General features: G+C 42.0%; 12 protein-coding genes and 3 long non-coding RNA genes across 29 annotated transcripts in view; 7 read left to right on the top strand and 8 right to left on the bottom strand.

The window, feature by feature from the left end:
- Positions 1-830: 830 nt before the first annotated feature.
- Positions 831-9,349, top strand: fndc7a (fibronectin type III domain containing 7a). The gene is made up of 14 exons (XM_026150072.1): positions 831-887; positions 1,370-1,388; positions 1,495-1,752; positions 3,079-3,339; positions 3,985-4,242; positions 4,344-4,595; positions 5,283-5,537; positions 5,959-6,216; positions 6,728-6,985; positions 7,297-7,551; positions 7,680-7,943; positions 8,042-8,071; positions 8,414-8,450; positions 8,663-9,349. Exons 1-13 carry the CDS (start codon positions 831-833, stop codon positions 8,443-8,445), a joined length of 2,457 nt encoding a protein of 818 aa, XP_026005857.1. The 3' UTR covers positions 8,446-8,450; positions 8,663-9,349.
- A 12,929-nt stretch (positions 9,350-22,278) lies between these two features.
- On the top strand, positions 22,279-25,775 carry LOC113010799 (fibronectin type III domain-containing protein 7-like). The gene is made up of 7 exons (XM_026150011.1): positions 22,279-22,372; positions 23,708-23,968; positions 24,133-24,393; positions 24,496-24,756; positions 25,040-25,300; positions 25,578-25,678; positions 25,725-25,775. The coding sequence occupies exons 1-7, from the start codon at positions 22,279-22,281 to the stop codon at positions 25,773-25,775; spliced, it is 1,290 nt and encodes a 429-aa protein (XP_026005796.1).
- A 376-nt stretch (positions 25,776-26,151) lies between these two features.
- LOC113010800 (fibronectin type III domain-containing protein 7-like) lies at positions 26,152-32,892 on the top strand. Its single transcript, XM_026150012.1, has 11 exons — positions 26,152-26,158; positions 26,298-26,555; positions 28,532-28,590; positions 29,548-29,788; positions 29,884-30,144; positions 30,242-30,502; positions 30,596-30,838; positions 31,518-31,778; positions 31,868-32,128; positions 32,254-32,517; positions 32,597-32,892. The coding sequence occupies exons 1-11, from the start codon at positions 26,152-26,154 to the stop codon at positions 32,890-32,892; spliced, it is 2,412 nt and encodes an 803-aa protein (XP_026005797.1).
- A 224-nt stretch (positions 32,893-33,116) lies between these two features.
- Positions 33,117-45,099, top strand: LOC113010801 (fibronectin-like). Its single transcript, XM_026150013.1, has 25 exons — positions 33,117-33,357; positions 33,912-34,175; positions 34,274-34,534; positions 34,890-35,150; positions 35,232-35,486; positions 35,577-35,843; positions 36,468-36,728; positions 36,801-37,058; positions 37,140-37,400; positions 37,510-37,773; positions 37,862-38,125; positions 39,116-39,373; positions 39,458-39,718; positions 39,862-40,071; positions 40,207-40,467; positions 40,928-41,188; positions 41,314-41,574; positions 42,026-42,295; positions 42,381-42,650; positions 42,748-43,008; positions 43,116-43,376; positions 43,452-43,742; positions 43,922-44,158; positions 44,242-44,295; positions 44,446-45,099. Exons 1-25 carry the CDS (start codon positions 33,351-33,353, stop codon positions 44,727-44,729), a joined length of 6,063 nt encoding a protein of 2,020 aa, XP_026005798.1. The 5' UTR covers positions 33,117-33,350; the 3' UTR covers positions 44,730-45,099.
- Positions 45,100-45,245: 146 nt separating this feature from the next.
- Positions 45,246-51,955, bottom strand: prpf38b (pre-mRNA processing factor 38B). The gene is made up of 6 exons (XM_026150147.1): positions 51,517-51,955; positions 50,994-51,062; positions 50,614-50,765; positions 49,245-49,305; positions 47,742-47,977; positions 45,246-46,535 (listed from the first exon to the last, which is right to left on the bottom strand). Exons 1-6 carry the CDS (start codon positions 51,724-51,726, stop codon positions 45,878-45,880), a joined length of 1,386 nt encoding a protein of 461 aa, XP_026005932.1. The 5' UTR covers positions 51,727-51,955; the 3' UTR covers positions 45,246-45,877.
- Positions 51,956-52,396: 441 nt separating this feature from the next.
- Positions 52,397-60,461, bottom strand: LOC113010734 (protein FAM102B-like). Its single transcript, XM_026149936.1, has 11 exons — positions 59,989-60,461; positions 58,184-58,304; positions 57,904-57,933; positions 57,346-57,462; positions 56,848-56,894; positions 55,436-55,539; positions 55,057-55,152; positions 54,754-54,961; positions 54,416-54,552; positions 53,853-53,916; positions 52,397-53,585 (listed from the first exon to the last, which is right to left on the bottom strand). Exons 1-11 carry the CDS (start codon positions 60,132-60,134, stop codon positions 53,543-53,545), a joined length of 1,113 nt encoding a protein of 370 aa, XP_026005721.1. The 5' UTR covers positions 60,135-60,461; the 3' UTR covers positions 52,397-53,542.
- Positions 59,703-69,783, top strand: LOC113010733 (calcium-binding mitochondrial carrier protein SCaMC-1-like). 2 transcript variants are annotated; one of them, XM_026149933.1, is made up of 11 exons: positions 59,703-59,762; positions 62,648-63,038; positions 63,253-63,379; positions 63,502-63,589; positions 63,744-63,855; positions 65,852-66,010; positions 66,099-66,251; positions 66,359-66,466; positions 66,576-66,743; positions 66,929-67,079; positions 68,526-69,783. In XM_026149933.1, the coding sequence occupies exons 2-11, from the start codon at positions 62,862-62,864 to the stop codon at positions 68,705-68,707; spliced, it is 1,425 nt and encodes a 474-aa protein (XP_026005718.1). In that variant the 5' UTR covers positions 59,703-59,762; positions 62,648-62,861; the 3' UTR covers positions 68,708-69,783. The 2 variants fall into 2 exon arrangements, with proteins under 2 accessions (XP_026005718.1, XP_026005720.1); XM_026149935.1 differs by having other exon boundaries at positions 62,821-63,038.
- Positions 69,784-70,826: 1,043 nt separating this feature from the next.
- On the top strand, positions 70,827-75,137 carry prkab2 (protein kinase, AMP-activated, beta 2 non-catalytic subunit). The gene is made up of 8 exons (XM_026149482.1): positions 70,827-71,159; positions 72,084-72,270; positions 72,386-72,543; positions 72,671-72,764; positions 73,093-73,207; positions 73,507-73,640; positions 73,771-73,839; positions 74,987-75,137. Exons 2-8 carry the CDS (start codon positions 72,112-72,114, stop codon positions 75,062-75,064), a joined length of 807 nt encoding a protein of 268 aa, XP_026005267.1. The 5' UTR covers positions 70,827-71,159; positions 72,084-72,111; the 3' UTR covers positions 75,065-75,137.
- Positions 75,138-78,217: 3,080 nt separating this feature from the next.
- LOC113010876 (myomegalin) lies at positions 78,218-136,020 on the bottom strand. 9 transcript variants are annotated; one of them, XM_026150130.1, is made up of 49 exons: positions 135,809-136,020; positions 134,508-134,548; positions 134,360-134,427; positions 128,987-129,097; positions 120,531-120,607; positions 112,992-113,115; positions 112,742-112,896; positions 112,504-112,660; positions 110,821-110,874; positions 104,220-104,357; positions 104,001-104,120; positions 103,826-103,918; positions 103,498-103,722; positions 103,263-103,421; positions 103,015-103,122; positions 102,490-102,627; positions 102,000-102,179; positions 101,651-101,845; positions 101,363-101,545; positions 101,157-101,273; positions 100,992-101,072; positions 100,779-100,882; positions 100,517-100,659; positions 98,140-98,255; positions 97,860-98,035; positions 97,411-97,762; positions 96,750-96,954; positions 96,513-96,629; positions 96,164-96,423; positions 95,845-96,059; positions 95,586-95,703; positions 95,343-95,460; positions 95,206-95,260; positions 93,269-93,516; positions 93,084-93,194; positions 92,824-92,985; positions 92,373-92,621; positions 92,135-92,266; positions 91,932-92,048; positions 91,649-91,856; positions 91,441-91,562; positions 84,765-85,001; positions 84,543-84,644; positions 84,121-84,341; positions 83,886-84,029; positions 83,636-83,774; positions 83,035-83,081; positions 82,744-82,798; positions 78,218-80,877 (listed from the first exon to the last, which is right to left on the bottom strand). In XM_026150130.1, exons 1-49 carry the CDS (start codon positions 135,856-135,858, stop codon positions 80,744-80,746), a joined length of 6,981 nt encoding a protein of 2,326 aa, XP_026005915.1. In that variant the 5' UTR covers positions 135,859-136,020; the 3' UTR covers positions 78,218-80,743. The 9 variants fall into 9 exon arrangements, with proteins under 9 accessions (XP_026005915.1, XP_026005908.1, XP_026005907.1 ...); XM_026150123.1 differs by lacking the exons at positions 110,821-110,874; positions 112,504-112,660; positions 112,742-112,896; ... (4 more) ...; positions 134,508-134,548; positions 135,809-136,020 and adding an exon at positions 105,395-107,727 and having other exon boundaries at positions 84,121-84,338; XM_026150122.1 differs by lacking the exons at positions 110,821-110,874; positions 112,504-112,660; positions 112,742-112,896; ... (4 more) ...; positions 134,508-134,548; positions 135,809-136,020 and adding an exon at positions 105,395-107,727.
- A 6,282-nt stretch (positions 136,021-142,302) lies between these two features.
- LOC113011380 (uncharacterized) lies at positions 142,303-143,193 on the bottom strand. The gene is made up of 2 exons (XR_003270534.1): positions 142,586-143,193; positions 142,303-142,338 (listed from the first exon to the last, which is right to left on the bottom strand). It is a non-coding gene; the product is annotated as an uncharacterized LOC113011380 (long non-coding RNA).
- Positions 143,194-144,457: 1,264 nt separating this feature from the next.
- Positions 144,458-148,856, top strand: LOC113011298 (transmembrane 6 superfamily member 2-like). 2 transcript variants are annotated; one of them, XM_026150778.1, is made up of 10 exons: positions 144,458-144,799; positions 145,444-145,547; positions 145,638-145,735; positions 145,834-145,937; positions 146,011-146,093; positions 146,177-146,301; positions 147,268-147,369; positions 147,461-147,553; positions 147,719-147,764; positions 147,874-148,856. In XM_026150778.1, the coding sequence occupies exons 1-10, from the start codon at positions 144,708-144,710 to the stop codon at positions 148,107-148,109; spliced, it is 1,083 nt and encodes a 360-aa protein (XP_026006563.1). In that variant the 5' UTR covers positions 144,458-144,707; the 3' UTR covers positions 148,110-148,856. The 2 variants fall into 2 exon arrangements, with proteins under 2 accessions (XP_026006563.1, XP_026006562.1); XM_026150777.1 differs by having other exon boundaries at positions 144,459-144,799; positions 147,645-147,764.
- A 1,738-nt stretch (positions 148,857-150,594) lies between these two features.
- Positions 150,595-199,724, bottom strand: LOC113010447 (neurocan core protein-like). 2 transcript variants are annotated; one of them, XM_026149495.1, is made up of 20 exons: positions 199,276-199,724; positions 186,390-186,469; positions 179,667-179,870; positions 178,423-178,605; positions 177,613-177,787; positions 177,061-177,188; positions 175,279-175,563; positions 174,635-174,778; positions 174,400-174,489; positions 174,147-174,304; positions 173,908-174,070; positions 167,164-168,531; positions 163,381-163,497; positions 158,901-159,014; positions 156,397-156,448; positions 155,220-155,326; positions 154,768-154,850; positions 154,404-154,548; positions 153,246-153,428; positions 150,595-151,784 (listed from the first exon to the last, which is right to left on the bottom strand). In XM_026149495.1, exons 2-20 carry the CDS (start codon positions 186,460-186,462, stop codon positions 151,666-151,668), a joined length of 3,891 nt encoding a protein of 1,296 aa, XP_026005280.1. In that variant the 5' UTR covers positions 186,463-186,469; positions 199,276-199,724; the 3' UTR covers positions 150,595-151,665. The 2 variants fall into 2 exon arrangements, with proteins under 2 accessions (XP_026005280.1, XP_026005281.1); XM_026149496.1 differs by having other exon boundaries at positions 186,390-186,472.
- A 5,174-nt stretch (positions 199,725-204,898) lies between these two features.
- Positions 204,899-207,291, bottom strand: LOC113011183 (uncharacterized). The gene is made up of 3 exons (XR_003270478.1): positions 206,871-207,291; positions 206,516-206,714; positions 204,899-205,746 (listed from the first exon to the last, which is right to left on the bottom strand). It is a non-coding gene; the product is annotated as an uncharacterized LOC113011183 (long non-coding RNA).
- Positions 207,292-207,930: 639 nt separating this feature from the next.
- LOC113011182 (uncharacterized) lies at positions 207,931-213,074 on the bottom strand. 3 transcript variants are annotated; one of them, XM_026150597.1, is made up of 4 exons: positions 212,730-213,074; positions 212,088-212,573; positions 211,206-212,033; positions 207,931-210,671 (listed from the first exon to the last, which is right to left on the bottom strand). In XM_026150597.1, exons 2-4 carry the CDS (start codon positions 212,349-212,351, stop codon positions 209,205-209,207), a joined length of 2,559 nt encoding a protein of 852 aa, XP_026006382.1. In that variant the 5' UTR covers positions 212,352-212,573; positions 212,730-213,074; the 3' UTR covers positions 207,931-209,204. The 3 variants fall into 3 exon arrangements, with proteins under 3 accessions (XP_026006382.1, XP_026006384.1, XP_026006381.1); XM_026150599.1 differs by having other exon boundaries at positions 207,931-209,671; positions 209,762-210,671; positions 211,206-212,573; XM_026150596.1 differs by having other exon boundaries at positions 211,206-212,573.
- A 38,099-nt stretch (positions 213,075-251,173) lies between these two features.
- The window catches only part of LOC113010404 (uncharacterized), a 10,936-nt gene continuing 9,609 nt past the window's right edge, over positions 251,174-252,500 (bottom strand). For both annotated transcript variants that reach the window (XR_003270342.1, XR_003270341.1), the window contains one exon: positions 251,174-252,500. This exon is cut by the window's right edge and continues 570 nt beyond it. This is a non-coding gene — a long non-coding RNA (uncharacterized LOC113010404).

The following is a 252,500-nucleotide window of genomic DNA, read 5'->3' on the forward strand; positions in this document are numbered from 1 at the left end:
CTCTCCCCATCTTCCTTGTTCCCCGGATCCCAATCATGCAGTTCCGTCCTTGTGTTTCCCCGTCTGTCATATGCATTCACGTATGTTCTCCCCAGCCCCAGACATGTCTCTCAGCAGATATGCTGATCACATTTGGAGTAGAGTTTTTATGTGCTTTTTATTCAGGTCAGAAATGGTCTTTTAAATTGACGGGTTGAGGTAGAGAAAGTGGAGTTTTGTTGCGAGCACTTTTATATTGGGTGGACTGTATATCAAATAAGTTGACCAAAAATGTTACTAAATAAGAAAAGAAAAATGTGGATGCAAATCATATCAGATTATGCATTCAGTTGTACTCGGAATCAATGATAAGACATGTTGTCCTAAATTAAAAGTTTGAGGTCAGTTCCCACAAAAGAGCACGCCACGCCTCAGTGGAATATGATATAGTGTAACCTTCTTTTGTCCTCACAGGGAAAAGTAAGATCTTCAGTAATACAGGAAAGTATTGTGCTTATTTTTTTAATTCACGTCATAAAGACTAGAAAAGATGAACATTCATTTGTTATACAAGTGTTATCATCAACATTGTCATCTAACAAAGGTGAGCTTCCTTGTCTAGGTCTGATAGGTAAGAGACAGACAGACACCCCTGAGGGGAGGAGTTAAAGCCTGTGGGCTCTTTGGTATTTGCTGAAACAATAACACACCTGTCATTTCATGTTGGAGAGAGAGGAAGGTAGAAGAAAGAGAAGAAAGTTAAAAATTTAAGACCAAGTTGCTTCCCTAAAATCAGTTTGAGAAACAGCATCTCACCTCGAGGCAGTGGATAGCAGAAAAAAACTGAGGGCATGGGGACGTTGCAGTTAAAGATGCTGAAGCTTTTGTTTTTATTGACCTTCAGTGGGGTAAGATGTTCTTATTTTCTCATTCAGTGTTAATTTAAACCAAAGTAATTTACAGTGTTTTCCACATCAAAGGTAAAATGTTTTGATATTGTGCATGCTGCATAAATCCAGATAGAGAGCAGGGAGTAGAGGACGTTTGAGACATATGAACACAGGCCCTTTTGAGTATCACGGCTTTCAACAAGTGCGAGCGGCATGCCCAGCCGTACCTCAATAGACAAATTCATTCCGACCTGAAAGAAATACCTGCACTGACCAGTCCTGAAATCTGTGTTGAGTGAAGGTAATGTGCAGCCTGCTGCCTCTCATGCTCTGAGAATGTGATACAGGGCATAATTTGCCTCAGGATATAATGTGGAATAGCAGAAGCTTACTATCTTTGGAAGGATACCCTTGTCTTTAATTGACTGTATTTCCTGACTTTCATTAACAAGATCATTCATTGTTTCATTCATTAAACTGACTTTTTTTCTCACTTTCAGATATGCATGGCTCAAAATGGTAACAGAGCTTCTTTCATATTTGAGATACTTATTGGTTAAGATACTTTAAGATGTAAATTAATCACATTCCCCTTTAATCACACTTTCTGCTTTATCTTCTTCAGACATCAGGTTGTCAGTGTTTACAGTGACATCCAAGAGCATGACAGTGCAGTGGAGCGGCCACACTGGTGCCAGCTCCTACAAGATCACAGCAACCCCCAAGAACTCCCCGGAAAGACCCGTCTTTGCTCAGTTCGGTGGCAACACAGTCATGGGCTCAGTTAACTCCCTGTCACCAAACACGGTGTACACCATGCAGTTAGAAGCTATGGACAATAATCTCAGGGTGCTCAGCAGTGCAAAGACTGAGGAGACGACAGGTTGGTAACATCAGAAAAAACAGAAAGGGGCAAACCTTTATTGATAAATAAACACGAAGCAATAATTTTGAGTAACGTAAAACTTAAAATATAGAAAATCAAAGGTTTATTTATTCATATAGTGAGAAATTAAGAAAAATGTTCTTGTCATCAACTGATTACACACCAACAATAAAGTACATTTCATTTGACTACAATGAAATGTATCAGTCAATGTAACATTTTACAGTGTATCTGTGTAAAAGAAAATACATGGAAAATTTAAATGTAATTTTAATTTTTTTTGCATTATGAATTAACAAAAGTATCTATTTATTTTAGTGCATATATTAATGAGATAGTTTGGGCAAACATTTTACTTGTACTGTGTTGTTGTTAAATAGCTCTATTTAATAGTTATGAAATACCCAAAATACTTTGTCAAACATGGTTTAATTAAAAGTGAAAATGTTCTTGTTACATTTTTTCTGCTGTTTTTCTCTTTTTTTTATATCATCACTCTTTGTTACATGGAACAGCCAGAAAAACATTTCAGACAACTCTTTCAGCCGTTTCAAATTATGCTGCACATTTTCCAAGATTTCCATAGACAACACAATCGTTTTTGTTATCCTCCTGAGACGCCGTGTTCTCATTTGAAGACATTACATTTTGGCTTTTAGTATAGAAACAAGTTTTATATTTATTGGACTCAACTAACCTTGAATATCAAAGAGATATTTGAAACCCACTCCAACCAAGCGCTCAGGCCTCAAGAGGCTTTTCTGAAAATGTGAGGAAATAATAAACTGTAGGCCTATGCAGTCATTTCAGAATTTTCAAATAAAATCTTAGTGTGCAAATTATCAGTAACATGTGAATAAATATGTATAAATGTAAGAATGTAAATGTTTATTTGTTTTACATGTAGTAAACTATAATGTAAAAAGGAGACTTTATTGAGAACTGCACTTAAATTTGGTAGTGGTGGTCAACTGCTGCATCTATAACATTGTAGATGGCATTCTTACAGGAGTTGTTATGGAAAATTGTTTTTGCTTCTGAAAAAGAAAAACATGTCGTCATCAATAAATCTATAGTTTGGATTATTGTCTCAAAATTCTTATTTGGAACTTGAAATTTGAAGTTAGTTTCTCAAATTTGAGTTATTTTTTAAGAAATATATGTTAGTAGGTAGAAATTCTGAGATAATAACCCAAAAGATGTTTTTTGGTTGTTTGTTTGTTTGTTTGTTTTGTATTTCAGTGATACATTGTACTTCTCTTATAAATAGAAAAGCTTTTATTTTGGAATCTATCTGACTGACATCTACCATCTGCTCCTTAGCCCCTGATGTACCCAGCATTGGGCAAGCCTACTCCAAAAACAGCGACAGCATCACTGTTGAGTTCACAGAGGTATCTGGGGCGACCAGCTACATCCTGAGGGCAGAGTCAAAGACAGGTGATTTCTTCAAGGAGAGCACTGTGAGCAGCTCTCCAGGTACCATGGTGGAGCTCCAGCCATACACAGACTACGTCCTCAGCGTCATGTCCGTCAACTTAGGCGGGAGAAGCCAGCCATCCTACCCCACAGAGGCCAGGACAGGTACGTCAATATCTGAAACGAGCTAAATTAGAAGAAATAATCGGGCCATTCCATGTAAAATAAAAGCATAAGTTAAATATAATTTTCAGCAGTGAAATGTTGTACCTTGAGGTCATGTAACTCAGAAATTTTAATAATATGAAAGTAAAAATTTGGATGCCGTCTGTACAAAAGCATCAGCTGATTCTGAGAGGGCCAAGTCGGGTGTGACTGACAGTGCACTATCTTCTAGTTCCACTTTACCGTAAAGATGGTAATCAGCCTATAAAGAGTGAAACACAGGTTTCTGTTCCTCCTTAGAACAATAACTTGTTATCTCACTCCACTGGCAATAGTGGCTTACCATTTCACCGCCCATTGTCATGGGTGCCCAAGTCGTTGCAACTAGCACGAGGGTGGAAACTGTATCCACTCGCTGCTCCATGGTGGTTTCATAAGTGAAAAGAGAAACCATGAGAACTAGGTTGTCTCGCATCCTGAAGGGTAACTGAATGTAACAGGATCACAGGAAAGTCGTTTCTATTTCATATCTTATAAAGAAATGGGAACAAGGAGAGGAGAAGTAAGGTCTCTTTGTTGGTTTGTTTGTTTTTATTCCCCATTAATCCCATTAACTCTTCATTCTCCCCCTGATCACATCTGCAGTTGTAATGGCTCCCAACTTGAACACATCCTCTCCTACCAATGGCACCATCCTTGTGAACTGGGACCCAGTGAAGGACGCCGTCCTCTACACACTGGTCATCATCAGAGAGGGATCCAACACCCGCCTCAAACTCAACACCACTGACACCACGGTGAAGTTTGATAACCTTGAACCAGGAACTACATACTGTATTAAGGGCACGGCATGGGACTCTGAGGGTCGCACTGGTGATGATGTCACTGTCTGTCAAATTACACGTAAGAAACCTTCTCAAAAATTAGGCTGATAAACATTTGAACCCGTACCAGAGGACCAGTCATGACTGCTGTTATTGATTTCATTGTGGTTTCATTTCCAGGTCCTCAGAGCCCAGATGTGACTCACGTTCAGGTGACTCCAGGACGGGCTCTTGGGATTGCTGTATTCTGGTCACAAGTGAGGGGTGCTAATCTCTACTTAGTCTGGACCTCTAATGGCCAAAACTGTTCCACAGAAAACAGTTACTGTTACATTAATCCTGCAGATTGTGGACAAAACCACTCAGTCTATGTCATAGCCTATAACGATGCTGGACCCAGCAGCCCCTCTGAACCGGCTAACTACATAACATGTGGGTATATCATTCGTAATGTATGGTTGTTTGTCTTATACTATTATTCATTTAAAGCACTCTCAAAACTTTTGAAATTAGCTCTCAGTAGCATTGAAGTAAAATACTAGAATTTCAATATTGAGAAATCCTGCTCTTGGTTGTAATTAGCTCAAGTGAAGCCCATTGTTCTCAAATGAACTACACTATCTGTGAATGCAAATTTATACCTTAAAAGAAGATCTATTAATGTCACGAAGAACTAAATTAGCTGTTTTTTTAGATTTGTTGTTGTTGTTGTTCTTTTAAGCACCCTGTGCTCTGCTGTAAAACTAAACATTTTATCATGGGAGTCCATGGGGATTGGCTCAGTTTTTGAACCAGCTTCAAGCTGACTAAAAGGAATTGCAACTGGAACTTTTTTGTGACAAAGGAAAACACAATCATTTCTGTTGCTCCAGATTTAGTGTTCAGGCTGTGATCAGCTGACCTGTGCTAAATCTTTGTGAATTTAGTGAAAAAAAGAATAATCTTGAATTCATTTAGCTGTTAGCCACAAGCCTTTTACAGATGTGACCAGATCATCAAGCTCTCCTAATGAAAACCAATAAGCATATTTGACAAATTATCACATGGAGTCTTTGACATGTGAAGTCCATTACTGTTATTACTCAAGGACCATTGAGGACCATTGTCTCTCTCTGACAGACCCATGTCCGCCAGAGAACATCTGGGTGGAGGAGCCCAGAGCAGGTAACTGCTCCGTGATGTGGGACGGAGTGCCACTGGTGGAGTACTACATGGCGTTCATAAAGCGGGATGATGGAATGGAGACGTTCTGTAACACCAGTTTAACCACCTGCCCATTTTCCTGCATGTGTGGCTACACCTACCTCACTACCGTATTCCCTTACAACCAGGCCGGCTCCAGCCCTTATGGACATGTCCGCAACTACACTACCAGTATGACTTTCACACAAAAGCACCCACATATACAGCAGCACCACTATTAACACAGTCTACTCCAACCCAGCACTATCCATCCAATCACATCCTATAGGATCAGGCCAGTGCTTTTGTTTATGCTTGTTTCTTATGGGATTTTTTCCTCATTTCAAAAGTCCTTTGTCGGAACTAAAGGTAAACATCTCTGAAGTAACTACTATGCTGCTATTGTTTAAGAAAAAAGTCATTTTCATGATTAAGCCTGAGTTGTCATGACAGGAAAAGCCCACTTTTAGACAGACAAAATGTATAACCCAACTTTAAAGCTACAGCAGTTTTATGACCAAACTAAGAGAAACTCACAGTTGGCTGTGTGTGGTTATTTGCCTGTTTTTTTTAATTATTTTTAATTAGTTTCTTCTCTCCGCCTCCTCCTCAGTCCCTTGTTGCCCACTGGATGTTATGATAAAGCTGGTTTCTACGGAGACCCTGGAAGTCATGTGGACACCAGTCAAAGGAGCTGAACTGTATGAGACGACAGCAGCACAGACTAAAGACGTCATCCACTGCAACGACACAGCACCGGTGTGTGCGCTCTCAGATTTGAGTTGCAACACAGCTTATTCTGTGACTGTGACACCTTGCAGCGATTTACGAGGATGCAACCGCACCTGCAAGCCGCAAACGCATGAGACAGGTAATTTAAACACTGAAGAGTGACTGTTTTTATGAAACACACACAAATTGTGTGCAAATTCATCTGAAGCTCAGACTGTGCATCGCTCAGTGAAGCTAAAAAAATCCAAAGCATGTTAAAAGTTACACGTTATCACAGCACAATTTGAAAAAGACTGAACAAGTATGGTTTGTGTAGAAGGGTCACCAGGAGAAAGCCTCTCCTCTTCTCTTCTCTTCTCTTCTCTTCTCTTCTCTTCTCTTCTCTTCTCTTCTCTTCTCTTCTCTTCTCTTCTCTTCTCTTCTCTTGATATGGGGCAAGTTTTCTTCCTATGCTTCTGGTTTTTATTTAGCTAAGCTACTAGAAAATACCAGTTGCTTCACATTTTGTCTACAAATGTGAACAGAATTACAAGTATGAATCAGTACATTTTCCAAACTTTCTATTTCTTCTTTTGCAGTAATGTTTCACTCTGTATTTGTATCTCTGTAATTTTGAAGTGACCAACTCTTTTATGTGTGTCTTGCTGCAGCTCCCTGCACTCCAGAGATCCTGAATATGACTCAGACCAACAGTTCCACATACAGAATCCTCTTCACCACACCCAACACCCCCAACACGAATTATACCATCACTGCCACTGGACGCTATGACAGACAAAGCTGCCAGTCGACGAACAGCTCCTGTGTGCTCACGCAACTGCCCTGCGGCTCTGTCTACGAGGTTACAGCAGTGGCCACAACAGCTGTGGGGAAAAGTCTGCCAGGATTCAGTAAAACTTTGGAAACAGGTATGACAGTCTGATTGGTTACGCTGTTAAACCCCACAACAAAATGTACAATTGGTCCACCAAACAGCAACTTTAATTTGAGCCATATGCTAAAGTTGCATCGAGCTAAAGCTGATCTCTGCTTTTAAGGTTATCAACAGTTAGACATCTGCCAAAAGCTTTTGTCATTCATTAAATGAAATGAATTAGTTCTCAAGTTTATACGCAAAACACCAATGTGGATGCTTCTCATGAGGAAGCATGACATGTACTGAATCTAGGAATCTAAAAATCCTCCCATACTTAAGTCTGTTCTGTATTCTTCCCTTAAGGCCCTTGCTGCCCCATGTCTGTGAACGTGACCCAGGTCACCCAGGCTATGACCAATGTGACCTGGTCACCTAGCACTGGAGCTCGCTCATTCATTACCTCCCTGACATCACCACGAGGGTATGCCAAATGCCACACTCTAGACACCCACTGCCTGATGGGGTGCATCACCTGTGGAACCAACTACAGCGTCAACCTGGAAGCAATCAGCAGCACAGGACAGAAGTCAGAGTGCAAATATCGTGGATTCTCTTCCAGTGAGGATCGATAAATACAAACACATTTGTAATATTTTTACATCTAATGGAGGGAAAAGTAGAAATCTTCACACTGTCAAAAAAGATTTTTTTTACAAAAGCACAACTCTACACTCACTCTTTTACAGGTGCCTGCTGTCCAACGGGGGTCAAGCTCTATCGCAGGACCAACAACACCCTGAGGGTATACTGGCGTTCGCTCGGCCCTCAGATCTATAATCACACAGTGGAGCTGTATGGCACCGGAGCAAACTACACCTGTATGGCAGCTGCAGGCAGCATGTACTGTGACATCCAGGAAGAAACATGTGGGGATGTCTACACAGTGGTGGCGGCACCTGTGGAAAAGTACGGGAGCAAAGTCACCTTCTGCCAGCCCAGGATGTACTCAGGTGGGAACAAAATTCAAGGAGCGCATTTACTCTGATTTTTACATTTGTATAACGAGTCGATTCTAACAGCTGCTTTTACACTTTTCATTTATCCTTAGTTCCCTGCCCTGGAAGTAACACTGGCATGGGTACGTATCATCTTATACCTAAAACAATGATAGTTACACACTGATTATATCTTTTAGTTTGTTTCTACCACTCAAAAAGAATTTCATTGGCTAAAGCCGGAAGTCTCGTAGTTTAGCATAAAGACAGAAAAAAGAGAGAAACATCTACTGACTCCATCCTTAGGTAGAATCCAACTATGTCATTTAAAAGTTTGTTTCTATATTAATATATTTTGTTCATGAGGTGTTACTTCTGAATATCATTGTTTAAAAACACAACCATAAAAAACTATTTACATTTTGCTAGCTGTTTCCTCTTAAGCTTTGAGCTATTGTTAAAATGCCGTCTCTTTCTTTCCTCAGTAATTTCTCGTGTGAGACGAAGTGTGAATTAACTGTGGTGAGTTTGTTGTTTCTCATTCAACGTTGTTCACATCACATCTTGGAAACCTGGAGATGATGACACGCCCATGTTATTGTGTCTGTTACGAGTGGCTGTAAAATAGCCTCAGACTCTGTACGCTATCGCTGTAGTGTGATTTCTAGAGTATAATGTTCCACAAAGGATTCTTGTTTTTACTAAGATGAACTTCTCCTGCCTTTTTCTCCCAGTGTGAACACCCCGACCACCAACACAGCAACAAGGACAGAGGCCGATGTTTACACCAGTGATAACTGTGAAGACTCTGTATACCACGATGACACTGAGTCTGATAATAATTAATATCCAATAAAATGAATATCTGTTAACTAATAAGCTTAAAAATAAATATTAAATCCAAAGATAAACGAACTTGAAAAACAGGGAAAAAAAATTATGTGAGCATTTACTGAGCGCTATTATGATATATTATTTTAAAATTTTGCTGCATTTAAAAGAAAAAGAATAAGTGTTTTACTATTGGCTCCTCGACTCCTCATGTTTCATGCGTCCTGTTTCAGTTAGAAGTTACACTGTGAAAAAAAACAAGAAATGACGACTATAAAATATGGAAAAGAAACAAAGCTTGAAACATTATGCTGAGGCCCGACTTAAAAGTGTCATAGCAGTAATCATTCAAATTTTAAAACAGTATATTAGGACTTCTCCAAGTAGAGGACCTCCATATGGCTTCAGTTTGATGTCTCCCGGTTGTGAAGCTTGAACGTGGGGCAACAGGGATCCGTCTCATGGAGTCTGTGGATGACTCATCTGATCATATTGCCAGAGAAATATTGAATGTCACACCTGCTTTCATTGGATTTGTTTTCTCCCAGATGACAGATGATAAAAAAAATAAAGCAAATTGTTCTGCATCACAACGCTGTGTAAAGTCAGTCTGTCAGTATTTAAATTATTTGTTTGATTTGTCTGATTGTTGGAGTTACCTCACAATATAAGGCACCTCGAGGCAACTGCTGTTGTGATTTGTTACGGATAAAACTGAAATTAAATTGAAATTACACCCAAGATTTTCCTGAAAATGATCACGGTAAGATCCTGAAATTGATCTTCCACTAAGATATTACTTAAAAGTTGTATATCTGTCTGTCTGTGGTCTCATTGTGACTGCATTTTAGCTGACTAAAGATCCTGCTGGGACGATATGAAATAACACAAAGGAAGAATATAAGTTTTCACTGTAACACAAACACTGACAAATTTGGATTAGAACATCTTTTGTTACATCTAATATCCCCTCTTATCCTCCTGATTTTCCACCTTTCTCTACGTCAGCATCTTTTAAATTGAAGCAATGAATGCCAAAACACAGTTAAAGCTTTGTGTTGGAAAGAAAAGAAGTAGAGAAACACAACTAGAGCAACGGAGAACTGACCAACTGGCAATAATCATATAAACAGATGTCCAGTGGTAGTCAACTGGCACATCTGGTGTTCTACAAACTGATTTCATTCTGAAATAACTAATCTCAAAGATGTTAATATTTGTAGTAAAACATTAAATAATTATTTTTACCAGTCAGCAGGGGTGTCTCCATATGGAGGCCCCTGAATATTGGGGTGGCACACAGAAAATATAATTTCCTGTTTTATTATGCTGTTGTTGAATATAGGTTACTTGAGTTGGAGTTTAAATGTGACATGATATTTTACATCTGTATTTGGTGGTTTCCAGTGTTGGGAAGGTTACTTTTAAAATGTATTCCATTACAGAATACAGAATACATGCCCCAAAATGTATTCTGTAACGTATTCCGTTACGTTACTCAATGACAGTAACGTATTCTGAATACTTTGGATTAGTTAATATATTATCATGCTTTTTACAACAACGTGAATGTACTATTGCTGTGTGATTTATTACTATTACTGAAGGTCCGCGACTCCGAACTGTAGTAAAGGGACCTCTGACTAATACGGCAGGGTCCCTGTCGGCTCGTAGCCGAAAAATAGCTTTACTTTGTTGTCTGGGTCAACTTTTCTTGTGAGAGACAGAGAGAGGCGTTGAAAGGCTGCTCCAACGGAACTTATTGTTTTCGGAGGAAAACATGAACACGGTGTACAGTCGAGTCTTAATAGCTTACTTACAACTGGGCTCGTCAGGCACTCTTCTTGGCTGCAGTGGTTATTATTATATTTACATGCTTCCAGCTCCCGTTTTTCCTCGATGACAACTCGTACCTTTCCACTTCCCTTTTTCTCCCTCCTCGCGCTCACATAATATGGAACGCCAGGACTGCCATAATGAATTAATTAAATACACCATTAAATAATTAATTAAATGTGTCAATAATTAATTAAAATTGGAATTAATTAATTAAATAAATAGTTATGACACATGTAATTAATTAATTATTGACACATTTAATTAATTATTTATGTATTTCACATTTTAATTAATTATTGACACATTTAATTAATTAATTATTGACACATTTAATTAATTATTTATGTATTTCACATTTTAATTAATTATTGACACATTTAATTAATTATTGACACATTTAATTAATTATTTAATGATATATTTATTTATTTCATTTTGGCAGTCCTGGCGCCTGGCTCTCGTCATGAAATAATTTTATCTGTCAGCCTCACCCATCAAACTCAGGGGGCGGGGTTAACGCTGCCCATGCAGCTTCTCTAACATTTGATTGGTTGCCGTGCAAAGTAAGTCAAAACAGGTCGATCCTAGATAATCGATTGCTTGTGTAGACTTGGGGCAGCCAGTTATCCCAGAATGCAGATCAAATCACAGGCAGCAATGGTGGTGGTGTAGTTTTAAAATACCCCGTTTTTCTGTCACCAGCTACACTTTTAACAGTGTTTTAGCCGCGAATGTCGCAACGTATGTCTGGTCAGGTTGTCAACATAGAACATGTTTGCAAAAGTGCTCAGATGTTTTCAGAGATTTCACTAGCTCTGCTAACAATTAGCATGCAGAGTGCACCGAGGGGGTACATTAACCGGTTTGTTTACATATTCCACTCTCCGTGTTCCACATGTTGCATTCGCAGATTCTCATTTTCACCGAATGATCGTCTCTTTCCGCCTGGTCTTGTGTCTCTGTGCTTCTGTAACATAAAGAACGAGCTGACATTTTTCTCACGAAACCAGCGATCAGCTCAGCAGACCCTCAGTTTACCTGCATGCATCCTCCTCCTCATCTGTCAGCTGTTTAACACCTGCTGCTAATTCAAGAAACACGCCTAGTTACCTGGTGATAGTCACAGTTTAACTGGGCAGCCGGTGCTCGATATAACGCAATGTCAGCGCATTTTTCTGCACAAGATAAGTAAATATAGTATTTTCCCCGAGCGCAGAGCTGCTGGAGCTTGTTTCCTTACAGAGCACTTTATAGGCGAACAGCTTTATCAGCGGCTGATGTCCAATCACCAGCACACAGCTTTGAAACCTCAGCTGAGTTTTAGCTCTCAGTGGTTAAACGCTGGACTTCATTCACTGTCGGGTCACGTTTACTTCGCTGTTTTATTTACAACTGAGCAAATCGGTTTGGCTGAGGTTAAAGTTACGTTTCATAACTGCATAGTTTCACAGACGTTTAATGGTTCACTGGCACATGTGTTAGACTGAACTATCATCTAAATATCATCTGTTTTTTAATAGTTATTCAACTGTATTCTAAGCACCAGCTGTCTGTTAGAATGTGATTTTTTTCTCTCTCTGTTGGCAGAGGTATAAAAATGCGCAGGAAAATCTGACGTGCATGGCAAACTTCACCGACGATATTTAGGGAGGAATAAACACACATCAAACATAAATGAACCATTTGCCTGTCTCCATAATTGAGAGCATTTTCTCTTCTTATATCAACTCTCTCTCTCTCTCTTTTTTTTTTTTTTTTTTTTTTTGCTTTTTCGGTCATGTTATGTTTACCTGTCAAAGGCTTGTTACAAACTATGAAACACATTGTGCAGACTTCTGGATGTTAGAAGAAAACTAATACTGCTCATGAATGAGACTAAAGGCAGGAAGGTGTCCTTTAAAACTAAACATGTTAATAGGACCTCCCTGTTTATATCATAGTTTATGATATAGCACGTGTATTTCAGTAATAGCTGAGGCCACTATACGTGCTGGCCTCATATCAAATGTGAAGGCAGACTGAGTCTATGTTTGACGTTTTTTATATCTAATCTTCCTTTTCAAACATTTAAACAGCAGCGAGTCTGCAGCTGAGGGAACACAAATTCAAATTGTCGGAACAGGTTTGCTCGTTTCTTGGATTCATTTGGTGATTTATTAAATGTATAACTGTTATTCTAATCTGCTGCTGAGTCTCTTACACTTTTCTTTATGCTGTATATTTTCACGTCTCTGGAATAGTTGGCAGTTAGATAGTCAGCTGGGAAACTTTGTGTTAACTCATGGAGCTGAGGATATCGTGGATATCGTGGACATGCTGACCTCGCTGCGTGGTGTACAGAGCGAGGTCAGCATGATTAATATTCACAATAAAAATATTAGCCGAACATCATGAAGTCTGTATGTGTTTCATAGTGTCGAACAACCTTTGTACAGTTAAAGCCAGCAGTTACTACATGACAGAAACACCAACGTTATCTCTTTTATGTGTTTATACACAGGTCACGCTGATTACTGAACAAAAACCCAAAGATCAGATGTTAAACAGATTTATTTGCTCTCTCGCCTCCTTAAACATGTTTTTAATGTTAGTTATAATTCAGAATTGGCGACTGAAACACGTAGGACACATAAGAACATCAGGAAATAAAACACCGATAAATATAACCTCAGTAAAAGAAGTCAGCGGGGGTTACTACAGCTGTGTACCGGGGCCTGCGCTTTGTCGGTGGGATTGCTTGCGAGGCGAGCGGGTCTATCCCACGCTTTGCCGTGAGACTGGGACGACATCTCCGAAATCATCGAAGCACTTTTGCAAAGAGGCTGTATCTTGACAAACCGACCAGACACATGAAGATTAAACCACTACATTCTCGGCTAAAAAAATATTAAAACGGTATTTGGTAACACACAAACAGGGTTTTTTCAAAGCTCAGTTCTGTTAGCTTCCACATGCTAGAAACAATGGCCACCAGGCCAAAGCAATGGTTTTCACTCGATCAGCGTTAACCCCGCCCCCTGAGTTTGATGGGTGAGGCTGACAGATAAAATTATTTCATGATGAGAGCCAGGCGCCAGGACTGCCAAAATGAAATAAATAAATATATCATTAAATAATTAATTAAATGTGTCAATAATTAATTAAATGTGTCAATAATTAATTAAAATGTGAAATACATAAATAATTAATTAAATATGTCAATAATTAATTAATTAAATGTGTCAATAATTAATTACAACGTGAAATACATAAATAATTAATTAAATGTGTCAATAATTAATTAATTACATATATCATAACTATTTATTTAATTAATTAATTCCAATTTTAATTAATTATTGACACATTTAATTAATTATTTAATGGTGTATTTAATTAATTCATTATGGCAGTCCTGGCGTTCCATACTCACAGACCCATAACGTGTATGGCAGTCCATTCTCCCTGCAACACGGACTACACTGCCCATGATGCTACATTCTTTAGAGCTATGCTTGTAGCATTCTGCCTGTTAGCTTAGCACAACAACAACAACGAAAAGGCGCTCTCTCACCCAGGAAGCACACAGTCGCAGAGAGAGAGAGAGAGAGCGTCGCCCTGTAACCATGGCAACCGTAACGCTGCCGCCTGGAACAACGGAACGTAGCTGTCAAACAAACCCAAACAGTCCTGACCCGCGACAAAATGAAACAGGAAAGTACCGCAGTGTAATCCATTTATTTCAACAAAGTAACTGTATTCTGAATACCACCTTTTTAAACGGTAACTGTAACGGAATACAGCTACTCATATTTTGTATTTTAAATACGTAACGGCGGTACATGTATTCCGTTACTCCCCAACACTGGTGGTTTCTACATGTTGACAATATACAACACATTTGTAAGAGCCATGGTTTCGACTTTTTCTCAGGTTTTGATCAATAAGTCATTTAGTCAAACTTGAAGACTTTGATGGATGTACGCCAAATTTATATGAGTGTCATGGTCGGCTGTGTGGCAGGCAGGATGAGGACCCAATCGCAAAACTCACGGACTCAAGGGATGAACTCAAAAGGCAGCTTTATTGCTGACAAGATGACAGGAAAATACAAAACTTAAACTGGGCACAATAAACTAATACTTGGAGAGAGACACAGGGAAATCCACGCAGCATGAGGGAGACTACGACACAGAACTGAGGGAGACGCAGACATAAATACACAGAGGGTTAACGAGGGAAGTGGGAGCACACGGGGAACACAGCTGACACAGATAATCATAACGAGACAGGGCAGGAGTGAACACAACATGACGCATACTGACGAGAGACTGTCAAAGTAAAACAGGAAGTACAGAGGTTCAGACAGGAGGAGAGAGCACGGGGAGAACACAGACATAACAGGCTGGGGAAAACATGGAATAAAACACGAAAGGGGACAAGGGCTCATGAATACATAGAGGGGCACACAGGGGGTGAGAGTCACAAAGGGAAAGCACACAGGGAACCACATAACAGGGCAACTCAGGAAACAGAACCTAAACAGGGAACTGAATACAAAAATACAAGAGAACTAAGAATACTGGGCCAACACGGCCCAGGACCATGACATCACCCCCCCCCCCCCCCCCTTAAACACAGGAAAACAAAAAACCAAACAGAAAACGACCCAGGGCGGGCGGCGGGGGCCCAGGACGGAGGGCACGGAACAGAAAACAAAGGAGCACAGCAAACACCGGAGCCCAAGAAAAACAACCCAAAACACAGTGCAGTTCAGGGGGCCGACCATGCGGATGGGAACGGTGGAGACGTGGAAACAGTTCAGGGGGCCGGCCGCGCAGAAGGCAGCGGCGGCGGCGAAGGAGACGACGGAGCAGTTCAGGGGGCCGACCATGCGGATGGGAACGGTGGAGACGTGGAAACAGTTCAGGGGGCCGGCCGTGCGGAAGGCAACGGCGACGACGTGGAAACAGTTCAGGGGGCCGGCCGCGCAGAAGGCAGCGGCGGCGGCGAAGGAGACGACGGAGCAGTTCAGGAGGCCGGCCGCGCGGAAGGCAGCGGCGGCTCTCCAGTGTTAGGCATGCTGGCCATGGCCTGGTGGGCACAGGACCAGACGAGGCAGAACCAGACGAGGCAGGACCAGACGAGGCAGGACCAGACGGTGGCGATGCGGGGGCCGGACCAGGCGTCGCTGCAGAGGCTGAGGCTGGACCAGGCGACGGCGAAGCAGGAGCTGAGGCTGAGGCCGGACTGGGCGAAGCACAGGCCGAAGCTGGACCGGGCGACGTTGAAAGCGATGCAGAGGCCGGACCGGGTGTGGGTGATGCGGGGGCCGGACCAGACGGAGATGGAGCTGCAGCAGGCGAAGCGGAGGCTGGGCCAGACGAGGACGAAGTCTCGGACGAGGCTGGGCCAGACGAGGACGAAGTCTCGGACGAGGCTGGGCCAGAAGCAGATGGCGGCTGGACGGGCCCTCCAACGGAGACAGGAGGCTGAACGGGCCCCTCGGACCCTCCAGCGGAGACGAGGAGAGGCTGGAGAGGTTCCCCTGAACCCCCAGCGGAGACGAGCAGCGGCTGGAGAGGTTCCCCTGAACCCCCAGCGGAGACGAGCAGCGGCTGGAGAGGTTCCCTTGAAAACTGCTCCGCTGCTCTGGAACGCCGGCGACGTGAACGCCGTTTTCTCCGGGAAGGGGGAGGAGACGAGCCGGACCGCGAATCCTCCAGCGGACCGGGCTGAACGTCCTCCGACTCTTCACACTGGAGAGGCAGCTCCGGGCGGATGCCTACGGTGGAAACGAGGAAGTCCCGGATGTGGGGGTGCAGCGCGCCGAACAGCCACGGGAGTCCGGACACCATCCGCTGTAGACGGACGGCTACGACCTCCCGGTGTTCGTCTCCTGGCAGCACTTCCCACTCCTGACAGTGATATTCCACCGTGTAGATTAAATCCTCCCGGAGCTCAGCGGAGGGGTTGTGAGTTGCTGGGTCCATGTCGTGGTCGTAGTCTTCTGTCATGGTCGGCTGTGTGGCAGGCAGGATGAGGACCCAATCGCAAAACTCACGGACTCAAGGGATGAACTCAAAAGGCAGCTTTATTGCTGACAAGATGACAGGAAAATACAAAACTTAAACTGGGCACAATAAACTAATACTTGGAGAGAGACACAGGGAAATCCACGCAGCATGAGGGAGACTACGACACAGAACTGAGGGAGACGCAGACATAAATACACAGAGGGTTAACGAGGGAAGTGGGAGCACACGGGGAACACAGCTGACACAGATAATCATAACGAGACAGGGCAGGAGTGAACACAACATGACGCATACTAACGAGAGACTGTCAAAGTAAAACAGGAAGTACAGAGGTTCAGACAGGAGGAGAGAGCACGGGGAGAACACAGACATAACAGGCTGGGGAAAACATGGAATAAAACACGAAAGGGGACAAGGGCTCATGAATACATAGAGGGGCACACAGGGGGTGAGAGTCACAAAGGGAAAGCACACAGGGAACCACATAACAGGGCAACTCAGGAAACAGAACCTAAACAGGGAACTGAATACAAAAATACAAGAGAACTAAGAATACTGGGCCAACACGGCCCAGGACCATGACAATGAGACTATGCACAGTAAAGAAGAAACATGAGGTCAAGGCTCGCTGTGTCTCAGGCAGAATGGGACCCAAATTGCAGGACTCGAAAGACAAGGTCTAAAACTCAACAACAGCTTTATTGCTGTTGAAGTTAATATAACAAAGACCGGGGACAACGTGAGGACTAACTAGGAACATGCAGAACAAACGCACACAGACTGACAGACAATTCAACAAAGGACATAGACGCAGACGATATAAACACGCCAGGCTGAAAGGGAGCAGACAAACGAAGCAAAACTAAACACAACATACAGGACAAACGACTATCAAAATAACAAACACTGAGACCAAACTAAGACGGGGATTTTGTACAAGGACAGGAGATAAACAAACACAACTGACTGGGGAGATAGAAAAGGAACACAAAAGAGGATAACTCAAGGTTACATATACTAATGACAAACACAGACTGCAAACAACGGAAAACTAAGAAGCACAAGGAAACAATATTATACTGAAAGGACTGGATACAGAGCTAGAACATAAACCTCATCTCAAAATCCAAAAGAACAACTCATGAGTTGAAACTTGAAACATCCCAAAACTCAAAATGCTGGGTCGTTCACCCAGGAGCATGACACTTGATGTGTTTGTGCAGCTGTACCCATGCTCACACCAGCCCACGGCAGGTATTAGATATATCTAATACTATCATTTGTTTGGAGGATGTGTTCCCTGACCAATTAAACGCTGCGTAACCCATGAAATGAATAATGGTGCCCATAAAGTAGAGAGGTGGAGTTTCAAGAAGAGTTACTTGGCTGAAATGACACATGTGCTGAAGAATGTCTCAAGTATGTGGCAAACAAAAGCTACCCGACTCTAAATCAGATACTTTTCAGCATGAGGTTTAGGATTCATCCAGCCAGGGATTTTACACACAAAAAAAACACAAGCGCTAAGGAAGGAGACAGAGATGCCAACCTACGCTAAAACGCACAACAGGCTATCACATGCATTTATATAACACAACAGACTAAACTACGCCTCCATATTATGAACAGAAAAGCCCTGTAGGGATGCACTGATGGTAACCAAGTCATGACTTCCTCATGAGGCGCAGTTATCTTTACACTGTTATCTTTGTAAAATATTTTTATTTATAAGTTCAAACTTTATTGGCTGATACAATTCAATTTCTTTAGCTTTGTTTCTATTACAGTAAGCATATGTTTGCAATCACTAGTAGGATACATGTTTGAAAGTGAGGCTTTCACACAAATTTCTAAATGTTGGGATATGCTCAAATGTCTGTACAGCTGATATTACACAATATAATCTTATGGGTCCCTCTGATAATTGTGACAGTAATAATGTCATTAATATTTTGTTTTAATGTTTTAATGTGGGAACATTAAAACTACTTGGATATTTCCTGTAATGTGGAATTTTGCTTTTAAATAGACCAAAAACAGCATAATAATTAGAATGGATGTGGAGGGCCACCAGGATTTCAAATTAAAAATATATATATATTTTTTTTTTTAAAAAGGACAAGAGAAAAGATACGCCTACTGTGAAATTGTTTGTTTTTAACAGGACATATAAAACAGTTTTTGATTCAAACTCATTATGGCCTACTATAAACTGCTGTCACTCAGCCTTTACACTTCCTTGTTGGCAATTCCAGCATATTTTCAATTTGTTTTTTCAACTTTCAACCTTTTTTCAGTAGAAATCTGAGTTTCTGATGGATGGCCAACAATAAACAACTGCCTTCTTTCTCTTTGGCATGAAACTGTTTGTTGTGGATGTGGAGAGAAGAACAGAGATGGAAGTGAAGTGTGACAACAGGCTGTTGAGGAGATGACATTTTTAGATGGTACCATTCATGGTGCCATCATTCATGAATGCCTGTGGCCACAGGTCTCATGATGAAAACCCAAAACATGCCACCAAACTTACACAAAGGTTTCCAAAGAAAAAGCAGGCTTGTACTTTTAGATGACACAGAGACTATTACTTGAATGGAACAGAACACCTTTGCTACAAGAGAGAAGGTGAAACACAACCTCCTCTGGCAAAAAGCATCCGAAGATTGATACAACGTCTCTCCAGACGTTTTGTGGAATATTTGCCTCCTTGTTGAGGAGGACTGAACCCACTAAAACAACAACAAAAAGAAATGAACTGGTTATACAATGTATATACAATCTGTTTATTTGTTTGTCTTTGGTCACATGGAGTTCCTACTGTAGCACCTGCTGTATTTTTTAAAAAGTATTTGCAGTCTAAACATTTAGTGTTTCATTTTACAAATGAGCTAAAATATTACTTTAAATCATCAATTTACATGTGACGTATATTTACACCATTTTGAATCTTTTTACATTTTAATGATGCTACACAGGAATGTACTTCCAATTATCTTTATAATGACCTCCTTATCTGTTTACCACTTTCCTCACCAGCAGTTTGAGATCATTTTGATTTAAAAGTTTCTTTTTCATATAAAAAAGGTTGATTTTCTCTGCCACACGGAGGGAAGTTTCCCTGCTTAACCAGCAGCACTGGCTACTGTACTTTGTATCATGATGACAGGTAGCCTAGGGGCTTCACTTGTCCTCGTTTAGGATCTCCTGATTGGTTCCCATGGGGTTAATCTACAGTGTGCAGCCTGTAAAGATCTCAGAGGATGTTTGGAGGATCTTTGTGCACTTCTCAGATGTAACATACCGTGATCCTGACCTTTACTATGAATAAGATGAGGCTCCTTTATTTTTCTGTTGCCATATTGTCCCTCATGCAGGTAATTATGCAGTTTGAATTTTCTATTGTCAATTAGGTTTTCAGGTAATTACAGAATTTTGAGTTAGCTTCTTAACAGTTTTTTCTTTTTTTTAAGATACCCCATGTTAAGGCTGCAGGTAGGTCTTCTGTCCTTTTTCCTTTGTCAAGTGGTTAACATTGATATTAATATGGATGTTTATATTTGTTGTTTTTCCCACTTCTTTTTTTCGTATAACATATATGGAATTTTTCCTTGAGAATATCCCTTCAACATCACACTGAATATGCCAGCGGAACAGAATGACTTCTTATGGAATGTTTTATTGTCGTTTTGGTGATTTGTGAATGACATTGAAGAAGAGGTTCTTAATGAAAACGACCTGGGGGGGGGGGGGGGGGGGGGGGGGGGATTGTTTTGTTTTGTTTGGGTTTTTTTTTTTTTTCATCATTTGGCAGTGTGATTGTTAATAGTCTATTATTACTTTCTTTATTGGGGGTCACCCCAAAAATGATACTGGAGATGGTCTACAATTTGGAAGGTTGGTTATTCACTATACCTATATGTCAAAGAATCCTTGGGCAAGATGCTGAACCCTGAGTTACCTCCATTAGGAGTTTGACCTTGTGAATGTCATATTAAAAGTGCTTAGACATAGGAAAAACATGAGGCTTGAAGAAAGCTGTCGAAGTGTTCAAACTGAGTAACAAAAAGAACTAATTAAGTATTCTTTTAAGGACTTTCCATCTGTTTTATTCTGCGCCACAAAGAAACTTAATAAATAAATGTTCTTACTTTTCTCAGGATGTAATATCCTGTCAGTTACATCTCCTTCAGCATCATCCCTTAATGTGGTATGGAGCACCTACAGCAATGCTTCAGTTTATGTGTTGGACTTGAGAGCTGTGAACTCCACCACTATTTCCCCGCTGATGGTGATGATACCACCAACCAGCACAGAGATGGTGGTACAGGGGGTAAGATCTGGATATGTCTATGACATCACCCTGAAGGTCCTTGTGTTTTGGGATCTTGTGTGCACGGACACTAAAACAGCCATGACAGGTAGGGACACGTTTTAAACCATCTGAATAAACAAAGCAATTTTATTTGAAGAGTAAAGTAAATAAAGTAATGCTGAACATCTTCTACATCCCCCCAGTGCCGGCTACACCTCAGATCACACTTTCTGAAGCTGTGTCAAGTACTTCCATAAGGTTTGAATGGACCAGTGTGATGGGGGCAGTTAACTATACTATAATTGTGGAAGAGTTCATTAAATCTCCAGCACAGAGCTTCACTAAGACCTTCACAGTTTCAAGGGGACAAATTGATGATTTGAATAACTTTACAACATACAGCTGCAAAGTTTACGCCTCCAACAGTGCTGGAAGAAGTGCCCTAAGTAGCACAAAGATAATAACAACGTGTAAGTGCATACAAACAGCTGGTTTTGATGGTTTTTCAGATGATGCACGTACACATAAAATATACATAATTACTTCTAAATCACTGATTAACGCCTGTATTTTCTGTTGGAAGTGGTGCAGCCACCCACTAATGTGAAAGTAGTAGCAACAGGAAGAAGTACAGCCCGAGTGACATGGAACTCAGTGGATAAAGTCCTGCTGTACCGAGTGGCTGTGAGTGACAATAAAAACCCCAGCAACATGCTATTCATTAGAAACACCACCAGCACAACCTTTGATATAAGTAATCTGGAGCCCTGCTCCACCTACACAGTGGGAGTATCATCATTCAACTTCTTCTTGGTGCCTGGGGAGGCTGCTAATGTTACACACACTACCTCTAGTGAGTATCTGTGCAACATCAATTATTTGTCTATTTCCCTTCTCTTCTCTTGTTTAAAAATATAAAATCAACATCAGATAAAGCGTAGAAAAGTATTTACTACCAGAACCACTGAAGCATAGGCCTGATTCCCTGTTTTTATAGATGAGGACAACTATTACCTGCATCGTGATGATATTTGTGAATGAGCTCCGTCAGAGTGTTTTGTTTGACCTGTTAGGGATAACCGAGAATATGTTTATGTACCTACATTTACCATTTTTGCTGACTTCTGAAACATAATTATGCCATCTGTTTACAATTTGTACATTTTTTTCTTTACTTTATTCAGCTATTAATTCGGTGACGACAGTCTCAGTGGACTACAGCTGCTCCAGTGGCAGTGTGACAGCAACTTGGGATGTGGTCTTTGGGGCCAGCTTGTACAGAGCCACAGCTGTAGATGGAACCGGCGCTTCTAGTAACTGCACATCAGCTTCGACTAGCTGCCAGATCTCCATGTTAAAATGTGGTGAGAAGTATGAGGTCCGTGTTACAGCCCTCTTTGGCGACTGCAGCAGCACCTCCAACAAATCTTCAATGTTTGAGACAGGTGAGGGCAGCGGCTGTGAAAACAAATATGACCTCTCTGAGGCTCATCCCCTGTCGCCTTTATACTGCATGTTTTCAATCATACTTCCACCTCCTCTTTTTTCCTTACATTGCACAGTGCAATCTATTCAGAACAAACTGTACCCTTAGGTCAGACTTTTTAGGTTCTTTCCATGGTGTCCTTTGTTCTTTGTTCCTTGAGCAGCAAGTCACAAGTTCATGTTATCTAATAAGACCTGCCATCTAACACCAGCTAAAAAAGCCTTCAAAAGCTCTTTACAGTCTATTGAAGTTAGGGAGTTATCAAAAGTCATATATAGGATGGGTCTGAAACATGAACAGGTGAAGGAGATACACAATCGTGTACTGTACACCAAGTCTTCAAGCTGTTTTGATGATGTGATTAATTTAATGTAAATGAAAAACAGAATTTGGTAGCCTGCGTGATGTTAAAGATGAAATCGATAATTTTTTCTAGGTTGTTTAAACCAAAAAAGGATATATATGCATAATTAATGTGTAATTACATCTCTCGACAAACTGATACATTCTCATAAACTTTGAATGAATCCATTAAAAATACATAAGAGCAGGCACCAGTTTCTGGAAGTGTCCTAAAAATCACACTTTCCCCATTGATAAACAGTTTGATTACATTCTCACATTGTATTAAAGTTTATGCACTAAGACGTCAACAATGTCTCACTTCGGTATAGCTAGCATTGGTTTTAAAAAAGTTTTCACAGAGTCAAGAGTCATGTTCCACTCTGAGTACACTCACTGCAGACGAACAGTGGCCAGAGTTGAGGTGATCAGAGAAAGTAGGCAACATTTTGGTCGCTTATGAAGAAGTGCACGATGTGGACTTACATTCAATACGCTTTTGTTAGTGGTTGCTCTAGTGCGTAAAGAATGGTGCATAGAAAATAAATAAATTAATGTTAATGGTTCTACAAGCATGAACCTAGCTCTTCAAGGGCCGTCACTACTGGCTTTGTTGGCCACCAACACCCTTGGCCATCAGTGACCTCAGCTATGTATGCATTCCCTTGCAAATACATAGAAGTAACTGTTCATTAGCCATATTTCTTTTAACATGTCTACAAAATTTAAGCTTTTTTCTGTGTCATTTTCGATTACTAAACGATATATGGACGAGTTAGGGTCACGATGAGGGTGTCATTTATGTCATGAAATTACAGTGAAAGGGGGAAAAAATGCATTATGTAAATGTGCAAAATGACTCATTGTGTCATTTCTACAATTTGATGCCAGGATGGAAGTGAGAGGTGCACTTATCGTATCCTCCCATCCTTAATTCGTTCTTTTCCCCCAGTCCCCTGCGCCCCAGCAAATCCTCAGGCTTCATACACTTGCAACAGCAATGTAGTCGTCTTCAGCTGGCAGCCCACCAACAACGCCCTCTATTATGTGGCGACGTCTGTGGATAGCAATGGCATGTCAACGGAGTGTCGAACAACAGACATCATGTGTTACTTCACTGATGCGGAGTGCGCTCAGAACTACACGTACCGTGTGTATGCTGTCACCTTACAGTGTAACACCGACATCACCGAACCTGTGATTGTTCAAACCTGTGAGTATTTCTTACAGTCTTTGTTGTGACTTTTCTAAAATGTGATTACAGAAGCTTTTTGTGGTTGGTTGCGCTAACAACTGGTAAAGTTTAGTTATTTTTTAAACACTTTGAATTAAAGGAAAGGAACAAAATACACATTCTTCTCCATTTTCTTTCTTTAGCTCCTTGTCTTCCAACTAACTTGAGAAGGAAAGCTGAGTGTGACCCTAACAGGCTGGTCATAAACTGGGACTCTGCTGCTGGAGCTCTTTCCTATTTTGTAGAAGCAAAGGGAAACACTAAAGAAAGCTACAACTGCACAACTTCCTCCAGCAGCTGTGAAATTACCAATGTGCCATGTGGTGAACACCTCAGCGTGTGGATTGTTGCCTCCAATAGCAAGTGCTCCTCTCCCCAAGTTTTGGGGGAGGTTGCACAGACTGGTATGTATTGAGTCACTGTTTGAAATTTTCATAGTTCCCGAGATGTCATACTGCTAAACCAGGTGGCAGAGACTCGTAGACACTAACATCCTCTCTTTTCAGTTCCCTGCACCCCAAACAATGTCACAGTATCAGTGGACTGCAGCCAAAACTCTGCAACACTTGATTGGATAGAAAGCAGTGGCGTTATATTGTACGTCATTGTCGCCCAAGATGCACACGGCAATTCATACAGGTACATGTCAATGGACAGCACCCGTATGATTGATGGCCTGAGATGTGGACAGAACTACACTGCCAGTGTTTTTGGCACGGATTTCATTTGCAACAGCACCACCAGTCAGGAGGTTTCTTTTATGACAGGTAGGTCAGAAGATTGATAACACTGTTGTGTTGTGTCACCTATGTATAGACTATACACTATATATATTATACCTAAAAAAAATTAAACCAGCAATTACTTAAAAAAAATTTAAATCACCAAAAATCAGAATTAGTCTTAAAAAGGATGTAATAGTTAGTCTCCAACAATGTTTCTGTGAGATCCACCCTCATTTGTTATGTTCAGTTTCATGTGCAGATTTATGATGAAGACACTTAACACCTGTTAAGTTACTATGAACTGAATCATCTTTCTCCTCTCCAGCACCGTGTCCTCCGACAAACATCGAAGCGTTTAGAGACTGTGATGCCAATCGTGCTGTGATAGTCTGGCAGAACCATCAGTCCACAGGCCTCTACACCGCCACTATAGCAGATCAGAGTGCTGATCAGCTAAACTGCACCAGCAACACAGGGAACAACTGTACAATAACTTCTCTGCCTTGTGGAAAGAAATACAACGTCTCGGTCACTTACAATGATGGAAACTGTCCGTCAGCCTCGAGTGTGGTCAGCATGGACTCAGGTACTACTGCTTTAAATTAAATCTGTTCATCAGAGCACCATATTTGATCCTGCAGAAGAAATGATTACAAAAAAATGGAAATATCCTAAATAAACCAGATGAGTTGAATAAAATGTGTTGAAACTTTAATTTAAAAATAATAAATAATATCTAAAATCTGATATCTGATATCTACTTTTAACCTAAGGAAGTGAGTGGAGCGCCATTTCTGGTATAGAAATGGTATACCATTTCTATTGATTTTAAATGGCAGATGATGTTGTGTGTCTTTTTTCAGTGCCATGTGGTCCTGAAGGAGTCGGAGCCCATGTGAACTGCACAACTGGTGAGCTGACAGTCTTCTGGAACATCTCCACTACTGCTGAGAGCTACACCACTGTGATATCCAGAGGATCGGGCCAGCCTCTGTACTGTAACTCCACAGAGACACAGTGCAGTACAGGAGGACTGGAGTGTGGAAGCTCCTACTCAGTGACGGTCTTTTCTATCACTGGGACGTGCAAGAGCCTGCCGAGCACAGAGGTCACAGTGGACACATGTGAGACCTGCAGATTTTTCATGATCATATATGTAGATAGAGCCACAAGACTTTGTTAGATAAATCCTCCAAATTGTGTTTCTTATTCGTTTCCTTTCAGTGCCGTGTCCTCCCACCAACGTCACAGTGACACGCACATGTGCTCCACACCCTGTTCCTGTGTCTTGGCTCGCCAGTGATGGTGCCAAATACTACACTGCTGTTGCTTTGAGCAGTGAAGGTCACAGGTCCTCGTGCACAACCAATAAAACCTCCTGTAGCCTCACTGGGCTCCACTGTGGGGAGGTTTACACAATAGGTGTTTCAGGAGTTGATGACAAGTGTGAAATTCAACAGAGCAACACTGTCTCTGTGAACACAGGTAACACGACCTTGACCTAAACCACCGACGTCAGTAATGTGGGTCTTATTTGGGGAATCTGGAAGCGTTACTGATATTTTATTTCATTCCAACTCCAGGACCATGTGCTCCCTTTAATGTGTCGAGCCAGCTGATCTGTAGTGCTAGAGCCGCTCACGTGTCCTGGGACCCCAGTCCGAATGCACTGAGCTATGCAGTGGAAGCCATAAGTGATGGGCAGACCCTCACCTGCAACAGCTCCAGCCCCAACTGCGCACTGAGTAACCTGCTCTGTGGCCAAGCATATGAAATTGTTGTGACTGCCACGGATGGCACCTGTGTCAGCAACTACAGTGCCCCCTTCAGGCAAGACCAAGGTACTGACTTTGACTGGCAATTGCTCCGGTGAGGAGAAGCCTCTCAGTCTCAGTATATTGAGATTAATCTTCTTCTACTTGGACCGTTTTTTTTTTTTACAGCAGTGATTCCTATAATATTATATCCTATAATATTGTCACCAGTAATTTCTTAAATATGCCCCCACTGGACTTGAGATTTAATATGTAAATTTATGTTTTTCACTGATCTCTTGCAAAAGAAACTTGACCTAACAAGACCTGCCTTTTTCCAGCCTCATCGCACATTACTGGTTTAAACACTTTAGCAGTGAAGATAGAAAACTCAAACTAAACAAGGCATCATAGTTGTCCTTCTTTTACATTCTTTTCAATCAAACTGATAAGCAATTAGTTTTTTTTAGATTAGATTAGATTAGATTAGATTAGATTAGATTAGATTAGATTAGATTAGATTAGATTAGATTAGATTAGATTAGATAGAACTTTATTAATCCCTCGGGTGGGTTCCTCTGGGAAATTCGATTTCCAAAAAGCACAGCACCGACAGAAGTTTCAGAGTTACAGAATATTATATATATATATACACACACACACACACACACACACACACACACACACACACACACACACACACACACATATATAAATACAGAGACAATATAAATAAAATATACGAAGGGGATAAATAGAATAAATAGGAATAAAAAATAAAAATACAAGTGAATGAATTGCACATTTCGAGTATTGAGGTCTATTGCACTGTTGACTATTTACAAAAGTATTGCACAAAAGGTAATTGCACAGTGAGGTGAAGAGGCACTACAGCTTAGTTGTTCCCCCCTCCTTTGTCCTCCTGTCTCCCCTCCCTCTCCCCTCCAGAGAGGAGTTAAACAGTCTGATGGCGTGTGGGACAAAGGAGTTTTTAAGTCTGTTAGTTCTTGTCTTGGGGAGAAGCAACCTGTCACTGAACAGACTCTTCTGGTTGTTTATGGCCGTGTGCAGAGGATGCCCAGCATTGTCCATAATGTCCATCAGTTTCTTTAGTGTCCTTTTCTCTGCCACTGTCACCAGAGTGTCCAGTTTCATGCCGACCACAGAGCCAGCCTTCCTGATCAGTTTTTCCAGCCTGGATGAGTCCTTCTTTGCTGTGCTGCTCCCCCAGCACACCACAGCATAGAAAAGTACTCCAGCAACCACTGACTGGTAAAACATCCTCAGGAGCTTCCTGCAGATGTTAAAAGACCTCAGCCTCCTGAGGAAGTACAGTTGGCTTTGGGCTTTTTTATACAGGTGCTCTGTGTTGCATGACCAGTCCAGTTTATTGTCCACCCACAGCCCGAGGTACTTGTACTTGTTGACCACCTCTACCTCCTCCCCCTCTATCTGAACCGGCAGTGGACCTTCTCTGGACCTCCCGAAGTCCACAACCAGTTCCTTAGTCTTTGAGGTGTTGAGTTGCAGGTGGTTTGTGTGACTCCATGCGACAAAGTTCCTCACCAGACTTCTGTACTCCTCTTCCTGATCATCCCAGATACACCCCATGATGGCTGTGTCGTCTGCAAACTTCTGAATGTGGCATAATTCAGAGTTGTAGCAGAAGTCAGAGGTGTACAGGGTGAAGAGAAGAGGGGACAGCACAGTTCCCTGTGGTGCTCCTGTGCTGCTGACCACAGTGTCAGACGTGATGTCCTTCAGCCTGACGTACTGTGGTCTGTCAGTGAGGTAGTCGGAGATCCAAGCGACCAGGCAGGGGTCCACCTCCATCCTGTTCAGTTTTTCCTGAAGCATACAGGGCCGGATGGTATTAAAGGCACTGGAAAAGTCAAGAAACAGGATCCTGACCGTGCCTTTTAAACTCTACTCAATCCCAGATCAGTTATTTTTCTTGGTTTTAATACACTATACTGGTCATGGCTTTCTTCATCGAACTCAGTACACAGTTCAGCTGAGAAAAGTCTTTGTGATTAACTCCCACTGTGTTCTGTTTCTCTCAGTGCCATGCGCTCCAGGGAACATCAGTACAGACTTGTCCTGCAGCACCAATGACTTAACGGTCAGCTGGATCTCTTCTTCTGCATACCTCCAATACAGTGTCACTGCTGTGCCATTAACTGGAAATGTAACTTCGGTCATCTGCCACACTGATGGTGCCAGCTGTGTTCTGAGCGGCCTTCAGTGTGGACAGACGTTTAATGTCTCAGTGGAAGCGTCCTCTGGCAGCTGCAAAGGACCGCACAGCCCTCCACAGACTGTTCAGACAGGTAACAATGACGGTTATTGTAAATCTATAATTTCATCTATCTGCTAATGCTTCCTTAATGTTTTTTTAAGTAGATAAAGTCCAAAATCAATTGTTTTAGAATCGGAATATTTAGCAAGAAAGGAAAGAGATCATTCTATACCAACTATGTGACAAAACAATCAACATAACTGTCCTGTAAATGTTAATTAGTACAGCATTTTAAATTTCATGCCCTCACATGCTGATGGAGGTGTGGTCCCACTCCTGAAATTCATATAAATTACCTCCAATAGATGAGGATTTACTTTGGGTCAGCTGGGATAGGCTGTCACATGATTCCCTCAGTGCTGCACTTCTCCTGTCCTAATACTCACACTCATTAATGCTCATATTAAAACAAAATGATAACACATTATTCTTGTCTTGTTTAAAAGTCAGGGAATCATGATTCGCTGCTTTGCTTAATGCTGGAGCTCAATAAAACAAAACCTGAGCAACATACTGGAAGAAAAACAGAAAGGCTTTGATAAAGCAAGCATGCATGATATGTTAGCTTGCACCAGTAATTTGTTACTTTAAACCTTAGACATGCCAACTCTGGAAACTGTATTAAACCTGACAAAAGCGATATGAACTCTGAAATTGTATTCTTAAAAGGCTTACATTTAAAACACAAAATCATTTAAGATAAGTTTTTTATATAGATACTACTTGAGCAGTTGGATTTACAGTGTGTCATATCTATTTCCAGCACCCTGCTCCCCTCAGAGCTTGGCAGCAGAGACAGACTGTGGATCAAACTCGCTGCTGGTCTCCTGGAATTCCTCTTTCGGTGCTTCCAGCTACACAGCTAAAGTTATGGGCCCACATGGCTTCTCTGAGACGTGCTCCTCATCAGATCTTAGTTGCTCTTTTTTCAACCTGCAGTGCGCCACTCAGTACAGCATCACAGTAGCATCCAAGAACAACCGCTGCACCAGTGCTCCCATTCAAACTACTATCACAACAGGTGTCATTTACATATATTTGTGCATTTCATGAGTTTCCAAATCATATTTGGACTTTTGGGACACATCATGTATCATGTAATGTATGTTCCTCCAGGACCATGTGACTCAGTTAACGTGACCAGCTTCCTGCACTGTGGCTCGGACGTGGCCACGGTGTCCTGGATTGCATCTCCCGGAGCTCTGACCCACACTGTGCTCGCTCAGGATGGCACATCTCATGATTATATTTCCTGCAGGACTAACACGACTTCCTGTCAGCTGAAGCAGCTGCAGTGTGGGAAAGTTTACAACCTCACAGTCATGTCTGAGGACGCCACCTGTAACAGCACTGGAGCAAGCCATGTTATAATGACAGGTAGGGAAACCACACACAGCAAAAACAAAGATGTTTTACAATCTTTAGAATCAACGAACACATTTATTAAACGTGTTTCTTTTTGTCTCCTTCGCAGCTCCATGTCCTCCCACTTTCATGAATAACACTCTGATCTGTGGCACCAGTTCCTCTTTTCTGTCATGGACCCCGGTGGCTGATGCTACAGGTTACACAGTTAACTCCACAGCTTCAAACGGCCACAAATTGTCGTGTAGCTCAGCCACAGCTTCATGCACACTGACTGATCTTCAGTGTAGTGAGACCTACACAGCTACAGTGACTGCACACGGTAACGAGTGCGACAGTGCGCCTGGAACCAGCACCAGCATTACCACAGGTGAGCATACTTCAAATGGCACATACATGTGATCTTGCTTCATCCCCCTGCTAAACCAATGTACTGCTCTTTCTCCAGCTCCCTGTTCTCCAGTTATCATTTCTAAGCAGTATACCTGTGGCACCAACACAGCAGTGTTCAGGTGGACTGACCCTGCAGGAAGCCTCAGTTTCCTCGCTCAGGTAGAAGGAAAAGGGCATCAGGACGACTGCCACACGACAAATACCAGCTGCGTGTTTGAAAATCTCCCCTGTGGCTTGGATTTGAATGTAACACTCCAGGCTCAGGGGGCGCAGTGCAACAGCAGCCCAAGTGTCAACGAATCATTAGAAACAGGTAAATAACAGACATTTTTCCTGTCATAGAGTAAGATGAAAAGAAATCACCACTGGACCTCATATCTGCCCCGTATAGTATTGATTTTTTAATTTCAGGTTCAATTATATAGCACCAAATCACAGTAACAGTTGCTTCAAGATTATTGGGACTTGAATACTGAAGGTATTCTTCAGTGTTCAAGAGAAAACTCTATCAAGCAACCCGCTATGAACAAGTACTTTGTAACAGTGGAAAGGAAAAACTCCTTTTTAACAGGAAGAAACTTCCAGCAGAACCAGGCTCAGGAAGAGGCAGACATCTACTGCAACTGGTTGGGGAGTGAGGAAAGAAAAAAGGGGAAAGAACAAGAGCGTACGGAGACAGGACAGATATAGCACTGTCCAGCCTGCTAAATCAGCTTAGCACAATTAATAAAAATAAGGGGAAATAGCCAGACAGCCAACCCTCACTAACTTACCCCCAATCTATTATTAGTTTCTATTTTCTAGTGAATGTGGCTTATATTCCATATGTTTCTACATCTTTCAAATCGTTATAAACATTAAGGGAAAATATGATGTTATCAATTTCCTCATGTGTATTTCCTCTAAATGTCAACCTCATAACATGTCAGTTTAAACTTCGTGTGTTTGTAACCTGATTGGTCGTTGAATGTTTTTCTCTTTTCTCTCCAAAGTCGCGTGCGCCCCACAGAACGTGAGCGCCGCCCTGCTGTGTTTGAATCATTCAGCCCTGGTGACGTGGGTGGGAAGCCCCAGTGCTACAGGATACAATGTGACAGCAACAGCACAGGATGGACACGCACACCACTGCCACACCAATTCTACCAGCTGTCAAGTCCATGACATCCACTGTGGTGAAACCTATAGCATTACCGTTACACCTTACTCTCAGACATGCACAGGAAATCCAAGTGCAGCCTACAGCTTTCCAGCAGGTACTTGAAGTCATATATTGTCCATGAGGAGAGCTCTCCCTACTTTTCAGAAAGACAACAGGAAACCATTTTTCTTATGTTCTCTGCAGGCCGTTGTGCTCCTGGTAACATCGCCGTGTCTCCAGCTTGTGAGGGCAACAGCACAGTCTCCTGGTCTCCTGTAATGGGAGCTGATATGTACATAGCAACAGCAATGGCAGATGATGGACACACTCATACCTGCAGCTCAAACTATTTAGACTCATGCAATTTCACTGACCTCCACTGTGGGGAAATCTACGCTGTCACTGTTGTCAGTGTAGACAGGGGCTGCTGGAGTGAACCAAGCTCAGCAGTGCAGCTCAGGACAGGTGAGAGAAAGCTGGAAGGAGCATCTCTGTGTTTTGGGGTCTGTAGGCTGATTTACTAAAAAGTAACAACAACAATACTGAAACATTAATCCTTTTTGATTTGCTCACCTCCTGTATCTTCCTAGCTTTGTGTCCACCCACTAACTTGACGGGTCATGTCAGCTGTGATGCCAACGCACTGACCCTCACTTGGGATCCGGTGACTGGAGCTATCTATGTCTTACAGTATGAGCAGATAGGCAGTGCACTCCCTCATTCAGCCAACGTCACCTCTAACTCTTCCCACACTCTGGCTAATCTGCTGTGTGGGCAAAGGTACGCTTTCCGCATTGCAGCCCAGGATGGAAACTGCCGCAGCAGTTACAGTCCACCCATAGAAATAAGTACAGGTAATGAGTGTTTCCATAGCAACGGCAGCAAAAGTTGTTGTGGGGCATGCATAACCCATCAGCTCTCCTTTTCTTTCAGCCCCCTGTCAGCCCACAAACTTAACGGTCCAAGTGGACTGTGGGACAAACAATGGGAATTTTTCCTGGGATGAAAGCAGCAGTGCAGGTTTCTACACTGTGCAGGTGACAGGGGAGCACGGCCACGTAGCATCCTGCTCCTCTAATGACACCTCCTGCGCTGTGAAACTTCACTGTGGCCGCTCGTACTCTGCAACACTGGTGGCCTCCACAGAAAGCTGCAACAGCAGCAAACACACTGATATTTCTTTTGACTCGGGTAAGACAAAACATTTATACTACAAGAGCAAGTCTTAGACCTGCTTAGATCTGGAAAAAGCATGTGATCTGGTGCAAAGGGAGGAACTGTGGTCCTCTGTGAGGAAGACAGGAGTGGCATTGGAGTATGTGAGAGTGGCGCAGGAAATGAATGACAGTAAGACACCGGTGGGGTGAGATTACATCAGGGATCAGCTCTGAGCCTGTTGTTTGCAATGATGAAAGTGGAAGTGGTGAAAGTCAGGCAGGGTCTGCATAGACAATGATATTTGAAGCCTAACTGTGATCTGTAGTGAGAGTATGGATCAGGGGGCGGTGCCTGGAGAGAAGAGGTTTCAATGAGATTTTCATTAGAAGTGGGATGTTGGAGGACAGGATTGGAAATATAATAGAAGAGGAGCAGCTCAGCTTCAGTTTTTGAGACATAAAGTTGGAGAGGCAATGTTGACATGGTTGGACATGTGCAGAGGAGCGGTGGTGGATATATTTGACCGAGGATGTTAGGTATGGAGCTGTCAGGCATAAGTATAATTAAGTATAAGTATTTATTTACTCATTTATGCGCTGCTCGGATCAGCTGGTTGTGTTTGTGGCATTTAAAACACTTATTGCCAACATGGATACTATGGAGTGCCCCCTGGTGGACAAAATATCCACTGTAAACGCAACGTGTTTGAAGAATGTTTCTCTGATCTCTTCTTTTACTTTAATTTTCATGTATTGATCATTATAAATTCTGAAAATAGCTCAGATCAGTTGATAAGCATCCCAGTCGGACTTTAAACCTGACAGTGTAATTCTTCTTCTTCTTCTTCTTTTTTTTTTACAGAGGTTTATGAGAACAAATTAAGTTGGTGATACAAAAAATTCCGTTTATAAAACCTTGAAAGGACTTGGGACCGTTTTTGGTCCTGAGAACCACGAAAATATGGATTTTTGAGGTCCTTTCAAGGATTAACATTTAATTTTATTTATTTCCCAGCCTATCAAATCACCTTGGCAGCTTGTCTGTTGTATGTAGAGTATAGTATCATTATGTTTTTGACGCTCCCCTGTAGCTCCCTGCCTACCAAAAGATGTTGTGGCAGAGTTGGACTGTAACACCAACATGATGACTGTGAGCTGGTCTCAGACTCCGGGCTCAGATAACTACACCGCCTGGGCCATCAGCAGCACAGATGATCACAGAGCTTCCTGTAACTCGACATCCGACTCCTGCTCCATCCGTGACCTGCAGTGTGGAAAAGTCTACCAGGTGGTTGTCACCTCCTCTTCTGTTCACTGCAACGTCATTGCTGGCTCTGACTACAAGGTTCAGTCAGGTGAGTGCAGGTCTTTTAAATCCAAGACATTTAGCAAAACATAATTTGTTATATGTTGAGTAAACCTGCTTCTTCTCCCCCCCCCAAACCACTTTTAGCTCCATGTAAACCTGAGAACACGACTACTGACCAAAACTGCAGCTCGAGCGTCATTACAGTAAAGTGGAACCAAGGTGACACAAAACAGAATTACACTGTTAAGGCTACGTCTGCCTCAGGTGTGAACTCCACCTGTGACTCCACCCAGAGCAGCTGTTCCTTCCTGGACCTGAGCTGTGGTCAACTCTACACTTTCACAGTGATGGGACACACAAATGTTTGTATAAGCGAGTGGAGCACTCCTATAGAGAAGCTCACAGGTACACACGCTATGTACATCTTTCAAAAATCAGTTACATTTAGGGAAATATACTTGGTCTCTTCTTAATTGCACTACAATAAGAAGATATTTGTGTTTATTTTATTAATTTGAAGCTAAATGCTAACAGCACATTCATTTAGCTTGTTACTAACATCATAGACTGGCACATAGTGCAGGTGTTACTGCAAGAGACAGTCTATAAACCCATGATGTTACATTAAAGCCCTGCAGATTGTATATGGATTAAATAGCACATAAACCTGTGGTTTAATCTCAAACTATCACTTAAATTTTACCATTCATTTCCTCATTTTCTATATCTGCTTCCAAGTTGTGCTTCTCTCTATTTCTAGGCCCATGCCCTCCTACCAATGTGTCAGCTGAGCTAAATTGTACCACCTTTAAAGCTCTGGTCACTTGGAGTAATACTGCAGCAAACACGGGATACATGGTCCAGGCCACGTCTGCTAACGGACACAGCTCCAACTGCAGTGACTTGGGCACATCGTGTCATCTTAACAGCCTGGTTTGTGGACAGGAATACTCTGTTGTTGTGGAAGCAGTGGACCCCGGATGTACTGGTCCTTCCAGTGTCCCCACCACCATCACAACAGGTGAGTATACAGTAGCTTTTAACACAGGGGGAGTTTTTTACTTTCAAAAATTCTAACTTTTATAATGTTTCCTCCCTCCAGAGCCCTGTGTTCCTATGAATGTCAACTTTCACTATAACGTGAGTGCTGCCAAGGTGCAGTGGAGTGCAGGGAGCGGTGCAAGCTCATACTCTGTCCGAGCTGTGACACAGCAAGGCCTGAGTTTAACCTGTAACACCATAAACACTGACTGTGTTCTGACTGGTTTACAATGCAGTCAGACCTACAGCATCACTGTGACGGCTAAAAACCAGGCCTGTGACAGTCAGATCTCTGACGCCTCCCTCCTTATGACAGGTTAGTAGTCAAATCAGGAAGGAACATGTGTACACGTATGTACATGTGTGCATTTTAATAACTAAATGTGTTTGTTTTCCCTTAATTCAGAACCCTGCCCACCCACAAACATTCAAGCCAATGTGTCTTGTGGGCAACCCACTGCAACGGTGTCCTGGCAGCAGAGTGGCCTTGCTGCAGGTTATGTTGCCTACTTCGACAGCCAGCGTGGACACGACACTTTCTGTGTTGGCACAGACACGGATACAAGTTGTGTCGTCTCAGGGCTGATGTGTGGCACGGTGTACAACGTCTGGGTCAAAGCCCTGGGACATCAGTACAACAGCTCTGACAGCATAGTGGTCCCTCTAACATCAGGTAACGTGGCATCAAACTACTCGTTACTGATCAATTCAATATTAGCTACTCTTTCTGTGTTGCCACAAGTAGTGAAGCATCTTACTAAGTGGTCTCTTAATAGTGAAGTTCCTCATTACCTATGGATTATTTTAATTTCAATATTATTAATATAGCCTCAAATCACAACAGCAGCCTTAAGGTACATGCTTTATACTGTGATGTAAAGACCCCACAATAATACAGAGCAAATAACAACAAGCAAATAAAACCCTATAAGTTAGCACTTTGGTGACAGTGGGAAGGAAAAATCCCTTTTAGTAGGAAGAAACCTCCGGCAGAACCAGGCTCATCATCGGGGGCCATCTGCCACAACTTTGGTAGGTGTGGGGAGGAAGACAGAACAAAGACATGCCGGGAAGAGAGCCAAAAATCAATAATAGCTATATAAACAGATAGATTCTTTATGTCTTTAGTGAATAATTATCTTGTATAAATTATTAGGGAAGCTATTAAGAAACTGCTGATGAAAATCTCATTAACTACCAGCTCGTTCATGACTCATCACTTGTTCTTTAGTAACCAAGTTTTTGTGTCCCTTGTTGTAAAGAGTTACCATACTTGATATTATTCTTGATCCCACAGGACCTTGTGAGCCAAGCAATATTGAAGTGATTTACGACTGTGGGGGCAGCTCTGCCAACATATCGTGGCAGCCCAGCGATGGAGCTGTGCTCTACATTACTGTGCTCACAGCTTCTTCAGGACACACAGCCAGCTGCGCCACCAACCAAACCAGCTGTCAGCCGAGGCCTCTGCGATGCGGAGAGGAATACAGCGTCACTGTGAAGGCTGTTGGAGAGACTTGTAACAGCAGTTCTCAGATGACAGGATACCTCACCACAGGTGCTCGTTTCAGCCAAACCTTTTGTCTCATTTACATCACAGTTCAGACCGTTTAACTTGTTCTCCCTCCAGAGCCCTGCGTTCCTACAAATGTGTCCATCCACTACAACTTGAGTACTGCCCGGGTGATGTGGAACACAGCGAGCGGTGCTGCGTCGTACTCTGTTCAGGCTGTGAGTGACCGAAACTTGACAGTCGCCTGTAACACCAGCAACACACACTGCTCCCTGACTGCTCTGCAGTGCAGCCACACCTACAGCATCACTGTGATGACACAAAGCCTGGCATGCAACAACACTGTGAGCTCTGCACCCTACCGCCTCGTGACAGGTTTGTCAATCCATCAGAAGTGATGCACAGGTTGTGTTTCCAGAGTGAGCGTTTAAATGTGACCCTTTTCTCTTCATTCAGAGCCGTGTCCACCTACTAATGTTCAAGCCAGCATGTCATGCAGACAGCTTACTTCAACTGCATCCTGGCAGCAGAGTGACCTCGCTTTGGGTTATGTTGCCTACTTTGACAACCAAAATGGCCACTACACCTCCTGTATGAGCACAAACACCTCCTGTGTGGTCTCAGGGCTGATGTGTGGTACAGTGTACAGTGTCTGGGTCAAGGCGTTAGGACAGCAGTACAACAGCTCTGACAGCTCAGTGGTCTCGCTTACATCAGGTAAAGAAACACTCAGCATATATATCTGATGTTTTTTTTTTTCATTTGGGAACCTTGATTTATTTATATTTTTATATATATATATTTATATATATTTATATTTCCTCAGCCCCATGCCTGCCCAGAGACATGACAGTGGAAGTCAACTGCACCTCTGACAATGCAGTCCTGGTGTCCTGGAACGGCACTTATGGCACAACTAACATTTCCCTGATGGCTGTCGTTGGTGGAAGTCTTCAAACTCTGTGCACAACTCAGCAGGAAAGCTGTAACATGACAAGTTTAAGCTGTGGGGAAACCTACAGTCTCAGCATCAACGCCAGCAACGACCAGTGCAGCCTCAGCACACAGACACTGTCTAACTTTACCACACGTGAGTGAGCTTTTACAGGTAATGTGCATGCATGGCTGCTGCTGATTTCATTTGCTCACAATAAAACAAACATAAACATCTTCCTCAGGTCCTTGTCCTCCTCAGAGAGTAGCTGTCAATCTGCAGTGCAGCTCCCGTACTGCTGTCCTATCCTGGGAAGAGAGGTCTAATGTTGAACTGTACACAGCGAGCGCCATCAAGGCGTCAGGAGGGGAAGAGAAAACGTGTGACTCAGTGACCTCCAGCTGTCAGTTCTCGGGTCTGGACTGTGGAGAGATGTATAACTTTACTGTTACAGGCCACAACAGAGGCTGCTGTAGCCAACCCAGCAGTGCCGTGTTCATCCACACAGGTACTCCTGAGACCAAACTGTAAAGTACAGAAAATCCCTTGTTTCAGCTACACAACAGTGGAGATTCTCACTGAAACTGTTCCCATTGTAAATATATGATATATTTTATTTTACATTTGAATATATATTTTAAATATAAAACAAGTAATGATCTTATAAAACCGCATGCATAGCAGACTCAATAATCTAGCAATAAGTAGGAAAGAAGAAATGGGATTTCCTCCAAACATGTCAATCTTAAGGCATCAACAGCAGTAAAACAGTCATAGAACATTTTTACATAATAAGACTCTAAAGGGTCGATTTTGATACTTAAAGTTCATTTTAGAGTTGAAGATATTCATTACTCTAATCACGTAAAAATAAGTTCGGGAATAAAAACTGTATTTTTATATCGTACAACCCTCTTTACAAAAAGTTTAGAGGCTTACATGTAAAAACAGGATGCAGGGATACACAGTCCCTTTAAATCAGACGCTGAAGTTTAAAGTAAGAAATATTTATAGATTAATCGGGCATCTTTACTGGCAGAGTTATTATTTTTGCATTCGTTTTTTGTCTAATTATTTTTTATTTTAATTTCATTTTGACCTTCAGATGAGTTTCAGTTATTTTCCAGAGTGGGTTTGCTTGTTTGCGTATTTATATCTGTGTTGATCTTTTTAAACATTTAGATGGAGGACATATGTGAGAGGCAAGATTTGGCACATGTATTACAATAAAAACACAGAATGTTTTAAAGGCAGTTGACTCACAGTCTTGGGAGTCAACCAAAGTGCCAGTAAACATGTCCATCAAAGCCTCATTGGGCAAGTTGCCATAACAGCTTTTACTAAATTAACAAAGCCTAAAGCTAAGAATTTCCTCTATATTTTTAATGTTTTTTCTTTCTAAAGTCTAGCTTTTATTTTGTTTTAATTAACTAAACCTAGTTTTCATCAACTATGATGTAAAAAATGAAGATTTGAACTCTTTTCTCTCTTTTTACAGAGCCATGTCCACCTACAAATGTTTCTGCTGAGGTGCTCTGTGAGTCCGATGAGATGAAGATCTCCTGGCAAGAGGCGAGTGGTGCTGAGAGTTTCTTAGTTACAGTGAGCGGCAGCGACGGATTGGTGAAGATTTACAGCACAAACCAAACGCTTCTAAGAGCCTCTTTGCCTTGTGGACAGGACTTTAATGTCACTGTTCGAGGACAGGGCAGCATGTGTAATGGCATCCCCAGCAGTCCCACCTTCTTCAAAACTGGTGGGACTTTTTCTACATCATATGCAAATTATTTTAACGTTTATGTTTTGACTGTTTTGTTTTGTTTTCCTTTTTGGGACACAGCTCCATGTATACCAAGGGGTTTGGCAACTGACGCAGAGTGTGGGTTTGACGTGGGCTCCGTCAGCTGGCAGCCAACTGATGGAGCTGAAACATACATTGCTGTAGCCACTGGCCTCGACGGCCACACTCACCGCTGCATAAGCAATACCGCCTCCTGCACCTGGAGCGACCTGCACTGTGGGGAGGAGTACAGTGTTGTAGTGAGAGCAAAGAGCAACAACTGCACCAGTCTGCCGAGCAACAGCTCAATCATCCACATGGGTATGATATTGACAAATGAAAACAAAGTGAAATGAAGTCAGAATACATCATCTCATGTCTGTAATTGTTCAGCAGTTTCTACAGTTTTTCTTAGAAATTTGCACAAGTAAAAGAAACATTATCAGATCATTGTTTCTTTCCAGACCCCTGTGCTCCCCAGAATTTGTCTGCCACTGTGAACTGTGATATGAAAGTGGTGTCTCTGAGCTGGGATGCCAGCAGTGGGGCAAAGATGTACACGGTTTACGCTGAGGCGGGAAACAAGTCAGTCAGTCTCAACACTAACATGACCACAGCCAGCTTCACTGGATTTACCTGCGGACAAAAATACAGCATCAAAATCACACCTCACAGTTGGTACTGTCCTGGAAACTCGAGCGCTTCAGTCTCTGTGCAGACCTGTGCGTACTGTTCAGATACACAGTTTTGACCAACCACACATAATGGAGAAGTGAGCTCTAATCTGAGTTTATATGTTTTTATACCAGGGCCATGCAAACCCATCGGAGTCTCCGCCAGCCAGGACTGTCTTACTAGTATTGCTGTGGTAACCTGGCAGCCTAGTAATGGGTCAGATGTCTACACAGCCACCATGCAGACTGACACCGGCGTGTCAAAAATGTGCATGTCAGACACTAATAAGTGCAGCTTCCTTGACCTGATGTGTGGACAGAACTTCTCTGTCTCCGTCACAGCTTCCAACCAGCAGTGTGACGTCACCTCCGGTCCAGCCACAAGTCTGCAATCAGGTGAGGATTGCATGGCTACTAGAGCAGGAAACGCAGGCTTTCATTGCTATATTTAAACTTCATTTCTTAATTCTGTTTTCATATTTGAAAGGATTTTTTTTTCTCTGTTAGAATTTAAAGGTGAGGAAAGTGACATGTTTTTGTGGTCACTGGGCAAACAAACCTTTCTGAGACTCCCACTTTTCCTCTGCTGGTCTCCAAGCATCTAGTCAGTGCTGGGAGGCTGTCCAATCATAGGAAGCCTGAACAAGGAAAAAGTGTGACAATGTCTAGTTATGGTGTGAGGGGATGGACACAAGCTTTATTATTTCTACAGTCTGTGCTTTTAAATATGTAAAGTCAGCATAGTTAAGGTGTTGTGTAGCAGTAGTAATCATTTTGCTGTATACTGAGGTTTTTGCTCATGATGCTCTCCACACTGAGTGACTGATCCTGTTTGTTGTGTCTGCTTTATCTTCAGTACCTTGTGTTCCCACTGACGTCTCAGTGGTGATGGATTGTGCTAACAACACTGCTGTTGTGTCCTGGGCTTCCAGTCAGGGTGCTGTAAAGTACTCAGTCATGGCCCACAGTGGCCATGTTAATAATGACAGCTGTCAGACCGCTGGCCTTAGCTGTAGCCTCAACAACCTCACCTGTGGCAGCCTCTACACCGTTCACGTTGTAGCTATGGGTGACAGCTGCTCTAGCGTCCCCAGCTGGCCTCTGAAATTCAACTCAAGTAAGAGAAACAACACCAGTGACCAGAGCCTAAAGCACTTTTAAAATATGAATTTTGTGCAGGCGATCAAATGTTTGCAATTTAAAGCATTCAGCTGTGTATTCAAACTGTTGTCATGTTTTCAGTCCCCTGCCCGCCTCAGAACGTGAGCACCCAGGTCGACTGTTCGTCAAACAATCTGACAGTTTCTTGGGAAGCCATCGGAGATGCTGACCACTTCTTGGTTTCACTAGCTGCTGAGAATGGCGAAAGCGAGTTATGCAACACCACAAACACTGTATGTTTCAGCAGCAATGCCACATGTGGAAAAACCTTCACAGTCCAGGTGACCTCTGTCAGAGAACACTGCCGCAGCGTGCACAGTCAGACCCAGAGCATCCAGTCAGGTTAGACAACTTCAGTTCAGTTCAATATTTCTAAAGCGCCAAATGACAATAGTCACCTCGAGGCACTTTATATATATAGTGGCCCCCCAGCAGCTTAGGTGTAATAACTAAGGGAGGATTCAGGGCCACCTGATCCAGCCCTAACTATATGCTTTACCAGAAAGGAAAGTTTTAAGCCTAATATTAAACAGACAGGGTGTCTGTCTCCTAAATCCAGGCTCTGCCTCTCATTTTACTTCTAAATACTCTAGGAACCTGCAGTCTGAGAGCGAAGTGCTCTGTGGAACTATAAGGTCTTCAAAATAAGATGGAGCCTAATTATTCAAGATCTTGTATAAGAGGAGAAGGATTTTAAATTCAAGCTTCAAAGAAAAAAAAAAACACTTGACAAACTACGCTGGCTTGCATGGATCCTTCCAACCAATCACCAAATCAACTTTATGTGTTTTAGCTCCCTGCCAGCCCCAGGGGATCATGGGCAGCGTTGACTGTGTGACCAACTCTGCCTGGATATCATGGCTTGATGCTCCCGGGGCAGACAGCTACACTGTGTCCGGTGTAGCTGTAGGTAGAAATGACTACAGAGCCAACTGCACCACCTTTACCAACATGACGTGTGAGATGAAAGACCTGGCCTGTGGTGTGCTTTACAACTTCAGCGTATTGGCCAAAAACAGCGAGTGTGAGAGTCAGCCCAGTGCCCCCATCAGTTTGGAAACAGGTACTTCAGTAAGAGCTGTGTTTTCTCATTTCAGTTAATTACTCGTGCCACAGTCTGAACTTATCAACATCTGCTTCATTCTCAGCCCCCTGCTCCCTCTCTGCTATCACTGCTGTCCCCCAGTGTCACAACTCCTCCATCCTTGTTATGTGGGATCTCATGGAGGGTAGTGAGAGAAACACTGTGTACACTGCTGCAGCAGAAGCCAGTGATTACACGTTGTTGACCTGCAATAACACCGGCACCAGCTGCTCCCTCCTGGAAGCACAGTGTGGCCTTCAGTACACCATCAGCGTAGCTGCTTCATCGGACGCCTGCAGCAGTATGAGAAGTCCTCCCTCCAAAGTTAGCATGGGTACGTCTTCATGTTTATTTTCTGTCAAAAAGTGCATCAAGTTTGGAAGTCATCACCTGGCCTTTGTGTATTTATGTTGACTCGTCTTTTTCCACAGAGCCCTGTCCACCCACAGACGTGAGTGTGAACGCTGCCTGTGAGCATCACATGGCGGTGGTGTCCTGGACTCCGTCTCCAGGTGCTGAAACCTACCACGTTGTCGCTGAGGCTGCAGATGGACACACGCATACCTGCAACACAAGCTCCACAAACTGCAGCTTATCAGAGCTCCACTGTGATGAGCAGTACACTGTGTTTGTGACAGCTGGCCATGAGAACTGCTCCAGCAAAGCCAGTCAGAATGTAACACTGAACACAGGTATTTGTTTTCGGACTTGTATGATATTAGTACCAAAAATGACTGAAGAATATAACTAATATTAGCACTCTAAGACTTACACCATCTTAATTGCTCCTTTTACCCAGGTCCTTGCCAGCCAAGTGGACTCTCAGTTACGTACCAGTGTAGCAATCAGTCCGCGACGCTGACGTGGACTCCCAGTGGACCAGCTAAAGACTACTACGGCTGTGCTCAGGCTGGAAATGAAGACATGCTTTACTGTCACAGCACAAACCCCAGCTGTGTTATCAATGGCCTCGACTGCGGAACTGTTTACAGTTTCTCTGTCCAGGCCTCAGACGGGACATGCAACAGCTCCTTCAGTGATCCTGTGCAGATTGAAGCAGGTAAAAAAGGAGCTTCATATTCGTCAAACCCTGAGTAACTTTTCACATTACTGTTACTGACTCCTCCTCTCTTAGTTCCCTGTCCACCAGCTATTGCTGAGGTGCAGCTTTTCCCAATGCAGGACGAGATCGAGGTGATGCGTTTCAGCTGGAAACAGATTACCTGTGGCGACACCGGTTACATGCTCACTTTGAAAGGAAGTCTGCTGGGAGACAGCCAGGCCCTGTTCGAGCTTTCTTCCTATTGGACAAATGTGACATACTTTGAGTTTCCTCTCGTCTGCAGTTCGAATTACAGCGCCACAATGAAGAGCAGGAATGCTGCAGGCATGAGCGACACATCCATGCCTGTTTATGGAACAACAGGTAGATTACACCCCAGATTTGAGCTGTTGTTCACTGCAGTTACACAGGTGCTTCATGTGTCCTCACAAAATCTGGTGTAACTAGTAATCATATGAGCTATTTGTATTTTTTTTCTTTCTTTCTTTCTTTTTAAATAAAAAAATGAATGAACTTCTTTAAATCCCATTTCTCTCTCTCAGCTCCTTGTCCACCATCGGGTGTGGTGTACACTGGAAACAGCTCCTTTGCCACAGTTTCGTGGAACGCCTCAGTGTTTGCCGTCAACTACACGGTGTATGACAACAGCATAACGCCAAAGGTCCAGCTGTGCAGCACTGCACAGCTGTCCTGCTCTCTGTCCAACATCGCTTCCAGCGATCTCGCGATCACCGCCAGCAATGCCGCTGGAGAAAGTGAAGCAATAAATGTCACAAAAAGTACGGTTCAGTAGCTTTGTGGTGACAATTAAGACAAGTTTAAAAATGAATAATTAAGATCTAAACTGATCTTCTGTCTTTAGTGGTGACGCACGCACGCAGGAGAAGAGATCTCCAAGAACAGATGTCACTGAATGGTGAGTTTACATTCATTGGATTTTATTCTATTTAGTTTTGATTTTAGAGCTTTATAAGAATTAACTTCCACGTCTACCAGCTTCATCACACTCTGAAGTTCTAAGTCCTCCGGGACTCTGTTCAGAACTTTTTTTCCCTCTCTCCATCAGGAAGCATCTCAGCTCCCGTGTTGGATGTCACACACATAACATCAACAGTCATTTCCATCACATGGTCTAAGGTGGAGGGTGCTTCTTATTACAGCCTGCTGGTTATAAAGCAAAGCAGGTCCCACGAGCACCAGCAGCTGACGGTGTACGGGGAGAGCATCATGCTCACTGATATGAGACCAAACGCCACCTACTGCATCTCTGTGCTGGCCATTTACGCAGACGCTAGTGGGCCAGAGTCTGAGCCCGTATGTGTGCGGACAGAGAGCGGGCTTCCACAGTAAACAGAAAAGGCACTTCTGAGGCCTCCACACCTCTCCTTTTAAAAATGGTTCCACTTTTAGATGCCAAATCCTTAACACACAATACACAAGCACATTAGATTGTGGGAATTAATGTGGGTTGCTCTGCTCGTGTACCATGAGATGCATTCAGCATTAGCCTCACCACTGATAATAAAGTAGTTGTCTTTAGAATAAAAGGCTCTGTCCTCCAGTTCATGCTTATATTAAAAACTCTTTATAAAGATGGGTTTATGTCTACTGCTGGTTGAAGTTGCATGTTCCTCCTGCTTTTTTAATTCTCATTTTGTAAATTATCATCATTCCTAAATGTGTATTTAACATGCAAATAATTTTCAGACTACATTCTAATAAAATAATGAAAATATTTTCTTTCAGCTTCTTTATGTGTACGTGTGAGTTGTACAAACGACCCGTTGCTTTTTTCTTCTTTTTTTTTTTTTTTAAAGTGTTTTATTAGAAAACAAAATGCAACAGAGCAATAACCGAAACACAACACAAGCAGGGCTCAAGTGTGTTTTGTAAAAATTACCCTTTGCGGACCGCATTTGAGAGGATTAAAACGCTCTCAGGACGTCTACACGTGATCACGGACAGAACTGTTCTGCTTTAGCTGAGCCACATGGCCTTCATGTTAAGTGTTGAACTTCAACCATTTGTGTACAGAGGCATATCAGACAAATTTTAAGAGTAACCACATGTGGTCTTTTGCACAGGCTGAAAGTAATTACAGTCATTTTTCATGAATCGTGTAATCTACATGGCGATAGTATAGCACTGAAGGCATCCGGCCCAGCAGGAAGTCCAACTCTGCCCGTGTGCAGCGTGTAGACAGCCTTGGAAATTATGTACAAACCCCCATCTTTCTGGGACAACAAAACAAATCAAAACAAAAAATAGAAAATTAAAATGCCTTTTTTTTTTCCACTTTCCAGAATTCAAGTGAAGACTAACGATGGTCTAATGGGGAGTGAAATAGCGGAAAAACATAAAGCAACATCAGCCATAGACGACAAATCCAAATGTCCGATGTGCAACTGTTCCTTCTTTTTAGCACAAGTGACAGAGCAGACAGCCGAATATAGAAAAAGAGGAGGAAAAACACAAGTAATATTGCTGCAAGGCAGCATTTACTCGATGCTCGGACTGCTTCTATGTCTACTATGGTCATTGCTGGACTCTCGCTGATGGTGGCTCCTCTCTTTGCTGCGACTGCGTTTGTGAGAGCGCTGTTCTCCATCTCTCTCCCTGTCCCTCTCCCTGCTGTGGCTGCGCTCCCGTTTCCTGCTCTTCTCCTCTGCCCCACTTTTGTGTCTCCTCTCTCTGCTTCGACTCCGGCTGGACCTTTTGGCCTTCCTCTCGTCCCTGTGCCTTTCCCTATCGTCCTTGTGCCTGCGGTCGTCAGTCTCTCCCCTGCTCTTCTTATCCCTGGACCTCTCCCTCTCAGTGCCTCTGTCTTTATGGTGATCCCTGTCCTTCCTCCTGCTCCTGTCATCCCCGCCGTCCCTTTCCTTCTCCTTGCGCTCGCTCCTACGGTCCCGGCTACCGCTGTGGCTTCTCTTGCGCTCTCGGTTTCTGTCCGCGCTACGGGAGCGTCGCCTTTCCCTGTCCCCTCTGTCCCCCCTCTCCCTGTCTCGGTCCCTGCCTTCCCTCTCCTTCCTCTGCCGGTCACGCTCTCTCTCCAGCTCTCGATCAAAGCTGGGCCCGTGGCGCTCTCTCTCGCGATGGTGGCTCCTGCTCCTGGACCGTTTGGGCGACCTACGGGGGCTCGGTGTCCGCCTGGGTGTCCTGGAAACAGCGACAGAATCATCTTAGAACCATTTACTTCAAAAACAAAACCACACGAGCACAATTCCAAACTCTTACGTTTTAACATTTAACTGACACACAACTTTTTTTTAAAAAGACTGGTATTTTTAGTCATGGCAGAGTTCAGATATTTGAAACTGATATACAGATGAGGATGTTTCATATGCAGAATACGTAGCCTTATTTATAGTGCAGTGTCTGTTTCCATGGGCATGTCAGCATTAGCAAAGGCTGATGTCACCGACAGTAGTGGTAAACAAAGTTATCTGAGATGGTGAGATCATTATGGGGTGTCAGAGGAGACCTCCCCATTTCCCAGTACACATATATTGCTTGGACCCCAGCAAAATACCCTCCACATACCGTATACATATTCTTAAGATTTAAATAATATGACCTATTCTAACTTTATTGTGCATATCGGATTTTTTTTTTTTGGCAACATGGATTCTTTAAAACACACAACACACACTGTTCTGGCAAGTCAGACACACACAAGGACAGACTAATGAAATCTAAATGCCCCACTAAATATCAAAGGAGCTCCTTCAGTCCTGTGGCAGTTCAGTTATGCAATCCTTCTTTCTTCTAAATCCACAATTTTTTTATATCTGATGTGTCCATTCAGACTACAAATATACCATGAACATCTTTAATACCTATCCCTTGGTTTTTTCATAACCCAATAATGTCCCTTTATTGTTGATTATGCACATGCATGACTGGTCTATACAAAGTTAAAGGTAAGAGACTGTTCTACCTGTTTAACAGAGGTTTGCATGTTTTCTGTTACTTTTAGCCATTTAATTAACAAACGTGTCTCGTGTATTTTGAGCTTATATAACATTTCATGATCAAAGTCCTTGTGGAAAGCAAAAACCTCCTTTGTGAACATTACAATTTTTATATGTAGTTAATTTTGACAATTTATACTGTTAAAATGCTTTTATTAGTAATTGGCATTAAAGAGAGAAATAATAAGAAAGACGTTTTCTTTTTCTTTAGTTATAAAAAAAAAAAAAAAAAACAACCTAAGGGGCAGAAAAATAAGTTAACATGAAAACAAGTCAACAGCTCACACACTGCAGGACTTAAATCTGTCCCGTTTATTGCTCCATGAAAGCTATAACCTGCCGAGAAGTCTACAGCTCAGTAGAAACACTTAGTTTGAATCACTGCCGTTACCTGGAGCGCCGGCGTTCTCCTTGCCTTCCCGACTCTGCAAACCCGTCCTCGTCCTCTTGCGTCTCCTTCTGAGGTACCTTCCGTGGCCTTGCCTTTATTTGCTGGTCAATAACTTTTTGCACAGGCACTGGGATACGGGGGAACAGTGTGGAAAACCACTCCAGTTTGGTCAGGAAGGAGCGCAGCATCTCTCCAATGGTCATCACACAACCACCTCCTGCTTTTACGTCGAGCTCCTAAAACCAAATGGTGGGGGGAAATAAAGCAAGAAAAAGAAAAAAAACTCAGTTAGCACACAAATTTAGTACATTGACAAATATATATTTTTTTTCCAATCTTGCCTCACATCGAAAAGCAATTTGTGATGACCAAGCACTGAACCTTCACCTCTGTTCATCTAGCTTAATCTCTCATCAAAGACCAAAAACCAATCAAATGTGCCTGGCCTTACTTATTAATAGTGGACACACAGCTCTGAATATCTTAAAAGTCTGGTCTCACCTAACCTGTCTGTTATTTCCTTGTGTCTGTATTTACAGAGTGAGCTTTAATTATGCAGCAAAAGTCAGTACATTTATACGACGCAATGCCCATCCTTCATATCCTTGACAGCATCTTCAAAAAAGTGCTAATGTTTAACTATAAACTATAACTTTAACTTAAATATGAAGGAAAGAAAGAGTGAAACATTGGGGCACACTGTCATTGTGCTAAAGGGAAAAAAGAGAAAGAAGCTTTAGCTTCCTTCTTCAATCTCCCAAAAGCATAATGAACGCTCAAAGAGAATAAAAATTGCCCACAGTGTAAGCACAGATTGGAGCAGGTAGGTAAGTGCACACCATTTGAATAGTTATCAATTTTATATGGTAGAGAACAGCCACTTTGCACTCACGCAAACCAACAGTGCTGAGATACAATATCCAATTCACCTGCTGCACAATGGGCATCTAAAGAAAAAAACAGGGGAATTAACCAGTTGGGTAGAATTTCAGAATTATTCAATTCAAATATAATGCAAAAGAACATCAGAGGAGGCCTGGTTGCACAGCCTGGGATAAAATTAGATTTCACCTAAATATGAAAATAATTAACGTAAGCAAATATTTTACATGCATTAAATAACACAGTGTTTATTTCTTGCCAGTGTTCCAATTGCGGTTTATCCCAAATGTAGTTTTGTGCAACAAGTCCTTACAAAAGCTTGTCAGAAAACAGAGGGCATGCCTTAAAATTACAGTGACTAAAAGATTTACTCGGCATCACGTGTGGTACTTACCCCGATAAAAATCAGCAGCAGAGCAGTGAGCAAAAGTAACCTAGCTACTCAGGTTTAGAGGACAAAAACTGGGGACAATTAAGCCAAATGAAGGCAAAGGTGAAAAATCAGCTATGAGCATCACAAGGGGGTGGGTGGGGGAGTACAGCTTTTTATGAGTGACGTTCAACTGTGCATTTCAAGGAGAAGGAGAAAGAAACATGAAATTATTACCCGAGGTGACATACCTCCTCATCATCCAGGAAGCCGTCATACCATTCAAACAAATCTGTTGGGGGCTGAGTGTATCTGAGACAGGAAAGGGAGCACAAGCACAGAAGTTTAGCGTTTTGAGCTAATCTTTTACAGGAGCAACATGCTTTACACATTTGAGGTAATTATTTAAACAAAACATTGCCTAGTCATATTGCTTCACTAACTTATTTAAAAATTTTATTAAGATTTTAATTACTAATGCTCATGATGGTCTAAAACAAAAACAAAACAAAAACTTTACATCACTCCATCTCAAACCATCACAGCCATTCTGCTCGATCATCTCCGATTTGCATATAAAGTAACCTTTGTTAGCTTTATTCGTGTAAACAAGCACATCTTTATTTTTATTAATAGTCTATAATCCCACTTCCAACATGTTTTGTGTACTTGTGAACATGTAAACCTCAAAAACTGTTACAGTTAAAAGCATTATATTTTTACAAATAAATTGTAACTACATGGAAACATATCTGAATAATGTCCAGTTTACCTATGAGAAAAATTCAAAATAGATTGTCCATATTTCAGCAAACACTAATAAATAAATTCACACTGCAAAATACAATTTTTGAGTATTATATACTTGTAGTTCACAATAATGCAAAAGAAACTTGCAGAATACTTTATAACATCAAATTCTTAAAATGTACTTTCCTTTTTAGGACTCTTGTTATTACAAGTTGTACCAAAAAATTACTGGAATATTGTTATTCTAATTATAACTTAAATGTGTATAATATAGTTTTCATTTAATTATACATTTCCATATTTTGGATTATACTATTTTTAGGCAAACTGGAGATGGTCAAAGAAAACTTTTCTAAACAATATGATGATTTAAATTGCAATGATGTATCTACGGATCATTAGGGCCATGTTAAGGAAAAAAAGTTTTGATATTAAAGCCGAAATACTATTGTTGAGATTAAAGTCTAATGTTGATGAGTTAGTGAAATGGTTTTAGTTACAAGGAAAAATATTATCTTTTGGCACATAAACAGTGTGTTGATAAGTTTAAGAATGCTGAGGAGAAGGTGCAGGCAACAACACACACAAACTTGGAAAAGTTGGTCAGATTTGTGCAAAGATGCAAGGATATCCATGGTTATGTTATATCACAAGACACAATAAGACAGCTGATCAAGTTGTCTCACTAACTCATCCAAACAAAAGGCATGGGAGCTGGGGCAGTTGTTTGGCTTGAAACCACAACTGTAATGTCTACATTTCGACTTTAATCTCAAAATGAGCTCGATTTTTTATGTCGTCCTAAATCTCAGTCATACTCATCTGTCCTCTGAAATAAGAAAAAAAATTGTAGTGAGTTATAACACATACCTTATATACATGAAACCAAGGGCTCGGATGTACGGAGAGTCTGTGTGTGTAATCAGGCCCATGAGCTGTTTGCGAGTCAGCTTGAGAGTAAACAGTTTGTATAGAAGACAGAAAGCAGTAGAAACAATCCCACCCGTGCCTACTCCGCGTACCTAGCGAAAGAAGACAAGTTTAAATCAAAACTTTAATTTGCAACATTGCCACAAAACTATTAAACTCACCAGTGGAAGTGCAGTGAATTATAGCTTATGTAATGGTGCACAACTGATTTCACCAGTTTACAGATCAGATTAAGTGACTTTATCAAGCAGCCATCCTTCATCCTGGCACAGAAAAAGGGGAAAGGTGGGGAGTACAAAAAGCACGTACTTCTCACTTACCCCTCCGCACATTCCAGTCTGGCCTGCAGTCTTTCTGCTTCCTTTTTCCCAGGGCTCAATGTGAGTCACCTGCAGGCACACAGACAAACACAAACCGCTTGAAAAAAAACAACCCCACACACACCAATCAACTCTATGACTTCAAGGGATTATCAAAACAACGACAGAGATTTACTTTCCTAATATTTCTTTAACATATGCCCAATCAACGGGTCTCAAACTCAAGTGGAGTAGTTCTAACGTTAACGACGGAAGGCAATTAAGGTCACTTTAATTGATATAATAATGTTAATAATCTCTTTAACTAACAGTAATTCAAAGTTATACGCATACTGTGCTGTACAACACGACAACACCAGCTTCCCTCGCCTGCATTGGGAATTATTATATAAACCCTGCCCTCCCCGCTGCGCTTATTACTTTACGACAGTTGTACACTGCTACAACCCTGCTAGCTAAACTGGACGTGGTTACCTAACCTAGCATGCGGGTTAGCATCAGCAGATGTTATTGTTATCGTTACCTTGAAATAGATTTCGTCCACAACTTCATGGTAGGTCTTTAGCTCATAAAGCTGTACTTTGAAATACGGCGAAGACAGCACGTTGGTAAGAATCATTGGGTTAAGGTTCATAGTCTTTTCGTTGCCCCACAGGGGCAGTACGTTTCCATGTTTTCCAGATGTAGGCTTGCTAACGGCCTGCGTTGGTAGCTGGTTTCCGACGGTAGCCATGTTAGCTGAATCCACCACCGCTATGCTTTCTTTAATTTTTGCGTATATCCGGCTACAGATCCATCAACATTAGGTAGTGAACTGTCGACCGTTAATAAATTTGCCTGTTTAATCCTCGGTGAAATGTAGTTAAATTGATGATAATAACTTCCCGCCGTCGGTGTAGCTAAAGTACTGCGAGGTGGAACCGGAAGTGTGACGATTGTGGTGCACTGCTGCTGTCCTGAGACGTTGATACGTCAGCGCGTTTAACTTTTAAAATAAAAGCATGCAAGCTCGCAGGAATGGTTTAAGTTATATTTGACAGGTCAAACAAATGCGGTTTTAAAAGATGTGGTTTTACAATTATATCCAGGTATAACTAATTCAAAACACGTAAGCTTTCTGTTGGTATTCGTGTGAATGTCGTTAGCGAATTCTTATTTTGAAAAGGCTTTCCCCAAACCGGAAGCAGCATCGTCAATTTTTTTTTTTTATATTTTTCTTTTTTAAAATATCTATGGTTTTGGCGTGCACATTTCAAGAATTTAGACACAAAATCCAGTTATTCCAAACATCGAGGTTTCTCTTTCAGTGTTTACTTTCATTTTTAATTATTTTGTTGAAATGTGGCTGTCTTTCACACTCGTCTGCACTAGGATTTAGAAATGAAGCACAAATACTAGATAGAAACTTTCCAGAATTAAAATTTTTATTTAAAAAAAAAAAAAAGTTGACAATAAATGCAGGAAAATGTCAACAAACTGACTGAGTGTATATACAGTTAATCTCTATAAACTGATATGTGCATGTGATGATAACCAGCGGGTTGTCAGAATGACATACTGATACAGATGCTGTAAAAAGATGTATATTTGGCAGCACAATATACATTAAGCATTGTACATCTTTAATTTGGTAAAACAAATTTGTGACTAAAAAAAAATATTACTAGTATTATTATTGTTATTATTATGATTCTGATTAACTTAACATCCACACACAATTAACTGTATTAATGTCAATATTTTCAATGCTGTAACCCTTCATCACAACCAGATGAAGAAAGGTGTTCATTTGTATTGAGCATGAATTATTAAAATAAAATCTTACTATAACCACAATAAATAACCAACCAACCAACCAACTATAACCATTGTCAGTTTTATAATACTTAGATTTTACATAGGTAGAGGTGTGCAATTGTCTGGAATCTACATTTAGATAAAATCCTTTTCACAGATGTCAAAAGTTTACCTTTCTTGCAGAAAACACCTGTTAAAAAAATGAGAGAGAGGAAAAAAACCCTCTTTAATCCACAGTCATATGCCATATTTCTTCCACAACCCTCTTTTGTTTTTGCAGCTTAAATACCAAAACCAAAACAAACTCACTGACAGACATTTTGGCTTGTCACTTCAAGTGAATTAAAAAAAAAAAAAAATCACAGCTGTACCAAAGACATCTAACGGACATGTGGGATTATTTTAAGCATTTTTTTTTAAATGAAAACCCCAGCATGAAAATGCCACTAAGTGGGGTAAGCAGAAGACTTACAGTATGTCTTACTTTTTCCAAAGAGGACAAGAAGATCAGTGCACCAATTATCTCAGTCTGCAAAACGTTTCAATAACGTGGCCTTCAGCTCCACTTCCTGAACACTAGGGGGCTGTCCTGGCTAAGCTGCACATCAGCTGGAGAGTGATTGCATAAGAGAAATTAGATCTCCCTTGGAATGAGATGGTGCAAGTTCTGATGGTAAAGCCACTGTTCAATCCTTTGGCCTCTGCATCAGAATAATACAGCACCCTTTGTGGGGACACGTGCTTTCCAAAGCCTAGCGCTTGATGACCACCTGCTCAAAGGCTCCAATTGCGACCCTGAAAGAGAATGCCGCAGTTTGTTACAGGACAGGAAAACACACACAATATAAGGATCGCCATCTGATCTGGCAGATCTGATTTTTATCATGAAAATGTGCCCCTTAAGTATAGAACATGAAGACCAGTTACACAGAGTATAAAGCAGATACACAGAGTCCTTATCAGAACCCTTATTTAGCCTTCTTCTAATTGCCCATATTTATAGTAAATGTTTGGTGTCTGGTGTCTTGCACCCCCAACCCATGGTTACATAATCAAACCCACCTCATGTGCTGGCTTCCCAAAGCTGTACTTCCTCCAGGACCAACAAACAAGCTGAGCCCCTCCTCTGCAGCAACACAAACACAAACACACATTAGAAATAAGAAAAATGAAAATCAGCTCCTATAGTCAGGGCTTAAAAAAATGCCCCACTTGTTTTAAGGTTAAATCAACCAATAAATGAGTTTTAGGCAAGCAAGATCTTTTCAGGAACAGAGGTAGGTAGTTTATACTTGAGGATGCATTTCCACACAAAAATGTGTGCAACATTTGTCTCAATAAACAGGGAGACTCATCCTTTCTTAATCTCAACACAACAAACAACTCTTCTCTCTCTAAGACTTTGTAACAGGGTAGCTATCCAGATGTGAGTTTAAACCACACCTCATGGAATTACTGTGATAAGTTATGCAATTCTTCATGAAAGATGAATCATCTTTGGCAAGATTGGTTTAAGGACTTGGATTAACCCCTAGAGACATTACACTGTTGCGACACCTCAAAGTAACTTGATCCCATCTGCAACATGGTGGGAAATGTTCCACACCAAGATCAGGAGTACACACCCTCTGCACTGGAGTCCAAGAATCCGTGGCTGAAATCCTGGCTCTGGAGGATTTTCTCAATTATATCATCTGCATCCACTCTGGTCGCATCGACTCTTTTCAGCTGATTCTCCACAGAGTTCTGCTTGACTGGGTGTCTAACAAGGGAAGAGAAACATGGGTCAGTATTGCAAATACAGGGTTCAAACACCAAGAAAAAAAATGTCATTTATAAATTAGGAAATACTATACATTGTCATCAGGTTAAATAGAGCATGGAAATAATGTAATAGTGGTCAAAAGACCACCATCTTATCAATAGCATACTATTCCAAGGTCAGAGTAACTGTCTGTATCACCTTTGAGCCTTTAAATGTATTGCAGGGCTGTCAAACGTATGATGATAAGTTGCTGGGACTGGGGGAGTAGTCTTATTCTCCTTCTCTCCTCTCTCCACCTGCTGATCACTGTGTTCAAGGATGCTGCCGATGCCCGTAGAGGCAGAACCTCCTGACCCGCTCCGCCGATGGCTCAGATCTGTTAAACTGGAGTTGTTTGAGCTGTAACCTACAGCATGTGAGGGGGAAAAACCCATATAGTAAATAAATATGAGAACATTTCCAATGATTAAAGTGAATAAATGTGTGTCACAGTATTTCTACCTGAAATTTTTGACAGCTGACTTGCATAGCTGGGTGTTCGAGAGTGACCAAATGTTACCAGCTCCTCTGGCACTGATACAGACTTTCCTGGAGTCCCTGTTAAAAAAAAAGTGATGTATTCAGTAAATTATAATAAATTGCAGTAAATTAAATAGAAATCAGACATTTTTTATAGCTTTGCTATCATAATTGACAAAACATAACAAAACATAACAAAACATGATAAAACGTAAATGCAGCTACTGCTATCCAGTGTCATGATTAAGGAATATTGATTTCATATTCGACCCCATTACAGTCTCCCAAAAAATATCTGTGTTTCTGTAAGAAACTGACCAGTAATATTAAAGGGTATTTGCCATAAGCTACATATACGTACCAGAGACTGAGTGTGATATGTGCATGTCTCCTCCTTTCCTCCCCTCAAGTAGACCCTCTGCATTTGCCTGTGGGATCCCCAGAGTCATGGCTGTAGATGGGGGACTAAAGGGAACACAGGTTTTGGTTAACTTCATTAAAACTTATGTAAACAAAGCTTCCCTACATCAGACCTTTTGGCTTATTGTGGCATGGAAACCACAGCTGGTTACTGAATTGATAATTCACGACTAGGTGAGCTTGCCGGGTTGCTCACTGATTCAACTGTGACACCTTTTGCTACAGCTGGAACAGCTGTCGCTGGTGTTGTGCTATCATAGACACCTACTATAGCTGGAAATAACACATAAGTGGTTTCTGAATACTTTTGGGTAAGCGTTTCTATGCAAGTGTGTCTGTGGTGGGCAGATATTCTGCCACAACTGTATAAAGTGCATGTTTTACGTATGTAGATGACATTAAAATGAAGGGCAAATTCAAAAACACATGCAGCCAGAAAGCATGTTGGCTTCACAGCTGGTGTGTCCCTACTGGAATCAGCTGGTGCTTTTACTGCCAAGTCAAAATATCAACCATCCATGTAAACACACTTTCTGTGTAGCTTTGACGATAATATTCAAACACATTTACTCATAAACAACTGGCTGTTTGATCACACTGGTTAGTATTAGTTATAAGCAAGTTATGAGCAACCTCTAGTTTGACAAACAACAAAAGGCACAGTAACGTGAGTTCTACAAAGTGTGAAAAAAAGAGCATCCTTTCTCCTCCGCTTTGTAAATCCTACACACACACACACACACACACAATGAGTAACACTCTGTGGGTGGGTGACTAAGCTCTAGACATCTCCAGGGCAACAGCTTGTGTGTTATTACACTAAGCATGAGCTGAAACAGGAAAGAAATATCAAGAAAGGCAGCTTAATGTTTGCACATGGTACAGTCTTTGCCAGGAGTGCGACGTTACATCACATCATTTGCGACAAACCTGTTCTACATAAAGCTTCTGATCACATATCAGCCATTGGTCACTCTTAAGGTTGGGCAGCTCAATGTTTTGGGTGAGGCATCATTAGCTCTCAGATAAGACAACAATAAGGCCTTACCTACAAAGTACTTTGCCATTACTTCTCTGGATCTCATTACTGATAACATGTGTAAGGGTGTCACTTTAGGACAGACAGGAAGTCAAGAAAGCACTTCCTCTGAGGTTAGAAGCAGACGTTTATACCTCAGGAGCAGACTTTCGTTGCAACCACAAATGTAAAGCTTTGCAGTTAGGCATGCAAACCAAATTGAGTATTTATCAAAATTAAATAAATAAATAAATATATATATATATTAAAAAAAAGATAATTTAAGAATTTCTTAGTTGCACGTGTGAGATGTTAGGTTGAAGAAGCACTCTTACGTTTTAAAACAGGGATCTCCAGACATAAGCTGTGTGGTGATGACAACCTGTGACAGAGACAAGAGCAACAGGATTGGCAGCTTTAGAAAGGAATACAAAGGCATACAGCTTTCTGCTTTCTAGTTTGGTTTCACACGGTATCTTTTAAGTGTGGTTAATATAATAAGATTTTCTTATTTTGCCCCTGGAGGAACACATATATTTTAACCTCATTCCCACAGTGCAGGTAGTTTACAAGTCACAAGCTCAGACATGTCTTGTCTCAGCTTTCAGGGCGCTCACTTTTTCCCCAATGTATGTCACACATTCAGCTTCCTCACATATATATGTGTTCTTGTCTATTGAGAAATTCACTTAGTTTTCTTAATGTGAACAGACAAACAAGAGTGAACTACTGAACTGTGACAACACATGACCAGTGTGATAGATACTCTTAAGGTCCCTTTCCATCTTATTTATTGTTGTTTTAAAGCTGTGTGTCTTGCATCATTGTCATACCTTGAGAATTGAGTTATCTTGTCTGGTGTTCTTTGTGTCATATCCCTCCAGGAGACAGCGTCGTACTGTGCTGCCAGACCCAGCAAACTCAGACAGGTTCAAGTCAGCAAAGCCCAGCTGTGCAGAGTGAAAAGTGACAACTCAACAAGTTTGAACTGATTAGAAGTCAGCTGACATACCTTAAATATAGATTTATTTATTTTATTTTTTACAAAGGATCACGAGATTTAAGTCCTACAAACACAGAAATTCAATGCAGGTCTAGTTATGGGAAACAATGTAACCTGCATGAGTTGGGATCTTGGAAACTTGAGAAATAAGATTGCTTAATTCTTTAACTCCTCATTGGAGTTATTGGTTAACATGTCAGTCTTTTTTTTCCCCCCAATCAGTGACCAAAGCCAGAAACTGCAAGCTATTAAAAAAAAAAAAAATTCTCAGGGCATCTGAAGGACGCCTCGTTATCATCGTTATCTTAGAAAGGTTTGATAAGACTTGTTATTAAGCAGATTTCTTTCCACCACAACAATTCTACACACTTTAGAAGAAAAGTGTTACCTTTGCGTATGTTTTTCCACCCTTCAATTCCTGAAATGACAAAAAAGTGATATCACATCATTTGCCTGTTTATTTACTATTCCTTGCCTCTATAAGTTTTTGCAGGACAACTAAAGTCCGTGAACAACAATGAACTGCTGTGTTGAAGTTACAACAGTTCTTCTAACCTTATGTAAATAGACACTCAAGTCTCTGTTCACTGCATGAACTATGGCTATGGAACAACTCACACTGTGCATTCTAAATTGTGTCAGCAAAACAGAAACAAAGGGTTTTGTACCTTGCGCACCGACACACGGCACACACAGGGGTCTAGCACACCCGTCCCAGCGTTGGCACTCATCTTACACATGAAAGAGAATTTCTTCTTCCAGCGCACACAGTTGGCTTGGACAGGCTCCCTGTAAGACAAGTGGATTTAATCACTAGTGGACATACAGATATATCACAGTATCTTAATAGCTTCCAAATGTGTGGAGAAGAAAGGATTAGCACTTATTCAAGCAGTAAACAAGCTCCTTTTATGCTTCCGCAATTCTCAAACTGGTGTGCTGCATATAAAGTTTATAGTTATTGCTAATTTCCAACCCTTGTCCTTCGTTGTCTATCAGATGATGTCTTGAGATAACTCATCCTCAGCAAATATTTAACTGCAATAGTCTGATATTGAGTAACAAACATGCGTATCAATTTAGCACATTCTTTTATGTTAGGAAATGTCACAGTTTTATTTTTGTATGCAGGTTTTCAAGAAGTATAATGAGATGCTTCTAAATAGTTTTTATACTGTCCTTCTAAAAGCAGCTCTCAAAACCACAAAAGTAGCCAGGTAGTTTTTTGGGCAGTAGAATAAAACAGAACACATCTTTATTGTTGTTCCACATGTGCAATGAAACTGAATGCAATCCTATCATTGCAGACTCTCTATCTATCTATCTATCTATCTATCTATCTATCTATCTATCTATCTATCTATCTATCTATCTTCCAAAAAGGAAAGTTATGGTTTGGACAAGTTATTATCGAGCAATTACATCTACAATCACTGAGACACAAAAGCTCCATGCACAGGATCACCAGTCAAAACCTGAAAAATCAGCCAAATAAATAAATGATAGCTAAAACTTTTACAAACTTTGGGAACAAAGTTGTTTTATTGTTGTTGTTTTTTTAAGGTATGTATGGGTGGGTGGACGGACGGACGGACGGACAGACAGACAGACAGAGTGTTTGCAGGTTATTTGCAAAGGAAGCAGGAAATAAAAAGCAGTGGTTGAGGCAGGATAAACTTAAGAATACCGTGTTTACACAATAGTTTAGGGAGAGTTACCATAGCAAAGTAATGAGGGCCAGCGCTTCCGACTCCGTTTTTCCAGAGTGACTCATTAAAGTAACGTACAGTAAAAAACAGCGTCCCAGGAGACTATGACCTAGCATGCGCCTTTGAATTGAAAAAACAACAATCTGTTCTGGGGCTTCTCACTGCCATAAATTAGGGACACGTGATTACTGTAGATTTGTATTTTTTTTTTAATCATTAGAAAAACAATGAATGAAAGTATAACTTTAAATATTTGTTTCAACCAGAGTCAGTGTTATATTAAACAAACAAACACCCCAATGTTAACCATTATTGTTAATATCCCAACCGGTGGTCTCACTGTTCCACTACACAATTAACAGCAGTTGTTGCTTAGCAATTGCTTAGATAAACTTTACAAATATGGGTTAGATTTTTAAAAAAGTATCTGTCTCTTGAAACGACGAACGAGAGTCTCTGTGTTCGTTTTAATGCGTTAAATCACTCTGCTGGTCTTTTCTGTTGCCTCCTTACATACAGGTCTTCAACTGTCGTTGAGGTAAGTTTAAGTTGTTTAAGTTAGCGAACAGCTGGTGTTGAGTTAGCTAAACGTCAGCTACGAATACAGCGGAATGCTGTAGGCACCGAAGAAGCAACCACGACGCAATAAATGCAAACAGATGTCAAAAATAAGCTGAATTTGGGCCTGACTGATGAAAGTCTTCCCAAACAACTAGTGACCTGTTGCTATAAATAGCTAAATTAAATTATAAGAAAAATCTTACCGGGAGGACTCTTCAGCAAAACCTCCATCCAGTAGTCTGACTTTACAAAATAAAACTCCGTTGACAATGGGAACCGACGACAATTCCTCCAAGTCGAAGTCCACCTTAAATTTAAATCTCTTTTTCTTCATAAGAATAAACGACATGATGTGAGACTGTGCAGCGCAAGTATCCGGGTGAAACTGTGGAGGTGGTAGACAGCCGAACACTTTCTCCGAGCTGTCTCTGCTGCTCACTCAGCTGTCGCTGCTCTGCAGACACGACTCAAAGTTCAAATCTCTTCCTTCCCACCCACTGAAACACAATATTAATGACGCCAGGGAAATTCCGCGGTGTGATTGGACAGCTAGGTTAAAGGGGAAAAAAAGAAATGCCGACAGCCCGAATTTAACGTGTGTAGGTGGGTATTGGTACAGTTGTTACAGTGTGGCTGAAACTCACTGGGGCAACACCAGCAACACCTCTTGTGGGGGGTCAGCACTGACCATAAAAGACAAAACAGAAGGTGGCATGTGACAAAAGGAGGAAATGCAAAACAAGATGGTTTAAAGTTGAGTTGTCCGCAGTTAGCACTATTAAAATGTAAACGTTGTTAATAAATGCATGGAACAATGTCATCTCAGACTGTATACGGTTTAACCTGACCTGACCTTTATCTTATCTTATCTTTCTATCAGTAGTGAGCAAAGTGATCATTACAGAAGTAATTGCTAGCTGAGGACAAAAATAATAATAAAAAATGATAACATTTACTTTCACAAAAAAGGTTTGGAAAACCTGAATAAAGTTATGCGAAAAGGTTTTTACAGATGTGGTGCTGTTCATTATGGCTATACATCCCCAATTTGTTCTCATCTGTCCAAAGGATATTAGTCCAGATATCGCGTGGTTTGCTCTGAGGCAGTTTTGCAAACCTAAACTGTGGTGTGATGTTCTTCTTATTTCTTTAAGCATCACATGTTGTGGCTTTGGGCTGAATTTGCTTGGGCATCCACTCCTGGGAAGACTGAACGCTTCAAATCAGCAAACTGCCAAAATCCCTGCTTTTAAAGAGGTGCTCATACTTCCTGATCAATTAATAAACCTGGTTGTTACTTAATCGCTTAATTACCCTGAAATAAGGAAGGATTTGCTTTGTTTTTAGCATGACTACATGCAGTCCGGTGAAATCTTTGTTTTTCACATGACTTTACATTCTATAATAAAATCAGCTAAATAAAGTAGACTACCTTAACAAGATAAAATAGAACAACGTGCAAACAGGATGTGATATGAGAGATGAAAGAATTATCTTAATAAAATTTAAATTGAATGCGTTCAGTTGCTTTACTGAAAAATAAAAATATATAAAAACAACACATGGGAAAAGTACCAGATAGCACATTATGGCTGTGAGCAGCTTTAATCTTCTAGCTTATGGTGGAGATGTTTGAATCTACTAAAAGACTGATGGATAAAAGTTTTTTTTCTTTATCTAAAACATAGCCTCATTTGTCAGTAATGTAGACGTGCGGACACTTTTGGGTGTCATCCATGGGAATGGCAGGAAGTATCCAACTTGTGGTTAGACGTGACTTTTATACCGTTCACAAAATAAACCAGAAGTCGCTCAAATTTAAGCAATCCTGAGCTGATGCATAACCAGTCAACAGGCTGAAACAGCAGTTATCAGCACATATAGTATAGGCTACTCTACACTCGTAAAAATAAAGGTGTCAACTGGAACCAAAAGTGGTTCTTTAGACTGATACCATAGAAGAACCTTTTTAATGCCACAAAGAACCTTTCAAGCAATAGTTCTTTGAAGAACCATTTCTTTCAGTAGTTCACTGAAGAACCTTTAAAGGTGCCCCAAAGAACCATTAAGAAATGGTTTAAATGGTTTCTCAAAGAACCTTTTTTAAAATGGTTCTTTGAAGAACATTTAAAAACTATCATTTTTCTGAGAATGTGCACCTTTCAGAGACATTATAGTTTTGCCTTTTTATTTACTTTTTAAAATGCTTTGGTTTTCAGTCCAATTTACTTTCAGTTATTTTCCAAAGTGGATTTGATTGTTCATATTTAAGCTTAGTTTGCCTGTCTTTTTGTTTGCTATAGTACAGAAACATTTATCAAGGGTACGATTTAAAAGTGTAGAACAAATATTACAACACAAAGGCTGTCGTGTCAGGGACTGCTTGATTGTTCAGTTCGTTTTTGCTTTTTTTTATAAAGTTGGGGGTTTCTTTTGTTTTTGTTTTGTTTTGTTTTTTTGTTTTTTGTTTTTTTTTTTGGGGGGGGGGGGGTAATTCAAGTTGACTGAAATCTGGTTTAGTTACCTATAATAACCTCAGTGTGTTATGCATACAGTTTAGTATTACCCCGTTGCTGTTTCTGTGCAGTGAAACGTCGCCCTCTGCTGGAGAGGAGCGGTGCTGCGCTGTACTCACACGTCCTGTTACATGAAAAGATTAAATGTCCTCTGTTATGCACTCTCACATGTCACATGGGCAAACGATGATTAACTTCGGTTTTAAAATCATAAGCCGGATTATGCATATGGTCCCTCCGTGAGTTTTTTTTTTTTTTTCTCCACCGCTTTCATATGCTGCCATGTTTCCCGCTTTTCCGTAAAAAACTCTGTGTAGTTACGTAGCCTATACTGCTCCGCCCACAGATCACTGCAGTTCCCCCGAAACGCTCCGGAGCGCACCTTTGCATAGGGCAGGCTGCAGAATAACCCGAGTAAAAGCCCGATTTGTCACTGCCTACGACGAGTTCGCATGTGGATTTTGCATTGGATTTATGGGTGATTTTCAGTATGGCTTGCTAATTTGACTCCGACTGCAGGACGGCTCAGGTCTGGACCCAGTTTGCACATTAGCTCTACAATGTATCAGACGTTACGGACGTTACTGTCAAATGCCCGGTGCTGGGATACCGACAGTGAGAGGTCGTACCAGGACCTGTTTGAAAGGCTCGATACCAACAAAGATGGGAAGGTGGATGTTGCTGAATTACGAGAGGGCCTCAAGGCAATGGGCATATTCCGCCAGGGTGCTGCACAGGTAAATATCAGTCTGCTGAGGGAGAGGACTCACACAGAGATATGAGTTTCAAGTCCTGGCCTGCTCGTTTTGCATGCATTTCCGTAGTAATGTGACACTTAACAGCCTGTGTGTGTGTGTGTGTGTGTGTGTGTGTGTGTGTGTTTTAGAGACAGAGAGTGAGACACTGTGAATATAAATGAAGAGACACTTACACTATATCTCTACCTTACAGAAAATAGTGTCATCTGGTGACCAAAATAAAGACGGGTGCCTGGACTTCAACGAGTTTACCAAGTATCTGAAGGAGCACGAGAAGAAGCTGTGGCTGACGTTTAAGAGCCTGGACAAAAATGATGATGGTAGGGAGAGGAGGGAGGTTGCAAGAAATAAATGAACGCTCTGCTTTAGTCACATGGCTTTCCAGTGAATGTTTACACAGTCACATACTGCAGCTTGTTTCACTGGAGTGTTTATGTGTCAGGGCGCATCGATTCCTCAGAGATCCAGCAGTCTCTTGCAGAGCTGGGCATAGGTGTCAGCGGAGAGGATGCCCTAAAAATCTTACAGAGGTTTGACCTCCACTTTTTACGCACTGTGACATGTGTCTGGTTACAATGTGTCTGAAGAATAAAATTTAAGATTATGTGAAGTATATGTGATCGGATAGTGTACTTCCATACAATAATCATACATTTCATAGGATAAAAACTTGTGTTTCCTCAGTATGGATATAGATGGAACCATGATGGTTGACTGGAACGAGTGGAGGGAACACTTCCTGTTATGCCCTGCTCACAACCTGGAAGAGATTATACGCTACTGGAAACACTCCTCAGTATGTATCATATAAAATCACTCACATATACTGTCTGTATCACAGACAAGTGCTTTTAGTGGACGTACACACACAGAGGCAGTTGCTGTGAAGCGAATCACATGCTGTGTAGTCCTCTCGTGCTAGCTTTATAGATTTCCTCTGCAGTTCACACAAGGCAGCAGCTTTGGAAGTGGTGACCTGGGCAAGATAATTAGGTCATAGCAGCACACTCTCCCCCCCCCCCCCCCCCCCCCAGCTCACTCCTCCACCTCTTGCTAGTGCTAAGAAAGACATCTTTGATTGCTCTAGTACTTGTTCAGCGCAAGATTTTAGCCACGAGCCAAACAGTGCCTGTCCTTCACAGAGCTTGTATCTGAATTTTCAGAAGTCTTTTTCAGGCAGAACTGCATTGTCATACAGGAAACGTGCCCTACAGATGACCGCAGCAAGTCCAAGAACCTTTGCCTTTCCCCTTAGCTTTGCATTAGACTGCCAGTAGAGTGTGTTTTTAACTAATGATGTGTTCCATTTATCTCAGAAGTCAGATATCAGAGCTGGGTGTCTCTACCGAACTGAGCGTGCTCCAGTATTAAAGTAGGAAAAGAGGGAAAACAGGATTTGTTGTGCTTCTTAGCAAGGTAGAGCCATGTATCCATCACTGGCAATACTTATAAACCGTGCTGCAGGACATTCATGGATGGAGTCTGGTCAGTGCTCTGTGAGTGGCTCATTTAGGGAGCTATACAACATTGATAGTACAGGTTAGAAGTTGTACAGCTTTACTGTGTTTTCGTATACTGCTGCCATGTTGGATTGTTAATTCAGGTTTGGTGGGGCTGCACTGACATCTTGAGTTGTAAGTCCAACTTGAGGCGGCGTTACAGTTGAAAATTCCCACTTGGCACTCTAAGTTTGACTTTCAGCTTCAAATAGAGCTCACAGTAGTGCTTTAAGCTTTGGGGAAAACGCTGCATATACTAGATAAGGGTTTATTCAGCTCGGTAGTTATTCTAGTGAAAGGACAAGGAGCTCAAATCATTCTTTGGCTCAAAGGGTTTCAGCTTTTCCTCACTGCATATCCTTTTTTACAACCCTTTTAAATGATTTACACATCTAAAATAGTGGTGGTTGTTGTTTTTTTTATAATGTTTTCATCTTTTGGCTGACAGCTCGTGTTGAAGATTTTGTAAATGTTGCCTTCTGGTTACAATATAACTGCTTCTGCATCACTGACCTCAAAAAGGAGAAGTTGTTGTTTTTGACCTTGTACATTTGAAACCACACAAAGAAACCCTTAGGTGGCACAACCCTTCAGTGAAAGAGTCATTATCAAAGGCAAAGAAATTCACCTATAAGGCATTTTATAATGTGTATTACACATAAAGAGAAATACTAATAAGAGTCTGTGTTTGTATCTACAGTATTATCCCGTCTGCTCACAGACATGCAGTCAGAAGAAAAATAAGGGTTTCACAGGACTCTATGCAGTCTTGTGAAAACAATGTCATTGGACAGATGAGACCAAGCTGGAGATGTTTGGCCATAATGCACATCAATATATTTAAAGCTGTGAAAACCAAACTCAGCATATCAGCACAAACGCCTCATAACAGCTGCCAGCACAGAGGAGGAAGTACCATGCAGCCACTGAGTACGAACCCCTCTGTCTAATTAAGTATTCTAGAGTCAAATATGAGGCCATCTGTCTTGCAGAATGAACAGAATGGCTGAAAAAGAAAAGAATCAAGGTTTCAACCTGAAATCCTGGGGTGGGACCTTAAGAGAGCTGTGCCTGCAAACCTCAATGAAGTGAAGCAATGTTTTAAATAAGAATTCATCCACATTGATGCAAAAGACTGATAAAAATGATCATACTTAACGTTATTGTTGCTAAAAATGGTTCTGGACTGCTTAGAGTCCTGTGAGAGCTTTCTTTTTCCCATGACTGTAAATCAGATGTGCCAGGGTTCATGAATTTGGTCTCGCTGAGTAAATCTGCTTATGTAATCACTAGGTTCTGGACATAGGTGACAGTCTTGCAATCCCAGATGAATTCACAGAGGAAGAGAAGAGCACAGGTGGCTGGTGGAAGCAGCTTGTTGCAGGTGCTGTGGCAGGGGCTGTTTCTCGTACCGGTACTGCCCCACTGGACCGAGTGAAAGTCTTCATGCAGGTGACAAATATGACAGAAGTGGAACAAATAGATGGATAAATAGATGTCTGTGACCATGTTTTACTTAAAGCATATATTTGCACTGCAGGTTCATTCTTCAAAGGCCAACCGGATAAGTCTGCTAGGGGGCTTTAAGCAAATGATTGCAGAAGGAGGTGTGACTTCGCTGTGGAGGGGAAATGGAATAAATGTTTTAAAGATTGCACCCGAGACGGCGATTAAGTTCATGGCTTATGAACAAGTAAGGAACCATACCGCTGAAATGTGAATTTTTTTTTTTAAATACTTCTGTTTGCAGCTATTAAATGTAGTAACAAATATTGTGGCTTTTTACGTTTTCTGCTACAGTATAAGAGGTTGTTATCATCAGAAGGAGCGAAGATTGAGACCCACCAGAGGTTTCTGGCTGGCTCTCTGGCTGGGGCCACAGCACAGACAACAATCTACCCAATGGAGGTAACAAGATCTGTGATGCTGCGTCACTGGATGTGGTAACACCTCCTCTCCACGCAAACCAACCGAATCTGACCTCTTTTGTATTTTTTATGCATTGCTTCTCTCTTAGGTATTAAAGACGCGGTTGACGCTTAGGAAAACTGGCCAGTATGCAGGAATGTTTGATTGTGCCAAGAAGATCCTGAGGAAGGAGGGCGTCAAAGCTTTCTACAAGGGCTACGTACCAAACTCACTGGGCATCCTTCCCTACGCTGGGATAGACCTGGCTGTTTATGAGGTATGCTGGCTTTGTGACGCATGGATATTTCACCATGGATTGCACTTCAGTTAATTAGATCATTTATATGCGCACTAAACCAATCCATCGTGCAGAGTTGCATTAAATTAAATGAGAGAAAGTTTTGTGTTATGCTGATTTTGCACATTAGCTGAATTCTCATTTCTCTTATCATAACTCTCTAGACTCTAAAGAACACTTGGTTGGCACATTACGCCACTGAGTCAGCCAACCCTGGAGTGCTGGTGTTGCTGGGCTGTGGAACCATCTCTAGTACCTGTGGCCAGCTGGCAAGCTATCCACTCGCACTTGTGCGCACTCGGATGCAAGCACAAGGTAAACACAGCCTGATATTTGAAAATAGTAATGACATAACTAGGTAGCCCCTTCGTAGCATAATAATAGCACAATATTTTTCAAGGTGGGCGGGTTGCATTTGATGGTGTAAAGGTTCTGTAAAAGTGATCCATATTTTCTGTAAATATATACTTGTGTTACAGCCCACGTAATGTAAAGGGGCTCCATCTGAAAAAGGGCATTCCTCTTTAATGTTGTTCACTTTGAGATGAAAGTTGTTTTTTGAGTGTAACATTTAGACAGGGTCATGGTCTCACAAACTGACAAATCAGTGCTATATGAGTAAAGAAACGAATAGACAAAAATGTTGGCTGCTATTGGCCATTTTATTAGTTACATGTTGCTGTTATCAGGTTGGATTCTTCTTGGTATAGATTCAGCAAGGTGCTGGAAACATTCCCCAGAGACAATCCTTGGTTCATACTGGCATCCACAATGTGACTCTCCTCTTAGATTGAAATCTGGTGATTGTGGAGGCCATCTGAGGAACAGTGAACTCATTGTCATGTTCAAAATCTCAGTTTGAGATGGTTTGAGTTTTGTGATATGAGGTTTTATCCTGTTGGAATTAACCATCAGAAGATGGTACACTGTGGTCATAGAGGGATGGGCGTGATTAGCAACAATACTAAGGTAGGCTGCTGTGCTTGAACAATGCTCAGTTGGTACTAAGTAAGGTGCCAAATTGGTACTTTTGAAACGGTGCCGGTGCTGGAATCGGTGCTTTTTAATCTGTAGCTCTGCTCTAAAAGAACGTACGTACCTGGGCCCGCCTACTATCCTTGGAAAGGTAAAATGATTGGCTGGAATCCAAAGTGTATGACATCTCAGGAAAAAAAAAAGCACCGAAATGTGCGCTGCTTTTCGGTCTGGTTACTACCGTTTATGTCAGAACCGGTGCCATAATGGCACAGGGTATCGGTACCCATCCCTAGTACTAAGGGACCCCACATGTGCTAAAAAAAAAAAAGTATTTCTTCCACCATTACACTGCCAGCAGCCTGAACTGTTTGATACAAGACAGGATGGATCCATGCTTACATGTTATCTAACATCAACAAGGCATTTTCACCAAGAGAACTGGCACTCGTTGGATGTTTTCTCTTTCTAACTATTCTCTATAAACCCTAGAGACGACTGTGTGGGAAAATCCCAGCAGATCAATAGTTTCTGAAATGGTCAGACCAGCCTGTCTGACAAAAACAACCAGCCACAATCAAAGTCACTTAAACGATTCTCAGTTTGAACTTTAGCAGGTCGTCCTGACCATGGCTACATGTCTAAATATGTTGAGTTGCTGTTATGTGACTGGCTAATTACATATTTGCATTAAGTCAGTTGGGCAGATGTACCTAACAAAGTGGCCAGTGAGTTTATTTTTTGCTTTTTAATTGGTTCTCTAACATAGCTAATATTTCTTTGCAGCATCTCTGGAACCATCAAACCAGCCTTCTATGAGTTCTCTGATGAAGAAGATTGTAGCCAAAGATGGTGTTTTTGGACTCTACCGGGGCATCCTGCCGAACTTCATGAAAGTCATTCCTGCAGTCAGCATTAGCTACGTGGTTTATGAGTATATGAAGAGTGGCTTAGGGATCTCCAAATGATACTGCAAAAAAAGGTTTACTTAATATGTCAGACTTGAAAATGCCTGAAATAATTCCAAAAAGACAGACGGCAATCAAGCATACAGTGCATGTTTTAAGAGCCGTCTGCCAGTAGTTAAAGCATTAATAATTTGTGGTATGCATGCTCAAATGTTTTTTTTCTTACTGTAAAACATACCATTCTTCCTCCATTTACTTGCGTTATTTACACACAAAAAGACAGTTCTGGAAAAACACTAAAACGTGTTAAGTATAATGGCTCATTTCATTTATGCCACGGATATTCCTTTAAACTGTGATGAAACAAATACGCGACATAGCGTTGTGCGTTTCCTTTGTTTGAAAAATGACGCTATGTCAGCTGAACCTTTCACATGTCTATGCACTGTATACATGATTTTGTAAACACCTGCCCTAAGTGACAGCGGTTCCAAACAAACTGTTCTCCAATCAGCAGCTGTCCACTAAAAATAGCTGGCTTGGACAAACGAATACTTGTTAACACTGGAACAGTGTGTGAATGAAGACACACATCTTGTGCAATGTGAAAACCACCGATCTCTCTGTTTGATAACGATTTAAATGTGCCTTATGTGTGTGTAAATCTGATGATAACATCAGAAGACGTGTTTTATAACTATACAAATTACTGTATATATGTTTCCAGTTATGCTTATTTATGGGATTTAACGATGAAAAATACTTGCAAGAAGCATATGTTTGTCATGTTTCAATCCTCATTTCAACCTAGTACATACGCACAACACATTCCTGCTACAGTTAACATTCATTCATTTGTTTCATACTCTTTCACACAGCCAAGTGGATGGAGTTTAGATGTAGCATGCATGATAACAATCTTCTGTGTTTAGTTTATGTGACATTTTCTGAGCTTGAAACTAGTCTTGATTTATTAGCTGTTGAAACTTGGTCCTTCCAGGGAGGCTTGAATGCTGATATTGCCTCCTCAGTAATGTAAGGATCACTGATTGGAAACTCGGTCTGATGTGTTGAAATCTTTGCCAAGTGGTCAATAAAGACAAAAACTGTGGATTTGTTTCCACACAGAACATAAACTTTGTGTTGGTGTCAGTAAGGAACTTCCATCCGGTTAGCATCTATGATGAAGGAGATGAAACAGAAATACAAAAACTGAGAATATTTTTGCATCAGCTTTGTATTTTTGATTGAAATTTCTGGGTGCATTTTTTTTCCATAACAAATTAAATCCTCCAAAATTAGGAGGGAAGGGAAAATGTGTACAGTTGAATTTTGGATTCTTGCTAAACAGCTAAACAATTCTTTCTAAACAATTGCAGGTCCAGAAATCTTGTTCCTTGAACAACTTGTTTGAATGTGTCATCCATTTGCCAAAGTTTAGAAGAAGACCCAAATTGTCACTGTCAGATGAGAGGAAAATGGTTAGGATGTTCAGGAACCATCAAGGCTCAATCCTGCCACGAACTTAAAACTCCATTGAACACAGTCAGAACACAGTCATGTCCACACTGAAGTGAGTTTACATCACCAAGGACTGAGAGAAGCCCCTGCTCCATAATCCGTATCTTCAAGCTCAAATGAAACTGCCCACATAGACAAGTTAAATACCCCAGGATTTTTGGAAGCTGGGGCCTCAGGGGGTATAGACATACTATACAAACCGCATTTTTAATTAAACGTTTGATAGTAGGCATCATAAATAATAATAATAAAAGTAATAATAATAATAAAACAATTTTTAAAAATTCCTTTGAAAAGATTGGACTGAAAATAAGTGAAAAAGCAGTCAATGTCAAAAACATAAAACTGACAGATCTTCAGAAATCCTGGAGAACTGCTGCTGAAGAACACTAAAAAAATTACAGTAAAGTCTGGCTCCTTAGAAGGGAAATATAAATAGGTGAGAGGTGATTTGCACAATGCTGTATATTCACTGGGATCACATTACTTGCTTATTACTTACTATGTGTTTTTTTTAACTATGCAGTCAGTCGTAAAATACGATTTATTTTACTTAAGTTCCTTGTGGGTGTCTCTTAACCTTCTTCATTTTGTGGCGTTTTTGTGACAGGTGTTGCCTTCCTGGCGACCTTCAGCCCTGTTTTTCGGTTGTTTGAACAGTTTTTGTCCTAACCGCTCTCCGTAGTCGGGGCAGCACTGGGCTCTCTGCAGTTGTTGTAGAGAGGTGGGCCCGCCCTCCACTAAAACACAAACTAAAGTCAATGTGCAGATAGGTGGAGAGTGTCGGTGATTTTATTTTATTTTTTCCCGTCTGCCACAACTTAATGGTGAAAGTGTTTGTTGCGGCGCAGATAAACAGAGCAAACAGCTTGGTCGTTTGCTTGTAGACAGTGACAGCTAGCAGTTAGCTAACTCCCAACAGGGGCTAAAAATATTCTCCTGCGAAGTGACCTGAGGTGGACACAGCAGAACAGCTGGTGGGGAAACTACGGTAGGTTTCCGTCGGCAAGCTGTACGAGTACTCATGATTATTTACTAATGGCAAAATTGCGTATGTGTTATTTTAAGTTCTGTGGTGAAAACTTGTTGATTTGGCGGTAGCTTAGCTAGTGGGCGTTAACTAATGGAGGTTTTCTTACTACGTTATGTCTGAAAGCATGATTGTATTTACGTTAGGCGGTTTATGATTCAAGTCCAAAAACACGGCCAGAAGACAGTCCCTGTTTCACCTTTCTGTTTTTATCCGTCTACCGACCGGTAAGCCGGTTAGCCCCACTGCAAAGGCGTTTAGCTTTTTTGCCTGAGTCAGGCTGCTGCTCATCGTGTTAAGATGGTGTTTGTCATGCTGAACAAATAGTTTCATGTAACAGGTTCAGTTTGTATTTAAACATGTGTCACAATAGCCTGTGGTCAGCCTCAGCTTCTTTCTGTGATGTATTGTCTTTTGGATAACTGGAGATCGACTATGGTGTCTATTCAAGAGATCTTCATATTCATATTTTGTTTTCAATTTGTTGTCAGCAGCATCAAAAGTTTTGTACTGATGTAGATCTGTTAAATTGGAGATATATAAAAAAACAGATAGTTCCACACTGAAAACCACAAAAAAATTAAAAGTTTATAAGACATTAAAGGCTGGATTTCAAAAATTAAATAAAATATTTTATGGTTCTTCTATTGACTGAAGAACCAGAAAACCTGGGGGGTCTTCCTGCTTCATAGACAAACTGTGTTTCATCCGTATCAGATGTATAAAATTTATAATGGGGGAAAAAAACAGGAGATTACCATGAGCTATTAAGATTTCTAGTGCTGATCTCTGCCTACAGTCTGTTTGTCTCTTCAAGTCTTTTTCTTGTTTCTGAAAGATCTTGCTTTATGCTTAAACACATAATGGATTGTTCTTTATTTCCAGTGGCACTGCAAAAAAAACGTGAAGCACCATGGGCAACACGAGTGACAGAGTGGCCGGAGATCGGCATGGTGCCAAGGCCCATCGCTCAGACAGTGGCAGCAGTTCCAAAGACCAAGAACCCAGCAGCAAGATGGTGGACAGCACAGATGACCCCAACACCTTCAACACACATGGACCCGAATCGAAGGTATGCAGATTATAATATTGAAACACATTTGTCTTCCACACCACTTCCTCAGATTTGAAAGCTTTATTTTCTCAAAACAGCTTATATTTGAGATTTATATGTTTACTACTTTCAGGCATCAGGAGAGAAAGAATTCACCCCAGATTTGGATGATCTGGTTAAAACTGGTCCTCAGGCTCGCCCCACTGTGATCCGCTGGGCCGGAGGTGGGAAGGAGGTCTACATTGCTGGTTCTTTTAATAACTGGAACACAAAGATACCGCTAAATAAAAGGTAAACAGGAAGTGGATAACGGTACGTTATCACATTCATTATCTTTTATAAGTAAACCTGTAGCTTGAGAGTTTGTAGATAAACGTTTCGGATATTGCACTAATACATTCTCTTACTTTCTCCTAAGCCATAATGATTTTGTGGCAATTCTGGACCTGCCCGAAGGAGAGCACCAGTACAAGTTTTTTGTAGATGGACAGTGGGTGCATGATCCATCAGAGGTACAGTAGCTTCATTTTTTTTCCCTCCATTAACTTATTCATGCACACTGCATTTTGGCATGGTGCAGAGACCTCTGACAGTTCAAAAAGGAAGGGACACATTCCTTTGTGGAAATTTAGCATTTAAGTTTCATCCATCTTGTATTGTGTTATCCTCACAAAATGTGGACTTTGAGACCTCAGAGGGACTGAAAAGCTTTGAAAAGCCCTTCTATTCGGTGAAAGCTGCTAAATAGCTCTTTTGCCTTAGGGAAAACTGTGCAGGAAACTGCTAATTTTACACATGCTTCCTCATTTCCTCTGTGATGATTTCTCTCTTTTTCGGCAGCCGGTGGTAACCAGCCAGATGGGAACTATCAACAACTTGATCCATGTGAAAAAGTCTGACTTTGAGGTGTTTGACGCCCTTCAGGTCGACTCTTTGGAGTGCTCCGACACGTCAGGTCAGCCTGCTCCGTTATTGAATTATTTAGTCAACTAAAGGTAATCAGCATGTGTAAATAGTAACTGGAAAGTGCCTTGTCATATTGCAGCATGCCTTTCCTGACCTTGCACTTACAGTCCCAGCAATTTAAGTCTTAATACAGCTCCCAGGAAAGGAGTTGAATAATAAATGCCAAAATAAATACAACAATAAAGAATACAGCTTTTTTATTGTTGTTGTTAGTGTTTAATTGGTCAGTAGCTGTAGAGTAAAGTGTGTATGTGAAATGTCATATAAATGTGATTGCTGTATCTTTAGACCTGTCCAGCTCTCCTCCTGGTCCGTATGGACAGGAGCAGTATGTCTTCAGACCTGAGGAGCACTTCAAAGCCCCGCCCATCCTCCCGCCTCACCTCCTTCAAGTCATTCTCAACAAGGACACCAATATATCTGTGAGTATCTACACCTTTCGCACCTTTCTCTCAGTTTACAAATCAGATAGAATTTTTTAGACCCTGATGTGACTCATCTTTTCGTGTTACTGTTTTCTTTGTGACTTTTCCTCCTACTGTCTGTTGTTAGTGTGACCCTGCCCTGCTGCCTGAACCCAACCATGTCATGCTAAATCACCTATATGCACTTTCAATAAAGGTAGGTTTACTTGCAGCAGAATGACTCATGACTCACATTTTCACGGAAGTTAGTAGTTGCTCCCCTACCCTCTTTTTTTCTTTTTGTTAAATGTTCCAGCACATTTACATGAACATGATTTTTAATCATATCAGTTTTATATCAGTTCTTTCAGTCCTTGTGCAGACAAAGGGAAGATGTTCTGCTTTAAAGGGGGAAGCTGGTAGGGGTGGTCAGTAGGGGTGGGGGAAAAATCGATACTGTGTAGTATCGTGATATTTTGTTTGCTAATAATGTATCGATACAGGGACAGCAGAAATCGATATTTTGTTACAAAAAAAGTTTTTGTGCTCTGACTTCAGAGCATGTTGATCCTTTTTCTGAGCAAGAATCCTGACATTCCTTCACTGTCCAAATGTGTTTAACTTTTTTTATTGCAGCAATAAACATGACAGTTTACTTATTTTAATTTAAGACATGTTTTATTTTAATTAAGTTTAAAACTTTTTTATTTAATGTAAAATTATATTTTGTTTTAATTTACTTTCAAATTCTTCAGTTGCTGAAGGGCCTGCATAGTTTTCATATTGCATAGTTCAGAATAGCTATAATTGTACCAGATGGTTTCAGTTAACTTGGACTAGACTGTAATACAAACCGTTCAGTTTGTCAACAATAAAACTGAACTGAGAGAAAGACTGAGTCCGAGACTTTGATATTAGATAAAATGAATATTGATAAAGTTTACCTTTATGTACAGAATCTGAATATCGCAAAATATTTTTAGAAATTGCAATAATATTGTATCGTGAGTTAAGTATTGTGATAATATCGTATCGTGGGATGTTTGGTGATTCCCACCTCTAGCGGTCAGTGGTGTGAATCGTTTCACACCACTGACCACATTCAGAACTTACTTCTACAGTTCTCTTGCATTATTTTTATTATGTTATTAGCTAATTGATCAGTTAGGTGGTTCAATGTGAGCCAAACCTGTGGTGAGGTTTGTGGTAAATCGCGTATTCAACAGTAATCCAATATGTACGTAGTTGGTACTTTCACAAATTGGAGCATATTGCATTGTTCTGATGCTTTGGATCCAACTTAATGACAGCCTGTTTTTGTTTGTTTGTTTGTTTGTTTGTTTGTTTTTTCCTCTCCTGGTTAGGATGGAGTAATGGTGCTGAGTGCGACTCACAGATACAAGAAGAAATATGTCACTTCTCTGCTTTACAAGCCTATCTAAACCTCAGCTCGGGTTCCCCCCAGTGCTTTTAGCAGCATGTTTATAATCTGCTGTGGGGTTTTTTTTTTTTTGTTTTTTTTTTTTGTTTTTTTGTTGTTGGTTTTTTGTGCGTGTGAGTCTGTGTTTGTGTATATGCGTGTGTGTGTGTGTGCGTGCGCGCTTGTTGTTACATTTAGCTATATCTTGCACTGAAACAAGTTTACAGACGAGCTTAGAGGCCCATGGCTGTGACTTGGGTTTTAAAGAGGCTGCACTTCTGTCTACATAGGGCTCTAAACAATAGTAGCGAAGTGTGTGTGCCAGGTGTTGGAAAAAGCAATGAGAACCATATTGTGGCTTTTTACCGTTGACCTCTACGGACGGATAAGATCACTGTGTGTATTCAAGCGTTTGCTGCTCCTTGTGATTCATAATCATGTTTTCTGGGGTGCGAATCCTTGTTACACATGCCTTTTTTTCAGGTAGAGAACCTGTAAATGATATATTACGTTGGATTTTGGGTTTTAATTCAGTTGAGTTTGAATTTAATCAGTGTTGAGTGATTGTATTCACCTTTCCACTAATTCCATTAAGCTTTTAGCTGAGTAAATGGTGAATAACAGGAAGACTTAAACTGGCACAAAGTCTAGGTCAACAGGCTGATGCGAAGAGCAACAAATTTAGCATTGCTTGAACTTAAAGTGCAATAAAAAGCAGAAATACTACATTTTAGCTCAACCCACAAGTATCATGTTTATTCTTGTTTAGCAAGCAGCAGGAACATCAGGTAGTGCTCAAACGTTTGCAGCAACTTGGAGCTGTCCTTGTTTGTGAAAGAAAAGCAAATTTCTTTTCATTCAATGTGACATGGAATTGATTAGCAGTTAATGGTTAATTAATTTATAGCTGATTGTCTTTTAGTGGTCTGTCCACATGTGTGTACAGAGGCACATTCTTTTGGAAAGAGAGAGGCTTTGGCGACGCCATAGCAACTTCCAGTTGCTAGGGAAATCTGTGTATTTCCTAACCAGCTGAAAGTGGTTGCTGGTTTTCTCAAATGTAGTGCTATGCCAAAAACCATCATGTGATTACTTTGTTCATAGATTATGACAGCTGCCATAGTTTTCAAGAAAGATGCTGATTTAGTGAGTGACTGAGGCTTAGCAGTCAGTTTCACAGCGACTGCCAGCAACCACACACAACAGGTTGTGCAATACTAATTTTTCCCTAACAACCGGTGGTTGTCAGTTGGTCTCCAACTGGTGTCTAGGCCCATGTAACTGAGGCCTAACACGGTCAGTCAGCCTTTTAAAACAATGATAACTTTGTATTAGTGAATATAGTTTGCCGGTCAAACAAGAGTGAAGGTTTCTACAATAAAAGAGCGAACTGTATTTATGAAAACTTTGTTTGTTATTTGAAAGGTTTTAATTATATTAGCTTCAAAATCAAATCTGACTTTCTTCAAAAAAACAAGGACATTTCTGACCCCAGTCTTTGGCTCCTGGTTTGTAGTTTTAAAAAGATGCAGAACCCACAGTTGGGTTTGATGCCGTTGCTTGTCATTCAGTGGAATCTGCCACATACATTTCAGTATATGGTAAAGTTTTGGTCGCGGGAGGAGTACTCACCTGTTTTAACTGGGAGATCCACTTTCCATATGATGATGGTCAAAGGTCATTTAGTTCTGCTGTTGCCTTGATGTAAGTTTTCGAGCACTTTACCGTTCTTTGAGCAGGAGTGTCGATGTAAGCTTTTAACTATGCAGCAGAGAACGCGTGTACTGTAGCTTCTCTGGACTGCAGGATCTGATTTAGTCTAATTAAGATATTTTGCTGTGCTTTGTGTGTATCTGTATGGAGTTGTATTTATCAAACAGGATTACAGGAATGTACTGTATCTGTTACATGTACTGTATAGTTTTATACAGAGGCCTGTATACGCGAACAGTTTCACCTTGCTGCTTGGTATTGATTGCCCTTATAAAGATACATGTGGTGCACATTTAGAAAATGAGTGAACGCGCACACCTCAAACAGTAGCCAGAGACACGTCATCAGATGAATCGACATGAGCAGAACTCAAGTGTTGTACAAAGTTTGCTTACCATGTGTATTCATAAAAGCATTTGAAGCTAATCTCTTTTTTTTTTTTTTTTTTTGGTATGGTGGCTTTAAACGTTGTGTTTTCCACTTTTTCAGTTTGGTGTCTATTTGTCTGCATCTTAAGTACAGTATATACCAACATCTGGTAAACTCCAGACTTGTAAAAGGGGCTTTCATAAATCCTGTTGGGTGTACAAGTGTTTTGTAAAAGGTAAGGCTAGCTAGGAAGTTTTGTCCAAAGAGTTTCATATGACAAGATGACAAGGGATTGTGGCAATGCAGCCAGATTCCCAGACATGGATTAAGTCCTAAATTCAAAGAAGATCCATGTCTGGTAGACTTGGCTGTTTTAAGGTTGAAACTGAAACTTGAATTTTACAGCGGTTTCATGAATGTTTTTAAAAATGCTTTGCAGAAGCAGTGTAAGGATCAACTGTACAAGGTTTTACTTGTTTGCATATAAATCAAAATAAAGAGGGTGCACTGATCCCATTTCCTCTGTCTTCTCTTTAACTTGACTCTTTATTGTATGTGTGGATTCGTGGTTAAACATCTGTCCTTAATACCTGCTTTATTTCAGCCACTTAATTTTAAACCACTGGAGATAAAGTTAGAGAGGGTAAGATACACATGCACAGATGAGGGATGCTGAACAAATGGGATGAAGGGTTGAATTTGGTGCTGCAGGGCAGGAGGAAAGGAGGACAACAGAGAAGATTCATGATGTAGTGAAGGAGGTGTGACAGACGATGCTAGGGATGCGGTGAGATGGAAGCAGGTGATCCGATACCCTAAAGATGACTTGATCTCAAACCTCTCACCTTGTTGCAGTGACGAGTGCACCAGGTGTTGGTTCACTCTGACATCACTCTTATTTGTGGTGTTTATCAAATCAACTTTTCCTACTGGTAATAGAAAAAAACAAATTCAAATCAATTCAGTTCTATTTATATAGTGCCAAATCACAACAACTGTCATTTCAAGGTGCTTTATATTGTAAGGTACCACAGTGGGAGGGGAAAATCCCTGCTACTGGTGATCTGGATGTAAAACAAACAGAAGTAAAAGATTTTAAAGTGTTTTTTAAAATTTTATTGTTTCCCAAAATCTTTCAGTGGTAATACTTTTGCCAACACAACACACGGTTAACTCATCAGAGACAGGATCCTGAAGAGTCCTGCATCGGCCTTCTAGTTCATTATGCACAAACTCAGGAAAAAAAGCTGCACCAATCAGGGCACAATATACATATGCAACTCAGCACCAACAAAGCATTATTGGTTCCCTCCTCAACAAAAAGGCTTTGTTTACGCTCTTACAAGGTGCTCTGTGAATCAAACACGTCATAATCTTTCCAGTCACTGGCTTTTAATTTTATTTACAGTACACAAATCTTCAAAACATTTTACCACTTTTTGTAAAACTTGGCAACTTTTGTCTTTTTTTTCTGAAGACTCGAGCGCAAACAAAACCTAATTTGGCAGAACTCAGGTAGACGCTTGTCGAAGGCCATTTCTACCACCGAGAGCGGACTTAAGAGGCTCTCGAGCTAAAATTTGAAGGCAAGTAAAGCAACATCAATCAGAGCTTCGTTACAGGTGGATGGCATTGTGATCAGTGTCGTAAATATCACGAAGGCATAGTTTACTTAGCAGACAGCCTATATATGACTAAGTGATTCAAAGTGACACAAACCTCTTAGCGTACACTGCATGGAAATCATACATCGCAAACACACTTAGAATTCAATGATGTTTAACATCAAAATAAAACATATCAAGCTATTGCACAGCTACCCAGGTAATCAACTTTGCAAAAAAGCAAATGTTGGATGTTTCCACGCACGCACTCACACAAAACATCATCCAGAAAAGCAGATTTGTTTGGGGGGAGGGGTTACAGCATAAAATGGCAAATGTACAGCAAGAAAACACACCAAACTAAATGTGAAGTAAGTGAATTATGGAACAACGACCCCACCAGCAGCCTGCCAAAGTTTGCATCATCCATATTGCCGTTGCCATGGGAATGCTAGGATGGCCTGAACCAAGAGAAATGGCAAAGACAATAGCATATGGCCACTTGGTTGAGTTTTTTTTTTTTGGTCCAATAAAGGAGCTCATTTCTGTCACACAGTTCTAAATTAAATGAACACAGCTGTCTAACGGTTACCGTCTCTGTGGTTCAACAGGCCCACCCAATAACTTAACACTTGTGTAACCCCACCGACCTGATCCAACTTGGGTTTCGCCATTCGCATGGATAAGGCAAGTCAGAGTGAAGTACAGAGTTCAAAGTTCAAACTTTGGCAAGTTTTGGCGATCCCCTGTTCCATAGCCTAAATTTTCAACATTTACAATCTCTGTCATGCATAAACACTCGAGAAAAATAAGTATAATCGTAACACCGTTTGTCACCTAACATCAGTATGAGCGTGAATGATAATAATTCAGTGTTGGGCAAAGAAGAAATAACCCAGTGCAGCATAATCATTCAAGAAACTATATCGTTATTGCACATGCTCGTATGAGAACTCCTGCAGAGGAGTGAATACGCGTGTTTAGCCTGGTTCCATTTGAGTACTCGAATCTTTTTTTTACAAACTACAGTCCAGCGTGGAAATCAGAATCAGCCAGCTTCACAATTCTGTGACTTGTTTAGCATTTTTCAGTTTGGAGTTGGATGCCAGTAAAGCACCTCTGGGGTCTAAAAGAGGACGTTTGTGACTGAAATGGAACCTTCCTGTTCAGCTGTTTTTAAGCCTCGGCTAATGTCTGACATACCATTCATGAGCTTCCTCCACAAACACAGATATAGCTAGTAGCAAACTAATAGCAGTGATCGACTACCTACTGTACATTCCTCCACTGTGTGTAATGATACATTGTCAGTGTCATTTTTCTTTGCATTGCATTTACAAGGTGTCCTTTTTAATTAGAGTGCCACAAGAATAAGTACTTGAGTTTCTGTGGCAGTCAAAGTTGAAGCTGTCTTGTCTTTGAGTGGGCTGGGTTCCATCACACACACACACACACATATATGTATGTGTGTGTGTGTGTTCGTGTGTGCAGAATTCCTTTCACAAGCCATTTTAAACATGCATGAACATCTCTTCCATCCACAGGCTGTCTGGCTCTCTCTCAGGGATGCCTTTAACGCAGGTAAGGCGGTGTGCATCTTTAAGCTGTCCAGTGATGTAAAATCTTTACCTGATAAATACCCAAATTCTTTCCGTGTAACCCGGCATCTAAAGGCATCCTCGACCACTTCCGTCACATCAGTGAAGCCTTCATAGGCACATTTTAAACACCTTCTTCTGACACACACACTACAAGGCAAACTGCTGACTGTATCACTCAAAGACAATAATACACGTGTTGGTGGGGGATGTCACAAACAGTGGAGTGGGTGAGGGGAATCAGGTAAGCCTCCAGGTGCAGACTGCACTGTGTACACAGTGCCTGGAGGAGGAAAGGACTGAAGCATCTATGGCGGTAAAGAGCAGGGCTTGTGAGGGGAAAGGTGGGATTGTGGGTCTTGGCTATTTCAGCATAGAGGTCAGAGGTCGTAGCATTTAGGCTGGTTCTTTGAAAGTCTAAAGCAGGCATTGGCTGCTGCGCTTTCTCGCTGCCGTACGCTGACTGGCCCTTGTGACTCCAGAAGCACCACCGGCCTTCAGGAAACTGCGATCAGCAGGCCGCTCTCTGGCAGCACCTCCTGGCTCTTCAGCTGGATTTTTTATTTTTTGAGGAAAAGAACAAGAAGGAAATGGGAATGTTATTAGTAAACAATCCTTACATACATAATACAGGTGAATAAAACTGACCAGAGCGGTGAGATGTTGACTGAATAGTTTGACATTTTGGGGAACACTCTACTCCCTGAGCCAGAGGTCTCTTTCTGTTAAAAGGAAGTTCTTCCTTCCCACTGTTGCCAAGTGCTTGGTCAAGGAGGATTTTCAGATTGTTGGAGTTTTCACTCTATTATTGTACAGTCTTTAGCTTACAACTTAAACCTGAACTTAAAAATGAATCTTCCAGATCTCTCAAATTCACAAATTAACATTCAGCTTGATAAAAAAAAATGCTACCTGTGAACTGCACACTGCTACTTTCTGCAGTCTTTGCTGGCGAGTCTTTTTTTAGACTGCTCTGTAAAATATGATGCATAAATCTCATTTTGAGAAAAGCTGTAAAAAGTCCTCAGTGTTTCCTTTAATTAAGCTTGGTTCCTTAACAGCCTTATTTCTTTCAGATGGTTTTCATCTGCTGTGGATAGGTTTATAGGCCTGCCACTTTTTTTATTCTCTTATTCTGTCCGGTTTCCACACTGCACAGCATTTTGAGAAATGCTAAGAAATGCTAGCTCTGTGGGAATCACCTTGTTGGTGCAAAAATACAATTTCCCACCCATAACATTGCTTTATCTTTGGTGTTTTATATAGATTCAACTAAAGAAATGAAAACAAATGAAGTATTTTTGTGATAAGCTGCTAGTCACGAATTGACTGAAGATATTGTTTGTTATGTGTAGATACAACACTGATTCATCCACTGAGTTTAGGTGTCTTTTTTGGCCTTGGATGATTCATAGGTCAGTGTCGAGAGACATAACATAACAAAAAAAGCAGCAAGTCCTGATCTGTAAATACAGTCAGTCCACTGGACTGAAAATGAGTGAAAAAGTACTGTAATTAATTACTCAGAATTAAAGGTATCATCACAGATGTGCTGGATACCCATGTGATGTGTATGCACCATTTTACAGATAAAACTTTTATTTCCCAAAATGTCCCACTATTCTTTTAAAAACAAAAGCAGGAGGGGATTGCTGTGTAAAATGTTAGCAGTAAGAGAAAATCCCCAACTCCTTGCAGATGGAAAGCTGAGGATGAAGAATGATACAAGAAAAAGAAATGCTGTCCATCTTTCACGAAGACACACACACACACACACACACTCAGCTGAGTGCTGCGTGTCTGTTGGCAATAACGAAGCAATCGAAACATCCTTAAAGTCATCACACAAGTTTGTGTGCACATCATTCAGTGACGCTCGTGCAGCATACATACAGAATGGGAACTATGAGTATGTGCAGTTATTTTTGCACTCACACTGGAAGCTGTAAACAGACTTAGCCTGAACACTAGAGGCACGCTGATGTAAAACAGCGCTCAGAACAATTCAAGAACGACTCGGGAACGACTCACGGCCTTTTAAAACTCCTCCTCAACCATCATCACTTAAAAAATACATCCAGTTGGCATCCAACTCCAACTTTCTCTATAGTCAACAAAGCAGTGTGTGGTCAGCTTGTTTTATACTCTGCACCAGAATCACCTCCACTATATCCCCTGTTACATTTAATGAAAAATGTAATTAAATACTAAAAATGCAAGTCGGGATGGAGTTTGCTGTTAGACAGGATGGTAAAGCTGTGATGATTAGAAAAGGCAAAACTCCACACGCAGGTAAAAGCTGCCCCAGATTACATGATCATCGTCACTTCAGGAGGGACGAACTATGTCATCTAATAAAACATGTATCTGGGACAACGTCTACCTATTTACAAGCGCACAGGATGTCAGACAATTACCAGCATAAGGAGAGGAAGAGGAGGAACTTAGAGAGGAAAGTCTCAGCTTATTCGTCTGGGTGAGGAAGGGGGGGGGGTCATGGAAAGGAAGAGAGGAGACCAGGGAAGGGGAGAGAAGACACAAGGTAAGGATGAAGGAACAGGTGGGACAGAAAAGCCAACAGTAATGAATTTACAACACACATCACAACACGTAATCCTGATTAACACAATACTGTGACCTGTGGAATACAAACACAGATAAGCTAAGAATATGTAAGTGATGTAATCGAGGCTGCGCACATGGCTTACCTCTAAATTTGTCCTTGCTTTTTTCAGCACATCACGAGTCCTTGATACTGTAGAAAACAAGGACAATGTTTCTTTTTTGTTTTTATTGCATTACTTAAGAATAATAACAATAATAATAAATTTTATTTAAAAATAGCACCTTTCAAAGCACCCAAGGACACCGTACAACAAATAAAAAACTGGAAATATGCACAATAATAAGAATAACAGATAAAAGTTAAGAGCATACAGAGGTTTAAACATGAGCAATTTTAAACAGATGAGTTTTGAGGATGGACTTAAAAAGAGGGAATGAACTTATATTTCTGAGGTCAGGGGGTAAGGAATTCCTTATGATGTTATTCCATACAGCTGTTTTTGGTGGCATGCGTCCCAAGGGACCATGAACCACCTCCTTTATTATTTCTGAACTCTAAACAGACGACATTTCCGAGAAGGGACTAGCATTGTTGTCTGCTGAGAACCTCTCTGTATCTTACTTCCCGTTACTCATACCTTATTAGGCATCAGTAAAGGGATGAGTACACTTGACCGTCCCACATTCCTGTTTCTCTCTCACACACACATACAAACACACACACACATGCACGTAAACACTCACGCTGGCTGACTATGAAGTGCTCCATGCTCTCCTTGGTGCGGCTGGTGCTCCTCAGTCTTTGTATTGTCCCCTTAAGAACTTCTTCTTGTTCAGACACACGCAGTTTCAAGGACAAGATTTCCTCCTGCATGCACTGCTCCTGCATGCACAAGTACATACAGATATACTCTGTAAACATTTATTTTAACATAAGTTGTTTGATGCTATTAAAGGCCAAATAAACAAATAAGATAATGCGTAATTTTAAAACCTTCTTAAGGTTCTGGATGGAGGGATCCGTGCTGGGAAGAGCTGCTCTCCAGAACATCTTCAGCAGAGACGTTGCCTCCTCCAAGATCTGCCTCAGAGTCTTGGTGTTAGACAGAAGACTCCTAACACATCCGTAATCCATAATCTGCAAACACAGCTCAGTTAGTTACTCGTGCTCTGTGCTCAATACTTTTTATTTTCAGTTGTTGCCGACTGCTAGGATGGTGAAAACACACCAGCTCGCTGCTCTGTTTCTGGTTTACATCCAGCATTGGTGGACCGAGGCAGGCCTGCAGGGTCATCTCCATGCGCTGGACGAGGCTCCGGCCCTCGAGGACTTGCTGCTGCAAAGCACTGAAGTCATCCACGTGACCAATGGCGTGACGACCATGACGGTTCGCGAATGATCCATCGGGCGCATCCCCCTCCAGCTCAGAGTGTGGATCAAGAGGGTCTGCTGGTGACAAAAGAGCTGGATTGTATTGTGGAAGGACTTCGAATGAAGCGGTTTTTAAATTTTTATTTTATGGAAATTAGAATTCCTTCAAACTACTCAGTAACAAGCACACAAACCAAAAGTGCAGTTATTGTTAGAAAGCAAATAAACCTTCTTCATATTAAGTCAAATTAAGTTGCAGTAACTGAAGTTAAGTCACACCATTGGCAGTGCTATGGCTGTCATCCAAGTCTGAGTATGGAGGACCAGGAGATCCACAGTTAAAGAGACCAATGTCCCTGACTGGTGGAGATGGAGCTGGGTCTGCGGAGCACACAGATAGGCAAACAGGCTTGGACACACTGCAAACTTTAACACTGCACACTGAACGTCACAGGCATTTTACACTGTAGCATGATGGAGTCATGCCCAGTCATGTCTCACCATGAAGCAACTGACGTCTGTAGAAGTTTTCCCTCTGAGGGCTGGCAGTGAGAGCAGAGAGCGAGGGAGTCCGAGGTGAGCCCACGCCCAGCTTTTGTTCCAGCTGCTTGTGGAGCTCCAGCTGTTTGAGAGCGCTGTTCTCCTGGACACTGTTTTGCAACTGAGCCCGTAGACTCCTCACCTCTCCCAACAACTCCCCCAGCTCTACTGGTAGAACTGGTACCTCGCACAGGTAGCCTGAAGACGAAAGACAAAATGCACAAACATGAGAACGTGTTAGGCACAGCTGTGCTTAGGTGCTGCGAGGGGTTTAGAGGGTTTTATTCTTTCCTCCTTTCATATTTGTCATACGTTAGAGCTTTTCTTGAGCTGCAAAGAATTCTGGGAATTCCAATTCACAGAAAAACATCCAGTGATTTTTTTTTTCTTTTTATAGCCCATTTATCTGTTTGTTCATGTACCACCAGATGGCACCAAAGTAAGGGACACTGGGACCATAGATAGATAGACAGACAGACAGACAGACAGACAGACAGATAGATAGATAGATAGATAGATAGATAGATAGATAGATAGATACATGAATCAATTTTATTGCCGGGGAGGAGTGGAGCAGAAGGCTCAACAGGGCGGCGCTGCGAGGCCGGTAAGAACAGCTGATGGTGTTTATGTACTGATGATGGCCTCCCTCCGCTGTGTTTATAGTGAGACGGGGAGGAGCGGCGAGAAGATCAGCTGGGCTCGTGAGCTGTCAGGCTGTGCGACTGAGTCAGCTGTCAAAACAAACAAATCAATAAATTTGGAAATTGGCAGTAAATACCGGCGTGTGCGTGTATTTGTGCCTGGTGTATTCCACAAGTGGTGCCAAAACCCAGTAAAGTGCCGGTGGGGAAATGTCCGACCCACAGGCCGCGCCACCCGCCCAGCCCCTGCAATACTTGGCGCAGATGCTGGTGGAGATGGCGGCGATGAGCCGGGATCAGGCGGCCGACCAGCGTGCCCACCTGGCCGCGCTGCGGGAGCAAACGGACCGACAGACACAAGTTCTGGAGCGGCTGGTCGGGGCCGCTGCCACGCCGAAGCCCTCACCACTGTCGGTGACGGTGCCCCGGATGGGGGACGGGGACGACCCACAGATTTTTTTGGAGACCTTCCGTGCCACGGCGGAGGCTTGCCAATGGCCGCGGGAGGAGTGGGCTCCGCGGCTGCTCCCCCTGCTGTCTGGGGAGGCACAAACTGCGGCCCTGAGTCTGCCTCCGGCGTCAAGGAGCAGCTTCCCGGATGTGAGCCGGGCGGTGGTGGACAGGCTGGGGCTCACCGCCGAAGACCATCGCCGGCGGTTCCGGGCCTGTCGGCTGGCTACAACGGACCGACCATTCGGCTGGGCCCGGCAGCTGCGCGACGCGGCGGTGCGCTGGCTGCAGCCGGGAACATCGGAGGGCGAGACGGAGCTGGTGGACAAGGTGGTGCTGGAGCAGTTCACGGAAGGATTGCCAGCGGAGACGGCGAGATGGGTCCGGTGCCACCGGCCCGCAAGCTTGGAGGTAGCGGTGACGCTGGCGGAGGACCACCTTGCCGCTGGAGCAGGGGAGTCCGGGGACGCCGGACGGAGGCCGACCAAACAGGAGGCCGACCAAACAGGCCCCAGTGCCGGCCCCGAGGCGCCGTGTGCCGGCACCAGGGCTGGCAGAGCGGCTGCCGGCGCTGAGCCCCACTAACCCTTTCGCGGCGATGGTGCCGTCCAGGGGAACCGAGCCGAGTGGAGCCGCCCCCGAGCCATAGAGGGCAGCACAAACGCCGGGGCCGGAGTGTTGGAAGTGCGGGGAGCCGGGACACCTGAGGAGGGATTGTCCGCTTATGGAAGTGGGGCAGGTGTTCTGCGTTGCTGGCGCCCCAGCACCCTCCCCCGGTCCAGGAGGGACATACAGTATTCCGGTAAGGACTCGAGGGGGTATACGCCAAGCGTTGGTGGACACGGGCTGCACACAGACCCTCGTGCACCAAGGCTTGGTTCGCCCCGGGGCATTATTGGAGGCAGAATGGGTGGAGGTGAGGTGTGTTCATGGTGATGTGCACCGGTACCCCATAGTGCCGCTGCTGCTAAAATACAAGGGCCATACACATAGGGTAACGGCGGCGGTTAGCCCGCGCCTGTCGCACCCCCTGATTCTGGGTACCAATTGGCCGGGGTTTCATCAGCTACTGGGGCAGTACGCGGGGGTGCGATCACGACCGGAAGCGGGGTGTAGCGTGTGCGCGGCATTCAGCGGTGACGCGGGGTCGTCCGACACTGACTCCGGGGGGGAGGAGCCGGCGGGTCCCTCACGGGACGTCCCGCCGGCCCCGGAAGTGTCCCCCATGGGTGATTTCCCACTGGAGCAGTCTCGTGACGGCACCCTACGCTCAGCCTTTGACCAAGTGATGGCTATTGATGGTCACGTGGTGCGCCCTGAGGCTGCGCAGACCTACCCGCGTTTCGTCTTATTAAATGACCGATTATATCGAGTGAGTCGTGACACTCAGACTGAGGAAACACACACCCAGTTGTTGGTGCCGCAGGGCCGCCGGGAAACGCTTTTCCAGGCGTCCCACTATAACCCCATGGCAGGGCATATGGGCTACGAGAAAACTCTGGAGCGAATAACGGCCCGATTTTATTGGCCTGGCATCCGAGCGGATGTGCGCCACTGGTGCGCGTCCTGCCCGGACTGCCAACTTGTTAACCAGCCGGCCATACCGAGAGCGCCTCTGCGCCCTCTCCCCCTCATTGAGGTCCCGTTTGAGCGCATCGGCATGGACCTCATCGGGCCGTTTCACCGGAGTGCACGCGGTTACCGCTTTGTGTTAGTCCTGGTGGATTACGCAACGCGGTACCCGGAAGCAGTTCCGCTGCGCACCATCTCGGCTAAGAGTGTGGCGCAGGCACTGTTTCAGGTCATCTCCCGAGTCGGAATCCCGAAAGAGATACTGACTGACCAGGGCACGTCGTTTATGTCTGTACACTGCGGGAACTGTACGAATTACTGGGCATTAAATCTATTCGGACCAGCGTCTACCACCCTCAGACTGACGGGCTGGTGGAGCGGCTGAATAAGACCTTAAAGTCCATGATTCGGAAGTTCATTAACGAGGATGAACGCAATTGGGATCACTGGCTAGACCCTCTGTTATTCGCAGTGCGGGAGGTGCCCCAGGCCTCCACGGGATTTTCTCCCTTTGAACTGCTTTTCGGCAGGAGGCCACGTGGGGTGCTCGACCTGATTAAAGAAAGCTGGGAGGACGGTCCGAGCCCCACCAAAAATGAGATTCAGTATGTGTTGGACCTGAGAGCAAAACTCCACACTTTGGGGAGGTTGTCACGGGTACCAATGTTGCCCCTCTGTTATACAGGCTCAGCAGCGTCAGCAACGCCTGTATAACAGAGGGGCTAGACTCAGGCAATTTTCACCGGGGGATAAAGTGCTTGTGTTACTCCCTTCTTCCAGCTCGAAGTTGCTCGCCAAGTGGCAAGGTCCCTTTGTGGTCACACGGCGTGTCGGGGACGTGGACTATGAGGTCGCTCGGTCGGACAGGGGAGGAGCCGCGCAGATTTATCACCTCAATCTCCTCAAACAGTGGCGAGAGGTCGAAACCGCTTCTCTGGTGAGCCTGGTGAAGGAGAGAGATGAGTTGGGGCCTGAGGTGCCAAATTCTATCATTCCCACCTCCCTCCCTTGTGATGACCATCTCACACAGGCCCAGAGAGCGGACGTTGTCGCATTGCAACAGCGCTTTGCGGACGTGTTCTCCCCCCTGCCCGGCCGGACGTCCCTCATCGAGCACCATTTCGTGACGCAGCCCGGCGTGACGGTGCGTTCACGGCCCTACAGGCTCCCGGAGCATAAGCGAAAAATCGTGCAGAGGGAATTGGCGGAAATGCTGAGGATGGGAGTAATAGAAGAGTCGCACAGCGCCTGGTGTAGCCCCATCATTCTAGTGGCGAAGAAGGATGGGTCTATACGGTTCTGTGTCGACTATCGCAGGGTGAACGAAGTGTCACGCTTTGATGCCTACCCCATGCCTCGGGTCGACGAGCTCCTGGACCGGTTAGGCACGGCCCGCTTTTTCACGACGCTGGACTTAACCAAGGGCTATTGGCAGATTCCCTTGTCTGCCGAGGCCAGGGAGAAAACGGCCTTCTCCACTCCGTACGGTTTGTACCAGTTCGTGACACTCCCGTTCGGCCTGTTCGGGGCCCCGGCCACTTTCCAGCGTCTCATGGACCGGGTACTGCGTCCGCACGCGGCGTATGCTGCCGCCTACCTGGATGACGTGATCATCCACAGCGACACCTGGGCGGAGCATGTGCTGCGGGTGGCCGCGGTCCTGGAGTCCCTGAGGGGGGCGGGGCTCACGGCCAATCCGACGAAGTGCGCGGTTGGACGGAGGGAGGTGCAGTATCTGGGGTACCACCTGGGGGGCGGGCAGGTGCGGCCACAGGTGGAGAAGACGGCGGCTATCGCATCCTGCCCGCGCCCCAGGCCGAAAAAGGAGGTGAGACGGTTCTTGGGGTTGGCGGGTTACTATCATCGCTTTGTGCCGGGGTTTGCGCAGCTAACCAGCCCCCTGACCGATCTCACTCGAAAGGGTGCCCCGGATCTGGTCCAGTGGACGGGGCCGTGCCAGGCGGCGTTTGTGCGAGTGAAAAACGCTCTCTGTGGGGAGCCGCTGCTTCACACTCCTAACTTTTCCCTCCCGTTTGTTCTGCAGACTGACGCCTCGGACAGAGGGCTGGGAGCCGTTTTGTCTCAGCAGGTGAGGGGAGCTGACCACCCTGTCCTGTACATCAGCCGGAAGCTAGCGGAGCGCGAGCGCCGGTACAGCACCGTGGAGAAGGAGTGCCTGGCCATCCGGTGGGCGGTCGGCTCCCTGCGCTATTACCTCCTGGGACGCTCATTCACCCTCTGTTCGGACCACGCCCCGCTGCAGTGGCTCCACCGCATGAAAGATGCCAACGCCCGGATCACCCGGTGGTATCTGGCATTGCAGCCCTTTAAGTTCAAGGTGATCCATAGGCCGGGGGCACAGATGGCGGTGGCCGATTTCCTCTCTCGCTCGCGAGGGGGGGAGTTGGCTCGGCCGGACGGCTCCCCGGCCTCGAACGGGCGGTGGGGGTGTGTGGCGGAGGCGTGGCCCCGGGCGCAGCTGCCGGGGAGGAGTGGAGCAGAAGGCTCAACAGGGCGGCGCTGCGAGGCCGGTAAGAACAGCTGATGGTGTTTATGTACTGATGATGGTCTCCCTCCGCTGTGTTTATAGTGAGACGGGGAGGAGCGGCGAGAAGATCAGCTGGGCTCGTGAGCTGTCAGGCTGTGCGACTGAGTCAGCTGTCAAAACAAACAAATCAATAAATGTGGAAATTGGCAGTAAATACCGGCGTGTGCGTGTATTTGTGCCTGGTGTATTCCACAAAATCAATAACTGAAAAGTGGGGTGTGCGTAATTATTCAGTTCCCTGAGTCAATACTTTGTAGAACCACCTTTTGCTTTGGGTGATCAGCTCAGTCAGATTAGATGGATTTGTTTGTGAACAGCAGTTTTCAGATCTTGCCACAGATTCTCGATTGGATTTAGATGGACTTTGACTGGGCCATTCTAACACATGGATATGTTTTGTTTTAAACCATTCCATTGTTGGCCTGGCTTTATGTTTAGGGTCGTTGTCCTGCTGGAAGGTTAACCTCTGCCCCAGTCTCAAGTCTTTTGCAGACTCCAAGAGGTTTTCTTCCAAGATTGCCCTGTATTTGGCTCCATCCATCTTCTCATCAACTCTGACCAGCTTCCCTGTCCCTGCTTGTGGCAAACTGAAAACGGGACTTCTTATGGTTTTCTGTTAACAATGGCTTTCTTCTTCCATAAAGGCCAACTTTGTGCAGTACACGACTAATAAGTTGTCCTATGGTCAGATTCCCCAACCTGAGCTGTAGATCTCTGCAGCTCGTCCAGAGTCTCCATGGGCCTCTTGGCTGCATTTCTGATCGGCGCTCTCCTTGTTCGGCCAGTGAGTTTAGGTGGACGGCCTTGTCTTGGTAGGTTTACAGTTGTGCCATACTCCTTCCATTTCCGACTGATCGCTTGAACAGTGCTCCGTGGGATTTTCAAAGCTTGGGAAATCTTTTTGTAGCCTAAGCCTGCTTTAAATTTCTCAATAACTTTATCCCTGACCTGTCTGGTGTGTTCTTTGGATTTCATGGTCTTATTGCTCCCAATATTCTCTTAGACAACCTCTGAGGCCGTCACAGAGCAGCTGTAGAGCTGTTTTGTAAAGAAGAATGGGCAAGGATTTCAGTCTCTAGATGTGCAAAGCTGGTAGAGACATACCCTAAAAGACTGGCAGCTGTAATCGCAGAAAAAGGTGGTTCTACAAAGTATTGACTCAGGGGGCTGAATAATTACGCACACCCCACTTTTCAGTTATTAATTTGTAAAAAATGTTTGGAATCATGTATGATTTTCGTTCCACTTCTCACGTGTACACCACTTTGTGTTGGTCTTTCACGTGGAATTCCAATAAAATTGATTCATGTTTGTGGCTGTAATGTGACAAAATGTGGGAAAGTTCAATGGGGCCGAATACCTTTGCAAGCCACTGTATATATCTATGGTAGGATGTTGTGTATAGCTAATTTGATAGACTGACCTTTGTTGGCCTTTGTGCTGGAACACACTCGATCATAGACGTGTAGTTCGCTCTGCAGGGAGTGGATCAGTTCCCTGCTCTCACATAGCTGCTGCTGGAGTAGTGACACCTCGTGCTGGAGCCTGTTAATGCACAGATACGTTATAGTAATAAAACAGTTAGCGATGATGTGAACACGCAGACAGACACAGCCATTATCTGCACACACCTGTTGGTTTTCTCCTGCCCCGCCTGCCGCTCCTGCCTTAATGTGTGAATCTGCTGTCCCTGCTCCTGACTGTGGGCCTGAAGCCGTCTGAGCTCCTCCTTCCACTGCTCAGCTTCCAGCTCTGATTGCTTCAGGCGAGCGCGTGCTGTAAACACCGCCTCCCTCAATTGCACCACCTCCTCACTTGTGTCTGAGAGCATAGGAGAGACTGAATGGGTTTATTTAAAAAAACAAAAAACAAAACAAACTGTCTTAAATGTCTGTTGCCTTTATACTGAAGTACCTGTGCTGGCCTGCAAGCGGGACTGCAGACCCAAGTTTTCTTCCTTCAGGACTCTGATCTCATTGGACAGCTGAGTGACTGTGTCCAGTCCCTGAATATAAATGTTGGTTGGAGCCCCTGAAAAAACCCCCACATTGTGTCATTTTTTAGAGACAAAGAAGCGCCGATGTTTGTTGTTACTCAAGTGTGGAAAACTGCATTACCTCCATCACGTCCAGTGGTGGCCAGTTTTTCCTCAAGCTGTTGACGAAGCCTCTCATTGGTCCTAATGGACTCCTCCAGGCGTTGGCGAAGGCACCTCACCTCCTGCAGGTGTTCCTCTATCAAATTTACCCCTGAAAGAAAGTCATATAATAAAATGTTGTATTGTTCATTCAACTAAGAAGCTCTTAAGTTACATAAATATTCCAAAAATAAATTCACTGCATTTGTGTGTCACACCTGTTTGGCTGCTTCCTGGTTGGTGCGCAGATGATCCAGAATAACTTCCGACGAAGTTTTCCATGTCCCACAAAGGCCCCCCTGACATTAAACCTGAGTCAGACTTCATTAAGTGGCCTGTAGGGATGCCCCCCAGCTGGTAGGGTTGAAAGGCATGATGGGATAGCTGGCTGTAGCTTGACAGGCCATGCTGGTTGTGGTGATCAGGTGAAAGGGTGAACAGAGCCTTGTCATGAGGCTCTGGGAAGCCTGTAGCCAGCCATCCAAACACATGTACACACACACACACACACACACACACACACACACACACACACACACACACACACACACAGACACACAAAAATTGTCAGAGATCAGTCAAACATTCTATACAATTCCAAGTGTGACTGTAGTTTCAGACAGGTTTTGAGTATTTTCCACACATGGCACACTCTCTTTGGCCCCTCACCCCTGTTCTGCTCATTCATCTGTTTGTACAGCGTGTCCAGCTCTGGGCGAACAGCCATCACAGAGAGAGCTCTGGGCCGGGGGTCAAACATAACTTCGTGACCCCAGCCGTCAGGGCCAGAGGGGATAGAGAGGGAGGAGGAGACAGGCTCACTGAAAAGGGCTGGAGGAGAATGACAGGACACATACAGAAGACGAAAGGATGAGGAGGAAAAAAGAAAATGATCTTTGCAAGTCAACAGCCGTCTGTGACTCCCCTACCTCTGGTCAAACCCACAGCGGCTGAGCAAAGCATGTTGGGACAGCTGCTTGAAGACTTGAGGAGGCCATGAAGAGGAGGAGGAGGAAGAGGTGGTGGGATAGAGGAACGGACTAAAAGAGGGGAATGGAAGGTGAAATGATAGAAAGATGCATTTCACAGAAAGAGAGATTAACATCAACAATACCTTCCGGATCTGATCCGAGTCCTGGCTGCCGGAGTCGGTGTTCCTCCTGATATTCCCTGGTGTCCAAATCAGAGCACAGCTCCAAGTCTTCATTGGTTTGGTACTCATCGGACACCAAGGAGGTCCTATCTGATTGGTCCGTAGTCTCAGAGAGGGCATGGCAACTGGATGGGGTCTCGGGACGGTGCTGCAGCTTCGTGTGGAGTGATTCGATGATTTTATCTTTCTGCTGCAACTCCTTACTTAACCTGCATGTGGACAGAAGGTCATGATATCACAGTGAAACTGAACTCTGACCTTTGAGATATTAAACCTAATCACTTTCATTTCATTCTATTACACATTTATGTGTTCTTTGTAGGAATTAGCCTCCGAACTCTTGAGTCATGATCAAAAAAATGTTTTTTGAGTTCAAGGTTCTGATGAAAGTCTAACTAGTTCCTCCTCGAATCGAAGTAAATGCTTTTACATTTGCTTATTGGTCAGTTTTTTCATTTGGATGCACAGAAAACAGAAAACGCATCAACATTGAGGGAAATAGGAAAGGAAATTTTTTTCCAGTAATATTAGACAACATAAACAACACTATTACTGTGAAAAGAGCTCTTCTTCCCTATATGAGCACAGGATAACTCACTTTATATTAAAGCCCATTTAAAGAGCATTAACTAATAGGGTGTGAGGTGCTTATAAGTCCTAATAAGATGCCTATTAATGTGTATTTTATGTTAATAGTGCCTTCATGCCTGTCAACAACATACTATGTGTTAGCTCCAGGAAGCCATGGATTACAGTAGTTTTAGGTACTTTTTATACTGTTCTAAAATCACTACTAAATCAAAGGCTTGCATAGCTACTACACTATGTTCTTGACTACTGTAAATTTATGCACTGTCATCATCCATCCTCATAGGCTGGCCCAAATTTTGAGACATCACACGATGTCCTGTTCTGTTCTTGCATCAGTAATGTGTGTGATGCAACGATGTGTGGACATCTTCTGTGTAAGCACCCAAAAGAATTGCAACCAAAGTCGAATGAAATTAAATGAGAGAAACTGACCATGCAGACACATTTATATAGAAGATGAGAAATCACTTCTAGTGAGTCACAAGTGGGTCTAGAGGCCTTACAGACCCTCATGCTATGTATTTGTGTCTCTCTTGCTGTTTTGGGTCCCCTGGCTCTCTGACAGCATCTTTTTTTTTTTTTTAAGTGTCTTTGTTTTTTTATTTCACCAGCTTTCCTGATAACCCTTAAAAATGTTGCATGCTGGAAAATATTTCAAAACAAATATTTATCAGTACAGCAGCAAGCGTCAATACAACAGAAATCCACGAATAAGTGACTTAGCATGAATCCAACAGAAACAGTGTGCCAAGCTGTGAAGAATACAGAAACACTGAGCATTTTAAAGCCTGTCTGGGTGGACACCAGGAAGCTGTCTGTTCAGCTAGAGTAACTTAAACGATCCGCGTGGTGGCCCGCGTGTGGATTAACAGCAGACCTTCTGTCTTCTCTCCAACATAAGTAGCTATGCAGACAGCTCCTCACAGCGTGTCACATGACAGAGCAAACTAATCAGTGGGACAGACTTAGTGCTGCAAAGTGAGCTATTAAGTTCAGTGGGGGTCAACAGATCACAAAACTGCAGGTGCAGTTTTGATAAAGACCAAAAGTGAGCTTCATGCTAGGCTGAATCTTCATGCTTCTGCTTAAATTTTGGTCTGTGTCAGTTTCTGGGGACTGACTTGATTTTGGAACCAGGCTCAACTAATTATTTGAACAGTGATGGCTTCACTTTTCATCCCCAGATGTTGCTGGTTGCTTGATTTTAAGCAAAGATCGCTCCTTGGTTTAATTGCTACCACCCTAAAATAGTTTAATCTCCTACATATTCTCACATTACACATATAGATATGAACAAGCTCACTTACCGCAAAGCGAGCAACTCGTGGCCTGTCTTGTCGTCATGGCTCTCTACACGTTCTCCTGTGGAGAGAAAAGAGGAAAGATGGAGCGGTGAGATTTTAAATAACAGTAGAAACAGTTTTTTTAAAGAAACGTTCCTTACGTCCACTAATCTTGGTGACCACTCTTTGTGCCAGGGCAGTGCTCTGTGCCAGCTGCTCCCTGAAGCTCTGACCCATGTAGTAGTCAATATCATTGGCCCGCAGGAGCTCCTCAAAAGCCTGAAAGTTGTTGACGTTTAGTGCATCTGTGAGAATCTGCTATGAACTTTGCTAGAACTTTATTCTCTCTCCATGTTGATAAAATGTAGAAAATATCACTGAATCAGTGAGTGTGTTTGCAGCACCTTGGTGGTGTCTCCCAGGTGTTGGGTCAGGATGTGACAGACTCCTTGCCCTTCTCTCATCCGCTGCCTCAGGTGGGACAGTTCACGAGCTTGAGCCTGGATCAGAGAGTTGTACTTCCTGCACAGACAATCAGCCGCCACAGGGACAAAATGCACCGCAGTGTTAAGGGAGATTAGTCTCGCTCTTATGTGCATACATCAACTGATTCTAGATAAAAAGTAAATGTGCAACACTGCCACTTTATCGCTGCTAACCTACCCAGGCCAGGTGGCACATTTCCCTTCTTCTGCTTGGCCTTTGCCCTCCGATCTGGTAGTTTTCAACTGAGCCTCCAGCGACGCGACTCGTTCCATCAGTTCTTGGAGCTCCCTGCTTGGCTTGGACGCTGGACGAGCCCCTTGGGTATCAGATAACCAGCCTTCATCCTCTTCCACACCACTCGGGGCTGGTGATCTTTCAAGCGCCCAGTTTACCTAAAGGGTGAGGATGAAAAGCAAAAAAAACCCCTGTTTTTTGAATTGTTTTTTCTTTAACATTAAATACATTTAAAGTACAGCATTTGTTGGTGAGTCAGTACCTTGCGGGGGGTGCGCTCCAAGCTGGAGGCGTAGTCGCTGGTCGCAGACAAAGACCGGACACGGAGCTGCAGTCCACGGATCACTTTGTGACAGCGAGTAAGCTGTGAGCGCAGATCCTGGACCAGATGCTGGAGAGACGCCGACTCATCCCTCATTTCATAAGCGCCTCTGCTACTGCTGCACCTTCCAGCGTACCAGCCACCACCCTCACAGTCCTGAGGATGGGACAGCGACGTGCACATCTCTAGGTCGTCAAACTCTGCAAGGAGGAGAGGTGAGACATGATTAATGAGAGTATCTTAAAGAGCATGTGTTTGGTCTAAAATGAATCAGATCTTTGTTCATCACCTGGGCTGCTGGTGTCTTCTCTCTCTGCTTCGTTCTCACTCCGGCCACAAGTTTCATAACCCAGATCCTGAAGATCCACCTGCACCTGCTTGTTGGCCTGCTGGACAGACGTCTCGGCTGCACAGACATGAGGCAGAACTTACTTCATTCCTTTATACCAAATAATTAAATATGTTTAAATGTATTTGTCTAACTCATCCCAGCCTTCCTTTATACATGCGCCTCAGAGTGACTCACTGAGCAGATCTCTGTACTCCTTCAGCTGTTCGGCCTGAGCTTGGACCGTGGCCTCAGACACCATCAGCCTCTCTTGCAGCTCTCTGTTCTCCTGCTGGCTCAGAGTCAGATCAGCGTGAAGACGAGACGCCTGTTCACGGAGGCCATCCTCTTTATCTCGCCAGAGCGCTCTGACCTGAGAGCTGTCACCGGCGACCGCTGTCTCCTGCAAAAGCAAAGCATCTAAGCAACACTGATGTGTAATCTTCACAGGCACATCATTTAATTATTTAGTCATACAGCATCTCTTGCACTGAAATATCACATATAACAAGACATTAACTGACTGTTTCTGATTCTTTTTTAAGAGCTACGTTTATATGTAAAACATGTCAATTAATATGATTACATTTAAACTTGTTAGTACAACTATTTAGTACACCTGGATTACTGATGATCCAATTATAAGCAGTATCAGACTAAATTAAATTTCACTAGTGACACTTTGTTGCCCTTCAATTGTTTCTAACATATTTTCCCATCTAAACTGTATATGTTACATTTAATGATCTGAGTACTGTTTCTGGTATTAAACTGTCTGGTCATTTTATTCTCTCTAACACTAAAGAGAATCACACTAAATCTGTAATAATGATCAGATAATGAGGGTATGATGTGTTACCGCTTCAGGTTGGTGTGTGACATGGTGAGATGTCAGTGTGCCCAGGTTCAGAGAGCATGGCCTCATGCAGTGCCTCTTCCCTGGCTCGTTGCTCAGACTAACACATGGAGGACCTCGCTTCCCCGCCGGCACCGGAGATGTTTCCAGTTCATCTTCTTCCTCAGTATCCTCTTCCTCCTCCTCCTCTTCTTCTTCTTCTTCTTCCTCCTCTTCTTCCTCCTCCTCTTCTTCTTCTTCTTCCTGTTCTTCTTCTGGGCTCAGACTCTTCTCTGTGTTTGTCCCCACCACTCCAGCTCGTACTTGGTTTTCTTTCAGGGCCTGGTTCTCCCTTTGCAGCTTCTGCAGGGCACTCCTAGCAAAAGTCGAACAGAAGGACAAATAAGCATAATGGTGCCATCAAACACAGCACGATCAGGTAAACAATAAGTCATTTAAAGCAAATTACACACCTCATCTGAGCTACAGAGGTGTATCCATCCCTCTCCAGCTGTGACTTTATTTCTTCAAGCTCGAACTCGAGTGTCTTCTTTGCTTCATCGAGCTGCTTTACATCAGCTGTCTGGGACTGTGCCCCCCTCACCAGCCCTCGGGTCACACACTCAGGTCCTTGAGCCTTAACAGAAGCCTACAGAGTTAGAAATAATACTTCTTAGTTCTTACCCTTTAAGTCATGGGAGTAGGTGAGATGCTCTTAATGGTCACAGTGAAGTGTTAGTAAAAGCACTTTACCTGACCGGAGGTCAAACTTCTGGCATTCACGCTATCGTCATCCTCCTCTATGCTGTCTGTGAACTCCTCACTGCTGCCGTCTTCATCGTCTCCCTCTTCCTCCTCTGTGCTGAGCTCTGGAAACAAAATGACCATTTAGGGAAAGTATCCACTTGCTTTGGTTCTTTTCTTTAAATCTCAAACCCCCTGGTTTTCTCTCAGTCCTGTAGTTTTTAAGCCTCTCCCTCCTCGGCATCCACTCTATCCCATTCTTTCCACAGTCCTCTCTCTCTCTCCACTGAATCACCACTTTGGAAGTCATGGGACTTAAGGGAAATGTTATGTCATAAGTTGCAAGCCAGCCAAAAAACCGGTGCACTCAGTAACAGTGTGTGTGTGAAGGCCACTTTAAACACCTAAAAATGACACAACTGTAGCAGATTTAGAGTAATGACTGTTTGCAGGGATTAAAGGAGGTTGTTGTGACCGAGTACTGCATGTTCTCTTCTCTGTTCTGTTTCTAATATTGTATACGCACTCACAGAGAGAGCAGGAACATCAGGAAAGTGACTGAAAAGAATTTCTAAGGGAAACTGTTTTACATAATAGGCCTTCGCACGCACTGCGCAGAGCTACATGTGAATCATAGGTGTGGGTTTGTGTCTAGAGTTGCTCACTGCATTGTGGGGACATATTAAAGGATTGTTTCATAGTCAGAGCAAGTTTAACGGGTGCTAATTATCAGAATGTGTCCACCTTTAATGAAGCATACAGCACTAAATGTCTCTGTGTTGTTGGCGAGAGGGCAGGAAACTCAGCAAAACTGCTGAGGCAATACTGATTGAGTAATGTGTCCCTGCAGGCTTGACTGGTGTAATGTGGCACCCTGTTTACACACTGTGACACTACATAATGTCACCATATATGAGGAAGGTGTAGGAAGAGGGACTTGAATTGTATTTTTATTCAAGCTAGATCGTGAGGACACTGAGTGACCCGCCACACGGGCTTTGTGTTTATGAATATCTCACTGGGCATTACAGTGGAAGCCATGCAAACATGAAAACCATGCCACACTATCATGCATGAGGGAGGAAGGACATGAAGGAAAATTAATTGGGACCGAGTTTGTGTTAAGAATACATGTTGCTGTTTGTTGCCTTTGTATTTATACATTAAACGTTCTAGCACGTGTTCATATGGTTTTAAATTTACACTTTAGGACAAAAAAAGGCAAAGTTGAGAGGCTGAGGAGGGCGGGTAAATAATATTTCTACTCTGGGTAAAGGCTCAGAGAGATGATATATACTGTGGGTTGCTCTGAGGGGAAAGACGGAAGGTATGTCAAGGAATAAGTGGAGGATTTCAGGTTTCCTAATTAAACACAATAAAGAGAAATCCATAACAGAAGTGCTTTTGACAAAAAGCCAGCACATGTTTATTTTTGATGCATTTAAAACACAAAAAAAGAAGAAGTAGAAGGAGCTTTGACGGTGATTCCATCTGTGAGGCTAGATGAAAAGATCGGGGGCACAAAATCCCTAGAAAATGTACTCTACCTCATATAAATTATTCATATGCAAGGTTTATTTCTGGTGTTCACATCTCCTGTCATTAATAGAGAGCACTGTCTAGACTGTAGATTATCCTATCTCTGTACAAAGCTGGATCTAGAAGCAGAGCTGCTAAAAATATGCATATCATATAAAATTACTACAACATAAAGCATCTGCCAGCTTATATCTAAAACAACTAGCCTACTCTATCATGCATATCTATCAGAGCTAACACAGAACTAAAGGAAAGTACGAGGCCGTCTTTTTTGGATTTGTTTCCTGGGCCTTCGCTAAGCGTGCACAATCCTGCTGACAAACAGATGATATAAAACAAATGATGGATGGTGAGACGTTTCACTGTAAGGCATGAGCTTGAATTTCTCCACAAGACGTGACTTCACTGTGACAGTAAGGCTGGAAGAGCGACACCGGTGAGAGACAGTACACAGAAATGGCAATAGAGAACAATCGAGCTACAAAGCAATATGCAGGCAATCCTCAAAAAAAACAATATAAAAAACCCAACAGATTCACACCACACTCACAAAATATATTAATAAATTAAACTCTGAGTTGCACATTTTCACTTCATACCATTAAGAGGAGTGTTTGTGTTATTTGGACAAAGCTGCCTGCACACTGAGGGTCAGATTTTGGCTTTTTTAAAATATAGATCTCTTTCTCTTACTTCAGGAACGCAATGTTTCATAAACCTGACCGTCAGTGGTTGGAGACAGCTCCATCTCACATTTAGAGTGTCACTGAGTGGTGCTGTGGTCACACAGAGCATCAGGTGACAATGGTGCTTGCAGCCTTGGAGGCTGGACCCTGCCCGTTCCCACCTCCAAAGTCAGGCTGCTTTTTAGCTGCCCTGTCCAGTAGCAGGGCCGTGTTACGGGTCCGAGACAGGACCTCCTCCAGCTGTCTGCGGAGTGCCTGAACTGAATCCAACTCCATGTGGAGGGCCTGGATCTTCTCTGAGCTGCTGCAAAATCAAAAAGACCAGAACAAAATGGTGTTTTTGAAAACAAAAAAGAAAGGACAAAAAAAAAAAAGCTTTGCAGGAATCCAGAGCGTCACAAGACCTGCGTGGAATTTCCCTACCTGTCACTCTTATGAATGTGAGTGAGATTTTGGTATAACCTCTTCTCTGCCCTCAAGGCGTCATTCAGCTTGCTGTACTCTGATACCAGCTGCTCCAGCACATGCTGAATCACAGTGGCGGGGAGGGTTAAAAAGGAGTAAAGTGGTTATTTCCTAAGGAATACAAATGTCTAAACACTGTCTAAGCGACTCGAAATGAAGCAATAATCATACTTTGTGATCAGTGTTGTCTTTTGTGGCATCTCCTTCTGACTGCTGGTGAGCTAAAGACAAACGCAGAGCAGAGATCTCCTTCTGCAGAAAAAGAACCCAAAGATGTGACTTAAAGATTAAAAAACATGAAATTTTAGTGCATCAGCTCAAGAGCTTCACTGATACCTGAGCCTCTGCCTCCTTTTTCAGCACCAGCTGCATGTCTTCCTTCAGAGCCTTAATCTCTGCCTCGCTCTCCTTGGAAAACGGCTGCATGGCCTCTTCCTGGGCCTTCATCAGCTCCTGACAGTGTGATAAAGTAGCCTGTGAACACCAGGTGTACAGGATCTATAGAAAGACAAACAGCCAAGGGAAAATGTCGGAGCAAGTACCTTGATAAAAGCCTCCTTCTCTTTAAGGAGACTCTGCAGATGCTCCGTCTCTCCTCCCGTGTCTCTCTGCTTGTCCCATCTCAGTTCATGCAGCTCCTGCTCTCTTTCTGACAGCTGCTTGCGAAGCTCCTGTAGCTGGCCAGTCCGCTCACTGATCACTAAGGAAAGCCTGTAGGAGTAGTCCTGAGAGAGAAAGATCAGGTTACACTTTATCTTCCTGAACCGCCTTTTTGTACGGCCCAAACCTATAATCTACCAGCTGCACTTCGATGCCATGATGTCGCCCACCTGCAGATACTGGTCTTTGGAGCTGAGAGTGCTGAGCAGATCCTGGATCTGTGCTTGGTGTTCCTTAGACTGCCGGCTGCGGTCTCCCAAAAGCTCCTGGAAGAGTTTCTCTTTCAGAGCCAACCGAGCCTTCAGCTCCTCCACAACCTCAGTGGGACCGGCCTGAACTCTGGCGACGAGGGCAGCTGTGAGATCCTGCACACGCACAACACAACAAACAGAGCAATTAGTAAGAAACTGGTGAGACAGGTTTGTCGACATGGGATGGTTTTTCAAAGCTTTGAACATTTACACCGCAAACAACTGAGAATAATTGAAACAGAAAGCTGTTGTAAATGTCAGTGTGTACCTGAGCCTCCTGGCTGCGTGTCTGTAGTGCTGCTTGTAGCTGGGTTATGATGGTGTCTTTCTCTCTCAGGGAGTTTCTCTCCTTCTCGTCGCTCTGCTGCTTCAACCACTGGAGGTTCCTGTAGGCCTCTGCTGCCTGCTCCAGCTCCAGCTCTTTACCCCGCACCAAACCGTCAAGACTCTGGTGGTCACGATCACCAAAAATATATCAGTGCATAACTTTAGATACTGAGTAATATGTTTAATGCTATAAAACCTGAAGCATGAAATAACTGCCAGAAAAATTCAATTTTCTTGAAAATGGAGAGTTTACTGAGCGTTATGACAACTAAAAAAAATTCAGTTTATTCACAATTTATTAAATATGATGCACTTGGCTTATTGGTTCAAGCTTGTTTTAAACTGTGAGCTTTAATCTGCATAATATGTATGTTCTAGTGTTTCCACACCAAACAGTTCGGACATGATGATGCTGCGTGTCGCGAGCGTACCGTGATGGTCTCCTCGTTGTTGGACAGAATGCAGCGGAGTCTCTCCAGGTCTCGCTCCTTCTCTCTCAGAGCCAGCTGCAGCCTCCTCACCTGGCCCTCACGCTCCTCCACACAGTGGAACTTGTCATCGATGGATTGCTGCAGGCAGCGATGGAAAAGCATCCTCAACCTTCACCGTGTTCTTTGCACTTCATAGTTTTGTAGTTTACTGCATAAAATGTTTAGCTATGCAGTAGCTAACGCCGAGAGATTTAACACATGCTTTTCATCGTCACCTTTTTAATTCATATATTTCTTCCCACTGCAGTAAAATATTACTGCACACTGACCTTTTGGTGTGTGAGTCTGTATTGCTGTGTGCCCATGACTCTTGACTGATACTCGTTTGTGACTAAAAGCCTTCCCACTGTCCCGACAATGAATGCACATCAGTTTGTGAGGCGAATGTAACCGTGGCTAAAATGAGTTGTTTTCAGTATCTGCCACAAGTTTCAATCCCTGCTGTGAATCTGTGTGCTTGTTTACCTCCAGAGCTCTGTCTCTTTCTTTAATGCGCTCCCTCAGTTTCTCAAGCAGGGCGTCTCTTGGATTTGGTTTGGCGCTTCCTGTTGATTCCACCATCTCTGAGTACTCCTACAGATTAATATATTTTTAGATGGGCTAAAAAAGAAGTGTGTGTGTGCCTAATATATATATATATATATATATATACTGTATGAATATACACAGTATATATATTATGTAAGCAGACTGTGTGGAATTGTGCATGTCACCTGCAACTGTTGCTCCTTGTCCTGCAGAGCGCTTTTGAGCTGTGCGACGCTCCGGTCTTTCTCCTGCGTCACAGCGTGTTTCTCTGCTTCGCTCTCTTTTAAAGCTGCTTCTTTGGCCTGAAGCTCAGTGCGAAGTTTGTGAAGGGCGCAGCGCAGGTCCTGCAGTAGAAAGAAAGTATGTTAAACGTGCTGTGTAACATGTTAGGTTTACTCACACTGTCACAACCAGACTGACCTGATTGTGTTTTTCGGTGACCTCTCTGTGCTGCAGTGCCTCCTGTAGATCTGAGTTTAGTCTCTCCCTGAACCTCATCAGGTCATCGGCTTGCCTCTGGCTCTGTCTCAGACTCCTCTGGCTGGCCTCCAGCTCCAGTCCAAGAGAGAACAGGGAGCTCTGCACCCCGACCAGCTCGCCCTGCAGCTGAGCCAGCGCCAAGGACTCGCTAACTCCTGCCGGAGCCTGAAGAGAGGAACGACCACAGACCAAGGTCAAAAACACAACATGTTTTCACACTGAGGACAGCATTTACATTTTTGATTAAAAAACAGGTCAAAAGTTTCACCTTGCTTTGAGCAAGCTGGCTGTGATGAGCTATTTCCTGCAGCTTGCAAAGTGTGGTGTTCTGCCCTTCAATCAGCTGGTACAGCTCCTGGGCCTTAGAGCAGAATCAGCACATTTACAACAGGTTTACAAATCACGTCACAGCGATCCTTGATTAGGTACAAACAGACACACACCTCGCTGTCTTTGGTGCTGAGAGACTCTGTGAGGCCCTGAATGGTTCTTTCCTGACTCTGAGAGGCCTGGCGAAGCGAACGTAGCTCGCACTCCATCTCACTCAGCTTCTCCTGCAGCTTCTACAGACGGAGGCAGAAAGGTTAGGTTAGGCTGCCATCAGCCTGATGCACAATAAAAGAACATATCCAGCTGCTGTAATGTGTTTTAATGAGGATCACCATGTTGTTGGCCTCGCTCTCCTGGATTTTGGCCTGCAGGGATTGGACCTGGAGCTGGGCCTTCTGCAGCTCGCTGACACACTGACCGGCCGCACACTCATACTGGTTGAGCTGGCTCTGCTGCTCTTCAACAAGACTCTGGAAAAGGTTAAGACATCAGAGTTTAACCTTATAAAATCTATTCACAATATCTTTTAGCTGAATTATTTTTAGAAAACACATTTTTCTCAAATTCATAAAAAATAGAAAGCCTTCATAACCACCACAGCATATTACGTAATACTTTTTGTGCACAAGATACATAAACTCTGTTCATTCGTGTGTGTGCTATGACAAGGAAAGAACCACTCGAGTGGTTTATGAGCATCTGCATGCATGAGTGAGTTTACCCAAAGTGCTCTGTGCTCCTGCTACATACCAGCATATAAATGATTTCAACTTCAGGAAGAATATCACTATGTGTTTGCCGTTTGGGTGATGCAACTCAGAGTTTTCATATTAAGATAGAAGGTGGTCTTATCATGAAATAGTGTGACTTTAGTAGCCAACCAGTATTGAGATGACAGAGTGGTCTGACATCGCGTGGATCACTTTGCCTCAAGGGCTCTGAGTGAAAATAGGGCAGTAGTGGAGTCACTTTGTCTTAACGTCTCCCCATATCTAACCTAATTCACTGAGCACTCCCCGCTCAGCGATCACATGCTCGTAGTAAGGGAAAAACACAGGCTTCAGACAAATCCATACCCCCTACAAGGTATTACACAGAGGAGTAAGAGAAATTAGACTTTTTTTATGTGTGCACACTCACACACACAGACTAGCTAATTAGGCCATGCTACCCACACCTGACTGCTTGTGTAATGTATAGTGTTACCACACAACTAAACATGGCTGCACGCTACTGAAGCTCAGGTCCTTTGGGGTGAGAGCTAACTGCAGAGGCTGTGTGTAGCTGGATTATGTGGATAGTTAAGCTAAAATGTGGTGATAATGGTTTTGTGGGCAGACCGCGGTGTCAAACATCAAAGCCTGTCAGGCTGGTTCAGGCAGATTACTGCAGATGTAGCAAGTTTGCTCATCAAAGGCCAACTTCATTACTGTACCAAGCGCCGTCACTCTGCACTAATGAAATTCGTCTTTTCGCCGACATCCCCATTCCGATCAAGGTTTTGTACCTGGTGGGGAGGAGGAGGAGGATAATCTTTGTACAAATCTTCAAACAATTTCTCCAAGTCTGCCAGGTTCAGATCCTGATCCAGCCCAGTGTCCACTCTGATCAGAGGGGTATCCAGCTCAGGTGTTGGCGTGTGATTGTATCTTTCTCCGTTTGGGCTTCCATAAGGCATTCCCATAACGGGATCGGTAAAGGACAACCTTGTGCCCCCGTTGCTGGAGCTTCGTCTGAGAAAGACTGGGAGCTTGCTCCCTTTTGTGCTCCGGACTGGCCGGTAGACAGCACAGCTTTGCAGCAAAGAGAGGGCTAGAGAGAAAGTGCGTCTAGGAGAGGTTTGGCCAAGTGGAGCTCCCATGTGCTCCTCAGAGAGGGAGTCAGATATCTGGTCTTCGATTGCATCCACTGGGGAGCTCAGGGATCCATCTGTTATGGCTCCAGGCTGAATATATTCCTCAGCTGCCTCCAGGGATGCTACAGAGGGGCTTGAGCTGGCTCGCCCAGCTAAAGTGCGATCACTATCTGAGGTCCTCGAGGGGTCCTGAGATCCAGGAACTAGAGTCTGAGAGGAGGTGATGTCTTCTGAATCTTCCATATTTTTCATCTCTCCTTCTCCACCTGCACCACCTCCAGTCACACTTCCCCCAACCACACTGGCTGAATATCTGGTTGATGGCCCACAAGAAATACTCCGGGCCAACTTTCTGGGCACCTTACAGACAGCTTCATAATCAGAGTCTGCCACCCGCCAATAAGAACATCCCCGGCACCTTCTGGGAGTGCTGGGCGTACACCGTTGTGAGCCTTCAACTGCAACCTCTGACCCTTTAGCAGCAGGACATTGAGGATGGTGGTGATGTTGGCAGTCCAGGCTGTCATCTGCCCAGGACTCATACAAAGAGTAGACTAAATCCTCCTGGAGCAGGGCGCAATACTTTGCATGAGTTAGCCCTGAAATATCCACCATCCCATCCCCTGGTCCGTCATCACTTCCACTTAATGTTACAGCCCCTTCATCTGAATTGGTTTTCCGATAGAGCCCGCTGATGCACTGCCTCAGTCGATGCTTCTCCTGCAGGAGCCGCTGCAACCTCTCGATGGACAGGGCCTCCACACGAGCGATGACTGTGTCGAAGCGGTACATGCGGTCCAGCATGAAGGTGCACTTGGAGCAGGCAAACTCTCCTCTGCCATCCCGGGTCAGCTCGTGCCCCACAGCATAAGAGAGCAGCACGTGCAGGTTGAGTTTGGCAGCAGGATGGAAGATCCATTTTCGCTGGTTGCCACAGAGCTCCCGTCCACAAATACGACACACCTCCTTCATCTTGAGATCAAACATTACACAGTATTATAGTTATCAGGGAGGAGCAGAACATCTTATTTACTCTAACATGAGGATGTGAGGAAACATGGATCCTCAGAATGACTGCGCTGCTTTATAAACAGCAAGAAGAGTCCAGCTTCAGAGCAAGCACTGATGTCAATAACATAAACAGGACAGTGTAATGCTCCTAATTGAACCGAGTCCATGCTATGACTTCTAAGTCCATGATAAATTAAAGGAGGTAGACAAAAAAGAGCTTGTAAGATCAGTTTATACTGTAGCTGTGATCCAAAGACATCCAGGATCCCCGTTCATCTGATGGAGGGGCAGGTGAATCGCAATGGCGCACACTGGTCAGGTAATGTCTCGTGAATCAGACGCAGTATTTATCTTTAAAGTGTCCTCACGCTGTCAAAAAAACAAACATCGTATTTCGGATTTCCCAACACAGCCGCACGTGCCTCTGCACCATCACGGAGGCGCGAGCCGCTCCGAACGACGACAGGTTCATCGTGACCGGGAAGCGACGGGATCTACTGCCCAGTACGCGGAAACCGAGCAGTAACAGGCGTCCGAGGACGATCCTCTGACTCTTCCGGCGGCGTCTGTGTCCCAAACAAAGGCTGTCTGTTCATCTCAGAGCTGTTACAGCAGCTACAGGCAGAGATACGACACACCGGACTCCAGTCGGATGTCCTCCAGTCAGATAACGAAGCGCCTGCCCGAACCAGACCTGCAGCGTCGGAGCGCACCATTCAGGGAAAACGAGGGGGAGTTGAGAAGCCCGGTGAAGACGTTCAGAGATGCTCGCAGTTTAACTCCCGCTGAGATACCGGTTCAAAACATAGACACTTTCGTTTTAAAACGCATATTTAAATTCATCCCTAAATAACATCTCCTCTATTTTGGGTTTATTTGTAAACAGGAAAGAGAGTCGCTCCCCCGGGTGTCTGCTACTTCCTCCTACCCGGTTTGCTAAGCTCCGTCCGCCTGACTGAACAGGTGAAAAGCCCAGTAGCATGACGCTAAACTATAAAATTAAACGTCTCCAAGTTATATTTGTTTTATACAATTCACATTAGCTGTATTAGCATGGTCGCATGCTAACCCTTAAAGTGGGTTTTTATTGAGGATGAATGAAAAAGAACAACAGTGCACACATTTATATTAAACAGCTGCATTTTATAAAATAAAATATAATATTATCTAATAACCAGTTGAATTATCAGCGAAGGCAAGTCAACCTGGGGACTCAAATCACTCCAGACATTCATAAATATTATGACACAGCCCATCTCTCTCTCGCTCTCGCTCTCTCTCTCGCTCTGTCACACGCGCGCGCGCACACACACACGGGCGCGCGCGAAACTATTGTACATTTCTTTAAGCATTAATAATTTAGAATTAACAAGACCACTACACGCAATTATAAACTAAAGAAAAGACATCCGAGGTTAATAAATGTATGCTCTGTTTCTTCCAGAGTCCCCTTCCTGACCTTTATTCCTTCCGTCGTCAGGCAGACGCTTTGCAGAGTAAAAATAGAAGATATCACATACTAATCAATAAATACAGATAACAGAAAACACCTGTGTTGCAATGAGCCAGCGATGCTGCATATGAAAATAAACTCTTAATAGAGTTTTTTATCAGAAATCAAATTGTGTGTCATTAACTAAATTAATAATTTATTAATTAATAATAATAATAATAATAAAAATAATAATAATAATAATAACAATAGATACACTGACACACTTAAAAACACAATTAACTGCCCTGCTATTAACAAACGTATCAAACATCATTATATGATTATAACACAATTGCCATGGTGACTTTAGTCTGTAAATAGTGTCATGTTAGACCAGCACAATATTATTACAATTATTTTCTGTTGCCATGGTGCTGATATTTCAACAATGGTTGGACTGTAATGACCAAACAACCAGAGCTTTATCCTGCATTTGACCATGTAAGTTCAGCTCTGCAGCGGCTATGATTTTTGTTTGCCCGAGGGTGCACAAACAGATGGTCACACTGTGAGTTCCAAGCAGATATATGCAGTGTGAAGCCTGCCGTGTACCATTTTTCTCTCTGAAAGCAGCCGTACTGCGTCAGAGCAGAGAATGAGACTGGAAATCCTCACTAATGTGTGCTTCAAAGTCTTTGATTGCTGATTTTGTGAAGACTAATTGCTGAACCTGAGTCATTTTCTCTAAAATTAGGTTTAGCTGCAGAGGGCCATATGCGGGAAGGATGCAACCGAAAATGTTTTTCTTTCAGATTTAATGAGAACTCGAATGCTCATAACTACTATGAAACGTCTCGCTTTTTAACTGCTTCAGAGGTCTACACTTATGCATGTTATTCCTGACAAAGAGATCCTGGAAATAAATATGTTACAAGGTTTCAGATTATATTCATGTCCAGCCTGCTGTTCTCTGCAGACAATTATTGGCTAAGTGTCTGTGTTGTCCGGGGAGCTAATTATGAGCTCTTATGGCAGGTGTCTGTCTGAAACAACACAACCTGATATCAGTGTCGGGGGTCACCGAGCACTCAAAGGTCAATCTGACCTATCGATATTTTGGCTGAAACCAGAACTGCTAAACTGCTAACCAGTGAGACGCCTGCATGCACACACGTACGTGAAGGATGGCTCCTCATGGAAACGTGCGCACACACACACACACAAACCCAGTTAAATTCATTCTTACATGCTCTCTTCTGATGTTTGTGAGGACATGTAAACAAAGCTGTGGTAAGAACACACAACAACAGTTTCTTCCACTGATTTAGAAACCAATTCAGCAATACGGAAGAGGCATATAATATATATAGCATGTATTATATACAGTTGCACATATATACTGTACTTATACTTCAAAAACAATCATCTTCTTCTGATTTTGCAAAGTCAAACAGCCTCATGAAAATTTGAATATCAGCTTTTAAACACATGAGCAGTCTGAATCCAGCTAACAATTTTCATATATACCACGTGCCACACTCAGAGGGTTGCTGATCATATGCAAATTCCACTGTTACCCTAGTAACTAAATGCTGTGCCGTAGCGCAGCTGCCATTGCTGCCTCAGCTTTTTTTCCCCTTTCACTGCACACTGACCGAGGCACACACTCACTCATACACACATGCTTTTACCCATACGTGTGTCCCGTCTGAAATCTGAACAGAGAGCCTGCCTAACAAGTACATTTGCATCCTTCATTCAGAAATGATTTACAAGTTAAAACGCCTGCACAGCCTCCCTGAAAACAAAACTCGCCTGACAACAAATATGTTTGCAGCAAATGCTGACAAATTCAAATACAGAGAAGCACCGCTGCACAGGTTCAGTAAGGCTAAACACACACTGTGTTCTTAAGTATTAATCCCTACAAGATCTCTACTCAACAGGGTAGAGATTCTGTCCAGGTTACAGTGAGTTGCTGTTCAAGTAATAGTCCCTCTCCATTCGTAGTTTCATCATGCATCAGGAGAGAAGTGTGCCCTTGAGGATGTCACTGCAGCTGAAGCCTGTAAATGTAATGAGATTCTGGCACTTCTTGTGATGAGATAAGCCCCCAGTAAGATGGCTCTCGCTACCACTAGAATCCTTAAGCAATACACTATATATTACAGCCTCAAAAAGCAAAGTAGTTTTCTTTTTTCTGCCTCATGGTCCCTTTCTTCTACACAAATGTAGTTTCAGCTTAGTTTCAGAGTATTTTACTTATTTTTACTCATGATATTGTTATGAGCTCGCTCTTTGAGCTTGGTTATGAGGATGTCTTGCTGCTATTTTACCTTTTTCAGTGATAAAATCGGGTAAAATGTGGTCCTATACCACAAACACACTCACACTGTACGCACTGTAAAAATTCTTAAATACTATAGATCATTTCTTATTGCCTACAAATAATTTAGCTGTGTGTCTGTGCTAGTCATATCAATGCAATGTGTCACTTGTCCATAAGGAGGCAGAGTCTATCAAAATATTCTTCACTCAGTCTGCTGTGTGAAACCGCTCTCACACTTTGGATAGAACATAACAGCTGAAAGCTAATGATCCAGCACCGTTTTAAATACTAAAATCCACATACCTGCATCTCCTGCTCGATGCGCAGCCTCTCTTGACCAAGTTCCTCCTGATAGAACTGTGTAAAAGAAAACAGAGGTTAAAATTATCAAGAGAAAAAACTAATAGCTCCAGCCAATCCAGGAATACACACAGAAAAAAGAAAGGAGAATTTTGCATCTAATATATTTCTATATTATATTATTTTGTATTTGTGACACTGTTTTAATCATATCCATGTGTTTAAGTGTTATTTGGTGCATGCAGCAGCTCTTGCAATCTACATGAATAGCTGGTAAAATATGGCTGAGGCATGAACACATGCTGCTTTAAGGATGTCTTTCTAGAACAGAAGTCTGGCCAGAGGAGACATGGTGGTCCAGAGGAATGCAGTAACATTAGACGGCTTATATAAAGTATCCATGGTTTTGCATTTCACACATGCACCTCAGGGTCCATTATAATATAATATATAATATACTGCTCCAAAAATACATAAAATATGTAATAAAATAAAGGAACACATTTTAATCAGCATAAATCATCAACTCAGTTAAGCTTCTAGGATATTGATGTGGTCATTTAAGTAACCGAGGGGTTGTTAAGCAGTTTCAATTCCTTTGGTCTTAAAGGAATTAACCATAATTGCACTGGAGGGACAACAATGAGACACCCACCCCCAAATGATTTTACAGGTGGAGGCCACTGACATCATCTTTTCTGACGTTTATCACTAGTTTTGCATTGGCTAAAGTCATTAACATAAGGTGATATCTGGACACCGCGAGGATGGAAGGTTTGCTGTGTCTCTCAGCACAGTCTCAGGAGCATGCAGGAGATATACAGTTATTCTAGGAGAGCTGCACAGGGCTGTAGAAGGTCTTTAACCAATCAGCAGGACTGGTATCTGCTCCTTTGTGCAAGGAGAAATGGGATGAGCACTGTCAGAGCTAGAAAAAGACTTCTAGCAGGCCACTGGTGTGGCCTCTACAGGGTAGGCAACAGCCCCCTGACTGCCATTAGGTATTGATGAAATCCTTGTACCCATTGTCAGGCCCTACGCTGGTGCAGTGGGTCTTGGGTTCCTACCGGTGCATGACAATGCCCTGCCTCATGTAGTGAGGGTATGCAGGCAGTTCCTGGAAGATGAAGGAATTGATACGCTTGACTGGCCCCCACACTCACGTGATCTAAATCCAGTAGACCACCTCTGGGACATTATGCTTTGGTCTGTATGATGCTGCCAGGTTGCACTTCAGACTGCCCAGGAGCTCAGTGATGCCTTTGTGCAGATCTGGGTCGAGATGCCCCACAGACACCACCTGTCATCTCATTAAGAGCATGTCCTGATGTTGTCAGGCATGCATACAACCACTTGGGGGTCAAACAAACGACTGAGTACCACTTTGAGTTGTCGTAATGAAATTTGGCAAAATTTCGAGGATGAACCTGTCACATAAATTTTGCACTTTTTCACTGTGTCTTTGAAATCAGACCTCTGCAGGTTGATAACTTTCATTTCTATCATCTTTTCCATCATGGCATCTTTTCATTCTTAAAACATTACCCAGTCCAGGTCATGATAGATATCCAGCATGTTTTTCTCCATCTGAGATGTGTCTTCAAAGTGTTCCTTTAATTTCAGTAAGAAATTTAAGACCTGGCTTCAGAGGGGTTTTTTTTAATGTAAAATTTAACTCATATGTACCTCAACATCCTTGTCCTTCTGCAGCAGGGAATTAGATAGCTCATGAACTTGTCCCTCCAGCTCTTCCACCCTGAGTGTGAGTGTTGTCTTCTGTCCACACAGCTCAGTGATGTGGACCTCCTTAGTGCGAAGCTCTTTAGTTAGCTCCTCTATTAACCTGAAAGCAGAAAGAGAACCAGTCAGTGACATAGAAGGATGGATTTCTTCTCATGTTCTCCAGAACTGAGTAGTTTCTTACCTGTCTTTGTTGTTAGATGGTGACAGGATATTTGGAGGCCTTTCATCCTCTGGGATTTCCTCCATCGCGGCATCTAAGGAGAGGAGGGAAGCATGGGATTGTGATCCAGCCAGCGAGGCCATTCGTTCGGCCTCGCTGCGAGCCAGCTGGGCCTCCTGAAAGAAACATGCACCAAAGCAGTTAAGATTTGGGAAGATTGGCCACTATCACAGAGTATCCCCAAGTGTCAGTATTACAGCAGCAGACCAACCTCCTGCAGGAGCTGAATCTTTGCCTCAAGCACCTGCTGCATGTGGTCAATTTCCTGCTGTCTCTCTTGACACCGTCTCTGTAGCTCTGCCTCATTGTGATTGGTCAGGCTCTCTGCTGTTGTGCTGAAGAAGAAAAGGACATCACAGTCTAATCACAAAATCAATCAGATAGCAGATAGCCCACTGTATATGAGGTTTGGACTCCAATAACCAGGTCATTTGGATCTGGTCAAAATAAATTGAATAAACTGTCATAGTTTAAAATGCAGGGTACATCCAAGTCATCCCTCTCCTGCAATGCTAACACAGTCAGGCTTAAAACAATCAGGCTTACAACACATATTATATATGTTATCATGCAAAAAGGCCTAATAAAATATCTAATCTTACACTTTGAATTGAGTAGCAGCTTATTTAATAAGAGATTTAAAACCCCAGCAGCAGTTTACACACAGATCTAAATGTTGTCCGGGGGGTGTCATTTTTAGAGCATGAGGGAAATATTAGTGAGAGCCAAGACATAATATGATGTCATAGGTTTTCTGTCTGCTACATTGCTCATGGGATTTCCTTAGCCCCTTCCACTAATAGCAGAGATTAAGTAGCACACCACCCGTGGTGTTTATTGTCATAGAAGGGATGATCTCATAATATAAAAGGGTTGATATTTGTAGGGTTGTGCATGAAAAGCAGAATTTTATCCCTTTTATTAGTAGCCTGGACTTTCACCGTTAACTAGAGGCTTGTATCGTAAGGATGTCAATTTGCTGTACCTGCTGTTACCTGCAGATGTGTGCGATAAAATACTTAGCTGACACACTCAGCTGAAGGTAAACGTCCACCAAACATGAACAATTTAAACTTTAATCTGAAATTTCTCACACACGCCCTGATACTTTATATTTCTGTGCCAGCACATTTGGTGTGTCATGCGACGTCTGACTCCTTTGGACTCCAGCTGTGCAAGCATCTCTCTATATCACTTAGTGAGTCAACAGCGGTATCCCAGAATTCCTGCTCCCAGAATGGCACGCGCCACCCTGACGCCACGAGTCCTCTTCTGGACCCTGTCTACATACATTTTTAACTTTATCCACCACATGCAGCAGCTCAGATAACTGGGATATTCTGAACCCATCTGAGCAACGTAAGTGTCTCATGGACAAGTGTCCTTTATGTCAAGTGGACATTCAGGCTGTTCAGACAGCCCACACATCTCTTTTATAATCTTGGTGGGTCAACAACTACCATAAAACTGTTGCAACATATGCTGTACAACCAGACATAATGATGATTAAAAAATACACAAGTATGCCTCAGTTTTTCTACATGATAATAAAAAAATTCTACTGCAGTAAATTAAAGAAATCTGCCAGCGTGAGAAAAAGAATGCACACGCTGCAGAACTCCAGATTCCTTATTTACTGAGCGCACCTGTTCTTCATCAGACAATGAAACACCAAACAGCACCCTCGTAAATCACCTGTGAATGGTCACATGACCAATTGCATCCAATCAAAAATCAGTTCTTATATAGGACAAACAATGCTATGGTTGGTGTTTCATGTCTGATGAAGAGCAGCTGGGCTCGAAAAGCTGTTCCATGCAATAAATTAGGACTCTAGAGTTCTGCACTCTGTTTTACCTTTGTCCCATTTTTTGGGCTCTGCACCTGCCCCATAGGATGAGGAGGATGTGAATGGATTGTTTTTTGGTCTCTCTAAGAAATCAATGTGTAAAATTACAGGGAAAAGTTCTGGAAGCTCATTCCCCAGAATATCCTCTAATTATAAAACAAAATGCTTTTGTTAATTCACAGAAAATGCCCTATTTTTTTTCGTACTGTCTGACCCATAGTAAAAACATTAAAATCCTATAGTAGATACTGAAAAAACAGAAACTTTTCTGGCATTGAATTGTTCATCTGATCCTTAATTACTATCTATAAAAGGCCATTTGAGAAATCTTTACCAAGAGCAAAAGTTGTAAAACCTATTGAAGTGTAGTTAAAACTCCAAAATGTATGCTTTCTTTCACACTGGATTTGTCAGGTGCTGGATCTGTGACCCAGCGTTTTGTGTTACTGTTGACTTCTTATGTTAATATTCATGTGCTATTCTTAAGTTGAGGTAGAGTTCTAGTATTATTACTGGTTTGTCTTGGTTGAGTTTTAGTCTGGTTTATGTTTTTTCTATTCTTCCTCGTCTATGTAGCTTCCCCTTGTGTCTCTCTCCTCTGTGTCCCTCTCCCTCTCTCGCTCCCTCTGTCTCTTGTGTCAAGTTTGCGTGTCCCAATTCATGTCTCTCCATGCTTCCCGTTTTATTTTGAAAGTCTTGTTTCTATGTTCAGTGTGCTTAGTTTTACTTTTCCCTGTTGGGTCATAATCATTGGTGTCAGCTGTGTCTCCCCAGGTGTTTCCACTTCCCTCTTTTCCCTCCTGTGTATTTAAGTCCTCTGTCTCTCTCTGTTGGTGTGTCTGTTTTCCATTCCCTATGTCATGGTGGATCTCAGGTACCTTATGATTCTGGTCAGGTTATGTTCATGTTTTATATTCACAGTTTTTCTTGTCATAGTTACTCTCATACACCTGCTCAGAATCATGTTTTCCTTGTCATAGTTTTGTACAGCCTAGCTTTTCCCAGTTTAGGTTTTAGTTTTAGTTTTGCCCTGGTTCGTTTTTGCCTTGTTTTGTATTCATGTTTTTGGCCAAATAAAAAGCTTGTTTTTTTGTTAAGATTCAGTTCCATCTCCTTCTATGTTTGCACTTGGGTCCACTCCACTAACACAATGGCTGCTCAGCCATGACAGGATTGGGCTCTTTGTCATGCTGATGGTCCCTGAGCCCGATGTTTGACACCCATGCTTTCAATGTTACTCTTACACCACTATTTAATCTCAACATATCCCAGCAAAATCCCAACCTTCAGTTCTTTAATTGTTTAATTCCACAGGGACACAAGATAAAGTGGTCACAAATAGGGATGGGTACCGGTGGGTTCTGACATAAACGGTAGTAACCAGACCGAAAAGCAGCGCACATTTCGGTGCTTTATTTCGGTGCTTTTTTTTCCTGAGCTGTGATACACTTCTAGCCAATCATTTTACGTTTCCGAGGATAGTAGGCGGGTCCAGGTACGTACGTTCTGTTAGAGCAGAGCTACAGATTAAAAATGTCCAAGGCGAAGCGGTCAAAAGTCTGGCTGTACTTCACAGCAAAATATGCAAACTCAGCAGCCTGCAACAAGTGCTTTAAGCTGATACTGTGATACTGTCAAAGGAGGTAACACCTCAAATCCGATGAAACACCTGGCGATGCATAGCGTTTTTTTTTAAAGCCCAGAAATGCGCCGTATGATAGCTTGCTGCGAGACCTCACACCGAGCACATCTACTGTGCGTGGGTTGCCTGTTATCGGACCTGGAGTTAGCAACATCCCCCAAAAACCCCGAAGAGGAGAGTCTTGGCCCCTAGCCCTGTCAGCATAGCTGGACTGGCCATCGGGCATACCGGGCATTTGCCCTGTGGGCCGATGGTGATTTTTTGTTTTTATGGGCCGATGATTTTTTTTAAGTTATTTTTTTTATAACAGTATAAACAATGACAGATGGTGGATTGGCCAGATGCTGGCAGATGTGTAAACATAACTCAGTTGTTTGGCGGTGGCTGTGGCAGAGCTGCCACAAGAGGCCAACAGGTGGATGAGGGAAAGGGGAAGCAGGAGGAGGAGAGACCCGAGGTGGCCGCCGGTCGGAGTGTCAATCAATCAATCAATCAATCAATCAATCAATCAATCAATCAATCAATCTTTATTTATAAAGCACTTTTCATACAGAAAAAATTTAGCACAAAGTGCTTTACATAGTTAAAAGCAGCCCACCCCACCCTCCAACTCACTCCCCACACTCTCAATACACATATATCCCCCCACCCCCACCCACACACACACACGCGCACACTTAAAGAGTAAAAATTGGGCTGGGCTCGCATGAGCCAAGTGAGGAAACATTATAACAGAGAGCCGGTCACAGACCGCAGCCTCCGGGCTGGGCACACAGCCGGAGGGAGGCAAAGGAGCCCCCCAACCAGGCTGAGAGGACCCCAGAGACCCAGCAGCCACGGTCAAAAACAGCCCCGGTGCAGAGAGCGCCCTCCGAGGAAACACTGGAGATATGACGCAATACGATGTATACAGGGTAAAATGATAAAATAAATAAGAACAGGATACAATATAAATATAAATATAAATAGAGTAAGAAGATTAAAAAATGAATAAGAATAAAATCAAGAAATATTAGGTAAATCCTAAATTAATAATAGAATAACAGGATAGAATAAATAAGCATAAAAAATAAATAAACGCTAAGTAAAAGCTAAATTAAAAAGGTGGGTCTTGAGCCTGTTCTTAAAAACATGTACGTTCTCTGCGGCCCTGAGCTCCTCCGGCAGGCTGTTCCACAGACGAGGACCATACCACTGAAAGCTGCCTCTCCGTGAGTATGTGTCCTGACTTTAGGGACAATCAAAAGGCCAGTACCAGAGGACCTCAGGGTCCGCGAGGGTTCGTATGGTAAAAGCAGATCTGAGAGATAAGAAGGCCCAAGACCATTAAGACATTTAAAAACCAATAAAAGAACTTTAAAATCGATCCTGAAACACACGGGGAGCCAGTGCAGCGATTCTAAAACCGGTGTAATGTGGGCCCGCCCTCTGGTCTTCGTCAGCACACGAGCTGCCGAGTTTTGCAAGAGTTGTAAAGTTGAAATATTCTTCTTAGGAAGACCAGAGAGCAGGGCATTACAGTAATCAATGCGACTGGTAATAAAAGCATGCATCAGCATCTCCGTGTTGGCCCGAGAGAGAATAGGGCGGACTCTGGCTATATTTTTTAGATGATAAAATCCAATTTTGGTTACATGTTTAACATGTGGGATAAAACCAAGCTCAGAGTCAAAAATAACACCCAGGTTTTTCACTTGTAGCGAAGGACATAGTGAAAATGCCTCTAATTTAGACAAGAGTTTCTCTCTCTGAGCCTCAGGACCGACAATTAAAACTTCAGTTTTGTCCTGGTTAAGCTGTAAAAAGTTTTCTGCCATCCAAGATCTTATATCCAAGATACAGTTAAAAAGGGCATCCATTGGTCTGGTGTCATCAGGAGACACGGAGATGTACAGCTGCGTGTCATCAGCGTAACTGTGGAAGTTCACTCCATGCCTCCTGATGACACTGCCGAGAGGCAACATATACAAATTAAAAAGTACAGGGCCTAGAACCGACCCTTGAGGCACACCACATGTCATTTTATGGATCTTAGAGGAGCATGTATCCATACTCACCATAAAAGATCTGTCAGAGAGATAGGAAGTGAACCAGTTGTGTACAGCACCAGAGAGGCCCACCATGTGTTTTAGTCTGTTTAAAAAAAAGTGTCAGGTGAACTGAACTTCAGGTAAGAAGTTATGACCTGCAGTCTATCTGGGTCAGATATAAACCAAGTTTAGGTGTAGTTTATTTTCGTTGTGCTGAGTTTTTACCGTCAGTTACAATAACTTGTACTGCGTACTAGCTTGACGGAGTTTCTATACAGCTGGGTGGGTGCTATACTGATAGTGAACTTTATTTTATTCATAAGGTTAGTTAGTAGAGTTGCCAACCACGCCGTAAAAACCGAATCGTCCTGTATTCAGAGAAAATAATACACGTTTTGTATTTAGGTGAAAAGGAACACAGTTTGTCCCAGACTTCAGCTACAATGAAAAAAGACACAAAGCTGGATTTATTCTCTTTATGCTGCAGCTGCCTCTTCTTCTCTCATTCAATCGTGAAACTGATCAATGATCAGCTGATCGGCTTTTCTCTCTTGTTTGTCGCCCACTTCGCGCCAGAAAGAGGAAACCAGCGGATGTCGCGCTAAACAACAGCAGCACGTTTAAGCTTGATCAGCTGTTGTTAGAATTTATTTAATATCAATTTCTAGCATCAGTTGATGTTTGCTGGAGCTGTAAAAGCTGCTGGTCATGATATCGGTTTGGTTATCTGGCGAGAAGGAAACATGAAGATGAAACCAGGAGATGTCCTTACGGGATCATCAGAGCTGAACAGGTGATGGAGAAACAGGTTTAACTTTTAGGTGACATGAATGAGTTGAAGGGAAGTTATGAACTGTTTCTGAGAGACAAATAACACCAGGATCCTTTTTTAAGTAGCTGACAGCTGGTAACTGTGAACTGTGCAGGGGCGGGTCTAGCAAAGTTTTGCCAGGGGGTCAGGTAGAGCATTAACAGAGAAAGGGGGGCACAAAGAAATTACTTTTCTTTCTTATTCTCATTTAAAATGTCTAGCTTTTGTTAAATAATTATCTGAATCTTACAACCAAAGTTTTTATCTGATGTACAACATATAGAAATCATACATATACCAACAAGACAGTGTACATCATTGTCACAACAGCGTTTTTTGTTTTCATTCAAAGGCTTTATGGATTTTCCTATAATACCTGGTGGGCCGGTCTCTAGTCAAAATGCCCGGGCCCATTTTTTGTCCCAGTCCAGCCCTGCCTGTCAGTGTAGCAGAAATGATGATGGCAGCAGCAGCCGTTCTTCTCTGGGTCAGTAGCTTAATGTTGTTCGTGTGTAATTTATGTTGAGTAGGCTAACCACGTTATTACATTAATGCATGTAAGGTGAACTAGCAAACCTCATCATAGCTACATGCGGCTGTCTTCTTGTTTGATGGCAGATACTCCCTGCACCCTGGCCAAAAAGGCTAAAATGACCAAAGAAAAAGTGGAAAACAGTTAAACATGACAGGTTTTGGACAAAGTTTGTGTTTTTTCCATTGATTAAGCACTGCTTCCAGCCAAGAGTGATACCATATATGCCCTATAGCTGCAGAAAAGGCTAACATTGATATCTTTTTACAAAAAACCAGCTGAACATGAGAGATTTTTGGACCAATTTTGTGTTCTCCATTCTTTAAGCACCGGTTTGAGCACCGTTTGAGCACCGGCACCGTTTCAAAAACACAAATGAGAACACATATTTAAAGGTTAATGATCTACGCTTTGGCTTACTGTGTGTGTGTGTGTGTGTGTGTGTGTGTGTGTGTGTGTGTGTGTGTGTGTGTGTGTGTGTGTGTGTGTGTGTGTGTGTGTGTGTGTGTGTGTCTACCAGCAGCTGCATGGCATATGAGCTTTTAGTCATATGAAGTGTTACCATAGTTAAGACAGGACCATGTAGAGCATTACATTTATTATCCAGCAAGAACACCACTTCATGAAAGCCAAATCAGAAAAGAAAGTTAACCAAGTGCTGTGGTAATGTGTACATCAGTGAAAGAAAAGAGAAAAGACCACAGAAGAAGAAATGCAATAGAGATTATTAATAATCACAGAACATGTCTGAAGAATATTTCAACTTGATTGTTATTGATCTTTAGTTTCCAATTGGCGTTGCATCTGTCTAATTGTTATAATCTGTTAGTAGTATTTACCTTATTGTACTTTAACAACTAATTCTGATGAATATTTGTGGACTTACAGGGCTTTGTCCAAAAGGTCCTGTTTCTCCTGAAGCTCCTGCTTCAAGCTCTCTACTTCCACCTTCAGCTCGATGTTCTGCAACAGATGAAGAGCATCAAGATAATCAGTTAACACATCGTGTTATCTTAAAACAAGCTCACTCCTCGGTGCACCACCTCCTCTGCCTTATCTTAAAAATAAAACATGTGTGAGGCATAAAGAATAAAAACTAAATCATGTGAAATCTTTCATCAGTAATAAAAAATTGATTTGAGCTTCATTATTGTTAATCTACTAATAAAATAAATAAATAAATAAAACCCTCCTCATGTGGCCTTAGTTGCTAAGTAACCGTGGTACCTACAGCAAAACATGTGACATTTTTTAGATTCTTATTTACGGCGCGGTGAAAACAAAAAACAGTTGTGGTTCCTTGACTAATATTCACAGTTTTATGGCTTCTAAGCCGCTTTAACTGTCTTAAGTCTGTAAAATTATGTTTATTACCCAAGCTTGCTAGCTTTAGCACACTCTGGTCCAAAGATGGTCACTTTATGATCCAAAGAAAATGGCTACAGCCAAAATGCAAAACTTTCTGAGTTCACAAATGACAGGTGGTTAGACAATAAATTAGGCAATAAATATGGCTGATCCTTTTGTGCAGAATGGATATATATGTATATGATAAAATGTGGAAAAGCTTTTAAGTTTTCATCACTCTCTCTGCTTTTGATTTGCTGTTTGTGTAAATCTCTGTCACATATTTAGCACTCATTTGTCTTGGTCCTTGTTCAGTGTCCTTAACCACTACATCTCAGGCTGTAATTGCCCCGTCTCTGCTGAGTGAATCAAGGCTTCATGGGTGTTGTGTGTCATCAGTGCGGAGCATCTGACCGAACTGTCACGGCTGGTATATTTAGAGCTGGAGAATTCAGAGCAGCTCAGATACTCGCTCGCTGTGGCCAAAAGCTGAACTCCACAGTTTGTTTACCTGCTGAGGTCCACAGGGGACATTTTAGGTGCCAATCGGAGCTCTCACACAGTGTTAGAGGACTGACAATTTAATCGTGGGGATCGTTCTTTCCATTCTGACCTCAGCAAAGCCAGAGAGGACAGATTATCTGTCTGTCTCTGTCTGTCCGCTGCAGGCTGAACAAATGCAGGTCTCAGTGGTCGGTACTGAGCAATTTAAATGTTCAGTTTTATTCCGCCTTCAAGCACGTGTGTTGACCTTTTCCTCTTTGCTGTTAGAGAGCTCTCCTGTTAAGAGTATCCAGAACTACTAACAAAAAAAAAAATCAATCACCCTGAAACTAACCAATATTCATGAACTATGAGTGCTTAAATCCGCAGGGCTCTGCAGCTGTAGAGCTGCAAATATTAGTTGACTATCAAATTACTGATCAAAAGAAAACTGATTGAATATCTAAAATAACAATTATTACCTCGGCCCTGGACGTCATGTGCGGGGTCATTCTGTCTGTAAACACAGTAGCTCAAAAATATTTCAATGAAATGTTCAAACTTTGTAGTTGTGTAGAGTCAGATCATGTTAACAATCTATGAAAATTTGGGTTACATCAAAGTCTTCAAGGTCAACTCAATGAAATGTTGGTCGAAAATTGACAAAAAGCCTTAAGAGGGCCTCCAGGCCATTGGAAGTCTTTGGGAAAACAGGTTTCTGAGCTGACTTCTGTAAAACACTTTACTCATGAGTTCATGGACTTTTCGGTCATTTTAAATGCAAAATGAATTCAATCAATCCCTACTGAATCCAGTTTTTTGAAACCAAGTTGGCGACAGTGGAAACGCTCATCTCAAAACTTCAGAAACCAGTGGATGATGTCACTACATCTATCTTTTATACTGCCTATGCAGTAGCCTGAAGACAATTGATGAAATAAACCTGGACTGCAGGAAAGTGTGATGAATAATTTTTCATTGTTTCTGAAATATAAAGGAAATGAATAACTGATTTATGAAGAAACTAATGCGCAGAACCATTGACAGTGACAATAATGACCCCACAGAGGCAGAAATACTGTGTGGACTAAATGACTTCAATGTTCAGTGTATCATATCAACAGAAAAAAATAACAAAAGAAAGAGTGTTTTTTTTTAAGAGTGAAGTTTGTTTAATTTAAACAAATCCATGACTATCTTAAAAAAAACCTCTACAACAAGCTGGGTTTTCTATATTTCTATGTTTAAGTTTTAAAATAAAACTATAAAGACTGTAGATATACCTTTTAGATTTGCCATTGTTCAGCGTAATGTCTTATGATAAACAATCCTTTTCAACTTATGTTACTAAGTCATGCAACAGCAGCTTTAACATATGCAATAAATATGTGATAAATGGGTTCCAGATTCCTGATGATATGAAGCCTGTCTAAAGACTCTGATAATAGCAAACATGTATTCCCGTGTGTGTGCATGTTTGTGTTTGTGTGTGCGTGTGCATGAGACAACAACATGGTTTACAGGAACTGTCTCGCAAAGAGCTCTATATATAGCCACCCATCACCGTGCACCTGCTACTTTGGCCTCTCCTGGCCTGACGGCCCTCAGCAACACATCCACTTTTAACTAAGGGTAGGGGGATGGCTGCACTTCGAACCTTGACAGGCTCACCACACAGAAATTGAATACACCTGTATCATGGGGAGTGATCAGCTAATAGTGATGTGCTATCACATCAGCTTCAATTCTTGGAATTATTATCCTGCTCATCCTGTTTTAACTGATACCAAAGATTTACATGGTTTGGTAGTATCGATAACATTAATTATACTGACAACAGCTTTTTAGATGAGTAATTTCTTTAGAAATCCATAATTTCAATGTAGATGTACAATGACAATAAAGGGGTATTCTATTTTATGCTATTGTATTCTATTCTAATTTTAAGGGTCCTTCAATAACTTCCCCAAGTTCCACACTTTTCCAGACTAAAGACTCTGGACATCTTTGTGGATTTTAAGAACATATTTGACATCACAGTGCAAATAGCTTGATGAAAACTATAGAAATAAATGTTTTAAAATCCAAATTTTAACATGTACCTTATAAACCCACCTACGTTTTTACCACCCAGTAAATTTGCGAATCTCTGTAAAATATAAATAAAAACAAAATGCAATGATATCTAAATTTTTAAGCCCATATTTTCTTTACAATAGAAGATAAAAAAAAATGTAACGTGTTTAAAGTGCAACATTTTACTATGAAAAATATCAGATAATTGAGTTTGACGGCAGCAACTTTTTTTCAAAAAAGTTGGGACACGGACAACAAAAGGTCAGAAAAGTATGTGGTGGTATAGAAGACTGAGTTTCTCAGAAGTAAAGATGGACAGAGGTTCATCAATCTGTGAAAAATATATAATCAAACAATTCTGAGAATCTGGAGAAATCTCTGTGCGCAAAGGACGAGGTCAAAAACCAGTACTGGATACCTGTGATTTTGGGCCTTTAGTCAGGACATGCATTAAAAACACAAATGATTCTGCCATGGAAATCACTGCATAGACTCAGGAACACTTTCCAAAATCAGTTTCTGTGAACACAGTTCACCGTGTCATCCACAGTGCTGGTTAAAGCTCTATCATGCAAAGAAGAAGCCACATGTCAACATGATCCAGAAATGCTTGCATCAAGGCAGTTTATATTTTAAAGTAGAGATCCTTTAATAACACCGAGAAAACCCCAACAATCAAACGACCCCCTTTGAGCAAGCACTGGCAACAGTAGGAAAGAAAATCTCCCTTTTAACAGGAAGAAACCAGGGATGGGCAGACATCTGCTAATGGGAGGAAAACTGTTCTGTTTCCCAAAAATTCTGTTTTGGAAAAAAAATGGATGCTGCATCCTCTGGACTGAAGAGGAGAGGGACCGTCTGGCTTGGTGTCAGTGCTGAATTCAAAAGCGTGCATCTTTATAAAGGTTTAGATCGCATGAACTCCCATCCAGACAAAGTCTTTTTCGGGAAGGCCTTGCATATTTCAGCAAGACAAACTGGATACCACATCTATTACAACAGCATGGCTTCAAAGGAGAAGATTCCAGGTGCTGAACTGACTTTCCTGCAGTCCAGTTGAGAAACTAGAATCCTATAACAGACTATCACAGGACAATGTTCCTATCCAAACGTCTGACAGCTGGTCTTCTCAGTTCCCTGACGGATTACAGACTGGTGTTAAAAGAAGAGAGGATGACACAGACCCAACTAAAACGAGCTAATATGTTTCATAAAGATGCTAAATTTTTCACTTTACGCATTCGATTTGTTTTTTGTTGTTGTTTTTTTTACATCCTATTGCAAATAAAATATGAGTTTATGAGATTTGAAAAAAGTTGCATTTTGTTTTTTGTTTTTTTTTTCAGAAAATACTTTTTTTGGAATTAGGTTTGTAGATCCTGGCTGCTTGTGATATTATACTGTGAAATGCTGTGTATATTTGTAGTATATTGCCATGTTTTCCTACTAATTATTGTAATCGTGTACCCATCATGTACTTGGGACAGTTACATGGTGCTAAGCTATTTTACAGGCTGTGATGTACAGGTTTATAGGTACCTCTCTGTGGGAATGCTGTGCTGCTAGCTGTTCTGTTGACAGAGCTGACCTGGCTCTCTCAAACAATGGTAAATATTTAGGGTTTTCTGGCTTCTTTAAACTCATCCATCCATCCAGCACAAAACGCTTTTTTTCTCAACTTTACCATATAAAATAGTAAGGACTCTAAAACTGAACATTTGAAGAAACAATTAAACACATTATTACATATTTATACCACACTATGTTTCTCAAATATGTTTAAGATGTGACTGAAAGTGAAACATACAAGCACGTGTTACGATGACACATGTGATAAATACATCAGTGCACTGAAGCCGGCTCTATAAATAGAGATTCTTGGGCTCTCAGAGAGATCACTATGTACCCAGGACTAACACGCCAGCCTGTACTGTATTACACAGAGATGCTTCGGAGGAAAGATGGGAACATTATCACTCTGTCATGATATTCAACACGAGCAGCTCAGGTCGGATAGCATCCACAGAACAAAGATTTAGTCTCCAAATAAAAAGTGCTTTGACTGATTAGCCTTTAGTCACACAGAGTGGGGCCTGTGAGGCACACGGATTAAACTCCAGCTGCATGTCTGTACAACATGGGATCGAGTTTACCCAATCACTGCTGGTATGCAGTAATAGCGGAGGATAAGAGGACCAACGCTCAGGTCTTGTTTGGCTGGATTAAGCAGCCATTAATTTCTCATATCAAAGAGTCGGTGGTGATCAAAAAGGAATTAGAACCAGGGGAGAACGAAAGTGATGAAGAGACGCCGGCTGGCTTTTGCAAACAGACAACAGCTGAACTGGGTCACCTTACTGTAGGTGCACACTTTGCATGCAGAGATGGACGCAGAAAACACATTTAGAAGCAGAGCAAAGCAGCATGTTCACAGAAACAGCATCCTCATAGAGACTCTATGAGAAAGACCATTGTTTTTAGATCTGCAACTAATTATTACATCTGTGAGTTTCTTGCTTTGCTCAGATAAGCAGAGAATTCTCACTGTCGATCAATGAATCTATTTAAAAATCTAATATTTTAATATATTCTGTATATTTTGACGATCTTAAAATTAATTATTGATTCTAGCACTGATTTAAAGCCAAGCATTCATTACTCCAACTATGACACTGTAACAGGTGACCTGCAGTACCAACACTCTAACCATACTTTTCTGATGCTATATTTAGCTTTATGATTCTAGCTACCCTTGTGTCTGTTTGTCAAGATTAAACTAAAACTACATGTAAATACATTTCAAAGGTGGAGCACGATCTTTAAAACTGCACAACTGGTTATGGGTTTTTGGTGGAGGATGTGCTGTCTGGATCCCTTCCTACTATATATATTTTAACTAGTTGTGGACTGTATCTTTTATTTTGTGCTCTCACAGTTTCACTCTGTATAAAAAATGTTTTGCTTGGGACAAAACCAACTTTAAAACCATTTCCAGAGATGTTCTCCCCTTAAAGCAGCACAGAATCCTAACAGACTTCAATAACCTAGTCTGTTGGAGTATTACATAATACTGGTGCTGTCGTGTTAATATTTTATTAATCAAGCCAGGGATCATGAAAATACAGTTAAAGCAATCTGAACAACATCTCTAGAAAGTGTGAATACTATGACTCCATCCTTTTACTTTAACATAGTCCATATTTCGAGAATATCTGAAGATATACTGTTGGCTGATTTTTTTAAATTTAATTTAATTGATTTGTTTGGGGGTTGTTTTTGGGGTTTTTTTGCTTCTATTAAAATCAGCTAGATCCTTGCAAAATTCAGGCTCTTGCATAAAATTATGGCTATGCAATCTACGCAATCACTGCAAATGTAAATCTAAATTGACATTTTCAAGTTTCGAATCAATTCACGTATCTAAAATACTGATTCCAGGACAAAAGCTTTACCAAGTTTCTAAATAAATGCTCCAAGCACCAATTATTTTAATTAATGTATAAGGCATATTGTTTTGCTGCACTTCAAATCAGTTCAGAGAAAATAAATATGAGATGCAATATGAGCATCCAAATGGAAGACAAATAGAAAAAAATTTAAGCATGTGTTTTACATCTTATACTCTGATTTAGAGCAGGGCAATATGCCCCAAAATATTTATCACGATATACATTTGAAAATTTGCGATAACGATATAACTGCCACTAGACAAAATACTTTACAACTCCACAACTTTATTAGTGCAAAAAACCCCAAAGATCAATGTATTTTCACTTAAACAAGCAGCTTTTTTATGTGCATTAAAGTTATATAAAAATTTAACAGTGCAAATGCAAATTCCTTGCTGAGAGTTTAACCAAAAGGCATTTCCAGTGGAAAGTGGCCGACATATCCTCAGCACAACCATGTATAATATCCACAAAACTTAAAAAGAGGTTATACACACACAATACGGTAATATTATGTTGAAGCACAGTACGTACGTGCCTGCCTACGATAGCCGCAACGCTCCGACAATCCATCAAGTGGTGCAGGTTTGTAGCTTAGCAAAGTCGTACTAAAACATTTGACAGATTTTTGAGCGCCGTGTACCACATAAAATCATTTCGAGGTCAGTAAAAACAACCAGAATTCATACATAAGGCACACGGGATTATAAGGGGCACTGTCGATTTTCATAAAAATCAAAGGACTGATTTTAAGTGTGCCGTATTTTTCAAAAAACACGGTAATAACGACGGCCCGCTAGCATGCGCTACCAAAAATAGTGCTTTGTTGTGTATCTGACAGCCGAAAGCTAAACCAGTTCCACACCACTGAAGTTGCAGCATTTTTACAAACTAAGTCTGGTTCATCCGTTTCATTCAACGATCCTTTCGCCCTTCTCATTGCCGCCATGCTTTTTCCGCCATGTGCGTATGAAAAGAAAGGCACTGCACATGCGCATTTTACCCATATTCTATCATGATATTTCATTTTCTTATCGTTGCCCAACATTATACCGGTATTACCGTGAAAGGTATGATATGGCCCAGCCCTACTCGGATTTAAACATGAATGCCATTACAAGCAATGTAATTACAAGAATTAACTATAGATAAAATACGCATTTTTTATGATATAATGTTAAATGTGTTACTTACATAACTAAATTACAGTATAAGACAAATCTTATAAGATCTACAATGTATCCATATAAAACATAAACCTTTACAGTATCTACAAATGCAAATGTATTTGCAAAATAAAATAAGGTATCCAGATTCAGGTTGTCATGAAAACCGCTGTATAAAACAAGTTATTGTTAGTATTATTACTGACACAACTAGAGCTTCAATGTCAATTTAATATCTCTTTTGATAACGTTTGTGCTACTCTTTCATTTTGAGTTGTAATAAAAAGTAATAAGGTTCAACATTTTACTTACAGCTCACACACATCCAATAAATATTTTTTCATGACAGGAGTCATTTGATTTTTATTATAAGCTATTTTCTGACATTGTGGTGTTGTTCTACATGTTTATGCAGCCTTGGATGTGTCTGAGTGTTTCTGTGCTGTGAATCAAACAATGGGCACAAAACCCCAAATGCCAGTATGAAGCACCCCGGATAGGAAAAGAGAAGCCAGCCAAACCAGCCAGAAACATGTACTGCATTAAAAATACTACAAAAAGAGGTAGTTGGAGGTTAGTGTTTCACAGGACAGCCATGTCTTGTAACACGCACTTGGTAAAGTCCCATCACCTCAACCAAACCAGTGTGACAGCTGGATCAACAAACATGTCTCAGTAAAGCAATGGTTTATGACAGTCACCACATGTGACTGATAAATGAATAAATTCATTTAATTAACTGTAAACACAAAATCAGCTATCACCAAAAGTCAAGTAGTTTGCCACTACTTTCCTAATAATTAGAGAGCTGTCCCACTCACCGTGCGGTAGACATCTTCACTGCTCTCCTCATACTTCTGCTGGATCCTCTCCTCCAGGAAGTAGATTCGGAGCTTGAGGCTGAAGTTCTCCTTCTTCAGGTCATTCAGGTGCTGTGATAAAGTACGGTAACCGTTAGACATGACTGTCAAAGTGCATCCACACTGCTTGACATGATGTCCATCATAGATCAGAAATGAATAGCTGTCCTCGACTTCTCCATGTCATGGAGAAAAGGAGTCCATTTCAAAGTACAGCAGCTCTTAAGCATGCCCTTTTGTTAGAGTCCAGGAACTGACAGATATGCCTTCCTCAAAAAAAAAAAAGAATATTTACAAAGTGTCATTCTTGCATCTAACAGGCCATAAGGACACAATCTACAAAATCACTCACACATACTAAATCTAACACACTCACACATACATGCACACACACACACGCGCGCGCTGAGGTTTTCAGGGGCGTTTGCAGTGCAGAGGGCTACTCTGCAGCCCGGCGGTCAGAGATGCAGCCGTGCGAGCTCCATGGTGTGTTGTGGTCTGCACAGGAAGGGGACAGGAGCTTATCTTACTGGGGGGAGACATGTCTGGAATCCCAGACTGCCACGGGAGATGGGAGGAAAGGGAGAGGAGGGGAGGAGGGAGTCAAAAAGACTCACAGTTACTTGTGATATGAAAGGAAATCTCACACCTCTGTAAAAAAAAAAGGGGGGGGGGGGTGAGATGTGAGGCACTTTCTGATCTTTTCTTTTTGTCTGCATTGTTTTTCTGTATGGATTCAAACCACTGTCAAAATCCACCACTGCTGAACTTGGGATATGACAATTTTTCTATAACACCTGCTTTATTTTTTATTTAGCTTTGCTATAGTTTAAGTAACTAAACTTTCACAACCAAATTAGTACCTGTCATATCCCATTCTGGGGGTTTTCTGAAGCTCCTTTTCTTAAAAATAGTATATAAATATCATCTTCAATATCTTACTCAGGGTACAGATTGTCTTAACCTAAACATTCACGGTGAGTTAAATGTAGAAGCCAGTTGGGAAAATTAGCAGTAGCAGTAGCTCTTTTAGCCTCTTGCATTATTAGAAAATGTATTTTTTATTTATGGTTTTGACAGAAATGTCAGTTTGTGGCAGAAGCAGGAGATATTTCAGATAAAGAAAACCACAGAAAAATCCATTCTTGCTTTCAGCACTAAAGTGCAAACAAAGTTAGCAAACAGCTAAAGCCGTTTAACAATAATTAGCTAAATAGCTCTTTCTAAAGCTCTTTTAGTGAGCTACAGGAAAAGCAAATATGGGACATATGGCTGAGTATGTGTCGATGCTAATGTTGTTTTGCATCTTTTGGAACCTTGCTGTCATTTTTTTTCTCCTCTTACACTAATAATGATGTTGAAGATGGATTAGCCCACCCTGATTTTACCATAGCCTGTGATAGCTACACAATCAGCTCTGGGAATGAAGTTGAGAGACACTGGTGGGAGTGAAACAGGCAGGTGAGTGGAAAGAAGTTAAAGAAATAGGAAACCTGGGAGCAGTGAGCCACAGTGCTATTAATAGGTAGCTGTCCTCAATCTCACTGTGGAGAATCCCTGAATGTCCCTCAGAGAAACTAGCAAACTGAAAGAATTGAACTCAAGAGTGAAAAAGGAAAAACGGGTTCTACATATCCTAACAATACAAACATAAGCTGAAACCAAGTGTGAAAAGATTGGATAATACAGAGACACAGACAGGACAATTAGATCATTTTTAGTTCATGATGCTTTCAGTGAGTGTGTCCATTATAGTGTCAGGTTACATGCTGTTGCTAAATAATTCAGAGCAAAGATAGGCTGGGCGCCAAGCAGAGTCTCCACGTGACATCAGGGATGACATCATCTACCTCTACATTTAAACTCTGCACACAACATAGTCGCATCCTCATAAATAATCACACACGTGTCCACTCTTCATCAAAGAGAAATAAATTGGATTTATGATGTGTATGTATAACTCTGCACTGTGTTGTTTGAAGTGCTGTTTGGTGTAAATGTGCCGGCCACGCTCTCTCAGAAATTACCTCAGCTCTCGTGACTGTTTGGTCCCTGATCCCATTTTAACTGGGCTTATCAGCTCCTCCAGCAGGTTTTATTCTTATAAAGTGCATGTCCAAAAACACACATTTTTAGAGACAAGCACGGAGATGTCATATACTGTGGAGAACCTGGGGATCAGTTTCTTGGTCTATAACAGTCTCTTTAATTGAATATAGTAGTAGAAGAATTTAGGTTGCTGATGTTATTATTGGGTACATTGCAAATGAGCGATATACTGTATTATTTGCACTGGCACCCCAAATAAAAAGTAAAAAAGAGCAAATGATTGCTCTAACATGCAGTTCAGAAACAGTCACAAGGTTTAATGAAATAATTTGTGTTGCTGGACATGAATTTTCTCCCATTTCTTTTAAATACCGATGATTTTTGTCTGATTTTACTTTCACTGAATTGATATCATTTCATATTTTCTGTGAGACCATGCACTAACAGTTAAACATTATGGGTTCCCTGTGATGATTTGTTGTCTTCTAGGGCAAGACTTTGCAGTAGCATGCATATGGAGGCATGTGCAGTGCTGTGGAAAAGTATTCCCCCCCTTTCTGCTTTCATAGTTTTTGGCATATTTGTCACACTTAAATGTTTCAGATCATCAAACAAATTTCAGTATTAGACAAAGATATCCTGAATAAATACAAAATACAAGTTTTAATTAAGCTATCCAAACGTACCCAAAGTATCCTATCCAAAAGTAATCGCTCCCCAACCCTAATAAACTAGTTGTGCAACAACAATTGCAATCAAGTGTTTGTGATACCTGACAATGAGTCTTTCACAATACTGTGGAGGAATTTTAGCCCCACTCTTACTTGCAGAATTCTTTTAATTCAGCCACAATAGAGGGTTTTCCAGCATGAACAGTCTGTTTAAGGTCATGCCAAAGGATCTCAATCTTATTTAAGTCGAGACTTTTACTAGGTCCCTTCAAAAACTTCATCTGATTATTTCTATGCCATTTAGAGGTGGACTGGCTGGTGTGTTGCAGATCATTGTCCTGATCATAACCCAAGTGTGCTTGAGCTTCAGGGCATGACCTGGTGGCCCATACAGTCTCCTTTAGGATTTTCTGGTAGAGAGGCGATTCATAGTTGCATCAATTACAGCAAGTCATCCAGGTCCTGAAGCAGCAAAGCAGCCCCCAACCATCACACTAACACATCCATGTTTGAATGCTGGTATGATTTCCTTTCTGTGAAATGCTCTTTAGTTTTATGCAGCTTTAACAGGACTCAAAACTTCCAAAAAGTTCAACTTTTGTCTCGTCAGTCCAAAGAATATTTTTCCAAAAGTTTTGGGGATCATCAAGATGATTTCTGATGTTGACGTGCTCTTGGAGTAATTTTTGTAGGCCAACTATTCCTGGGAAGGTGGTCGGCCAAGTTTTCTCTATTTGTGGACAATATCTCTCACTGTAGTTCAACGGAGTCCCAAAACTTTAGAAATGGTTTTGTAACCCTGTCCACACCGATATATGTCAGTGACGTTGTTTCTCAGTTGTTTTCTTAGATCGTGGTGTGATTTGCTGCTTTTTGAGATCTTTTAACCGACTAAACAGGTTAAATTTAATTGATGTGTTGCTTCAACAGTGCTGACAGTAATGTGGCCTGGATGGGTTTTTTAGTTTCAGGTTGTTGTTGTTGTTGTTTGTTTGTTTTTAAATGAAATCCCTGTAGAAACGTAAGCATGGCAAAACTGTCCATCTATCTCATTAAAAAGGGTGCGATTTTTCTGTGCTTGTGTAAGGTGACAGAAAAACATATACTGCAATTCATCCCCTCTTTATTATCAGTTTTCACTTTAGTAATGCATCGGGAAATCACATATGAATATTATAGCATTATAGCAAAAATAAATGAGTTCTACATGTACAATTAGGGCCATAATTTGTTGGAAAACAAACATGCTTTGTAGTTTTGCCTCTGTACCCCACCACAGCGCTTTTTAAATCAATTTTAAATCAGTATGTAACAACTCTTTAGGAAATGCTACCATTTTATACACAACTGCCCATTTTCAGAGGCTCAAAACTAATTGGACACTTGACTCACAAGCAGTTTCATGGCCACTTCCCTTGTTATTTCATGGCAAATGAATCGAACGTAATATCTGAAATTGATTCAGTGCTGAATTTGTATTTTATAGCTTTTCACTGTCATTTTAAATATGAGCCCCTAAAGGACATCAGATTAGACTAAACACCAAAATAAGCCTCTCAGAGAAACCGTGAAAAAACATTAGGAGTGACCAAATCATCAGCCTGTATATTCTTACTCTCCGCTCAGATTTAGACAAATGCTGCAACACTGATCAAACAGTGCTTCATAGTTCAAAAGGGTAATGACCCAAAGCTACACAGATTCTCAAGGCACAGAAATGGGATATTCATCAATGGATAAGCCAGTGACCTGATCTCAACTGTACAGAGCATGCTTTTATGGCTATTCAGTACAAGCCGAAGGCAGAAAGACCCACAAACAAGCAGCAACTGACAATGGCAGCGGTAAACATCTAGCAGAGCATCTCCAGGGAAGAAATACAACATATGGTGATGTCCATGGGTTTTAGACTTCAGACAGTCATTGACTGCATCCAAGTATTAAAAACAATCCATATCTATTTTCTTCTGCTTATCCATGTCAGTACAGAGGGAAAACTTACAAAAAATGCAGTTTATGGACCTAACTGTGTAGGCAAGGGAACATTCATTTGCAAATAACATTTTATTTGTAATGTCTTTTTTTAAAACTGCAGAAAACATTAAAATGCTAATTATGACTTTGGCTTGGAGTTTGTGTCAGTGATATTGTGAGTGCTCTGAACAGCACCCTGCCAGACATTAAAAGGAATACTTAATATACTCTCTTCTAATGTGACTGCTACAATGCCCAGCAATAGTGCAGCAGACACTGGGAACCTAAAGTGGGCCATGCAGTAGCCAGAGGCAGATTTTTAAAATACCAGGAGAGTTCTGGGTGTTTTCCATCCACATTTCTCCACTTGCAGGTGCTCTCCTTTTCAGTACGGTATTTTTAAAACATGCTCTCCAGATGGTTGGAGTATGTGCGTGAATTCCTGGGTTAGACTATCCTTATTTCCTCAATACTGATCTCTGACTTTATCTTTTTTTTTTCTGTGAGTCCATGAAGCCACTAGATGGCAGCATGAAGCATGTATTCATCTGGCACATAATTCATTCAAATGCAGCATCATGGGGATGAAGAAGTGTCCCTCACATCAAACTCCATGATATCTAAAAATAAAAGCTCTCACCTGTTCGAACTGCTTGAGCGTGTGAAGCTGGAGAGGGGGAGAGTTGTCTGTTTCATCACTGCACAAATCTAAACAAGGGGAAAAGGTGCGTTCAAAAAACCTGAAAACTCATGGAAATATTAAGTTATGTGTAGGGGGGGATACACACCTGTCATGTGACCTGTGATCTTAGATGAAGGTTCTTGAGTACTGTGAAAGAAATGGCAAAAAAAAAGCAAAGTCAGCACTGAATGAACATAAACAGACAAGACAAGAGTGAGTGAAAACCTGCACAAGTAGATCCATTCCAACACAAAACAGCCAAGTAATGGTCTCTCCGTTTTACTGCGTGCCCTTAAAAACAAAGAGCTCTTCCTGAAATTTAAAAGCCACTAAAAGCCCTTTCAGTATAACAGCATGATGTCATTTGCACCTCTGTATTGGAGTCTCAGCAGGGGAGAGAAGAGATAAGAGAGGAGCCACGGGGTCAAAGTTCAACTGGGCTTCACTACCAACTAACGGAGGGGGTGTTTGCCTTTACAGTCACCCCTAAGGTTAGAAATAACGGCAGTAAGATGCAGACAGTCTGGGTCAACACCCAAACAGTATACAGACAAATATGCCCAACATTAGGCCAACTGCTACTGCCCCATCAGTGCTCCCCCACTTCATGGGGAATGCCCCTGACAGCTGCTGGGTCAGTAAATGTAAAGACAGCTGTATGCATGCCAAAGGGTTTTAAAAGTTCACCAGGTGGACAAATGGTATACATGCTGTAGTATTTTGGTAAACAGCGCATCCAAATCACAACTGTCTTACACAACTGTTCCCTTAATGCAGATATAGGTCAGATGGTGTGGTCACCATGGAGAATTTGAGCTATGTGATGAGTGGTTATCAAAAACCATCCCTTATTAATGAAAGTCAAGCTTTCATCTCTTAAGCACTTGGTGGGCGTACATGAAGGAATTCAGCCTTAGTTATCACTTCTAGGACAGCTGCATTGAGCGCCTCCAAGGCCCTACTGCCCACCTGCACCGATGAGCCCTTTAAGCAGCCTAGTTGGTGCATGCAGTTTATGTTTATTCCTGCAAAGTAGGTCAGAAACACCGCGTCTTTAATGGCATCTTCCATCAGAAACCCTTTTACAAATGTAGCTGTGTAAGGATAAATGCACACATGCGCAATCACAGAGAGACATTTGCATCACCCCCGATAGCTTTATTCTCCGATCCGCGGCTACTGTGTGTGAGTAGCCCTGTGAGGAGAGAAAAACGGCCTTTTATCCAGGATGGATGATGGGTGCACATCAAGTGAGAGAAAATAACTGAAATGGCCTGACTGTAGCAGCAGTCAGTGCTCTGATTGAAACCGCGGTTTGTATCGCCGGAGTCGTGTTTTTGTTAAAAATGCCAAATAAGCATCCGTCTTCCGCTGCGGTGTCCCCCCGCACACAATCAGCCACCTCACCTCTCTGACTCTCCCCAGACTTGCTCCGGCGACGATGAGCTCCACTCCATAAAGGCTATTCCGTCATTTAACGGGCATCCATGCCGGAAAGCATCGCTGCGTTCAAATCAGCCGTACATCACTCATTTTTGTTTGGAGTACATGAGCCACATCCACACAGGAGCACGCTATCCGCAGCGGCCGAGGCATCGCGCACCGCTCAGGTTTGGAGGGGGTGTGTGTGCGTGTGTGTGTGTGTGTGTGTGTGTGTGTGTGTGTGTGTGTGTGTGTGTGTGAGAGAGAGAGAGAGAGAGAGAGGATGCGCGCCCTGAAAATGAAAAGCAAAGGATGCTACGAGCCCACACAAGAGAGTGCCACTAATGTTGATTCAGCCCTCCAGGAGAGCAGCTGGGGGCAGGAATATACCCACTCTTTTAAAGATATAGACACCACAGGGTTGGGTTGCCTTCTTTAGCAGTAATGTGTAGCCTACATTTCTGATTTAATTGGAAATTGCAGGTTTCCCTGTTTTCAAAGCAAAACTGTTGCTCAGTAGTTGTGTTAAATATTAATTATGCTATAGTCCTGCTCTTTGTCATGCAGTCATACGAATAATAAACTCTGGAGAACAATGGTGAAACCAGTAGATATTTGAAATTATAAATAGCAATAAAACAGCTTTTTTGGTTCTGATGCGAAGTCGTTTTGGAACAGCAAGTGATGGATATGATTTCTTATTACTGATGGGCTGGAAGTGAGTTTACTTTCACTCACTTATCTGATGTAATATATCAGATTTAATAGCGCAGGCCTTTTCCATCTCAAATGTATTTTCCAGGAACGCATGAAATAAATGTTAGAGATTCAAATGATTTCCAGATCAGAATCCTAAATTATAGACTAACCATACTGTAACCTTCAGATTATATTAATCCCAGAACCAATAATCTCATCACAGTGACTCAGTTATTTTCAGTAAAATGATTTCAGGATGCTTTCAAGTCTGCTGGGACTGATTATAGCTCTGTTTTTACGGCTTATTATAAGATTGTTGGGGTTTTGTTTTTGTTTGTTTTTTTTAGTTCAACCTGAGTGAGAAAGCAAATTTAGACTTGTTCCACACAGCTGCAGAGACTGGCCACACTTTTATCTGTTTAAGGAGAATGGTGGTGGAGGGGCGCTCTGAAAGGGTGAAGGGATTAGGGGGGGACAGAGTTAATGAGATTGTGGCATTGTTTGCGAGTGGATGTGAGGAGCGGATGTAGCTTTGGTAATCTTGTTAGGAGTCACGGAACTAATGTGGAGCTAATTTGCTCTCAAAAATGATCAGGACAGAAAGAGATGGAGACAGCTCCAGGCTGAAGGGCAAATGCTCTCTAATTTCAGCTGATAGGGGAACAAAAATGAGAGTAAAGATGGTTAATGTTTACTGCCTCATCAGGAGCCTCTTCCCATGTCACTTAGAAGAACACCCCACCTCTATCAGCCATCAAGTTCCACGTGGCAGCACGCAGTTTACAGGGCTGTTTCTACCACAGCGCCCTCTCCTGGACTGAGGTTGGGCTTCTTTAGTGCTCGGTGGATCTTTGTGTGCTGACACATTAAAACTGGTTGTGACCTACAGCAGTGCAGCCAAGCTTCAAATTGATCATTGATCCCTATAGCAGGGAACTGAGAGTCTCATAAAAGAGGAACACAGAGAATTTACAGACAACTGGAAAAGCTTTTATTTATTTATTTACTGATTGATTTTGCATCGAAATCTACGACTGATCTTTAGACTTATGAGAAACTAAATAGTCTATGAAATGTAGAATACGTTTGTGAAAAGGTCTGAAAACTCTAAAGCGTGTGGAGTGAGTTTAGAGCTTTCTCAAATAAATAAATACATGAAAGTAAAGGAGAAATGTAGAATAAAGTGCAACTACCTACCACATTTTTAAGATATAAAATATTAATTGTTGAAATCAAAGATTCTGAAGATCATTGTCATATTTTCTCTCTCTCTCTTTTTTTTAAATGAGTTACCTTATTTCCAGAGGTTTTCCAGTTTGAAATAATATTCAGCTGTAATGACTACAGCAGACACTAGATGTCCTTATAGGACCGCTGAAGCCTTCAGCCATTATACACAAAAAGAGAGGCAGTTACATTCACATTTAAATGAAGAAACTTAATGAGAAACTGCGAGTTTGGAATAACATTAGACCACGTCACTGTCTCAGCGTGCAGTGCCATGCATCTCACCACAGGAGGTGCTTTTCTCGCTTACCATTGCATCTCAAATGCAAGTGGGGTGGTCCTGTTTACTGTGCAGCATTATATTCTGTTTAGAAATGTCTGCTGCCAAATTAGCTGCCTTGTCCTTTTTGTGCGGTGTACATTTCTATACAGTAGTTACGAAGTTACACCTTATCCAAACGTGAAAAAGCTGAATATAAACACAAACATAAATAATTAATAAATAAATTCAGCAGCAGACCAACTGAGGCTACCTAAAAATAATAATAATGATAATTATTGTTAACAGACAAATCATCATTATTATTGAGAAGAGTGTAATTGTACCATTACTTTCATGGCTTAACTTTTCAGAACTATTTTCACAAGATACTTGTTTACTACTCCACATGATAGATCAGTGCTACATGCACATGTTCCACAAAACATTTATATTTAAAAAAAATCCACACGAAGGCTTATACTAAAATCTTTAATCTTACTTTTTAATCTTATTTTGCAAAATATTGAAATTAAATCTAATAATCTATTTTGAGCCTCACACAGAAATGGTTCTTTACCTTCATCATCCATCTAGATATTTATACATTCACATCACATACAGAAGGTCTGTAACGACAGCAAGTCTCTGATGGGTTCAAGTCCTATTCCCAAAGACCACCCGGGGTCCTGTTTTTGCCCCTTGTGGTTCTGTAGAGATGATCCAGATGGCAGGGGATTTCATAAAGTCTCTGTCAATCACCTTGTTCTCCTCTTCCCGGGCCATTGCCTCTACTTCAGGGCTGGTTTGTGGGGACCAGTCTGCCATGAACTTATCCTTGGCCTCACAGTAGTTCACCACCACTTCTGCAGGCTGCTCCCCAAACAGCCAGTCTTGAGTACAGAAAGAGAGGGTAGGAGACAGATGTCAGAGAGAAGCGCTGCCAGTAGCTTGTGGTTTGATTATTCTGGTCTTTAAAAAGCTAGCGGTACAGTAACAAACCTGCACAGTCATGGATGAGGTCTTTGATGAGGTGGCCCGTGATGGCGTAGAGAACCGAAAACACGACGAAGACGGCTATGAGCAAGTAGAGGACGTAGGTGGGCAGGTGGATAGCATCCCGAGAAGGAGGGATATATGACTCAAATAACACTGTGCCATCTTCCTCTTTGTGACGAACGTTTAAGCTGTCCATTGCAGTCTGGCTGCCTCTGCTGTCAGCCTGCGAGTCCAGTTAATATCTGTGGGTCATCGCTGTATTAAGAAGCCGGCACAAAGATTTAATCGCACAGAACGTTCTGTGCAAAATACAAAGAGATCAGGAGGAAATATCACATTCTCCAATGTCAGCATTGTAACAACAGCAAAATTACTCAAAATTCAGGAAATCGTGAATGAAACTCTTTGCATGAATCAAGGAAGCTGTGAAGATCCTCTAATTCACAGCTGATCAGCCTTATGACTAATGACTGCTAAAGTAAGATTTAAAATAAATGCAAAGCTGTATCTCATGTGAACAAGATTCCTGTTTTTCTCTCTGTAGAAATCTATCTATCTATCTATCTATCTATCTATCTATCTATCTATCTATCTATCTATCTATCTATCTATCTATCTTACATCACTCAGCTGTATTTAATATGCTCAAGTGCAATAATCCTCTGCATTTATAAACAAGGTCATCACCCTGGGCACAAGCAGGTATTAGGAGAAGGTAAGATGGATTAATGAAAGCAGACAAGACAGGAGGAACGAGCGTGTATTATCGAGTTGTTTATTGGGGAGAAGCTTAGTCCAACACCAGGAGAAGTGATGTACGTTTTCTTTAGAAACACATTACAAGCACATGTAACATGACAAGTCTTTTTGATTTTGCAATTTCACAACACTTTCTGTCTAGCCTTGTGGACGAACTGGACACAGTGTGTTTCCAATGAACATTTTTAGATGTAAAGTTAAGTTATTAACATAACTGATATTTTTACTTGAAACTTAATTTGTTTACAGTTTTTACCACGAGCAGCTGGACAGCGAATTTCAGCATGGTGCAGTAGAAACAGACTGACAGTATGGATCGTGCTTACTAACAACATTTTCTTGTACATTTTTTGCACGCTAACTATAACACCAGCATAAAACAAGAGTGCCTCAGCCTCTGCATCACTACAGCGAGGACATCACTGATCACTGCACTGTGATTAAGACGTAATAAAAACTGCTGTGATGAAAAAACTCAAAGGGAAGTGACGTAAGGGGCCACGGGGCAGGCGAAGGTCACGCTATGTGTGGAAATCCTTTTTTCTCCAGGGTATGACGAAGCAATGGCGCTTCTCAGCGGAGGGGTGGATGGACGACAGCGGCCTGCGTCTCCCTGGTGGAAACCAGGCAGCTGGCCTTCTTTTTCTTCCTCCATTCTGATCTCATCTTTCTCCAACAGCTTGCTGGAAACGCTGAGTCGCCTCTCTTCCTCTATTTCTGCATCCCCTCCCTCTGAATCATCCTCCACTGGTTTGGGGCCAAATATCCAGTCTGTAAGAGGAAACATGTTGGAAATGAATTAAAATGATTTATTTTTATGTCTTCTCTGTGTATCTTTTAAAGGGGCATTGCACCGGGTTTAGATTCACTTCAGTTGTCATGTCATGCATGACAAACTGCAGCATAGAGGATGCTGTTTCTTTTGGGGGGTTATTAAATAGCCAAAGCAGGAACTTTGTGGAATTGCACAAATTGAACATTGACCGCCCCCTTAAGATGGCTTTTTTTAGCAGCCATTTGATCAGCTGTTGACATTCACCTTAAAAGAATAACAGACACCACTGGGAAGGTTATCCTATCCACAAACCAGAGGGTGAACATGAAGGAAACTGTCGTCAAAACAAGGAAAAGATCAAAAGTTGATTCACGAGAGCTCAGGGACAGAAAGGACACCACAAACACAGATGCCAGAGTGGACACGGTGGCATCAGTTCAGGATGTGTCCACCTGGGGTTACCTGCCAGGTCATGCAACAGGTCATCAATGAGGTGTCCCACTATGGCGTAGGTGGCCACTATGATCACCACCACCCCAACTATTACATAGACTACATTGGGTGGGAGAGTTATAGCATCTCTCGCAGGGGGGATGTAGTCCACAAAATACACCTCCTCCTCCTCCTCCTTCCTTCTAGACAGCTGGAGGAGTTGCCGGAGCTCAAACGCAGACTGTGTGAAGTTTGAAATCAGAGCTCCTCCTGAGGCGTTCAGGGACACATTTGGTTGCCGGTTCATGTTTTGTCTTGGCCGGTTTTTGAAACTCTTTTTATGGTTTTGTCAGCTCACAGAAAGCGTTGAAGCTTCGGGGCTGTTTCTTTGGGTGATGACAGATTTATTGTCTTGTTGCAGATCTGCGCTCCTTCACTCCTGCACTGTGAATGTTTGGAGAACAGGTGATACAGGTGCACCAGGGAGGAGGAAGAGGAGGCGGAGGAGGGAAACAAACTAAGCATTAGAACATTTTCAACATCTTCTGGGTGTCGGAAGGATGAGTGACAGGTGGAAATGTGCGGATGGTTTGAAACTGAGAGTACTGTTTCTCAGCAGTGACAGCTCCCTGTCACAAAATGGCTCTACAGAAATGTAGTTCAGCTGACAAGTAAAGCCTGATACTACCCATGTGCCAATTCTTCTAATCTTTGGTCTAGACTTGAATCCCAGAATTCCTCATTCTCATCTTTTGCACAGAGGGTCTTCGGTCCAGGAGAGCGAGACAGAGGAGAAGTGAATGTAGGACAGACGGAGTTAATAGGATTGAGTCTGTCATAGAGCAATATCAGCTTTCCATCTGTGGGGATTAGAGATATGAGCGAGGAGAGGTGGACAGTAATATGCCAAAGAGGCTTATGGTCCCCCTTGCATAAAGATATGATATGTATATTACAGTGAACCCACTTTCACTCAGGTCCAGACTGGCATCACTTTATAGATACTTTCAAATGATCTTATACACAATTTGGCACTTGTGACATGTCACATAATTCACTAACATGAAACAATGCTTTCATGAATGAGTTCTTGCTCCCTAACAGAGCATGATATCATTGCAGGTAGAAAAGGTGCACATCTTAACGTATTTTTCTTTATAAATGACTCTTGTAAAAATGATAAAGAGCCAGAGAGCAGCTCCATTCATATGACAAAAGATGAGAAAATGGCACAGATGACATGGAAGACAGCACTGCATTGGAGTGTCACAGGGAAAGAAAATGAACTTGCCTGCAGCAAAGAGTTGAGACGATTCCTCTGGTTTTTTGTTTTTGAATTCTGGGGTGAACTGTACAGAAGCAGCTCTGGAAATAACCACAAAAACACAGCATAAGGTTAGCGTTGCATAGTGGCTGCCCTTTCATAACAAGCCTAAAGCTACACAATCTTGTTTTTTCTGTACATGTGGGCAGGTAAACAGGTGATATATATATATATATATATATATATATATATATATATATATATATATATATATATATATATATATATATATATATATATATATATATATATATATATATATATGGAGAGAGATATTTTTATCCTCACAAATATTCTCAGTGCAGCATCAGGATGTGGATGTGGTTTCCACCAGGATTTTAGGCATTGGCTTGTTGTTCTTCCTTTTTCCAGTTAAGTTTGTAAAACTGAGAGGCAAGAAACTTCCATTCAATGACCGTTACGGCTATATTGGCGAAAAGAATGAACCAAGAGACTGGGTGCATACCCCAGTAGAAGACGTGCGACATGTTGTGGAGAGATGTAAAAAATAAAATAAAATAGAGAGAAAAAGGAAAAGGAGGAAGAGTGAAAAATAAGCTTTCAGGAGAGATGCAAACGAGAGATGAGACGAGGGTTTCTGAATGTGTCTCAGGATGAAGCTGTTACGAAAGTAACACCAACTGTGCCAGTTTAGAGGTGGTGTTTAGTAGTTTAGTAATCCTAACAGGATTTGCTTGACTCATGCCACTGTCACCAACAAAACCTTTTCACCGAGTCAGCAGAAAGCTTAAACGGTTCATTTAGTGTCACCTGAAGGACCTGTTGCCTGCGGATGGTGTGTGAAGTGTGTATGTGTGTGTTGATTCACACTGCAAGCAACAAATGTAGCTAAAACACAATAAAATGATGCGAAATAAATATTAAGATAAATTGACACTTTACCTGTAAGAATGATTCTTCTCATCAACTTGCAGATTGCTTTAGGTTATTTTTTCAGTTCAAAACAGGAATCCAAGGCTTTTCCAGTTAAAAAAAAAAAAAGAATACATAAAAAAAGAAGCAGAAATTCACTGTAAGCACTACTAGCTGAGCAGAGTATTCCTAAGCAAATAACATCCAGTCACTCATTCAGGTAGATCCATACTGGCTCCCTCAAGCTGGGGTGACCACCTTCTTGGGCTTGTCTTCTGGCTCCATCAGCCACTTGTAGTAAGCATCGCCCAGGATGAAGGCCCAGTAGAAGACGGTTAGAGAGGTGTTCACTGTCATGATGCCGATAATCAAAGGGTGCCACATGGTGGCAGGTTTTAGAAAAAATCTGTGTCAGCCTAAAAAAAAGAAAGAAAGAAAGAAAAAGCTGGTGCTGTGTGTGTGTGAAGGGTTGTAGCAGTAGTATCGCCTGCCTGTCTGTTTCTACTCTCTGCGTGGACTCCCCACCCCTCTCTGTGCTCTCTTTCCACTGGTGACTAAGTTTCTGAGGCAACAGCAGCATAATCCTCTTCAGCAGCTTTGTTACAGAAGATAAGGGTGCGCTGGATGTAGACCTGCTTTACCCACCCTTGTTCATCCATGAGATGGTGTTGTGTAACGCAGGTGTAGGCATTCTTCACAATGAGCTTTATGAGGCAGTGCTTTACAAAGAAACAGAAGCTATGTAAAAATGTCACACTGATTGTGAGTTTTAAACAGTGACCTGACCTAAAAGACATAATCTTTGTTCTGAACTTTATGTTCTCTGTAAGATATCAAATCTAATCCACAATCTAATCGAGACATCAGATGGAGGAGTTAATCTTACACCAAACAGCACAGATGGCTCCTTAAACGAGCCCCATGGTCGAGCAGACCCTAAAGACCACGCTTGCCCTGACATCACGTGACTTGAATAGCTGGATTGTACAGACTCATCTGGTGCAGGGTATCTACAAACAGCATGATTAGAAAGCGAAAAGACAGAAAACTGAACTTAAAAGGACTTCAAGGGGAGGAAACACTGACATGGGGAATCGTCCTCCACCAGGTGGCAGTCTGTACAAAGACTGAGTGAATGTTTTAAAAGACGCATTTAATGACAGATCAGAGAATTTAATGAAAAACGTGAAGGAAAAGAGCGATATTTGCGCATGATGGGCGATTCAGCGGTCCGTTATCTGAACTTTGCATTACTCTCCCTTTAAATGTTCTCTCATTAGAGGTGCCTCCTGCCCGAGGTGAACTTTGACACCTGCAGGACAGCTGCAGGCTTATTGGCGCTGAAGGTTTCATCACAGATCAAAAGGCAACGTGACGCTGCTTTAAATCATCTCCTGCGTTCAGCGGCAGCGCAGAGGGCGCTGCTTTAACATGACTCGGTGCACAGCTCTGAAACGTGCTTAGGAGGGACAGATTTCTTTTTTATGTGGAACATTTTTAAGGTTCACCATAGAGACCAAACAACACGTTTACAAGAATGAGGCCACCGACGGAAATCAGCGTTTTTCTCCTTTCTCTTCTGGCACCTGGAGTTTTATACACAATGAACAACATCCCAGCGCTTCAGGAGTAAGTGTGTGTGTAGTCGGATCATTTCAATCTAATCTCGGCCTGTTGTGTGGAGGCATGGTAAAGCCGCCGACATTAATAGGCTTATGAAGCGGCCCACAGCCTGAAGGGAAAAGGGCGTGTTTACCCAGAGGAGAAAAAAAAGATTCACCAAGGCTGGAAAATCTAATGCTGTGAACTTAAGAGATCCGTTATAAAGTCTTAAAACGTAGGCCTAAATCTAAATTAACGGAGTGTAAGGCTATATCGCCCACGATAATGAGCGTTAATCAATCAGTGTTACATCCCCACACTGCTCCGAGCTTTTGAATTTCACCAAAGAGAAACTGGCAATTAAAGAGCCGAGAAAGCTTTGAAAATAATCAAGTAGCAGAAATGTTAATCTTTTTGAACCCTCTATCTAAACGTCCTCCTTTTGTGGCGAAAGCTGCGATATTTCGCAAAATTAGATCATTTTAAAGTCTCGTCGATCGTCACTGATCTTGAGTTAATTTTTATAAAGCACAAAATGAAGTTTAAGTTTTATTCAAAGACTTGTCGTTTTATAATAAAGCAGCTTAGAGAGAATTAATTATCTACGTCGATCCTGATTTACTGGTTAATGTTCTCCAGAATAACTTTGTTGTGTCTGAACTCGTCCTCAGACCTCTGGTTATCTTGGGGATGGGAGCGGTCATCCTGGGGTCTGTGCTTCTCCTCCTCTTCCTCACTGTGCGGCACAAGGCCAAAGTGGACCCTTTGTTCTATGGTACAGTCACACTAACACATGCTTTCATATAAATGAGTAAAGTCCAGGTGGACGGTTGTTATTTCTCTTTCTTTCTCTGTATGTTTGCAGTGTTCGCAGAGTTTTCCTTCACCTGCCTGGTGGGTCTGACCAATGCTTTAGAGCAGGATGGGTTCATCTCTGGCTTCATGGGCTTCTACATAAAAATGGTAACCTCTCGCTTTTCTCTCCAAGACTCTCCAAGTTTTGGGGGTTTTTTTACTTCATAAGTTTAAATGTTAAAGTTTGGATGTTTCTTTCCCTTCAGGGTGAGCCTCATCTAACCACTGCCTATGCACTGATGATGTCTTACTGGGAGGGCATCGTTCACTTCATCCTCTTCCTCGTTATCATCCACCGCATGTTCTCTGGGTAGGTTTTGCCGCTGCCGTCACAGTCTCTCATGTCTGTGCTTTAGTGAGACCTCTGACTTTCTGTCGTGCAGGAAGTCGTATCGTAGCCTGGGCCTGCTGTGGGCAGGCTCCTCCATCGCTCATCAGATCGTTCACATCCCAGGAGTGGTCATTGGTGAGAGCAGCATGAACACAGTCTGGTCAGATCGGCGCAGTTGTTTGTGACCACGTGTATTGATGAAGTTCTCATTTGTTCAGGCAAGTATGGGTCCAACATTCGACCAGCGTTTTGGAGGAATATCCCCTTCTTTTTGGCACCTTTCTGGGCAGCCTCGCTGCTCTTTAGCAGACCCAGAGAGATGCAAATCATCACAGCAGATAAGGTAAAAAGTTCTCGCTTTTAGGATGTGTTCATTATACACCATATACTCCGAGAGTAGTCTAGCCAGAATCTGGTTACAGCTTACATATCTGTGCATATTGTAGTGCATTAAACTTTAAAATTCTGTAGCCACCTTTCTAATTAGGAGTCATGCTCAAGGTTGGAGACTAACTCAGCTGTCATAGGGCAAAAGGCAGGGTACACTGGGACACAGGGCTAGCACAGAGACAGACTATTCCCACTCATGCTCACACCCAACTGAGACTCATCAGTTAACCTGATATGCACCTTTGTGGATCGTGTGATGTCATCTGATTGTTGGGGTTTTCTCTCTGTTATGGTTCATGGGTTTCTAGGGTCTTTACCTCACAATATAAAGCACCTTGAGCGGAGTGTTGTTGTGATTTGGTGCTACATAAGTGACAGTTAGACTGATTTAAATTTGAATAGAACAGGATCCAAATGACATTAAATTATACTTTAAAAAAGTGTGTGTATGTATGTAAGTTGGGAGAAGAAAATTGTTGTTTTTGCATATGAACTCCAGATGGTGTCAGAAAAATCATTTGGGGACATTTCTTCACAGTTGGCCTTTTTAACTTGTACCCACAATAATATTTATTCCACCTGAAATGCATTTTTAGTACTTGGAAAAACTCTGTTAGGTTCAGGAGGTGCTGGAGGGTACGTAACACCCTCTTGCTTGCTGTGAATTTTCCACACAGTTACATTCTTTATTCCCACGTGAGCTCAGTGGGACATCACACAGGCTTCCCACTGGGGAGCAGGCAGTTTGAGAGCTGTTTTAATATCCAGTTTGACTGTGTTAGACATTTGTCTTCTCACAGGCAGCTCCGCTGGGTAATCTCCAGACACGTTCAGTTTTCCGATGCCCGTGTGAAAATAACCTGTACGGTGTAAAATGAACAGCACCAACATCAACTGTGAACATTTCTGTGTCGAGCAGATCGCTGCAGAGCAGAAGAAAAGTCTGCTGTTTCGACCCATTGACCTGCTTCTCTCACTGCTGTTACTGGGATCCATGGCCTTCTCCGTGTTTAGAGGCTTTGTAAGTGAAACATCACAAGACCTTTTCTGCGTGTCGGTACTTGCGCTTCTGTTCGCGCTCCAGTCTTAACTCTCTTCGTGTTGTGCTGCAGGTAGTGCTGGACTGTTCTCTGGACACCTGTTTCACCTACATCTATCAGTATGAGCCGTACCTCAAAGACCCCGTTGGCTTTCCCAGGGTTATGGTGAGTCTGGAGACCGAAGACTCAGAAACTGAGTTAACTCTAATATAATATGTAGTTTATTGTTTAACTGTTTGGTGCACAATTCCTTTAGATGCTCGTGTACTTATTCTATGCACTGCCATTGCTAACGGTCTTCATCTACGGTCTGAAAACACCTGGATGTAGCTGGATGTTGGACTGGACCATCTTCGTTGCCGGCGCCATGGCTCAGGTAATTGTAGTTTTCTCATCTCGTGCTGTGATTAATATTCGTTTAAACAAAAGGAAAAATGGAAAGCTTCATGTTGACTTCCCTCCCCCTCACTCGCTGTTCCCTCCAGACCCAGTGGTGCCATATCGGAGCATCTCTGCATTCCCGCACTCCCTTCACGTACCGAGTCCCAGCAGACAAACGGTTGCCTGTTATCGCTCTCAATGCGCTGCTCGCTGCTGCACCGGCGCTGCTGGCCCTGCGCTGCCACACAAACCCTGCTTATTTTATGAAACCTGTTCCTGCGGGACAATCCAACAGCAAGAAAAAGGAAAACTAGACCACACGCAAGCCACGGACTGGTGAGGAATGCTTACTGGGGCACGAACTGAATTAAATGCACACATTTTTCATCCCTAAAACCCAGAGGAAATCTAAAAACATTGCTCTCTCTGACTCAACTGTTAAAAAAAAAAATCAGTCACCTCACCCAGCACTTCCTGTATGGACTTCTGGACCCTGATAAGGAGGCTGTTGATGGAGGTGAGGACCGTGATCAGATCGCACAGCGTTCAGGTGACTCATGCAGACACCCAGTTTGTATCGTCACAAAACTTCAACTAACCTGAACCATGCAGGTCAGCAGCAGCACCGGAGAATGATTCAGTCCCTTTTTTTTTTTTTTTTTTTTTTCTATACAGAAATCTAAACCAAAGCTACAAAATTTGAAGATTCATTTTTTTGATCTTGAATATTGCAACTTTCACCCTTCTGTGATTTTTAGCACCCCCCACGCTAACTGTGAGTATATTAAATGTTGAATATCAGCTGAATCCTCTGTAGGCTGAATAACTTAAGAGTTGCTGATAAGAGAGATGACTCACTCGAGCTGACAGCTTGGAGAAGAAAAAAACCACCTGGTGATCGACGTTGTGGTCTAGCCTTCATGTGACTGGAGCGTATAAAGAAATCAGACAGATACTAATCGCTATTCCAGTCCACTCCAAGTCCAGACTGTCATTTTCAAGTTAAATATTCAGTTTACAGTCATGTGAAACGGGGAAAGGAAGCACATGGAATTTGTTTTTGCTTAATAAACGACTTAAATGATTACCACGCTCATTCTTTCTATCTACAGTTTGAGAACTGGAGCGCTGAACTGTGGCTATTTTTGTATTCTAAAAATGGGACACAGATTTCTCGCTGCTAGCTGTGCATGTCAGTGTTTGATTAAATTACATTCTCATTAACCTTTTCCTTCGCTAAATATTGAGAATATTTATGACTCTCATATCACGTCTGAGCTTCTAAACTTAAACGCACTTCTTCCCGAACCAAGTGGTTTACGGGTTCAGCAGTCGCGTCTCCGCAGCTGTCAGTGTTTTCTCCAGCTGGTGATGTCATTGTGCCCTACTGCACTGCTCAAGTTATCAGACTGATAAGAGGTGAACCCTGGATTTAGGTGAGCTGTCAGACACAGCGGCCATAAGGATTACTGCAGGAAACGTCTCAAAAAGCAAAAAAAAAAACATGTTTTGGCTGCTAAAGTGTCATTTGACTTTGTAAATAGAACATTTCCCTTTTTTGTGTACATACAATAGGATATGCAGGACACAGCTGAATGTAAGATGCAGTACAAGAAGTTTGATCACTGAGTTTGTTTGTTTTTTTTGTCTTTGTCACAATTTGTGGCTCAGATTAAGTTTGTATTTTATAACACACTTACACACTTTAGAAAGCACAGTGCAAATAAACGCAACCCTAACCCTGTAGGCTTTATCTTATTGCAACATGAGTGTCCATTAAAAACAGTTTAGTATGGTATAAAGTGTTGGACCCACCAACTGACTCTCAGTCATTAGGGTAGAGTCATGACCAGCCATACCGTCCGGCTCTGTAAATGAAACAGTGGGTCGTTTTTAAAAAGCTTGGTACTGTAATAGGAAGAAACTGATATTCCAGTGTAAGTGATGATACTGCAAAGCAGAAATATTTGGGAAACGCAGCAAATCAGCCAAATATAGTGGCAAACAATATAAAGTTTACAAGCTGAGTCCTGAGGCACATACCATGTAAAAGTCTTCATGCTCTGCTGAATCAATAACTGCAGAGCTCCAAACCTCCGCTAGCATCAACCTTGCGCCAAAAACTTCCCGCTGGGCACTTCATAGTATGTGTTTCAAAAGCTAAATTGCTCCTGGAGGTGTACTTTAATCAGGTCCACCTTTGCAAAAGAAGATATTTTGCTGCTTCAGGTGAGTAGAGCATCAACAAAAGCACTGTACAGAAGAGAACAGGCACTTTAAGTCAGATGTAGCATGACAGGGAGCTGTTGTGAAGGTGGGTTGCAAAGCAGCTTGCAGGATTCTGTAACTTTACCCAGACTAAAGTATTTTAAAGTGAAAAACCTATGATAATTTTCAGCTCAATAGCATCCATAATTCACTTGAAATGATCTGTATTCATCTTATACTGAGTCCTGATGTTGCTCCTCAGTTTATCTATTGCCTAAAATAACCATTAAGAACTTCTTATTGACAAAATCCAGATGCTACAGTCAGATGATCCCTTGCCGCAAGGGGTCACCACAGCGAGTAGCTCCAAAGTTTTACACCAGATGCTCTTCTTAGTTTAACCCCACAGGGCATTTTTGTCTCTAGCTGGAACTGAGGTTTAGCTCGCACTACACTATGGAGCTAAAACAAAATAGAGAGATAATAGTAGGGGGAAAAACCCCGACTCAGATTAACTGATCTGATCAGGTTCTGGGTCGAGCATGACCTCGTGGCAAAACTACGCTGCGTTTGAAAGTGAAAACAGCTGATAGCATGAATGAAAAGCAGAACTTTTGTCCATTTTGTTCGCTTTATTAAGAATGGAGTACAACAGCAGGACAAAAAGTCATAACACCAAAAAAAGTGGATAACAGATCAAATATCAAAGAGACAAGAGACAAAAAAAGAGTGACATTCTACACATCGTGTAAATATGGCCGTGCAAATTAGGTACAATCAAGTGGTTATCTCAAATTATTCTGTAATCCCACCCACACTAACTATGTCAATGGGACGTATACATTAGCTGAGAGTGCTTATGGGGATTGGGGAGTCTATCGGATTGGACAAGGTCCAGCTATTGATCAGGTTTGAGCCAATAACACACGTCACAATATTTACAGTACAGAGATTAGAGGCAATCAAATGATTAATTTTGTTATCGACTGATTGTTGGACTTACATATTGGTATAGAAAAATGGTGTTACGTCAGCTTTCTAAAGGATAAGTAAGAAAACAAGCATGTTCACTAGCAAATGATTCATAATAAATAGTAACATTACACAAACAGATATTAGAAAAAAAGCACGTCAGTCGAATAAAAGAGACCAGCTATTCAGGTGCTCTATGGAAAAGTAACAGCTACAGTACACGTACAAAAAGCTGGGATACCAGGACTATCTTGCATCAATTACATCTGTGCTTTGTAAACAGAATACTAAAATGAGTTACTTTTTTCATGTAGAACAAGCAAACCTTTCCAAAAAAGTGACTTGGCACTCCTCTAAGTTTCTGTCTTACATGCATACGTTCACACACTGCTGTCAGGCTGACAGACCAAGAGAAGGTTATAGTTTGCAGACGAGTGGAGGAGTTACTGTTTGGGAGGGCGGATGTTAGGGCGGTGCTAAAGTCAGTGTTCGCATGGACCTCGGTTAAAGAAAGCAGAGAGAAAATAAAAAGAAGCATCAAAAAGCATGGAGGTTAGATTATGGGGATAATCTTATTCACTGGGGGAGTAAAGCTAAGCAGAGAGCACGGTTAGTGGTTAGAAGCAGGAAGGGCAAATGGAAATTGCTGTGATCTACTGTCTTTCCTTATGGGCCATGGTTAGCACCTAGGCATTGTGGATGTTGTATTATTTGGTTCAGTAGTAGCTGTGTGCGTCCTCTCTGGCCTTGTGTCCCTCTCCTCCGTGTCTCCTGTGGCCGTGGCGGTCGTGGCGCTGGTTGCGGTGATGGCGTCGGTACCGGTGCAGTCGTCGAGCTGCAGAGGGGAGGAAATGGTGACACGTTGTATATGAGCTGCAGTAGATGAACAACACACTTGTCACTGTGCACAATTACTGCACTGTACACAAAAATCCCATATTCACTGGCTAAATCTCTGCATTTATTTTCTTACTCTTAAACGATCTGCTCTGAAAGAAGCTTAAGTGTGTAGTTGAACCATAAATACTCAAATACTCAAAATATATTTCCTTGCTGAAGGTTCCCATCGCTAATCAGCTGACTCTTCAATGCTACACAAAAGCCTAATATGAGCTGATACATTATTTATTAGTGAGTCACCTTTGTTAAGATGGGAAAGAGTTAATAAATGATACTTAACAGACTTAAAGCTCTGAGGTTGGTTGATGCTAATTATCGGGTTTGATGAAATCTTCAAGGAGCTGCTTGGATTGTAATTTCACTGATTTTAAATGAATCATATTTTACTGCGTTGTTATGTGTGTGTGTGTGTGTGTGTGTGTGTGTGTGTGTGTGTGTGTGTGTGTGTGTGTGTGTGTGCGCGTCTGTGAAGTCATATTTACATCCAAGATCTTTACAGTTGCTTTGACTTAGTGTCCTTGTGCACAACAGAAAGAGAACATTTCTTTTCAGACTTTAACAATGAATCTTCTGTCTCTGTCTCACAACTATGAATGAAGTCATCATTTACGGGCTCTACTTGCCAAAATACGATCACAGGCATTATGAGTATTGTCACACACATTTATAGCGTTTATAGAGTGCCACAGACATGATTTGTGAGCATGGAGCACTCTGCTCAGACACGAATAAGGACGGAAGCGTACCGCTGGGAGGGGAGTAAGGATGTGAAGCGGGAGAAAAATGATGCGATATAGGAAAACGTAAAAGTGCAGAGGACAGTCAAGACATACAGAGATATGCATTCAACAAGAAACTGTGACCAAACAGACGTGTGTGAGAAGATGTTTCATTACTTTGATATACTGATGTATATGGTAAAAGTTTTGATAAGGTGTCCACTGTGAATCTAACCACTGCGTTTTGCTCACCATCAAATGGGCTTGCCTTTGTAGTTACACTAATGTGTCTGACACCTGCATTAAAGGTTTTCAATGTGTTAAACTCATTTGTGTGCATATATGCATATAAATCAATCTGAATTACAAAATTGATTCAAGAAATTTGCCCAACCAGTTCAGAAACTAATGACAAAAGTGACTCAATAAAACAACAACCTGGCAGAACCGTCTGAATTTGTAAGTGAGGAGCAAGGCGTGAAAATAATCAATAAAAAACTTGTATTGGTGGCACAGTCACTATTATAGAGCTCCAAAGTCACTACAATGCTGCAATGTTATGGTATAATAAAAAAGTAAAAAGGAGTTTCACATCTCAACTTCTACTCAGCCTGTATGTGGGGAAAAAAATTTTTTCTCCTCATACATGATGCTTTCAGTTTAAAGCGACCACTCACACTTTGTGCAGATGATCCTTGGTCGCTCCCAGCTCCCATCGGCCCGGCAGCGTGCGGTGGGGATGTGGCGCTGGTAGAAGCCTTCAGAGCACTGGTAGCGCACCACTGAATGGATATCATAATGTGATCTCCTCCGACCTATCAAATGGGCATTCTCCACCGCAGGCGGGGTCCCGCATAACACTACAAACAAACAGAGAAGCCTCATATCACTCATACAAAAAAGGCTGAATTTCTGAAGAGACATCCAGAGTTTATTTGACATTAATTAGAACAGACACACTAATAAATACCCATTAGAGCAGTCATCGCATATTTTTTTATGTATGTGCTAATGTATAGTAAATGAAAGCATCGCACAATATGCACAACAATAACTCGTGAAGGTCGTCATTTGCAGGAGTGCGCTGCCTCTAGATGGCAGCCTTGTTGCTGTATCTGCTGACAGAAAGAGCTGTTTTAAGGGGCTAGTCTCTGCAGTAGACAGGGACTACAGCCAAACCACAGAGCCATGAGACCACAGCCAGACAAGCAAACACTCTCAAATGACTTAATCCCTCTCCCCCTGTCCTCCTTTATCCTTCCCCGTCCTTTTCTAAGGCCTCTTGATGGTCTTCCATGTCTTCTTTCTTTTTTTCCCCCCAAGTCTATGTGATCTCATTGCTTTCACATTTAGGTTGACTGAATCCCAGAGGAAAGGCTTGGGTACAGTAAGTATCAAGAAAAGCTGACAAAAAACAGCTTGTAGGAATTTCACATGGCGTTTGAGAACAGGACAATAACTGCAGTTTCAGTTCTTCTGCCTGAACAAGTGTAAGTGGGGCCAGGGGAAAAAGATCTGCCAATGAGAGGAAGATTTAGATTGATATTCCTCTCAAAAATCAATACAGGTTTTAGCCTGAATCTCAGCCTTCACTTGTGCATTTTGTCAATTTTTGGAGCGTCTGCAGCGATGACCTTTTATAGAGCAAAAAAGCAACTTGTGAAGTGTAGCCAACTACTGATTTTCTGCATGAGAACTGGTGGCCAGCTGGTAAGTACACAGAAAACCCAATCATGTAAAGACAGGAGATCTTTGATAGGGAGCGTCCTTCCCTGTCCGATAATCTGAAAAGACCTTTTTCAGTTTTGTTAGCGAGCTGAGCATTGTTACAGTACCTGTGCCTTTCTTGCAGATGTAGGGCAGGTTGTAGTTGCAGGGCACGTCGTTCCACTTGCCGTCCTCATGGGCAATGGTCACCACGCAGTCCTCACCACCTGCAAAGAAGTTATCGGGCTGGCTCTCCCTCCAGTTCTCGTAAACCTGCACGGCAGCAAACACCAGATTTCACCTGCATTTGAGTTCATCTGTAATTGTAGTCAGGCTGGGATTCTTGTCATATTTTTAAGTGAAAAGAAAAAAAATGGTATTTTTACACAAATGTGATTTTGTGAGCTTTAAACGTGTGTTTCCTATTGAGCTGGTTTATTATGATGACTTTTCACAGTCTGAAAACAGGAAGTGTAAAAAGCGATCACTGACCAAGTCGTTGGTGTCGGTCCACTGAAAGTCCTCTTCCACTGTGCGATCGTTCAGACCGATCCAGGCGTTGTCGTGACCGAGACCTGGAACAAACAGTACATGGCTTCCTTTCATTTAACTGCTTCTGTAAGATCTTTATTTGTGTATCTGATAGCATCACACCGCCACCTTCTCCCTCTTTTCCGTATAATCGAATTTGTGAATCATGTTTTTTGTGACTTGCTGCTTTCTCTTCTTGTTTTTTTTTCACACTCTACCTTTTATTGTTTTTATCCCTCAAGCTTCGATTTCACGCCCCTTGTTTGTGATGTATGATATTAATACTTTGTTCTGCTTTAATATTTTTTTCCTAAGAGTGTTGGGTTTAATTTGTGCCATTTGTCTTGATTGTCTCCTTCTTTTTCTTTCAAAAGATTATGACTGAATAAATCAAAATCACCTGTCAGACATACCGTTGATGAACTCCTGCTCGGCAGCAGAGACGACACTACTGAGGTGGGCGCTGTGCTCTCTGCAGTCTTTCTCTGCATCCTCCCAGGTGTGTCTGTGGGTGAAGTACCTGTGGGATGACACGGTGAAAGCAGATTTGATTCACATGTTATGCTTCCCAAAAGATTTAAATGATGTTCAACTTTAAAACGAGACATCTGATCTTCCGTGTTCAGTCTCTACTTTAACTCCGTCAAAAGCACGTTGGAGGAGATTTCCTCGCTAATGATCCATGCGCTCCAAGTTAATCTGCCTACCTATTGTGCTCATTTCCAGCACAATAGTTTCTGCCAGAGTAGCGTTGCATAATTCACAGTTCAAAATAACAATCCTTTTACCTGAAACAAGTTGTTTTAGAGTTGTTTTAGCTGTCACTCCCAGAAAGAAGTTTTGCTGCATGCCTGAGATCAACATATTAAGGTTATCAGCTCTCAGCGACACCATTAACAGCCAAGAGTGGAGAAAAGTTTCAGAAGGCGACCAAAACCTGTCCTTTTGACTCATCGGGCTCTAACCTCATTATATGAAACTTTGAGGATGCTCAAAATGTGCAACCAGTGCTGTGGAGTGGAGCACTGTCGCCAAGAAGGCTTCTGTTTTTAATGCTAATAGAAGTTTGCATGTTCTCTTTTCCAGCTGTGTCCTCCACATTCTCTGGATTATCCCAAAGTCCAAAGACATGCAGGTTAACTGGTGATTCTAACCTGGTCATGGATGTCGAGAATAAAGTATTATATTAATGTATGGTTAAAGTATGACTTGGCTAAAAATGGCTGCCCCTCCCTGAGCCTGCTTCTGCCAGCAGTTTCTTCCTGTTATAAGGGAGTTTTTCCTCCCCACTTTCACCAAGTGCTTGCTTACAGGTGGTCATCTGATTTTTGGGTTTTCTTTCTATTATCTTACAATATAAAGCACATTGAGGCAACTATTGTTATCATTTGATACAAATTAATTTGAATCTCCCCTCCAGCTCATCCATGTTATCTAGGGCATCTCACTCTGGTCCATCACCAGCAGCATCGAGACTCTGTCAGGATCCAGTCATTCCTACAACTTCTCTCTGCTAATTTTCTCAGTCTTTCCTGAGTAAACTGGCACAGAGCAGTAAAGTAAGCTGGTTCCGTTTTCCATGATTCTTACCTGTAGCAGTGGCCGTGGAACTTCCTCCAGCCGTGCTCACAACCTTCAACATCTGTAAAGAGGAAGGGAAGTTAAATTGTTTCTTCTTTAAACATAGTCAAATACAGCACGCTACGTGAGATGCTATAGTCTATATAAGGAAGCAGAATTTTGTTTTTTTCCTTCCATTTAGCAAATAAAGACTAAAACATATGACTCGCGCATCTTCAGAAGTAAAATACATGAACTGTAATTATACACAGGCTTCTTTTCCATTCTCAGCACACGTGGTTCTTTCTCTGCACTATTGGTATTCATTATTAACACCAAGGCCCGTAGAATCATTTATAACCGCAAAGGTTAGAAATTCATTAATCCTCATTACAACTAGTGCACGACATTCACACACAAACACAGGCAAACACACACACACACACACACACGCGCACGCACAAGGAGACGGATCTGTAGCTGGAGGTGTCCAAGACCAGTGCAGAGATGAATCAGCGATGTGTGTGTGTGTGTGTGTGTGTGAGAGAGAGTTGTATGTGGGTGATTAGCGCCATGTACCACACAAACACTAAGATTTTTTCCCGATGTTTCATGATGCACATGCTCATGAAAATATTAACTGAAGCTTAGAAAATCGCGTGTGTGTGTGTGTGTGTGTGTGTGTGTGTGTGTGTGTGTGTGTGTGTGTGTGTGTGTGTGTGTGTGTGTGTGTGTTCACAGGAGATTCACCCAGTATCTGTCACCCTGCACAAGTCTGCAACACAAATTTTGGAAACAAGGAGAACCTCTGGACTGAACAAGCTGTTCCATTTCCTTTGACTTTTTATTTAAGAATTGAAAAACATTTTGTCAGCTGTCCACTTTATTCTTTTTACTTTTATACTATATATCATCTTCTCAGTCTCCTTTATCTTTTTTGTTCCCACATTAATTTTTTCAAGCACTTTGAACTTATGCTTCAAAGGTGTTTTATAAATAAGTGCATCCAGATCAGCAATCTTTTTTTCTGTGGTAACAACAACTCTTCCTGGGGTCATTAAAAACGGGCTATTATCTACAAAAGTACTTTAGTAGCTACACATCTTCATCTGCTTGTTAAGGCTGGCATGTCTCATGTCTCATGGCAACAACTCAATACATTTAAGCATGTAGTCGTGCTCAACACAACCTGCTGAAGTTTAAACTGAGCCTCAGAATGTGGATGAAAGCTGATTTGGCATGGTTGTTGGTGCAGGTCTGAGTATTTGAGAAACTGCTGATGTCACACACAACAACTTTACAGTTTAATGATGGTTTAAATGGAGCGGGAGATATTTTCTTGGCACACTTTGGGCTCCTTGTTACCAACTGAGTATCATTTAAACACTACAGCCAACCTGAGTATTGTTGCTGGGTGTGCTCATCCCTTTATGACCACAGTGTACCTGTTTTTTAACGACTTCTTCCAGCTGGATAACACTGGTTGTTAGCTCAAATCATCAGGAACTGTTTGGGTTTCTTTTTAACATAACATGGCAAGGTGTAACTATTAAAGCATCAGGAAGTGGTATTCCTATCCCCAGATTATTATTAATGTATTCATAATTATGAATAATATACTCTATATGATTTTATAATGTGTAATAGAAGGGCTTTTGCTTTAGACATATTTTGATGCTAATACATTTGTACTTTACGTGAAGAAGAGTTTTGAGTGATGCTTGTAACTTGTGCATATTTTACACAGTTGTATTGCTAATTTCAGTGTAAAGCATCTAAATATTTCTGCAAAAATATTGCAAGACAGTTATCCACTCAGTTGTCTTGTGCAAAATCACTTCCACTGTAATATTGTAGGGTCTACCTTACAATATAAAGTGCCATGAGGCGACTGTTGTTGTGATTTGGCACTATATAAATAAAATTGAATTGAATTGAATATCATGTGTAGTAAGGCACAGATGATATCCACCAAGAGAGATCAAAAATGCCAGTTTCCCATTTTAAATGTTGCATTTATGCAAACATACATAAAACAGTTACTGCATTTATGACAATTACTAGTCATAAATGATAAATCAACATTAGTTTCACGTCACACACAGTAGAAGATGTTTTTTGATTCTTATCACCTGCTACACAAACCTGTGGAAGTGTGGATGTGTGGTGCTGACGAAAAACGGTGGAAATATTAACTGACGCTTTGAAAATAGTCTGTGGATTTACGTGCATGGCCAAATTCAGTCAGTATCTGTCACGCTGCAGCCCTGTGACACTCAGATACATTGTCTGATATCTGCAAGGCGACGCACCCTTGTGATATTGTGGTATGACACACGGCAGTAACAGATGCTGCACACTGATCAGGATTATTTCCACCAGCACAGTTAGCAACAAACCTTTCAGAGCAAGCGTCACAACGGTGAAAAGGCCAGTTTCAAACACAGACTGCAAAATAATTCCTTTCACACAGCTCGGAGTAATCTGTTATTTAATCATGTATGTGTTTGTGTGTGCGTGCACCAGCCTCTCACCTTTCTCACACATGTCTCCTCCGTAGCTGGGCAGGCAAAGGCAGAGGAAGGAATCAATCTTGTCGATGCAAGTGCCTCCATTTGCACAAGGCTCGGACTGGCAGTCGTCAACGTCTGCGGTGAAGGGAAAAAGCAGTGAGAACAGATGGGTTGCAGATCTCATTAGGGTTCAAATTAATAGGACATATTCAGCTGAAGTGATGCTGTTCAGAACAAAAAAAAATAAAACAGTGTGGGCGTCTGCTGCCACTCAAGCTCTGACACAAGATGAGCTGGTTATTAGTCCTGCTTTAAACACTGAAATGTGTCCATGTTGCTGAGTACATTATCATAATTCAGACGCGGTGTGAGGAGAATACAGACAGTCTAATCTCCTCTTACATTCCTTATTTATCCTCATTCTCTCACAGAGGAAGGCACTCTAAAAGCCTTTCTAGTGTTATTACATTCTTTTTATGCATTTACCGAATCCAAGGTTGACTTCATGTGTCTATTCTCTTCTTTTCTCTCTCCGCATTGTCTCCATTTACAAACAACTGCACGAGCGAGAAGTAGTAGGCTACACAGTGGAATGCTTTTCTTTGAATGCAGTTAAAGAACAGGCGTAAATTTGATGGATAGCCCAGCAGAAAAGCAGAGTCTGACCAAAAGATCTAGGTTCAAGCTCTTGTTTTAGCAGATCCTGCCCCCAACCTTAAGAGGCCTTAAGCAACAACAGAAACCCTTCCAGCTCTCTGCAGCTGCTTATGTTCTCTAACCTCTCTGTTTTTTTTTAAAAAATCAGACAAAAAGAACGTTTCTCTACAGAGATCAATAAAATATCTCTTTATCATTATAAATGGAGGGCATGTAATCTTCCTTCACCAGTGTGGGGTTTTTTTTGACACAGAATAACAGATGCACCCCCGGACTGCAGAAATCTATTAAACCTCACAGCAAGAGTGTAGAACGAAGGCGACTTTCAAGTTCAACAGAATTTCAAAGTATTTCCTCTCAGCTTAATGACTGCTTAGTTCCAGTGAAAAGCAGTGAAAAGGCCAGTGGCTGTGAAGAGCTAAATCTGAGTGACAGATCAGCCCAGAATGACCTTTAGCCTCATGCGAGACTTTCACACTTCAGCCTGAGTGTGATGTTGCAAAAGGATTAATTTTTAATCTGGGCTAACCTGCGGTTGTGTGTGTTTCAGGATGCACTGTGAGATTGTTTCTGGGCCTTTTCTTTTTTCCTTTTATGACTTCAGTTTAAGGTCGTTTATCTGTTTATAAAAACGTGCAGCTCTTTTAAGAAGAATGAAATAAAATTAGGCTGTTTTTTGAGGAGTTATTTAATGACTGATATCAAGAGATTTATGCTAATGTGTTTTCTTGGAAGAGTTCCCACTAGTCTGTGTGGAAACTTTTAATCAACCAAACAATGTTGTTTGTCCCTAAAATCAAATATCAACTCAAGAGAGCACAAATTCCTAAAGTTTCTCAAAATTCACATGTTGTATTCAGAAGAAAAAACTACCTTAAAGGCACGATGTGCAGGATTTGGCTTCTGTGGCACCAAACTGACTTTTTTTTTTTTAATTGGAACTCAAATTAAATGATGTACTGAATGTTGAACTCAGTCTTACATGATTCAAATCATCAAAATCACAGGCACCTGTTCCTAAATATAACAAATGAATGCGAACCCCCCGGTCTCGTTATGTAGCCTGACTTTGAATGACCTCGGGATCAGTGGGAGCATTGCTAACCACACACAGTTCAACACGCACCACTAACTCTCTCATTCCCCCATTAAAATCAGTGCAGCTCTTTGTTGTTCAATATAAAAAGTCTGATCCGATTGTCCCGCTCATCCATTATGCAGAGGGGATGCTGCTCCTCAGAGACATAATACTGCAAATTCTGCAAATCCACAACAAAGCCTTGCATCATGCCCACGCATCCGCTGCTGGCTGTCAGTTTGATTGTCTGCCTGTCCATCCGTCCATTTTTACGTGACTGAACGCACAAAACTTAGTAAGAACAGGGTGCTACTGTGCATGCAATTGTGTGTGTGCGGTTTGTTTTGTTGACTCGCTTCCTTGATTGACTTGCTGTTTAATAAGCAGAGCATGTGTTAAGTAACAAATCTGGACCCTCAAGGCAGATTTATATCTCGGTTTCAAAGGGTCACAGTCCCGAAGCGAAAGTGCTCCTGGTGTCTGCTTTGGGACATGCAGAGACAGAATGAGGCTTGTAAGCACTTCTTCTGAAATATTACCATGTTAGGGAGTCAGTCAAGTTAATGTGTACAGTATGTTGGGACGTTATCAGTATTCACAGCATTAATACAGTTCCTGAAAACGTTTCATACACATACATTTTTCAGGAAACACCTTATATTCCGGTGTAATGATACTGTGACGCTGACACTAACAGAGACATTAACAGAGAACGTGACTTCGGCTTTGTTTTAGACTTTCCTGCACGCACATGATGCAGCAAGGGAACAGCAGCTTCAGATATTTAGTGCATGAGTATACACCTATAAACGGTTAGAGAGTGTTTCTATGGTAACCTGACCTCATTTTGAGAGAACCGAGTAACAAATTAAAAAGAAAATATGCCAGAAAGCTGTATTTAAACACCTTAACACCTAAATTGCAGAGTTATGAGCCTCAGCTGACTTGAACACCACCTGGCAGTGGCTGTTATGTGTGTCATGAATGCATTGCATTGTGGTATATTTTTTGCTGGTGTTATCTCCTTTGCTTGCATACTCTAAAACCCCTGGACAACCTATGCACTTGGCACAGTACTGGGTATGCTGCAACACTTTGAAAATGCTACAAAAAAAATCCAACACATCATTTTAGTGTGAAAATCTGATCGTTAGCAATGGTGTGTTGGACACATTTGTATTTGGGGTTCATATTAGCAGTTTTAAATATTGTTTTTCTATGAAGACACATGCAATCCATAGTTGAATCTACGCAGATGTGTGTTTTTGTATCAAAACACAATCTGATTTCCTGATACCACCAGTGGTGCTGATCCGATACCATGTAAATACAGGGCCAGTATTGTTAATACCAGTAGTGATCCTTTTAACCTGTAGATGGAGTTTATGTAGGGGAGAGCTGTGTGTCATGATTTATGAGATGAATCGTGGAAAATCTGAACAGATTTTAATGACCGCTAACTCATTTTTACTTTCCACAATAATTAGACAATACACACAACAAAGCACAACTTTGAGATTTTCATGTGAACTGGTTTTTTTTTTGAGACCTGGGATGTAAATGTGTCTGTCTCTAAAGGACTTTGGGTCAACATCTGTTGTTTTTAATGTGCTCTAGGCTATAAATAAAATAGACGTGACAGTCAGACATTTTTCATTCAGTACGTTTGTGGTATACTTTTTCTTTTCCAAAAAGAGCTTTTATTTAACATAATTCAGTGGGCTACATACTGCACTTAGAGGAGAGAAACAAAGTATCGAGCGTATTGCACTAGTATTCTATATCCAGTATCCAATACCAGCGCTGGTATCAATACAATCTATATTTAGATTGGTCGACCACAACAACACAACAGCTCGGCAGGCTCAATTCAGATCTCATCTTTTAAGCTGAAATAATAAGTAGCTCAAAGTCAGGGACTGAATTACATGCTGAGAAATAAATGGTGAAACCGACACCTTCTCTGTCTTATAGTTTTATTCGCGTCACCGTCAGTAGGTTTTGTAAAACATGGCAGCCGGTTGGGCCTTCTGACCTTGTTCTTTCTATCTGTAGCATCACTGACTGCAAAGTCACAAATAACAGAGAACAGCAGCTTTCAACTCTATTTATACCTCTGCAAAGTAGATTAGCTTTGCTCTGCTTTTCGTTTCTGTCCATCAGCAGCACAGAAATCTATTCAATGAAAAGATTCATCAATCAAGTTTAAGGCACATGAAGCCATTCGGGTGGGAAACAAATCATTCATTTGTTGTGCTAATTTGAGTCAGTGAGTTCTGATATTATTAGTAGGGTGGGGTTTTTTTTTTTTAACTCCTGGTAAAACTAAGCGGCCTTGACATGACTCCAGAACCTTAATCTTTTTCTTCAAGGGACAAGAAATCAATTCAGCTTACAAAATTCAAGAGGCTGTAATGATGGAAGTCTGTTTCATTGGCAGAGATTTGTCATTTCTGTCCTGGAGCAATTTTCTTTTCTTTCCTTCACATTTTTTTTTTAGCTAAAATAAAAGTTTTTTATGCAAATGCTGACTTAATTTGACCCTGAGGGACTGTAACCATCAGCCGACCCTGACAGTGTGAACTTAACCTTTGACCTCTGCCTCCCATTGGCCTTATCTCCCACAGTGATGGACAGCTTGACCTTTGACCCTTTTAAAGGGCTGTTAGAGAGCCTTACTTTCTTAAATACAAACAGACACGGGGATGACTTCATTATATCACAGTGTATGTTTGTGTGTGTTGTGCATGTGTGACCGTGACCCACCAATCTCACAGTTCTCCCCAGTGTATCCTTGTGGGCAGTAGCAGGTGTAGCCCGTTCCCTGAGGAAGGCACTTCCCTCCGTGCAGACATGGGTTTGTCATGCAGGGCTCCACCTCAGCTAAAACAGATGGATGGATGGAGGGAGGTGAAGGGAGGAAAAATGGAACCGTTAATTGGCAACATTGTAAAAGAGAATGTTTTTTGTGTTTGTAGATATCATTTATTTTTTTCAAGAAAAAGCAGGTGCATCTAATCTCGCAGGCGGTGAAAAGATTTCTGTGTTACCGGGTAATCCTCTTAAAATGGACGGATTAAACATAATTTCCTCAATAAAATCAATGTATGATTCTGAGAAAAGAAAAAAGAAGAAAAAAGACACGGCGCTCTAAATTTTTCATCAGCGCAGCTCAGTCATAACCAGCGGTTACAACAGATGCATATCCATTTCACACTCCGTCTCTTTTCAAAGGGATCAGAAGCCGAAGAGCCTCAACCTCGCCATCCACTCACAGCCACAGTTGTCATGGTTACCATATGGAAAGCGAGCCTGCGCTCACTCCATTGAGCATAGTGGGCAGCGTGAGAACTTGAGACATTAGCCATCCTCAACAGAAATGAGGGGACCTCCCGCTGAGCGCCTCGTCCCAGCCATTCACCCCCTAAACGTGTGCGTGTGTGTGGTCCATTTCCACAATTAAAAATTTCCATATCAATTGACACACTACCACGTGTTTCTCCCCTGAGCTGCTCGTTATAGCAAGTTAAGGTCTTTGAAAACCACCACTCGTTCATCCTGGCCACAAAAGCTCGGCTGTGGGAGTCTTTGTTCTGCCAGCTCTCTCCCTGACACCGAAGGCTGCTTAGGTGGGGGTGGTGTGTGTTTGTGAGGTTGACGGTGAATGTCTTGGTGTGTGGCTTTGTGTATTTACATGGTACGATGAGTTAAAATCAATACTCTGGCTATGATTAGCCCTCAGGGTGAGATTCTTCAATAACTGATCAGAAGCACACATCCTCTGAATGATCGTAACACTGCGAGCTAAAGGTTAAAGGACAAAAGAGCATTGAAAGCTTTCAACCACAAGGACCCGAGCGAAGAGAAAGAACTGTCAATAGCTTCAGCTCTGTGATGAATTTTGCGAGCTACTCCTCTCGCATCACGCTTTGAATTCTGCTGAAGTCAGGTGCTAAACCCAGCCATGCATTTCATTTAATGTACATCAGTGTGGGCTAACGTGCACTTGCACCCTCTGCATCAGTCAAGGTCACATCTTGACAAATATCAACTGTTGTGACAAGCAGATTTACGCCTCGTGTGTGTGTGTGTGTGTGTGTGTGTGTGTGTGTGTGTGTGTGTGTGTGTGTGTGTGTGTGTGTGTGTGTGTGTGTGTGTGTGTATGGATGTATGTGTGAAAGATAAACCTTGTGCGATTGCTCGTTCATTAAAGCGAGTGGTGCAGAAAAATCAATAGCCCGTAGTGGGAGCTGACAGAGTGGACTGCCCCTTCGCTCTGCACAGAGGCTGACAGCTCGGGTACCAACATCAACAATAAACTGGCAACAGCAAAACTGTACTCATGTAAATATATCTACAGAGATAGGACAGTTAATCCACAGATTATGCATTGCATCTGGTAATCATAGCCAAGGGCACAGCAACAGTACAGGTTATCTTGAAAATATGATTCGTGCATAAGCACTCGCAAATAGAAAGGTGGAAACAAGACAGCTGGCTGCAATTTAAATGCCACAGAAAGATAAGAATCTGCCTAAAAAGATCCGACGTGCGTGTTTGTGCAGTGAATGTGGAGCCACATGTGTGTTTGTTCACCTCTGAGGAACAATGCGCTTTTACTAAAGGTCCTTAAAGCAAACCTGAGGCTATTTCCTCCTCTGTCTCATTGATTCAGCTGACTGATGAAGTGCTCTGTGATCCAGTCAGGAGAGCAAATAATGACCACCAGCATGAAACCCAAACACAAGGGACCGAGCCCAAGCAGAGGTGTGTACACGAGAAAGACGTGTGAAGCTGAACGCTATTATTCAGGTCCAATCTGCTGCGAGTGACTTCATCCACTCTACTGTTTGTATAGCAAAAAAATATAACTGTGTGTTTATGGCCTTCTGCCTGCATGACTCTAGGGTCTCTCACTCAATCAATCAACCCTCATACTGCGCACCAGCGGCCCAGATGGTTGCCCTCGGCTTCTTGTCAATACAGTTTACAGCTGTTTTCCATCCGCAGACTCCTCGCCATGCCTGCCACAGACATGAGCAGCTTTCACAGAGCAAAAATAAATCACCATAGAAATGTGTGATAGCATGATGCCCAGGGGGGTTTGAAATGCTCAGCGATAGGACGCTTTCTCTGTGCGCTCTCATTATCAAGCACAAAATAAGAAGTAAACCAGGTGGCCAGCCAGCAGCTTCACTGCGCTGCGGACTTAATCATGAGTTGTGCATGGTGGGCTCATCTTCTGTTGCCAGGAAAAACAAACCGCATCTTTTGAATAAATAAGCCAGAGGCAAGGTCAGAGGGAAAGTAATGAAAAGGTAGTCTTGAAAGATAATTCCCTCTTTTTTTTGTAATCCAACAACTCACGTCTTACTTTTCAGTTTTCTCTGGGACAACAGCTTACAAAGGCAAGCCTCAGACTTTACTCCAAGGAACAGGACATGACACAGGCGTGTACTTACTTGAAGGATGAAGTCGCTTCTATATTTCTCAATGGATAGACGGTGTATTATATTGCTTTGCAAATTACCCTGAAGACAATTTAATTAGTATTAATGCATTACTTAACTTTCTTATGCTGCCCAGCCAGTTGGAGCTACCATTAAAGCAGATATGATCTTTACTACAACAATGCAATATGAAACATGCCATTCATGGTGATTATCGTACAAAAAAATTACCTTTAACGATACTCATAGCATCATTGTTTGGATTTCCAGACAGCTGCTTTCAACACCCATAAAAAAAGATTTCTAATGTCCACGTCTACTTTTCACGTCTTTTTAAGAAGACAGCGAGCAGCTGGTGAACATAGAATAGGATTTAGCTGCTAAAGAGCCTCATATTTACCTCAGGAGTTAGCGTAAGCCCCCAAAAAGTGTGAATGAGTGATCATAAAGACAACTCAAAGCACTAGTTTCATGGTACAGATTAGAGTAGATGATAAAGCAGGGTGAGCCTTAGGGGTGTTGGCCACCTTGTGATTGAGTTGCTACCATACGATGTTCTCAGAACCACTGCTCGATTGTTACGTCTGGTTTCAAAAAGTACACAGACAATTGGCTGATTTATGTGTTTCTTTTATATACAGATTATGGTCATGGCAGGTTTAAAGAACAGATCTTCCTGGTCCCATTTCTAAAGCGAATCTTTGAGCTTCCTAACGAGGTTTTTTATGTGGGTGGAAAAAAGACATTTGCAAACTGCCAACATCCTCAGTAATAAGTCACCGAACACAAAAAGTGCTTGTAATGGTGAGCACAAAAGGTCAAAGATGAAAGAGAACATAAACTGTGATGAACAGCTATCTCAGAAAGTTGGATTCATCCTTTTAAAGCCTGCCTTTGTTTTCCCTTCCAGATAACTTTCATTAATATGTGTCTGTCTGACTGTTTGTGTTTTCTTTGCCTGATTTTCCTTCTTTTAATTTTAAATTACATACAAGAAAAATAGTTGTGGATTACTAGCAAAAGTTACATGAGCAAGCACGAAAGGTAAAGGCAACCAAAGGCATAACAAAATATCTGAAAACAGACATAAGATGCTTACATGTTGGACTGAGCGCTGTGGTGCTGATGTTGATTCCTCCTCCTCCTCCTGTGCTGCTGCTTTCTTCCTCCATGGTGACGGGTAACAGGGCCCCTGAGCCCACAGAATGAGACCAGGCAGGCTCCTCCTCATCTGGGGGTCCCGACAAGGACAGAGGGTTATCCAGAGAGCCGTTCACCACCACCTTCTCCACTGGGACTAAGTGAAGTGGCGTTAGGGCGTCAGTGGAGCTTTCCTGATTTTTTGAATGAGGTGACGTAGCTTTGTCTCCCAATCCAACAGTTTGAGTCTCTGATGGGACGTTAGAAGGGACTGAAGGTGAAAAAGATGGGGTTTGGGGATGGAGTGGAGGTGAGGAAGGTGTTAGAGTTGGAGAGAAGGAAGAGGGGATAGATGAGGGGAGAAAATGAGACTCAGCTTCAGATTGGGATGGCTTGAAGAAAGATATGGATGGCATGGTGGATGGGGGTGCAGATGGAGATGAAGATAGTGTCTGATATGGGGCATCTGAGACTGACAGGGATGACTTTTCTGCTTGTGGTAAAGCAGGGGAGGATTTGGAAGTAGGAAAGTCACTTTCTGTACCAGATGTGGTCATGTCTATTGGCTCATGAGGTCTGTCAGTGGTGATGGTGGTGGTTGTGCTAATGTCAGCTATGGCTGCGGTTGTGTCAGCTATGGTTGTGATCATGTCAGCTGTAGTTGTGATCATGTCAGCTGTAGTTGTGGTCGTGTCAGCTGTGGTTGAGGCCGTGTCAGCTGTAGTTGTGGTCGTGTCATCTATGGTTGTGGTTGTGTCAGCTGTGGTTGAGGCCGTGTCAGTTGTAGTTGTGGTTGTGGTAGTCGTAGAGTGTCCTCTCCTGTGACCTCTCTCTCTGGATCTTTCTCTGGATCTTTCTCTTGGCTTGCTTGTTCCGACTGGCCGGCGTGAGACCTGTATTTCTCCTTTTGCTTCTGCCCCGGTGATTTCTCCACTCCCCTCCTCCTCTGCTTTCCCTCTCTCCTCTCCTCTCCCCTTCTCTTCTCCCCTGCTCCTATCCTCCCCTCTGTTCTTCTTCCCTCTTCCTCGTCCTCTCCCACTGGCTCTGGAGGTCACCGTCTCCCCCCTCTTGTCTCCAGGCTGAGTCGTGGTCTCGGCATCGACACGGATCCAGGCGTCTCCGCTGGAAGAGGGGATTTCAGGTGCAGGCCTGGAGGTTATGGACGTAGGTGTCTCCGAGTTCTCCCAGCTCTTGTTGCTCTCTGTAGTCATAGATATACTGGAGGCAGCCAAAGTAGATGCCAGATGAGTGGGTGAATCTTCACTCGCTGGTGTGGTGCGCTCTCCTGTGGGACTGCTGAACCATGGCGTTCCCAAAGAAAGCAAACCTGTGCCGGGCATAAGGCAAAGAAAAAGACAAGCAAAATAAAAGTCAGCAGTGCAATTACTCCAGACAGGGAAAGGAGTTACAAAGTGAAATTCATCTTATGGATTCTCTCAGCTTTGCCAAGGGTGATAAAACAAACACTTCTAAGCTGTGTGAGCTTTACATCAGCTGTTTTCCTCCATAACTGTAGCTGCACTCTCTACACTTCAATATTAACAACACTATCTAGCAGGAGACCGAGAGAAGCCATTAAAAAAGAAGCCTCAATAGTGCTTGCCTCTATCTGTCAAACATTGGATGTCACATGGAAAAGTATGAAGTATGCGTAGAATTACTCAAACTTGATGCAGTTCATTTGTCTGAGTCTAGCGTGAAGCTTCAGAATATTAAGCAGTGTTTGTGTCTTTTTGACTTTTAAATGTCAACAAGACATAATCATGAAAAGAATAAACCAAGATTTTTGTAAGGGAAAAATATCTGAACTGGTGCTGAACAATATCGAACTTGTCACGGTCTGTGGGTTTTGTTATGGGATTTTTGGGTTATATTCTGGACGTTTGCGGTTACTGATGTTATTAGGAGTCTTCTGTTTTCAGTGTTATTGTTTGGCTTTGGTGTCACGGTTATCTCGTGTTTTGAATCTTCAGTTTTGGTTATAGTCTAATAATGTTGGTAACATTCTCCTCAGTGTTTCCTTTGGCCTCTTCCTGTCTTTTCATTTTCCAGTTATTATTTACTTCCTGTTTTATTTTGGTAGTTCATTTGCTCCTGTGTTACTGTGTTTAGTTGTACTTCCTTTGTCTCATTGTCATTAGTTTCAGCTTTTTCTTATTACTTATTTCTTATCCCCTGCCCACTTCACTTGAATCCCTCATGTGTATAAATAGTGTTATCTTCCCCTCAGTTCTTGTTTCAGTGTCTGTTTCCTACGTGCAGTTTTCCTCCCCTTGTGTTCCTTGTCAGTAGTGATATTCTGTTTTTGTCTTTCCTATGTATGTTTGATTTGGAGGCTTTGTGGCAGCCTGAAATAAAAGTTTCCTTTTCAGTTTACTTCCACCTCCCCTCTGAGTCTTCATTTGGGTCCCATTACCTCTGCGTCATGGCAAAAATACTCAAAAAAATAAACAACTATAATCAAAATCTAAGATGAATCCACTATGGAAACTTTGGACAGTACTGTGCAAACAGGGATTTTGAACAAGAGTCTCAGGGCTTTCTTTCAAAGTTTTTCTTTGGTCATTGGCTGCTTTTTCATTTGTTTTTCAGCTTTTTAACCCGAGAGAAGCATCTGGCCCTTCAGTTGATCCACCTACTGTTCATTAAAGCCTTACCAGAAATGGTCTCAGTGGAAGGGTGGCAGTCAAGAAGCCGTACTTAAGGAAGGGAAACAGGGAGGAAAGGATGAGGTATGCCAAATTACACAAGAACTGCACTGGAAGTCAGTGACCACAGGCCTGATGGAGTGATGAATCTAAATTTGAGATTTCTGATATAAATCTTTGTCAATATTTACAGAAGAGGTGAGGACAGAGGTACAGCAGTGAGTGTCTGCAGCCATCTGTAAAACACGGTGTAGGCTATGTGATGTTTTGGGGCTGCATTTCAGCCAGTGGTGTTGGGGACCTTGCCAAAATAAATGGAATTATGAATTCAGAAAAGTACCATCAGATTTTGGAAAGGGTCTGATTGACAGTGACATTGACTATTGGCATGACATGGACTGGCCTCCCTAGAGCCCAGACTTGAACATTACTGAAGAAGTATAGGATTGACAGAACAGAACAAAAGGCAGATTACATCCAAAGAAGAGCTCTGAATGTCCTTCAAGAACCCTGGAGAACTATTCCTGAAGACTACTTAAAGAAATGAGTAGTCTCTTAGGAAAGAAAGCTTGTCTAAGAGAGTTCAATTGTGCAAACTATGTTTTTGTTTCTTACATATTGTGTTTCCATGTATGTTTGCACACGTTTCACTAAATCATTGCACTTATTTCCCATTTTCCTAGCAAAATATCTAGAAATGTAGGGTAGCTCATGACTTTTGCACATTAGTGAAAACTATGCCACGGAGATGAAGAAATCTTCATAAAACATATTTTTTTAAAAATGCCAATAAAATATCCACCATACTACCTTTGAAGCTTTAGTCAGCTTAACATTTATGTAACACAACGGATAAAAATCAACCCACATTAAGCAAAAATAATTAACATTGCGCTGTAGTATTGTCAGTGCACTGTATATTTTACTCTGGAATCCCACAGCTCTCTTCAGTGAAGGCTGCTCGTTAACATCAAAACATCCACACATACCTGACTGCTGCATCAGGCAGCGAATGCAACGAGGCAGACTTTGGTGTGAAAGCTATACAATTCTCTGATGTGGCTAAAATAAATAATTTCTATCAATAACATGTTAGAAACTAAGAAACAAAAATAGATTGACTTGAACTCTGAAAGTTACTAAGAGATTTAAGTGCTAAACTTTAAATGCCTGTGTCATTACCTCAAAAACAGTCGCTGTTAGCTAAAATAGACGCCGCACACACAAAGATTCAGTCAGTCCAAACAGAATCAAACTGAAAAGCTCTGCACAAAAAGCCTCAAAATTAAATCAGTAACTCCAACATAGTTTAAACACACACTGAACAGAGATGCCTGCAGTTTTAAAACCACTTTCATCCACTGTGCACACACACACAGACCTGTGAACCTGCTGAACACTGACATGTTGGAAATGGAAAAAGATGATTTCCATTTCACTCCTTTTCTGTTGTCTGCTCACATTCGCAACCAAACTTGGTTCCCATGTCTAAGGTGCAAATCCCCGTTCCACTGATACACTGGTGGAGATGTGCTAATAGAGCAGCATCACACAGGAAATGGTTCAGAGTATAGTACAGCAGCACAGTGGTCACAAATACAAGTGAGTGTCTGCTTGTCTTTGTTACTCTGTAGCTAATGAAAAACCACCAAACATTAAAGAAACACTAATGAGTCACCCAATCAAGCATAGGTATAAAAAATAATAAATTCTTATTTCTTATTTTCTTTCAGCTGCACACTAAAGATCTGTGTTTCTTTTTGCGTTTGTGTTCATTACATCTTTTCTCTTTCCTGTTTAGACTATTTTTTCCTTTGTTTTGAATTTAGACAGTGTAAGTTTGCTTTTTTTTTCGGGGGGGGGGGGGGGGGGGGTTGTGAGTTCCAGTCTTACTTTGATGATAAGTACTCTCGTGTGTCTTTGACTTTGTGTCTTTGTGTCTTGTTTAACCATCAGTGAGTGTGTGTACACTGAAGGAAATCATGGTTTTAACGAGCTATGTTCAGCTTAAATTCTGAGTCACGAAATTAGTTCTGTTTTTACCTGGCTCTTAAGTATCAAACATAAAAACATGTTATGTGGGCACACGCTACCTTTTCTGGTGTGATACCCATTATCTCTGACTGGAGCTTTAAGTTTTTTCAAGCCAACTAATGCAAGGAAAGCCCAGCTATGTTGAACTTGCTTGTAGCGCGATGACCTGGATGACTGAGAACCTTCACAGACACCTCTCTGTTTTAGTATTTACATTTGTTGTGTTGCTTCAGTCTGCTGATGTTTGCTCAGTGCCTTGTTCTACTGTCTCCAGCCTTGAATCGTTTCTGCCCTTTGCTTTTCCAGACTGACTTTTTGTTTCAACTATATCCTTGCATTTCAGAATTAAAGCTCACATTTTGTTTTTGAGCTCAGGTGTCTTGAAATTGGATCTTTACTCTGCAAACCATTACATTCAACCCATATGGTACCCAGTATGTACATAACAAAAGCTGTCATGTTAAAGGTTCCCCAGAAGAGTTAGCTGAAAAGTATAATACATTTATTTGTATAATAATGTCCATATGTATAGATGTGCTACAGAGGTGCTGTTCCTGTATCATGATAATAATGTTTTCCATGATAAAACTCTCTTCTGGAACAAATGGTCTGCATGTGTAGTGTTTTCTTTAGTAACTTATAATATATAATAAATACATTATCAAGTGAGGTTTACTATTAGCCAAATTTAGGCTACTCATGCTGGTTTGCTAGTGACAGTTTTTTAAAGTATTAGCTAACTTGTTGGCTAATGATACCTGAGTGCTCAGATGGCATCATTGATCAGTTGCAATGTTGATTCATTGTTATGATGACATGTTGCCATTGCCATTTTTTTCCAAAGGAAAAACTCAGTGACAAAAATGAGAAACAATTCAGTGACCCTACTGACCGCAGAAAGTTTGAGAACCTCTGCTACAGACTGTATCCCAGTGTGAAGAAAGCCGCCGCTTAAAGCTAGAACTCGTCAGCTGTCACACTTTGTATCAATCACAGCTTGAAAGCAGTCCTGCGGGAGTGGCAGCTGAGCTACTGTATGTCAGTGTGACTTTAATTTCTCTCCAGACTTCAGAGTTTGCTTTTCTTTCAGGAGTTCTGCTCTCCTCAGTAAAGGCGTCTGCTTCCCCCCAATGTCACTGTTTCTTAATAAACTTTGTTCCAGGAGCTTAATGCATCATCTTGTTGAGTTGCTCATCCCTAACATCACACACTGTGCGAGTTACTGAACAAATATGCTCCAAATACATGCTCATAAATATACACTGGCATTAAGCCCTGTCAGTGTTTCATAACACAGATGCTGCGGTTCTGAAGAAAAAAGGAAAAATCCAAATAAGATGTCTCCTTATGGCCTATTTCATCCTATTCCTCTTCCCATTTCTCCCACACAGACCTGAGCTCGATTTAACATCTTTTGATCAGATTTTGACAATTTTCTCACAGTTCTAAAATGTGTCTCCTAAGAAATGGCCTTCCTCCTGTCTCAGCTAGATCCAAATTTAGAATCTGAAATACTCAATTTCTCACAGTTTTGATCTGTATTTGTCTAAAAAATATATACTTTTAATGTAATAGTAAAATTCAATAGAAAACCTGATCGCAAATTAGTCTTCTCAACAGACTCAATGACCATGTGTGCATTCAGGTCTATAATTTGAGTATTTGTGTCCTTTCTTTCTTCTCTTGTTATGTTTTTTGAAGTATTTGGGGGCATTTTAGCCTTTATTATGATAGGAGGACAATTGAGGGTAGACAAATAAGCTGTGAGAGAGTGCAAGGAGAAGAAATCCAACCCTGTGCATTAGACTTATGCCATATAGAGCCTTTAGAGCTATAGCATGTCCCCTTTGTCCTGTTATTCTTAAACTATACAGAATAATAGAAATCTCCAAGTAAGACATACATCAAGGTCTGTTTACACATTTTGAGTTCATTCAGTAATAAAAGCATTTTAATGTAGTAAATCCCACTTCACTGGCTAATCTTAATTCACTGGTTTTAAACAGGACACATCCACTCACCTGATGGTGCTGTACTGGATTCCTGTGAACCCTCGTCGACCTTTTTCGTCACAATCTTCTCTTCCTCCGACTCTCCTCTCGGTGATTGGGTTCCCTCCTCATCTTCAGTCCCCACCAGATAGTTCCAAGGTTTCCAAATGGACTTGACGATTTTGGAAATAACCTAAAATTAAAGTTGATTTTATTACAAAGTCCCTGTTTCAGTGTTTAAAGTGTCCCAACAGAGTCTTAAAACCAACCTTCTTCTCAGGAGGAGTTGGATGGACTGGGGGCAGGAGAAACTCCTCAGAGTCGGGTCCAGGCTCCAGTGATGCTCCCCAGTCAAAGGAGTTCTGTCCCGGGATTAACTGGAGGGTTACATATGTTGTCGAGGACTCTGAGGACCAAGGGTCTGAGGCTTGAGACAATGATGTGAATGTTCATTTGTGCTGTCTTTGCCCATCAAACCCAGTTTTCTTTCTTATGGGAGTCAATATTAGCATTTGTACTTACAGGCATCAGCACTGTGAAAGGAGTCCTCCTCTTCTAGGTCAACCAATCCCGTCCAGTTGGAAGGTGAAAGCTCGCTGTCATCTGGTGACTCTATGCAAAGAAAAATACACTTTTAATTCTTCTATGTTACATTAATTCTCACTGTCTACATCGACTGATTGGATGAGCAAATTTTCTGGTTAACCAGATGGTTGGCGTCACTGGTTCATGTGCCTACTGCAGATAAATGTTACACCTCTGATTGTGGTGGTTTGTTGTGAAGTCACGTCGGGACTAGCTGTCCCTGTAGAGTCAGCATCGCTCGAGCCTGCGAGGTAGCTCCAGGGCTTCCACAGGGAGGTGTAGATCTGAGAGATGGAGCCTGTGTTCTTCACTTTACCTAAGAAACAGGGCAAAGAGATTTGCTGTTTGTATGACATTCACTGAAGGTTTTTGCCTCTAAAAGCTTTACAGAGTTTTAATTTTGACGATATTAGTCAGCACAAAAGCCCAAACTGACAGCTGAGCATCCAGATATTAAACTTAAGCATACCCCGTCTTTTCCCTCTCTCTCCCTCTCTTTCTCTCCCACAGCTTCTGTCAATCCAACAGTTTCTCAGATATGAATCAGAAACAAGTGTTGCCATAGCTACAACATTGGCAGTGACATTTATTGTCATTGTTCCTGCATTAATAACACTCAAGGCTTTGTTTGGGAGTGATATGTTAATCACATCTGTGTATGTAATCATGCCTGTAGTCATTATTAATTCCTGTATGGGAAATAAAACAATATTCTATGTTACATAACCTTATCATACTATAAATTCACTGTATTGATGTTTTCTGCTGTGTTAATACTTAATTAAGAAACATCATTTGACCCCTAGGCCACCATACCTCTGTAGCAGTAAGCATCATATAGTGCTGTAGTGTTGTCAGCGGTGTCATTGGGCGTGACCGTGCGGACTCCTGGCTCTGTCCCTCCACAGTCAGCACGAGGCCAGGTCACTGGGTAGCGGACGCTGCCATCAGACAACCAGCCTGGGGCACAGCTGTCCAGGCCGGCCCTCCAGGCCAAGTACAGCTGCCCCACTGTGGCCAGCTGGCCCCCAAGGGACACACAGCGGTCGGAGGCAGAAGAAAGTGACAGTCTGCCTGGGACCGAGGAGTGAAACACCTCGCCTGGAGCAGGGAAACAAAAGAGACAGCAGTGCCTGTCAAATTTCTAATAGGTTAAATAACTGAAATGCCACATAATGTTATATAATAGTGCTCGACGTAAAATAATGAGGCTGGTGGTATTCTAAAGTAAAGTGCACCCTATGATTTAACAGTTTGTAGAACCACCGTTAGCAGCAATAACTCAATAACATTATCTGTACGACTTTTTCAGTCTCTAACATTATTATGGAGGAATTTCAGCCCACTCATCCATAAAATGTTGCTTCGTTTCATGGAGGTTTGCAGGGATTCATTCATGCACAGCTCTCTTGATGTCCCACCAGAGCATTTCAATGAAGTTGAGGTCTGAACTTTGACCTTTGATTGTTTTCTTAATTTCTCATTGTACTGTCACATGACACAACTTTAGTCTAAAATATTTTGGTATAAAGATGAGTTCATGTTCAACTCAGTAACTGCAGGTGTCCAGGTCCTGTTTTTGAGATGTTTGAGCTAATAAGCTGCGTTTGAATTTTGTGCATTGTGGCCAAACATCTCCACTTTGGTCTCGTCTGTACAACAGACATTGTTCAAGAAGTCATGTGGTTTGTTCACAGTTGCTCAGTCTTTTTTCTAATTGTATTATCGCAAACACTTAACATGCTAACTGAGGCTTGCAGATTCTGAGACATGAGTCTTGGGTTTTTGCAGTTTCTCCGAGTGTTGCACGGTCTGACCTTGGGCTGAATTTGCGGGGACCTTCACTCCTGAGAAGATAGAGGCATTGTGATAACACACCTGAAGAAAACCTCTGCGTTTATACACTTGCTCCAGATCAGTCAATCAAGTGGGTTTGATTAGCTACACCTGTCTGTACCTTACCATTTTAATTCCCATGAAAACAGTAAGGTGCACTTAGTTTTTCACAAGACTGAATATATCTTACAGAGGAGGTGGAGGAGAAAAAAGTGGATAAGGAAGACTGGCACATGCACAGTAAAATATATATGTGTGTGTGGGTTTTTTTGTTTAATTTTTATTTATTTTTTTATTAGTTTGAGGGCAGTATTTAGTTTTTCACAGGACTCTTTGTAGACCTGTAAAATCTTTTTAAGTTTTTTGGGGGTTTTTTAGTTTCTGCAGCACGCGTGGCTTAAAGGCCAAAATTCCTACTGAAAGTATTGAAAATGTGAATATTTTTATATAAAAAAAATGCAAATAATAAAAAATAGGGAGCCATGATTTTGTAGCGCATGAACTTTAATGGTGTTTTTTTTATTGTTATTTTAGATTGCTGACTTTCTTTCACATGTGTACATGTGGGTTTGGTCTGTGTTTTTTCACTTGATTTAGTGAGAACAATAAGAACACTTAAAAAAAGTCCTGACTTATCCCTTTAATGTTGTAGCAGAATATGATGCAAACCAGCCAAAAGCTGTGAGAGCTCTTGATGCTGTTTTATATCTTCTCTTGTGTGTGTGTTTTTGTGTGCATGAATGTGAGTGTGTGTTTGTGTACCATCCAATTCTTTTGCAAAACAGTACACATCAAACAGCTCTTTTGGGTCCCTCTTCCCATAATTCCTCACTCCAGCAGAGTACTCCTTATGTCCGTAGCAGCCAAGCTCTGGAACCTGGACAGCATATCTGTGGAGACAACCATTTGGGAGTGATGTAAGTAACTTTTTGCTTTTGTTTCAAAATAATAATAACTTGAACGTTTTACTGCGTGACAAATGTGTTAGATCACATATCAAAGTGTTTCTTTTCATTAAGACTTTAAATATCAGTAAAGAATAAATTCTTATTTGCATTCTCTTTTAAAGGGTAAGGGATTAGAATAAATTAGAATAAAATTAATAGCAAAGAAACAGCAACACAGAAAAGAACACGATCTTAAAGTAGATGAAGCAGCAAAAAGAACTGAGGAATATTAATAGAGAAAGCAAATGATCCAAGAAGAGAGGAAGCAAACAGGATAGTCATTAGTTTCAGTCCTTCAAAGCGCCACAGTGTTGCAGAAAGTGCAAGCAGCGAGCAAGAGAAGAGAACTTATTGATTGTCTCCTCACCGAACAGTCTGATCATCCAACCAGCCAGCAGAACAGCTGGCGAAGTTGTCATGGTACGCTGCCCACAGCTGGGCCGGAGTGGCGATCTGAGCCGAGTTTTCCTGACAGGCTCGCTGGGCGTCACTAAACGAGAGGGCGTAACGAGCGCTGGGAGACTGGTAGTGAAACACCACACCTACACAGACAGACCCAGAGACAGGTGGCAAACTGTTTTAATTCCTTTTAATTTGACAGATATACCAACACAGTCAGAATCAATACATCAGGGGAATGTAATCAGCGAACATGTTATTAGGGGCCACAAACAGATCAAGCAAAGATACTCTAGTTTTGGCTGAAATTTCACACATGAGCACACAGAAAAAGAAAAAAAAAGAGAGAGCGAGAGAAACCGGTATTGGTATTCAGTGCAAACACTTTAATTAAATGAATAACAAAATTATTCAAGCGGAAAACCAGATAACAAAAACAAAACAAGCACAGAAAGCATGACGCTACATTAATTAAAGCAGTCATTATAATATCGATAGAGTGAATCAATGTTATTAATGCTTAATTAAATAAAAAAGCAAAAAAAAGTGGTTTGGGGGATGAGGTGCTTCTGTTTTAAAAGCTGCCATTATCTGTTTTACATTAGCACAACAAGGCTTGGCTGCAATAAAATCAATTAGGCTGGAAGAGGAATTTTAAAGCCCTTCGAGTTAATGCACTTCACCCTCTGTGCATCACTTGTGCTTAACCTATATGTTTCCTTTGGGGCCCTAAACTTTCCACACACAGAAATCTCTCGTCGGCGGCTGCTGCACTTACCGGACACCACCAGGGGAACAGTGTCCTTCTCATAGTCGTTGCCCATGACAACCTGACAGTGGTAAGTGCCTGAGTCGTTGGTACGGAGGCTGGAGATCTCCATGGTAGCATTCAGAGGGTTGGCAGCGTATCCTGGCAGCATGATGCGACCACTGAAAGCCTTATTCACCTTGATTACATCGCCTTGGGCACAGAAAGAGAGGTTTCATCATTAAAGAGATTTTAGAGGTAGAAAATAAACTTTGCTACATGTTTGCGTATATGGATCTAAAAGCCTTTGCTACCAGCAATGGGGTGACCCACTAACACCTAACTGTCCAACAAAGTTAGAACAGTTACCCCCCCTGACATGGTTTTTGGTTTTTAGTCTTTTCTCACCAGTTGTTTGAGAAAGTCACTGTTTGCTGCAGAGATCTGACATTTAGACAGATCCACGATCTTAAAGGAAGTATGTTTTGTCCTTGATTTCTCTGCTTCCTGTTTGGGATTTATGTCTCTAATTTCAGGTCCTCCACTTCCTGCCTTTGTTTATTTCCTGCCTGTAAGCACCTGTGCCCCTGTTCTGCCCTGGGCAAATGTAGTCTTTGCCTCCCTCCTAGTATTTGCGTACTTCTTGTTGAGCGTTGCAGCATTTAGTTAACCCCCTGAGTCTCCAAATTATAAACTGCACAACATGTTAGCAAACAGTTTCACGTTTGCATATCAAACACATACAGAACAACATTAGCATTCATTTTGTGCTATATTTCTTTCTCCACCTGATCTCTGTTCATTTCTGAGGTAAATGTGACTTTTTTGCTGCTGAATGCTTTATGCTATGTGCTAGCAATTTTCTACAGTGCGTTGTAAGAGACTGAAAACAGCTGGCAGCTGTGCCCGATAAAGTGTTAAGTTGTCTGCTGTATAGTACCCTGTGGATGGATTTAATCAGCACTGCTCAGGCAGATTGGACATTTAGAAGCGCAGGTTTATTTCACTTTTATTCCAGGAGCTGTTACCATCAGCTTGTTAAGATCTTTTCCCCTCTTTTCTTTTGTGGCCTTAAGATAAATTCTATAAATACTGCAGCCTGGCCAGCTGAGTCAGCTAATATCTGTGAACAACACCTCACACATACACATTTGATCTGTTGTTGATACAAAACTATTGATTAGTGTAGCTTTAAGTCTCACTGGGTATTCTGACTGAATAAAGTCAGAATACTGCTGACTCAGTGAAACAGGAACATTAGGTTGTTGTTTTACCTTTAGCAGAAAGCACAGTCTGCTCCGAAGGAGCACCTTGTCCTCCCCCTGCTAGCCTAGTACGAGTCCACAGGAGGTGAGGAGGGCCAGTGGAGGTGCTGGTCTGGAGGGTGAAGACACAAGGCAGAGTGGCTTTGCCTGCCAACATTTGTTGCACTGTAGGATGAGTGATCCTACGCATGTTCACAATGGAGGAGGTTGCACCTGGAGAGGATGAACAAGAGAACAAACATGATTATGCAATACGTTCAAGGAAATTTAGCTGAGAAGAAATTAAAACAATGGAAAGTATATATCTATATCTATATCTATATCTATAGACAGATAGATAGATAGATAGATAGATAGATAGATAGATAGATAGATAGATAGATAGATAGATAGATAGATAGATAGATAGATAGATAGATAGATAGATAGATAGATAGATAGATAGTCTTTCTGAGTTTTTATTTGAACATTATCTGCTTTTTCACTCATTTTCAGTTCAGTATACAAAGACCATGTTTATTAAGCCATTTAACATTTCCTATGAGCCATTGAAGCATAAAAAGGAACCTAACTCAGGGGAGGAAACAGTCTTGTTGTTTTAAATTGTATCTTAAGATGTTTTGCTACTAGCAGCCTGTCATGAAAACACATAATTTGTTCAAATTTATTTAGCTGAATCTATGAAAAATGTCAGCCATAACAAAGCGTGGCAGAAATAAAATAGAACCAACAAAGTGGTTCACAAAGAGCTGTTTAGCTAAAACGTGGCAAATCTCAGCATTCTGTACAGTGTGTCCGAAAAATTGGGGGGAAATGAACAAGTGCAGGACAAAAGAAGTAACAGACCTAAAACTCTATCTAAAGCAGATGAATAGCACCTCAAACTCATGTCCTAGGAAAAAGTCCAGCAAAGACCTGACACAGAACCTGAGAAATGCATCTGATCCATCTACTGTTCACTGAAGGCTCATCAGAAATGGTCTCAGTGGAAGGCTGGCTGTCAAGAAGCCATTCTTAATTAAGGGAAACAAAGAGAGAAGGCTGAGGAATGTCAAATGCCATGTGCCATGTTCTGAAAAATTAGCAACAGGTCAGCAGGTCTTATGGAGTGATTTGAATTTTTGGTCACCTACAGAGGAAGTTGGGGGAGAGGTTTTGTGGAGAGAATCCATATTTGAACATTTTGGTATAAATCTTTGCCAACAATGAAATTAACAGAAAGCTGTCTAAGAGAGTTCAGGCTGTGCTGAAGAATAAAGGTGTTCTTACCAATTATTGACTTTGATGCTCATTAGAATTGCGGAAACTCTGTTTTTGCCTCATATACTGTATTTCCATGTATGTCTGCACATGTTTCAATAAACCACTCCATCTATTTCCCATGTTCCCAGCAAAATAAAAAGAGATGATGGTTGGCTCAAGACTTTTGCACACTACTGTACATACATGAATGATGTCTTCTGGTTGATTTTGGTCATTATATGCATAAAAGGTTGCACGTACACAGGAAGTTTAGGCTGTATTGAAATTTATAAACCAAACTGACTAACACGATATGGCATTAGTTGTTTTCAATGCCACTTTCGGTGCACAAAATATTGAGTTCTGCAGATTGATATCAGCAACTAACTCAGTCTGGTTGCCATGACATACAGGTTTAATGTAACCATGACAACACCTGTACAGATATGACTATTTCCTACAATCTTCTGACATTTTTTGCCACACTGTGCACATTACTGTAACATCCCAGCCTTCTGTTATTGTATTATATCTATATATTTATAGAGGGTTGAACCTATGTAGATAAATTATAATGATAGCCAACACTTGCCTTGATGACTGAGCATTGTCCATCCACTATTAGTGAAGATTTTAGGATACATCTAAAGTCTCCAAAAGGACCCTCAGTTCATTCATTTATTTATTTTTGGTATATTTTTAATATAGTTTAAAAAAATAACATAAACTGCTGCTTACCTATTTATATTTCATTGTTTGTTCATAAGCCTTTTCTGTTCCCTCACCATTAAAATTTTCACAGTTAGTCAAGTACAATAGAAAATAATCAGGGGCATAAAAAGAGCACATGTATGAAAAAGAAAAAAAACTGCTTTATTTGGAATAGTGCACACAGAGGAACAGAATCCCAGAAAGATATTTCTATCTGCATTTAGATTGGACGGCTTTCACAGACTGAACCCCCTGAGAGAAACTCCGCGCAGAGGACGCCCCCGCTGCCTTCCCCCCAATCAGATGTAATCACAGAATCACAAATACGAGGGAAAAGAATGAGAGCTCAAACAAGAGGCAGAGCAGGAATGAGAGAGGGATGGAGGAAAATAGTTAATCCAACAAACTGAATGGAGGAAGTGTACCTCGTAGCCTGGAGGTGATGGGAGGGGAGAAAAGAAAACCCCAGGCAAAGAGCTGGAAGTGACATGAAAGGATGCTCTCTGTCATTAACAGACCCATCTGTAGTTCCAAAAATAAAATTTTCTTCTTGGTCAATATTGTTCCAACTATTATGGACTTTAAAGCTCTAAGTGTAAAGTGTAACTTAAAAATATTTATGTTGCTATCATTTACCACTTAAGAGTCACATGTGGGTAGGATAGCAATCAGAGCACATTCCAGCTGCAGCAGATCACCAGGTACTGTAGGTCTATCTGTGCATTAAAACCACAGACAGGAGTTAATTGAACTCCTCATCTTGTTACACTGCAATGCTCCAGAGGCCTTAGGTCGTGACATCCATGTGGATGTTACATTGACGGGCACATTATTTTAGTTAAGCTGATTCTTCCATGTCAGTGGCACTCCCCAATGGCAGCAGCCTCTACTGTGGGCCAGTGAGCCGCACCACACCACAGAGAAGAGCCCGAGGTCCAAGGTCAAGCAAAATCCCCACTGGACTCACTCTGTAACCTGCAGGATCTAAAGGTTCGGCTGCCAACATTTGAGAATCAACATGGGTGTTGTCAGCTGTCTTGACAGCCCTCCAGAGGTCCCATGTACATTTCCCACCAGGTCAAAGCTGATCTGTCAGCACCAGGGATGCTTTCTAAAAATAAAAAAAACTCCCACAAATACGCTTAAATCTGAAGAGGGCAGTCCCAGAAATGTAACTGCTTATCCATCAATTAAAAAATGAGTGCTCAGCTTCCAAAGATTTAAATTTTAGTAATTTCAAGCAAACCCTTCATTATGTAGACAAAACAGCATAAAATCACACCTGAAATGTTGCATGCTACAAATGAAAGATTGTATTTTATGCTAATCATTTGTACAAAAACACAATCTGTCCAACAGCCTAAGCCTTTAAAGTCTGAGTCTATCACAGCAGAATCAAAGAGATTAAAGTAATGCATGCTCACTGTATTGTATTGTATTTTTTCCTCGCTCTGTTTTACTGGAATAGCTCAAATGGAAATGCCATGACCCAAAAAATAAACCTAATGTGCCCAATACACTGAGGTCAGTTGGGAAAAGTCTGAGTTTAGCGCCTTGATATTGTTCACAAATTATGTGAACTTTTCTTGGAGTATTTAATGGCCAAATATCATAAAAGTTTGTCATATTGTACTTGAATTTAGTTTCACCAGCCCCATCATCTTTCACATGTCTGCACAGTGTGAAGCTACAGGTTAACTTCAAAGATTGGAAACTGCAGGAAACAGCAAGCTGTGCTAAGTCCATGTGTAACAAAACAAAAGTTTTGTCTGTATCAACACAAAATCTTTAAAATGTGTTCAACATCAGCTGAGGGAAAGTTACATCCTGGCGTGCTTTGTTTTCAGCCTTCACACTAAGCCAAACCACGCTGTTATCTAATGCTCCAACAACATGCTTTCCCCAAAGTGTGCAACTATTCCTTTATAGAGAAATCCATCATTAGGCTGGTACAGTGGGGCAAAAAAGTATTTAGTCAGCCACCGATTGTGCAAGTTCCCCCACCTAAAATGATGACAGAGGTCAGTAATTTGCACCAGAGGTACACTTCAACTGTGAGAGACAGAATGTGAAAAAAAAATCCATGAATCAACATGGTAGGATTTGTAAAGAATTTATTCGTAAATCAGGGTGGAAAATAAGTATTTGGTCAATAACAAAAATACAACTCAATACTTTGTAACATAACCTTTGTTGGCAATAACAGAGGTCAAACGTTTACTATAGGTCTTTACCAGGTTTGCACACACAGTAGCTGGTATTTTGGCCCATTCCTCCATGCAGATCTTCTCGAGAGCAGTGATGTTTTGGGGCTGTCGCCGAGCAACACGGACTTTCAACTCCCGCCACAGATTTTCTATGGGGTTGAGGTCTGGAGACTGGCTAGGCCACTCCAGGACTTTCAAATGCTTCTTACGGAGCCACTCCTTTGTTGCCCGGGCGGTGTGTTTTGGATCATTGTCATGTTGGAAGACCCAGCCTCGTTTCATCTTCAAAGTTCTCACTGATGGAAGGAGGTTTTGGCTCAAAATCTCACGATACATGGCCCCATTCATTCTGTCCTTAACACGGATCAGTCGTCCTGTCCCCTTGGCAGAAAAACAGCCCCATAGCATGATGTTTCCACCCCCATGCTTCACAGTAGGTATGGTGTTCTTGGGATGCAACTCAGTATTCTTCTTCCTCCGAACACGACGAGTTGAGTTTATACCAAAAAGTTCTTTGGTTTCATCTGACCACATGACATTCTCCCAATCCTCTGCTGTATCATCCATGTGCTCTCTGGCAAACTTCAGACGGGCCTGGACATGCACTGGCTTCAGCAGCGGAACACGTCTGGCACTGCGGGATTTGATTCCCTGCCGTTGTAGTGTGTTACTGATGGTGACCTTTGTTACTTTGGTCCCAGCTCTCTGCAGGTCATTCACCAGGTCCCCCCGTGTGGTTCTGGGATCTTTGCTCACCGTTCTCATGATCATTTTGACCCCACGGGATGAGATCTTGCGTGGAGCCCCAGATCGAGGGAGATTATCAGTGGTCTTGTATGTCTTCCATTTTCTGATGATTGCTCCCACAGTTGATTTTTTCACACCAAGCTGCTTGCCTATTGTAGATTCACTCTTCCCAGTCTGGTGCAGGTCTACAATACTTTTCCTGGTGTCCTTCGAAAGCTCTTTGGTCTTGGCCATGGCGGAGTTTGGAGTCTGACTGTTTGAGGCTGTGGACAGGTGTCTTTTATACAGATGATGAGTTCAAACAGGTGCCATTCATACAGGTAACGAGTGGGGGACAGAAAAGCGTCTTACAGAAGACGTTACAGGTCTGTGAGAGCCAGAGATTTTCCTTGTTTGAGGTGACCAAATACTTATTTTCCACCATAATTTATGAATAAATTCTTTACAAATCCTACCATGTGGATTCATGGATTTTTTTTTCACATTCTGTCTCTCACAGTTGAAGTGTACCTCTGGTGCAAATTACTGACCTCTGTCATCATTTTAAGTGGGGGAACTTGCACAATCGGTGGCTGACTAAATACTTTTTTGCCCCACTGTATATAATAATCCCAGGCTGTTATGCAAGCAGTTAAACCTTGCAGAGGTGCGTTGAGGCGATCTGTATTTAACAAAGCACTTTGCACTAGCCAAAGGTAGTTTTTTGGCATTTGCTTGTGATTTTCATCAACTCATAATGTGACCATGTGTATCTGTTGCAGATCTGCTGAAATAAAACATTACTACTGTGGTGAAGTTTTTACTATAAACTCTGTACACTGTTTACAATTTTTCTTCAGTTTATACAGTTTATATAACCTTAATATAGCTCTCTCTGTTTCCCAGTTTTAAATCTTGTTTAGCCCACACTCTGTTATATGCACAAGGATGACTTTATGGTGATGAACTCAGAGATGATAAAATATTATCTGCTCCCTTCAATTCTGAAAAAAATCACAGGCTCAAATCCTGCTGTTTCATTTTAACAGTTGGAATATCTTTCAGGTTTATTTTTAACTCTTCGTTGTGCAACAAAAACAGACAAAATACTTTTGCATGTGGCGAGATAAAACTGTATGTTGTCTGAGCGCAGTGACTAGTAAAGTAATGCTCTGATTCTGGAAATGTGCAATGCAGGTTTTCGTTTTAATGAAAATCCAGGCTGACCACTGCCGTGCATGCCAATTGCAGTGAAAGTAATTAAAGAGAGAAACTTATCTTCAGTACGGGCAGTCAGCTGGCTGGGTGTGGGACCTGAAACCTGTGATACTATCCAATAGAGAGCTGCAGCTCGGGGATGATTTCTCTTTTGTTCTGTAATTGTGAATTTTATGCATAGTTGTAATGGAACAGATGGTCGGCTAAACTTGCATAAATGGGCTTGGAGCGGTTCCAGCTCAGTCCCTCTGAGCATGTCTGCAAACATCCCCAACATGTCAGGTCTCACTTAAAACAGTCAAATTATTACAGACCTGTCTAGGTCAAGGTCTATATACGTGTGTGTGTGTGTGTGTGTGTGTGTGTGTGTGTGTGTGTGTGTGTGTGTGTGTGTGTGTGTGTGTGTGTGTGTGTGTGTGTGTGTGTGTGTGTGTGTGCGTGTTGTTGTTGGCTCTTTTCTGTTCTGCTACGATTACTCCACCTCCCTTTGTTCTTTCCTGTTGTCTCTGGTATCTCTATCCCCAACTGTATGTCGACTTTGTCTGTTGTTATTGTTATTATTATTTGTGTTGTTGTGGTGATTCGTTTCTGCAGAGCAGAATGTGCAGGAAGGAGACAGAGAACTCACCCAAGCTTAAAGAGAGCAACAGCATCAGAGGAAAGAGGATCTGCCGCCCAGCTGCACACAGAGCGAGCCCCATCCTAGACCTGCTGAGAGAGGGGGAGGAGGGAAAGTAGTGAGAGGGAGCGATGATATGGGAGTGAAAATCACTCTCAATCGGAGGTAAAAATGTTTTGAAAGTCAGTGTGTTTGTACAACTGAAACTTCAGGTTTTATGCTTGGCGCAAAAGTATTTTAGTTGCTCCGTTTCACTTTAGCTTCAGATTTTTGACACAACTATTAGAGTCTCCTCATTATTTCACTCTAATATGATTTTGATCTTTAAAAAATGACAGATTTGTGCATACACAAAATTGGTCGAGTCAGACAATTGCCTGATGCCGTACATGACATTTAATTTCTAGAAACACATATTTGCGTATTAATATGTTTGCAGAATGTCCGGATTATGGATACAGGAAGCTTTTTGGATTCCACTTGTAGTTTAAGTGCTATTAACCAATCACCTCTGAGCAGACTTTGACACCATGCTAGTAAGCCATTTGAGTAGCGCATTAAAGAGGGAAAGCATTTGCCAAATTAACCCATTAGCTTTTAAAAAACTATTTGCATACATAAGCAATGATTAGTGGACAGAAGAGGAAGTCTCAGCCTCAGGCAACACCTCTGACAACACCAGAAATACACTAGGAAATATTCCCCCATCTCCAGAAACAAAGTCATCAAGCAATAAACAGTGGGTTCCCAGACTGATGGCATTAAAATGTAATTCTAATCAAAACCACCAACTGAAATTTTCACGTGCCACCTTTTTTATAGTTGAAATTGGGCTGAATTAGATCTTATTAGAGCTCTCTATCATCTTGAAACTCTAAAGCTCTAATGCTTTCAGAGCCTGTGATCAATAGAATGAAGAAAAATATTTATATACTAGAGAAAAGTAAAAGTAAGCTGGTTAAAATTTGATTTCTCAACCCCTTCAGGCTGTAGAAAAATAACAGCCCTGAAGGGGTCCAATTTACAGCTGCACTCAACCACAAATTGTGCCCAGCAGTAATGCCTTGTATGGCAGGTCGCTGCTACCAGCATGTAAGTGTGAGTGTGTGAAGCAGGAAATTAGGCAAATTTTAAAGCACTTTGAATAAAAGTCCTAAAATATTAGAATATGATTTTTATGAGGTTTGTTTGAGGAAGTGAAGGTTGGCGTTTCCTTTTGTGTGCCTGATAAAAACCAGGTGACGTTGTTTATAAAACCTTCTTCAAATCTAAGCAGACCAAGTGAAATTAGTAATAACTGTGGCAAAGGAGGGCTGCATATCTAGTATGTAAAATCTAAAGCTTTTGTGCCATTTCAACACAGCAAAAAGGAAATTACTCGCAGCATCCTGCTCATTCTCTCTCCAATACAAGTACAGTACTGTGCAAATGTCTTGAGTCACCCCTCATTTATTTTGCTAGAAAACAGGAAACGAGTGCAGTGGAAATAGAAACACATGCGTCAAAAACAGAGTAACAAGCTGTTGTTAAATATTTGGTCCAACTGCCTTTATTCTTCAACACAGGCTCAACTCTTCCAGGCAAGCTTTCTTCTAATGTCTCTAAGTTTTCTTCAGGAAGAGTTCTCCAGGCGTCTTGAAGGACATTCCACTGAGTCCATTTCTCATGAGGCTTCAGTGAATAGTAGATCCATCTCTCAGGTCCTGTGTCAGGTCCCTGCTGGATTTTTTTCCCCCTATTCCGTAAGGACATGACTTTCAGATATGTTCATGTGCTGTAGGTAGCTTTTTAAAGCATTTCACTTCATCTATTGTTCACCCATTGTCCCGTTTCTTCAAAACACCTAGTTGGCGTGAACATATTTTTATGTCTGTCAAACTATGTTATCTTTGATATTTTTCATAGATTCGACTACATAAATGAGAAAAAATCATGAATTAGGTGCTTTTATATGCTTGAAAGATCATAAAACAAACAAATAAAACCCCTTTCCTTTGGAAATGGTCACGTACAAGGACCGGACTAAGTCAGAAAGGCAATGTCCAAAAAAGATTTTTCTAGATCTTCAGAATGCCTGGAGTGCTTTTGCTTAAAAGCATGTTAAAAAACTAGAAGTCTGACTCTTTGGAAGCAAAATATAAAGAAAGATTTTCAGTTTTTTCTTTAAGATTTTTGCACAGTATTGTACATACATCCATAAGTTAAGGTAACCAAACCTGTGGAGCCCTGACAAGGAGCAGCATCAAATAGTACTGACAGAAAAACTAATGCTGACCTTCACAATGTTTCTGAATGCACAAATTTCTGATCCTTTATTCACTCCTTTCCATTTCCAGCTTACCAGTGGCAACGTAAAAAAAACCTTCCCCCAAAACAGCCTTGAACACTGAATCGCTGAAAACGAAACCTTAGGTGATCGATTTTATTTATAACAAAAAAGTAATACTGCATTACAAACACACTTCACTAGAGCTTGCATCCACGTGTTGTCTAGACAATGACCTAAGAAACGCTATTGTGTGTGAGAGCCTGTAAACTGCTTTCAATCGATGAGACAAGGAGACCTTTGAACCCTTCCTCTCCTAGAAATGGTAGGAGGCACTATGGACAGATTTGATGCAACAGCTGAGGCTTTGAATATTGTGAGTCTGGTTTGATGTACCAGACGCAGTATGAGAGAAATCTAATGTAGAAAACTGGACTGAATTCTCTGACAACCCAATGGCATCGCTCCAAAAGCTGCTGTTAGACTGGGTGAACATTTACTACCGCAGTAAAAAGGCGATTGTGGTGCAGTCCTACTGCACAACATTCAGGAAATCCTACCACACACCGGAAAAGAGCTGCTGACTTTGCCAGAGGATTTGGCTTGGTGCCCGAGGCTTTCTCAGCTCAATGGTGAGATGTCTGAGATGGAGCTATGTGGTATGAAATGGAGATGAAGAGAAGTGCGTGCAGTTTGAAGAAAACACAACTACTCTATGTTTTTAAAATATATACATGTACATATTTTAAGACGGGTTAAACAGCACGGGTAAATCTAAATGATTAATTCACTTGTGGACAAAGCTGTCTCTTTAAGCATTCTTGACTACACCAACACCTTTAACTGAGGTTTCCTATCAGACTCTTTGAAGAAAGTGAAATTGTTTTGAGAAATTTGTCCAACACATCTTGATTTCAGTTAAAGTAAATTATTTATCCAAGAAATCAAAAGGCCTTTTTTGCATTTACCACGGTAACAGCAACCCATGCCAACAGCATCCCTCATGCTTAGAAAGAAGATTGTGTAACACCAGTTCAGGCTTTAATAAATTACAGGAATAATGGTTGCGCTGTGTCCTGACCATGAGAAAAGCTGAGTGAAACCTTCAAATGTATAAAACCGGAGTGTGTAGGTCTTGGAAAGAAAACCTTCCTCTTGGACTCAGTGACACCTGCCAAACTAAGCTGTCATTAAACAACTATTGAGTGTGCAATTTTTAATAGTGGGCAATCATTTCCATTTTGGACGACTGAAAAGAAGCACAGACCCCGCAGTGCCACACACTTTGAGGCATCCCATCTCTAAAGGTGGGTTAGGCCCTCGTGACGGGCTGTGACAGATTGGGGTCGAGCCGTTGGGCTCTCTGCATGTTTAAGGCCTGAACCATTGGTTGAGCTGGCTGGGTGGGTGACAAGAGATTTCTAAAGGCTTGGAGAGGGTCGTGACACTGAGGAGATTGCCCAGACTTGAAAACGGAGAGCATTGGAGAGCGCTGTATCTGAGGGCCTGGGACTGGCAGGGGCCCAACAGTCACTACCCACACCAGCAGAATACAGAGCTCCGTCTGTATGGGTGCTACATGACACACAACACTGTATGCCTATAGACAGCAGCCATTCAAAGTGTTACCAGAGGGGATTTACAACATACAGTGAACCGGTCATCCAATCACAGCAGCGAATGCTAACCAGTACCACCTTTTGTTAAGGATGAGACATCAGATGTTGTGAGCGCCTCCCTCTAAATTGCCCCTTTTTTCTTTAACAGGCACAGTTGTGTCTTGAGGAGAAAAGAGCCAGAAGACTCTAAAATGCTTCAGTGGATTTCAATGTGGATGTCCAGCTGACACATTTTCCCGATGTTGTCTGAATAGGATGCATTCTCAGAGCATTGTAAGAGCCGGCGAGGGGAGTGACAGAGATGCAAAGGAAGCTAACAGGCGAGTCTGGCAGACCTACATCATGTGAGTCTGCTGACTGCACTCATGATCATCATGATGCAGGCAGGAAGGGCCCCTTCCCCCCCCGTCCCAAATCTCCTTCAGGTTTTCAGTTGGTAGGACACTTGGTTGTTAAAAAAGCAGGAAAATATTAGCTCCTGCTGCAGTTACATGTAAATGTTTGCATGCGCAATGTGGCAACTTTACGCCTGCAGCACCTCCGTCATGCTACATGTTTCATATGCTCCAAAGGTTTATTTAATCAGGCCAGGTTGGGACCAGTGTGACTGTCATGAACATGTGCGCCACATCACAAAGTGCAGTACCTTGCAAAAAAGTCTTCAGCAAGCCCTTATTTTTTTATATTATGATTCCAGGCAGCCAGAGTGTCTGTCATATTTGAGCAAAAGTTCTCCGTGCTTTCTAAAAAGGTCTTTCACTCATTTTCAGTCCAGTCCTTGTACCCGACCATTTTCAGAGGAATTTGTTTGTTTGTTTTCTTTCTTTGTTAAACTCCTTAATACTGACTTATTTGTGCATAAAGAAGATACTATCTCAAGGAATTTTTAGTTAAATCTACAAAAAAAGTCTTAAGATAGGTGACTCAGTTTGATAAAAAGAGTGATTCTCAAAGAGCCATTAATCAAAAACTTGGCAACTGTGGGACAAAAGAAAACAAAAGAATTTTTAACTGAGGGTTATAACATTAAAAAATGGGACAAAAGCCAGCAAAGACCTGAACAGGACCTGACAGAAGTATCTCGGCCTTCAGTTGATCTACCTTTCATGACAAATGCTCTCAGTGGAGCATTGGCTATCATGGGTTCCTTCATTAGGAAAGGAAACAGGGAGAAAATGCTGAGGTATGCCAAATTACATATGAACTGGTCTGCAAATCAGTAGCAACAGGACTGAAGAATTAAAAATTGAAGGTTTTGATATAATCTTTTGTCAATATGTGCGGGAGAGAAGAGGACAGAGGTCCACCAGTATGTGTCTACAGCCATCTGTACCACATGGTGAAGGCTCTGTCTTGGTTTCGGGCTGTATTTCAGCCAGTAGTTGTTGGGAATCTTGTCAAACTTGATGTATGTTCAGATTTTGATCCACCGTGCAGCACCATCTGCAAAGTGCCTGAATGGCAACATCTTAACTTGTCAGCTTGACAATGATCCCAAACACACTGCCAAAGCAGGAAAAGCAAAGCTGGATAGAAAAACACACAGTGAAAAACTATCAGTCATGGATTAGCCTCCCCAGAGCCCAGACATCAACATTATTACAGCAGTGTGGGATCATCTTGACAGAGAATGGAAAAACAAAGTCATTTTATCAGCTGATGTTACAGATAGTTGGACTATAATCACTGAACACTGACTTCGGTGAAATTATGTCTCCAGAAGACTTTCTCATGTTTCCAGCTGACTTTTTTTAAACTGTAAAACTCCAAAATAATAGCCATCATTTAGCATGAGAAAATAAGGGTACCGTACAAAAAGTCTGCCTTCTGTTTCACGAGCAAATAATAAATGTAACATGTTCCATGAAATAACTCAGTTTGATTTCTGATTATAGTAACGTAAAGATTAGTTTCACAGCTTTGTATATTTTTAATAATCTATCTTCACATTGATGAGACCGAGTTGATAGAATTTAAGACTGGAGAAGTATGAACATGTCTCACTAACTCCAGAACAAAACAGATTTATGTTCTTCCACTGCAGCAGGGTGGAAGCTAGCTGCAGGCAGCTTGTCAATAATACACCGTATAGCCAATTAATGCAATTGATTTCTGTGTTTGTGTTATGAAAAATTTGAAGTTCATATTTGTTTTCACAGTAAAAGAAAAAAAAGAATCACTTCATGCTCAACATTTGACTGAACCTTCAGGGTTTGAGGTCTTCTTTCACTTTCTGAGTGATGTAAAATCCAGGCGTTAATATTATTTCCTTTTTTTACAGCAATCTGCAAAATCTTGAGATGACAAGAGGAGGCAGCACAATCAATGTCTAGCAACGTAACATAGTTTAAGAATTGGCCCGAGGACAGAAACTGTGGCAGTTTTACAGAAACGAGTCAAACTGTCTGCCGCGTGTCTCCTACTGCGAACCGACAGCAAAAGGTGATTCCTGTTCTCCCCTTCTTCTTTAATCATATCTCACAAAACCATTACCTCCAGAGAGCAGCCGAGTGAGGAGCGGAATAACAGCTCCGGATGAGTGACAGACAAAGTGGTGAGAGGAAAAAGACGAAGGAGAGAAGAGCGAAAGAGGAAGGTCATTTTATCAGCATTATGACAATAACACACTGCCACGGTGGAAGGTCTAAAAACTGCCTCAGTAACTCTGTAAGTCTTTTTCATTTAATGTTTGTGCAAAAAACAACAAAAAAACACTGAGGCCAGTCTATCCTGGAGACTCTGCACACTCGAATCCAACTTTTCCTAAGTAACTGCAGAGAAAAGAGTAAAAAATCCAAATTGCATTGTTGATGTCGGATCATAAAAGAGGCAATAAAACCAGAGAGCATGAACATTAATTACTCAAGAATTTAAAACAACAACAAGGAAGAAAAAGAAAATCTGGATCAAGTATTCAAAAGCCTTCACACTCAGTGTGCCTGTGTGGTCACTGATTATACTCAGAGCAGCTAATGACTCACTGCTCTGGCCTGGGCTTCAGCTGCAGAGAGGACACTGGAAAGCTGCTGGTCCCTCCGATTCAAGATTACACACTCCATCCTCTCACACTGACACCATTGATCTCACTGGTGCTGGGACGGGGGTTATTTAAAACAGCTCGATAACACGCTCAGGAGAGGCCGAGGTAAAATTTGACTAGATGTGTGTCCAGTAAAGTGGGAAAAGGCAATTTAGATCAATCTGAAGGATCCTTGACGCACAAGTCCAGTGAGATAGACACAGAGAAGTGTAATGACTTAGGTCAGGACTCGGCTTTGCACAAGTGTAAGTAGGTTACAAGCTGTAACTTTACTCTTTCTGTGTGTGTGTGTGTGTGTGTGTGTGTGTGTGTGTGTGTGTGTGTGTGTGTGTGTGTGTGTGTGTGTGTGTGTGTGTGTGTGTGTGTGTGTGTGTGAATTATTCAGTGAGACAACATGCAGCAGGTACCAAAGAGGAAATTTACTGTCGTGATGTTTAATGTATGTGTCGCCAGTGATTTGTAGGTACCTGAGAGAGACTGACAGCTCTTATACCATCCATCTGTTTCCTACCTTCCTGTAGTGTTATTAAGCTGCTGTGGAGCTGCACTCAACAGACCTGCAGCAGATGATCTCAGATATGCTCATTTTCTCTCTCCACCTCTTCATTCTCAGCCTCTTTCTGTCACTGCCATATGTGTGTTGGTGTGTGTGTGTGAGAGAAAGAGAGAAATTTGGTCAGCCAGCTGCGAGTTGGACAAAAAAGTCCATTTAAATGCATTTGATTAACATACGAGGGAGACGCATTATTTATAAGTGTGTGAGAGTGGAGCATTGTAAGGTAGCTTTCAGAGGAAAATAAAGACCAGCAAACAGCAGATTCTGTGTAGAGTCAATCACTGCTCTGAAGCAAATGCATCAAAATATATCAACATCAGAGGAGAAATATTGTGACTGTAAAGTCTGTAAATAATGGAGAAGAATTTGCTTGTAGATTCCAGAAGACTTCAGGCCAAATGATGAAAAAATGAATAAAAATCTTGAGATAGAGACTCAAGATTTGTAGGTACAAATCTCACTATCTCACTATGACTGGCTACAGTACTGTGCAAAAGTCTGGAGTCGCCTCTTATTTCTTTATGTTTTGTTAGAAAAGGGGGAATATTTGTACTGATTTATTAAAACGTGCAAACCTACAGCATAGAAGGCAAAAACAGAGTTTGTATAATTGTAACAAGCCTGAAGTAAATACTTGGTCTGACCACTTTAATTCTTCGACACAGATTTGTCTGTAGTCTTCAGGAGTAGTTCTCCAGGTTTCTTGAAGGATGTTATATTGAGACCATTGCTGATGAGGCTTCAGTGAACAGCAAACGGATCAACTGAAGAGCCAGATGCATCTCTCAGGTTCGGTGTCAGGTCTTTGTTGGAAATACTCTTCATCTGCTATGGCGAAGTTTTCATAGTTTTTTAAGGGCACGTTGCACACAGTGCCAAGTTTTCAGCTAATAACTCTTTGGAAATCACTTTGTTGTTCCAAAAAGTACCATGTCAAGTCTCTGTTATCTTTTGTAGATTCAACTTAAGAAACGTTAACAAATTACATGTTTGGTGACAGGTTTCTAGTAAAAAAATAGTCCCTAAAGATACAATCTTAAATTGGTTTGTTGCTAAGTTGTCTGTCTATATCTATGTGTAAGAGCAACAGTGATTCATCCCTTGAGTCGGGTGCCTTTTTTATTCTTGACTCTTCTGAAAATGGTCACGTACAAAGACTGAAAAGGAGTGAAAAAGCAGCCAAGGAATAGCTGAATGAATGACCTTCAGAAAGCCTGGAGAACTATTGCTCAAGAGCACTTTATACAACTACGAGAAAGTCTAAATGCTTGGAAGCAAAATGCACAGAAATGAGGGGTGGTTCAAGGCTTTGTACAGTTAAGTAAGTAAGTTTAAATAATTACATTTTGCTGTACTTGGTACTAATTAGATACTTGCTGTACCAAATAAAACTTACTGAATCGTAGTTTCAGCTTGAAATCGTATCATTTTTTGCTATTTGTGACATTTGCTAGTGCGCTAACTTGATACTTTTTACTTTTTCCTCATGTTTCTGATATTCAGTCTCTGTCCATCTCTGTCCATTATCAGGCTAATCCTCCATTAATAACACCATCTCTCTGCTGCTTGTTGCTGAGATTAAAGCAAAAATAAAAACACAGGCACAAAACCAGCAATGAGCTAAAATAGGCTGCAAACAGCACCTTTCACGTTACAGTCCTTTATTCCGTTTTATCATAAAGAAAGAAGCACCTTTACACACGGAAATGTTTTGTAAGTCAAATGAGTAATGATTTAAAGGTCAAAGGTCAAATATAAGCATCGAAAGGCTGTTAGCATGCTGAAGCCTGCTGTGTCTGAAGGAGAGCACAGGTCAAAGGTGAAGCCTCTGAGGTTGGCTCTGAGGAACAATGCTAACAAAGGATCAGGTGCTACCTTCTGTAGTATATTGAACCTCCACACATTCACGCCCTCTGTGTACGCCTTGCATCATCGGATCTACCGTAAACAGACCGCCGTTTATGACCACAGTTCAGTTCTGCAGCCAGAGGTGGTCAGAAAAGTGAGTAGCTGTGAAATGAAATGGAATAATAGACCCACACGCTGGTGGGACATCATCCAAGAAGATTCCTTGTCTTTAATGATGTGCTGAGTCTGTGGAATATCAACTAGGCGAGGAAAGAAGAAGGGAAGAGTATTGTCCTCCAAGTGTTTGTCACCAGTGCCAAATGCCTGGAGAGTCTTGAGCCATCAGCTTATTCTCACATCAGCACTTAACAATAACAGCAAAGAATTGCTGAATGGACATATTTCAAACAGGGGGGACGTTACACATCACAACATAACTGCATTAACCAGCGAACGTGTGGAAGATATTCTAATCTCTGTGTTGCGGGGCTGTTAAAACTTCCGTGCTGCCTTCAAGACCTTCTCCTCATCCATCTGTGAAACCAAACATTTGTCTTCCACCAGACCTTCGAGGAGAGCCCCTGGCCAAAGACAAAGAGAGGGCCCTTCTCTTTGTGTGGGTGAGCTGTTCAGCTGTGGTCCCATCTAGGCTTGTAATGATTGGTTTCGTGGGTTGCTTTAGTCCCTCCCAGTCTATAGACTGAATTTGATTGATGGATTGGCTTGCCCAATCCCCCTTGGGTTTTGGCTGCTGGGTGCACAGGCTGCGAGAGGGTTTCAATATTCCGCAGAGTGACGGAGTTCGACAATATCCCAATCCAAGGACCTCAAAACACTGAGTATTCATTTCTCTTGCACTATTTCCCAAGTGTTTGCAGTTAGGTCCCCGAGCTCTGAGATTTGGGAGCTGTCCAGTGCTGAAAACAGACAGTTTTTACAACATTCACTGTAAAGTCATTGTTAGTCCACAAACCTATTCCCCTTCTGGCTCCACACGGACCACAAAGCCCAAAGAGATCGTTAAAGCTCCCATTTTGGTTCACAGCTTAGTTCACAGATGAGTCCGTTGCTTATAAAATCCAGGTTAAAAAACATCAAAAAGAGGTTTAAAACACTGCCCATCACATTCTGAGCCAAACAAAATCAGAACCTTTTAATAGATGCACAATCATACAGCAACAAGCCCGTGGCTCTCTCCAAGTTAAGCTTATTTTGATCATACCTAAGCCGCTATAAGCGCAAAGCTGGTGCTCATTTGCATTTATATAGTCTCATTCTGTTAGCTATTAACACTGTATTAGTGGGGAATAGAACCCATAATCACCTAAGTGACATATTAGAGTTGGCACTTTCTAACCATAGAGAATAAAATCAAACCTTGACTGAGAATTACCTTTGGCTTTCACTGACAAATATGCCAGCAGCAAGGCTCTTGAAACAAATTCACATGAGCTGAGACCAGCATGGCTTTTACTAATGATTATTTTCATCAGAAAATAACACACACAAAAAAGAAACACAGCAGTTTCATTGATTGCCCACTGAAACCCAAAGATATTGACTCTGCAGTTCTATAACATCTGGAAAAACAGTGATGTTTGTCACTCAGCTACAAATAACTTAGTGATTGTTTCAATAATTCATTTTTGTCTCCACAGAAACTGCAGAAAAACACTGAAATGCTTCTGCAGATTGTTTATTTTCCCCAGCCAAACTACAGAAATTCAGCTCATGTTCATACACAAGACAAAAAAAAGCAGAAAAATGCTCACATAAAGCTGGAACTAGTTTTATGCAATGATTAATCACACTCTAGCATCTCTAAAAGCATTGCATATGAGCCTCTTTTTTTCCATCTTCCACTGATGCAAAGTGGCTCCTTAAATTGCAGACTGCTCACAGAGAAATGCACGATAAACAATACAGAGGCTGAATGAGTGCAAAGTTTGCAGCAAATAGACAGCGAGGCAGCTGAACTGAGCTCGTACTCTATTTTAGAATCAGACCCCTTTCTTCCTCACAACACCGCTCTCTGATCCCTCTGCTCGTATGAGTGCACTCATCTACATACACACTTCAACACGCAAACATACACGCAACTACTGCATGCGTGCCAGGGCTCATGGATGACTCACACACACATACACAATCTCTCAAGCACACACACACAGATCCGGACAGGATGAAAAATGCATGCTGTAAACTTTCAGCTGAGCCTCTTTGCCTCATTCCTCACTTTTCTCTTCTCGCCCTGTAAGCACCACTTCTCTGCCTCTCTGTAGCCTCTTGCAAACATTTTCCTGAGCTCCTCTATAACGTGTCGTTGCCTAGTTAACCTCGTCCTGCTTTATGGCACTGACACACAGCTGGTGGTGGGCGCACTAACAAGGCAAAAGAAGAAAAGACTTGGACTCCTCCAGGCTGAGGCGGTGAATGGAAACAGAATGGGCTTTATTGGGCTGCAGGGGCTCTCATATTCTCAGACAATACAGCTCATTCGTCAAGGTGACTTAAACTGTTCTCCTCCTTCACTGTGATTTGTACATGCCAGTGTTTGTTTACAGAGCGGGCACTCATCAATATAAAACCCTCTAAGATCTGTTCACCTACTTGGCACCAGGCAATCCATCTTTTTACCGACACTTTTTTTTTGTTGCTTCATTTTTCTTCTCACATATTTTCAGCAAAGCAAAGCAAAGTTGGCACGGGGTACTTCAGTGTAAAGATAACATACTGACAAGCAGACCCTGTGATCATTAGTAACTCAGATTCCACGGAGGATCTTTGATGTCAGGCGCAGGTGACAGCTCTGGAGATGGACCACGAGATCTGATTTTGGCAGTCACTCAGCACATGTTGTTTGCTCACCAAAAGCCTCTGATTTACATAATAGATTTCACAAACACCTGTTCAAGAGCTCGGATGCGCTTCTACAATTGCATCACCGGTAGAAGGCGTCTTCACCTTCTGGTTTCCTTTCTTTCTGACATCTGTAGATTAAGATTTAAGAAGGTTTTTTGCGCCCGTGTAAACCAGTTCTCGTGATATGAAGACAAGCTCTCCTGAGATGAAACCATGTAATGGGCACGCTAACGAGGTTACTCGCTGAGTTGATGATTTATGCATGAACATACATGGGTTGTAAATATAGACCAATATTAAAAGCTTTGACCTGTAAATAATTAAAGATATCCCAAACGGGTGCGATTTGCGCGCCTCTCAGAAGCTGACGGTGTGATCGAACAGGAAGGCATTGATTGGTCCACAAGAAAAAAATACTTTAATACTTTCTGGTATTGTATTTGCATATAATTAGAGCAATGTGAGAAAAATGTACCCATGTTTTTTTTTCGGGTTTTTTTCTTCTAGCTGCTCTAAAAGTACGTTTTTTAAGCCAAGAAACGCACACTTCAAAGCATCTTCCCGCAGCAGAGCGGTCTCAGCCGCCTCCGGCTACCCGGCGACTTGAGACATGACACACTGACCAAATGACTGATTTCATAAAGCATGCAAGCGAAAAACATTTTATTCTTGCCTTTCTCTCTCTCTCTCTCTCTCTCTCTTACCGTGTCTACCGAACCAAGGTTCGCCTCAGTGGTGCAGTCCTAGGGAAAGCAAAGCTTTGCGCCTCAGATCAGGTGCTCTCCAAAGCTCCCCGAGCAGAGACGGCGAACGACGGAACAAGGGTGAAACAGCACTTTGCAGAGGCAGAACAGAGACCAGGGCGAGTGTCTGCACAAGCGCTCCGGATCTTACTTTTCACTCCTTCAACATTATCCTCTCCTCACTGAGCAGCAGCCTATGCGCCGGTCATCCCGTCAGACGCCGATTTGTGCCAGATCGGAGCAGGAGCACTCACACAGAAAGAGAAAGAGAGAGAGAGAGAGCGAGAGAGAGACAGCAAGGTGCTCCCTCCGTCCCCCCTCCTCGCCAGCAGCAACGCCGAGGGAGAGAAGCGGAATCGGTCTAAACAAAGAGGCAAGCAGTGACGGGCAGACGGTTCCAGCGCCCCCCATTCAAAGAGTGGGGATAGGGTGGCGGTGTGGGTGGGTGGGAGGGATTGAGGAGAGAGTGGGGGGTGAAAAGAGGAGAAGGGATGTAGTTTATGTGACCATAATCCGATTCCTATATAAACCTCCGAGGTTGATCCGGGGTCTGCGAATTAAATTTACCCGTAAGCTCACAGTGACAGTCTGACCATCAGTTAACCCCCACCCACCCCAACACCCTCGTGTCACCTCGTGTTTCCACACATTTAATGGAAGAACTTGTGTGCTTACGCGTATAACCCCCAGGCCACCTATTATAGACAAGCTGGGGCTCTTGTCCGTTTAATTAACGTTTGCAGGGTTTGACCTTAATGCTGAGCAATGTTAACTGTTAACCGGCTGCATCAGACAAATCTCCCAACCTGGCAACATCTCACTGCTGCAACGTTGTGCGCACAAACCCAGCAGCAGTCGGCGGTTTGTTGCTGATGGCAGCTCTTGGCCATTGGAGCTGTCTGACCACAGGTCCAGCTCCTACACTGATTCCTGTCAGTGATCAAGTGAGAAGAGCAGTTCACTCCTCTTTGTTATTCATCATACTGTAGGTCTGCAGTCTGTTGCTCCGTGCTCAAGATGGTTTTGAATTATGCATCTTCCCTTGTGTAATACAGGCAGGAGTTGGTTTTCGAATCTTAATCGAGCCACTAATCATGATAATCACGATGACTGCGAAAAAAGTCTGTATATACTCTGTTTGATTTCATTCATTTATTCTTATAATAAGATTTGGAGAACTGAGGGGATTTACGGAGCTGGCGTGCGCACAAAAACTTCATATTTCAGATTTATCTGCGTGGAATTGAGGCCTTAAATTAGAGCATTAAACAAGTAATAAAGAATATGAGTTCATTTTTACCTTCATATAATAAAGATTGTGTAAAACAGCGTGTTTCAGTTTGACCATGCAGAAATAACGACTGTTTTGATTTTTTTCAGTTTAAATATTTCACCTGTGAGTTTGTGCTACCTGCTTAAAACTACTTAAAGTAAATCAAATTTTGTTCTGGCATCTTGGGGATAGCAAACGCCAGTAAACACACCATGAATGTATTCTAATATTAGATCATTGCAATAATAAGTAAACATGCAAAGCCAGCAGACATGGAGCAGCATCAGCATTCATGTAGAGTACAGCAACCACATAATGAATGCAAGTTTAATATTTGTGATTTGGGCTCCACCCATTCCTGAAGAAAATATCTGACTGTGAAGCTGATAAATACTTAACAACAGCCGTTTTTATCCTTGGGCTAAGTTTGATGTGATAGCAAACAAACACAAGTAAATGTGAAAATGAGCATTTTTTTCAAATGTTCCATTATTTGTTTGGGGGTAGTTTTAAGAAAAGAAAAGAAAAGAAAAGGGAAAATGACAAAAGAAGAAAAAGAAAAATGAAGCCAACTCAAAGAACAAGTCCCAAGAACTGCAGTTCATAAGAGTTACACTTGGGCCCGTCTCCAAACTAAGTCAAACCCACAGTTCCTCACCCCACAGTGTAAAACTGCCAGATTTCACAGCAGAAATAGACATTTTTAAAATCTTGTCCAAGTAGCAGTTTTATTTACTTGGTCTGAGTTATTTATATACAGTGTTGTTAAAATGTGCTTGCCCCCTTCCTGATTTCCTGTTTTTTGTATGCTTGTCACAGATTTAAATATTAGACAAAGATAACAACTTCTCATTTGTAAATGAAGGTTTTTATTATTAAGGGGAAAATAATAAAAGGCTCGAGATTAAGCATAAGTAAGGGGTTGGCAGGAGTGACAGGTGCCCAGTGTGCTATACTCACACTGGGTAAAACAGTGACTGGAGGCTATAGCATAACCAAAACTGTTGAAATCTTGCTGCCTCTAGAGTGGTTGCTTCACAGATGAAGACCAAGTCTGCAACTACTAACACTCAGCCGCCATCTTCAAAGTGACTTTAGTGCATCAAGACAGCGATAAATAAGACAGAATCAGTCTGCCATCAGTCTGCGACAAATGAGGTCATGTTGGCAATTACATGCAATCTGTTTGTGATGATTAATTGTAATCAGTTGCTAAAAATCACAAATGGCATAAACCTGATTGCATTCAAAGTCCAACCAGAACCTCATAGATGTGAAGCAGAAATTGAGAAACTCCCCAAATTGTGACGTAGTTGCTGCAGGGCTGAAATTTAACAAATGCCACAGAAGCTCAGCAGGTTTACTTTCATAAGAATATAAACAGAATAAAACCAGTTGGCAACCAGCGGAGTCGAGCCCCCTGCAACGAGACGTATGACAGATGAGTTGCGCTCATCTGATTCAGATTGATTGCAACCTGCTGAAAATCTGTCTGCGTTTATAAATTAGACCTCAAAGTATTTTTAGTTTCAAAGTTTCAAAGTTTATTGTCATATGCGCAGTAATTAATCATGTCTCTCTGTGCAGTCAAACTTTTTCTTTGCTGTCCACAATAGATGCCAAAAAGAAAACAATCCACATATAAAATAGAAAAATGAATGATAATTAAAAACAATTTAAACAGCAATTATAAAAAGGGCGTATGAGAAATACAACAGATATATAAAAGATTTAAAAAAGGAAACTATACAGACAAAATAAAAGAATGTGAGCCGTGATAAGCGATTCAAATATATTAACGCAGTTTCGCTTGTCAGTCTGTTTCAGAGTGGTTGCAGTCAGACCACAACAAAGTTGCCTCCCTCCTGTGCCGTCTTGGGATCGAAAGGGTTCACCAAAGAGTTGTGTTGTTGTTGGTCACTGCAAGTACAATCAGTCACTTGGAGGTTGCCCCCACCCACAGAAGAAGGAGGACAAGAAGAAGAAGTTCGAAGGACTCAGCTGTTTCATTTTTAATTTCTTTGGTTTAAGCCAAAAAAAGCATTGTGTTTAATAACACAATGAATTATGGAAGCTCTAGCTTTAGCTGATAATGCCCCATTTTCACTGTCGCACATAAATGCAAAGCCCAATGTTTCAAAGTTGTTTTCCATTAATGGTTGACATCATAGTGATGTCTATCTTTAATGTTAAGTCTGTGGGCATGAGCAACGACTGCAGCCTGTGAAGTTTGGGCTTTAGGAGCTTGTTATGCCTTAATGAATTAGCTACTGGAGTGTAATGTACCTGTCATTAGGAACTGTCCTCTGATTACAGTCCCAGACTCTGAGATAAACTCCTCTAACCTTATTTAACACTCAACATCCTCCGGTTCCTCTGACGGAGGATCTAAAAATGAATCTAACTGATGTCTACAAAGAAGGGACGCGCTATAAAAAGACATCAAAGTGTCGTTTGAAATGTCACTGAGAAATGTCGGTTAAAGGGAACTGTGAAGTCAAAACGAGATCTGGAAGCCTGAGAAAACCTTCAGAGAAAACTGGATGTATGCTGGGCAGGAAGACAAAACAAAGCATGCCTCCAAAGGAGATGAACGTTTGGCTGGCACGGGAGAGGCAGCTCACTGTACCAAACAAACAAAACCCACGCAGAGGAGTCATCAGAAGGACACGTTACCTGCGACCTCATCAGAAGAGTTGGAGAAGAAGAGGAAAGAGCGGGCAAAAGCCCATAAATCTAGAGTGGAAGCACTCTGCTGGCAATGAAAGCGGCGATATACAGTAATGCCAAATCACGGTTACTAAGTAATCACTTAGCGGGCGGTTAGATGAATGGGTCGGATGGCTTTTATGTGTCTTTCGCCTCGGGGGCCGTATTTATATCATTTTATGTATTTTTATCATTTACAGAAACAACAGCCGTCTACCACCGCTTCTGAAAATGACACTGATCAGAGGTTTGGGAATGACAGAGTAAACCAAAACAGTGAGCTGAAAGATGCTAAAAACTCCACGGAGCTCGGGGGGACTGCAGATTCAAGTACACAAAGACTTTTCATCTATTGTTCCTATCAAATTTTAATTGGAGCACCTTCAAAGGGAAATAGGGATAAATTTGGATGTCAAGGGATTAAACATCCATAAAATGTGTTGAAAGCGGTGCTTCCTAACATCAGATGGTAAGGTAGTGATGCATAAACACGAGTCATTTGAAATATAATGCGGTGCTTTTGCAATGAACTTCACACCTGCGTAGAGATGACTCTTCAGTTTATGCCTCTGTGTGTTTCCACTTATACTTCCAACACTGAGGAATTCAGAGCTGCCTGAGCTGTAAACAAGGCGTATGAGTGTACAAGGAGAGGTGTGTGTCAGCCCCAAATTGATCATCTGGAACAGAAGCCGACTTTAGATCTACACAGTACGGCTGTACCACAGAGGCAAGGGAGCTCCAAATAACATGAAATTATTGCTTTTGTTAAACAGTGTAGTCTTAAAATACAGGGGCACTTTCTGCATCTCCTTCCCGGACTGATGCAAAAGCTTTTCCTTTTTGTTGTCAACACAAAACTCTACAGCAGAAGCGCTGCACGTGACAACAAGCCCTGCGAATGTGAGTTCATTCAGCCATTCGAACACCTCGTCATGCTCTCTTGATGTCTGTGTGTTTGTTTTTGTTTTTGTTTCACGATGAGGGAACAAAATACAAAATAAAAATCCAAAATCTCCACAAAAAAGCTGTGTTACAGTCATATTTAATCTGGTTTAGAGTGTACACGTGGCTGCATCAGTGTTAGTTCCTGCTTTACTCATGGTGGCTTTCAAACACAATGCTGTGTTTTGTAAAAGATTTATGAGACAGGAGAAAGTGCATGGAAATTTCAGTCAGACTCACACGCATACACAAACACACTTACACACATACACACTTATGGATCCAGTAAAATAAAATAAACTCCTGATCCAGTTGCTGTGTTTATTTTACAAGCGGACACATTTATAGACGTTCTCATCAGCGCTTTGGGACTGATGGAAAAATAGAGACGGGCTAAACTGTGGGGGATTCATCAAGCTCTCAGTGCATCTCAGATTCCCTCAAAACATGACAGGAGGAGGAGCAGAGAACCGCAGAAGCACCGCTCTGAGAGTTTTTACTGCAGATGCCTTTGGGAAGTGCTACAGGGAGCTCTGAACATGTGTAAGATCAGCCCACCAGAACTAACATTGCAGGATTAAACTGTTTGCCCTGTGCTGTTTTTTGATTGGTTCGTAGCCACTCTGCTGCAGGAGAGGAGATTCAATAAAGACCAAATATATCAAATTATATTTATTCATAGTCAGAAGCAAAACTAGACATCTGAGTCTGGCTCTGCTTAAAGTTTACAGTCATAGAGAACAGATATGCTGTGGTGGTGGACACAGGCGGCAATTCATGCACATGCAAGCCCGAAGAAGGCTCATCCTTAATGTGAGCTGTGACTTTTAGAAATGTCAGGCGCCTCACCAAACAGACAAACAATGTCAATCACTCTCCAGCAAGGGGGCAGCCATCCGCGCACAGTGGAGAACACACAGCACACAAGGGAGGTCGGATGAGGATGCTGAGACAAAAAAGACTTCTGGAAAGCTATTACAGCATCTTCACTGGAGCAAAATGCCACTTCCAAGTAACGCAGGCTGCCCTCAGTAGGAAGGCAGCCTGCGTAATGAAGCTTTCTGTAGCATCATGGCTTCTCCACGCACATGTTTGCCTATTATTTGCTGGCCTTGCTGATAATGAGAGGAGATCAAAGAAAACCACATAAAAAGATGGAAAACAGGATACCTCCCAGTCAGGAGAAATATAAACTGAGCTAGATTTTACAAACTCCAGTCTCTGTGCTGATGGGGCAGTTGTTCAGGCTTGATTTAGCCACCCTGCTAAGTTTAAATGTTTCCGAGCCCAGCAGGCCCATCTGGGCGGCAGCAGGGCAGTCATGGAGGAAGTGCAGGAGACGAGGTTGGCAGCGGAGCTAACCACATGTAATACCCCCATACCGTCTAACCACAGGGCCCTTGGTTTATGTTTGCTTTGGCCTAATTTTCCCTTCGTTCATATTTTATGTTTTCTCCGGAGGCTTCACTGAAGAACTTTTCCTTTAAAGGCTTGAGGCTGAGTTTCTAGAAAAGCAGACATGCATGCACTGGGTTATAATTTGAAGCACTGAGAGAAAGGTTTACAAGAGTTTTGTTTCTTTTCTCTTTTTTTTTTGTCTTTCTTTTACAAGAAACATTTTATGGGAAAAATGTAGAAAGAGAGCAGATATGACATAAACAAAATGTCCCCAATATCACAGCAAAATAGACACGCCGGTCCACCGTGTCCATTTCACGCTTTGCATCTCCAAAACGTGAGATGGACATGCATGCAAAAGATGCTTTACTAGCAGGGGGAGATAACTTATTAAAAGCCAGAAAGTCGGTAGTGAGCAAAAAACATATGAAGTACATTCCCTGTCTCTTAATTCCCAGGAACGATTAAGCTAGGCAGCTAATGTGTATTTACATGTAAATGTGTTAGTAATTTCTGTTTAAAGGCTTTCCTGAGATTATTTTGTGCTTCAAATAAAATATCTCCCTCTACTGTTACTGCAAATTACTTCTGCATGCATGTACATTTCACATTTTGGAGAGGCAAAGCGTAAAATGGACACACGTGTCTATCACATGCTTTGCCGTGATATCGGGTTCCCCCAGAACAAACAGCTGTGTTCATAATTTTACATAACCTGGCAGAATTTGTGATTTTTGTGATTTCTTGGGGTCATTTTTATGTGTATATAAATGAGAATACCTAACTTTTCTTTCCTTAAGGCTAGTGGTTGGGTGAACAATTGTGGTTGTCCTCTTTAAATCATAATGAGAAACTACCCAAATATTTTATTATTACCTCATTTAAGATCAACGACAACTTGAAGTCTTTTGTGGTAGTTATGCTGCCCTCACGACACGTGACCATGTGAAGCTAGACAGCTAGCGAACAAAATAGAGGAGATCTTCCACACAAGGCTTGCTTTTCTTGCTTTTAATGAAGATCCTTTAAAGCCTTATGTCTCTCAAGGCTTCTCCTTGCTAATTCTTATTTGTAACTGAAACATACAGAAAATGAAAATAAATTGCTAGCTAATACACATCTTAATGACAACTTACTGATTAGCCTAGCTTAACACGTGCGTTACATTAGCATCACAGTTCACTCCATGTAAACACATATACAAGTTATCTCTGAACATATTAATACTCACAAAGACGAACGTTTCCCAAGGTACAAGCGTGTAGGGCACTCTTAGCGTGTACATGAACTCGTTCACTCTTTTAATACTGCCGAAACACTTTTCACGGCATTAACGGAGAAAATACGTCAAAGATATGTTAATGATCAGAGCGCTCCCTCGCTCCCATTTCCGCACATACAATACAAAGATCGCTTGTGATAACGATGTCTCACTCTGAGCAAATTACAAACCCATACATTTTAACTGTTTTTAGCATGAATCACTTATAATATTTCTTAACTTTGAACTTATTTATCACTTTGCTTATGTAACTTAATCAGACTATGCACTAACTACTGACTTTTGACCAAAAGGCATAACACTCACGGCTTGATATACACACATTATATCACAATAAACATCAATACAACATATTCAAACATCATTTAGCATTGAAGAATATTCATTCAGTCTCTGCAAGCAAAACAACAATCTCTGAAACTGCTCTGAGAAACATTTTAACAGTCCCATCTTTTACAGTCCGCACTTCCACTTTTCGGACCTTCTTGTCGCTGCTGGGGAATGTTTTTACTATTAGTCCCATGGGCCATTCGTTCCTGCTGGCTTGGGAGTCCTTTAGCAGGACCACATCTCCTTGTTTGACATTAGGTCTATTCTCTGTCCATTTTGCACGACTTTGTAAGGTGGACAAATATTCTCCTTTCCACCGTTTCCAAAAGGTATCAGCAAGGTGTTGAACATGTTTCCATTGTTTCCCAAACAACTGCCCTGATGAAAAGTTCCCAAGTGGAGCAGACACAGCACTCATCTTCTGCGTTAGTAGCGCTGCTGGAGTGAGTACTGCAGGACTGTCAGGGTCAGTGGATATGGGGACAAGAGGCCTTGCATTAATAATTGCCATCACCTCGGCCATGAAGGTGCACAACACTTCATGAGTAAGACGTGTTTGTTCAGTTCGTAACAACATTGCATCCAGAATGCGCCTGGCAACGCCTATAAGGCGCTCCCATGAGCCTCCCATGTGAGACGCATGAGGGGGATTGAAAGTCCAAACACCCTCTCTCTTGCAGGTACTTTCCTACCGCTTTGTTCCCGGAGTTTAGGTTTAATTCCTTACAAGCGCCCACAAAATTCGTGCCTCTGTCTGAGCGCAGAAACTTGGCTGGGCCCCGAATAGAGAAGAGCCTTCTTGATGCATTGATAAAACTATCAGCAGACATAGTCTCTATCAGTTCGATATGCACAGCCCTAGTTGACATGCATGTGAATAACACAGCCCAACGTTTGTTCTGGGAACAACCACCTCTTGTACGACGCGTCACAATAGTCCATGGCCCAAATACATCTAGGCCTACAGTGGTAAAGGGTGGTTCAGGGGTGACTCGGTCTGCGAGCAAGTCTGCCATTTTCTGGATCTGCATTTTGCCTCGCAACTTGCGACATGTGACACACCGATGAATGACAGATGACACAAGCCGCTTCCCTCCAATTATCCAGTACCCAGCACCACGGATAGCTCCTTCAGTTATGTGTCTTCCTTGATGAGCCACTTGTTCATGATAGTGAGTTACAATTAGCATGGCGATGTGGCTGGTAGATGGGATAATCAGAGGGTGCTTTTCATTTTCTGTGAGATCGGCGGCGGAAAGACGTCCTCCGACTCGTAAGAGACTGTCTTTGTCCACCACAGGATTGAGCTTTTTGAGTGCATCAAATATGCCACTGACCTTCCTTCCTTCTTTAATGTTTTCAAGTGTCCCTTTGTAAGCTTCTTGTTGGACAGCTCGAATGATGACTACTTGGGCTCGGGTGAGTTCTTGGACGCTCGGTGTCTCACCGAAACCTTTCCATCCCCTTTGTCCACTTGTCTTTTGTGCAAAGGATGTAACTACATGAATGAGTCTGGCTATGACTCTGCAAAGAGTGATCCAGTTTGAGTACTTTTTGAAACGGTCAGAACCCAACTGTGGCTCTGCTACAGTAGTTTTCATTACTTTTATTTCCGGACGTATCTCTCTGTCTTTTTCAGGTTCGATGAGCGTGAAAGGACCAGTGTGTGGTTCTGTGTGTGGGTCAGAGTACAGAAAGGGTGGACCTGAGAACCAGGTACTGTTCTGCAGGTCTGCTGCTGGAATGAACCAAGTGGCTTGGTCAGCATGATTGTTATCCAACGTTTTCTGCATGGATTGGATGTAGTGATCATTCATTTCTGGTCTCTTTTCCAAAGTCTTTCGGAGAGAGCAGAGGCGTTTTAGGGCTTGTTCTCGGTTGTCAGGGAGCCTCCTTCTCTGTGAGCGAAAGGGTAAAGGTGCAACCCAGCTGTTCTCTTGGTTTTGATAAACTTCATTGTCCATTATTGTCAGGAATGCTGTCGTCGATAGACATGGCTTGTTTGATATCACCCTCAGATCTAACAAACACAGAGTGTCCCAAATCGTCTGTGATGCAGGTTGCATTCATAGTGACCCCATAATTCTCTTTAACGTGAATTGTGTTTGGGCAAGGCTCAAAATAGGATGCACGTCCATTATCTAAGGTGTGTGTTTTATAGACATTGACCTCTGACTGACTGTGCGCTTTTCCTAAACACACCTCCCCCACAATAACCCAACCCAGGTCTAGCCTTTGGGCGTATGGTGCATCATTGGGTCCGTTGATTTGCTCACGTACCTTATGGACCCTGATGACGTCCCTTCCAAGGAGTAAAAGGATTGGGGCGTGGTGGTCGACAGGTGGGATGTTATCTGTCACTGGAAGAAGATGTGGGTGATGCTGGGCAATCTCTGGAGAGGGTATTTCAGATCTATTGTCTGGAACAGAGTCACATTCAATTAAAGGGGGTAGCTGGATGTTGACCTCTCCATCCAAAGACTCGAGGAAGAAGTTTACAGCTCTCCTACCTGAGGTTTGTTCTCTGCCAGAGCAAGTCTTTAAGGTGTATGGAGTGGGTTTGGCATTGATTTTGAAAAGGCTGAAAAACTCTGACTTAACCAGTGACCTGTTGGACTGGTCATCTATTACTGCATACATTTTTATAGCTCTCTCTTTTTGGCCTGCAGGATACACTTTGACCAAACTGATCTTAGAACATGAACGTGGGCTGTCACCTTGGCCACATACCTCTGTGCACTTCGACTCGACTGAAGGTGAGCTCTTGATTTGCTCTTCATTGTCGTTGTTTCCTGGTGTAGTACTCTTAGGGGCAGGAGTAGGACCAGGATGCATTGCAGATAAGTGTTTAAGGCTGTCACACTCAATACACTTAACCACTGCTTTACAGTTTTTTGCAATGTGTTGGACAGACCCACAGCATCTATAGCATATGTGGTGCTCTTTGAGATAGGCTTGTCTTTCTTCAATAGTTTTGTCTCTAAAGAGCTTACACTTTTTGAGTGGATGTGGTTTTTTGTGGATTGGGCACTGGCGATCCGGTTCCTCCATTTTCTTTGGACTGAGATTATTCTGGTCCGGCTCTGCCGTAATGTCCATTTTGTGTGCTGACACAGTAGGTTTGCAACTATATGATCTCAGTTTTTCTGTGGGAGAAGGGACATGGGTGTTGGCCTTGGACATAGCAAAGCTTGGGTCATTCCTCATTTTCGCTTGCCGCTGGACAAATTGTGTGAAAACTGAGAAAGGAGGAAATGACACACTATGAGTCTCCTTGTACTGTGTTCCTACAGTTGTCCACTTTTCCTGTAGGTTGAAGGGAAGTTTTTCCACTATTTGCCTGACTCCTCTAGCTGTGTCCAGGTAAGCAAGTCCTGGGAGTGCACCATCTTGTTTAGCACACTGTAGCTCCAATAAGATGTCTGTCAGGGTCCCTGTGCCTACCCGGTCGGCTCAGTACGGCTACATATGTTTTGTATTCCTTTTTTTATTTTTTTCCTGCTCTCTCCTTTCCCCTCTTTCCCTCCTCCCTCTGCCTGGGCGGAGCTTACCTGCGGGCTCCTGCCCCTGGCCCACGCACCTGTGGCTCATCACGAGTGATCCAGCTCCTTTATAAGACGGCAGCCCTGTTTCTCGTCGCTGGACCGTTGCCGACCCTCGTCAGTGTAACCCCAGCTCAATGACTTCAGAAGTGTTTCATAGCGATTTACCTAACTACCCATTCGTGTCTCTGTGTACAGATTCCCTGGACCTACCCCTGTGTTACCCGAGTGAGTGGAGTGTGAGGAGGAGTGAACGGAGAGTGTGCGTGTCTTTCCCGTTCGTGTGTGGACCCCCGGAGCCCGGCTTTCCCCTCACTTTTGTAAATAATCACCTGGTGCATCATAATAAAGACTCTTGTGCTTTCAAGACCTAGAGCCTGCGCGTGAGTCCGTTCAGTCCCGTTGTGACAATGTCACTAAGTTCCTGCAGCTTAACATTGTCTTTGTTTGTGAGTTTGGGAAAGTCCTCTACTTTTTTTAAGAGTGCGTCCTCAATAGCCTCAGATGAGCCGTAGCACTCTTCAAGGCGTTGCCAGACCATCTTTGCACCTGCAGCCGGATTGAGGGTGTGTACAGCGCGAATGCGCTTAGCCTGTTCGGATGATGTTGGACCCAACCATTTTGCTAGCAAGTCTAATTCCTCTCTTGGAGACAAATTTAGGTCTTTGGTTGCGCTGATGAATGAGGTTTTCCATGCCCAATAGTTTTCAGATTTGTCATCAAATTGCAAAAGGCCTGTGCTGACTAGTTCTTTGCGAATTAGGTATTTTGCAAACTGTTGCATTTCCCTTGATTCAGGTACACAGTTGTTAAGGTTGGGGGTGTGCTTTGTGGAGTTGGACCAGTACGTGTCGACTACACATGTGTTCACTGTTTGCTCCTGTTTCCTTTCTCTATTTACAGGTTGTGTTTTCGTCTGAGTGTTGGTTATAAAAGGGTTAGTCATTTGTGTACTGTCTTGTACATCTACTTCATTGCAATTTCCTTTAGGAGGCTGTGCTGGGTCGTGCTGAGTGTCTGGGTAGAGTAACTCACATTGTTGTCGAACATATTCGTTAGTGCGGTGCACTGTACTGATGGGCTCAGCTTCCTCACAAAGTTCTCCGTAGAGCTCCCCGCTCTGAATCTCTGCTTCTTCATAGGCTGAGACCTCTGCTTCAGCTGCGGCTATTGCTTTTTGGCACTGGAGGACATGTAGATGAGCATCCAGTTCAGCTCTCTGTTTCATTGCATTAGCTTCCTTTTCAGCGAGATGAGCATCCAGTTCAGCTCTCTGTTTCATTGCATTAGCTTCCTTTTCAGCGAAGGCCAGTTGAGCTCGTGCTGCTTGAGCTTTGGTGTAGGCCCTTGCAGCTGCAGAAGCTGCTGATGAGGATGTCCGTTGAGAACGCCTTGTCGATGTTCTGGATTGCTGCGACTTGGTGTCGAATGGCTGAGACCGTTGCTGCATTGTAGCTGGTTGAGTGGCGACGTCTGCTTGCTGTTCACCACCGGCTGCTTCGTCTAGCTCTTCAGCAGCGTAGTCTTTTAGGTAATTTCTTCCTGAGCGTAGACTCATGTTGCTTAAAGTAGCTCTGTATGCTTGAACCCGCTGAGTAGGCGTCTTTTTGTTCGTCTTTTTACTATGCTGCCCTCACGACACGTGACCATGTGAAGCTAGACAGCTAGCGAACAAAATAGAGGAGATCTTCCACACAAGGCTTGCTTTTCTTGCTTTTAATGAAGATCCTTTAAAGCCTTATGTCTCTCAAGGCTTCTCCTTGCTAATTCTTATTTGTAACTGAAACATACAGAAAATGAAAATAAATTGCTAGCTAATACACATCTTAATGACAACTTACTGATTAGCCTAGCTTAACACGTGCGTTACATTAGCATCACAGTTCACTCCATGTAAACACATATAAAAGTTATCTCTGAACATATTAATACTCACAAAGACGAACGTTTCCCAAGGTACAAGCGTGTAGGGCACTCTTAGCGTGTACATGAACTCGTTCACTCTTTTAATACTGCCGAAACACTTTTCACGGCATTAACGGAGAAAATACGTCAAAGATATGTTAATGATCAGAGCGCTCCCTCGCTCCCATTTCCGCACATACAATACAAAGATCGCTTGTGATAACGATGTCTCACTCTGAGCAAATTACAAACCCATACATTTTAACTGTTTTTAGCATGAATCACTTATAATATTTCTTAACTTTGAACTTATTTATCACTTTGCTTATGTAACTTAATCAGACTATGCACTAACTACTGACTTTTGACCAAAAGGCATAACAGTAGTTGTGGATGAGGCACTTTATCTTCTCAGATGGTAAAGCTGCTCATTCGTCTTGCCAAAATGCCTCCAGTTCCTAACTCAAAGTGGCTCAATGACATTGAGGTCAGGAGACTGAGATGGCCACTTGAGAACTTTTTTCTTCTGTAGCCAATGAAAGGTCGACTTGGCCTTCTGTTTTGGATCACTGTCATGTTGGAACACCAAAATACGTCCTATGCGCAGCTTCCAGGCTGATGAGTGTAAATTATCCTTCAGTATTTTCAGATAACACTCTCCATTTATCTTGCCATCAGTTTTAACCAAGTTCCCTGTGTAGCTAACAAATCCCTAAAATGTCAGTGATCCACCTTCAAGTTTCATAGCAGGGATGGTGTGCTTTTCATCACACCAAACGTTGACTCTTCTCCAAACGTAGTTTTTAAGGTTGTGGCTAAAAACTTTTTTTTTCTCATTATTTTGTCTCATTACTCCAAGTAAATTTGCTCCATAAGTTTTGTCAGCTGAAGTTATTTATGGGTTTCCCTTGCATCCAGAACGATGCCTAACTGAATGACCATTCTTGTTTAAAAGTTATCTAATGCCTAAGATTATGGCTTTCTTTGTAATATAGTCCATTCAGTCTCAGTGATTTATATTCTAGTATTTTATTAGTCTGTTACTAAATACCATACCATGTCTCATACAGTTTAAGGATGAGGCTTGCTAGCTAAGATTCCTAGTTCAATTCAGTTCAATTTAACGATAACAGGCACCACAAAGTGCTTTAGATTGTAGACTCTACAACAAAGTACAGAAAACTGGCGACAGTGAGAAGGAAAAACTCCCTTTTAACAAGAAGAAACCTCATGCAGACAGCCATCTGCTGTGACCGACCAGTTGAGGGTGAGGGGCGGGAGACAGGACACAAAACACACTGTGTAAGAGAGCTACCATTAACTGACAACTTAGCACTCCACCTTTTCATCCAAATATGGTCATGTCTGGCTCTAAAACACCAACATGACCTTCAAATAATGTTGAAACTTCAAAATTAATAGCCCAGAATCAGTGGGTGTTGTCATGGTGCTGCATCCATCTCTTATACTGTCTATGGTACAACCTCATAGCAGTTAATCTGGCTACATAATCTTATTCCTTGTAACGTCAGGCCTTTCAACTAACTAAGTCAGACCTCTTGATGCTACTCATCCTGTTTGCTGTGTAAATGTAAAATCTGTTCCCTTCTGCCAGCTGTTTTTATTTTATTCTCAGAGGGATGTGATCTCACTTCCATCTCTTCTGACCTTATGTTTTAGCAAAATCAGTTGCTCAGTGCAACCCAGTGATCATTTTCACCTGTGCCTCTCCACACAGATATGTGTGACATAGACATTTCTGTGTTTGCCTATGGGCTGAGAAAACGTTTTTTAGTAGCAAGGACCCCAACCACAAATGTGAATGGAAAACATTTGTTGATAATAAAGCAACAAGTTGTGCCAGAGGATGTGGTTTGGGGAACGCCACATCAAGGATCAGCAGCAGCTCGTGGGACTCTGTGGGCAACAATCTGATGTTTAAATGCTATGAAGAAGTCAATGGATGTCAAGACCCCATAAAACACTATAACATAGATATAGAGCTTATAGAGCCATATGGGAGCTTATAGATTACAGAAGGTTTTGGGGCTGCTGTATTAAAAGGTGGGATCTCTGATAGAAAGGTGAACTGACCCTCAAGGATGTCGCAACCAATTCTAGGACCTGCAATGTAGTCAGATGATAAAAATGAAACAAGCAGTATGTGCATCTGGCAACTTGAGGCAGACTGAACTGTTAACTCGTCACTAGCTGAGGGTTGCTGATGTGTGAAAGCCAAATAATGAGACTGAATAATGAGCGCCAAAGAGAAGTGGCAAAGATTTCTAAAAAGGAGGATAGAAGTAAAGAAGAGTGGCATCCTAGTGCTAAAGACCAGGAATCTGCAGCTAAGGTCCTATTTCTCTGTGGTTTCTGTCTGGAATGGCACAATGAAATGCTTGAATAACATTTCCAGAATCTAAATAAATGTAATCTGAAGTAAAGGAGAAAGATCTCTTGGTGTGAAGAACCCCTCTAATTTCCACTTGTGGTCAGAGTAGCACTGATCAAACATAAAGATCTATGAATGCAATGTTGAAACCTGTTGAAATTTATGATGGTTTAGCTTCTATAATTTATTTAGCTTTCCAACCAAAAGACGGAAGAGAAAGTTGCAACCTGTAAATACAATGGCCTCGCCCAAAGTCTAAAAGCTGAATATTGGGTGTAGAAATCTAGAAGTCTTTTTTAAACCAGAGATGAACCAAGATCATTTTAGGGCACTTTTATATGCAACAATTTCCTGCATTTTCCAGACTGAATGAAGAGATTTGCTGCAGACCCACGTTCTCAGCTCCTGTCACAACTGTACCCCAGTCAGGAATAATGTAACTTGCCATATCAGAAGATAGTGCACACCATGATGGGCCTTAATCCAATCTGCAGCAACAATCTGGTTGCTATGTTTTATCTGGCTAAATACAGCCCCTCACCTGTGGGGCCGGAGAAATATTTGGCTACCGACTCCCGGAGTGGGAGCAAGCAAATATAACAAGTAGGATAGAGAAAGTGAATCTGGCTATCTGCTGCCTGCAATGGGAACTGAACTATGCTGAAAAAGTAGGTTGCAGAGAAACATCTCTGGTAACTCAGAGCCAGAAATGGGAACTGAAGAATCTTTGAAAGTAGGATAGAGAAGAGATTATTTGGCAACCTGCTGCCTGAAATGGAAGCTGAAGTATGCTGAAAAAGTAGGATAGAGAATTTTGAAACTAGCATCCCGGTGCCAGAAATTAAAGTAATTGCCATTACTTAACAGATGAAGGAAATTAGCCTCTGGTGCTATAATACAGTAGATAACCGAGGAAGTGGGGAAAGGATGGTGCTTAAAGGGCAACACAGTGCGTCTTTAGCAGAACTTCTGGAAAGTGGACACTCTTTGCTGCTCACAGCTGAGCTTTGATAAAGGTGGGCCAGATCACATGTCACCACAGAAGAAGAATGTTTTAATTTCCTGGTTTTGGAAACTTTGGGAGACTAAATCACTTTTAGAGGGTTAGCTGTACTTTTTGAGAATCGCCCCTCTCTCTCTGCAGACTGACAACAGCAACTCTGGAGGTTAAAACGGAGAACAATGTGGAGACTTGAGCATGTGAATGTGAATGACAGCATGGAAACAACAGTTAATGTGTGTGTGGTTCAGGTAAGTAGATATTTATAGACATGTAATCAGAAGGAGAGTGTTTGGGGTGTGTCTGGCTTCTGAAATTCAAAGAAACTATTTCTCTTGCCCTATGATAGCTGGGATAGGCTCCAGTCCCCTGTAACCCTGATAAGGATAAGCAGAAGAAAATGGATGGATGAATGTTTCCAATGTCTTAAAGTGCCAAAGGTGTGCGCTTTCAATTCCTTTATCGATGTCAGACTGTGCACAGAGACCTGATGGAGACACACTCTCAGCCTCAGGGGGTCACACGTGTACATCTGCTGGTCCCAAGCCTGGAGAAATGGGAGGGTTTTGTCAGGAAGGGCATCTGGTGGAGAATCTGTGCCAAATCCAACATGCAGATCCATCCACTGTGGCAACCCCTCGAGCATAAGTGAGAAACCAAAAGTACCACTGTGTGCCATGTTATTGTTTGCATGAGGCAGTTTCCTGAAATGATGGATGTAGACGTCACTTTTGGGGGGTTTTAGGCTTTTTTTAATGAAAGGTCAAAATCTGGTCTCTAAACAATACTCACAAATATGTGGACAACCTTATTCTTCACACTTCAACCACTGACAGTGTCAGGGATGGGATTGTGTAATCCCATAAAATTACTGTAAATCACACATGGGAGTCCAGTCACTCCAGGACACTTTTCCTTGTGCTTACAATGTAGTGAAGAGCTAGGCAAAACATCCAGTGCAAGATGCCATGCTTCACTAAAAACTGGTTATAATCAAATATGACCACAAGTTATGATCTCATTCATTTTTCATATACAGAGAGAAGAATTTTCTCAATTCATAAAGCAAGTTCCTCCAATAGTTTATGACACATATCCAAAATCATTTTACATTCATGTAAAAAGAAAAGAATCTTCTTTCAGTTTTACACTTTTATGTTTCAGGCCACAATTTAAAAAAATAAAAAAATCATCTGCTCCTTAACTGGTCTTAAAGTTAGGTAAATACAAGCTGAGAAAAATCACAAGCACTTAAAAAAAATTACTCTATTACACAACAAAAGTTAAGCAACCCTCTCTGCTTCCACAGGAATTAAGAGGGTACAAAACAGCCAGATGTTGATAATGAAATGCACTTAATTAACTGCTCATCAGGAAGTGAGCGCCTCTATAAAAGCAGACGTTCTGACAGTTTGAAGGTCTTGAGCATCCAGGTTTGTTTTTACACAGTGCCATGGAGCAGAGCTGCACACCGGCACATTTGGAGAAAACTAAACACCTCATACTAACTGTCAAGCCGGTGGTGGGATGATGATTTGAGAGTGTTTTGCAGCCACAGGACCCGAGCACCTTCAAGTCCTCCGTGTATCAAAGTATTCTCAAATATGGTAAATGGACTGATTCTTATATATTTCTTTTCTACTCTCCTAGAGCACTCAAAGCGCTTTATACAACATACCTCATTCACCCATTCACACAAGCACCAATTCTATACAGAAGGCCTTTCTATCTAACATTTGCACACATGTATGTGTGCCAAGTATTTGGCATGCAGACTGGAGCAGCCAGTCAGCGAGTGCAGGGATATTTGGCACTGGCCAACAACCTTCCGATTAGCAGACGACCAGCTCTACCTCCTGTTCTACAGCTACCTCGGACAGATAAAGCTTCGACCAAACTCGATCAGGTAACAGGATAATGATCCCAAGCACAGCAGAAAAGCTAAACACAATGGCAGGAAAAAAAGAGTCAAAGTTGCACTGGCCCAGTTAAAGTCCAAACCTCAATCGCATTGAAATGCTGTGTCAAGACGTTAAGAGAATACATTTATGTCCTACTACATAAAACTTCAAAACTGTGAGCCTACTTTCTCTGTATCTGGACATAGAGATATGACAGTACAATAGGTAAGGGGCTTAGACCACAGTGTGACATGCCTTAATGATTTAATTTCTTATACTCTGTGTGTATTTAATGTGTACTTTTATTAAATAAGGTCCTTAATTTTCTGATTCTGTGCAGTAGTTTACACAGGGAAGCATCTCCTCCCTTGTGAGACGGTTTGGTTTCGAGTCAGCTCTTCAAACTTGGCAGAAGCGAGAGAGGAAATCACAGTACCTGTCATCCATCTCATTTATCTGTCTGCTCTTTCTTGCTTGTAAGTAATAACGTCGTACATGTGGTCCATATAATTGGAATAACGAGTACCGGTAAATCTTTGCCAGTAGTTTGTCTTGTTAGGATTGGTGTCTGTTGTGCGCTATGAAACTTAACACAGTAAGACAGAGAAGCTAGCTTAGCTCGCCCCACATGCCATAGCTGTGTGTGACTGGTTGGTTGGTTTTCTAAACTTAAGGGCTCCTTGTTTGTAACATCCTGTCGTCCATCTCATCATTTACCTGTTCTTTTCTGGACAAAATCCAGTCCACTGGCAGCCTTCACACCAGGGGCCTGCTGCAAAAGCAAAGTAATTAACCTTGCCTTTGGTGTGAAGGGTGCTGCTGAGATGGGTTGGAGTCTGTCACTAATTCGCGATTTTAAGTTTGACAAGAAAAATGTTTGTCAGAAACTGTCAGTGTCGAAGAATGATGAGAAACTGTAATGAAAAGCTAAACAGCAGCTGAGAGACAATAATCAAACGAGAGAACAGAGAGTTTGGAGGAGGAGAGGACGAAGGAGGCGCACATTCCTAAATCAAAAGTAGTTCAGCGGCGATGTTTGAGAGCTATGTGCTTCTTAGACAGTGGAACTAAATTTAGTGATGCTTTTCTTTGGATTTAAAAAAAAATCTTTTATCTGCATTGTTCAGTTTCAGGGCTGATTTGTTTGTGTGTGCAATTGTTCTTTTCTTACGGTTTAGCTGATGTGGGAGGGCTTTTAATGCTGACTGTATGACAGCTTTAACACCAACAACACATATACACACAGGCACACATAAACATTCAGACTTTCCAAAAGAAAAGAAAAAAGAAAAGAAAAGCAGAAGAAAGAGAGAAAACCTTTTACATGCTCAATTAAGCACTGATCTACCTTGGCAGTTAAAATTCAGGTCACGTGTGAAAGAGCAGCTGTGGGTGCGAGACAGTGTGTGTCTGCTGCGCACGTGTCTTTGTGTGTAACTGTGTGTAAGTATGATCGAAGTGTGTGTGTGTGTGTGTGTGTGTGTGTGTGTGTGTGTGTGTGTGTGTGTGTGTGTGTGTGTGTGTGTGTGTGTGTGTGTGTGCGCGTGTGACATGTCTCTAATGAGCTCTCCTGTGCAGCATCTGTGGTCCGTGTCACACTCAGCCTTCGTCCTTCTCCTCCTCCTGCTTTCATCCAGTGTCTGTGGAAGCCGATGTATTCATAGCACACCGATTTGAAAACAGAAAGCTCTCCTCCTTAACACACATACGGTATATGAAGAGAGAAATACACACACACACACACACACACACACAGGGACAAGTGCATACTGTAGGCACGGTCCTGAATAGATCCTGTCATAGAAGAGGAAGACATGATCATTCGTACTGGGGCAACAGTAAATTCTGCTATTTCTTTTAGTTTTCTTCATCACTTTGCTCTCATGTGCTCTGCTTCATGTAACTACTCCATGTTCTGCTGCTGCTCAGCTCTAAACTCTGGTCTCCTCTTTCTACCAGTGGGAAAATGCTGCATCTTTGCTTTAAATAGATCCAGCATGTTGGCATGAGTATGGGTCAAAAATATTTAGGAAAGAGAAAAAAGGTGAATGGACAAAAAAAAAAAAAAAAAAAAAAAACACGCCCTTTTTTTATTTTAAAAACCCCAAATTGTAAATTTCCATCACAAGTAGGAGACTGACTGTTTTATTCACTGAAGTCTAAAGTTGGATCTCATGTGGGGGGGAAAACATAGTTCTATCTAAAACCTTTCTGATGACCTGACAATGCGTGCCTTTTATTTTTGCATTTTTAGAAATGTTGCACCTTTTTCACATGTTAACAGTTTCTTTGAGTAACGCACTGGATACGGTGTTATAGTGCAAAGACCTCCTGAATACAACAACAAAACCTGAGTTGTAATAAACTGTAATTTTCTCTTTAATATTGTTTAATTCATCGATTATTTTATTTCACAAATAATGGAGAGCTTATAAATGGATAGCTTCTACAAAAAATGCTAAATAATTCTACTCTCCTTATCTTGAGCCATATTTTAATCAGTTATTTAATTATTCTAATAGCATCTAAGAGCTGCTCTGCTTTGGAAAGGCTATTTTAACTCCATGTTTAGGTTGCTTTAAGAATGAAGTAACAAAGGAACTAACACTGTGATATGACAAATTGACAGACCCTGATAAAGACTTAGAGTCGACACACAGTGATCACAGTGACCTACTGAACATCTTCAAATATGAACTCTTCTAATAAATTATTTTTTATCTTTTTTTTTCTATTTTATCTTAATTGCTCTGCACTAAAGACAGATTTACCACCAAACAATGCCACAACACATGAGATGTCAGTGTTTCATAAAAGTCTTGCTTTCTGTCTCCTCCAGGTCTCAAACTAGGAGTCTTTTGCACTGAATATGTAAACCACTACACTAAGGAGCCTCAGACTGTTAGCCTCATCCTTCTGGTCCCTCAGCATGGGAGGTTGAAAAGCGCAACCAAAGCAAGATACCGGTGATCCAGTCTTCAGAGTACCACATTTAAATTTTGATTGTTATGGATCCATGCACCCTTGTTGCATTAAGAGACTGTCTAATCCCTGAACATGACCTTGCAGGGCATTTGTGCAAGGAGTTTTACAAATAAGCAGTAGTGTGAAGAAGTCTTTGCAAAGGTGTCGTCACTTTTAGCTGGAACAGAGCTCAGTACCCTGGCAACAGGTTTTTCAAACCCGTGTGAAAGAGTGTATTTTAACAATCACTGATCTTTCACTCTTTTACTATAGAACGACTGCTATATAAAATTTAATGAATGCTTACGTCACATGATCAATATGTCTGTATCTAGTTGGAGGACTGGTTTGATGGCATCACTGATGCCATCAAAATAGGGACTAAAGCATGTGATTTGAGCCACAGTGTCCTTCCACAACACAACAGAATATGTGGAGCCTGACCAGCTCATCAGCTGGCAAGTATTGTCAGCCGATAACGTGACGATCTATCAGTAACGGCCAATAAATGTCTGAGAGGAAAAATATCAGCTGATGTATCAGAATATCAGATTTTCAAATCACTAACTATCGGGATCAGTCTTAAAAATCCTGCAGCCTTTGATAACATACCACTGTTTTCACAGGCTGCATGATGTGTAAATTAATTTGACGTGTAAAAGTGTAAAGCCCCTTTAGCTCTGCTTTATTCTACTCTGCCAGTGCACAGCCTCAGATTTCCCTGTAACTGTGCTCCTCTGTACCCAGCCTTCAGCCTTCTCTCCTCTACACATCATTACTGTGTCCTTCAGTCCTGTAACTCACCTATTTTATACCTATTTTATCACAACTTTACACAGTAATGAGTAGAAGAAACAAGTAGGTCTTTATTTCTTTATCGCTGCAGGTGAGTCTTGCCCTAGTTGGCCCGATAATAGAGCGTGTTTCATTCAGATTGCCTCATACGGCCTCCCCGACTGTGAGACAAATCTGACTAAATGATCTACTAGATCTACAGACTCCTTAACCCACTTTACTCCAGTTTTAACCTGGTTTCATCACCCAGGTCTTCTGGCTTTTTTTATTTCCAGCCTCATTCTTTTCTTGTCTCTCTGCGCCGACCAGCGATGCTTCACATGTTCAAGGGCTGTTTTTTCATAGCAGTGTAAACACCCCTCGTGGAGCTTTGCATAATGTCATGTCTGTCTGTTAGCAGCCCTCCCCTCTCTTCTGTGTGCTATTGAAATGGAAAACATGGAGCCATTTCCAATCACTGCAAACAAAGCATGCTTTGCACATAAATGCATTTAATTTATTCTCTAGCTTTAGCACGCAAGCAAAAAAAAAAAAAAAAAGGCAAATCAACAGACTGGTGACGAAACCTCTTGAATAAAATGCAGTGAAATAACTCAAATGTTCAACAGAGAAGCTTTCGGGGGTTTTGTTGGTGACGCTCATTAGACTTTTTCTCACCAAACCTACAATTCTGAAAACTCGAGTTCCCCCACGTTCTTCTTCTCCTTTCTCTCTCGCACACACACACACACCCACATTTAACGCCTCTAATGAAAATGCCCATCTGTTTGTTTTTCCTAATTACAACACATTTGGCTTGTCAGAACATTAACACAGCGTGACTCCAACATATTTTTTAAAGCACACAACTCCACTGGAGATACTGTGCATCTCAAAGATACATGGCTGTTAAAGGCGTGCTAATTATCTCTACTCCTGCCTACAGTCTCATACAAACACATGGTAATCTTGATACGAAAGGATAATCAATATCATTAAACCTGCCACAAGTGATGGTTTTGGCTTGCTGAGGCATGCCTGTCATAGCAGCAAGACAGGGAAAACATTGACTGACACTATAGGAATGCATAAAACCAAATTGCAGTGATTTCACAGGATCTGTGGTTTTTTTCACTGTTTTTTGGAAGAATCTCAAAGATTTCCATTTCTAATTACAAACACTGTTGTGGGTGATGATGTGTGTGAGATTCTGGAAAGCAAACGCTCTCATTTTTCAGAAAGACGAGTAAATGAAATGCTGGAAGAACGATTGCATCGAGCTACGAATGCTGGTCGGCATGTGGTGTCAGGACTTTGCATTATATCAATTATAATAATTAGTGATTGATAGAAGTGCTGTGAGCTGGATTTTGAGGCTGGGTCAGAGCCAGGTTAGCTGCCTCCCTGTATTTACATCTTCATAATTACAGCACAGTCTCCTTGTGGAAGTCTCCTTTAGAAAGCAAAATTAAGGGTCTTTCCCCAAAATGTCAAACTATTATTTTAAGTGAAGCCTAAATGTCCATTAGCTCTGAAACCTGCCCTTCATAGCTCATTGTGATTCTGAGCAACCTGTTCGTCCTTCGTTTGTCCACCGAACATCTTTCTCCTCCGTGCCTGTTGAGTTCTTGTTGCTGTCTGGCTGGTTGGGTAAAGGAGGGGGTGGGAGGTGTTGTGAGTGGATTATGCAGACAGACCTGTAAATCCTTCAGTAGCAGAAATGTCTGTGCTTCACACTGCAGTACTGGCACACTGTGTCTTAAAGCACAGGACATTCATTTATTTTTAACACTATATTTTAGGTATGTGTATAAACGTGTATACACCTAAACACTACATCGACACATACCTGAGAAGCAGGCTAACAATCCCATTGATCACTGCACAAGGATTGGTTTTTAACCTCGTGGGTAGAAAGGGCAGACTAATTGAAACCTCGACAGGCTCAGGAGAGCTGAACTGTGACATTCCTGATAGCAGGTCACCTCCTTTTGCCCTCTGTCTCATCCCTTTCACAGCACAGTACCACTAATGGTCTCATCACTGCAAAGCAAGCATTGTTTCTCACACCCACTGCTCACTGTCTCGCTCCCTGCTGCCACTTCTGCGCTAATAAACGCTCGGAGCAACTTTCTTGAAGGACACCGAGATGTTGCCGCCTGTCCTCGGTGCTCCAGTAAATTACACGTCAGACTCAGATTGACTCCGCTGAAGGACGTCACGGAAGACTTCTCAGTAACACCAGTGGGACTGAAGCGAGTGTGTGAAAAGTTTCTGTGATGAAAACCTTGACTGAGCAAAATTGGATTCTTTACATGAGATTCATTATGGATTCACAAAAGGGAACAAGAAGACACCAGGTGACTGAGGGGGAGCATTCACTGTGGTGTTTTAGGGCCATCTAGTGGGTACAATTGGTGTCACATGACAGGTGACTATTTTTTTTTTCTACTTTTTTTTTCTTTCTTGGAAATCCAACATTTGTGAAAGCAGAAGCCACACATCATTTTACAGGAAGGAGAGAGCAAAGTTATAAAGTCAGGTTGAAATCAATACATCAGAGGGAAAACTGTTAATATATGTGAACTTTGTAAATAAAGCCTGGACTGCACAGGAATATTATTGAGTGTGACATTAATACCTTCACTTACAGTAGTTAAATGACTCAAATTCTCTCTGTTCCCCTGTTTGACTCACTTTATTAGGAACACCTTTCCTATGCAATCCCAACAACTCTGCCATAAATTCTGCTTCTCAAAGATTCTGCATTTTTACTTTGTGTTCACAATGTGAAACATGTGTTAATTTTACTTTTATGTTTATTCTTAATTACAGGTTTGTAAGCTGGAAGTGAGTGAGACCTGCTGTGACGCATGATTGAGAAACAATTGTACTGACAAAAAGGCTGGCGGCCGAGCTGGAGGTGGTAGAGTTAAGATTTTCACTGGCAGTGATGAGGAAGGATAGGAGAAGGTAGAAGAGGAGAAGATAGAAGAAGTTAGAGAGGCAAGGCTGAGACGGTTTGGACATGTGCAGAGGACATACTGGACAATAGATGCTGAATATGGAGCTGCCAGGTGGGAGGAAAATGAGGGAGACCACAGAGAAAGTTCATGGATTTAGTGAAGGAGGACATGCAGAGGGATGGTGTGGCAGAGGAGGACAATAGAGACAGATAGATGTATCAGTAATCTGCTGTGGCAAATCCTAAAAGGACAAAGAAGAAGAAAAAGAAGACTTCGGAGGTGGGGTGCCCCGGCCTCTCGGCCTGGGGCTCGGTCACTCAGGCACGGCTGGCTGCCGGCGGAGCTCACGGGCGCGTCACTGCAACCCCCCCTGGCTTCTGCTCCGCGGCTGCTGAGTGAGCCCTCATCTGGGACTCTCCTCAGCTCTTTCCGGGACAGTGGCGCAGCTGCCCCTCTGTTGGTCTTCCTTGGTCTCTTGTGTTCTGGGGGCCTCTGGATGTCTGGAGTTTTGATCTCCTCCATACCTGCTTCATGCCCTGGAGGACGGGGCTGTGGCCCCCCCACACCCTCTAGCAGATCATTATATGAAGGAACCTTTTAAAAAAAGCAAGCGCGTCCATGCTCACAGGTGTACACACGGGTGATCACACCCACAAACTACACCCTTTTTGGCTCCTACCTCAAAGCACACTGTGTTCTGTTGATCTTATGTGCTGCACAATAATGTTTAATATTTAGTATTTACTGTCATATTCCCATATATCATTGTGATGTTGTTTATTCTATTACTCTTGTTCTCTTCTGCTTGTTTTCTTTTTTCTTTCTCAGCAGGTGATCCAGGTGACTGATATATGCATTTTTTTTCTTTTTCTGCCCGTTCTGTTGGTTTTTGTTTTTTGCCCTTCTCCCCCGTCCCTCTTCTCAGCTGTTTCCAGCTGTTTCTCTTTCCCTCTTTCTTTCTCCCCTTCTTTCCCCCAGTCAAGTCTGTCCCGTATTCAGTAAGTGAAAATAAAATAAACAATAAAAGGTGAATCAAATGGACCATTACGGCAAGGCTGGGATGGTCAATTTGGTAAAGTAAATCCGTTGGGCATCTTTCTTCGCCTTTAGACAACAATTCTGATGGCAAAAGAGCCAAACGGGACAGGCAAAAAAAAAAAAAGACTGAATCACACTTATTGGTTTTTCATTATCAGGGAATATTTGAGGAACAGCTTTTTATTGGACTACATTTGATTTGATGGGTTTTCTTAATAAAACAGTCTATGTGGGTGTAAAATGTTAACAACACCTAATAAATCAGCAACACAATGCTTTTACACAATATATTAATAGACAATAATGTGCAACTAACATTTCTCCTCTTACTTCAGGAGTTGGGATGACTATGTGTCCTTCTTTATGTCAGACTGCACAGTGTTTTTATCTCCTACCCTACATCTTTAATGGCTCTAATTTACAAAAGTCAATATATGTGAGCACATAAAACACATAAAAATATGTGTTAAGATCTACTTAAAACCAGAGATGAGACAGATAAGCAAATTCAATAAAAGCAAGAGTGTAATTATAACATTTTTAACAGTTATGGGGACAGAAAAAAAGAAAATACAGCAGTGTTTGAATTTCTGTGGGGAGCTAAAAAAATAAAAAAGACCCTCAGATATAAAACAGCTATATTTGACCTCCCATGATCATTGTGTTTGAAGGTAGATATAGGTTATAAAACCTTCATACTACCTCTCAGCATTAATCCTGCATTATCCCACACAAACATGCTCTTTGCTCCACATTTAGTCTGCTGGGATCTCGTCATCACATTTAGAAGAATTGTTCCTCTACTGTGTATACTTATTTCACAAATAAGAGTGCAGCATGCAGCTGTTATTTTACACAACCAAACATGGAGGCAAAGCAGTTATTCTAAGCTTCCTGTGAGACTCAGATTTCCATTCAGGTCATGAGGATCAGAGTTTTCTCAGAATATTCACATGTTGTCCAGCAGGGGTCACCTACAGCCTCTGTAGCTGGCAATTAATGGGGGTCTCTCCCCCTGAAATGGAGCTACAGCCCACCTCCCATTCGTCAGTCTGCTTTTATTCACAGTGACAAAAGAGACATCAAATAGGGGGGTGTGGGAAAACACAACAATGCATTCAGAACACAGACACTGGCTAATGTATGCAAAGTGGGAATAAAGGGTGTTCATGCAGAGGGTGTGTGTGTGTGTGTGTGTGTGTGTGTGTGTGTGTGTGTGTGTGTGTGTGTGTGTGTGTGTGTGTGTGTGTGTGTGTGTGTCCAGGTATCACTCATACAGTGGGGACTTAAATCTTTTTATGCAATCACATTATGAGGATGAGAAGAAAGTTTTCATAACACGAAGCATAAAGAGATGACTTTGGTTTGATGTAAGCTCAGGTTGGAGTTCAGACTGAACCCCAGTTGTAGCTATGTGTGGTGAGGTTTAGATGAATGTAAGTCAGTGCGGTGTCATGGAGGACAGTCTGAAGAATGCAGTGTAAGTGTTGGGTATTTCTAATTTGTTTGCACGTATGTTTTCTGTATCTGTACTACCATATTACAGTTTAACCGCTCAGTATTAATGTGGAAATCATTTAGGAAAGCAGGGACAACACTCTCACTGCTACAATATTCCTGCACTGAAACTAAAAGTGTTTCTGCTCCTCTCAGGAGGTGCACCCATGGTCCCCAAAATGAAGCTGGAAAGATCTCTCTCTCTCCTGGCTGGCTGCTCCCTGTTCCCACCCAAATCAAAAGGGGTGAGTTGTGGGGGGTCATGTCTGGCCACCCCTCAAGAGAATAAGGGGGTCTCTGTCTGCCCCCCAAAACCACCAACGGTTCTCCACCGTCCCTATGGCAACAGCCAAGGACCCTAGAAGACCCCCAGACTGGGGCGTCTGAACAGATGCCCATAATTAACGTTGCTATACGGAGGTGTCACTCCTGCCAGTCTGCCTTACATGGAGGCAGACCCTCTCCCAGACCTGTCAGAGGCCCACAGGGCTGATTGAAAAATGACTGCCCTGCGGTGTGTATGTGTGTGCGTGAGTGTGTGCGGTGGGCTGGGGGTATGAAATCATTGCCCACCAGACTGACCATCATTGCACTGGCAAAATTAAAAAACAAAACAAAAAGGATTTCTTTTAACTGTTGACAAGGAAGAATAGAAAAGAAAAAAATCTTTTACATACATCAAACCTGTGGGCATTAATCACTTTTCTAAGATAGATAGATAGATAGATAGATAGATAGATAGATAGATAGATAGATAGATAGATAGATAGATAGATAGATAGATAGATAGATAGATAGATAGATAGATAGATAGATAGTGAGACAAATACAGAAAGTGAGACAATTAAAATTTGCCACCTTTTTCTTTGAAATAACTTTGAATAAACTAATAATTAATGACTGACTACATAACATACCTTCATCAGTCTAAAGCTGGTATTTTTATGTTGTACTAATTTATATTTATATCTCGTCAACCTCAGAGTAAACAAACCCCATCTGTTTATGAAGGTCACTGGAAGAGGATGAAAGCTTTGGCAAACTTTAAAAGTTAAGATTCATTTTTCTCTTGAAAAACTGGTGTCTGCTGGAGTTTTGAACATATTTACAAACAGACGCATAAAACTCTGTAACACTAGCTATTTTTCTAGCTATTTTCTGTGTGTAATCATATATTATTTTGTTAAATTATAAAATACAGAAAAAATATTAAATTAATAAGCTGTAAATAATAATAACAATAATCAATGAATAATGTTGTGAAAGCTGGACTGTGGAGATTAAAAGCTTGTGTTTCCGTGTTTTGGGGGGGGGTTAGATAATATTAAAGGAAAACAGTTTTTCTTCCAATCCAGCTTTGATCTAAGCTCAGGTAACTTGCTGGCTTCTCCTCCACAGGTCAACTAATCAGTGCTAATTAAGTTAAAGACACATCCGTCTGCTGCCCGGCAGCTGACACCAAAGGTCACCAAATGCACTGTCCACAGGTCCACGACTTCATCAACAGCCCCGTGGTCAGCGGCACACTCCGCAGCTCAGCCGGGGTCAGGGGTTCATCTCACATCTGACCTGGCCAGCCCTCTCTGTCGTCATTACATAATAAGACGTTTCCCTCCACACTGATCAATCTGTTTCTGTTAGCAGGACCACAGAGAGTTGAACGTAAAATGCCTTTATGAGGTTGTCGGGCTTTTAAACTCCAGCTGAGGAGGTCGGTGTAAAAGAGGCTAGAGGCTAGTGAAATGGTATACTGGCTTGTAAATACTAAACAATAGCAGAGCTACATGATGGGTGAAACCCATGTTTTGGTGTTGTTTGTTTTGTTGGTAGCTTAAGGCTAGCAAAAGCCAATAATTTGCTGACTTTAATTTCAGATATGAATATTAATCATAGGTTTACATAGATGACAGTCACAGTGACATGTCAGACGAAGTGAATTTTGAAAGAATATGAAAATAGAAATAGATGCTTTAAAGGTGTTAAGAACTTTGTGACATTTCAAACTCTCGACTTTACAATCGCAGACAGAGCCGGAAAATCCAAATCATGAGTGAGGGATTTATTCCCCCAGGGGTCGTGGGATCAGCGAGCCAGACACTGTTTTATGGGACCTCAAATACACGAACATGGGGAGGTGGGACAGAGCTGTCTGAGACTGAGCCAGCCAATTATACTCTGACTAGACACATCACACTTACACGCCCGCCATACGTGTGGGAATGATCTGCGTTTGAAACTACTCACACGGATGTCATCCTCGTGCATACAAGCATGTAGTCTGGTTTTAAGCCTTCATCGTACGAATTCAAAAAGCATCCAACTTATTTTTATTTAAACTGTGAAAGATTTAGATCTGCAAATCATCCAAAATATAAAGTTTAGCCTAAGCCACAGTTGAAGCAAACTGTTTATTGTGTTATACACTGTATCCAACAATAAGTTGATTGGATGTGGGAATAATAATATTAATAATAATAACTATGAAGAAAAAGCCCAGTGTTTTTCCTTCAGAAATGTCTAAACTATTGTAGACTGAAAATGCAAGCTGTGAAAGTATAAGAGAAGAAAGGTTTAAATGAAAGCGCGGGCTGCGTGTTTCTGATAAATGTGAACATAAACTTCTGTTTTAGTAAATCTGCCCTTCAGAAATGTTTCATATCCACTGACACGTCACTGTTACACAATCACAATTTCTGCACCAAAATCTCTGTCTCATTTAGATTTCCTCAGATTGTGTTTCTGTAGATTACTATTTTTTCATATATATAAATATAAACTGCCCCCAAAGATAACAAAGATATACATTTTAACTCATAATCTGATATGGGGTTGTAATGTTGATGCTGATTTGTGCTGATCTGTGATCACGTGTAGACGCTGAATCATTTCTTTTTCATTTGGGAATTTCAGTTAAATGTTGATGCTACATTTTTTTTACACTTTTGTTTTTTACCACACTTATAGTCTAATAAAATACACCAGCTGTTAGGCTTTAGAGATTTTGATAAGTCATTTGATGACTATTTTTTCCATTTGGGCTCACTCAGATCACTGAACCTGAAAGTTTCTCAACAGAAAACGGAGTGTATAAAAAATAAAAATTAAAAAAATAGTAAATCTTCACACTGAGATATTTATTTTTAAAGGACACTTACATCATTATAATTATTGAAAGTAAGTTGTATTCCTTTTTTGTTTGTTTTGTTTAACTGCAGGATATTTGGAGATTGAGTTTGTGTGCTTTTTGTTTATTTATTAAAGCTTTTGGTGAAAGTAAAGCCAGCAGAAGCCCCGTTGGTGTGTTTCAGAGTGTAGCCCACAACCTCTCAGTGGGCCTATCCGTCTATCTGCTGCTGCATTTGAATACAAGGTGACGAACTCTCCCACGGCGAGAAGTGCGCGCCTTTTTGGAATTAGCCACGCGGCACGCCTCGCATAGTAATGGTGGCTCGCGCTTTGAGCTTGAACTTGACCGCAGGAATGCGGCTCGTGGGAACGCAGGCTCGAGGGTGCCCTCCTCTATTCATGGCGCGCAGGTCGGTGTCAGCGCTGATTATCATAAAACCCAGCCTGCTTCAAATTAAGGCACGAGGGCTCAGGCTGGCGGTCCCTCTTTCACGCCAGGCAGAGGAGGAATTAACAGGTCTCTGCAGGAGCCTGCTGAGGTAAGAACTTTATTACTGCGTTTACTACGTTTACACAGCCTGCGCTAAGCCTTTACATCCACGGCTCTCTCGTGTTAATGAAAACTGCGACAGAGGCCGGAGTATATTTTCACTGCGAGCAGTTTTAACACCTTTGAAGCTGAATTTAGACTTGTTTAACGTCCTACATAAACTGCTGTAAGTGGCGCATATTTCCGCTGCTTGCGGACTTGCGGAAGATGGGCAACTTTTTAGCCCCCTGTAAAAGTGTGATTGTGTCTCAGCTTTGCTTAAACGTTATTAATAACTTGACTGCGTTTTCGAGAGAAGATATGAAAGAAGCTTGGACTGTTAAAATAAACAAATATGAACTATTTTTCTCTAATAGCTTTTTTTTAACCATGTGAATAAACTGTCTCTGACATATTCATATGATAAAGGTCTCTTTAGTTATTAAACAGGCTCTTTAATAACTGTAGTTTCCTATTGGCTGGTCTTCTTATGGAAAAAGGCGTATTTACAGCACAACTGACAATACACTGATTTTTATATTTAAAGGAGTTTTAATCTATTTTCTTAATGTATTACGTCATATTATCATTTCACAACGAATAATTGATTAATTTGTGTGTTATAGATTATATTGTTTTAATTGCTTTAAATTGCATTTCATTTACTTTTGCCCATTTTTTTTACTTAATTTGCAATAATGGATTTGATGTCTTGTATCTGAAAGCACATCTTAACCTCAAAATGCACTAATCACACTGCTGTTTTGTTATCATTGCATTTTATTGTTCTATAATCCACTCCATAACAAATGAACAAATAGGACATTATATAAAAAGAAAAAAAGACACAAAAAAGAAAAAAAAACATTTGCTGATTTTTTCGAAATAAGGTTTATCTATTAAATTCAAACATGAAATCTTCCCCTACAGGGCCTGCTGCATCACTGAGTTGAGTCTTTTGATGGGTACTTGGTTCAGTCTAATATGAGGCCTGTGAGCAATAGCATGCAACACTAACACCAACACAGCTCACACAGGCTTTACAGAAGAAGCATAAACCTAAATAACACAAAGAAATGAAACTTTTTTTAATGTATTCGCACCATCAGTCATTGCTGTTTGTATTCAGACATTAAATTCAAAATGCAACAAAGTGGAAAACATGTAATCTACAAAAATACCATTGAGATAATAATTCTTATTATTTATTTAATGAAATTCATATGCTATTATGGTTAATTGCAGTTTAAAATAAATCCTGTACTGACCTCACAAAAATGAAAATGCATAACAAATAAATAATTTCTGCGTGTTTTACTTCAAAGTTACAGCCATAACATACATAACGAAATCAAAAACTATTTTAGAATCTGTGGATAATAATTCTGCATCTTTATAAATGTGCAGAAAACTTTAAGAGTTTTGTAAAAAATTAGTTCAGGATTTTGGTGTGAACAAACATGGAGAAGTACACATGTCGCACACTGAGTGACACTCTTTGATTTTGCACTAAAAAAATAAAATTATCGCTCTGTTAGATAACATTATCAGAAATAAAGTGCATAATAAGGTGTAATAGCAAAGCAAGAACAGCACACATGCATGGTGGCCATTTATACCAGAAACACACTGAGCCCAAACATGTTTTTTAACACAACTAAACAATTCAAACACACGTAATTAAAATCATTTATATTATTTAGAGACTTTTTATGAATTCATCTGCAAACTGACAAAAATACTGTTATTTTTTAACTACACACTTTATACCCACAACACTTTGTATGGGTGTTATGTCACATTAGTTTAATGTGTTTTTGTTGTTTGTTTGTTTTGGGGTTTTTTGTTTTTTTTTGGGGGGGGGGGGGGGGTTGTTTTTTCATTGCCTAATCTCAAAATATGGCATAAAGGAAAGCTTTCATGCATGTTGGCACTGATGGTCCAACATTCAGTAACAAATAGTGATCTTTAGAAGCTGACAGGTGAATGTTGGCATTTATCTTTAATAAATGTGAACTTCAGTGATGATAGCTTCAAAATTTAAAAAGAACTGCTGAAGCAGTTTCAGTTCAATAATCTGAAACATCATTGAATTCAAACACACACTGTTTTCTGTAAATAATCCCATAAAGAATCAATATAAATATTTACACTTTCTACATAACTGTATGACGAATAAAGGAGAAATAAATACATATTAACAATAATAATAATAATAATAATAATAATAATAATAGTAGTAGTAGTAGTAGAAGAAGAAGTGGAACATTTACAGAGTGAGACACTTTAACCCTTTAACTTTAACTTAGCATTTTAGCATTTTTCACTTTGACTTTCATCACGTTTACTTATCTGAAAAGGTAAAATTACGATTATTGAGCATTCTTTAATGCTACTATATGAAATTACATCTAATAAAATAATTTGTTGTAACTGCAGTTTACAAAGGAAATATTATGCAAAGACAGTTTTAGCTGTATGTTTTATTTCCTACAAGCGTTGTTTTCACCACGTCAGCAGTCTGCAACTTTTTCTACAATTAAAATATTCATTTTTTTAAAATTCAAAATGTAGATTTTTAGCAATTAAATTCAATCTGAATATATTTTTGTCTTCTTTTCATTTGAATATGTAGGTTGAGTCTTCAGCTAAAAAAACAAGCTTTATGTTTCTCTCTTGCTTTCCCTTTTATCTATTTCTATGTTTCAAGAAGCGCACACGGACAGGCTTCACACATTCGATCAATATTCTAATAAAACCCAACAAAAACTGGTCGTGGACTGTGGACACATTTTCACGAGGCGATCGTCTCGTTTCTCGCCAAAGTGTGTCGCTGTTTCGTCCTGCAGTCTTTGCGTTTTCACTTTAAGCTGCTTTGCTGTACACATGTGCCTTCTAAACACGAGCCTGCAGCATGTCGTTCGCATTTTAAGATCCAGAAGGTTAAAATTCACAAGCTACAGTCAGTTAGAGTTGGTGAGTAGCAGCTAATAAAAATTCATTATTCCAAAGGAGAGCGCATCCGTGGCTGTTATAGCTCCATCATAAACAGGCTGGAAACACTTGAATACCCAGAATGCATTTTTGTAAAGATTAACTACATCATACAGTGCTTTGGATTTATTTTCCTGCTTTAACCTTATCGCTGGATACAATCTGTTTCAGTCATTTACCACTATAAAACAAAGCGACAACAATGGTCCTTTATGTTTTAAGAGGTTTTGCATAACCATCCACTCTTTCACGGTATAATATTGTAAATGCACATGATGGAGAGACTAAAAACTAGATCTAGACTCAGCCCAGTCTAAGAGTGGAGTGTCCTTTTTCAGCCGTATACAACAAAAATCAAACCGTTAGAACAAAGAGAGGGAAACACACACAATTAATTAGGCTTCTGTTTCATATATCTATATAGATATCTATATAGATATCTATATAGATATCTATATAGATATATATATAGATATCTATATAGATATCTATATAGATATCTATATAGATATATATAGAGAGATATAGATATATAGATATATCTTCTATGCAGGAAAATACGTTCAGCCCAGCTTCTAAACCGGTGGTTGTTTAGCCACACTGACGTGTACCGATGCTTTACATCACCCTGCTTATTCAAAACATCCTCATCATCACACTTTTAATTGCAGTTATTTTCTGGATGTGATCCTGATTTCTATTTCAAGATAAATCAATCAGTAACCTGATTTGGAGCGCTTTTATTTTCTCGTTTATTCCCCCCCACCAATAATAAATTAATATATAGATATATATTATAGGCCTCTGTTTGACAAATTTGATAGGCTCTGGGCCGGCTGTATTCCCTCCTCCTCCTCTTCCTCATTATCACCCTCCCTCCTTTCGCCTCTCTCGCTGTCTGCAGCCGCAGCTCTTACACTCGTGTCTGACCCGCTTTATCCGGTAAGAGAGGATTTTTTTTTTTCCCTGCATAACATGTCAGGAAGTCATCCGTTTATGTAGCAGCTAAAAGACATAAGATTTGCAGTTTGTAGTTATGGTGCTGGCAGAAAGTGGGCGATATATTTATATATGTACGTATGTAAATGTGGAGCCCAGATTATTTGAATGAGTGCATTTCTGCGGCGAATTATTGCTCCCGAAAAGGTTTTTTCTTTTCTTTTTTTAAATGCAGCCGATCTATGTGGATGTAAGTGTTGGATTGCGTTCAAGTGATTTGTAAGTAGTCTTTTATATTTTGACAGTGATGCAGGTGCAGCGTGGTGGACGTTATTTTGTGCTTCACTGGAAATGTCTTTAATTCTCCTTTTCAGTGTGTTGCTTTCACTTCCACAAGAAAAATACATATCTGTGTGTGTGTGTGTGTGTGTGTGTGTGTGTGTGTGTGTGTGTGTGTGTGTGTGTGTGTGTGTGTGTGTGTGTGTGTGTGTGTGTGTGTGTGTGTGTTACCAGATATATTTTTTTTATTTCAAAAGCACCGAGTTACATATTATTCTATTTTTTTTTTCTTTATCCGTCTAAAATTTAATTTTGCTTAATTATCTAAATTTATAAGAGAACTGTGATTGAGATTTTATATTAGCATCAACTGACTTATATAGTCCAAAAATACTAATAATGCACAATAAGGCCTCCCGATCACCTAATATTTACTGTAAATTAATCTTTAAAGATTGGACATTTTGCTCCCATCGTGCAGGGATGAACCTCAGCTCGCTCGCTTCAAAGTTAACGCAAACTCCGGAATATTTAATGAGGGTCTCCGCTGCCATGTGCTCATGTAAGAAGTATTCATGTGGTAGTAGGGAGGGAGGAGGAGGTTGGGGAGGAGGTGGAGGCCCCAGGCAGCGCTGCAGTGCAGAGTTCAGCAGGGAGATATTGTTGTGAGCCTGGGAAAGTGTAGCGGGGCTGACGCCAGACTCTGTTGTGCGGGGCTGGAGGGAGAGGGGGAGACTTGGAGGATCCCAGACCTGATTGTCATGTAAATTTCTCTCCGGCACGTTGTTGAACTTGATGTTGACTTCTTTTTCTCTCTTTTTTTTTCTTTCTTTCTTTTTTTTTCTTTTTTGAGATGGGAGGTGGGGGCGGTGGGAGTGGGGGCAAATTTTCCCTGTCACTTGTTTGTGGGAAAATCTTTCCAGGCACACACACACACACACACACACACACACCTTTCAACATATTGTTCAAATGTTCAGAGCAGGAATTGTGACCGTGGGTGACGTTTGTGAACATTAAAACTAGAATGTAAAAAAAAATGTTTCTTTTTAACCAAAAACATTTTAAATTATTTGGCAGCTGTTTTAAGTAGATCCGTCACCATTAAAAGGTTTTAATAATATTACTATTATTATTTCTTTAACCGTGGAAAACAAACAGGTGATATCAAGACCTACATATTCTGATATTTTTATTTTATTTTTAACAGTTTTTGACATTGGTGATTGTGTGATCGAGTGTGATGCTTTCCAACACACACGTTATCTCATATTTTTCTTTATGGGTGCCAGAAGTGGAGGTTACATATTTTACAAGCAGGTGCAACTGATGTTGGGAAGCACGTGTCCTCCAGGACTTGGTCACGCATGCTCAGGTGCAATGATGACCGTGCTCATTCTAATGTTGAAAGAATATTTGTAAATGTGCTTTGTATGCAGGCTTTCTCGTGTTTTGATTTTTGTTTTTAACCGCGCCAATGCACTATGTGCTGCACAAGCTCGGATGCATTATAACGGAGGCCACGATTAGATCTATTTATAAATGATGCAGAGTAGAATAGGATTCATACAGTAAAGTCCGACCTGTGCTGCAGCCTGACAGCAGAGCTGCACCTCCATGATACTAACAGATTGCCCATGCGCAATAATCAGATAGGCCTGTGTAACTGCTATCTGATGCAAGCTTCGTTTGAAAACCTGGACTGTAGCTCCCTGCTCTTTTATTGGTTTACACACACACACACACACACACACACACACACACACACACACACACACACACACGTGCATCCCTATATCCATGTCTTCAGAGGACATTACAATGACTTGCATTAACTTTTTAACTAGCCTCACCTACTACATGCGTAACCCTGACCTTCACTTTAACCTTAAGATACGGGTTCACCTTATTTGCGTCATGGGGACTTGATTTTTGTCCCTACATAAGAACGACAAGTCTTTATGATTTGGGTCCCCACAACACAAGCAATGCATGTCTCTCTCTCTCTCTCTCTCTCTCTCTCTCACACACACACACACACACACACACACACACACACACACACACACACACACACACACACACACACAGACACACACTGATTCCAGCAGCTTTTTAAATATCCTTTCAAACTTTGGGTTATATTACAAGTTGCTATCCGGGTCTTGTCTCTGCCATTGGCTTCTTCTTTCAAAGGGCGTGATTCTTATCGTTCTCGCTATCTCATCTCCACAGCCCGGGTATCACTCACATCATAATATATCGCACTCGATAAGCCTGAATACTATCAGGATTTAGCTCGGCGTGAACCCTTTTTCTTTCTGCAGCCAGTACAAAAAACCCCTGAATTCCTCTGCTCGGTGCCTCAACAGCGAGCTTCTATAGTCTTGAAATAAAACAAGAGATTGTATTGTAACATTTTCTTAACTCTGTGGAGTCTCGTTTAAATCCTCTAACATGTTACTGTTGGTGTGCGCACTGACCGAACTGTGTCATAATAACGTAATAAAAATGTTTGCACTCACCATCAGGTCACATGATACAGTAACGAGACTGTACGACGACTAATTGGGTTTATTTCCCAACTGCTGCCATACAATAAAATGTATAATCACGTGTGTGGTGTGCTATTTAATGCGCACAGCAGAGGAAGCCTAACTGGACACACAACTAGCATTTGGATTAACACCTTGCATCTTACCGAGTCACTTTCCCTGACACCAAATCAGTTGTGTTTTTGCGAGTTATCTTTTGTTCCTGACTGATTATATGAATTAACAGCTCAAATCAAGCTTTAAACCTTCCAGAATAGTCGTAAGGAGTAAATGAATTTAGGAAGTTTGTGCTCCCATTACGCTCCCCGAACCGAATTATAAAGCTCAAAAGAAAAGGGGAGGGAAGCAGTCCTCTCCTTATTTTTTCTCCACACATTAAATTATGAATACGGGGAAGTTTTAAACATCTATAATTGAGTTCTCAAAAATACAGCCTGTGAAAGGTCAGGTTTGACCCATGCAGCTCCATCTGCATCTTGCTCTTAGAAATAATTGATGCGTTCGTCTCTCTATTTTACGCCCATGGATAATGAGTATAATTGGAGGAATCAGCTCCTGATTGACACGCACCTGCATTCATTTCTAATTTGGCTTTAATAATTTCGGATTCGCGCCCTCTCTCCCTCTCTCTCTCCCTCTCTCGCTCTTTCTCTCTGAGGCGGAGTTTATCCCCTCTGCACACCGTGGGCTCTCCGCACTTGTCAGTCGCAGCCTGCACGTGTGAGGGAGAGGACATCGTGTCGGTCCTTTGCAAAATCCACAAAGAGACAGGGAGAGAAGGAGGGTGGACACTCTGTAGTCTCGAGTATCCGAGCTTTTGCGCTATTTCCTCTCGGATGCGATTAAACCTAGACGCACAGGTGAATTAAAACCCCAGGGTGGAATTTGAAATATTTGGAGGATATGGACTGGTGGAGTGGAGTTAGCCTGGTGTGCAAGTAAGTAGGATGCTGGCTTTGTGACTGGTGTAACTGATTATAACTTGAGGTGCCGTGTGTGTTTGCGTTTTTAACTTGCTTCTGTGTGCCTTCATCCATCGCAATGATTCTGACGCTGTCAGCGTGTTTGCAGAAATATAAACTGAAGCTGTGACACTACAATAGAAAACCGTTTGTTAAGGTTTACGTTAAAGGGCCCATGCGTGTGACAGTGTGCACAACAAAGGTGCTCAAACTCATTAAAAAAATACATTGCTTGGTAAATGGGAGTGGATGAAGAAATAAGCTGTGTGCATATCACTGCTGCATGGGCTTAAGATACTGTGCGAAACAAAACGCTGGTTGAGTATCTAACCAACTTGTGGTGATACTTGACTGTGGGCATAGTTAAGGTTAAAGATCTATCAGGCCTACAGCCTGCTAAGCTGTCAGTCACCGTGTGTGTGTAGAAGTGAGCGTTTGTGTTAAAGTCGTGTTTTAACCGTGTTTCTCCTCTAAATCCTAATAAATAAATTCATGAATATTTCTGATATGTTGAGCATCTTCCTTTCTTTCTCTCTCTCACTCAGAGTGTGAGTGTGTGTGAGGATCTCTCAGTCCAATGAGACCACAAGCAGGCTCTCTCTCTCTCTCTCTCTCTCTCTCTCTCTCTCTCTGCCCCCCCTCTCTCTCTTTCTGCCCTCTGTTTTCTCCCGTGTGTCGGAGAGGCGGCCCCTTTAAGAGACGACGGGTTAGTTTGTGTCTTTGGTTATCTAGCTGTATGAGTTTTAATTTCATAAAGCTAGAGAACCGAAAGTACGAACTGACGCCGAGCACTTCGGAGCCGCGGGGTCCTCTCGCTCGGCATGGAGGAGGAGGAGGAGGAGGAGGAGGAGGAAACGATGCCGGGGCGGGCAACAGCAGGAGGAAGCGGGAGGGACGGATGCTGAGGGAGGCTGACCGCCGCGGCTGCCGCCGCTGAGGAGGAGTGGTGGAAGGGGCGGGTGGAAAACAGCACCTGCGTGATTGTAGCTGTGGCATTCCACCTCTTGTGCAGAGCTGCTGGCTCTCTGGAGCTTGCGAGGGCGTGAATGTTGCTTCTGTATTTTTTTTAGGGGGGGGGCTCGTGGCGTGGGTATCGCGGTGATGCAGGGGCCTGTTGGGCATCAATATATCAGCGTTTCGTTCAACTTTGAGGCACGAGGGAGACACGCATGTGGAGAAATCGTTCTCCAAATCCACACCGCATGCTAGTGTGTAGTTGTCACAACTGTGTGGGTGTTAAAACAGTAATATCTTGAGGGGTGAGACAGAAATAGTTAAAGGCTTCACATGATTGGCCAATCCAGAGCTCACGTGACGGTGTTGGCAGCACCAGCAGCATCAGATCGCTTTCTGAGATCTCACATGTTAGTTATGGCAATGTGTTGTAGGCCCAGAAGTTGCTGTAGCCTGCATTTCAAGGCATAATTACACAGTGTGAATTTATCCTGCAGAGCTGCATCCTGCAGACTCTCTGACTCCTCTAATACTCCAAGTGTATTTCCTGTATGAGCAGTGTAGCCTAAGTGATGTCCCATGGCTGTAATTAACTTGACATTAGGAGTGTGATGTATAATTGGATGTACATGCACACCACTCGGTGTGCAAGATGAAGCCCAGCTAGTGGAGTACTTGGGAGAAAGTGCAGGACTGAACTGCTGTGTGCTACCTGCTATCGGTGTTTTTCCATCACATAACTGTGGGTTGTTTGGTTCTTTGCTACCCAACCAGAACCTGCAGGTGCAACACATCAACATCCCGCCGCATCAGTCATTCAGAGACTGGGCTGTACCCGGCCCTCTTCAGTGTATTTTGAACAGGCTTTCGACTCAAATCCAAGTTAGATGAGGCAGATATGTTTGAATCTGTGTTTCGCAGGGTGGATTATTTTTGTGTTCGCCTGTTAGATAAGAACTAAATAGGACATCGGCTCAGAGTTTGATCTATTCTTAGAGCAGAATCAGCAAGCCTCAGAGATGACTGAATATCCCTGAAGTCCCTGCATGCTCTATTTAGACCATGACTGACAATATTTGATGTGCGCCGTTAGACAAGACAGCTCAAATGGTATGTGTGTGTGTGTGTGTGTCCATGTTTGTGCATCTGGGTTGTTGACATTTGCCTGGTTGAGGAAGTATACACGATTTGACCTCCATGTTCTCCATTTATGCCCAAAAAAGGGATTAATATGTCATATGAGTCTTTCTGTGATGTTCTTTAAAAATTTCTAACCTACTCTCCTGTTATTTTATGCGCTATTTTTTTATGTCTCATTCTGCATTTCCGTAGCTTAGCAACTGTGATGCAGTGCTGATAAAACATCATGCATAGCTTTGCTTTGTGGTATAGTTCCTTCACTAGAAATACTTTGTGTAACTTGTCCATGACATCTTACATTTATAGTTTACAGTATGCGCAGCACAAAATAGATTTAACCTTGCAACGAGGCAAAATAATGTAAAGTGCACAGAGGAAAAATACAAGGAAGTAAACAAGTTTTAGAGATTGATCTTAGCTGTATGGTTAACAAACACAATGCATTCCTTTCTTCTCCTGCCTCGTGTTTTCATCCACTGCCTCTAAATCACTGCTAACTGATTTTCCTTTCTTTTATCTTTGAAGAAAAATGCCGGGAATTTCAGCCCCTTATTTATCACCTCACAATGAAGTCAAGCTGCCACCAGACAAGATGAGGAGCAGCAATCAGCCTGCAGGTGAATACACAAAATAGGAAGACGTGCATGATGAACGCCGACGTTGTTTGCTTCCATATCGGTAACAACCCACGACAGGGTTGCGAAGCGCAGAAGCAAGCGTGCATCTTTTTGTCTTATGCAGCTTGGGTAGCTTTAAGAGTGAATCCAAGAGGTCAAACCAGAAGATGCTGGAGGCTTTCAGAAAGTTTTGCATCTAGATTCATCAGCCAGCGATGGAGCTTTGCTGGTGGTTGATTGTTGTCCATATTTTGTTGAGCTGTGTGACCATAGTGGGCTGTGTGTGGGTGTGAAAAAGCCAGAAAGAGACACAGACTAAGCCTGAATTTTGAAATACTTAAAAATATATATATTATTTTTATTATTTAGTATCAAATGTGATTTTTTAAGTGTGTTGCTGTAATTCTCATAAACCCTTTCAAAGCAAAAGGGGCATTAGGAGACACATTTACTGCCATTTTTATTTTGTGTAAATGTCAGTTTTATACCTTTCACATATATGCAGGAATATGCATACAGGTTGTAACAGCCGTAGACTGTGGCCTGCAGCTATGAGAGAGTGCAAATGGCCCGATCTAAGCGAGTGAAGTAGGACCTCCATGTTGAATTCCATCATTTCTTTTCTTCCTTTGAAGTATTAACATTTTTTACGTCGTATATCACCCCCTCCTCCCCCCTTTCCCCTCCATCATTCTCACACTTAGACACACACGCATGCACGCACTCACAACTCTCTTTTCATTCTCATACATTCAGCGTTTTATCCCTTTAAACACTATGATCCTATTTGTCAGGTGGAGTGTGTGGTAGGTGCAGGGGAGGTTGCCGTGTAATCTTTGCTGCGGTTCTTTATCCCGTTAGGAGAGCGGAGGCGTAGGGCTCACCCAAGGTTTGGACCTGCTCATGTGGAAAGAGTGTTTGGGTGGCTCTGTCCTTTTTGCCCCTAATGCCTTGATGAGCCACCCTCCCCTTCATCCAAAAATCTCTGATTGCTGGGAGCAAAGCATCGATCAGCATAAAGCTATAGCATATGCATAATTCGGTTTTAGCAGCAGCATTAAGTGAAAACTGTAGAGTGACTCATAAGGTTAAAGATTATTGAAAAAATAGATCATTTTAAGGCTGCTGAGAAACATAACCAAAAAAAAAAAATGATATAATTGCAGTTATTGGAGCAAGATGGAAACAGCAACATTCCTGGCTTTAAGGCCGTCAGAGCGTTCCCTCCAATTCCCTCTTAAATAGTCGAGAATAAGGAATTAAACGGTAAGTACATATTGTTAGCAAGGTCAAATCTTCGTGGTTCCACAACCTTGAAGCTCAATGGAAAGCTCAGTTATTCAAATTTAGGATGGAGTTCTTTGAATCGCCCAGATTTTCCCAAGCTTTACATTAGCATATGCAAGGAGCGGCCTGTGCTGCTGTTTTCTAAAGTGGATGTAAATTATAACCTCAGTATTATACAGGCTGATGGGAGATAAATCTCTGCAGTAATGCATTGCAGTGAATGGTGAATGGGGGTGGGGGGTGGTATTGTACAGGGTCTGAAGTGTGTGTGTGTGTGTGTGTGTGTGTGTGTGTGTGTGTGTGTGTGTGTGTGTGTGTGTGTGTGTGTGTGTGTGTGTGTGTGTGTGTGTGTGTAGTACTGTACAATAGCCCGTGGCAGATGGAACACAGACAAGCACTTGCTAATAGTCATGCTAAACTCTCTTTTCACTGGCTTTAGTTTCTACAGATTTTTCCATAATTTCTGAGACAAATTAGAAATTTTAAGTCGGATGCAAAAACTAAAAAGAAAAAGAAAAGAAAAAAAGAAAGAAAGGGAAAAAATATGCGTTTCAATGTTGGTGAAAGAATTTTGAAAGTGTGCGCACATCGTTTTAAAACAAATATTAACACAGGGAGATTACTAAGTCGAAATTTGCACTTGTGCGGTCCAAAAGGCTGAGAGGCTTCAGGCCTCGCGAGCAGAGTGGAGATCTCTTTGGAATCCCTATGCAAACTAGGGCTTGAATAATGAGATGTATTTATGAAGGGCTGGGAAGGGGGTCCTGCTTTTGAAAGCCAGTAGGCTGGAGCCTGAATGGGATAGAAGGAGGAGAAGGGTTGGTGTGTGTGTGTGTGTGTGTGTGTGTGTGTGTGTGTGTGTGTGTGTGTGAGAGAGTTGGGGGGGATCTTGAACAAGGGGGAACCAGGGTGTGTATGTGTGTGTGTGTGAAGGGGGGTACAAGGGGCCCCCAGCAGCCCAGGCCTCGGCCAGGCAGCTGTGAAAAGGGGTCCCGTCTTTTTCCCACGCCCAGCAAGACGCGAAACACTGCCGCAGCTCGCTAGGGTCAAGTCCCATCGCTAATATATACACACATACATGCACACGCATGCACACACACATACAGCAAAGAGCTTGTTAATTTGCAAAAGTTGTGCAAATTAACAAGCTGTCTGGGAAGCTCTGCGACACGGGGACACCTGCTATTCTCCCAGAATGCTTTGCACTCCCATCAAGGGGCCACTGGGCCTTGATGAGAGAACAATTAGGTCATAACTTCAACTTGAACTTAAAATTCTGCTGAGCATTGAAGGGAGCCTGGATTTCTTTCCTTTCATACTCACATTGTGATCTTGTTTGAGCGTTGTTTGTTTTCGAGTAGTTTAATTCTAATATTTTTAAAAAGCTTTTTTTATTTTATTTACTATGATGGAAAGCTCTGATAGAGCTCTTGTGCAGCTTCTGATATGTCCACTCACACAGGCTCCAGAGACAAACTTGATCTGAGACCTTAACTGTCAACTTGGCATTGTCTGCACACACACGCACAAAGAGAGAGATGCTTCAGAGAAACAAAAGGAAAAAAAGCACAAATGGGGAAAAGTTTACAGAGAGATGAAGCAGCTTTTGAGGATCATTTTAGAGCTTAACCTCAATGCGACGTTTTGTCCCTCAGTAAATACAAAATGTTATCTGATGAATAACAGATAAATAATTATAATCAGAAAAAGGAATGAAAATAATTCCCTTTAATTCAGGTGATCATCTGGTGCCTCTTTACCCCACATTTTGTGTTGCATGTGTCAGTTAGTTTGATCATGAGTTCATGTAAACCTCTCTGAAATGCCGTCCGTGGCAGCGGCTGCTCTTTTTACCTCCTTCCCGATGAAGCTAGGGTCCCACCCATGGCTTCTTTCTATCTCTCTCTCCAGATACTGGCACACCAATCAAAATGGTGCAGCACTCACTTCCCTCCCCGTTCGTCTCCGTCGCTGCTTCTGAGCAGTGTCACACTAATTCGGTTCCCCCTGCTTGCACGGGCTCCTCACTTTAATTCCACGCCACGAAAAAACATGCCCACCATCCCCGCAAATAAATTACCATGCATCCTCTCTCCCTCTCTCTCCTTCGCCCCTTTTTTCCTTTTTCACCCCAACTGTCCCTCCCTCCTCTATCTCGTCCTCCCCTCCTCATTATCATGTTCCCTCCTATTCAGATGAGTTTCAAATAGAGAGGGGGACCCTTCTAATTAGCTCTGTAAAGATGCTTTGTCGTGGTCAGTGTGGCCACCAGTGTGTGCATTGAGAGAGGATGTGTGACAGCTAGTGTAAGCATTGAGAAAGTGTGTATGGGCCCTTAATGAGGTTTGTTAGCTGAGTGTGTATCCTGCTGTTTGAATACATCCTCAGCAGCCTTTGAAGGAAGGGAAGAGATGAAGACAGCGAAGGAGGAGAGAGAGAGAGAGGAGTCTGTCAGCCTGGCAGGTTGCAGGATGCAAATGATGCATTTGTGCCCGGCGTGGTTTCCATTTGAACAGCAAATGAGATGAGAATAATGTTGTATGTGTGTGCTGTACATGAAAACTGCAGGAAATATGCTGGGTCATCATGCTCATCAGATGTTCGGAGGATTTCCTGTGCTTTCAAATTTTGCGATGAAAATAAAAACCCTTTGGGGATTTTTAACAAATATATATTTATATAAGACACTAAAGCGAGCAGAGAATCCAAAAGCAAGCAAATGTTTGCTGAAAATTAATCTACCAGTTCAGCATGATCGTAGCTCCAAGAAAGTCGTCTGTAAACAGTTACTGGATGAATGTGAGGCAGGTGCAGTGAGGGACTGATTCAGGTCATCGTTTGCGTCAAAGGGCAAGAAAAAGCCTGCAAGCTAGTTCCATAAAGAGGAGAGGGCATTATTGTTGCAGAGTATTAGTCTTTTTGTGGTGAAGTCAGAAAGAAACAACGACGGAAGGCTCAGTCAACGTAATGATTCAATTAACTGGCGATCAACTAAAAAATTGTGGAAATAAAAAATATATATATACACATAGACATACATATATATATGCAGAGTGAAGGTAGTGGCTGTGGTGGCAGAGTGGAGGAGATTAGAAATGGCTGGAAACAGACGAGAGCTGAAGGTGGAGGGTAGACGGCAGAGAGAGGAAAAAATAGGTTAGGAAATGAGGGATTGTATGGAGCCAAAGAGCCGACCTGCTGGGCCTGCCTGCTGCCTCAGAGATTGTAAACTGTCACTCAGGATGCAGACAGACAAGCAAGACAGACATCATTTGCCCATTTTACCCTCGAATACTGAAACTGTCATCCAAGCAGCCCCCCTGCCCCTTCCTTTCTGTTTTTTTTGTCATCCCTCCCTCCATTTGCAGTCACTTTTGTTTCTGTACATACAGCTAAATGAACTGCCCGGTCTTTTTTCCCCCCTCTGTCACAGTTCCTCCGATACTTCCCTTTCCTTGGGTCGCTTTCTCTGTTGATGAAATGAGTCAGCTCCCAGTACACTCTCCCCTCTCATTGTTGGATGGTTCGTTGCCTCTCCATAGGAGGTAGAGAGTGTTTGGGCTTTTTCCCCTGTTTTACCAGTTTAGCAGTGTAATCCTTTACACTGGCACAATGAGCTCTCACTCCAGCCATGGGATCCTATTAGGCTCCCAGAGAGACACAGGATCTCCATAAACATTTTCCAACTACTCCTCCACCCCCAGCCCCACTACCTCGTCACCACCTATACAGCCTGCTGGCCTTAAACACTGTCAAACTGATAGTTTCCTTTATACATTTTAAGCAGAAGTCGCCCCTTTGTTTTGCAGGAGATTTTTACCTGTCTGGGAAAAGGAAGGTAGAATAAAAGCTTTTACACCTACATTACCAACGGATTGTTAACGCTGTCAGCTTCACTCCCAAAACAGTGCTCCCTTACAACCATGCAGAGTGTATAACAAGCAACTCAGAACGAGCAAATGCTTGTTATACAGTCTTTGGATGACCACTAAAGATGTTTCAAAAATGCTGAAGTCGTTGGAGATGATGTGATTCCTGCTCTCTGCTGCAAATATGAAGCCATTAAAGTGCAGATAAATTCCCATGTCCTTCATTTCATGCACATACTGTACATCAAATTCATCTCTGAGTTTCACTGGAACAAACAAAAGCAGGCAAACAATTTGGTCCTTCAGATCCAATGAAAAAAAAAAAGGGGGGGGGGAGTTGGATGTAGTTAAAATGCACCTGCATCAAAAATGCTGCTGCTTTTATTACCAGTTGGTAAAATTTGTATGAAGAGTCTGACAGGGACACGGTGGAAGAAATGTGGAAATAAGGTCACCAGGCAAAAACAGACGAGGGGCGTTGCAGTTATATGTTAAATGTAAAGTGAAGTGTACATTTTATTCAGTAATGTGTTTTATTTTAAAAAAATGAATGCACAAACTGTTTGCTGGGTTAGTATGTATCACCAGAGCATGCCACTGAAAACCTGAATAATGAGGCACCTCTATGGCTTTGGTTGAACACGTATACCAAAAGACTGCAGAGGTCTGGCTTCAGTTCCACCCTGAATGCTTTCCTGTTTGTCAACCCTCTTGCTCTCTCTCCTACTTTCCTGTTTATTCTCTACTTTATTGTCCAATAGATGTTAAAAAAAGGAAAGAAAATAAAAACATGAATAAGAGAAGCCCATAATACGAAACCATTAAAGAACTTTTGCGTTAGTTTATATGGATCCACCAAGCATATAATATAATATAATATAATATAATATAATATAATATAATATAATATAATATAATATAATATAATAGTCTGCAAATCCCCAAAATACAGCTTGCTATCCTGGCTTGGTACTGGCTATGTGTGGTTTGTTCAGTATGGCTCCATCTATTTCTTGAAAATGTCCCAAGCATATTTTTGACAGGAACCCAAAAAAATTGCATTATTTATATTTAAATAATATACTAGACAAACCCCATAACCACATATGTGTGATCAAAGACAGATCTGCTTCTTTCCAGGCTCTTCTTCACAGCGATTAACTAACAAGAAGAACATATGTTCTACATATTAACCGCTCCGAAGCAGAGGCTGAATCACGCTATTATTTCTCCTCATTAATTCTCCTACAAATGAAATACAGAACCAGGCATCCTTAGTAAATTGCACACTGCAAAATATCAGTTAGCACAAATATTTCTAATGTGGCGTCTTTAATTCATGCTTTGAAAGTCGTTTCATGGGATTCGGAATAAACCATCTGTTAGTAGTCTTTGCTTTTCCCACATCATATTTTGCACCACTGTAAATGCGCGAATAGCTTCTTCACGGTGCTCGCTCATAAAATTGACAACATGCGAGCGGGACGGAAAATAGATGGAACGTCTGATGCTGACGTTGGTGACGTCTCGCTGTTTTGTTCCTCAAGTCCAAAGCCATGGGTCGCAGGGCCTCCCCTCTGCTTCTCTACCTCCCTCCTCATACACAAATATCCCTCAATCTCCTGTTTGTCTCTCTCCTCCTGCACCCCTCACCCTTCCTTCTCCTCCCATCTTGATAATGCAGCTCTTTTCTTTGTCACTGGGTGGAGGGCTGCCCTGAACCAACATTGTGCCCTATGCTGGCTGTAGTGGGGGCCCCTATTGTGTGTGAAGGAATGGCGAGTTAACACCCATGTCTGAACTCTCTCAATGGCTGCATTGTGTCTGAATCTTCCTCCGGCTCGCTGGGCTACTCCCGTTGCTCCTTCCATTATATGATGAAAACACGCACATTACTGTAAACTTAAATTCCCTAGCAAACTATCCCATGACTGGCTATAACTGTGTTAATCGTTTTCCAGGAGAACACACCGAGCTGAGTCTCTCAGCTGATAGAAACTAGGGCCAGTGTGTGCAGGTTACTCGGGGAGGCTCCTTCAATTCTTATTTTTTAAAGAAAAGAACAAAGAAGCACAAAGGATTATAGCGTATTAGCATGATAACAGGTTTCAGAATACTTTTATAATATTTCTACATGCATATTGGTACTGTTGTTAATAATTCCTCACGGTTAAGGTTAAATGTAAATGATTTTAACGTGAAAAATTCATATTTGTGCATAACATTTTAGAAAAACGAACAGAAATTGATGCTTCTGTCTTTCATACAGCATGTTGAGAATTTTTATTCGTTTCTGTACAGCAGTGGGAGCCTTGGGGCGGGTTACAAAAGAGCAAGTTGGCGTTTTCTTCCCACGTATTTTTAATCAAAGTGTTAGTGTTTGCATTTGCATTTGCATTGAGCAGAGGGATGCTGAATGCCAAAGGTGAGATTTTGAAAAACACTCTCTATTTTCCCTTTTTCAGATGGAAACAAGGGTGGGTGGTTGGAAGGCTGGATAAAGGCTGCTGGATGACTGAACTCAGAGACCCGGCGCAGCTCATCATCATTGCCATGGGCTCTTGTCTTCTTCCTCTCCTCCTGTGGCTTGTACCTCCATCCAGGGGTCCAGTAGAGCCAGTGAAGCCCAGGCGGGGAGCTAGTGAGTGGGCCGGGAAGGATGGAGAAGGTCCCCAAAGGCTCAGATCACCTCTGGAGCTACCGGCATGCAGGAGAAATCAATATGAAACAGAAAACCTTCACAGCTCTGAGTGGGGTTTCCTGTGTTTTAAGTGTGTGGCCTACGGGCCTGCAGACCTCCAAAAGACAGGTCCTGTGTGGTTCTCTCAGCTGCAGCCCTGGCTCCTTGGACTGGACCTCAGTCCCAATCTCCACTGGCTGTGTGTGTGGTTCTGCTGAAGGGGATTTCTCCCCAAATAATACCCAATGCCCAGAACGTTGAAAGACTGCCAAGAGGGATGCTCCTTTCTCTTGCCTTTTTTTTCCATCATAAGATTGACGTATCCCCCCAACCTCCTGCCTCGGGCTGATAAAAAAAAAAAACAAAATAAAAAAAAAAACACAGTTCGGGAGCTCTACTTTTGACTCATTCTCCATCCTCGACTCGCCCGTTGTTTATTCCCCCAACTAGTTTTTACATTTGACAAAGAGACAGATCTTTATTTTCTCTACCACTCGCTTGGCTTGCTGTTACTATGGTGAGCTGTAGACACGTGTCTGTTCAAACAAGAAATACTGGCACACGAAGTATGAGCTTTTTTTTTTCTCCATGATGTCTATTATTCAATTTCAGACTGTTTAAAAAAAACTGACTGAACAGCAAAGAGGGCTGGAGATCATAGAGCAGAGAGACCTTGTAGTGGAGATGGTAAAATGGCAAGTATCTCTCTTTAGCACTTCACATTTTCCACTCTATGAACTACTCTGAATGTGCTGTCATTACATCACACATTGCCTAAAATAGCCTGTGACAGGGAGAGATGGTAACTCGGCATCCTTTGAGGCCGATTTAGGATTACAGCTGTGAAAAAAAAGAGGTGTTTCTTTAATTATAAGATGCCACTCGTGCTTTCAATCTGTACTCTCGCTGTATAATTCTTATCTACATCACAGAGCCGTGTGTGTGTGTGTGTGTGTGTAAATGGACTGTATATGTTTGGCCTTGAGTGTTTGAGCTGCGAGCAGCAGTGTGCACCCACATCTCCCAAACTGCTGTCGTCGTCACAGTAATGCGGCGTGGTTGTTTCCATCCAGATGGGCACAGCTTCAGACAAAATGGCTGCCAGTCTTTCCCTCTGCCAAAAAATGGCGAGTGCATCCCCGTTGTCTGCCATCTGTGCGTCAGTTAGCTGTTGTCGTCGAATGCAAATCAAGGCTAATTGCATTTGCATAACCTCCGAACATCACGTCGTCGGCATGAGCTGGTAATTGATCCTACGAAGGCACACATTGGCGACAAGCGAGCAGGAGCGAAGTGATGTTTTAAAGCGTACTCCATGCCGTTTCTTTTTGGGTTTTGGGGGGGGGGGGTTTCTTTCAAGGTGCGAGTATTCGCACCCAGAAATGTGTTTGATAGGTGTTCGGTCCATGCTAGATCAACTGTCTAGACATACTGTGCCATATGGTGCGCTTGCTTGCATGTGATTCCCTCGCATGCAAATGTGACACTGTACAAAAGATTAAGCTGGGGCTTTGTTTAATCAGATCGCGCTCTGTCACGCATGCACACTCGCAGTTGGGGTTTTTTTTTTTTTTTTTACACACAGACATACATAATGCACAGATGAAAGCATTAAGCAAACAGAGAGGCTCAGACATGCACACAGACTCTAATTAAGTAGGGATCCATAGGCCCAACAAACTCCAGACACACAGACCATAATAGTCTCATTTTCATGCACATGGGTGTCTGGTTACCATGGCACTGAGCAAATCATGGGGTGACTGATTTTGCTAGAAAAGAGCTGCAGATGAAAAATATAAATAGGCCGCAGCACAAAAATTGCCGCCTGAAGACTGGCGGATTTTAGCTTTGAAGTATCGCATGAAAAACGGGAGACGCCTCAGCTGCACCTATTTGAGACTTTGGAAATGCACCTTTTTCTAAAATCGGGGGGGGGGGGGATACAGAATGCGTTTGATCCCGTAACCATGCATAATAGCATTCTGCACAGCTCCTCACAGCCGCTTTGTGTAAATGAACATGTCACGTTTTCTGTATTACAGTTACGGCACTGCGTCATTGTGTAGTCGCATCTGATCGAGCAGGTCTTGTTTTTCGGTGTTGGGGGGTAGTGGTGGTGGGGCCGTTAATTCAAGCAACAATGCGGCGCTCGCATTTGCATTTGCCCATCAAGGCAGCTGCTGCTGCGCCAGTACAGTTAGGTCTACTGTGGGCAGCAAAATGGCGGTCACGCAAATCATAGGGTCTGTCTGCTGGTCGTGGGAGCTGAGGAGAGAAGAGGGAGGAGGCGTGGGGGTGGGTTGGGGTTGGTTGGGGTGGGGGAGATTTTGGGGTGTCTGGTTTGGGAGAGGGTTGTGGGGTCTAGACTGTAGGATGGGATTGGCGGGGTGTGCACAGGAGGGGAAGATGGAGTTGGGGCGGGGGTGTAAGTGGAGAGGTTATTATTTGATGAGGGGGGCGTCTGGTTTTAGGAGAAACCATTAATGAGACACTGGAGGGTGGTGGTGGGGGGAGTTTAGTTTGTCTGCATTTGTGCAGATTTGTCTGCATTTCGGCCATTTGCATAGAACGGCGAGGGTGCCCATATGCTGCGCGGCGAGGCAAATTCAGTCACAGTCTTTTGAAGGTCTCCCTCGCATGATCACACGAGAGAAGAGAGTGTTGCGCCCGTCCGTGTTTGGCGGTCACATTATTTGTGGGAGAGCAGCAGACGCGCGCTCAGAGCCCGTTTCTCACAAAAAACACGTAAACACCCCTACTACACAGGAGCCTCGTGTTCGTTGCATCACCGTTTCTGTCCAGCCAATGTGGAGCTGCTTTCAGCCAATGACAAACGGCAAAGAGTCAGGAAGAGGAAAGAAAGGCGAGGCGAGTCATGAGTTTACCCTTGATGTGCTGGAGAAGAGGGAACAAGCAAAACAGAGGGATGCAGAGGATAGTGGGAAGGGGAATGGCGACACGAGACCAGCGCTTTGCAAGATAGCGGACCGAGTTTTATGGTGAAAGAATACAGACGTTTATTAGAAATATACATGATCGCCGTGCTGTGCTGAATCAAAGGGTTTTTTGTGTGTGTGCCAGTCAGACTGATCAATTTGAGAGGGAAGAAGGGAAAAGGAAAGCTCGCCACCCCCCCATAGTATGCACTGAGCTGTGAAGACAGTGCATGAGGCCCACAAATGTCAGACAGTCAGACACAGATACAATACTGATCTCCATAATTACCTGTATGAATACAGCCGTGTTTAAAGTGTGATTGTCCTCCGTGCAGGAGGTCTGAGCTCGGAGCGTGGGAATCTAGCGAGCAGATATGCAGAACAGTCGGCTGCCGGCGAG

This window comes from Astatotilapia calliptera, chromosome 18 (genome assembly GCF_900246225.1).
Source record: "Astatotilapia calliptera chromosome 18, fAstCal1.2, whole genome shotgun sequence".
NCBI lineage: Eukaryota > Metazoa > Chordata > Actinopteri > Cichliformes > Cichlidae > Astatotilapia > Astatotilapia calliptera.

Bases quoted from the DNA above. Each gene is read 5' to 3' on its own strand.
- LOC113010876 (XM_026150122.1), bottom strand. From the start codon at position 106,729: ATGTTTGATCTCAAGATGAAGGAGGTGTGTCGTATTTGTGGACGGGAG. The intron at 102,180-102,489 runs GTACGCTCGCGA...CGTGACCACCAG, and splicing joins ACAACGAGGAGACCATCACG to AGTCTTGACGGTTTGGTGCG. The intron at 96,424-96,512 runs GTGATGAACAAA...TCCTCCTTGCAG, and splicing joins AGAAGACACCAGCAGCCCAG to AGTTTGACGACCTAGAGATG.
- LOC113010447 (XM_026149495.1), bottom strand. From the start codon at position 186,462: ATGGGGCTCGCTCTGTGTGCAGCTGGGCGGCAGATCCTCTTTCCTCTG. The intron at 159,015-163,380 runs GTGGGTCACGGT...CCTTCACCGCAG, and splicing joins TGGGGAGAACTGTGAGATTG to ACGTTGACGACTGCCAGTCC. The intron at 153,429-154,403 runs GTACTGTAACAA...GTTTGTTTGTAG, and splicing joins CATCTGCAAGAAAGGCACAG to TGTTATGCGGGACCCCGCCT.
- prkab2 (XM_026149482.1), top strand. From the start codon at position 72,112: ATGGGCAACACGAGTGACAGAGTGGCCGGAGATCGGCATGGTGCCAAG. The intron at 72,271-72,385 runs GTATGCAGATTA...TACTACTTTCAG, and splicing joins CACATGGACCCGAATCGAAG to GCATCAGGAGAGAAAGAATT. The intron at 73,208-73,506 runs GTCAGCCTGCTC...CTGTATCTTTAG, and splicing joins GGAGTGCTCCGACACGTCAG to ACCTGTCCAGCTCTCCTCCT.
- LOC113011182 (XM_026150596.1), bottom strand. From the start codon at position 212,351: ATGAGTCTACGCTCAGGAAGAAATTACCTAAAAGACTACGCTGCTGAA. The intron at 210,672-211,205 runs ATTGTCACAACG...ACCCTGACAGAC, and splicing joins AGCTGCAGGAACTTAGTGAC to ATCTTATTGGAGCTACAGTG.
- fndc7a (XM_026150072.1), top strand. From the start codon at position 831: ATGGGGACGTTGCAGTTAAAGATGCTGAAGCTTTTGTTTTTATTGACC. The intron at 4,243-4,343 runs GTAAGAAACCTT...TTTCATTTCCAG, and splicing joins CACTGTCTGTCAAATTACAC to GTCCTCAGAGCCCAGATGTG. The intron at 5,538-5,958 runs GTATGACTTTCA...CCTCCTCCTCAG, and splicing joins TGTCCGCAACTACACTACCA to TCCCTTGTTGCCCACTGGAT.
- LOC113010799 (XM_026150011.1), top strand. From the start codon at position 22,279: ATGTTAAAATGTGGTGAGAAGTATGAGGTCCGTGTTACAGCCCTCTTT. The intron at 22,373-23,707 runs GTGAGGGCAGCG...CTTTTCCCCCAG, and splicing joins ATCTTCAATGTTTGAGACAG to TCCCCTGCGCCCCAGCAAAT. The intron at 25,301-25,577 runs GTACTACTGCTT...GTCTTTTTTCAG, and splicing joins TGTGGTCAGCATGGACTCAG to TGCCATGTGGTCCTGAAGGA.
- LOC113011298 (XM_026150777.1), top strand. From the start codon at position 144,708: ATGAGGCCACCGACGGAAATCAGCGTTTTTCTCCTTTCTCTTCTGGCA. The intron at 145,548-145,637 runs GTACAGTCACAC...GTATGTTTGCAG, and splicing joins AGTGGACCCTTTGTTCTATG to TGTTCGCAGAGTTTTCCTTC. The intron at 145,938-146,010 runs GTAGGTTTTGCC...TCTGTCGTGCAG, and splicing joins ATCCACCGCATGTTCTCTGG to GAAGTCGTATCGTAGCCTGG.
- LOC113010733 (XM_026149933.1), top strand. From the start codon at position 62,862: ATGTATCAGACGTTACGGACGTTACTGTCAAATGCCCGGTGCTGGGAT. The intron at 66,011-66,098 runs GTGACAAATATG...TTTGCACTGCAG, and splicing joins GAGTGAAAGTCTTCATGCAG to GTTCATTCTTCAAAGGCCAA. The intron at 67,080-68,525 runs GTAAACACAGCC...ATTTCTTTGCAG, and splicing joins CACTCGGATGCAAGCACAAG to CATCTCTGGAACCATCAAAC.
- LOC113010801 (XM_026150013.1), top strand. The intron at 37,059-37,139 runs GTTTGTCAATCC...CTCTTCATTCAG, and splicing joins ACCCTACCGCCTCGTGACAG to AGCCGTGTCCACCTACTAAT. The intron at 41,189-41,313 runs GTAAGAGAAACA...TCATGTTTTCAG, and splicing joins GCCTCTGAAATTCAACTCAA to TCCCCTGCCCGCCTCAGAAC.
- LOC113010800 (XM_026150012.1), top strand. The intron at 28,591-29,547 runs GTCAGCTGGATC...TGCTCCCCTCAG, and splicing joins GCAGCACCAATGACTTAACG to AGCTTGGCAGCAGAGACAGA. The intron at 31,779-31,867 runs GTACTTGAAGTC...TGTTCTCTGCAG, and splicing joins AGCCTACAGCTTTCCAGCAG to GCCGTTGTGCTCCTGGTAAC.
- LOC113010734 (XM_026149936.1), bottom strand. From the start codon at position 60,134: ATGTCGTTTATTCTTATGAAGAAAAAGAGATTTAAATTTAAGGTGGAC. The intron at 58,305-59,988 runs GTAAGATTTTTC...CTTGTCTTACAG, and splicing joins TTTGCTGAAGAGTCCTCCCG to GGAGCCTGTCCAAGCCAACT. The intron at 55,153-55,435 runs GTACGTATATGT...TTTTTTTAACAG, and splicing joins CATATCACACTCAGTCTCTG to GGACTCCAGGAAAGTCTGTA.
- prpf38b (XM_026150147.1), bottom strand. From the start codon at position 51,726: ATGGCTACCGTCGGAAACCAGCTACCAACGCAGGCCGTTAGCAAGCCT. The intron at 50,766-50,993 runs GTAAGTGAGAAG...TTCTTTCGCTAG, and splicing joins AGACTGGAATGTGCGGAGGG to GTACGCGGAGTAGGCACGGG. The intron at 47,978-49,244 runs GTATGTCACCTC...ATTTGGTTTTAG, and splicing joins GCTTCCTGGATGATGAGGAG to GAGCTCGACGTAAAAGCAGG.